General features: G+C 36.8%; 2 protein-coding genes across 6 annotated transcripts in view; both read left to right on the top strand.

Moving 5' to 3' along the window:
- SALL3 (spalt like transcription factor 3) overlaps window positions 1-30876 on the top strand; it is a 32438-nt gene extending 1562 nt beyond the window's left edge. Inside the window, exons 1-5 of one of the 2 annotated variants that reach the window (XM_018081702.3) lie at window positions 1-1016; window positions 1233-1573; window positions 2571-2825; window positions 7165-7245; window positions 30792-30876. The exon at window positions 1-1016 is cut by the window's left edge and continues 1562 nt beyond it. In XM_018081702.3, the coding sequence (XP_017937191.2) occupies window positions 1-1016; window positions 1233-1573; window positions 2571-2825; window positions 7165-7203 (1651 nt within the window). In that variant the 3' untranslated portion in view covers window positions 7204-7245; window positions 30792-30876. Of the gene's footprint in view, window positions 1017-1232; window positions 1574-2570; window positions 2826-7164; window positions 7681-30791 lie in introns of those variants that run through there. The other variant, XM_018081701.3, reaches the window with a different exon arrangement.
- Window positions 30877-44419: 13543 nt separating this feature from the next.
- Window positions 44420-201498, top strand: ATP9B (ATPase phospholipid transporting 9B (putative)). 4 transcript variants are annotated; one of them, XM_018081661.3, is made up of 31 exons: window positions 44420-44521; window positions 59980-60153; window positions 69080-69230; window positions 73774-73887; window positions 77606-77714; window positions 84923-84981; window positions 92859-92910; window positions 109295-109389; window positions 116916-116996; window positions 122765-122840; window positions 129118-129194; window positions 148401-148561; window positions 159756-159898; window positions 168168-168280; window positions 171775-172023; window positions 180074-180235; window positions 181627-181719; window positions 182878-182961; window positions 183516-183686; window positions 186141-186239; window positions 188775-188864; window positions 189329-189473; window positions 189796-189860; window positions 190304-190459; window positions 190613-190677; window positions 191833-191941; window positions 194705-194762; window positions 195458-195661; window positions 196778-196880; window positions 198030-198062; window positions 198863-201498. In XM_018081661.3, the coding sequence occupies exons 2-31, from the start codon at window positions 60017-60019 to the stop codon at window positions 199089-199091; spliced, it is 3483 nt and encodes a 1160-aa protein (XP_017937150.3). In that variant the 5' UTR covers window positions 44420-44521; window positions 59980-60016; the 3' UTR covers window positions 199092-201498. The 4 variants fall into 4 exon arrangements, with proteins under 4 accessions (XP_017937150.3, XP_017937151.3, XP_017937152.3 ...); XM_018081662.3 differs by lacking the exon at window positions 190304-190459; XM_018081663.3 differs by lacking the exon at window positions 196778-196880.
- Window positions 201499-217500: the final 16002 nt, after the last annotated feature.

Below are 217500 nucleotides of genomic sequence, written 5' to 3'. Positions count from 1 at the left end.
CCAGTTTAAGGCAAAGTTTCCATTTGGTGGTCTGCTAGACTCTATGCAAACGTCAGAAACCTCAAAACTACAACAGCTAGTGGAGAACATTGATAAGAAGATGACAGATCCAAATCAATGCGTCATTTGTCACCGTGTGCTTAGTTGTCAGAGTGCTCTCAAGATGCATTACAGAACACATACAGGAGAAAGACCATTTAAATGCAAAATTTGTGGACGTGCCTTTACTACAAAAGGCAATCTAAAAACACATTTTGGAGTTCATCGAGCGAAGCCACCACTTAGAGTACAGCACTCGTGTCCCATTTGTCAGAAGAAATTTACAAATGCGGTTGTTCTTCAGCAGCACATTCGTATGCATATGGGTGGGCAAATTCCAAACACGCCACTACCAGAGGGCTTCCAGGACGCCATGGACTCAGAGCTTTCCTATGATGAAAAGAATGTTGACACACTGAGCAACTTCGATGATGACATTGATGAAAATTCTATGGAAGAGGACCCAGAACTAAAGGACACAGCTAGTGACTCATCCAAGCCCCTTATCTCTTACTCTGGGTCATGCCCTTCTTCACCACCTTCTGTGATCTCTAGTATTGCTGCTTTGGAGAATCAAATGAAAATGATTGATTCTGTCATGAACTGTCAGCAGCTGACCAGTTTAAAATCCATAGAAAATGGATCAGGGGAAAGTGACCATTTGAGCAATGACTCCTCATCTGCCGTTGGTGATCTCGAAAGCCAGAGTGCAGGCAGTCCTGCAATGTCAGAATCTTCTTCCTCCATGCAGGCTTTGTCTCCTGTAAATAGCAATAGTGAAAGTTTCAGATCAAAGTCCCCTGGTCTCAGTAACCAGGAAGAGCCACAAGAAATACAACTAAAGACAGAAAAACCAGACAGTCCACTGCCCACAACTGAAAATGGAGGCGCATTAGATCTGACATCCACCAACCCAGGAAGACCGGTCATCAAAGAGGAGGCTCCTTTTAGTCTGCTGTTCCTGAACAGAGAACGTGGTAAGTTTAAACGTACTGTTTGTAATATCTGTGGCAAGCCTTTTGCTTCTAAGAGTGCATTGGAAATTCACTACCGCAGCCATACTAAAGAACGTCCATTTGTTTGTACAGTCTGCAGTCGTGGGTGTTCCACTATGGGTAATTTAAAACAGCACTTACTGACGCACAAATTAAAAGAGCTGCCTTCTCAGTTATTTGAACCCAACTTTACTCTAGGTCCCAGCCAAAGTACTCCTAGCCTGGTCACCAGTACAGCACCTACCATGATCAAAATGGAAGTGAATGGTCACAGCAAGCCGATCTCTTTGGGTGAGGTTCCCTCGCTTCCAGCTGGAATCCAGGTTCCTGCTGCACCACAGACAGTGATGAGTCCGGGGATCACCCCTATGCTGGCACCCCCCCCTCGCCGGACTCCCAAGCAGCACAACTGTCAGTCGTGCGGGAAGACCTTCTCCTCAGCAAGTGCACTGCAGATACACGAGCGCACCCATACCGGTGAAAAACCGTTTGGTTGCACAATCTGTGGTAGAGCTTTTACCACAAAGGGGAATCTTAAGGTAAGAGGCCACATGAAACTGTAAAAGCTTGGGGAGGGGGGTTTAAGGCACTGCGCTTGAACTCAGCAGATCTTAATGCCTAGTGTTTGTCCCAAAGACAAGTGAGAAGGGAACTTCAAGGAAATGCTTGCTGTACAGTGGTGGTCATTATGCTTCCACTGTGTTGACGATAGGGACTGGAAAGCAGCTGTGCAGTGATGCGAACTTTAAAACTGGTTCCAGGTGTACATGCAGGCATGTTGTAGTTCTCCTGACAGATGTAATGGCACACCCATTCAGCTGATGGACACATTCTGGCAGTTCTTACGGACCATCAATGCAAAACAACCTCACTATAAACCAGAAACGGAGAGCTTGCTCAGCTCCTTGGGTGCCTCCCCAGTTTCTGTTTCCTATTCTGCTTTGCAGCCATTGCAGACTGGAAAGCGGTTTCTCACAGATTGACAGCAACTTACTATGGGACTGATGGCTCTTATTCCTGCAGGCTGGTTAACCATCAGGACACAGCCTGGGGAATATGTTTTTAAATGTCCTTTTTAAAAATATTAAATTTAGCAAAGTAATTTGTGCCTCTGACATGAGATAAAATACTATTAAAGTAGAACAAGATGAAAAAAAGGGGAAGGGCAGGAAAAAACACCCATCTCCTAGTACAAATAACGCCCTTGGTAATCTTCAGCATGTGAGGACTTCCAACTTGCATGTGAAATTGTCTAACCTAAGAGACTATGTACTCTTTAGTCTTGCAGCACGGTGTTTGTTTTCACTGAGAAGAAGCAAATGCACATTGAAAATCTACTACGGAACTGGGTTTTCTTTGTGTGGGCTGACTGGACTTTAGAATTGTGTCTTAACTGGAATTGATTTGTTTTCAATGCGAATTAAAAGGCATTTCTTTTAAAAAGCAAGTGCAACTGTAAGTAACATCATTTCAGGCCAGACACCTCTTCAGAATGTGCTAACTTGAGGGTGCTTCTTGTCCCTGTTTACTCTGCAGGTGCACATGGGGACTCACATGTGGAATAACGCCCCTGCACGCCGCGGCCGCCGCCTCTCTGTGGAAAACCCCATGGCTTTGCTTGGTGGCGATGCACTCAAGTTCTCCGAGATGTTCCAGAAGGATTTGGCAGCTCGGGCCATGAATGTTGACCCCAATTTTTGGAACCAATATGCTGCAGCTATCACTAACGGACTTGCTATGAAGAACAATGAGATTTCTGTCATACAGAACGGAGGCATTCCTCAGCTCCCAGTAAGTCTAGGCGGAGGCGCCATCCCACCTCTAAGTAACCTTACCGGTGGCATGGACAAATCTCGCACGGGCAGCAGCCCTCCCATTGTCAGTCTGGACAAAGCAAGTTCTGAAACGGGAGCCAGTCGTCCATTCACCAGATTTATTGAGGATAATAAAGAGATTGGCATAAATTAAAAGCATTCATTCTGAGTAACTGTTGGACCACTACTCTACACAACACTTGTCCTGTTCCATGTACAGCTTTTGAAGTTAAGCATTAGTTTCCTGACCTAAATGCATAGGTTCCCTTTAAAGTTTTACCCATAGCAGAAATACATAACTCTATGGCTGCTGAAAAGTTGTCTTGCAAGATCTGCATGGTACTTCTTTCAACAGTGAGTTTGACTGTTACTGAGAACTTTGAAACCTTTTAATTTAACAGAAAACAAACAAACCAGTCACAGGATAACTTCATTAGAAACAGAAAGAGGCTAGTCTATATCCACTTCGCTTCTTACAAAACTTACTATTACCTGAGAAAGGGGGGCTTCATTACAGCATTCTGTCACACTTATTTGCTGGTTTTGTTCAAATTAGTTAGAAACTTGGACTATGTTTTTAGGAATCTTAATCTTAAATAAGTGATTTAGTACCCCAATGCTGTGTATTATTACAGTATCCTTGTCTGTAGTATTTATAATGTTAAGATTATGCGGGTAACAGACAATATACTAGCCCCAAACTTAAATGAAGCTTTTGTACTGCAAAATACATCTGGCTATGTGATTTTTTTTTTTTAAGCAAGTTCTGTTTTACTATGAATAAGTGGTTTATTTCAATGCAGGCAAAATTGTGAAGTTTTATTGGGAAAGATAGCATGCTTTTCATGTGCAAGTACCTGTCAGTAACAAACCTTTTTTTATTTAAATATTTGTAGCTGCTATGTGGACAGTTGTTCTATTAAATGAAAAAATTGTAGTGTGGATTTTAGCTCAATGATTGGAAAACAAGTTACAGACAAACCTTAGCACCATAAATTATTCACAACATTATAAACAGTTGTGAGTAAATACTTTGTGTCATAAAAGCTGTACAATAAAAAGGTAATGTTTGTATAATGTGGTTGCAAACTCTTAATTTATACTATTGCACTTTTAGTATTTTGTACTAGGGAGGTTTGTCTATAATTTGAAACTGAACAAAAATGTAATCTATTTTATAAATAATACTTTGACGTAAGGAATAAGGAGGAGGACCCTGTTGCAGTTTCTTGTTTTCTAAGGTCAAACAATGAGAGATCTCTATTAATTAAGCAGAAAAGTTGCAGAGAACTGTCAGATCCTTAGGAAATATGGGGCCTGCCATTTCTTAAAAGGAAATGATTCTTTTAACTTTTCTACGAAGCCCACTTAAAAGCGTGACCGCCTCCGACAGAATTCTGATACAGTTATCTTAGGAGTGTGATATTAATACAAGTCTAGGATAGAGGAAGGAGAACATTGTGTAGGTTTAATTTTACTGTAATCTTTTCTGTCTTTTTCACACATAACCATGAGAAAGATACCAACTGCCTAATAATATTAGAACAAAATAAGAACTTTGAGGCAGCATGAGCAGTAGTAACATACAAATGTTCTGTATTTATTTCCAACTCTGTCTGATTATCTTTTCAGGTTTCTCCAAAGCACAATGTACTCTGATTAATCAAATATAATTTTATGTTGATTGCATTGTTGAAATGACACCAAGTAAACAAAGGGAATGGTTCCACTCATAAGTTAGGCTGGGGATGCTGAGGAGACTGGGGCTTAATCAAAACTTGAACAGTAAATGTTTTGTGTACTACCTCATTTTTGTGCATTACAAGCATGGTGGAGCTGACACTATGAACTTCCGTCCAGCAGAATTGCTTGAGGGACATTATGAGTAGCTGGGTAACAGCGCAAGGAGTTTTATGCCCCTGAAGAACGAATCAGACAGTGAGGTCTTCTCAGTTGATACTGAAAAATAGGACAATCTTTCTTATACAACAGAAACCGTTACTGTAAGAGGATGGACTATTTCTGCCATCACATAATGGAGTGAAAAGAGGTTCAAAGACTTAGCTGTTTGTTTCTATTGGAAATGAACAATGAACTCTACAGCTCCATTTTCTACAATGATGAGGTAGAGATATATAGATATATGTATCTCTCTACATAAGAAAAATTTTGTGTCTGTAACACCTCTACAATATAACATCATTTTTTGCCACAGTGTGTGGGTGGTTAGAGGTGTTTCCAAGCATAAAAAAAAAAACAAACAAAAAACAAACAAACTGAGGTGGCTTAATGTTGCTGGATTCAGCAATTGAATGTTTTTATTTATCTGTGTAATTTTTGGTGTGACTTTTTTTTTTTGTTAGTATTTGGTACCATCTAGTGTTATCTCTGTTCCCTAAAGGATGTGTATAACTTAAAAAAAAAAAAAAAGGAAAGAAAAAAAAAAGAGAAGAAAAAACAAAAAAGGAAAAAAAGAAAAAATCTGTAAAGTGTTGTAAATAAGATGGTTGATGATGGTACAGTAAGACTGACCCCATTTTGTATTCAGGGTTAGGCCATTCCTCTCTGCATGGTGAAGAGAGACACTATTTTTATACTGTGATACCATGTAGGGCTAGGAGCCTCCCTGAAACAGCTGGGAATTGTTACCTAGATCCAATATTTTTTATTATTAAATCTTGTTGGCTTGACACATCTACTGATTGAAATGGATGTCTTAGTCTAGGTTACTATTTTTGTCATATGGAATTGAATAAAATGCAGGATGTAATATTATTTCTGAATTGCGTTCCTTGATTATTCTAATAACAGAGCAAGATATGAGACTAAGGTCACTTGTGGTAGATTGGTGTCAATGACTTCTAATCATCGCATCTGAAACTCAGAATAAGGTCGACACCTTATATTCAAATGTTTTTCTAATTTATATTAACAGTGCAAAGGGATAGAATTATTAAAACCTCTTTTCCCATGAAAATAAATCGTTAGAGCATTTATCGCAAGACAGTAGAACAAAAAAAACCAAAACGACCAAAACAAAAAAAAAATATTTTGGAGTGGGGAAAACAGACTTTGGAAGGACTACTCTTTCAAATTAACTGCTTTCTGAACACTTATCGTGTATTCTCTACTGAAAAAGCCTCCTTTTCATCTGCCTAATATCCACAATATACTGCACAATAAAATCTGGGAGCAAATTTATCAGGAGCAGTTCAAATTCTAAAATAAAACAAAAAGGAAAAAAATTGACAACTCGCATCCGTTCATTCCAAATGACATAACCTGTACATTTAAACCTATGATTTTGTTTCATCTTTTTTTTCAAGACCCTAATTTCTCAAAGCATGTCTAACTTTAACCAAATTATTTTTTCACGTTGATTTAAATGAAAGTATTTACATTCTTAAGGTTAGGCATGTGATTAAGTATCTCCTGCAAAAAAAAGTTGTATGTTCAAGTAACCTTCAAGCTGTTATATTCCGATGTTGGATGCCTGTTGCATTTAAAACGGACAAAAGATAAATAAAAGAGAAAAATCTGTATTAATCATCTTTCAGTGGCCTTGTTATGAAGATACTGTGTTTTATAAGATGAACCCAAAGAAGGTATGAGTTCCCTCAGGTGACTCAACAGCAGTGATAGGTTTGTGCTTTTCTTCCTGCATCTACGTCCCTGAGCCTTGCTGAGAGAAAACATGATATGCAAAAGAGGAGGAAAGCAAAGGAGCACTGATAGTTACGGTTCTGTTCGAAACACGAGAGGAAAATTACCTGCTTTCCCCTCCTCCCCCCCCCAAAAACAGGATGAAAGCAGAATGGTATTATTTTTAAATATGTATGGGTTATTTATTTTTATTATAGGAACACATGAAGTAATAAAATGTGCTACACAGATAAAAATGGTCAAAGTCTGTTGAATTACAGATGTTTAAAAATAGAACCATGTAGGAATTCTGTATGTTTAGAAAAATTGCTGGTTATGATTTTTTGAGGGGTTATTTTACTACATGAAAATTCCAGCAAGGCTTTCAAACTCTTCAATTAAATTTTTCCCATGAGTTATTAAAAAGAGAGCATTTATGACAAATGATTGACATAACTAAATTTGTATCCATTTTTTTCCATTTTGTATATATTAGTCCTCAATATATTTTCTGTCCCTTTACCCGTTTTGTCCTTTCTCTCTTGGCAAATACTTTGTTTTTCAAAAGCTGCATTTGTACTGTATTTGTGTTGTCTTTAATTTACTTCTCTGCATGTACTCTGTCGTTTGGAAGATACTGTGTTTTATTTTTTCCTTTTTCTCTAATTCTGCAGAGGTCAAAAGAGCTGCCTGTTTTTTACGTCTTTGTGTAACACTAGCATAATGAATGATGAAGTCTTCAGTGATGTGATCAGGTATGTGCATAGCTCACAGGATTTGCTAATAAACATGCCATTCACACTCCATCCTCCAGATGAAGGCATGAAGTTTGTTAGTGTTGCTGGTCTAGGGCAGCTGCAGATGGACAGGAGGATGGAAATACTGATCCTAACTTCACTGTGCCTGCTTTTATACCACTGAAGCTCCATGGGCTTCAGCGGAGATACTCTAGGTTTATTCTGGTGCAAAAGGGACTGCTTCCAGGACCAGATGTCTTGCTTTACTTCACTTATTATCAAAACAATGGCTAGCTATACAGTCTATTTTAAAGTATGTCTAAGCAAAAACATTCTGGACTTTATTTTTAAAAAGAGGCAACTATACATAAAATATATATTTTAGTACATTCCACAGGATTATCCCAGTTTTAAAGGAGATCCTGAAAGCTGAATCTAAAGAAAAATATAGCTGTGTCCCTTAATATACAATTTGATGTCATCATACGAGTTATCAGTGTATTCACATAAATGAGTAAAAGAAGCTGTAATTTTTACTTAGAAGAATGGGAGACTCTTGCTATGACTCTGCTACACAAGGTTGGCACTTACAGGGAAATCCCTTCCCTTTGCAGATATTAAAGGTATCAGCAGATTTATGAAAAGGAAAATACATGTTTGTGCATGTTGCAACACCAGTGTATAGTATTTTATTTTTTCAAAGGGAGAATAATGTCTCAATTGACAAAGGGACAAATACAAAAGCCAACTGGCATAGTTTGAAGATGTGGGCAAGTCAGTAAATAGACTCAGATTTTGCTTGAGAATGAGATACTTCTGGGGCCTCTGGGAATCAGGGACCAAACTCTCCTTGCAGCTTCAGCTAGCACCTTGTAGTATCGGGATGAGTTGCCCTATCAGTAAGATGGGGTAACACTTTTGTACCTACCTCACGAGGGTGTTGTGAGGAATGGTTTTATGTTTGTACAATTTTTCAAAGAAGGAAAATGCTTGGTATTATCACTGATTTTAGAGAGTTTACAGTATATGTGCTATTATTTATTATTTGTACTCCAGTAGTATATATGAGATCAGTCAGAACTGAAAGGCCTTACCCTAAATGTTGTACACTCATCTAGCTGGGATTCATACAAAATTTTACTCAGTAACATTTTGCAAGGGAGATATTTCATTATCAGCTATCTATTTGATTACTATAGGGTTTAATTCAGTTATTTAAGTATTCAAACTGATTATCAGTTTTAGGTCATGGCAGAGAATTATTTGGTATCACATTTTGTTTTGAGCTTGTATTGATTTTCAGAAAAAGCGCACCAATTTTCTGTGGATAATCTAGATTCAAATCTTGCTATCAGTGGAATTCTACTGTACTTTTTGCTATTAAAGCTAAACATTAAAATACATGTGTGTGTATATATTATTATAGACCAATATATAATATATCTATATACCTATAAAAAGTGTATGTTTTAAATTTCTTTAGCTGCTTAGAATTTCTTTCAAACCATGTGTGGCATATTTTGCTCCAAGTGTTGCGCATTTCAGATTTAACTTAAACATTGTTTAATTTCAAAGGTAATGCTTACTATCATTGGGATGCTGAACAGAAAGTAATTTGTTTCCCAGATTGGTAAACTATAGTTAATATTTTGTACAGGTATCTGATTTACAGTACTGTGTTGAACAGCCTCTTTATCAACTGTTCATGTGCTAAATATATTAGCTCAGTTAATTCTATTGATACTCTTGACTGTTTTATTTGATTATACAGAAAGTTTTTGGTTTAGCTTTGTAAAAGTTGTCTTTAGTGATGTTAGTCTGGCTGATTTCACTCAGGCGCATCACGGAGTAAAGGTGTGAGTAATGGTGGGTGAATCTAGCCTAGAGAATGTCTCTTTTCTCTCTGCACATTACTGACATCTCTCCACCACCTCGTTCTGGTTACCAGCCTCTCTCGGGTGTTAATTTCACTCGTGGCTCAGCCAATTTTGTCCAACACTTGGCACTTTTTCTGCTACAGTGCACAGTTAATATGGGACCTATAGATATAGTAACATAAGTATTGTATTTAAGATAGGCTGGTGGTGGAGGGTGTAAGTGAACACCTATGCTGAAAGCCATATGCAGTTACCTGTTGTGTGCGGCAAATGTGCACATAAAAGGATGTGGTCATCAGGAGGTTTTTATCACTTTATACTCTCAATAATAGGCATGATATAGGAGGTTTCTGCTTTTTAAACAACCCTTGTAAGAACAGTTATGAACAGATACCTTAAACAGGGGAATATACCTTTTCAGGTAAGAGTTTTGCGGTCTTTTGATTGGGACTTGCCTTTTCTTCTGCCCATTTTCTATTAAATGACTTTTCCCAACATAGCCTTCTAGATCACTTCACAGTTAACATTTAGTCCTTCACCTGGGTTTTAATCTGCCATTATCCCATTCCAAACAGGCTTACTGAAACCAATGGGTTTTATACTAAGACATTAGCTAATGCATCTAATGGGTAGCAGAATTGATTTTCCTGTGCATTTTGGAAATGTTCTTAAAGAATATTCAGTTAAATCTTGAAACAGTTTCTCACGTTTCTTGTGTCATTGAATGTGACACCTATGCCAATATTTGGCAGCAATCTGGTCCAGTCTGTGGTACTTTCCCTTACACTGGGCAGCCCAGTGCTCCACAATTTACCCTAGATAAACTAATGACACATGCCAACCAGTATTACTCATTGAAAGAAATTTTTTTTTAGTATGTTATCAAGCATCTGATTGCAATAGCTGCAATTCCAGCCTCACAGAAGGTAGATTAAATGAGCCTGGTAGTCTCTGCAGCCTACATCTTACCTCTTCCCCAAACCCTACTATCTTCAGGAAGCAGTTTGCCATTGTTTCCCCTGTGATAATATATCTTCTCTTTCTTTTCTGCAAAGTAGTTCTGCTATGCTCATTTCTTTGGTTTCATTGTCTTCCTGTACATGACCATGTTCTTCACATGTTTTCTTTTAAGGTAGTGTTAGATTTGCCCAATTCACACATCGACCTTTGTATTATGTTGAGATTAATTTCTTTTATACTTTTGGGGCCAGGTCGTATTGTCACTACTTATATCTCCACCTAATTCCAATTAATTTCTCTCATTTCTGTGAGTAGAAGATACTGCACAATGAAGCGAAATTCAGCACCCTGAAACTTGGAAGAATTTTAAAATGTTTGTCCATCAGGGATTACTGCACACTCACATATTGAGCGTTCAGGTTTATTAACCTCAGCTTTTGGACTTTTTATACATATAACCAGTTCCACTCTTAGTTCCTTTATATCTGGAGATGTTTTTAGGCTGATCATGGTTTTCCATACTTTTTAAAAATAGCAGCATATTACTTTTCCCAAAAACCTGCATCATAGTAACATTTACTTAGTGGCTAATGTTTTCTATGCAACAAGTAAATTGTAATGAGTTATTAAATTTTGCTGTTATTTCAGTGGAACAATTCACATATAATGCCAAGATGGAAGTAAAGCTCAAATGAGTACAATAAGTAGCTTTTTCTTTCTGCCTTTATATCTCTAGTGCTAAATGGGAGAAAAATAACAAGATCTTTTACCACATGAAAAGCAACCAATATAGATATCATGACAATAGTGATGTTAAGGACAAACAGTACCAGAATTAAATACAACAGAAAATACAAGAATTTAAGATACTAGATTTTAAAAATATACGTAGTAAGGAAACAAAAACATACTTCTAGACAATGAACATTACCTAATTGTTAGTAGCTCCCTAATGAGCCTTATTTTTTTTCAAAGATTCATTTATCTGAAGTCAAGAGAAGCTGGGGAAGCCGAGCAGCGTGTCCCTGGGTTCAGCTTCTTGTTAGACTTTCTCATCAGCTCAGGAAATACTTATTCAAGCTCAGTTGTTAAGGTGGAGGAGGTCCTGAAACCAGAAATATCATCTAGTCAATTTTAGTGTGTGTGAATATCCCAAGCACATTTCCAGTTTATCCCTATTCCATGGTCTTAAAAAAAACTGGAATATTTTATTATTTCTAAAGCTTACCATAGGTCTCCAAAACAGGAAAGAAAATGACCCTTAGCACATCCTGATAATTGTGTCTGTGAAAGGATTAATCTCTTTTACTGAGCAGAGATATTCTAATTTCTGCAGATCACTCCTAATTTACACTGGTATGAGCAAAATCAAATAGCTATAGTGTCTGTATCATCCCTTTTTCATCAGAGCAAGGTACTTGTCTTTTTTGTTAACCATAATTTTTTCTGTTACAAGTCACAGTACATACTGGAACAAACGTAAGATAATCAAGATATATCTATATTTCTGTATGTAACAGACCCATTCCCAATCTGGAGGCCACCTGGCCCAGCAGAAGCTGCTTCCATACAATTTCAAATGCTTTCATTCTCTTGGAAAAGGATGGTTAAATCCAAAGGGAATATTAGGATTGGCCTTTGGTCCCACAATCCTGCTTGGATATTGAATGGGAGTGTGTCCCTCAGCCCATGTCAAAACTGCCCATGAAGATGTTGCTGGCTGATGGGGCAGTTCCTGGCCTCCTGCCCTGGCCATGGTCAGTTCAAGGAGACTGTCAAAGCCTACGAGGGCAAACATTTCTTTGGAGAGGAGTAAAATATACTTTTAGGTGGAGGCATCTTCTATCCTGCCTTTACGTAGCTAAAGTAACCAGAATTGACTCTATGACACCACTCCTTTCAGCATCTTTCTCTCTTTCCATTAGGAATTTGACCCATCTTACATGGTTTTGTAGTTCATGTCTCATGCTTCTGGAAATCTGGGCTTCTTCTACCAACTTTCATGTGTGAAAAGAGAATTGTTCCTTGTAGGTTTTCTGAGAGGGTTTTCCAGATCCTGTGAAGCTGCCAGAACATCTTTTAGCACATGTTTATTCATTATTTTCTCTGGGTTTATTAGCTAGCCCACTCTTGTTCCAGCATAAGAATATACACATGGTTATTCAGGAATAATATTTCCTGAATACTTGTGTAGACAGAGTAGTCCCTTAAGTAATGAGTTCAATTAGGCTAAGATACACTATGTAGCAATTCAATAACAAAAGTCCTGGGAGGTAGGGGGAGAAGAGGCTTGCCAATTGCTTACACACAGTATGCTGGATAACAACTAAAGACTCCGTGCTGTGGCATATTTGGCACATGCTGGCCTTCAGTTATGCCTAGCAACTCCCAAGGTTTGAGCAGTTCCTTACTAAGGTTTCAATCAAGGAAAAAAAAATAGCATGGTGTGCAAATTAGTAAGACAACAGGCTCCATTTGAAATCTCTGGGGATGTTCAGTCTTACAGAATACCAGCATCCAAGAAAATCAATTTATCTTCCATTTTTGCCTAAAAAATTGTCAATAGACAGTTTAATTTACCAATTCACTACCTTGAATACAGGGTGTTGGATTCAGAACTGTAACTTAGAGAAAATACTCTCAAAACCTGAAATGCATACAATTTGGCAGATTTGACTTGGGAATTACAACCAATTCAACATTTGGTTTATATTTCTCATTACCATTGTTAAAACGTTTAAATATTTATTCTAAGAAGGTCAGTTAGCTGCATTTTAAACGGGCTAAGCATTCTACCATGTTCTTCTACCGTGTTCTCCACCATATATATTCTTTTGAGAGAATAATGCACTGCAAAAAATGCCTAGAAATCATTTTGGCTCTGCCTGTAGTCCAGTGAGACAACGCTTCTCTGTTTCCCCTTCAAGTGCCATCTCCTTTTGAGGAAACTGTCGTGTAAAATACAGAGACGTTGCTCATTTTTTAGAGAAAAATCCTTCAAGATTTAAAGTCTACTTCAAGTTGTTACAATGACTATTCAAATAAAAACAAATCCCAGAACCTAGCAACACTACACTAAAATAATATGGAATTGAAAGATTGTTATGCCAATACCTCTCAGTCATCTGCCTTTCAAGCTTCTGGTTTTGTGATAGCAATGGGATTTTGCCTGCCAGAGCATTAAGCATTGTTCTACAGTTTCTGAGGAGGTGCCTGCCAGTCAAGCCTCTTGACAGCTCCTGGGGTTAAGTCTTCAGAGGCTTGAGATATTGATACAGATTTCTTAGCATTGATTTTTTTGGAGACTTAAAATGTAAAGTTTCACTCAAATGCGTCAAATGAATTACCTTATTTTAGTTGTCGTAAGTCACAGAGTCAAAGGAAAACTTTGGGTAAAAGTTTTCAGAAAGCAGATTTCAGCTGCTGAAATCATGCCACAGCTTTGGAATCTGTGTTGAGATGCCATTCATGGTCTACAAAGGTTAGAACTTGCCCACTGGGTTGGGATCATTGAGCCATACCATACCTGATTGCTGAAAAAACACCCAGCAAAAGCAAGATCTTAACAGCATATCGGAAAACAGAAAAAAGCCCTTGTTTCTCCATTGCAAGACAGAGATTTGGCTGTTCTCCTGAGCACTTAAAATTGATGTGCTATAGTTTTCATGATTAGAGCATTACAGTAGAGCTGAAGCTCTGCCAGGGATTTTGATATGGATTTTTTGTGGTTTGTTTTTAACTCATCTATATGCCAGTTCATTAACATGAGGTAAGCTTTTCTCAGCTTGTATTTGACTTCTGCTATCATTATTCTTATAACTGGCTTCTTTCCATGCTATTTTGTACTCTGGCAAATTGTACTGTTCTGTTCACAGGATGTATTACTGCATAACTAGTTGTAGCATAAGTGAAAACATTCAGAGAAATCACCAACACCCATCACATTGCTGGTTTTATTTGTTTATACATCAGTTAATGTACTCCTTTATATTCTTACCTTTGGCTGAACAGGGTAAGTTTGTCTACATTTTTTTTCTGTGCACATGTATAAGTAGGGCACAGCCTTGATAGCTGATCCTCTGTTCTGAGACCAAACTCCCACTAGCTTGTGCCCAACTCTGAAGTTTGTATTTCTGTTGGAGTGATGTATCCACCTTATGTAGTCATTCATGAGTTATTTTGTGGTTAATATGTAGGAACTGGGAGGGTATCTTTTTCTTTCAGAAGGATCCAGAGATTTTTAAAGCACTGCTACCAAAATGATCAGAAAAGATTGTTTTAAGTTGCAGCAAAAGCTGGAGGTGATAAGTGACATAAAGCAAAGTAGGCAGCCTTACCATAGCACAGAAATAAGTAAGCAGAAGACAAGAAGGATTCATAGGAGAAGGAAGGAAGGGAGGAAGGAAGGAAGGAAGGGAGGGAGGAAGGAAGGGAGGGAGATATAAAGTGATAGAGAGCTATCTGGGCTAGTCCACATTTAGTAAGAAATCTCTTTTATACAATGCCTTCAAAGAATACAAGACAGAAGTAATACGTAGTGCATATACATTGTGTGCAGACTGCAGGCTTTTAATTAACTGCTTGATTTTTCTTATGTGCCTTAAGACAAACCTTACTTACAACTTATTACTTTTCTTCAGTATTTCACACTCTGAAAATCACTCATTTTTAATTATCAGCCCTGCTTTTGCCTCAGTGTCAAACTTTAAAGCTATAATTGCTCCACTGACTGCTATAAATGTTGGCCTATTGCAAGTTACAGTAGTACCATAACAAATTACATGGGCTCATTCTGGATATATAAAATGCATCTCACCTCAACAAAACTCTTATCTAGGACTTCAGGATGCATTGCCTGTGTTTTGATCTCATAAAATTGGCCTTTCAGCCCTTCTAGAGGCTCAATTGTTGCTGTAACAGTGGAAGAGTGTGTATTTGATGGATTTGTTGTAATTTGGCTTTATTGTCTTTGAAGAAGCTGGGTGGACTTGCTGAGGAAAATTCTTGAAATGCTACTGAACAGATTCAGGGAGAGACTGTGGATAGACAGACCAGTGGAGTCCAACAGTCACTGCACATCTGTTCAGCTGGTATCTTTGAGAGACCAAAAGGCTGAAGGGAAGATTGTGAAGCAGACAGCCACGCCTCCAGGATGATGGAAAAAATGTCATAGGGTTGTGGGGAAATTTGGCAGACCTTTCTGCTTCTCAGTTAGCGACTGGTTTGAATGAAGAATACACCTACAAGGCTGCTGTAGGCAGAGAATTGAGTGTAACATAGTTGATTTTGTTCTCTCTAGCTTCCTTAAGGATATTTTTCTATTTAAAAACTTGTTTAAATAAAAGAGCTTTTATTCAAATAAAACTTAGCTTTCCTGAGTTGGGGTGGGGAAGATGCTGAGGAGGAGGCAGATTTGCCACAAAGCTGTAGTTGAAACAGAGTCTTGTTACCTTCTGCATGAGCACAACACAGCAGTTTTCTTAGGCCATCAGCAGCTCTAGGAAATGCTCTCTCCTCATTCATTCAGCCAGAGTACAAATGCAGTCAGAACCTGTTTCTCGCTGTTCTGAGCTTCTGCAGCTCCCAGTGTCTGCACAGGTAGGGTAAGAAGGAAATGAGGAAGGCTTACATCTGTCCTGGGGGAAATGGTAGTAAAGAATATCTGAGGTAGCAAAGCAAATGGTAAAGAATATCATTCCTCAATAGTTGACATGCTTGGGCAGGAGGTGGAGGCATTTTTTCCAATACACAGCTCATTGCAGTTAACTGCCTCCAAGCTGATTTCTGACTTTCTGATAGTATTTTAAACTACTCAGGAAATGCTGTTGGTGGAGAGCAAGGCTTTCCTCTCATGTAGACCTTCTTCCCATGCAGAATGAACTGTAACTGAGCCTGTAGATACAGTTGCTTTTATATGGTGCCAAATACAATTTAAAATAGTGGTCACTTACACACCTGAGAAGTGGGGAGCAGGATGTGGCGAGGGGCTCACACTTGCCACCTCTGAGTCTCCCTGGGTCTGGATTAGTTTGCATGATTCACATTGCTGCTCTTCCCTTCTGGATGGAGTAGTTGGGAAATAAAAAAGGGCTGAAACTGGATGAAATGAAAATATTCTAGTCTGGACATATGGAATGAATTTACCTATGGGCATTGGTCAACCCTGTTCTTGCATATGTGCAAGCATATTTTGTACTCAAATCAGAATGATCCATTTTAAAACTGTATTTAAAGAAAGAGCAAATAATTGTTTAACTGCCCCATTTCTGAAATACCTGGTTTTTTTACAATGATGACTTGTGTTTTCCTATGCCACCAACATCTGAATTCAGCTGTCAGACTTGTGCTTTCTTCTGTATCACTTGGCTATGCCAATTTTAGGATCAATCTGCCTATCTAATGCTATTGAGCTCCTGAATACATGCACGTTTTCTACCCTCCTCCCCCACCTTTTTCTCCCCTTTAGTTACTACCAGTGTTTGTGAACCATTATAACTCCACTTCTGCTGGTTTAATTAAATTTACCTATGGAAAACAAAGACATGAGATCTGGCAGTTAGGGAGCTCAGGGACACAAGGTGATCTGTTACTGAATAAAGTGATGCTTGAGAGGTGCTATTCTTTATGCATCATCATGATCATCAGATAAGGAAGAATCGTATGACACATTGCAAGAATGCTTTGAGGAAAGTGAAATTCTAATCCTTTCCCAACATAATCATAATGATGTAAATGTATCCCTTTATATGGTGTAAAATTGATTTTTCCTTCCTGTTAACAGCTGTACAGTTTCTGTTCTGCACACATTTTTCTTCAAAACTGCCTAGTTCCCTCTGAGTACATTGTTGTTTTTCCCTTCTCCCTTCTTTAAACTCATTCGTTTTTTATTTATTTTGTTTGCCATCCTGACCCTTGGTAAGGTTAAAATGATTATTCAGCAGTTGTGCACTGTTGAATTACCAGTCTTTTGTTCCATGGTCTATTTTGTTGTTAGTGTACTCCATAGACGCCTTTGACTCAATTATCGCTGATATTGTTAATCTCTGGGCTACTCAAGATGAATTCCCAAACTGTATAAAGATGACATTGGTCTTTTCTATTCTTAAAAGACTAATTCTTTTGACAGAAATCCAGGAAACTTCAATCTGTGAATGAATAAGGTAAAAAGGACAGAGCAATGATGTGATACTTTTTATCACACTGACATTGTAACTCAATTCTATTATAACTTCTCTTAGGAATCTGATATCCTAGTCCAATAAAAAGTATGGCAGTCTTTATTTTATGTAACAAAAATCTAGCTGGTTCATGTACACTGCTGGACCTTAGTTGTCATAATGTGGTCAAAGGAGTGCAAAGGGCTGTGCTCTGTTCTCAGAAATAACTTCTGTGCTTGGAAGCGTAAGGGGTCCCACAGATGTCCAATGATATGAGGAAATTTTACTGATTTACTCTCTTGATTGGGCAGGGGGCAAACTATTGTACTGCAAAGTTCTCACGGGAAGGCAGGTCTGCTGGAATAGAGGTGTCTCACAAACTCACTGGACTTTTCCAGCACTTGAACTGAAGTAAAGCATATGGTTTCATATTTTGTTTTAGAGGCTAGGGAAAGGCCTCTAAACATACATTCAGGTGTGTCTGTTTTGATCAAAAATGCTAAGAGCAGCACCCATCAGGACCTCAAGGAAGGTGACCACCCATAAATACTGCCTGCTTTCAGCACTGAATGCACTCTAATACTCTAACACTATAAAGCTAAACCACACAAAAGGTAGGCAAAAGGTGGATTTTTCCATCTAGTCACTGATCTTATTGCGGATTTTATACCACAGCTCTAATGCTAATGTAAATGTTAATTGTCTAAGCCCATCTCTTGCCTTTCTCCTGCTTTTCTGGCTTCTACTCCTCAACTTCCCCATAGATGTCTCTGATTCCTGCCTATTCCATGTTCTCCCTAATTCTTGTCTGCCACTCACATCCCCCCCAAAGCTCTGACACAATATTGAAACCTGCCTTTATATAAGAACATCTCACTTTCTTGGCTCTATTCACACTAAACAAGGAGAAGCTGGTTACTCTTTAGACCAAGATTCATTCCCAGTTGCAGAGCTTCCAACTTGATCTTCTCAGTGAACTAGTTATGGCTTTAGCCTGATTAGGTGGCTCAGATAGGACTTAGATACATGGCATGAAGGAGATTATTCAAAAAGGAGGATTAGACAGATAATAGCTAAATTGGCAGAGAGGCTAATCCCATGCATGTGCAAGAGGGACAATTTAGCTGTCAAGGGACCTTTCCTTCTCTCATGTGTGTGGCTGCTGGGATAAGATAGGTGGGGAGGCCTGCAAAGCGAGATGGATGTGTGGAGGTTAGAGGCACAGCTCTAATGACTAACGACTGAGTCCCACTGTTAGCCTTCACAGCAGTCCTAAAATGGGAGTGGGCCTAACCTGTTAGAGATAATGATGCAGATACTGTACTAAGAGTCATCAGTCAACTTTTAGTATTTAGAAAAATACACATGGATAGATTTGCATGTAATATAGATACCTATTCATAGGACCTTATAAGATGCCTTATGCCTGTATGGCTGTTTTCTCTGTCTTAAACAAGTTTGCTATGCTACCATAAAATAGCCATTTCCAGTGCAAGTGCAAAACCAGCCAGGGATGGGGTTTTTTTAATTTGTTTGAGGGGGAGAGGAGGGGGAAGGGTTGAGGTGGGATAGAGGTGGTGGTGGCATCAATAATATGGAAAGATTTAATATTTGGTCATAGGTGCCTCTGTCACTCGGGACTTTCAGTAGCTCTGGAACATTGAGATTTGTATTCACCAAAAGGATCACAGTCTTACATTTTCTAAAAAAAGACTTTTCATCTCTCTATCTTCAACCACAGCCTCTTTTTATTTAGTGTGACTTCTTTACCAATTGTTCTGACAGTGTACTGATCAATACAGATTTTATTTGTCTAATACTCTTCATCTATAGTTTTAGGAATTATCATGATTTGGTTCTCATTGATCCATGTTGATCCTAGTCCTCTTTTTCCCATCTTATTTTCATTCCCTTCAAAGGATTCAGTGTCTTTTGTTTTGCAATATTCTCTGTGCTATTCAACCCTAGTTGCCTCCAATTGTTCTTAAACTTACCACAAAAAATCATATTTGTTTCATTTTATTTTTTGGATTTGGCTATTATTTGACTTGACAGTGCAGAGGTCTCAGGTATCAGCTGTGGTATTTTCCTTCAGTGGCAATTCTTTTTGCCTTTCAGATAGCTGACCATTTTGCATAAGCAAAGAAGAGCTAAAAAGAACTGAAATGTCACTCCAAATATTTAGTTTATTCTAACTGAAACAATATATGCAGCTTTTATTTACACACTTTCATATGATAAGCTTTCAGAGATCCTGAAAAATGAATGTTTTAATAATTTTTTTTGTTATTATTTTTCATTTCAGGGCAATGGATCTAATCTTTTAGCGTATTTTAAAATTTCAGCTGACTTGAAATCAAGTCGCTCTTTCCAAATTCAGGCCCCATAGATCAAAACATTGCCTTCAACTTGCAAGGCTTTGCATAGTTAACTCCATTCTGCCTTTGTGAGCATCTTATAATTGTGATGTAGAGGAAGGAGCTTCCATTTTTGAAGTTATCCTGACTCTCAATAAAACAGCAGTGCTGCTCAGAGAAAACAGCCAAAAGCATTGTGCTTATTCTGGTATTGCATTTTCTATGTGCTTGGTTTTGAACTGTAATTATTTACTTCATTTTTAGACCAGATCTACTTGTCTATATTTACCCATGGCCAGACTTTTCTGCTTCTGTTTGAGTCACATTACATCTGTACATTACTGAAAATATAAATACAAATTTACTTCAACTACTATTTTCCTTCTTTCTTAATCAGGCTCTTTTAATTTTCAGGACTGTTATTTGCTCCCCTTTACCTACTCTAGACTGTTTCAATATCTTCTCTGACCCATGCAGCCCTGTCTCACTCTTTTTTTTTTTTGCTGTGTCCACTTCCATGTTACTGATGGCAGCCAAACTGTCTTCCTTCACTTCCTCCCACTTTTCCCGTCGAACCAGCCAGCCGGTTACCTCAGCTGGCAAAGACCACAGGAGCCCACCCATTAACTGCAGGGAGAAGCAGGTCAGCCCACTCCATCCCTTCATCCTGTATGACAGAGAAGAAGGACAAAAAGCTCCAATGAGTTGCTTCTCTGTGTGTCCTGTGTGTCCTGTGTGTCCTGTGTTCTCTGTCTGACTCAGCTTTGCGGCCTGCTGGAAGCATAAGCTTTCTTTGCATCATTGAGATTGGAAAAATACTATTTATTGTATTCACAGATTTCAGTGAGACCATTAATCTTGGGGAGAGCTACCTTTGGGGGGTTATTGGCGGACTACTTTTTCTCCTGCTCCTTTCAGCATCCTGAAAAAATGTGTCAAGCAGAAGAAAAACGAGATGTTAGAAGATCATGGTTGCAAATTCTTAAGAACAGAAGTGAATTTATTCCACTTAAATTTAAAATTAAACATATAAAATAGTAGAATCATAATATTCAATGTTTTTACCTGTGGTGAGGAAACAAGCTATACTAACTGACATGTCTGGTGTTCTAGGAGAGCAGCCACACCTGATCTGGTATGACTGAAAGCACAGCTGGCCAGTTTCAGTACAAAATAAGAGGCTAGTTTATGGATGAATAGAGATTCAAAGGAACTTTGATTCAGTACAAATTTTTTTAAAAGGTTCAGTAAACAATTTGATGTTTTAAGTAGGAAAATTATCTTGTAGAAAATTATGTACAGTTCAAAACTTTTCTCAGCTGCAACTCCACAGCTGCACTAAAGACTAATAGGCTATTTGCAATTGTAACTGAATAAGCTTTGGCCTTCTATGTAATAAATTATTACTTTCCTGACTTCCAAATATTTATAATTATTAAATTTAGGCAAATTAAAAAAGACAATTTATGCAAACCCAAGTCAAACAGCTGTATTTTATGTATTTTTTAATATTAATTTAATGAGTAATGATGTTAAATCAAAAGGCTGCTCACAAAGACTACACCAGTGCTGAAACAGAGAGTGTACCTTACTATGGGAATAAATGGATATCTTAAATTTCTTATTTTGAATTGCTCGTGCAAATTTGACTTCTTTTAAAGGTGATGTCTATAGGATGAATGCTTTTTACACATTACAGTTTTGTAAAAATGCAGCCTGACCTATATTTACATTATTCCTTAATTAAATATTATGGCTTAAATTTACTTAGAAATAGGATCAGTGGAGTTTAAAAAATAAGAGTTCAGAGCAAAGCATTGTTCCAGGCTATGAAGCTTACCAGACAATGACCTCAAAATAAACCACCCAAAGGTAATGCACCAATTTTAATTAAACTTGACTGAAAATCAAGGTAGGGATTTCGTCACTCTTGGGTATGGAGAAAGGGACGAAAGGAAGTAGGAGGGAAGTTAGAGACTTTACTGCAAGTCAGGAAACTCAAGGAAATCCTGTCCACATGCAAAACCATTAAACTTTGAGTTCTTGTATTAAAACCTGGAGATACATATATGCTCGTGCCGAACAACTCAGCCCAAGGAAAGCAAAGATGTCATTGCTCAAAATACAAAAATACATTACTCAAAAGTGACTGAACTTCACAGAATACAGGATTGGAATTAAAAATATTTTCTGATCTCAGTACTCGCTACACAGGAGATAAAGCAATGATGAAGAGCATTTATGAAAGATAAAAAAGCTTTGGGGAAAAAGTGGATGAACTAGTATGCTTAAGCCACACATGAAATGTTGGGGTGGTCGTATGCCTGAATACGCTTAGGGCATAGCTGAGGGCTCAGACCCAGAAGGCTTTTTTACAAGCTGGATGAAAGAGTTATTGATAAAAGCCAATTTAGCTGCCCCAGTTGTGCTGGCATCTGTCAGGAGCCTTCTTGCTAAATAAACTTCTACTTTTCCCTTTCTGTGTACTGTGCTGGTGGGTTGTGTAATTGTTTTTGTAATAAAAAGGCTCCTTAAAACATCAAGAATTGCTTCTAATCTGAATTACCAAAGTCCCACTCTGGGAATATATATCCAGATTACACTATGTTACTTTTGAAGAGGAGACAGATGTTCATGGCTGTGAAACAGATATTTCAATATATTGGTTTTTTTCTTGTGCATTTCGCTACTCAGCCAGACTTTGGGTACAAGGCAAGAGGCATATGGACAGATTTTAACTCCTGATGAAGCAAGTCTGTTTGCACAGGATTGGTAAAAGTGAGATTACTGTATTTTCAGCAATGCAGAAATTAATAAATAAAAAAATCCTCTTAGAACACTTTATGATGGAGCAGCAAAATTTGGAAATAAAACATCCTATAACATAGTGGGTATATTTCTCTATGTGATACCTTTATTTAATTCCTAAAGTAAGATTCAGAAGAAAAATGCATACTAAAAACATCAGTCAAGGGGGAAAAGAGGAAAAAATGTCCTGGGAGTCACTTCTCATATCATCATGTCATGGCTGAATTTTAGTTACCTGAGACAAACATCAGAAGGCAAATTAAGCAAGATGTGCTAAAGCATATACACCAACCATAATTCCTGTTTGCAGCCTTTATTCATGGGACATGCTTCTGTGCACATGGAAATATATATGTAGTCCAGTTGACTATAGGCTTTTTTCACATGAATATGACCTGTACATTAGCAATATGGAAATATCCTGAGGTACCCACCAAATAAATTAGCACAAGGACAAGGCCACTTGATAGCGGTCATCACCTTCTTCAGCTGGCTTAACTGAAGCTAAAATGGTTTCTGTGGTACAGCTGCTCTGATGGATAGAAGTTGAGTGATGGGAAGTGCAAACATTGCTTTAGAAATTACTCCCATCAGATAGAATGCATCTTACTTTGATAATGCGGGTAGAATTTTTTCTGACTGCAGGAAAGCTTATTCCAAGTTGTTTAGAGTTAAGTTTAGGGATGTCTGATCAAGTTCATAGAATGATAGGATGATAGAATGGTTTGGGTTGGAAGGGACACAGAAAATCACCTACCTTCAACCCCTTTGCGATGGGCAAGGACCTTTCCACTAGATGCTCAGCAATTTTCAAAGTATGCTTAGATCTGGCAGAATGCCCAACCTCACTGATGTATATTCACTGCAGAGTAAAGAGGAACTTACTCAGTTTAAAAGCTGCCAGACAATTGTCCTCAGAGCCCACATGCACTGGTTATTATTATAATCATATTGCACCAATTGCTCTTTTAGGCCAGATTTCTTTTTAAAATGAGGAATTAAAATATCAAGGAATTAAGTTCTTTGGATATGGCACCCCACTGGTGAGCAGGCACAAGGGATTTGGGTCCTCAGAAAGTGAGGGTTCGTTGGTCCCTTACCAACTTTCATTGTAACAGATTAGTAGGAAGCGTTAATGTATATGTATTTCTACATCCCCTTTGATTTTACAAAGCATTTTCTGCAACAGTACTTTTTGACCTGGAGATCCAAAGAATATCTATACAACATAGAAACATTGCCAGTAATCTTAACTGTCTTATTTTTATTTCATAGAGTGTCTCCTCAATTTTGTAGTGTAAATTAACGATAAGGAGTAACTGACTGCTAGAATTTACACTAGGATGCTAGGATTATAATAATATTAAGATAATTATATCATGTCACCTCTTATTCATCTGCCTCATAAACAGACCTAATCTCTCCCCATGTGGAATTATTTCCTGGCCTCTGATCACTTGCCTGTAAGTCCTTTCAGTTTATTGTATTTCTGCCCTGTTTTGTGAGAAGTGCTGACAGACAGTAAGCAGGATCAAAACTGAAGGGTAACTATTGATTTATAGGACCATATGATAAATGTCTTCTATAAAGTGTCTTCTATCCCATCTCTTAATACTTCCTAAAACACTCTGGTTTTGTTGATGGTGGTTTTATTTTCATTTTTAACGTACAGCTGCACATTGAGCAGATGGCTTCATTTGAGCCACACACAGTCTAGCTATTTTAGCTGAATGTTTACAGTTAATTTAGAAAAGTCCAAAACTCCCACTAAAGTCAATGGGGAAAATAAGAACTGCTGAGGAAGGTTCAGAGGCTGGCAAGATGCTACAGTCTAACAATCTTCAGTGTAACTTGGAAAAAAAAAAAGAAAACAGATTTTTTAATGAGATACAAACATTAAAATGATGGTTCTGATATCTTTCTTTAGGTAAAACTGGTAGTATGAGATGTGGCTGTCTATTTCTTGGAAGAAAGATGATGTAATTAGAGCATTAAATGTTATAAGCAGGTCACAAAACTATTTCTTCCTCATTCCACAGACCAGAAGGATGTCGTACGTTTCCACAGCTGAATATTTCAGCATTCTTCTGGAGGCACACAGACCCATTGGTGTTTAGCATAACTAAGAATTACAGCTTTATTTAGGTAACTCTGCATGGAATCAAGATCCATTTCAGTTATTCAGCTTTCAAGGTCTTTTCCCCTGGGTCTGCTGGTAATGTTGCTGAGGGCAATGACTCCTTCACACAAACCAAAGAAAAGTAATGGAGGAGAGCCCAGCAGTGAGGAGCAGGACATTGAAGAGGGTTGTTGCCATTACTTGCCTCCTTCACCAGAAAGTAACACATGGAAGATGCACAACAGCATAGGACTCATTTTGCTTAAATCTAGTAGTACAGAGCATAAACAGCTGTATCTCAGCTCAGTCTCTTGACTCCTTTGGTCATGAAAAGTACCAATTGGGTGCAATGTCTGACATTTAGCACCTGTGTGGTCTTGACTCTATGCTCAACTAGATGAGCAGAAGACACCTACAATATGGGCCTTTACAATCCTGCCCTGAATTAGTAAAAGACCAACATGTGTGAAGAGCTCTAGGCACATGCATGTCCTTGCTGATCACATATGCGGCTGAACCTCCTGTAAAATGTGGATAATATTTCAGTAGCTCATGCAGTCCTTATGGGAACTCTCTTTAGAATTTGAACAGAACACCTATCATCCTCTATTAAATTCTATTTTTTTTTTATTGTATTCTGGTGTCTGGTCTCTACATTTCTCAAGAACTATTAATTTCTCTAATGCTTTCCCATGGCAATACAAACCTATTCAAAGCAATAAGTGGAATGGGCATGAACTTGACATTTTGTTAAAGTAATCTAACCTATGCAGTTAAAATACTACTTTTGTGTATTATTGCAGTTTTTTTCTGGTACAAACTGAGGTTGTTTGTTGGAAATAATGTGGCATTGCAAAAAAGTCCTATTCTTTCTCTAGCTACCTTACAAGTAATTTATGCAGATTGCTTTAAGAACAACTACTTATAGGCTGGAACAGATTTTGTCTTAAAAATCCATTAGGAATTAAAGAAAACCATATTCAGTGACTGACTGTTGTGTGAGTTGATTAATAATTTGACAGTTTTATTTTTGCAAGCTTATATGTTCACAGATAATAATTTTTATCTAGTGTGGGGATTTTTGCTGTCTAAATGTTTCTTCTGCAATAGGAATTTACTTAGGGAAAAACAGAGAATTCCATGTCCAGCTGTCACAGGTCACTAAACATTTAAAAAAAAAGAAAATTTCTGTGATGCTCCTAAAGGCTTGCAAAAATGCCTTTATCTCAGGGAAATGAAGATAAAGACTACTTCATTACTAAAGAAAAATATTAGTTCCTTTTGGTTTCTTACATTGAGAATGCTGGATTGGGGGAAATCTTGCAAAAGCTTACTAAAGGTGAGGTTTGTATATTTTTTCTGAATTATGTTAGGGACAGTCTGTTTCATATTTTTCAAAATAGGCTTATTTACAGTGCCTTTTTCCTCAACAGCTACCCATCTTGAAATACCTCTGTGAAGAAAACCAACATGTCAGCTTTGCAAACCAAAGAGTTAAAAGAAATTCCATCAATAATTAGGATGTAAGTGAATGACAAGACCTGTAGTTTATAAGGGGCAAAGCTGAATGATAAAGCTAAGATATGCATAATTAGGAGGCTACTTTGTCTAGTTTCTCTGGTCCTCTCTTGAATAAGAGCCTTATACAGTAGTGTGTCCATTCCCTTACACACAGAAGTATGTCTAAACTAAGAAGAAACTAGCTTCAAGAAATGTTAAGTAACATGCTGAAGTACTTTTTTTTTTTTTAATGATCACACCTAAAAAAAGCAAATGAAAAGTCCGAGCTGGCTGTTGCCAACCCAAGATGTAGTGAACATGTTTGCATTAATTCATCCTTGTGGCCAAGATGACCAGAAGTGGCATTTACTAGGACACGAGAGGTTTGATTCTGTTTCCCATATATATGAATGTAGTGTCATCTGAGATGCCCTCACATATCTCTCTGAGGTCACCACTTCAGAAATGTGTAGACCTCTTCTAGCCCTGTATGTTTGGTGGGCCCTTGTAGAGGTCTTGGACATCTTTAAAAAAAGACGTCTGTTTTTAGGAAAGTGAACTGTGCGCAAGGTGACGGTTGGATCAGCTTTTTTCTTATCTGGTATTATATATATAAAAACAGTATGCACATTTTTTGGGGTATTTTGCAGTGTGTTTTATGGGAACATTTATAATGTCTGTAAAGGACTCACGGCGAGAGGTAGCTGAGGAAAGTGTAGGGGTGACAACAACCCAAACTGCCACAATTGCTTTTGCAGTGAACAATTCAGAGCCCCTTCTTCTTTTGCTTAGGGAGGAGAAAGTGGTGAAATTCATGGGGTTTTTTAATTTATTTTAATGAACTATTGGATGGCAACAGCTTAGATCATTACATAATAACAATGCTGCAACACTTGAACCTTGATTTTAGCAAGGGGTCAAAGATTAATTTTTAATTAGGGAAGACAAAGACAGGTTAACAGTTTATGATACTCCTATGTATTCTTCATAGGAGTTAGTTAATTATAACCTTAGGGACAAAACAATATTCCCTCACCCAAAGACTGTACCATTATCCCTAATTATTTGCATATTTTATAATGTCTACATTCAGGAGGAGATAGAGAACTAAACTGAAACATGGATTCAGTACAAAAAAATATTAGCTTTGTTTAAAGAGGCAATATTCTCCAGTGGCTAGACTCAATCCTGTTGACTACTCCCTGTTCTTTAGCCAAATCTTCCATGTCTTCCACAAACCTCAATATTTAGTTTCTAGCCAAGGTGTTAGTTAAGGCTGATTGAGTTCAAATGTCTGTTGAATCCAAATTTCCACCTGCTCATTGGAACAGCTTGGAAAGGACTGGTCTTGTGATCCTCTATCTTCATCAATTTGTTGAACCTATTCTGAAAAGTATACAAGTCTTAGAAGGCACAGGTGGATGCCTGTTTAATGGTGTTGATTAGTGTCTCAATTCCCAGGACTCTGCTTTCTGTCAGCTTCTCCAGCACAGGTGCTTCCTGGTCTATGCTGCTGATGGTCAGGCTGGGCAGGTGTTTGCTGCTGGGTATCTTCAAACTCCTGATTCTGGATATTCTTTTTTATTTTTTTGCCTGTAACAATCTTATTCTATATCTAAATGTTTGCTATCCAATCGTCTGATTTTTGGCCAGGACTTCAATGGTTCCTTGCTGACAATTTCCAAGGCTGCAGAAAGCTGACAAGGGGGTCATTAGCACAAATCCATAAACATCTGCTGTGAAAGGGTTTTTCTTGCCAAAGATAATAAAATCATGAAGGAAGTAGAGCTTCCCCAAATAAGTCAGGGAGAGCAGCACTTCTATAAATGAAATCAGGCTCTGCTAGGAACAAGGACTTTTCCCTCTGTGTTCAGGTTGGTGGTTCAGCAGTCTGGTGCCTGAGCAGTCTCCTGGAAACTGAAGCTGAAGAAGGAGGGATTTGCTTCCAGAATAAGAAAAATGGGAACTAAATATCCTTTCTGTACAATGCTGAAGGAAGTGCAAGAGCTGGAAAGAACAAGGCACATACATACATACATACTTTACATACTGATCAGGGTGCAGTCATATATATATGTTGAGGTTTATACAGCTCATCTGCCCATTGCATGCTGCAGAACGTTAGGTGATGAGAGTGCATAAGTGATCTGGTACAGTGGATTTTATATCCTCCCTTTTCCTCTTTTTCTCCTACATGATAAATTGGTGCATGGTAGATGCACACAGGTGCTTGTATAGAATCCATGCTTTGTGCTAGGCCAGAAAATTAAGGATTAGGGTAGTTTCTAAGTAACTGGGATGTCACTCAGCTGAGTATCAGATCAGTGCTCCAGTCAGCTTCCCAAGGTGAAAGACAAAGCTTTTAATCCACCCATGTAGCACCCAGTGGCTTCCAGGGAAAGGAAGTGAATTGGAAAAAAAATTATCTCCGGGTGAAGTATGTTCCGTTACAGATTAAACACAAAATTAATGGTTGTGGTTGTCCAAACACGTCCAGTGCCCCTCAGATCAGACTTCTAACTGCAAAAGAAAACCTACTCATCTTCCGAAATACAAAGATCACAGAGGAGGTAAGAGAGGATGGGATAAAAATACATATGATGGACTGCTTTGCAGGCACATTGAGCAATTGCCTGATTCAGTACAAGTGAGTGTAACTTCAAGCATAAAGTGATTAACAATTAAGTGACATGACCTAGGGGAAAGTTAGTTGGCAAATAATTTTTTAAAAAATCTGTTTCAGAAGACAGCATACTAAAATATTTAATTTTACGTATTATCATTGCTGCTGTTTTCTTTCTGTGTGAATAAGTGTGATAGGAAACCTAGATAGCAGCACCACCTATTTAAAAATACCATACCTGCAGCTGGAATTCTCCATGCAAGATCATAATACTGAAATGGAGGACAGCCCAAATCAGATTTTCCACTCATCTCCAAGTACGTACATATCAAATAAGTCTCTTGGACTTTAGTGTTAATTTTTTCTAAATACCATCTAAAATAATCCATATAATGATATAGAATAGAATTATATAAGTAAAAATATATTTATTCTATAATTGTATAAAATACAGAATAGTAATATAAGAAGAAGAATTAGGCTCTAAAAAAAATGAGAATATTATAGGATTTTTAAGTTAGCCTCTAGTGAAGGATGGCCTGCCCCTGTGTTATAAAGATTCTACTATCAGTTGTCTACAATTTCACTAAACTTTTAATCAAAGACATGCACCATGGAGAATTTGGAGAAGGTGGGATTTATTTGCTTGCTCACTGCAAAAACATTTCTGTTGCTTCTAAAAATGAGATTAGGGAAAGCACATCACTTTGCCTATATTAACTGTGCATAGAATTCTTTCACTGTGATATCTTTATGGACATGGCTAGGAAAAGTGATTTGAAGCCTGATGTGGTACTGCAGCATTTTCTTTCAGGGTTGTGTCTTCTGTCATCATTGCACATTAACTGCCCAGATTTGGCCCCATCATAAGTCTTTAGTAAATGTTTGTCTTCATATGCTCTTTGCGCAGTTGTTAGGCTGGCTGCTGCCTTAATGGAAAGGCATCTTTACAATGAGTGTGCTCTAGCTTTTTACAAATGTTCTTCCTGGCTCCTGTGGTACCAAAAATGTGATCAGGCACATCCCTTCTTGCCCTTTCAAGGCTTCCCACATACAAAGGAGAAAAATGCCTGGGTGGAATAGGAGGGAGAAAGAACAACGGTCTAGACTAGGATGATAAGGAGAAAATGAAGTGGGGTAAGGATCTGAAAGATTAAACTGGAAGGCCTTGGGATAGACTTTGACTCAGAGAGTAGGGGATTCAGACTGAGGACAGAAAGGATACCTGAGATTTAGTAATTAATTTAGGGGCAGGATGGAGAAGAGAATTCCATCCACATAACCTGGGAGAGTAGAACTAGTGTGTCAGAGGTGAACGTTAGCACGGAAAGAAGAGGTGTGGAGAGTCTAATGATTTGCCTGACATAGTGAAGCCAGGAGTCTTAAGAAAAAAATAGTCTGTGTTTAGTGTAACTAAATGTCATCATAAAGTGTATAGAGCTGCACTTAAAAGCCTGTGTGGCTTTGGAGGTCAAACAATGATGCTATTTTTTGTCTTGCCAAACCAGACTAATAGGGAAATGCTGAGATTTGGGGACTTTTTTTGGTTGTTTTCTTTGGTTTTTTCTTTGTGCAACTTTGAAAGGGAATTAATCATTTGGTTTGGAGGTTTTTTTGCCAAGCAGAAAAAGAATCCTACTCCTCAAAGTGCAAGCATTTATGAGGACTCAGTGAAAGCAAGAGCCTGAAAAGCATAGAAACACTTATAGTGCTTGCCTTGGAGCATGTGTTACACCCTGCATGATATGAACCATCTAGAGGACTGGTGTACCTCAGCACATGCAGTGATACCCTGCAGTGTGGTTGCTTCTGATATTTATACAGCCTAGAAAACACTGAGACTCAAGGGAGAAATGATCACAGAATATAAATACTTTCTGGTAGAATAAGGAGCAATGGCCTGAAACTAAGAGAGGAAACATTTAGACTTGCTATTAGAAAAATGTCCTTAATGGGGAGAGCAATTGGGCAGAAGAGCAGATTAGAAAGAGAAAAGATCGAGGAACTGCTGCTATTTTAGATTACATTAGGTTGAGAATAATAGCAAAAGCCAACATTACCTGTGGAAGTTCACTTTAAGTGTTTCATCCTTGTAAAGGGTAGAATTTTTTAATTACAATATACAGTTATTAAAGAATTTTTTTAATCCTAATTATTTTTCAGAGCAATGGATATAATAAATAACAATTGCAACCGAAGGAAAATTCATTGGGAGAAAAACCATAGGAAATTGGAAAAGTGCCTGAAGAGGTTCTGAAAATTCTTCACCAGAATGAAGATAAAGCACATGCATTCATGGTATTTCTTGGTTACCACTTCTGGAAAACTTATAACAATATGGGGTACCATGATCTGAACAACCTGGGAGAGCTGAGCTAGTTGTGGCAGGAGGGATGTGCTCAGCAGTATCCAAATCACGTGCAATCTCACTTTTCCACTGGGGTGAAGCTCGACAGGTCTGAAACCTGTCTGATCTGGCATGGTGGTTGCCTGGAGGAGTGGTCATATGGCAAAAAGAAAGACTAGATGTGTTGTAGCACCAAAAAATGTGTTCAACAACTGTGTCATTTAAAGAAGGCAGACCTCAAAAACCTTTGCAGTGTTAATAGGTTTTCTCCTGTTTGCATGCAGCTTATTGCCTCTTGCATATGCCTTTGTGTTGAGTCAGATTCTCGGTCATGCACTAACATTAAATTATGACAGTAGCAATAATAAAAATACTTTATAGTTATACAGTTTTGGCTTACATCATGATTTGACATAAGAGAACTAATTACATTATTTGAAACAAAGAGAGGCAAGAATAATACCCAGTGCAAGATGCTACAGAAATAAAATAATAATCTCATAATGTTGCTTTGTTTCTGATTTTTAATAGCAGGCAACATCTGGAATAAGTAAATGTTATCTAGTTTCATGAAGAATTGGAAAAGCTACATACCAAACCCTTTTACAATTGAAAATAATGGATGCCTGTGGAAATATTTTTGAGTTATGACAGAAAGGAAATTTTTATTGTTCTCAGCTACTCATTTACACTGTTGATATTAAAATTTAATCCATTTTAGCACAAAGTCTCTGAACAAAAAATAAACAATCACTGACTGAGATAAATAATGGGGGGGCTGATTGAACACAACAGATGATAATGGTATTGGGATGCTTCAAAGCCCCAGCAGATGTTATGGTTCAAAGAGGTTGTTCATAAAAATATGTATCTATATATCCTTCACAAAGTATTTGTGTCTTTAAGGAGCAACCTACATCAATTAATATCCTTTTTAGGAATGATGAGGGGAAAGTACCTATAGAAGTTAATAAGCTGCAAAGGTAGTTCTTGAGCTCAAAAAATATTTTTCAAGATTAATGTTTCACTGCAGATGTGATGATCCAAAGTGCCTCATCTTTTTCTTACATGAAATATATGATGGCACAGGTACTTCAGCTGTCTGTCACACCAGGCTCAGGAGACTTTCATTTAACCTCCACATTCATTGATCACCTGCCATGCATTCTGTGGCCTAAGTTATTTGTTTTAATAATTTAAAAATACATGTAGGGCAAACATTTTAAACAAGATTTTGTTATTGCTAAGACTGTATGCTTAACTATTCAATCACAAGTAATACAGCAAACAAACACAATGAGGATTTCAGCATCATCAGACAAAAATAAACTTATTCCTATGTCATGTATTCTTGGAAACTTAATTGATAAAGAGAGAAAATTAGCTCGTTCTTATCTAGGCTGTTGATATTTTTATTTTGAGGAGAAGGGGATTTTTAATGCCATTTAGAAGATCTGCTACATTACACTGTGGCTTTGCAATAAAAACTCAGTGTGGGACAGAGAAACAGCTGTGCTATCTCAGAAGCATCTTAGTGAACCTAAAATTGCCTCACTCATTTTTTTTAGTCTTTGTCAGAAACTTTGATAATGTGGTTGAACACAGTTTGATTTTTCTTTTAGTTTTCTCAAAGCTCTTAGAAAAATACTTCATGTCTTTCCTTTTAACTATTGGATAGACTTTTGAAAATATGTATTTGAGAATCCAGTTTTTCATAAAAACAATTTTATCTGTATATTTTTGATAAGCCTAGCTTATGTCATATTTTCCTTGATCGAGAAGGGGACTAAGGTAGTATTTCCATTTGCAGAGGCAGAACTCTGCTGACAAGAGGAGCCAAACCTTTCTTCCAGCTTCTTCCTTCTTGCCTTTTCTTTATGTACTGGCCATAGAGAGAACTGGGAATCTGTATGCAGTAGTGGTCTGTGTATACTGCATGAAGGAAGTAAGATACTTTTGTTTCCCCCCTTGCACAAAAGTATAAGTAAAATATGGTCAATTAACATCTTGTCTTTTGATTCCTTCTTCATAAATAAGCACCTTTACCCCTCAGAGGTAATGTTTAATCAGCTTCACATATGTATATAGAAGATTGGTGAGAGTTCTCTCTGGCCCAGTTCCTGAAGGACACATTAATGCAGCAGAGCTCTTATGAGAGAGTTGCTAAGGAGCAGATTTGCAAACAAAGCAAATAAGTCCACAAAATATGCCAAACCACAGGTCTGTAGGGCAGGTTTTGGGGATAGATAAGAGAGCACAGACCAGCTAATAGCTGCCTTAACTCTTGAATGTGAATGATGGAAGTAGTTGAAATACTGAGAATGGTCCTTTAGCTACATGGACTGAATCCTATTGGCTCTGCTTAACCAATGGAGAACGAGGAGGGGTATCTTGGCTATCCATCTGAAGAGGATGGAAGGGTGTAACATCGTGCCCTACAGAATTTTGTACAGCATAAAAATGACTTATGGTAACATAAACCATACGAACAAAAATTTCTAGCAAAATACCCAGTGGTTTCAATATTTCTGGACTGCAACTGGAACAAGACAGAGTCCACAGTGGCTTGTGAATGTTTACACGGACCTTTTCTAGAACAAGATATTTTAAAAATCTTTCCTCAGAAAATGGATATTTAGTTTTAAAAGAGAATGGATATTTAGTTTTAAAAGAGTTCATTCACAGGGAAAATATAAGAAGAATATAAGCAAATGTCTGCAGTACACTGAAACTCTAAAAATAATAGTACAAAATTCAGCATTGCAAAGCTGTTTCCTGCCTCCTGGGACTCAGACACTGGATATCCACTGATGGCCAGATCTGTGCAGCAACAGGATGAGACTGGCACTTTGAGGCTACATCTCTTTGCTGAACTGCATTGAAAAGAGCAAGGGGGATTTTGGGTCACGTAGAGCAATTATTTTTTTGTCATATGGCTTTATAAGAATATATGTATTTATTATTACTCTCAGAACAAAAAATTGTTCAGAAATATGCAATTTTAAAAAAACCCTTGTTTTTTGTTATTTGTAGTATTTTTGCATTACTTTGAAAAAATCTAGTCTTAGAAAAAAAAAATCTTAGCTTATGAAAGTGTGAGAAGTTTGCACTTCATGGAAGAAATCTGCCTTTAATGTCAATATTTTCCTTAGTGACAGGGAGAAAGCATAATCTTTGAGCGAATGAAATGCAGGAGGCTTTTTCAGTAATGGATGCTCAGAGCAGCCAAACTGTGCAAGAACAGCATTCTTCATCTTAATTTTCTCAAATCAGCAAACATGCTAAGAACCTTCAAGGAAGACCTCAGCACTGTGCAGAAACAGATAAGAAGGCAGAGCAATTTCCCCAATATGTTTGGGTTCTTTCTGCCTTTTGCCATTTATTTACTACTTAAACTTGTTACCTCTTCTTTCCTTTGGGTTCTCGCATGAAAAAAAGATGTGATACCACCACCATAAATGTGCTGTGAGATTTATTCAATGTCAAATCACCAGTTGATTGGAACCTGTTGTTAAGAGATGGGATTGCATGAAAGAAAGCTAGAACTCTCCTGTCCTCTCTCCCCTCTTTGAGAAGGTGCAGCCCTGCAGTATTCTAATCTACTAACGGGTCCCATTTACCCTGAAGGCACAGCACACTTACTCCAGAGCAAAACTCCATATCTTTTGGTAAATCAGTAGTGTAGCATTCCTACTCTTACGGCTGACTGAGCAAGGTAAATCATATGAATCTTAGCTCAGTCTTAACTATTTGTTAAGAGAAGGAAGTATAGCTAATTTTTCCTGTTTGTTATTTCTCCAATGCAGTATAGGGTGGAGGTTACCTATGCCAAAGTGCTCCATGAATCTGAGGCATGAAAGAAATTATCTTTCTTATTATCTTACAATCAGCCATTTGGAAATGTAGGAAGACTTAGACAGAATAATTACTGAAGCTGGAATTTAGCCAAAATGCCAAGGCTGAACACACTTTCTGTTACAAATACTACTGTAGATCCTTTCCTGACTGCATGTGGCCAGGACCTGATTTTTTGCATATGTTATAGCAAGCTGTCATCTCCTTTCAGCCTTGTCCTAAATTAAGAATGACATATTACATCCAAATCATAGACCTGCATTACCAACAGCTCATAGAACAGTCTTCAACATAATCAGTGTAAGTAATTTACCAGATAAAAGAATGTTAATAGCAAGTACAGTATAATTTATGTGGACACAAATTGTACCTATCTTTCAGAAGAAGAAAGGCACTGCTGCGCACAAAGAGTGGATCAAGAGCAAGGTCAAGTGTAAGCACTTCTGTTTAACATGCACAGCCTGAAAACAGCAGGCAGAGCTTTCAAAGACAGATGGAAATTATACTCAATAAAGTTATTATAAATAATTGCTGTTTTTACTCTCCTAGTGGGTTTGATATGAGAGAGGCAGTTATAAATGGAAGACCTATTCTTTAGAAGGCATTTGATGAAGACCTTCTCATTTCACCAAGTTGGGGTTGAAAGTTTACAACTTGTAATACTAGAAGGAAGTGGTCACTTTAGTTAGCTAAGTTTCTTAGCTAGCGTGTGTAGATATATATATACACACACACACTCTCATATATACTGAACAAAGGTAACTGAATGAAAGTCCACAAACTCCCTTACAGTTAGGCCATGCTACAGGCCCTGTTTTTCAAAATCTTCAGTTGTGTTCTTGCCTGAGCTGTCTGCCAAAAATCTTTCATGCTGTACCCACTACAAGGGAGTGGAGATATTGGCATAAAGGCTCCTTGCTGTTAAGTATACAAGAAGCTGACCAGGATGACTGAGGAGAAACTGAATTTCAAATCACTCACACTCCATTCACCTCACAGTTAATGATACAATGATTCTATGACTCTATGAAGCTTAAGGTTGCAGACCCATTCTGAACTCCATCTTTTATGTACCACCACACCCACATTGTTCATGTTTCAGAGAAAGCCCGAGGATACATTTCTTCTCTCTACCAGTGATGCTTCCATCTCAGCCAAGTCTTCAAATGGGAATCCTCTAATAACATTAATTTTGTCTTTTGTTAAGAGACCATGTTGCACATTACAAGTACAAAGGGAAACGTGGTGTAAAACATTAATTCTTATTTTCCAGAAGAAATGTCTTTGGCCTTAAAATAAAGTTATCTTTATTTTCTTGAAAATGTCATATAAAATTTGCAGGGCACCCCCTCCACAGCCTTTTTTCTTTAATACTGATCAACTTGCCTCTTTCAAGAAAGCAAAGTCTATGCAACACATGCTTCCTAGAAGATAAATATTTAATAGTGATGTGTATAACCATCCATACATTTCATAGAAAAAAGGATTAGTCCTATGATCTGGGCGGGACAGCATGAGTCAGTCCTAATCCCAACTCAGTCTGCTTCTAGGCAGATCATTTTAATCTGTATTTCAACACTGCACCAGAGGTCTGTGAAATTATTTTCAAGCACCTGTCTTGAAAACTTCAGGGAAAACTGGTCACTCATGTCTTTCCTTATTTTACATGGATTTTGTAGAAAGCCAAAAAAAATTCAAGAAGCTAGGAAAAAAGCATATAATCCCCAAACAAAAGTCTATCTTCAGAAAATAACCTATCTTGTGCTATCAGTAGAATTCATGGAAAGGATTGTGGCCTTTTTCTTTTTTTTTAATAGGAAATCTATGAGAGCAGAAAAATTCCCTAAAAGTGCCACTTTTCCATACGGTTTCTTCCTTGACTTTTCACCTGCTTTCTTCTTGCCACCAACCTTCTAACTGAAAGGTGCAATGCACATCTCTCTCTCTCTTTGCTTCTCTTCAGCCTTTAAAACTTAATTTAATAAATTTCCCCGAAGTCAGTACAAGACACGGACTCCTTTCGATTCCTTTCATAGAAAGATAATTTGGGGTTAGAAAAATCTTTCTTTTTACCAAAAGACTGATAAATGGCAAGCTACAGCTGACTGTTCTATCATCCTTACAGTTGTACATACAGTCTACAAAAGAAATTTATGCAACATGTTTTATTTCTCTTCCCTTAGCTGGTTGTTTCAATCTTGTTTTGTCTGTTGGGTTGTTGTATCTTGTACCTGTAATTTTGGTTATATAATTATTTTCACTAACATCATGGACTATGACTCCATGCCTCTGTAATCCAAGAAATTAAATCCTGGTGACTTCAATCCCTATTTATTTCAGACCTTATGTATCATGTCTAAGCAATGCACTAAAAATGTATACTGTTACAGCCAGTTTTTGTGGATAACTTATTTACTCTGCTATATGAGGTACATTCCTTTTTAGTCTTAAGGCTCTTCACAACAACATTACCTACATTCAAAAACTGTGTTTGGCTACCAGTTCCTCCAGATTTACATAAATTAGAACCAGATAAGGATATTGGAAGCTGCAGGGAGCTCATGTTTGTAGGTTGATCAGTCTTCATCCTGGTATTTTGGAGACCAAACTGATGTTCTTTATCCAGTATTATTGAGGACAACCCTGGTTTCAGTTTGCTTTGTAGAAAGAAGCTGACCCTTCTTAGTTGTAAAAAAGAGCAATGAACCTTTTTTTTGTTTTTTTTTTCCATTCATGGGGAATTTCCAAAGGAATGAGAGAAAACGTTTGCAAATTATAGAAGTAGACAAAACCCACTGGAATTATCTGTTGATTAGTGATAGGAAACAATCTCTTACTGAGAAATAATCAGTTCAGCGGGAACAGATTGCTGCTCAGTGCACTACTGGGGAAGAAGGTAGAGGAAATGGAAAGAAACAAGACATGGAAAGCAATGAGGTAGGAAAGTGGTCTCTTCAGCTCATGCTGAGTTGATCTGAGAGCAGCAGCTGATATTCCTAATACCAGAAAAAGGGTGTGGTAGCAGTTCTGAGGCTAAGATTGTGCTAAGGATAACTGCTACAACAAACTTCAACAAGGCAAAGTGTTAGCTCCCGCACTTGAGTCCCAACAACCCCATGTAGTGCTACAGGCTTGGGGAAGAGTGGCTCAGCAGAAAGGATTTGGGGATGCTGGTCAATAGCTGGCTGGATATGAGCCAGCAGTGTGTCCAGGTGGCCAAGAAGGCCAGTGGTATCCTGGCCTGTATCCGAAATAGTTTGGCCAGCAGGACCAGGGAAGTGATCCTCCCTCTATACTAAGAAGCACTGGTGAGTCCTTTGGCAAGTTCTGGGCCCCCCACTACAAAGAAGGACATTGAAGTGCTGGAGCATGTCCAGAAAAGGGCCAGAGAGCTGGTGAAGGCTCTACAAAACATGTCCTATGTGGAATGGCTGAGGAAACTGGTGTTGTTTAGTCCGGAGAAGAGGAGGGTCAGGGGGACCTTATAACTTTCTCCAACTACCTGAAAGGAGGTTGTAGTGAGGTGGGGGTCAATCTATTTTGCCATGTTTCAAGTGAAAGGATGAGAGGAAATGACCTTAATGATTCTGTGGAAAATTATGTTTCCTATATGGGTAAGAGAGACAAGAAAAATCTGTAAGTTTTGAACTTCTGCTTGGAGTGAAATCAGTACACAAAGAGATGACGCTTTGGTTTTAACAGGAGCCAGATGTGGCTGGCTAAAATGTCTGAGAAAAAATGGGTTTCAGAAGCAGGTCTGAGGCAAATAAGAAACCTTTGCTATGAGCCTGAGCTGATGGCTGGCGCAGACATAAAGAGATACCAGAGAAAGAGGAGATTTTAAGTATTTTCTGACTTTTGAAGGATATGCAATACAAGACACTAAGTATTTTGTCACTTATCATCTGGGAACCTTTTTCTTCATTGAGTTCTGTATAGCTCTCAGAACAAAGACCCCCTAATCCCACTTGAAGCTTTTTTTTTTTTTGTCACTATTGTAACAGAAACTGCAAAAGGAAATCAGATCCAAGTGAGTCTGATAGCAGCAATCACAACTTGAATACTCGAGTTTACACTTGGACCTTGTTTGTCCTTCCATGACCTTTTCAGAAGCTCTGAAACAACATGAAATTTGTAATTAATCCATGGGTGCGTTTTCTTTCAGTTTGAAGAAGTAGTTAAAGCAGCTGTATTTATTTATTTGAAATATCAGCAGTGTGGAATTTGATAAAATAAACACAATGAGAACATTAAAAAAAAAGTGTCATTTGAAAGTGCTGATATGCTTTGCTGTTGATTTTGCACCACAGATCATAGGGACATTTCATTGGATAGTCTCTTGTTTTAAGAGAAGATCAGAAGTTGGTAATCCAGCTCAAAATTTTTGAGTCCATGGGATTTTTTTGTCCAACTAGAAATAAAAATCTAGAATTGAATTTACATACATTAAGAGGATGAGAAAGCGTATCTCAGAAGCTAACTAGAAGGCATGGGATTTTGAAACATATTTTGAAGCAATTTTTAACTTAGAGGTAAACATAACTGAATAGATACTGTGAACAATTACTAGACGGTTCTCACTGAAGGGTCACTGTAACAGTGCAGTAAAACAATGAGTATTGTATTTATAATTTTCTCCTTTTGTTTATCCACAATCAACAATTAATACCTTAAGCGAACGTATGACTGATATTTGTATCAGAAGTCACCAAAGTGTACCTTTGTTTCCAAACCAATTTTATTTAAGTACTCTAGGATTTGCTTTGTTTGCCTCATCTATTGCCAAGTGAACTGTAGAAAATGCCTTTTCAGCCAGATCTGTTATTGTCTAGTACTCTAGCAAAATCCAAAATACAACATGTACATTATTTTGCTGATTTAATTGGAGAAGATATTGCTTGCATTTTATGCTGAAAGACTGAGTTAGTGGAATACAGGTGAGGGTGGCACAGTGCTGGAGTGATGCCAGTGGGACACACTGCTTGGTAAGGATGGACTACAATAGGTGGAACAGAGATTTAGCAATCTATAAATCCTGCAGAGATGCAGAGAGTTGACATTTACCAAAGAGAAGACCTTGAAGGAAGGTCTGAAAGAAATGTAACAGCTGGGAGCACAATTAATTGACAAACACTGAATGCTGTGAATATTAAAAATAAAATGTGTAGGAATAGGATATTCTTTCTAGTAGATATGTAGACAATAGTATTTTATTTATATATGATCAGTATTTTGTTTCCAGTACTTATTGCATCCCAGTGTTTTTAATAGTATAGTAATATTTAATATAATTATTTTTACTTCTTGTTGCTGTTTTTAAACTGATTGATTTTGGTGTATAACTGAATTGCATGCAGCTTCAGTCTGAAGTAATTTTTGAAAACAAGGATCCTCTCAGAGTAAACAGTATCTCCAATTTTGTTCTTTCCCAGAGCAAGGCAACATTTTGTTACATCCTACTGATATGAAGATATGAAGACTCTCCTATTAGAATTATTAAAACTGATAACTGCAGCTGTTTTAGCTTCCTCTGTTTTGTACTTGTTTTGCTCCCTCACTCTAACAGTGTAAAAATTTATTTGGTGTAGTTTTCCTTGCTGCACTTAGCTCTTCCTATAAGGACAACCAGATTCTTTCTGTGTTGCTGTGCTTAGGTTCTGCCAGTGATTTGTTTTAAGCCTCTAGGTATCTTGGACCAATTTTCAATTTGCTGAAAATTTGAAGACAGATACCAAACTGGTTCATCACTGATGAATAAAGTTCCAGAATTAAAACAGAGATGCAAGGAGATTTGAAGGATCAGGTGAGAAAATACCTAGTATAAAAGTAATGTTAATTTTGTATCATGGAACATTATGTGAGGCTTACTGAAACTCGTTTCTTTTGTTTTATATTAAACTGATTTTAGTATCACTTCCACAGATTTACTTTAGTATAAATGATTTTATAATTTGGCTCCAAGAAGATAATGAAGAATGAATTCTCTTCAAACTGTCTTTTATTTCCCGCCCTTACCCTAGCCCAGCTTGGATACATAAACAGGATTAGGAGGGAAGGAGCATTTAACCTTGAACATTTACAGCAGAAGTAGAATGGTAACGAAAGTATAAATTATTATAAAATGCCCTCTGGGGATATCAGGCAGAAGTAGCAACAGATAGGTTCTGCACCTGTAGCAGACACATGCAACAAATGCAAAACAGTTTCCATGCCAGCTCATTCCTACTCAAACCAAGAGTTCACAAGATCCATAAATCATAGGTTCTGGATCTCTGCCACCTGTTATAAATGCAAAAAGATGCAAAAAAGAAGCATGGAAAGGATGATATAGAAATTTTATTTCAGAGTGGGGTTATAATTATAAATGTATGTTATCATGATATTTAAGTGACAAATGTTACCTAACCAGGACTTAACATTGAAATTAATTCCTGAAATGAAAAGCTTTTTTCACAAAGCAAAATAACATCTGCCTGAAATGCCTGAATAGCAAAATCTGAATCAAGAACAAGTTTATTCTGTAACCTTTTGGTATTTTTAAATAGAAAAGGAAACATTATTTTCAAAATGCAGGCACATTTTCTAGCGGCATCTTGAAAAGTCCCTACATATCATATGCCAAGGTCTCAATTTTGCATTAAGAAACTTCTATATAAATGTAAGGATTTTCTTTACAAAACATGAAACAGGACTACAATCTAGAAATGAATGACAAAAGATGTTACACAACCAAAATTCCTACTCTTAAGAGCTTTTACCATTTTATGAAAATCCTGATGCAAAAAGGCAATTAGAGTGATCAAAATGAAATCATGACAGATTTTCAGCAACTGTCTTAACTGCAATTTTTAAACATATATTTGAAGTAATCAAAACTGCATACATTTAAAATGACAAATATTCCATTTTGTCCCTCTCTTGGCCATTGATTTTCAAAAAACCTCATTTTCCTCTTCTTAGAGGGCTTTCTAATTAAAGCCTCTCTGTACATAGGTAACAGTGAAGTATTTTTCTCTTAAAACCTTAAAGTAGTCATAAATAAAATAATGCTTACAGAATACATGAGACAGTAAGAAATCAAGACTCTAGAGGCATTTATGGTTCCTAATGATTGTCTCATGCTGGGGCCCTTACAAGTCTGACAATAATAAACCTTTCATTATATATGCTAGATCATGTATTTATCTATACATACAGAATCTACAAACACATACACATAACTGACTAACATTAAAGATAGTTACAGGCCAAATAATCTGTTAAGTAATCAGAAATATAACCAAATAACCAGAACCAAAGTTCTGCACAGACAAGAAGATTGATCTTGGGCTGCTAACTTGTGAATTAAGTGCTTTCTGTTCAGTTCAAAAACTGCTCTGCCATGGAGCTTGAATCAAATAGTAAACTGGAAACAAATTCTCTTGGCCCCAGTGACCTGCAGCAACCTCATTAGCAACATGAGAATTTTGAATATATAGTTGTTAATATGAAAGTTTAGAATTTTAAAGTTGTGAGATGTGCAGTATTTATAAATGTGTAGCCAGCAGGTACAAGAGGGAAGTGACTCTTCCCCCCTGTATATACCTGTCCAGATTTGGTCTTCTCATCACTGTTATTCTGAAGTGAGTCTACACAAGAGTGACTAAGACGGTCAAGAGGCTGGAGAACATGATATATAAGGACTGGTTGAGAGCTCAGCCTGCACAGCTTGGAGTAGAAAAGGTTAAGAGGAAACTTTGTGGCTGAATATAAGTCAGTAATGGGACAATACAGAGCAGACGGAGCGTGGACTTTTCTCAGAGATGCATAATTATGGCTGATCTCATGTTTCCCAGGTTGGAACATGGGAAATTGTGATTAATTATTAGCAATTTGTTTATCACAAGATAAACACTGCAACAGGTAGCCCAGAGAAGTTGTGGAAACACTGTGCTGTTCTTGGAGGTGTTCAATACTCCACTGCACATGGCCCTGAACAACCTGGTATCAAACTCCATCTCTTGGAGCAAGGGCTTGGTCTAGGTGACATCTGGATATCCCTTCCACTCTAAATTACAATTCTATGAGTCTACTGTTGTACCGCCATCAATATTGTAAGGATTATCACAGCTACAAAGTTAAATAAATATCTGTCCCCTTTTTGGCATTTCCAAGCGCAACACTTCGAATACCCAGCAAAGTCTTGCCCCATGTCCAGCTGAGAGATTTTTGCCTTTTATATAAGCTTTGTGCCTCCTGTGTAACTGTTGTTCCCACTCTCCTGGTTCAGTTTCAAGTGTTTTGTGTCTGTCGGTTAGTTCAGTAACACATAATATACTTAAAGTCAAAAACACTGCTTAGAAATTTGCACTTGGCAAGCACTGCCAGTGCTCCATAACCTTCACTCCAGCACATGGGAGCATTCTTCACTGTACTCTGCAAACTGGGGTGCCTTATTCTAAGGTAGAAAGTACATCCTAAGGTAAAGCAACACTTCTATATTAAGTGTCTAGGTCATAAGAGCAACTTCATTTAGCTATGGGCATTGACAAAGAAATATATTTTCCTTTTTTTTCCTTTTGTGGGAAGTCTTTCATATCTGTGATGGTATTAGGCCTTTTGCTCTGCATACCATCTGATTTCAGAGAAATACCGAAGATAACATCCTACAGTAGGTCTATGAAAACTTCTATCTTCCAAAGCAGTTTTTTCTGGTGGTGATTTGTGTATTGATCTTTCCCCTGTGAGATCCTATAGACTTGGTTCATTTCCCTGGTACACAGAATGTCCATTTACAAGTGGCAATACCCGTCTCTGTTCAATGGCAGGAAACCATCATCATCAATTCACAGTGCTTTTTTTTGTTCTTGGGGCTCCCATCAGTGTTCACTGACATCCAGCACACATGACAGCTGGCCCTTGCCCTCCAAGAGGTGGAAGGGGAGCTGATCCTACATCAACTTACACAAGAGTAGGCGAGCTGAGGAGAACCAGGGCAGGATTTGTCTCCTGCAATTCCTGTTTAAGCTCTGAACTCAGGGCACCCACATGAACTGCCTGTGCCCCCCACGCTGCCAGGCCCATAGGTGGCACCCACACAGCCCCTGGCTCATCCTCTTTGCAGCTCACCCGTCTGGGACTTCAGAAGCTGAAAAATCACAGAATCACAGAACGGGTCAGGTTGGAAGGGACAACAGTGGGTCATCTGGTCCAATCTCCCTGCTCCAGCAGGGTCATCCCGGAGCATATGGCACAGGATTGCAACCAGACGGTTCTAGAGTATCTCCAGAGAGGGAGATTCCACAACCTCTCTGGGCAATCTGTTCCAGTGCTCGGTCACTCACACAGTAAAGAAATTCTTCCTCATGCTCAGGTGGAACTTCCTGTGCATCACTTTCTGCCCATTGCCTCTTGTCATATTGCTTGGCGCCACCGAGAAGAGCCAGACCCTGCCCTCTTGGCTGCCCCGCTGCAGATACTAGCGGACATTGCCGCAAACCTCCTCCAGCCCCGGCCCCACCGCCCCTTGTTTACCCCGGGCCCCCGCCCCCTGACGTCACCGGCGCCGCCGTGACGTCACGGGGCGCGGCGCCCCCCGGCGGCGGGGGGCGCCCCCAAGATGGCGGACCAGAATCCCGCTGCGCCCGGTGCGCGCAGCGCCCAGCGCAGGCGCCTATTACAGCAGCGCCGCCGCCGCGCAGCGCCACAGCAGGTTACGGCAGCGCCGCCGCGGCCACTCCTTCCCCCCCCCTTTTCCCTTTCCCCTTCCCCCCCGTCCCCCGGCGGCGGGCGGCGGTGCGCGCCCCTCGCCCAGCCCCGCTGCCTGCAGGGCTCCGGCACCGCCCGCCGCCCGCGGGGAGGGCGCGCAGGGGCGGCGGCGCCGCTGCAGACCGGGGAGGGGGGTGCCGGCAGCCCCTGGCTCCCGCAGGCTTCCCCCCGGCGCTGGCCGCCCCTCCCGGCCCGCGGTTCCCGCGCCCGGGCGGCGGCGCGGGGCCGGGACAGGCAGCGGTGCGGCGGGAGGATGCGCAGGGCCGCTCCCCGTGCGGCCTTGGCTCCCCCGGCCCCGCCGCCTGAACTCCCCGCGACTCGGGTCCCTTGCCAGGAGTTCACTTAGGAGCGGGATGCTCGCGGCGGGGGATGGGCAGGGGGAAGGGGCGTGAATTTGGGCGTCCTTAGTAAATACGGTGCGGGCTGGTTGTTGGGTTGCGGGAACCATTCTTGGATGTGGGAGTTCAAATAACTTCGGATTGCTTGAAATACACTCTGTTGGTGCTTAAGCAATTTGAAGGAGCTGGTTTAAAGGTCTAACATCAAATTAACTTTTCAGGCAGATATTGAACGTTTCTTTGCTTCCCATTATTCTGAACAATTTCTAGGTACACTGTTGTTGTGAGGAAGGAGAAACTTTGGTCCATAATCTTGGTATCTCCATTAGATAGCACTCTTATGGTAGAGGATATAATTATAGTTACTGTTTTGAGTTTTTTTTCCTCTTCTCTTGGTTTTCCTAGGGCACTGGCTGTGGACACAAGGACTGGAGGGAGCAGTTGTAGGATCTGAAGTAAATGGACTTGCTAAAACAGAGTAGTTGGTGCTGTTGTTCTAGTCCAAATAAATCTGTTTCATAATGAATAAAATGTATTTACTTCTTTGTCAGAATAGAATAACTAAAAAAAATGTAGCTTAAAACTGTGCAAAATAGGTTAGACTTAAATTACCTTGTCTTGTTTCTTAAACTAGATAAAAAAGGATTTTTTAATGAACATTCACGAGCTTGTAGGACAGTCCACCCTAGTAGGAGCCTTCCCCATCTCACTAATACTCGAATGTCCAACAATTTGTAGTAGGTTTGTCCTCTGTTTTGAGGTAGGGCAGCTTATCATCACTATCCCCATACCTTAGAGAATTGAAGCAGGGAAAGTGCTTGCTGAAATTTGTTTCTCAGTAGGTGTTGTGCTCGGGAATAAAGGGTGGGACTGGCAAAGCCTCCGTCCAGAGCATCAAAGGTGTTGTAGATTAACCAGGACTGTTTTGGTGACTTGAAAAATTCTGTGGATGGGATGGGTTGAGTCTATAAGTCATAAAGATACAGAGGTTCATTGAAGGTATGTTTGCAAGCAGTGGTTGCATTTCTTTATATAACCTGTTCAATCACGGCTTTATAAGCAGATTTGGCAAACTGTAAGATCTAGCAAGGAACTACCAATTCTGTATTTTCCCCTCTATCTTGTTTGATCAACATCACCCTCCAAAGACTACAGATTACATTTTGTCCAGTTTAGATTACATCTTCAGAGTTATGGTCTTTCATCATCTGTGTTTCTCAAGTGCAGGTGATTTGTATTTAACTTACTGATCCTCCATACCAATGATTATGTATGATTTTCATTACTTTTGTTCAACTTCTTGCAGGTTTAAAAAACTTTTAAAAATTGACAGGGTCATTTATTGTGTTTCTTTATTTTTGATCACTTGATTAGTGAATTCCTCTTCTGAGCTCTGAGAGTTAGAATGCATTTACCAACCTCTTCACTTTAATTGTTCATGTTTTTCTTAATGTGAGTTGAGTAGGTTGGTCATTCTCCTTCAGGAATATCTTGCCCTAGATTTGTGAGACTACCTGTTGTGTACTTTGGAAGGTGTTCCCTGTAACAAAAACATGGAAATGCTTGTGTAGATTCTAGCACAGCTATCTTGTGTAAGGTCAGAAGGGAAATACGGCAGTGCAGACAGTCAAATTACAACTTCTAAGTCTTATGACTCTAAGCTTGTAATTGAACTACAGCTTCTATGTCTTTATGAATCATTCATCCTGCTTTTCTAATCTTTATCTTCAGCACAGACTCTGAAGGAGCCTTGCATTCATGTGGAAACTGCAGCAAAGGTCCTGATGTTGCAGTTACTTATAAGAGTGTTGAAGTCACTGAGGTCTCTGATATGCAAAAAGTTATCGTGTGCATGTATGCTTGACGATTTTACCTAAAAAGGTATAATGCATATCTCTGAAGATGTCTAGAAACAAACACCAGTTAAAATATAGTATAGTTGGTATCTCAGGTTTAATCCAGGATCACCTTAAATGTGCAGTGAGACTTAAAATGCTTGTTCTCATATGTTAGACTTGTATTTGTCATCATCAGCCCCAGAGTAATCAACTGCTAAATACAGGAAGGAAGTTAACTGTCCTGTGCCTGTGTTGTCACGTGACCTGGACGGAAGGAAAACAAGAAGCCTGCTGGAATTTTGAAGCTGATAAGGAGTTAAGCAGTAGACAGCCCTCATTTATCTACAAGCAAAATACCTGGTTTGTTCAGGTGTTCTGCATTTGCTGCTGACAGTGTATACATGCATTTGGCCTGGTGTTGGGACTCTTGAGCTGGTACCAGAAAATCATGTTTTGCCAGCTGTCTCCTGTGTGACATAAATGTAGTTGCACTTCAGGTATTCACAAAGGTGATGTCATGAAGAACACCCAGTCCCTGGAAGGAAACCTCTTGCAAAATTATTCATGGTGTGGGCTACAGTAGTGTATTTATGAATGACACAACTACATATATTAGTGGTTGTGGTAGGGCAAGTTATGGAACAGATCAACTGCTGTTTCTTGTCTCTGCAGTTTGCTCACTGATAGAGCAACTCTGGTTTAAGGCAACTGACTATACTGTTATTTTTGAATTCTTACTCTGTTATGTCATTAGTGAGTAAGAAAATTACACAAGAGGGAAAAAAGAACAAAATAATAGGATAATGTGTCTTTTTTCCAGGTAAATACAGGATACTTATTGCTTAACAACTGGTGAATTGTAGCTTATTTCATGTGAAGTATGTATAATAGAAAAAATGAAATCTATCCCAGACAAAATGGAATGGAAGTCTGCAGAACTTGAAGTTTGATGAGAATTCACATGCTTCCCTGATACTTAAAAATGTTAAACCAGTTTTTGTAGTACATAGAAAATACGATGATTTAATGTCATAATACTGTTCTATTGCTTTTAAAATGTTTTAAATGAAAGCTGTTCCCAGCAATCATGTAGTCCTTGTGGTTATGATTTTCAGGGTATTTGGCTCAGTTTCACAGTGAACCACCAAAAAAGAGACATACAAATGTCAACAGGTAACACTCAGTGCATGTACAGTAATTCTGTGGGTTTAATTTCTGACATAGCCTGACATGAGCTTTAAAATACTTTGATTCCTGCAACCTACTTTCAGTTTTGTTAGGAGTATGTGTTCTAGTTCTAAACTACAATGTGATTTTCATGGTGTAAATGTTATTCTTCATATGCCAGTGGCAAGTGATATGCCAGGTTTTTGATATTTCATGTGTAATAATTAAGACCAAGTAACTGAAAATATTATTTGGTGAGACCATGTAGCAATCAGAGTTGATAGAACCTAACATCTCTTGTGGAATGGTGTTCACAGAAAGCTCATAACTTACTTTACTGTAACTGTGGGTCTGAAAAGCCTGGCAAAATGTCCATAATTGTTAAAAATCCCAGACATTGATATGTATCAGAGGAGTTTACCCATTGAGTGCGTTATATGCAGTGATACTTGGTATTTCTTTGGTTTTCTGAAATGTTGCTAGTCTCTTTCCCTGAGTACTTCTCAATATTTAGAGCAAAAGTTGTTACAATATCTGTGCAGAGTTTTACAGGTTTCAATTTCCTCTTCTCCCCCCCACACCTGGTAATGGAATGATCCTACATATTTCATCCTGAAAATGAGCTTGAAAATGATGGATGAAGCTGAATGACTGACAATATTGACATTAATTTGAATTTTAATATAGCTTCTGTGATAAAGCATTCTGAAGAAAGAACCAAATTTACTTTTGAACATCTGTGTTTTAAAACTGCTGTTGCAAAGTGACAGTAATTTCTTCAAACATCTGTTGTTTGACCAGAAGCAATAACTTGTTTAGTCCAGGAACATAAACTGTAAATGTCTGTTAGGTTTTTTTGATAGAAATAGCATTGTTAGCGCTATCCATCCTGCTGCTCTGGATGTGGTCACAGAAGCTCCTGACAATTGAGCAGCTGTGGGAATGTGGGGGAGTGGGTACTGCTTGTTAATTGTCTGTATGTGTACTGGCACACCTGCACTTGCTTGTGGACAAAGCTCATAACATCATCCTCGTTCCTGTGGTGCTTTGTTTAAATCAGAGCCCTTGTCTTGTGTTGGTTTTCCTCCATGACATACATACAGGAGTGGCACCTAAGTGGGCACACCATTACAGATCAGTCTAACCCACTCTCTGTAGGACAAAAATCTTCTTTATTGGAGGCAGTGACTCAGAGTGAGATGTATTGGTTTATACTGTCATACAAAAATTGCAAATGTTGCAGGTTCAGTTGATATCTGGTAGAAACGCCATGAACTCTGAACAACACGGTATTCCTGGTGTTTTAGGCTACAGCTGCTAATATATAGGTGTTGAAGTGTATTGGAAACGACAACACATTAAAACACACAGCTGTACATTATGCTGCTATATTCAAATGTTCACTTGAATGCACCTCCATCTTTTATTGTAGCTTGAGGAGGAAAGGATCAAATGCGGTGTAAAGAGATCTCATTAGAATAATAGTTAGGAGAGTTGTCTGTACTGCTAAGCCATTGTTACAGATCAATCATTAATGTCCTGTTCTTTTTCCAGGAGAACTCTTGCTCCTCTATTTTTTACAGACTTCACCTGAAATTCAAAGTGTTTCTCTCTTTTGCAAAGTGAAACTTGATTTCATTTAAAAAAATAGTCAAAATTGCTGTAATTGTCTTGCAGGATATACTACCCTTTTTCATTAGCCTTTCCTGGGTTGTGATCTTGGACAGAGATTCACCACTGTTGGGAACTATGTCACCGAGTGACTTTTAGGCTTAGTCTGACATGCCATCTCTTAATTCTGATTCTTCCAGCAGGGTTGTTTGTGTGGCAACTTCATACTTGGGATGCTGTATTTGTATAACAGTGACTGAGTCTATGTTTTCAAGACTCAAGTTATAAAGTACTACTAGTTTTTAGAGCAAGAAGTTAACAGTGATTTTTTTTAAATTTTTTCTAACTTTCTTCTCAATGCACATTTTATGCCCATTGTCAGCAATTTGACATTCCTGAACTGTGTGTTGCTTTCTTTGCCAAAGACTTTATCCACAGGTTAATACTACTTGTTGGGACTGACACCTGATTTAGGATAGGTTCTGAGATTTTTACCTGGAACAAAGATCAAAGTAGTTTGATGTATAAGTTTTGAAAAATAGTCTTGCCATATGTTAATGTTTTCAGAGCTTTTTCTGCAGTGTGCATAGTTATTGTTAGTTGCTGCGGTTTTTGCTTTTCAGAGCAAAATTGAATAATATAATGATATAATGATGCAGGAAGCCATTTATTACATGCATATAGAGCTGCTCATTTCAGCAACTGTTAGGTATTTTTACAAACGATGACACTTTCATTGGTGTCATACCTGAGAAGTAGTTTGTAATACTTAGTCTGCAGACACAAATTTTGATGACATAGGAACTTTAAGTGATTTTAGTAAAAAAGTAATTTTTGATTGCAGTTCTTTGACTTAACATTACTTAGAAATGTATATTTGGAAAAAGTTGTCCTTATAGTTTTCACTAGTAATACTCTTTCACACCAAAACAGGTTTACAGTCATAATTTTTAGCATGGTTATTCTTACAGTCATTATCCTGATCTGAAATGTTTTAATCATTAGGAAAAAAAAAGTTTGAGAACTTCAAGTTACTATTGCAGATGATGCTGTTGTTTGCAATGAGTACATGTGACTGCATGTGCCATAAAATAAACTTTATAATGTATTTCTAAGGTTGGTCATGTTTAAGCTATTATTTTTGCATGCCTTCGTGTTTTGTATATATAGTATCTAAATACAGTGATTTGTGTTGCTTGGGCAGGCATTTGGATTGCTAAGAACAGGGAGAGAAAACAATTGATTGGGCTACAATGTCAATAACAATACCCAGTGACAGTGATAAAATGGCCCCGTTGTTCTAATCAATGACATACCCTACTAATTAAAAATAGGGTTCTAGTGAATGTAGATGATGTTTCCTCAGGTCCTGCTGTGTATTTAGGTATTTCTGGTTCCTATTTGTTAAATACAGAGACTCACTCATCTTGTCATGGGTTGAAAAAGATCTTGTGTTAGGATATGCATAGTGATTTGTAAGGTAAGCAAAGAGGAGTAAAGAAAGGTGCCTTTTTCATGAAGGCTTTGTTACACAGATCTTCTGTTTGCTTCTTCTGTATATTGTTCTGGTAAAGAAAGTGTGACGTAGGGGAGAGAGAAGAAAATAGCATTCAGAGTATTTGGGGTTTGTAGGTGTCTGGTGGAACCTGTAGTATCTGTTTTAAGCAATTTTTGAGAAGCTCCTGATGAAAGGGAGCTGCCTTGGTAATAACTTTGTATTCTGCTTTTAGACCTTCATCTCAACAGATATTAGGGTTTTGCCTTTAGTTCTTCATATTAGAAGATGCCAGCTTTTCTTTTTATTTTTTTTTAGTGGTGGTAGTAGTTCACAAATGCTGCCTTATGATTTTCCAGACTATCTCTCTGTATCACTTAGGATATGGAGGGGTGACAATTTATTTGGTCTTATTGCAGAATTTGGTCATATTCATCTCAGTGACACAGTCAGTAATAAACTTGCCTGTGTACAGTAGAAGTACTTTTTCCTTCTATTTTGGATGGATAAACATGCACTATGATGAAAGTGTTGTACTAGATTTTTAAAAATTCTGTTATGCAAGGACACAAAAGCAAAATTATCTATTGAAACTGGGTATAAATGTTCAGCTCCACAAATATTCAGCTTTCTTAAAAGCTGTCCAAACGTATTTTCCTTTTTTTTTTTTTTTTTTTTGTAATAACTGCTGGAATACTGTGTTTACTGTTGTCTTCTGTGTAGACATCTCTGACACACCTGTCCCTGATAGTGCATATAAATTTTCAATAGGATTATTTTGTGTATGACTGTGTATTTTTTTTAGGCCAGGACTTGCATTCAGAGACTACCCAAGTAATGCTGATTAGGGGTGCACTTACATTAGAGGCTCAGCTAAAGCTGAATTGGGACAAATAGTGTCAAACTCTAATCAATTCTAAAAACTTCTGAATAGCTTTTCTGTGTTTTGTAGGAAGCGTTTAAAGGAAATTCTTTAAATTTCATGCACTTAGCCACAGAAGATTTTTCCACTTTCAAATTCTGTTGTAATCTAGGAACAGCATGATTGCTTTGTAGTTTACTAGAATTTACTGCTGTGTGAGGTGTTTCAAATTAGAGGAAAATTGTAATTCCCAATTTTTAGAAATGCAGAAGAATATTTGAGGAAAATAAGTATTTGTAATTTGATTTTTTTCTTGGGTAGGTTCTAGCAAAGCAATCTGTTTTATGGAGACACTGGTTATTTGAATAAGAAGAGCAAGAATATAAAAATACATTGTATACTTATAAACATGGTTATGGATGAATGTGCCTTTCTTAATAAAATTTTTACTGCTGCAGTTTCCTGGGAATTTTTATTTTGTTATAGGATGTGATCTGAGCAGTTTTGTCAGTGATACAGGCAACCTACAGGAGTTGCTGATTTGGTGGTTTGTCTTCTAAGTTTTTGTATATATATACCTGTCATTACTGGAGATGGAGCAGGATATGGATGAGACAGATTGTGCAGCTTACTCTGTGTCTTTCTTCTGCTCATGACCAGAAGCAAAGGGAGCCCTGTGGCTGTCAGTCACTCAGCCAGATCACCAGCACTTGACATGATGGGACACAGTCACAGCAGTGGATGGGGGTAGCTCACCTGCCAGGAAGTGGTCTTTTTCAGATTTTCTACTCAGATAGAACTTCTTCCACTGCTGCCTCTGTTCCACGCTACTCTGCATCCCAGGGCCATCTCCTTTGTCCAATTCCTGTATAGACTCATGGCCACACCTGCGTTTTTCCTCCCTCACTAGCTTTGAGAAATACTGCTTTAAGACATAAGCTTTGTTTTTCCTTCTTGTGAATTGTGGTGGATAGCACAAGTGATAGGAGGCAAAGAAGCAGTATTTATGCAGTATCTGACACAGTGCTTATATTCCTATCTCAGTCTTTTAAGCAGGCAGATAAAAAACATCATCATAGATGCTGCTTCTGCATTTGTCAAGTGAGTAAAACCAGAAAAGTGTGCAGTCACATTTGCCCTGTGCCTTGCACCTTCATGCTGCACCCTTGAACATTGCTCTTTTAGAGTAATGGAAAGCTGGCAGAAAATACAGAAATTATTATGGATATAAATAAGTAGCCAAATTAGAATTAAATGAATTAAAATGGTTTCCATTAGCAGTTATGGTACCTATGGAACTCTGCAGTCACTTCTACTCTGGCAAACAGCCATCAAAGTGGAATGATGCAAACACACGTGACTTGAGGCATCATTTTCACAGCAGATATTTATGTCAAAATTTCACTTAAAAGTATTTATTGTACATGGTTTCCTTTCAGTTAAATCTGTTAAATGATATTCCTAATAACAGTCAGATTTTGTTGAAAGTTGTTTAATATTAATGTTCATTTTTCCTTAGGAAACCATTCTTTTTTCAAGATATTTTCATCATACCTGATTTAGTAGCAGTCATGCTGAGAGTTTTGATGTCTTCACTCTAGCTTCTTTATTCATGTTGCTTTCAGTGCTTCCCTATTTTAATACAGGTTTCTAGGATTATACTTAATTGATTTGTCACTCAGAGAAAATCAGCACTTCAAGCAATTAAGTGCAGAAAAATACTAGGTAACAAAGACACAAAGATTTTTGTCCTCATCCTAGTTATGAAAAATCCATTATTCATTATCTTACTGTTTTTAAATACTGAAGTACAATTTTCTAACACAATAGCAAAATTGCTTTTGAAACAGAATAAATTGCTTGCCACTTGAGAAGCTGTATTTTGAAGTCAGGATTACCAAACATGATGGTGCTTATGCTCATTATCTTCACTACTTGGTGAAGCTCCGTATTTAAGAGTGCAAACCTAGATACCGATTGTGGAAAAAAACTTGTTTTTAATATAATGGCAAACAAACCTTAAGGAAATTATGATTAGGACATCAGTGTACTCTGCAAATATTATCACGTTTACAAAGTAGATTTAAATATTATATGCATCTGTGAATGTGTTTCCCAGTCAAGTCCCTTGCATTAACATGTTCCTTCAAGAGCCATTTAACCATGTTTGCTTTGTTACCTTTGTATATAAAGAATATTATTTTCCAAACACACACTGGTTAACTTTGTATGGAGGAAAAAGGCATCTGTTACTTTGTGGTATCTTGCTGTACATTCCAGTACAGCTAGCAGACTGTGATTTCACTGGATGGTGTTACAAATACACCATTAATTGGATGTCCAGGAGCAAAACACAATGCAACAGAAAGCTCTCTCAAAACTGTGATAATGTAATTTGCAAATATAACTAGGAGAGATTATAAAAGCATTGAACAGGAGTCTGTTTAAATGCAGGCCTGTCCTACTGGAAGTCTTAGCATAAAGTAAAGTCTTAAGTTTTCTTCTAAGCAGTGGTTTTATTACCTAGTGTTAATCTAGTCTGAGAGTAATCCGTATAATGTAGTATAATATGCATGTTAACCTATAATAACATCTGTGTTTTGTGAAGAGAATTTTTTCTATTATGTTTTTTCCTAATGACTGTTGATAATAATAGTAAGGGAAAATATACTGCTAGATTGTCATAGTAAACCAACATCAGATGCAGCTTTTTGCAAACAACATTGTGAAGATCAAGTTTTTAATTTTTTTTTAATTTTTTTTTTAAGTGGGTACTGGTAGTAATAATTCTGAAAGCATTTCTCATGCCCTATTTTGACATAATGAACTTTCTGGGAACTTGTAACTATTAGCATTTACACAACTTGATTAGTTTGAAACTTTGGTCATGTTTTCTGCAGTCTGGTTGTGCTTTTGCATCTTCTGCAACAGATGAAGATTTCTTGTCACAAAGTCTAATGTGTTTAAGGTTCCAATACTCAACTGACTTGCAGCTGGGGTGGGAGGTGTTTATTTATTATTATTATTCCTAGTTATGCACTGTTTTCTAATCTGGTCTGAACACATTGTTAACATCCCTTAATGATGTACCATACCGTGTTATTCCAAGGAGGTGCAAAAATCTGCCAAAGAAAAGAGGGAGCTAATGATTTGTTAATCAGTAGTGGGTTGGGGTTTTTTTCCCCCTTCCTTATTAGAGCTTCCTTCTTAACTATGTTAATACCAATTTATTATATGGCCAGTGTAAAGTATGTGGTGTACTTTTTCAATAGAAATCTAATAATTACAATTCAATCTCTCCCTCCCTTTCCTGGCATCCAAAAAGGTTAGTATCTGCTTTAGTATATATTTCTCTATACAATAGGGCTCAACACAGAAAATCTAGGGGAAAAGGAAATGGTTTTAGATTTTTGTATTAAATATATAGTGAGTTGAAAAAATGCAAACCCAGTGATGATGCCTTTTCGTGATTAGTCCCGGTGTTTGTAATATTACTTTCTTTTTAAAATGCTTGGTATGTCTATCAAGACTTTGAACAGAATACTGCTCAGGGTGCTGTTCTCTGTCAGCAGAACTCCCCCCTGCTCAAGCAAGGCCACCTAGACGTTGTTGCCCAGGATCACGTCCAGAGAGTTTTAAACATCTCAAAGGATGGAGATGCCACGATGTCCCTGGATAGCGCTTGCGGGTGCTCACTTATCCTCATGTTAGAAAAGTGTTTAATGATGTTCCGATGGCACTTCCTGTGTTTCAGTTTGTGCCCATTGCCTCTGGTCACCACTGAAGACAGCCTTGCTCAGTCACCTTTGCAACCTCCCTTCAGGTGTTTGTTCATAGAAATCAATAAGATCCTGCCTATGCCTTGTCTTCTCCAGGCTGAGCAGTCCCACTCTTTTATCCTTTCCTTCTAGGAGAGATGCTGCAGTCCTTTCATCATCATCATGGCCCTTCATTGGACTCTATTCAGTATGTCCGCGTCTCTCTTGCACTGAGGAGCCCAAGTGTGGCCTTACCAGTGCTGAGCAGAAGAGAAGGATCTTCTTCCTTGACGTGCTGGCAACACTGTGCCTAACACAGTCCAGCATACCAGTAGTAGCTTTCTTTGCAGCAAGGGTACATTGCTGGCTTATGTTCAACTTGGTGTTCACCAGGATCCCCAGGTCCTTTTCTGCCAAGTTCCTTTCCTTTAGTAGCCCCCAGCCTATAGTGGTGTGTGGGGTTGTTCAGGTGAAGGAATTTGCAATTCTTGCTGAGCTTCCTGAGGTTCCTATCAAGCTGTTTCTCCAACCTGTCAAGTTTGTGCTGGATGGCAGCACGCTCATCTGGCCTATCGTCACTCCCTTTGGTTTTTGTGTCATCTGCAAACTTGCTGAGGGTACGCTTTGCCCCATCACCCACCTCATTAATCAAGATGTTAAACAGGACTGGACCCTCTATGGACCTCTGGGGTACACTGACCTAGTTTACTGACCTCCAACTAGACTTTGTGCCACTGATCACCACCCTCTGGACCTGGCCATTCAGACAAAATTCAGTCCACCTCAATGTCTGCCCATCCAACTACTACAGCAGCAGTTTGTCTATGAGAATTTTATAGGAGACAGTGTCAAAGACCTTACTGAAGTCCAAGCAGACACTATCCACTGCTCTCCCCTCACCTACCAGGCCAGTTATTTCATCTTAGAAGTTTATCAAGCTGGTCAAGTATGACTTCCCGTTGGTGAAGCCATGCTGACTACTCCTGATTTTGTTGTCCTTTGTGCAAAAGGTTTCCAGAATGATCTGCTCTATCACCTTTTCAGGGGTTGTGGTGAGCTGAATGGGTCTGAACAGGTTCCCTGGGTCCTCCTTCTTGCACTTAAAGATAAGAGTGTCATTTGCTTTCTTTCAATCTTCAGTCACTTCTCCCAGTTGCCATGATTCATCAAAGATTATTGAAAGTGGCCTTGCCATGACAACTGACAGGTTCCTCAGTACTTGTGAGTGCATTCCATCAGGACCCATAGGCTTTTTTATATTTTTATATATATACATAAATATATATTCCGTTTGCTTAAATGTTCCCTGACCCTCATCTTCCTTGCTTTAGGCCTTCCTCCTGTTCTCTGAGACCTGGGTCTCCTGAAAGCCAGTCTTGCTAGTCAAGGCTGAGGCAAAGAAGAACCCAGTGCCTCAGCCTCTTCCATGTCCTGTGTAACTACATCCCCATCTCATTCAGCAATGAGCCCATATTCTCCCTAGTCTCCTTTTGTCACCTGCGTACTTTCAAACTTGTCTTTGACATCTCTGGCCAGATTCAATTGCATTTGGCTGTAGCTTTCCTAGCTTTTTCTCTGGAAGCTTGGATAATGTTTTTGTATTTGTAATGGTTTGAGAGCCCCAAAAATCCAATTCCCGAGTTCAAGCCCCCTCCCACATCTCAGCCCAGTGTGAGATGGATTTTCTATGGATCAAATCTCTTTTCCCTCCAAATAAAAGTCCAGGAGGGAAGAAGGAAGAGATCCTTTCCACTTTCAGAGCAGCAGTCTCTCTTCCTCCATGCAGCAGCTGTAGCTGGATCTTTTATCATTACACACGAGGGGGGTCTCCAAGCCCCTCTTGGCCCTTCGACTCCAAGCGAGGGTCTTTCTCTTCTGTGGGCTGTGTTCACCAGGACAAAGGTCGCTTCACCACGTCATATCACGAAGTGCAGAAGCCTTCGTGACGGTCTCTATCCCCAGGGATTCAAACTCCCTTGCAGAGCTCCTGTGCTCTGATCTCAGGCTGCTAGCTTAGCAGCAACAGCGGGAGGGCGAGGCCCTCCTCCACATTCCATTCTGGCCATTCTGGTCCAGCTCCAGGATGCCTGAGCTTCTTAGCTCCTCTCTCTGCAGCACATGCTGCATTTTAGGACTTCCATCCAGTAGGAGTCCATCTCCTCCACTTAGGAGGGATTTCAAAAGGAGTTTGGGGGTTTTGGTTTTCAGTTCTTACCCAAACTCTGTCTCTGTAGGGCTTAGTTCTGCTCTCTCTCTCTCCATTAGAGATCTCTGTGTCTTCCCTCCTTGGCTGCAATGCCTGTTTGCTGTTTCTTATCTTCTCTGGCTCTTTGCCACTGTTCTCCAGTCAGTACTGTTCTGCCGCTGCTCCGTCTGCTACTCACAGTAGAGAAAAAACCTCCCAGCTTCTCAACTACAGATACTTAGCCCAGTCTTACACTGTTCCAAGTCCCTGTAGCCCTCCAGCCCGGGGCTGGGGGAAGGCCCAGCCCTCAGTGGGGCTCCTGCCCCTTCTCCTTGTGGCTTTCACAACATGGCCACCTCTCCAACTACAACTACAACTAACTTTCTTTTCTGGTCTGAGTGTGATATGTTTATATTTTGCAAAAGCACTCATTGGCTCAACCCCAAGGGTAACCACCCCCTGGGGGGTTACCATTTTATAACTTTAGGGGGAAAACTGTTTTTTTCTCCCACCACAGTGTTCCTCCCAGGTTACCTGTCCTTATTTCTACCCTCTGTGCATTTTTGTGTCCGCGTTTTGACAGTTTGTCCAGTTTTGTCCTTGTTTGTCCAGTCAGGGCCTCCTGACATTTTTGCCTAACTTCCTATTCAGTGGGGTGGGAATCTCTTGAGCTTGGAGGAGCTGATCCTTGAATACTAACCACCTTTTTTGGGCCCCTCTTCCTTCTCCTTATTCCATGGGACTCTTTCAAGCAGTTTTTGAAAAGGCCAGATCTGTTCTGATTTCCAGAGTTATGAGCTTGTTTGCCACCCTCATCCCTGCTCTGAAGGTCTTGGACTCCACCATCTCATGGTCAGTGGAGTATGAGGTTCAGCGGGGCAGCTCTTCTCGTCGCCCCTCCTGAGTAATTAGGGAGGAAGTTGTCAAAGCACTGCAGGACCCTCCAGGATTACCTGTGTGTTGTTCCTCCAGCAGATACCAGAGTGGTGAAAGTTTCCCATGAAGACCAGTGCCTGAGAATGTGAAGCTGCTCCTTTCTGCCTGCAAAGGGCCTCATGTGCTTGTTCTTCCTATGCAGGTGGTCTCTAGCAGACACCTACTAAAATGTTGCCTTTACCTGTCTTCTGTTTAATCCACACACAGAAGCCCTCTGTTGCCTCCTCATCCGTCCCTAGGCAAGACTTCATGCACTCCAGCTGCTCACTGCATAAAGGGAATGAATTTTTGGTTTTGTTAATTACTGATTTTATATAGATTGTTTTTACATTGCCGTGGGGAAAATGGGACAGTCCCAGGATTTACCTTGTAAGAAATGACTTTACGGTACAGCTTCATAAAAATCAAACGTACTAATTCTGAGTAATAGTGCTGCTTCTTTCAATCATCCTCACAAAGGTATAGAAGTATGAAATGAGTAAGTTAGTCAATTTACATTCACTGAGGGGAATTTTCTTGTTGAGTATTCCAGTGTTTTGTCTTAGCATAAAAAGCGTTCCAGAAATGTAAAATTAGAGTAGATAATAGTTTTTGGAGAGGAAAGGACCGTTGTTAGCTTAATGTTGTTTCCATGGGTCCCACAGGCAAATCTGTTTTGACTCACCGAATGTTTGTGTGTAGAATTATAAAAGTAACTATAATGTTTTAGTAATTAAAACTAAGATACTGATGTGTTGTGTAGAAAGTGAGACTTGAGGGCCTGTGCACACAGGAACAGACATCAGAAAAGCAGGTTAAAGAATCCTGGTGGAAATATAAAGTCTGTACTTCCATGAAAACTCAGTCACTTCTGTCTGCTATAAGCTTTGCAAAGTACACTCTGTATAACAAAATCTTGTGAAGAATCCTTTGGAAAATAGGAAGCTGCAACTTTGTATGCACAGATTATATAAGAAACAAGAATTTTCCTGGAATGATTTATACTATGATTGACAATGATTAGTTGCAGGCCTTTTTGCTGTATTACACAATTTTAATTGAAATCAGAATTTCTTGCTAATATGTTAGCACAAATTCATGAGATGTTTAGATGAAAATATCTCCCTAATAAAATTCCATATGGCAAAAATTAACCTGTTACTTTAGGAGATTCCCAGTAATAAAAAGTGATGTATTGGCTATTTATTTAGTGCTTTTATTTAATTTTGCCAGGTACCAAGTGGAAGATGAGTCCTCTCATTTGGATGAAATGCCACTAATGATGTCAGAAGAAGGCTTTGAAAATGATGAGAGTGATTACCATACTCTACCAAGAGCCAGAATTTCTCAGAGAAGAAGAGGCTTAGAATGGTTTATCTGTGGCGGCTGGAAGTTCCTTTGCACTAGGTTTGTTGCATACTAGCACTTTATATTGAGATATTAAACAAATTAAATAAGTAGTAACTTTGTATTTTGCGATGTGTGCAGAGTACAGAACACATTTGCTTGACAGAGTACATGACATTTGCTTGTCATGAACCTTTTGATTTATTTGCCTGCATTTTCCCTACTAGGACATTGCCAGCTGTTCATAGAAAAATCTCTGAAGAGCTGCTTCTCCTTTCTGCTTTGCTGACTTGCAAGGAAAAGGCTTCTAAGAGAAATCATGAGCTAAACTTGTATTAATATGAGGTCCATAATCTGGCATTTAAACCTGGTTCTCACTTCTACTCAAAACCACATCAGGGGAGAGGGGTTAAATCTTTTACTTTTGAGGACGTTAGTGTGTTAAGTTGACAATATATAAATTTTATTGATGTTGCTGAAAGGAAGAAGTACTTTCATTAACTAATGATTAGCTAACTCTTCAGCTTAAAAGGTTAAAGTATAACTGGTGGTCTTGGAGTGAATTACAACTGGGATTAGCTCTTGTGATTTGGTTCTTATGTAGAAACTTTCTGTGGTATACTCTGCTGTATGCAGTTGCCTTGGAGTAGTAATTTTCTAATGAATTGTTAGCAAAATTTCTGAATATAGAAATTGCTATTAGGATGATTAAGAATCTTCTTTTTTCTTTAATCGTGAATGATAAAATCTGAGAATCAGTCAAGTAAAGTAAGTGAAGTATTTTCAGTGAATTTAAATGATGAATGCTTTTTTTGGCAGATGACTTTAGAATTAATTTAGATAGAAGTCTTCACAGGTGGTTTTCATGGCACTTCAAGAGGCCTGATACTGTTGTTTTACCTAAACAAAGCTCTGTTTATACACCTTCAGTTTTTTGAAATAATTACGTTCTACAGCTTAAAAAAACTATAATCTGAGTTGATTTCTTTTTTATATAATAATTTAACAAAACCTCATGAATTATTAATTTTATCATAGGGAATAAGTGTTTTGAAAGTAGAAGGAAGGAGACAAGATAGCAATGTTTACAAAAGCAATGCTCATATATGCAAATGGATTTTGGAAGCAATGTTTCTGTTACAGAACTAGATTGTAGTTTTTAGAAAAAAATTGTAAGTATTTAAAGAGGCTTTTAATCTTTTACATGTGTCTTAAAGTTGAAATACCTTCCAAATAACATATTTTATGTGAGTTCAGTTCTGTAAATATTAGTGATTATTAGTTACTGTGATTACATTCCGTAAGTTTCATGAAGACAGGTGGACCAGTGAAAACTGCACCCTGACAGTTACCCTGACAGAGGATTTACTCTGTTTGGATAGAGATAAACAATTGCAGGATGAGTTTATGTTGGAACTAATTAACAATTGTAAGAGACTGTCACAAGAAAGTGTTATTAATCCTGAGGATTGCAAAATTTTGTGATCCTTCTTGCTTTTTAAAATTGATAAGTACATCTCAACTTTCAGTGGAGCTCAAGCCTAGAAACTTCCGAACTTATTTGTTAAAATACTTGAGCCATGTTTGTGATGGATTTTTGAGAATGAAAAGAGAAAGGAAATTGGATTAATTTTTTTGCTACATCTTACACATATTTTAATGCTAATGTAGGTGTGTAAAAGAAAAACCTTCACTAAGGAAAAGGCCTTAGAGAGGAGTGTGACTTCTTCTTTGTTGAGTTCCTCAACTGAATTTGGACATAGAATCCATTTGGTCTTGTACTTATACCTAGAGGCGTTTTAATCACATTAGTTTTCTACAATGGAATATTATAGTAGATAATTTTAATTTTTCGTGGGAAAAAAATAATGAAAAAATGACCACCAGATCCTAGCAGAAGCTTGACATTTCAGTAGGGTATTAACAGGCAGAGGATATGCTCACAGGAAAGGTGCAGATAACCTGTTTAGATGAGATGGGGAAAATTACCTGGAAGGAAGGTCATCCCATGGTATCTTAACTACTGGTCCAGTCAGGCTGGATAAAAACCTCGTCTTGGGTGAGTGCCTCTGAGTGATTATGTTATAGGGAGGTTTCATCTGAGCTGAGAGCACTGTTGAAGCATTGTTATTGACAAAAGTCAGGGAGGTACAGTCAGTGTAAGTTATTCTTTTTGACGGTTTCTCATTATAATAAAATGTTACGAATTTTTGCTGGGGCCCACAGAATACTTGAGTTTTTGAAATGCCTAAAGTTTACCTAGGATCATGGAAAAGATCATGCAGGAAGTCTGGAGGGTACTGTATTATATAACTGTGCAGTTATATACACTTACATAAAATGTAGAATGAGTTGCAGTGTTTTTATGGGGTGTAAAGTATTGAGTTGGGATAGAATTGTGTGTTGATGCTTTCACACTTGAAATGGAGAAAAACATCTGAGAAAACAATTTGCATGTTTGTTAGTGTATACATTTTATATAAACAACTGAAATTTATTTCCAGAAGACAAATTGCACTCTTCTAAGTGTAATGTAAGATTCTGAGACCCATTCAGTTAAACAGAATTTAAAATTTTACTCTGTTTTTATGGAAATCAGTATCTCATACCTGAGTCTGAGTGAGGTTGAAATCTCAACCTCCCCATACAGAATTTCTTTTTGTGCTTTAAACTAAATTGTAAATTTTTCAAAGCTGTGACAGAAAGATGACAGAAAGACTAGGCATTTGTCTGGAGCAGAGTTCAGGGGGCCCCTGATTTCTTTTGGGTTCTCAGTGAAAAGTCTTGTGTTTGTGTTCAAAATCACTTTACTTGTTACAAACAAACAAAAAACCCCATACCCACTAGGGGGTTTTGTCTGTCTTGCATTGTTAGGTTTAATCTCATTTTTGTGAGAGGAAGTTTTCCATCTCTTTGCAGCTTTAGAGTTTTATATTGTATAAATTTTGTTGCTACATCGCAAACTGTTACTGCTTAATTGAAAAAGTTTTACCAGTTTTGCAGTAGCAAATATGGAAGGTTTGACAAAGTTCACTGTACTGGAGAAATGATTTTGGAAAAATCCTTTATCCAGCTTTTAACTTCTGTTTAGACAATAGACTTGTTGATCAGAACTGAATGGTGTGAATTTTATTTGCAAATCTGCAGCTCTTTAAACAGTTTTTACATTTGGAAGAAAAAAATCATAATCAAATGTTGTCTTTGATTTTGAACAAACTGGAGACTTAATTCAACCAATATAACTTTTAACTTCAGAAACCGCTTATTTCTTGCTTTCATAGCACAGTTAAAAGAAAACTTTGTGATATAGCAGCTGTTTTGTGGTTGTAATCATTTCCCCTTTAACTTACAAATTCTCTTCAAGCTTGTGAAATTATAATGCACATAGATCAATACTCTGGAGTTCTTTGGGCTGGATTGATTTCTTTCTCATGAGATTTACATTCCACTTGTTATCAAAAAACACTTTGTCCCTATGAAAATGGTGCCATTGAATGGCATTTCCATATGAAGTGAAGGGGATATCAAATGCTGGGATTAATTTGGGCTCTAAGATGGCCTGTACGCTTTCAATTAATCTGCAACGCATTTGTTATGCAGAAGCATGGGAAAATGCTGATCTTTTAAGAATGACATGACCACTGTGTTGCTTTTGGCCTGATTACTGAAGCTACCTGTTGAGTACAATAATTACAGTATGTTTTCTTTGCAGAACTAGTTTCTACTACTTAAAACCTAATAAGGAAAAGCTGACCCTTGCAGGCAATATAGAGCTTTTATATTATCTTCCCATTCTGATGAAAGTGCTGTTTTGTGAAAGATACTGGCAGTTAAGCTTGTAGGATAAAAGTAATGAAAAGAGAAAATAAAAAAACCCTTTATTATTAGAGCTGCAGAGTCAGTTGAGACTTTTACTTTAGCTTTTGACTTTGAGAGATATGCTCTATTTATGAAAAAGTTAAGGGTTCTTATTTAACAATTACTCCAGCTTTTGGTTTGTTGGTGGGGTTTTTGGTTTTGGGGCTTGTTTGGGGTTTTTTGGCTGGTTTTTTGCTTGTTTGTTTTTTAATTTAAATGTGGCGTTGGTTACTAATATGAAGACTGCTTATTGTTCCCTCAAATTAAAAAAAGTACATTAGGAAGCAGGGTAGTAAAAAACCATTTAATAGATGTACCTTGAATTTCTTTTATAAATTACTATATTTTTCATATATGCAATCTGTTGTATTGATATAGACAACACAGCTTACACCTGACTTAAGGTAAAAGCTTTCTTTGCATATGTTGAATTTTCTGGTCAAGGGCATTTGAAATACAAACTTAAATCAGTAAATAAGGATGTGATTTATATATTTTTCTTTTTAATTGCTGGATCCTTAGTGTAAGATGTGGTTTTACAAAAGAGTTCGGTAAAATCTGAAGTGTGTCTTGACTGTGTGACATCTTACATTATGGTTTTAGGCCCTTTGAAGCTCAGAGAATGCTACTCTGATTTATCATATAAATTTACTGGGTACAAAAGCCCAATAAAGGGTCTGTACCCTTGCACAAAAATATTTTCTGTATTGGGGAATGTTAATTAGAAGAACAGATTAGGTATTTGTTGTTGGAAGTTGATAATCTTGAGTTTCAAAAATATTGGGTCGACTTCATTGTTGTTAAAAATCTGAACTAAAGTAAACAGATTAGGATTTCTGAGGTGAGCATGTCCACCTCTGATTCTTCCTGTAAAATAGCATTAATTACTGCTAAGACTGTAAGTGGCAGAATCTAACTGATTTTTACTTTTAAGGTAGTAAAGCTCATCTGAACCATGAAAATACTGATTTGGGCATAACCTGTAATATTATCATCATCTGCAGTTGTCTCGCATCTGAGGACTTGTGTTGTTAGCTCTGTGTCAGTCAAATCCCTTTTATCAAAGGTATCTCAGTTGTTTCCCAGTCAGGCATCACTCTTGTGTCTGTACTTTTTGACATTTGCTAAACTAGTGGTCATTATGGCATCTCTTGATCTGTAGTAAAAAAGGTAGTTTCAAGAAGGGGAGATTCCATGTCAAGGACGACAGTATAATTATGTCACTTTAGTTGAATGTTTAATTTTAGCAATATCTGAGGAAATGATTCCACAAAAGGCACTGTGCCTAATCAAATGTAAAGTCTGTTTACAGTTTAAAGTCAAAAACTGATTTAAACAATTCATCATTTCAAAGGCTGTCAGGGAATTTCTGTCTATGGGATTGTAGATAGAAGCTGTCTTGCTTATTCACTTTCCTCAGGAAAAAACTATTTTCCTTGTTACATTTTTTTAATATACATCTAATCTATCTCTTTCGTGTCTCCACACCCTTGCCCTGGAAACTAAAAAGTTTAAAGCTTTAATGCCATGAGCAGTTTTATCAAGTGTAACCAAGTTGGCACTGAGTGGAATCGTTCCACCTTCTGCTGCGAGTACATAAGCTGCATTGTTTCAACTACTATTACAGTTTTTTAAAGATCAGCGATGGATCTAAGTGAAAATAGTCCCCTTTTATTCTGCATTAGTTTACAGCTGGATCAATTTGCTGGCCTGGTTTTCCCATGCATTTGTGTGAGTATTTGTGCCAGCATAAGGGAAGGAGCAAGAATCCACACCTTTGTTATGGGGGAAGGCCATTTTGGCAGCAGAAGTGTAGGTTCACAGCCAGTAAACTGTTTGTGGAACCATGACATAGAAAGACTGCAGTTCATTTTGCTTTAAAGACAAATTTAAGTAATGGTCAAGATAACTTGATTTTTCTGATTTGTGTGTTACTAAATAACTGGGCTGAATTTTGAATGTTGAGCGAACACTGTTAGAATTTTTGTGATTAAGTAATTCTTTGTCGCTGTGTAAAGTGATTTGGGAAAAGTTGATGAATGGGCTCCTATTTGTAACAAAATGAAATGCATGTTTATGTAGGATGAAACCAAATTGATGTCTATCCCATAGTGAAAGTTTCAGGGAGGAAATCTTACGAATCCAGCATTTAAAATTTAAGTGTTTTAAATGTCAGCTTGTGAGTATTGATGTAGTGGCATTTCCGTAACAAAATGATTGTTGCTTTGAATGCTTTTATTATTGCATAACTTCTGATTCTCTTTAGAAAGAACCTACAACTTTTGAATTCCATTCTTTGGCAAAATTACTTTGTAATAAGCATGGGATAACGTAGACTACAGATAAGAACATTTGAATTGGGATTGTGGCAATGTCAGCTAACTATCAGCCTGCCTTTCCCTGCGATAGTTGTGTGTAGCATGATTCTATAATTGTGAATAAACAGACTAGGAAAGGACCTTAAGAGGTTATCCAGTTGATTCCTTGCCTGCACAGGATGAATTATACCTATCACTTAACGTCTGATCTTACCAGATCTGTTCTCAGTAGTAGCAATTCCAGCCTCTCTGAGTGTTTCCTCCACCCTTGTCATTAAGAGTTTACTCAGTATGTGTCCATGTTATGACTACCCTGCTTATTGATTTGCCACAGTTGAAGTCTGTCATTACTTAATAATGGCAGACCTAGAGAATAATTGTCCCTCTTCTCTTTGCAGCTGGTTCTTACGTACTTGAAACTATATTAGGTCCACACTCAGCCTTCTGTGAACAGCTCTGTTTCTTTTGGTGTATCTAGTAGTCAGCCTGGCCTGCTTTCTAGACCTGTAATTGTTTTCTTGCTCTTCTGTGTGGTCTCTGTTTTACCAATAGGCCTGTTTGTTGAAATCTGGTATTCAGGATGGTATTGTAAGCCAGCTGAGATCATGCTAGCAGTGGATTGAGAGAAAGGAATATGTTCATGACTTGCTAAAAGTATGTCTGTCCATGCTGAACAGATACATGCCCTTTTTTGCACATGTATTTCATTCTCATGCAATAACTGAGTCCTTCTCTTTTGAGCTGCTACCTACTATTTCCCAGTTCTGTATATCTGTAGTTGATTATTTCCTTGTAAATGAACTATGTTGTGCTTGTCCCTGTTTAACTGTGTTCTATCACTTCCAGATAGTTTTTGTCATCTGTCAAGACAGCATTGAATTCTGATCTCCTCTTTGCATGTACCCCTGTCTGTTCTAGTTTTCTTGTTGTCTGAAAAATGAAATATTCGGTAGTAAATTACCCAGTAAGTTCTGAATAAAGCTTTGTGTACCTTCACTGCAATTACTTTGGTTTTACACAAGCTACTCTGCAGTTATGATTTTTCCAGCTCTATCAGTTCCAAGAATATGTTACTTAACTTTCTTTATGATAAATGTCTTGAGAGTTAAATTTTATTAGGAACATAGATTCATAGAATGATTTTCGTTGAAAAGGACCTTTAAAGATCATCTAGTCCAATCTCCCCAGCCTTTAGCAGGGACAATTTTAACTAGGTCAGGGTGCTCAAAGCCACCAGGAGTCAAGAGATGACATGAACCAGATGCACTACTGCTTCTCAGAGTGAAAGTAGTTCCATTTGAGATGTCAGTGTTGGCTATGGCTTCTGTTTTCTTTCAGGTGTATAGAAATACATGTAAATAGGTTGATTATACAGAATTAATCTAGGAAACAGTGCTGAGGTGATTGGATTGCAATTTTTCCCACTTGTTCTCAACAAAATTCTTTCTGTTGGCTTGAATACAATTTATAGAAGTTTCCTAATGGTTGACTTCTTTTTCCTGCATCAAAAATATTGCCAGTATATTCAAAAACCTCACTAGAAATTGTCACTTCAGCTTCATTGACTGACGTAGCTGAAATCTGCTGTGAACAGTTCAATCTGTTCTACAGCTGCAGTAGGTGCTCACGGAAGGCCTGTCTGCTCAGTCTTCCTGATTCCCTTGCCTAAAACAGACTCCCAGCATGACTGAGGCACCTCCCCACTGTGTTAACAAATGCAGATAAATTCTCCTTTAACATATGGCATGGTAAACCAAGTACATACAGTGTACAGCAAACCCACTTTTCTTTGCAAATGGTCTGTGAGTAGTCTTTCTGCCCCTATGGATAGTCCTAGCAAGTCTTAAGCTGATAATATTACATGAGTTGAGTCACATCCATATTTGTTCCTTGTTTCATGGCTGTTAGTAAATAGTCTGCTGAGCCTCAGAGGCATCATTCCATTTGCCGGCCTTTTGTTCTTCCTGGCTGTGATCTCATCCCATCATTCCCGTGTCCTTGTCCAAATTGCAGTTGTTTAAAGGTTGCTCTGAGCTCTTCTCTAATTCATTGTTCATAGTTTAAATCCTCTTCAGTAGATTTGTAAACTGGTTAGGCAAGGATGCTCTTCCTTTTTTCCATGAACTGAAGTTCACCATTTGCACGTCATTGTGCAATATGTATTTACATAGTGGGTTTGGGTTTTGGGGTTTTTTTGTTTGTTTGTTTTTGGGTTGGAGTTTTTTTGGTTGGATATTTGACTGTGGCATTAGCAGTGGTATGGAGAAAACAAAAATTTAGAAATTATTATTACAAGATTTTACAAATTATTTACGAATTACAAATTATGTGGTAATTGTATACAAAACTGTTGCAATTTTTTGAACTTTATCTAATGGAAGCCTTGTTTCCTCTTCAGTCATAAGCATAGTATAATCTGAGTATCAGATAAAGAGTTTAGCCAAAGGACTGTAAGGTATGATGGCCGAGTCATTTAATGGTTGGGGAATTTAGTGACTGCTAATGCAGTCTTATTAACCAGAATTTTTTGATACTGTGTCTGGGCAGGGTGTAGTGAAATTTGTGAATATTGTATTAGGATTTTCTATAAGGAATGTACAAATGTTTATATATGTATGTGTCTTAATGAGTACTGTGTAATTACCCTAAGTATTAGAACATCATGCTTGCTTATTTAGATGTGGCAAATATTTTTAAGCCTGTTTTTAATAGGTATTTGCCTTTAGGGGTTCCAGGTTTCAAAATGGTACTTGTATTATATATTATAGTAAATTTTTAGTTTTAAAATAAACAGTTGTCTTTCTTTTCAGTTGTTCTGACTGGCTCATAAGCTTTTGCCGAAGAAAGAAAGAGCTGAAGGCTCGCACAGTGTGGCTTGGGTGTCCTGAAAAGTGTGAAGAAAAATACCCCAAAAATGCCATAAAAAATCAAAAGTACAACATCTTTACCTTTATACCTGGGGTAAGGCTATTAAACATTTTTTGGCGATGGGATGACTGTATGTTCTATAGTGTTTTTTGACTATTCTGCAAAAACATAATTTTATTTGCCCAAGTTGTTCTTTTTCTTTTTTTATTTATACTATATTTATATTATATATTTATATTTATCTCAATGTCTTCAATTAAAGTTGACAGTTGAGAGCAAGGTTGCTTTTTCATTAAATTGTTCTGTTTTCAAAAGGATATTTACTAAATTGCAAGTGTGTATGATTGAGTGGTTGGAATTCAGTGAAGCTTTAGAAATTTGAGGCGGGTTTCCTTGCACTTTTCTATTCATCATTAGATTTGTAATCCTTTTTTAAAGAAGAAGCATTTCTACATGCAAAGCACTGACTTAAATTGAGAGGAGTCGAAAATTGCAGTTTAGTCCCATGGATATTTTCTCATACTCCTTGCCATTGAAAGCATAATAAATAATGTATTCTGAAATGGGCAATTCCTTAAAGGACAAAAACAACTAGCCTCTTCAATTTATAAGACAAGTAGGCCTAGTTTGGTGCTTTTCAGAGTTGAATTTGTTATTGCAGTTTTAAAAACAGCGAGGTCCTTTCATTTTGAGTGCAATTTTCCAGGAAATACTTTTGTTGAGGAGTGGAAAGTTGACATTTTTTTCACTTTTTCCTAAGAAGCCATATTACTCCTTAATTTCAACTTTTTGCCTGTAATATTCACAGTGTATATGAAGACAAGAGACATTACAGTTTGTCCAGTTCATACTTTTAAAAAAACTTATAATGAAATTATAATGAAATATAGTAACATTATATTGAAATATAGTAACAGCAAAGGCATCTTTTGGAACTTCAGTAGTTAAAACCTAAAAATGTATGCTGCTGTGATATTATAATTTACTATTACTCTTTTACTCATACTTTTATTAATAAAACCCAAGAGTCCTGTGTCTTGTTCTAGAAACTGAATGTTTTGTACATTTAAATACAGACATACTTTGTCTTAAATTTTTTATTTAAGTGATCATACTGGTTTATAAGAGTATTGATTCTATTCTTCTGGCCTCTTTGGTCCAAAGACTGACAGGTGTTTTCTAACACATTTCTTTATTAGAAAAAAAAAATTAATGCCCTTGTAATTAAGACTGATCTCCTGTCAGAGAAATAAAATGTGACTTATCACATGTGGATAAAATATTCTCATCATTATTGGACAAAGCAAATGTTTTCTTCCGAAGTTTAAATTATTAAATACACTGAAATTGGTTAAACCACGTATGCTTTCCTAAAGGTCACAACATTCATTAAGCATATAGTAAGCCATTGATTATTGTGACTAGAAATCTGCAGTGTAGATTACAAATCCTAAACTAGATTCATGTTTCCTATAGGGATCAGCCATGGTTTGAAATTCCCTGTTGAGAGAGCATGTTTGTCCTTTTTTTATCTTTTAAAAATCTTACTTTTACAGTATAGGCAGAATCAGCCTTTTAATTTGGTGGTAGTATTTAAAAACTCAGTACTAACTTCAGAATTAAGTGACATCCTAAATATAAAGCCCAATAGTTGGTGAAAATTAAATGTTTTCTAATTTTAATTTTAGATATAAGTTAAGACTTTTCATTGATTAGAATACTGTGTATTCTAGCTATCTCTTTTCATGTTTTCTACTAAAAGTAATTTGTAGGAAACATCATTTTATTGGTTCCAAACCAATAAATATAACTAAGTCATAAATATTGACTCCAGTGATCTACTCTGGTTTACCTTTTCATAATGTGAAGTTTTCTCATATCTTTTTTTAACATTGCATCTGGCAATGGGTAATATTCAATGATTTCATGTCCAAATACAAACTTAAAATAATGTTTAGATTAACAGAATTTCACTTACTGGCTAAAAGAGCTGTAATATTTCCAAATTGTCATTTAATTTCTAGATATTTATACAAAATACTTTCTGCTGCTGCCTTTACACCAGTCAGTTAAGATTCTGTTTATGATTTCATATGTATCTCGATACACCTGCCTATGAATTTTTTGAGAATTTCCATTAAAATTATCTTCTGTGAAGGGAAGGTTTTGAAGATACCTCTCCTGAACTTCAAAGCAGTAGTTTTATTAGTTTTATGTAGGTGGAGACTTCTCAATTTGCTTAACTAGACTGAAGTGCTTAGCTTTGTATTGAATGGACTGTCAGTGGTCTGCCAGGAAGATGTGTAGGAAGGTGTTTTTTTAACTCCCACCTTCTGCGAGATGGGTGCTCTTCCTGATCTGCACCTCCCAAAGTACTCTGTGGACTTTTTTTTGACCTGGTGTATCAAGTGTTTGTAAACAGTTAAACATACTGCTAGAAATGAGTGCATGAACTTCATGAGTATTAGCATAAGGTACAGGTTCAGTCTGAATTAGTTTCATTTTGGAAGAATGCTTTGACCCTTCCTGCAACTTCAGATGTGACTTTTTTAGCTTTACAGTTTTGTTGGTAAATTGTGAAAAGGGTTCCACACTCTTGAAAAAATCTTAGAGGCTGTTTAGGTAGTCTTTAGGTGAACAGTAATATAGCACTCTTGCAAGAAACTGGTGATTTTGAGGTACTACTACTTTGTTATGCCTGCCAGAAAGACACTTCAAAATGGAGTTTCTTGAATATTGTTTCCTAGTGCATAGGTTTTTCCATAATTGAGTAATAATGTTGGACTTGTAAGAACAATAAATACCAGTAAAATAACTTCCATTTTTGTGCAGAAGTCATTGTAATATTAACTGAATTGTGAGATTAAAAGCTGGAGAAAGTCTTTAAATGTGGCTTTTTGATCTATTTTGAATATCTTTGAAATAATTGATTATCTGTTTTCTCTAGTCTCAACGTTCCAAGTTCAGTAGCCACTTCTCTTAATCCTGCTGGAGGTGCCATGTTACCCTGGCTTACTAAAGAAATATGTGAAGTCTTTGAAGATACAAAATTCTATAAAATGAATAATGTCCTTAGCACTGTAATTACAAGTAAAGCAGTCTTGAGAACGTGTACTTGCTGAAGTGGCGCTTTTAATTACCAAAGGATTCCCTGCATCTGTCGTTCCTTTGGAATATGGGACAATGTATTCTGTGGTGACTTTATTGTGACTTCACTTAAAACTTGGACAATTACCTTTGAGTTTAGACCAAACCTTCAGTTTATTTAGAAATATCCTTATGTACCTATATTTTTTGCAAAATAATCTTTTGAGAAATTTAATGCTGAGCATTTGAGCATTTCTAAATTACTTCAAAAGCCCATGTGATTCTGTTACAAACTTTTTGTAGTTTACACTTTCTGAAAACTTAAACTGTTGTTTTTGTAAAAAGCTTGTCTTCCTATAGAAACTGAGATTTCCACAGAATAACCATGTGGAAAGAGAGCAGTGCTGCTTACCTTTACTCACTGGGTGTTTTCTGTAGGGTTCATTTTATTTTCCTAAACAACATTTATTCTTGAACATTAAATAGTTTCACTATTTTTAAGAATAACTGGGAAATGGTAATATAGGAGTGCCTCTGACTTGATGGCAGCTTTTGTCCCTTTGAGAACCAAAGGACTTCAGAAAGAAGCACATGAGTTTTAGAGCTTCCACTCCTGCAAGAGGAGAAACTTCAGTGGCTGTGTTGAGGAGAGAGCGTGCTGAGGGAATGCTGCCGATAAAAGTGATGAGGAGTTCATGTACATTATTTTCTGTATGTGCTGCAGACAGGGATGAAGCTTTAGGGTATTCTCACAGTGATGCAAAGCAGCATGGTACAGCCTACTCAGTTTTGTTACTCTATAGAAGGTTCAAATGCCAAAGACTAGGATAATATTTTTGTAAATGGTTTCTGATTTTTTTATGCCGGTAATTTTTTTTTTTTAGATATTACTTTTATTTAAGGCCAGGATATGAAAATTTCAAGACAAAAAGATGTTGTAAAACAGATAAAAGAGAATTTAAGTATTGCTACCTTAGGAAAAATTAAGATTTAATGCTGTATTTTTAGGAAAAGAAGTTTTAGCTCCTTTTGTAAGCAGTGGAAGTTCAGATACAAACTTATTTTGCTTTTTTTTTATTGATACTATATAAAATAGAAAATTTTCAAAACCTTTTGACTAATAAACATAAAGGTAACTATTGTGGATGTAAAATTATTGCAAGATGCTTCTGCAAATACAAATTAATGCAAATATGAAATTATGTTTACTGTTAAAATTTTAAGTAAATATTTGCAAAGTGATCTTGATACATAGTCCAGTTTTCAAAATACCCAAAAAGTAGCAAATTGTTTTTTCAGAGTGAAAAGAGGCAATAATATCACAGTATTTTCTCTCAACGAAAATAACAATACTATACTAAAATAGCATAGTGCATATAGTAGTGTGTGATGATATATAACATATTATGCTATATAGGCACTATAATATTGGCATCTATAATAACATGACATATAATGGTTTTATGTCTACTATCATGAAAAAATGTATTTTATGTATATTGTGGGTACAAATTTTAGAGCATTTATCTATTTTTCTTTTTCATTTTAGGTTTTATATGAACAGTTCAAGTTTTTCTTGAATCTCTACTTCCTCGTCGTGTCCTGCTCACAGTTTGTACCAGCACTGAAAATAGGCTACCTGTACACGTACTGGGCTCCTCTGGTAAACAGAAAAATACTGTTAACTAGAAGTTTTGGGTTTTTTTTAATTTCAGATGAAAGGTTCATGTCTATGTACATTTCATAAATTTGCAACTGGAAAACTGCATTGATCAACGAACATAACAGAAGTAAAGTGCTTATTTGAAATGATGGTATTTTACATCAGATACTCCAGAAGCTGTTGTTTGATAACCTTCCCTTCCCCTTGCCTACCACTCTCCTGCCCCACTGACTGGAGGTCGTTTTTTAACCATCTAGTGTGAGCAAGTAGTGCTCCGTTCTGGCTGCTGGTCACTTGGGAGTTTTAAAAAAAAAACCACAAAACAAAAAACCAACCAACCAAACAAAACCCCAACAAAACCAAACAAATAAACCCAACCCCTGCAAACAAACAAACAAACAAAAACAACACAAAGCCCCCCAAAAAAACCCAAAACAAAACAACTACAACAAAAAAAACCCCCAAACAAACAAAAAAACAAGCAAAAAAAAAAAGAGAAAAAAACTCCAGCTACTAGAGAAACTTAATGGATAACATAGGTAATTTTTGTGTTAATTGCTTTCAGTTTATCATTATTTGTTCACTATTTCATGCTTTCAGACTAGGTCAGAATTGTGAGCATGAATTTTTTGCATTCCTTCTGTACCAATTTTTATCACAACCTTTTCTTGCAAAAATTGAGATGAAATATTTTAAACCATGAATAAAACAGGAGGAAATAATGTCTTTGAGTTACTAATTAAACACGCTTTTACTAAATGATCACCACCCTGCCAGTTACACTGGCTTTCTTTTGATATGTCTTTTTGTTATTGAGCCCTCTGCAGTATTTTCTTGGGAAAATGTTCAAACCGCTGGTTTCGGACTCAGGTTTCCTAAGGTTTGAAAAAATGTATTCAGAGGAGACCTTTTTTGTAGTCTGCCAGCTGTATTTCCATGATTTGGAATTCTTTTCTCATTGGTAACCAGATCATTACCTTCTATTTCATCTTCTTCCTGGTCCCTCCATACCAGGTTTAAAGGCAGGAGGAACAAATGCCTTATGTTCTAAACTTATAAAAAAAAGGTATTTTTCAGTAGCATTTATTCTCAGTGGTATTCAAGGGAACGTTGACATGCTGACTGCTTGAGTAAAGGTCGTTCTTAACAAGTCAATAGAGTAAATATTCTGGATTGATTTCATTGTTTTAATTGTTGTAACATGTGTCCTTTTAAGTATGGATAAATGGAGAGACTGTCCTGGGTGTTCTTCATACCTCTTTCCAGACAACTTTTTGCTTCTGCTCCAACAAAAAAACACTTTCAAGACAGAAAGCTTGTTCAGCAGTGGGATTTCAAATGGATATTTACAAAGGTCTTTGTCACTGACACAGTAAGAAAAAGCAGAAGTCAGCTTTGTCTGGAAGTTACTCTCTTCACAGTGAAGTACTGTGTAAAGCTCTGTACATCAGTGGGGTAGTAAGGAAAAAAAATGCTTGTCTTATTCAAGGATATTTTGAATTATGTTCCCCAGTTTTCACATACAGTTTGAAAATACCAATATCTCAATGCTAGTGGTGCCACTTTTTGCTAAACTCACTTGTTTCTACTTCAATAGCATTTCTACTAATGATCAACCTTCAGATTGAATATAGCTCAGTATCTGTGAAAATATAAAACATTTAAGGCCCATTGGGCTGCTTTTGTTGCTTAACAGATTACTTTGGTTTTCTTTGAAGAGCATGTAACTGCTGATAAATCTTCAGTAATAATCAGAGGAGCAGCTGTGACTTGTATTTTTTCTCAAGATTTTAAAGGAAAATTGTTTGCCCTGATACTTAAAACCAGATGAGTAGAAGCTGACTATTGCTAGTAGAGTTTTGGTTTTTTTGATGGTGTACGTGGGTTTTGTGGGTTGTTTCGGTTTTGTTAGGGTTTTCTTGTCTTTGGTTTATTTGTTTTGGGGTTTTTTTATTTCAACAGCTTTTACAGCAGACATGATACACTTAGATCAAACTCTGAAGTTCTTAAAACAAGACTATTTTGCTAATTCGTTGTCATTTGCATAGTAGGGAATGCACTTCTCATTTCGACTCAAGCATACAAGGGTTGTAAAGCATACAAGTATGATTGTAAGCAGTATGCTAAAGATATTTACCTGCGTACAGTTAAAGAAGTATGACAGGTTTCTTTTGTAAGATTGGCTTCACAACTTCAGCTCTCCTTTGGAAGAGTATCAAGTTCCTTTGAGCAAATGAGCAAAAAGGGAGGTTTCTTTCTAAAATTGTTCCTCGTAGTCATGGTCAGCTGTACTCAGCTGCTCAGCAAGGTACAGAGACTACCAGGGGAAATTTTTCCAGTTAGCACCTTGCATTCTGTGTTTTGGTTAATGTCTAGTTAACAAGATATGTGCAAATGGCTAATAATACATTTGAGGTGCTTCAGGAGTGCCCTTTTTTTATGCTGCTAGAATATCTATACTGACAAAGCATGTGAAAATGCTGCTGCTGGAAGAGGGGAAAATCCGACTGCTCGTTCATTTATGCCCTAGGAGTGAAAAGGAACGCATTTTACATGGGCTCTTTTGCTTTCTGTATAGTTGTAATGCAATTTGTACCTAACAGAAACCTCAACAAACAAGAAGTGTTTGACTATAAGGTCACAACAGAGTAAGCCTTGGAACTTTGGTCTGGAACTGTATAACAGCCCTAAAATCCCCAGGAGGATTTTAGTCAACATTCCTTTAGGAAAGCTCTACGCCTTCACTCCTTTCATATTGCTGGGAGGTTAGGGTAAGGTTGGCATACTGTTGGACTTCTGCAAGAAAAGTCTAATGGCATAAATTTTCTTCTGTAAAGTATCGGTTTGTGTCTAAAGCTATATAGATAATCTAGAACCTTATCTGTTGGTGGATTTATCAATATTTGAATTTTTTTAGCCATCTTACTTAAAATAATGCTAAGATCACTGTACTATTGAAAATTTTAGTTCTCTTTCTCGGATAAAGAAAAACTGAAGTGCTCAGTCTAAGGCAGGAGACACGAACTGAGAAGGTTTAGAGAGGGCGAGAGGAAAGTTATGTGCTTATCCCTGAACTCTTCTGTATTCTTTTTAACTTACCATCCTTTGTGACCAGAGTTCATCATAGTTGAGTGAAGCACTTTGTACGCTTCAGCAGAAGCTGTAGTGGCGCTGTCCTGTGAAAGGAGCAGCCAAAACATTTAGATACTTAGTTTTTCAGAACAAACCCCCTTTTTCTTTGTCAATGTTTGTGATGTATTGCCAAGTAACTTGATTTAAGGTGGCAAAATAAACTAGCCACCCATTTATCTTTTTCTGTCTGTTTAGGAAAAAGGCAATTTTTCAACATTAGAACTGGAGGCTTTTTAAATGTTTTTGGTAAGGCCCTAAAATTTGTGGGAGATAGGGAAATATGCTTATTGAACTTATAAAGGCTGTCTTTAACTCATCCAAACCTTTTTCGTTTTTTACATTTCAAAATACTATCTTAATTATGTGTATTTGGGAGATGTAGTTACTCTAATTATATTCGTACAATGTGCAAGTATGATATTTTTTTTCCTGGAGTAAACAAAGATATTATTTTTAACAAATGGAAGAAAACACATCCAAATTAAAAATAAGTAAATATTCTAAACACACGTTTTTACTCTGCATAGTGTTCATACTTGTCTGTTTCTGTTCTAACACTGAAAATTCATATTTGTATCTTTAACAGGGATTCGTTTTGACAGTCACGGTGGTGCGGGAAGCTGTTGATGAATTTCGACGTTACAAAAGAGACAAAGAAATGAACTCACAGTTATACAGCAAGCTGACAGTACGAGGTTAGCAAACCATTTGTGTAAATCCTTAAAATATCTCACCTTTTTCTTATATGTACATTTGCAGACTTTCAGTTCAAAGAAATGTCTCAAGCATCAGTATTCAGAATGAAACTGATACTCACCTAAATAAAGTGTGTGATTTCCCTTAGATGAATATGGTTGTTAAGCTTGATATTTTTAAGAAGTTTTATAAATATTTTGTTGTTTGTGAAAGAAAGGTGTATGTATATAATTGTATATATTTTTGAAGAATTCTACTGTTTAGCACCTTTACTTCAAAGTGCAGTTCTCTTCTGAAATTTGTGTTGAACAGTAACTCAACAACATTGTCAACTATGTATCAGGTGTATTTAGTAAATAAGGGATCAGTAAATAATTAAGCTAATTAAAATTCACTAGAACCTTTCAAATTTGGTGGATAAATTCATGTTTGAGAAGAGGAAGATGTATTGTGAATCATTTTCAGTATCAAAAATATTGATTCAATTTTTGCATATAATTTGAAATCTACTTGATCATGCAGAATCAAGAAATTAATTTTATTAATTTCTTTGTAGAAATTATTAAAAGGAGAAATCAGTTATGACTCTTTTTTTTAATGAACTTTGAAACCCATGTTGACAATGATTTGTGATCCTTGAACTAGCAGTGTTTTGAGTTGTATCCAGTTTTGAGTGAAAACGTTATTGCTGTCACCACTTAAAATTCAGTTGTACTACACATTGCCACAAACCTATATATAAAATCATGAATAGGTGACTGCACCTTTTTCTTAAAATAGGATTCTTTCATAATAAGGCATTCTGAAACTGAAAGATACCATTTTGAGACAAAACCTGGGATTTCTTACTGTGATAAAATTAGACTACAATTTTGTAGAGGATTTAGGTATTTATGTGCAAATTAAGGAAGTCAAATACTATGCTTCCATTAACTATATTTATAAATGACTTTCAGTATAATTACCTAACTTTTAATATTAGTAATATTCTTCATGTGGAAAAATTTGGTTAGGCTTACTATACTAACCTACAGGTTAGTGGTTTGGAGAAAGAAGACTTTGTTACTTGTGAATGAACAAACTTGATACTGATTTAATTAAAAGCCTGAAAATTGATGCCACTCTGAAGAGTCACTTTTCAGAGTGGAACTGCACTTTATACTAACATCTTTTTTTTTTCCTAGTGATTTTATGGCTTGTGTAGGTTTTACAGTCTTTGATTTGAACCTGTTCTTTTTTTCCATTTCAAAGAGAAACTGACATAGAGAGGTTAAGCAGGTTGCCCTTGTTCAAATTGGACAGTAGGAAAACTTTAAATTAACAAGATTAAGTGTTACCCTTAGTTTAATCACCTCCAGTTAGTTGTTTTGCAAGATTGTGTTTACTAAAGGGAAATAAACGTATTTGTCGCAATAGAAGTTAGCGGGATCTGAATTGTGATTAGGTACTTGAGTAAATATAGTGTGGGTAGGCTGATTTGTAGGCTAAAATCTTCTTATACAGAGTTGCAGTAGATGAAAATTGGGAAGTCTGTCACTACCTAACAGAGTTAACTTTCTCTTGGAGTCTTTCTTGGCTGTGGGAAACGCTGAACAGGTAAAACATGTAAATGCTGACTTACGACTTGCATGTTGCTAGTGTAAGAAGTACCAGCTTTTGAAGATAAAGGGGTTCACATTAGTGACTCTTGAAGACATAGCATTTCTTTTTAGTAATTGGAGAACTTGAATATATGTTTGTTCTAATCAGTAAGTCTTAACTTTTTTTTTTTTATAATAATGAACTGTTCTGATTAGGAAATCAAGGGAGAATGGGACATCTCAATTAAATGTTACTTATTTATACTCGAACAGCAACTGGCCAGATTAATATCCATAGACTAATTCTGATCCATGAGATATCCAGTATTGTGCAGTTCTCTATTTTTCATGTAACATGGAAAAGCTCAGTCACCCCTTGGTGAATTTGCTATGTATAACTTTACATTTGTCAAGTAGGTGGACTGCTACATGTGAAGTTTGAATAGTTTCTGATTTTTCAAGCCTTTATGGCAAGTGATGAAACATGCAAATCAGTAAATGCATTGAATTTTTTTAGTGAGCAAATAAATGAAGTGCACCCCTGTCCATCTCTGTCATGTGATTCTTTTCCCTCGTATACTTGGTTGTGGTACCAAATATCTTAAGGTGTATATGATGCATTCTGCTGTTTTAATCTTACTGAGATGCTTGCTGCAAAATCTACTTTCCTTTTCTACATATCAAAGTCTACAGATTGTTAATAGGTAGTTTCCAGTCAGCATGCAAGTTTAACTTGGAGGGAAGAAGAATATTTGCCTATAGAATTGAAATTACCTGACTGTTGAAGATTCCGTGAATTTAATTGCCTTTTTCTGCTTCAGAGTGGTTCACCTCTCTATCCTTTTGTAGAGCAGAAACTGCAATGGAAAAAATTTTAGACCTATGAATGCAGGTTTGGGAGGACTTCTGTTTTGCTTTCTTAAGGAACCATTATACATTTGGGACAGTTTCTTGTCTCCTGTACTTAGGTATGACCAGCTAAGTGCCTCTGAAAAGACTCTGCTACTCTGCAGAGGAATCACCTCAAGTTTATGAATAGGCTATTATAAGCTATTATTTATGAATAGGCTATCTCTTTCATTAACCTGTGAAGAGCCAATTGGCTAATAAAATTGTAAAACAATTTTTTTCCCTTCCCATTCTTGAAGTTGGCAGTCCTGCCCTGAGCCTTTCATAGTTAGGTTTCTCTGTGCAGTGTTACGGAAGTTTCTAAGAAATAAAAAAGATCAAGAAGAAAACAACTAACTATAATAGTCTTAACAACAAGTGGCGGAAGAGGCAGAAGTGGCCTGCATCTGTCACTTTATCTCAAGATTTTTAACATGCTGCAGAACTCTCACTTTGCAGTTTGCAAAGCAAAAGAAAAATTGAATGACAGGAGAGATGAGTTTAATGAAATAATTCCATCCAGGCTTCAAATGTGAAAGACTTATGTCTTTGCAGTATTCGTAAAGGATGTTAAGGCATGAAGGTGAAAGCATATATTTAAAACTGTGAAATTGAGAAAATATCAATAACTGCTATGCAAGAGAAAGATGTATGAAAGCTACTGTGTTTCCTTTCAAATTCGAGAATTGAGAAGACTCTTTTGAAGAGCTACAGTGATTTGAATATTTTTTTAAATTATTATTATTATTTTCAATTTTTTTTAGAACTTCAGCTCTCCAAGAACAGGTTGTCCTGCTTTTTAAAAAGCCAGTTCATTAAAAAAAAACCCATTATATCTGAATCTAAAAGTACAACATTACATCTTTATTGCTTGCCATATTTCAGACTCCTGATGACTTAATTCCTGGTATTCAGACCATTTGGAACAGATATGTTTTTAAAGAATTGTATCAACTTGATCTAACTGATTAGAGGAGCAGTAGCAACAACAGAAACAGTACTTGAAATTTTAACGTAAGAAAGAATTTGAAATGGAGGCCAAAAGAGAGGAAAAGTCAAGGGGGCTGTTCTTCCACATTTTTGCACCATTGAGGAGATTGGATAAGAAGGAATGAAGGTTGTTCATTTCACCTTCACAAGAGAAGACAGATCACAGGATCTCTCTAGAGTTTTTACACTGGTAATTAAAGACTAATCTGAGTTCTATATACGATAGAGTTTGAAAGAAGGACCTAAGGACAGCACTTGCTCTGAAAGCTCAGCATCCTCACCCTGGACTTGCTGTAGCTTTAAGCTACCCCTCACTGCCTGCCTGCTCGCTCCTCCTCCAGCTCCCCGTTATATCATGTGTACTGTAATTATGCTGACAATTTAGGCTAATAGATACCAGGCGAAACTTTCATATGTTTCTCTACTTTACTAGTGTCTTTCAAGAGTTTTGTATTTTAGGGTTAGACACAAGCTGTATTACCAACTCCACCGGCAGTACTTCAGACAGTATTTAAAGTATCATGGGTAAGATGTAATAGCAACTTAAAAATAATTTGAAAATCCTGTTTTCAGAAGTGGCTGTTCTTTCATGAGTGACACTCGTGTAGTGGAGAGACTTTATTAATAACAAGAAGTATATTTTATAGCCACATTTTGTTTACTTCATTTCTTAATTTTTTGTGTGAAGTACTTGTTAGCACATATGAGGTATTTATTAGTTTCTCAGATCATTGCAGTTCATTGAAACAGCTTTATCTTGAGAACATAATGAATTACTACAGACACATTTCAGTGTTCCAGTTCTGCATAATTCTATATGTTGCTGTAGGCGAAAGCCTTGCGCCTCAGTGGACTATAAAGTCTGGATGCGCAGCCACTTCTGACAGCTTTGGACTTTTTATTGGTAATTGCACAGATGGTGAAGTGTGTTTTGCTACAGAGATGTTTTTAGAGAAAAAATAGTTTGCAAAAATAATTTATGCAGTGAATAACATTCAATGTCTTATTTCTCCAAATGCAGCTTCACTAAGATGTAGTATTGCATTATTTTAATGTTCTCTGAAATGGTATCTTATGAGCCTTATTTTTGCTAGTCTAAAAGAAAGTGTTATGTGTTGAGTTTTCAGAATTTTAAGCCACTTTTTTAATTACTACCACATTTTGCCATTTAGTTTTTAATGGAATATGTCCTGCCATTCAAACTCATTGTAGAATTGTCTTGTATGTCACAGGCCACTTCCTTGTGCGTGAGGATGCACAGGATGCTCTTAACAAAACATGTTAGTGTCTAATAAAGACAGCATTCTGTGCTGTTTTACTAAGCCACCTGGAAAACAGTCTAATAAGGAAACTTTTCAATTCATAATGTGAAATTCCTGGAATTGCTAGACTAAGTACAAACAAAGGTGCAGTGTGGGTTCCTGTTGGTATACTTGACACCCTGAGTCTTTGCTTCATGTCTGCACTACATCATGTTGCAAACGAATGTTCTACCTACTCTTGTCCTCTGAGGTTTAGTGTCTTTTGATCTTTACTGTAGATGCTGTTAGAACGTGACCATGGAAAATTGGATTATTTTAGTTGATAAAATTGCTAATAGTTGCATTTGATGAGTAGCTCTGAATGGTTTTGCTCCTACACGACTGTATAGGTGGTGTATTATCTGAGACTTGGCACAGCTCATACTAGGATTTTTGTTGTTGTTATTATTATAATCAGTGGATTGATTAAACTAATGAAAATTATTAGGGGAAGAATGGAAAACAATATAAGAAATGCTATCCTTTTAGTAAAGCCAACAGACTTAGAAAGCAAAGTAAACATTACAGTATTTCTTTATATGCTATTCACTGCTAGTCAAAACTTGAGAATAAGGAGAATTCACAACCTTGTGCAGTTAAGCAGGGGAAATATGTTGATTTTATATCAGACTATTCTTTTAGTGGTTGAATTTTAGTATTAAGTTACTTTAAATTTAAAAAAAATTAAAATTTGATACCTATGGAAATTAACTTAGTGTCAGTGTATCTTGAAACTCTTGTAGATTACTGCTGATGTTCTTGCTACAGTTTTATATACCTTCTGTAGTCTTCTGCTACCCCCTTTACTCTCACAAATGTTGAATGAAGACATAATTTGTTTTATATTTGAGAGCAGAGGAGGGAAAGTGTTTTTGGCAACTAGTGTAAAAGGTCACTATCAATAGCAAAGTCTGGCTTTCAGAAGTAACTTTGCATACAGGGTAAACAAAAATTGTGATTTTCGTGACATTGCACATTTTACAAGTGCAAATGTCATGGAAAGTGTATTAAATATTAGCTGTATATCATAGGAATACATTTATTATTGACTGAATTAAACGTAAAATACCTTACTTTGGCATGAAATGCAATTTTAAAGAGCAAGTACTGAAAAAAATTCCTCATATTATGAATCTTACTACCTTTTAATTAACATACATGTAAGTTTATGGAATTCTTTGAGGTTAACTACCTGATCTGTCTTTATTGAGAGCTGTGATGAAGAGGGCTCATGGATTTGTAGCCTAACTTAGGTGTTTTTTTGATACTTAGTATAACTTTGAGAGATGATGGTGCATTGACAAATCTACTACTTGTGGTATTTTTGATTAAACTTCAAGCTGATTGCTGCTCCTTCTGTGCTTTTGTGGGTTTTCTGTTTTAATTCATTCAGTTTGATTTTCATTTAGACCTCTACCACTTTACCATATTTTGACATACCTGCTGATCACACACCTGCTGATGGAAATCATGATAGTTTCTGTTGAGAAAGGATCATACTTGTGGGGATGTGTTTCAGGTCATCAGGCTATGTAAATATGCATGTGTTTATATACTGAGGGTTTTTTGGGTCTTGGTTGTTTTTAACTCAGAGAAGCAACTTTATTCTGGAACTGTGGCAAGGACTTGGGATTAGAACTCCTGAATTCTGATGAGATCAACAATAACATACTTTGGGCAGTTGCTTAACCTCTCTGTCTCGGTTTTTCAGTCTGTCAAATAAAAATGTTAAAACTTTACAGTCTTACAAATATTAATACCCTACAGAACATATAGAAATTAAATTGGAAAATGTGCTGTGTAGATTTTTGAATGAGTTGTTCACAGCAGTTACTGAATGGGCTGCTTTAGAGAATAAAAAAATCAGCTTTTGAAATTTTAGTTTTTTGAAATTAAATCTTCAGGCATTTCTTTTGACTTCAGAGAAATTTACCTCTTTTCTATTATAATTACCAATAAGTGTCAGGTGGTGCCAATTACATCAGGAACTTTAGTGGTCAAGAACTGATGATAACCTGTTGATAACTGGGCTGTGAATAACAATTCATGCATGTGAGACTGCTCCATGACTGTAAGCTTAACAACTCTTGACTTGTCAGACACAGAAGTGCTGTTTAGTAGGTGATGTGAAAGATTGCTGTTTCCAATTTATAACTGTATTACTGATACTATAGGTCAAACTTGAGCATCTCCCATACATTTGTTTTTCCTCTAATACTTCTACAATACCTAATTGCTTACAAAAGTAGAATTTTTTAACCAGTGAGTTATTTATTCAAGCAGATGAAATCTATTTATTAACGTGTTCAGCAAAAATCTGTTTTGTAAAAATTGTAACATTTTCACCAAACAATACCATATTCAAATAATTAGTGCATTCTGGGATTTATATTCTTATTTGTTATTAATGTCTGCCTAAGTTAATTACATTTCTTCTTTTTTTTTAAGGTAAAGTGCAAGTTAAGAGTTCAGACATACAAGTTGGAGACCTCATCATAGTGGAAAAGGTTGATACTTTTAAAATATATTTTAAAGCCTAAAGATTATTAACATGCTAATTATCTTCTGAAGAAAAGTGTATCAAGGTACTTATCTGTGGAGTACTAACTAGATAGTGTTTTAGTTCAAGTCTTATTTGAGAATCCTCAAGGAAGTCTATTTTAGAATTAATTATAAGCTTAATTAAATGTACCCATTTATATTTTATGAATTGGTATATGCTTAAATCTATCTTGTGAAGGGAATACAATTACAGAATTAAATTCCCTGATTTGCTGTGCTGAATGTTTTGTCTGATTACTGGTACCTTCCTTCTGATGCTCAAATCAGTGTTTTTCTGTCTGAAACCTTCAAGGATAAACTTTATTTATGTGTGTATATATATATATATATGTATATAAAATGTTTGTATTATCTAATCATAGTATGTATCTAGCTATATATATATATATAATTACGTAATAAGAAAGTTTATATATTTTAAAAAGGGAGAAAAAGCTTTTCAGTTTGATTGCAAATGGTGAGTGAGAGCTGTGAATTCTTTTTCACTCTATGTTAACATGACAATAAAGACTATTGCTTATTTCAGTTGCCTTTCTGGGCTACTAAGAGGTTATTGTGACCTTAGAATTCATAGGTAACTATTTTTACTTACATTAATTCTGGAAAGGTGACTTACTTTCTGTGTGCCATCAAGTAATTCCCATCACACTTTCTGTTAGAGAGTTAGTCCATGGAGAAGCTGGAAGGAGGCACCTTGAAGCTTGTATCTGCTTTTGCTTGTTTTGGAAAGCTTCTGTTTCCTTTGTTTCTTCTGTAGTCTAAAGAAAGAAGAATACACCCAACTCTAATTTGGTTTGCTGCTCTCGGCTTAAAATATATATTTTTCCATGTTAGTTTGCATTATTTCTTGCTCTTTTTAGCTTTCTTTTTGTCTGCTCTGTGTACCTTATATCTTTTGGGACCTGTCTGGGCAGCATATACTAGCATCCACAAGTTAGGCACTAATATGTCTGACCTTCACATCTATTTTGCCTTACCCCTTGCTCTCTTAGAGTGCAATGGAATCAGCTTGCAGGGGCTTGCTTGCACCTATTCCAGATTTTCTAGGAGACTGAGAATTAGATATTTGTTTTGATTTTTATTAGGGAGCTTTTATTTGCCTCTTTAATCTCTATACCTGAAATTAATTATTATAGAATGTAGAGGTAATCTACCTTCCCCAAAATTTACTGAGATCCATCTGTCTGTTAAATTATACTAGAATTTGAAAAACTCGAGTTACTTTGGAGATCAATCTGTCTTGAATGAGGTGGGTCATTATCTATTTCAGAATTATTTGCAGTAGCTTAGAGCTCATATGTTGTGAGTACCTGAAGTTTCTAATGAAAAAAAAAAAAGTAATGTTTAAGGATGTAGGGAAATAATGAGTAGTGTTCTTTTTGATGGAAGATTTTCCTCGGGTATCTCCATAAGATGCATGTAATTGTTTGAATGTTGTATTTCAGCTTCAAACTCCCTACTGTCCCAGCAGAGCAGCTTTTTTTTTTATTTTGAGGTATCTGGGGGTGCTTTCAGACTAATGAATTTGAATGTTTTCTGGTTCTTTTGAGAAGTGTATTTTGTTGCAGCAAGCAATTTTCAATTTCAGAGTATGACTCTTAAGCCAAAGAACCACTCAGGAGTGAAATGTTCAATTGCTCACTCTAATGGCAGAGGAACAAGTTAACATTGTATTTGACTGGTAGATGCATCAACAGCATTTCCGCAGTGAAATTAATGACTCATTTGAGCTGCAGATCCATATGTTAACTAGTGACTGCATCACAAATACTAACAACTTAAGTGAAAGGCTTTTCTCGATTTAAACCTTGAATATCCTCTTCTTTTTTAAAATAGTCCTAATTAATTTCAAAGTATCTCTTAAGTGACTGTAATGTGCTTAAAACAGTTTAGTTTCAAGTAATATATCTATTGTTCCAACTGAAAATTTTGTAGTGCACTATTACTAGGGCAGAAAGAAACCTGAATAGATGAAAATATTGCCTGTTTTTTAAAAGCTAAAAGGCATTTGTATATAGAAGCTGAAAAATGGTCCCCTGCCTTGAACAGGCAAGCTACTTCTAGATGTTCTCCTTGTTTTGTGTTAAGACAGATTTTTAGTTTCCAGTGGGAGCACCGATATGCGGAGTGATCCTAAATAACACAATTGAAGGGAGGAGTTGATGGGTTCAGATGTTGTTATTTAGACACTGTAGCATATTGACGGTTTGGAATATGTTTTGGAGGTGTGAAGAGTATATAAAACAACACTTTTAGTTAATAATAATAACTACACATTTATGTAACAACCTTTAATAGTAACAACACATAGTAGTGTTTAAAACCGTGCAGAACCATAATGCTTTATCTTAAAACCTTGAGAGTTTTTCTTGGAGCTGTAAGGGGCCACAATCGGGTTTTTCTTAATCTCTGGTGTAAAATGAAGTTAATCCAGTATTTGCAAGGATTGCAGCTAATGCTAGCATGCAGTATTGCACAGCATGCAGATCCAGGAAGACAATTGGGAAGTGCCTCTTCCATTTATAACTCAGAAGCAAGCAGGAATATTTTAGTCAATGAGAAAAGTAGACTGTTCATTGCATGACATGAGAAGAAAGGACAGTAAATGCAAAATTCTGAGGGTCTGTAGACATTGGCAATTAAGGGCAACTGGAAGACTGACTAGGGAACTAGAAAAGCTTATGTAAATAACAATTTCATGATAATAATGTGCGAAAAATGCAAAAGAAATTTGAAAGCTATTAAAAGCCATATTTTTCAAGTGAATATTGTAGCCTGTGCTGCAGGGAAGTATAGGTGTGTTTATGGGTCTTGTTTGCCAATCTGGCTAGTATTCCTGGATGACAGAGTTGCTCATGGGAACCCAGCAGCGGGGGAAGCACTTACCTTATGTTGACCGTTGTCTTGCTGTAGTTAGATCTCTAGGACTGAATCTGTAAGTCTGCAAACAGTGAGATAAATGGAAGCCCTCCTTTTCTGGAGCTCTATTTCTGCCTGGATTTAAGCAAAACAGCGTATTCAAGTCATTTTCGTGACTTATATATTCAAATTTCAGTATATATCAATAAACATTTCTAGCTTCATCTCCATGGTAATTGAGATTACATAGTTTCTTCATGGGTTTCTGAATGCTTGAAGTTATATGTGTTGTCACTGTAACTTGTTCTACTTTGATAAATATGACATGAGAGGGCTAACATGATTGACATATTGCTGCTGTTTGTCTGTGACAATGTACAACAGAATTTCATTTGCTCCATAATGAGATGTTAAAGATTTTTGTGGCATACTTGCCATCTGTTTCTGTGTAGTCACTCTTTTATAGAGACTAGGTATGTCTTTGCAGGAGTATCTTTGCTCTTCAGTGTCAGCAGTAATAATGACAATGTTTTTTGGTATCTTTCTGCCCACTTCCAAAATATGAAAAACCCGATGATAAACAAGATGTTGGTTTTAAATACTTTAAAGACAAACCGGTCTCTAGCCTTCACTACATAGTAGGATACATTCAGATACGTTTTTGCAGAAAAGCTTACATTATTTTACAGGAAAGAAAAAGGAACAGAGAGAACATAAAAGGAGGCAAAAATCAATATGCATTTTTTCTGCTAAAATAAGAAAATATTCACATGACTAGTTGGATAGCAGTCTATCATGGAGGCAGTGGGGGAAGGAGTTGCTGATCTCTCTCTGGTGATCAGCGATAGGACACGAGGAAGTGGAATCACAAGGACATGTAGTGACAGTACAAGGGGTAATGGCTTTAAACTGAAAAAGGGTCTATTTAGCTTAGATAGTAGCCAGAAATTCTTCGCTATGAAGGTAGTGAGGCACTGGAACAGGTTACCCAGAGCAGCTGTGGATGCCCTGTCCCTGGAAGTGTTCAAGGCCATGTTGGATAGGGCTCTGAGAAACCTGGTCTAGTGAAAGCTGTCCCTGTCCATGGCAGAGGATTTGGAACTAGGTGATTTTTAAGATCCCTTCCAACCCAAACCATTCTGATTCTATGAATGAAGCTGTGTCAGGGAAAATTCTGGGAAAAGACTCTTCACTGAGAGACTGGTTGATCACTGGAACAGGCTCCCTGGGGAAGTGGTCATAACCCCAAGCCTGTCCAAGTTCAAGAAGTGCCTGGATTATGCTCTTAGTCAAATGGTTTAGTCTTAGGTAGTCTCCAAACAAGCAGGGAGTTGGACTCTGTGATCCATATGGGTCAGGTCCCTTCCAACTTGAGCTATTCTATGATTCTGCCCAATTTTGTCAGGCATAAAGTACCTGAATCTTGAATAGCGTGTACCAGGTGACTGTTTCATTTACTGCATGGGAAACATGTCCTCTGGAAGCTGGTAATCACTATAGAAACTTGATGCCTCATTCGTATTATTAGAATTTCTGTTTAATTTGGTATTAGATCAGTTGACTGTTACTTTTGCAAAATTTTGGAATGTTGGTCAAGTGTTTTAGCTTGTTTACAAGTAACTGGAAGTTTGTAGGCATGAAGTCAGTAACCTGAAACTTGTGTAATGGATTTATGTCAGAGCTGGCAGGGAAGCTGCAAAAATGTATAGCTAATCTATATGAAGACTGGATATCTGTTTAATTGTTATTGTCATTTAAGGACAGAGTTATTTAATTTTCAAGTTGCCTTTTCCTTTTCCTCTTTTTTGATCTAATAGGTGCATAATAATACAGTTTAAGGTTAACGTTTTTACTGCAGTTTTTTCTGTGTATAATTATTATGTGTTATGAGGCAAGATGCAAAAAATTGCTGTACTAGTTGCAGATGAGCAGCCTCTTCAAGGTGAATACTGGTTGCATACAGACAAGCACATGAATTTTATTTTTATTGTAAAAGCTTTGTGTTTGGAGTTTTTGAGTTAAAATGGAAATTGCTGCAAATCAGGAAGTATTCGTGCATGGAAATGCATAGTTTTAAGGTATGCAGAGGGTTTTTTGCTACCTACATAAGATTTTTAGGTAAAATAGAATGTGGGTCTATTTTCTAGTGTTTCCTGAATTGCTTGTTTTCCAAGCATCATTTTTAGTTATGATGGTACCATCTCTGTGGCCCTTTGTGGCCCCTCTCTACTGAAGTGCCCGTAGCGGATACAGTTATAGTTGCTTCCAGTCCCATTTCTCAATTGGTGTCCTTGAGAGTATGTTGCAGGGAGTGGTAAGAAGTACGTGCCTCCCAGAAATTTAGAGTTTACATCATCTTATTTTCAAAGCTAAGCCCATATAACACATAGTTTGCCAGTTGACTCTGGCAGATCCATTCAGATCACACTATTTCAAGTGGCACTGTTGTGGCTGCATGCTGATCTTGGGAAGGTTTCTTTAGAGTGATGGAAAACTTTGCCTATAGTATCCAGGATGTTTTCGATCAGAAATAATATTGCTATATGACTGAGGCAAATGTTAGAGTTCAGCATTACATACAGGGAAGAAGCATCAGCTTCAGTGCTGTTGTCTGGTATAAATACATATTTATTCTCCATTGTGAGTGAGACTGAATTTTTTCGTGCTCTGAACTGATTTTTATGGATAGTCAGGCATTATATTTTGGAGGTCCCACACAGAGTGTCATACCAAGCAGTGTTTATTTATCATGACGGATGTATTTTGAGCTGTTTTATTGGAGGGAACTGGGAGTGTATGTATTTCAAATATTTTTCTTTGGCTTGGAGTGATGAAAGCAAAGTGCAACTTTCAATTAAAGTAAAAGGTGGAGGGTTAAAAATAAAAAAAAAATACATATCTGGTTTCAAATGAAAGCAGTTTGAGAATGCTGGGTTTCTTTCTGTTTATAGCAGTGTTGTGTCCTTAACTGTTGAGATGGAGGACTGGTTGACTCGAATAAGCAAAAAAAAACCCCTCTGTCTTTGTGCTGATTCTTCTACAAGCTTTTTTGGATGTTTACTAATGCCATGGTTTGGGCTTTTCCTGGGATAAGAGCTTTCAGGGCTGCTCCATGCTGAATGCACTTGCATTTCATGTAAATATAATTTTGAACCCATTATGTTTTTCTTTGATAGTTGTGTCTTTGTAGCAATTCATGCCTTCCACTCTGATTCAGTGAATCAAGGTATCGTGATTAGGATTATCCTTATAAAATTTACAGACCAGGACTGTGTGCTGCATTCAGTATGTGAGATACTCCAGTGCTTAATGCCTTCAGCCCTTCAGGTTAGCTTGACCTCATCTGCATTGCTGTTTCTTCTGTACAAAATAATTAACCAGTTTTCTGTAGCTGGTAGTTAATGCTCAAAATACAGCCACAATTGAATTATTATTGCTGTATCAATTTTGCAGTTTGATTATAATTGAAGTGTGACATAGGGAATTATTGAATAGTTTTGAAATGCTCAGATACCAATTTGAACCCTTTAATTTTTTATGTTTAGTAAGTTTGGTCAGTTTTTTAAGACTAAATTCTGAGGTTCATGTATGCCGTGGTCGGCTTTCTCACTATATATATTTTATTTTCCACTCAGTTAGACAGTAGAGCTCTTAAAAATTAAAAGATGATGACCCCAAGATATGCAGTGGCTTTCAAGGCAATATCAACCAAGTATAAAGGGGAAACCTGAAATTTATTCTCAAATGGGGGTACTGTCTATATGAAAACTATTTATGCGCCATATCCTCTTAACAATAATCAGAAACAAGTATTAGGAAATATTTTTGTGCATGAAACTTGTAATGTCATTGCTAATAATCAACTGAGATTTTTTAAATTGGTTAAAGATAGTCTGTAAATGAAATCCAAATCATTCTCTGTGTGTAACTTCAATATCAAATTGTACAGCATGTGGCATACTGGACATAAGTTGTGATGAAAGAAATTACAATTCATTACAGCATCTTCTCTAATTACTCTGTCCACTCTTCACTCTGGTCCCTGTCGACTTCGTATGTTGCTTTTTATCTTTCCAGTCCTGTATCTCTTTCAGGTTTTGACATGTTGGTTATTTTTACTTCTTCCAGTTTTTCATTCCTAAACCCTGTGTTGGCAATGTGTATCTAGTGCTGGTAAATGCCTTGAGAACAAGTGGAGGGAGAGCTAAGGATTTGGATAGCCATGTAGCAGATAGCATGTGTGTGGGGGAGGGTGGTATTGTTCATTTTGTTGAACCTGTGAAGGCTTAGATTGGCTTTTCCGTGGTCAACAAATAATTGAAAACGTGATTTGATACATATAGTTCTGTGCTAGAAAGGGAAATGGCAGAACAGGTGTGCAGAGGCACTAACTATGCATGTGGCTCTATGCCTTAGATAGTGAGGAAGAAATTCTGGTCATTTTAGATACATGAAATAGGAAAATGCTGTTCCCTAGTTTGCTGTTTCCCTCCTGTACATTTGTGTGTGTTGGGAGAGGGGAGAATGCATGATATGCGTTATGTTTGCCACTTGGGTGCCAAGACAGATATTTTAAATTTCACCTTTTTTTTTTCTATTATATATGCTAACTACATGTCAGAGTTTTACTCAGTGAAATTATTTTAAAAGATATTTCAGTTGGATGTTTATATTCTTGGAGTAGTGTTTTCAGTTAAGGAAATGTTAATATGTTCTTCAGGTATTTATGATTCACTTATAAAGAGCATCTGAAAGGATTAACTGTTGTTTGCTTATTGTATAATTTTTCGAAAATATTGATTTCTGAATTGCAAATGCTGAATGTAAAGTACTGGGAGAAATCCTATTTTAATTGAGTTTCAATCCAAGTGTGACCTTTTGGTGATAGATCTTACTGGACATTTGATTGGAATTTATTTTTTTTCCTACTTAGAAAAAATATACTTTTTTTTTCTCCTCTCAGAATCAACGAATCCCATCTGACATGGTGTTTCTTAGAACATCGGAAAAAACGGGTATGTTTTGACAATTCACATTGCTTACACGATAATTTGGTGATTTGTGGTAAAATTTTAGATTGTGCATTGTGGCCAATTTGAATTGGTCGAATTCATTCAATTAATGGGAAAGAGTCCATACGTGAGAAATACAGTATGCTTGGACTGTAAACCAGGAGTAATCTTATTGTGAACCTGAGACTTCTACAGGTATGTTTCTCTAAATAGGTGATTTTTATGAGTTGTTTTAACAAAAGGTTTAAATATTAAAAATATTTAGCAAATACTTGATTATTATGATTTTACAGCATTTTAAATTATCTACAACTAATCATTGTCTCACAACATACATTTAAATGTTATCTGATTGTATTACAGCTATTAAATGGAAAAGAACTGAAATATGAACCCACCAATATGTGATTAAAATTGTTATTTTTGGAAAAAATGTTTTACCATTATCTAAACCCCTGAAATAACGGATTTTTTTCATTTTGTTTTACTTAAAAATAATAATGCCTTTTTGGTCAGCCAAAAATATTCCCCAGGAATTTTTTTGAGTGAGAGAAAGAAAAGCACTTCATGTTAGGTCTATTTCCCTTCACATGGTGGTGGGGGAGTACTCCTAATCTTTGAGAAACAAATATCTCCTTTATAGGAACCCTATAAATTATAGCTGTTTTGTAAAGTATAGAAATTACTATTGGATGCCCCCCCATATAACTCAATGAGTTTTCCTCATTTATATTACCAGTTCTCTTCAGATCTTTAAGAACTGTCTGGTTTTTGTCAGACAGCACTAAATTTCAGAAAGCTAATAGCTGTGATACTGGTAAACCCTGTGTTAGTGGCACTTGGTGTGTCACTGTGGCACTAGAGGTCTATCATATATTTCAGGTAAAAGGCTAAATTTGCAGAGATCATTTGACTAGAACTATATATTTGCTGAAAGAAGGAGTTACTGTGTAGTTACTGGGTCTTGCTAATGACTTTCAAATGCTGATTAGAGGCATTTGGTCATCTATAACTGGCCTGGACTGATGAAGTTTCCTAGTAGTCTTTATATGACCTCCATCTTCATTAACTACCTTCTGGTTCAGGATACAAGGGCTTTTCCTTTTATTCCCTCTCACAGTACCACATTTTATTAAAAAGCATAATGCTTTGACTGTTCAAATCTTTTGTATCCAACATGATAATAAAAAGATTGATATTGTCCTTACTGCCCCAAAATGTGTTTTGGCTCAAGTCGCAACTCCTAAAAAAGTAGAAAGTAGGACTTCTGCACCTGAACAAGAATTACTTTAAATTAGGCCACTTGCATGCATAATCGGAGTGGTAGAAGGTGAATATGTTTGATGTATTGATCCAAAATTTTCCTAGCCTTTACTAGCCTGTGTTGGATTATATCAAGGTGTTTGGAAACAATCATCATGTACTCCAGCACGAGTATGTAGCAGTTGTAATTTAAGTCATGTACACACAATAGAAATGTGTAGGAAATGTATAGGAAACTCAATATGTAACACTGTGCAGTGTTTGCTGTTGGAGGAGCACCAAGAACTGTTTGGTGAGAGCCAGCTCACTCTCCTTAGGATCCTCGCAGCAGTTTGTATGAGGTGTGTTGTCAGTGCAGGAATAAACGAACAAGAACATTATGAGACAGTTGCCTAACTTGCAACAAAGCAAGTCCTAAAATCGTATGGATTCTGCTTGTGAGGTTATAAGACACTGTGTAGTCTCCCTTCCCTATAGTAGTTAGTTGAAGGGTGGGGCACAGGTATGGTTGTCAATGAACTACAGGCCAGAAATGCATCTGTACAGGATACCTCTGTGTCTCGGCTGGAATATATATGAATAGTAAATCTGAAAGGGCCACAGTTAATAGAACTTAGGCTATTTCTTTGTCAAGATATAGATGGGGGAAGGGAACAGGGTGAATCCCTGTGTCAGAAATGTGTGAAGAAAATATTTTTGAAAGTAAGATCTATTGAGTCTGGTTCCGTGTTTAAGTGTACTTCAGTCAGCTTTCTTTGAATGTTAGTTTTTTTCCTCTAAGACACTCCATTAATTTGCTATCTAGAAAATAAAGCTACTTGATTTAAAAGTTTATCATGTTGTAACAATAGACTTTCCATAACTGATATTACAAAATGCTTGTGAGCAATTTGCAAGAGTTCTGTACCTACTAGGTAAATGTTCATGATAATGTAAAGTAAGTAAAGAGCAAATTTAGTGAAATCTTCCTAGAATTCCAATATAAGTTATTTATATAAACTTCTGCTACACCTGGAACATGAAATTTAATGTTAAAAATACACTTTCTATAAATAAGCAACAGGTTAACTAGTTTTATTTGTGTTGCACTTGTTTAAAAATAAAACAAGAAAACAAAACACACAAAAATAATCCCCTGAATTTCAAGCATATGGCAGTAATTGTTTTTTTACTAAAGAGTGAACACTTATATCTGTAATTGTTGCTTCCTGATGTTGCAGTTTTGACTGATTTATGGTTTAATTTATAGTTGACACTTTTAAGTACTTTGTGAAACAGTTTCTGATGGTTTTATGTTTTGTATGTAATTTTATCTTCTGTGCAATAAAGCAGTTTAACTATAGCTTCTTACTATAAATCTATGAAGAGTAGAGTTTGAACTAATCTTAAAATCCAATCCACCCTGTAAGCCTCTTTTGAGGCAAAGTACTATTTTCCAACTTCAGTATTTACATTGCATATTAGTGTAGTCTGCAGCACTGCAACATCCTATATCTTCAGTCAGAAAAAGAAGCCATTTGAGTTATAAATAAGTAGGTTAAACAGTTCAGCCTAAAACCCACCCCCCTAATGCACTTTTAGGATTGTTGAGTTTTCTAGGGTGCTTTTAATTCTACATAGCAGAAGCTGCATTTTGGGGTATCAGTCTTATTTTGATAAAACTAATTTCTTATTAGATCTATTTTTTTCCTTTCTTTATCAGATGCATTGTCTTTTAGCTGGAATGATATCTTCAAAGAATCTGATGTAATGACTTGATGATAATTGTGTGCCTGTGTCCAATTTCTAAGTTTCTTATGTTTTTTTAATCAGACATTTACAAAAGTTATAGTCTAGAGACTAATATAGGTGGGACTTTGTTTTGTATTCATGTGGCAGTCCGTAACATTGGTATTCCTCTCTTTCATGAGTGAAGGCAGCTAGATGGCTGTTCATATTTAGAGTTAGGATTACTTCCCAGGGGAATGGAGCAGGTGGAAATCACTCCTCAGATGAGAATTCTTTGCTGCTGTCAGGCTCGCCATATAACAGAGGTTTCCAAAAGATGTTCATTGATTGAAAATAAATAAAATTTAAAAAAAAAAGAAATTAAAAAAAAACAAAGAGCAACAAGTTTATGGAATTATATGTTGGGGTTTTGTATATTTAAAATTGTAGGAGGGGATTAGTTATGGCTGAATCTTGGTTTTGCTCATTATAAATGATAGAAGTGACAAGCAATTTGAAAGATTTGTCCCATTTATCATACTTCCACCAAATGAAAGGAAATGTTCATACTGAGCCAACTGCAAAAGACAGTTTAAAGGTTATTTTCATTTTTTGTATAAGCAGGCATCATGCCAAAACCATCTGACTACCTTAGTGTAAAGTTATTATGCAAATGTAGGCAAGATCTCTGTTACACCAGTACAAAGCTCCCTTGCTGAAATTAGGCTAGATTCTAAGTGACTCTTAACAGTGTCCATTTCAGGTCCATTTTTAAATTGCTTGTCATGCTCTCTGCATTTTATTTGTCTATATGCTACCTCAGTCGTAAATCAAAAGCTTTATGATTGTCCATAGGAACTGCCAGCTAGAGTATGTGTTAATAACTTCAGCATTATGGGAATATTATCAAAGACACTCTGTGTGTAAAACACAAGAAAAATTCAAATATGAGCTCTTTCCTTCTTTAAGGTAAAATCCTTGTACTCCACATTGGCTGTGCCTCGGTTTGATGCCTTGGTTGTGCCTTGATCCAGTAACTGGCTTCTGATCCAGGTCAGGTGTTCCAATGCTAACATGTGTCATGTTCTGACATGAACGGGATCTGGTCTTTCATGAAAATCTGATGCATGTGTTCATAAGACTTTGGAATATTTGTGCCCTGGTAGCTTTCAAATGTGAAATTCTGAGAGGAACACACATTTTATAGGGTGGCTACAAAGTGTCAGTAAAGAATGAAGGAAGTTTTTTTTTTTCTCTCCAAGCTTTTTTCTCTCCAAGCTTTTCTTTTACCACCCGCTTTTCTTTCTCCACACCCACTGCTGCACTCGACTAGTCTTTTTTTTATATACTTTGCAGAAGCGCTCATTGGGTAAAACCTCAAAACTTCAAGGGTCACCACCCCCTGGGGTTTTACCATTTTATAACTGCAGGAGGAAAACTGTTTCCCCCCACCACAACTCACAGTAACCTCAGATCCTTATTATTCATGGAGAAAAGCTGCATATGCAGTGGCTGGTTCTGAGCTAAGCAAATGTTGATTTTTAGCTATTAGTTTTTGCTAGGTCCTAGAACAGATTACTGTTGGAGCTGACGGCTTGGCTTTCCTCTTATTCGTGTGGCTCTTTGATCGTTTCTTTTTTCACAAAAATTCAAGGCACTTTATAACCTTGAGATCGCTGATCTGCCATACTTGGTTGAAATTGGCCACAAGTCGAAAGTTACTGGGAGAAAGATGCGATGGCATTGTACATGGAATTAGGGTAAACAGACTGTTTGCTCAAGTCTGCAGCTGGAAGAGCCAATGAGCTTTAGGGCTTGGGATGTGCTGCATAGACACTAGGACTGCAAAGAATTGTTTCTGTTCTGTACTGCTGCTAACTACTGAGGCCTATAAAGACTAACTACAGTGCTGTTATGATACTGGCTTTTGTTAGTAGCTTTTTAGGGGGTAAGAATTGATTAATCTTAGTTAAACCCTTATTGTTCGTAAGGTCCCCTACCAAACTGGACAAAAGTCTGGGTTTTTTTATTTTTTATTGTTAGAGGTGATACTCTGGAGAAAGCAACTGCCACTTACTGATCAGTTCCACTGCTGTCAAGCATGCTGTCATGCAAAAATCTTTATCATAAACCGAGTTTATTATTGTATGTCTTTAAATCCAGCATATAGTAATTTTCTGGCATGAACATTCCAAAATACTGTTTATCTACCACTACAGCTGTGCAATGCAAGCAATAGGGAAATGGAAAATAATTTTGAAATTCTCACAATCCTTTGTGAAGAACCTTTAATTCTTTGTAAGGTAATGCCAGTTGCACAGTTGCTACATCTGTTGTTTTTCAGACCAGAGTTACATTGTTTTGGTCTTACTTCTGTGGGTACTTGAGATGATACTGCAGAGTGGTTGAGGCTGGAAGGAATCTCTGGGTATCATCTGGTCCAACACCTCTGCTCAAGCAAGGCCACCTAGAATTGGTTGCCCAGACACCATGTCCAGACAGCTTTTGAGCATTGCCAAGGAGGGAAATTTCACGGGCTCTCTGGGCAAGCTGTGCCAGTGCTTAGTAATCCTCACAGTTAAAAAATAATAATTCTTGTCACTTTATGTTCAGAGGTGTTTCTGTCATTGTTTCTGTCACTGAAAAGAGCCTGGCTCAGTCTTTACACCCTCCCTCCAGGTATTCATAGACATTATTAGGGTCATCCCGAAGCCTTGTTTTTTTGACGCTGAGCAATCCCAGCTCTCTCAGACTTTCCTTATATGGGAGATGCTCCAGTCCATAATTTTCATGGCACTGTTTGGACCTTTTCCAGCATGCTCATACCACCTTGTAGGGGAGAGACCCACACAGGACACAATATTGCAGGCGTAACCTTACCAGTGCTGAGCAGAGAGGAAGGAACGCCTCCCTCGACCTCTGGCAATACTTTACCTAACGTAGCCCAGGATACCATTACCCTTTGCTGCTGCAAGGGCATGCTACTGGCTCATGGTCAACCTGGTGCCCCCGGGATCCTCAGGTGCTTTTCTACCAAGCTCCTTTCTAGTTGGATGGCCCCCAGCATGTACTGGTTGTTCCTCACCAGGTTCAAGATTTTTCACCATTTCTTGTTGAACTTTAAGGCTCTTGTCAGCCCATTTCTCCAGCTTGTCGACATCCCTCTGGACATCCCCCATTGCATAGATCAGTGTCTTGAATTCCACTTACTAAACTATTTAAAAATTATATATTTACTCAAGTATAAAATACTAGTTGCAAGCATATTTATACTTTTTGGAATTGTAGCAAGAAGAGTAATTTCACTTGTATTAAAATTTGTAGTTAAGAGTTTTCAGGATTATTTACTTGTAATTACGTTAACAACAATGGTATGAGTAAAGTGTGGGAATAAAACAGGAAAATAATTTTTATTTTGAGGCTTTGTAGCCATTCATTTCTGTAGCAATATAACTGTCTCAGATGTGATTTTTATTTTAAATGCTAACCATTTTACTGGCATAAACTCTGCAATGCAAGTACAGACTTAAGTAATCATTCATATAGCTTGATTTGCTGTTGGAAGGAGCTGTGAATTAATCAGTAAAGGCTTCCTCCAGAGTCTACCATCTCAAACAAAGTCTGCTTATCAAAGAAGGGAGTTATTTTGAAAACTTCGAGTTCTTAAGCATTGCTCTACAAAAAGAGGGTGTGGTGCCAGGAAGTATGGTTTACTTGTTAAAAAGATCCAGTTTTGTAATCTTAAAAAGTAAGTATTAGCAGAACATTTATGTCAAAGAATTAAACTTCAAACTCACTGCAAGGAAAAATATAATAAAGATGATGCAAGTATTATCTATTTATTCTGAACAGTTGGGAGTAAGTGTTCTACAAATAATTTAATTGTCTGAACCCCAGCCTGTTTTGGAACTTCAGGTATTTAAAAACCAAACTGGTATTTTTTTCTCTGATTTGAAATTCAGTTGTGCAACTGATGTCTCTTTTTATCTCTTCATAAAACCAGCCACTGCAAAATAATAAGGCTGAAGGAGTTGCATTAGTCACACATTCTGGAATTTTCTATTATGTTTAGAAAACAAGCGTTCTAAAACCTACCTGTCTGGAAACTGAAATGCTTTGAAAATCTATTGCTATAGAGAATGATAAATGACTAGAGTTAAGTTTTGCACATACGGCCAGATAAAAGTTTATCTTCGGGGCATGAGTAGCTGCCAACAATCTGTCCAAACTACTTTAATCTGTTTCTATACTTCAGTTCCTATTCTGTTTTTAGCATTTGATTTAACTCGGGCTTGAAATGTTTTGGTATCTACTTTAAGCCACTGAGTAATAGTAATTCGATGTGATCAGCTACTTGTTTAAGATATAGTCAGATAGTATAAATGTGATGTGGTGGAAGGAGGTGGTCTCAGCAGGCATTAAGCCTCCAATAATATTACTCTGTATTAAAGATGAAAATGTTATTAGAAGACATGTATTTCATTCCCTAATTATTTTATTTTCTGTGCATACTTGGGCAACTGGCACAATCCATGTGTTTCATTAGATTTGTAGCAAAATAAGCAGTGACAAAGTAATATTTTATTCTTTATTTAACTTTTGTATTTAAAAAAAAGACTAGTAAGAGTTGAAAAAATTTATCTGTGAGGAGACCGTGTACTGTGTTAGGCATAAACTCACCTGTTCCCACTTGCCAGTGATAATGCATTTCCCCAGAAATTTAAGGGCATTTGGTGGCTTGGCTGGAGTAGCAATTCAAATATCCTGAAATCCCAAACAATTCCCCCAATTTGGGGTAACAACTTAAAGAAGCTGAAGGTGAGAACCATCAAAGCACATCTCAGAGGCATGGCAAATCAAGCAGACAAACTATATGTATATTAAGAAGTGGTGGACTGTGGGTATTTTGTCAAAGGCTTTGAATATAAAAGACAAAGAAATTACTCTTGCAGGGTAAGGTTCAAGAATTCCTTGTGTAGAAGCAGTTTATAATATGGTGCCTACAAGAAGTATCTGTTCATAAGATCGATACCATGCATTATGGGGTTTTTTTAAGCTGCTCTCACCTCTTTCTTGGTTTAGATTATTGAATTTGGGGTGGTTTTTTTCTTCTCTTACTTCAAGGCTCTTCTGGGCAAGCTGCTAATATTACCTTGATTCTTTGAAATGATTGGAAAATGTCCCTTGGTGAGCCTCATCTTTATTGTGAAAAAGGAATTTCTGCAAAACCTACAAATTTCTGATCAGTAGGTCTAATGAAGAGCAATCTTGCAATAGAGTTGTCTTTCTAAAAATTTAGAAATGATCCTCAAATCAATCTTAATGTATTCATAAGGAAAGGATGGCTTGCACATATTGATCTGATTCTGACTTTCATATGGGGCTTGAGGTGTATGGCTGGCTGGAGTTGGAATGTAAGCTTATTTAGTCTTGAACTACCTTAGTCTGGCAGCTCTCTGTCTAGCAGTAGAAAACCTAACTTGGAGAACCTGCCTTGTAAGGAATACCCAGTTGAGGAGAGCACTGGGTTTTTCCATGCAAATGTTACGGCCTGTGTTGCTGTGCTGTCAGTGCTCTTGGTACACGTGAAGGCTAAATACAATTTAGCTCAAATATTTAACTTCTTCAGTTACAGTTCTGATTTCAGGTGTCCATGTAGCTTTGCACAGCCTTCCTCTGTCTTTCAAGTAAAAAGAAATTGGAAAAAGTAGAAATTCTCAGGTTTTTGCATAATGAAGTCCAGTGTTCAATCTTCGCAGCTGGGTCTCTTGCTTTTTCCCAGTTATCAAACATTAAAGTGGAATGTACTTTTCCCTGCTAAATTTTAATGAAAAATATATCCTCTTGTTTTTCACTTGCCTATTGTAACCTGATGATTTTGTCAACTCCTTTGACTTGCACTTTTCTGTGTTTAAGCTTTATACCTACTCCTTGTAATTTAGTTAATGAAATGTCCTTCTAGTTGATTACTATTGCTGCTGCTAAAATCTTCAAGGCAAAACATGCTCTCAGTGAATTCTGGTTTTGGCCGTATGCTTTTCTCAACCTCTTGTTTGTGAGTTCTCCTTTCTTCAAGAAAGAAAATGCTTTTTAAGTCTGCTATGAGCAGTTTTCTTTGAGGCGTGTATGTATTTTTTGTATTACTGGTCTTTAGAAATATTTAAGCACATTAGGGAGGTTGATGAGGACAGTGCTCTGCTGTGCTGTCAGTGCTCTCAAATCAAGGAGCTGTTGAGTCAGTATTCTTATTTTGATCTGAAAAGCAAGAAGTTTTTCAGTGTTCTAAGCATTCTGTATGGCAGAGTTTTTGATTCAGTCGTTACTCTGAAGACATAAATAACACATACTATCTTTCGTCTGTAACACTGGGTTTCTGCAAAAAGAGATAACTAGTGTACATCAGAAGAATAATGAAGTAAAGTAGTGCATCAAATCCTATTAAATGGAAAAGATTAGTGCTTTTGAGCATCCTTCTGTATATATCAAAATAATATAAGTCAGGAAGTGAAAATTTGAGAATGTGAATATGAATGTGAATAAATTTTTTCTTTTAACTTGCAACATTGTTTACTATATGTAAGAGAATTCCATAATGTTTTAACAGAGATAAAAATTCCTAAAGCGTACTGAATCAATACAGCAATTCAAAAAAGATGCAATGTGATCAAGCTTGGATTAAAAAACATCTGAGTTCTTGTCAATAAGGAACTGTGATGAGTTTAGGGGTATCATATTGACTGTGTATTAATACGTGGTATCCTATAAGACCATCAGCTGATTGTTTAGAATGTAAATGAAACTGTTGATGGATCCAGTGACTGATGGCTTAAATTCCAATTAATCAATTGCTTCATCGGTTTCTTAATTCAGATCAAATATCTCAAGTACACACAGTTCTTCCCTGGTCTTAAGAGAAATTAATGCTTTTAAACTAATTTAATCAGTCTTCTGTAAATGCCATTACATTTTTTGATTGCATCCTATGGGATGGCATTGTAGCTTAAATGTTTGGGATGTTTCGGGCATCTTGGGGTTTTTTCGTCCCTAGAAGCTATCGTAATTGAAAGCTTCTTATTGTAGTAGTAAATGAAACTCTGTACTGCAGTATGTTATCTTGGTGCTGCTATTTATCTTGTCATCGGTTTAAAATTTTCATGCACATAGTCACTTAAGTAATATAAATGATTTAAAAATTAAGTTGTTTGTAAATGATCTGGTGTTAGGTGTGCAAAGTCAAAGTGTGTTTTTCTTCTTTTGGATATATTCTAGTAACCCATTTCTTTCAATGCTTTTCACTTAAAGCAGAAAGGCTGGTAATATTACCAGACAATATATAGCTGTTTATGACACTGCAGTTCCACGTGCCCTGTTTCCCAGTGACCCATCAATTAATTCATCAACACTTGACACAAGCTCTTCACTGTGACACTTATACCAGTTGATCTTAATTTGATTGCCGTTAAAACCTTCGTTTCCTGACAACTGTTGTCAATTATACAAAATAAAATCAAGTATTCATAAGTAGGCTGTAATAGGATATAGGCAGACAGATTTAATAATTCAGTTTTGCTGAGGCTTGAAAGGCATTAGTTGTAGCTGTTGTTCTCATTTGTAAAAAATTCATTGGATGCCACTCTAGAGAGAGAAGGCAGACATGATTTTATTTATTTAGATTTGACAGAGAAGAGCCCAGACGTGTAGTGATGGTTTAGCATTTTCTCTGTTTAAGAAAAACTGACATGAATTCTTATCAGTTTACATATTATATAAAGTAAATGTAATTTACTTTTATGATTTTTTTTTTTAAGTCTAATTAAAGCGCACACATTCTACAATTGCTTTCTGACAATATATTTGTAATGGAGTGTGGAATTCAACCCTGCATTTATGCAGAAATAAAACAATACCTTTTCAAGACTGGGATGCTTGGTCTTTAATATGCTTGTAAAGTCTTCATCCTCCTGTACATCTGCTATATACGACTAAGTTATAGTTGTTTCCCTCCGATGCATCTTCATCGCACATTAAAACGTATGCTATGTGGCATATTTGAATTATACTTATAAGTTCTCTTCAGTGCTTATCAGCAAGCTTAAAAAAGAGCCTTGCCAATATATGGCAAAAAAATTGCTAGCAGAAATCTGTTAACTTTAATGTTCTCCATGAGAAAGTTAAATATAGTTTTCAGCACTTCTTCTGAGTTGATTGACTTCTTATATACTATTCTTTACTGTTTATACGGACGTTTGTAACAAATACCGCCTGTGGGTTATTTGTGAAGGTTCTTTGGAAGGTATTTGTTTGAATGTGCTTGTGAAATCTAAAAATGGAAACATTTTTAAAAATAATTTCGCTTGTAAAATGCTGATTAAATAGGTGCAGTTGAAGACAAGATCTTCTGTAAGTGACTGTTCAAAGCAAGGCCAGAAAAAGTGAGGGACAGAAGCATGGAACTCTTCTGATAACATGTCATTCACTTTGTCATTTTTTAATGCTAATCCAAATAAGTTATTCCTTGGTGGTTTTTTTTCTCCTGAATTGAGAATCCTTTCTCTTCCATCTGATCTCATGACTTAGGACTTCTTTCTCAGACCCTTCTTCCAGGCGAGGAGCTGGGAAATGAAAATTAAGTTCTGAATACAAGACAAGTGGGAGAGTTTAGTTTGTTATGGCAAGAAAACCATTATAAGTTCTCATGTTCTCATGCAAATATTCAATCCTAGTGTAATTCAGATAATTTTAATGATTTTGTTGGGTTTTTTTATTATAACTTTCCATTAAAATCAGGTGATGCAATTTTATATAGACTAGATTATTTCTCTTTTGCAAAGTATTTGCTCTTTGTCTGTCAATACTGCTATTTTGGGTATCTTGTGTATTTTGGGTGTCTTCTGTTAACTACACTTTCTTTAGAAACTACTTGTTAAACAGACTGAATATTAAGCTAATTGTTTTAAGGAGAAATTAACCATATTTCTGCTTATGGAAACAACATTTCCATATTTCTTATTGGAAACAACATTTCCAAATAAAATAGGAATAAATAATTTAATTAGTACACAGCAGTTTTTCTTTTCTGAGTGACTTGCTTAAAAAATCCTGGAAGCTAGAATGCATTTAAGAAAATAAGTAACATCCCAAGTAATAGCTTGTTTTCAGAAGCCTATATTAAAAACTCTAATTAATACTTAGACATATGTGTATAAAAATAAAATTTGAGGGCTTCATGTAAGCGCAAGTTTATTTACATTACTATAATTTCAGGAATTAAAGATATCCACATATAAAGAAATTAACACATAAAATATGATAAGCAAGTTTGGTAATATAAAAAAATACTAGATTTGGCTATCTGGTGATTATGCACAGTATTAATTAGGAGAAAGTTTATGATATAATTGAATTTTACTTGATTAAGAAGCTTCCATTTCTTGTTTGGGGGGGAATTTTTTCCTATTTTTTGTTGCCCCCCTCCCCATTTTTTTAAGTTTGAGATGAAAATGTGACGAGCATTTTCCAAGAATAACCTGTGTTCAGTTTGAGAATTTTTGTTCAGGGCCCTTTTCTTTGGGATTTCTAGGGATAAGTAGGTCACTGATGCATGTGTACATGTACACCATTCCCAGAAGCATTTGTTGTGTACATGTCCTTCAGGTATGTTCTGATTGAAGCCTTAAGTCCAGCACACACTGAGTAAGTAGAATTCCTCCTGTATTGAGCACCGTACCTTTGTTTGATAAATCTAGGCCAGGCATGTCATGGCCCTAAATTAGTGCTTTTATAGATGAGCTTTTGTACCTCTGTGTCAAAACACCATAAAAGCTACTGAAATGAACATTATTTTTCTTAAGTATTCTATTAACACAAAAAATAACTTTAAAAAAAGATTTTTAATCCATAGTATCTCAAATAAACATAAGTAAAAAGTCTGTAAATAATTAGCAATATATCCTTATAATTTGAAGTTACATAGTTACTTCAGGTTCTTCAAATTATTTTCATCCTTTGTATTCAAGTGCTGTTTTGCCACAGAAGAGCAGTCTTAGGGTAAATTGTGGACAGGACTCAAATAATTGAGCTTTTGCTAAATCACCAAAACAGAATTTAGTCTCAGGACTTTGCTAAGCATTCAGGTTTCACAATTTCATCTGAAATGGTTTTAAAAATCAGTTTAGTTGCACTTGGGCAGCACTGTGCATGGACTTGCTCTACATTGATTTATACCTGTCTTCAACTGATTAGGCTAAATGAATATTACATACATAGTTTGCTCGTGAAGTTTACACCACTTTTGATAAATGATTAAGCTATTTAAGCCCAATATAATTTCCTTAAATCAACCCTTAAATTCTACTTTGCATAGTTCCAAAATTTTCACTAGAATGACAGAAGTCAGTCAGACATTCACAATGTTCAACTTTGTGCACTAATTTTGAATGACTGTGTATTGTTATGGGAAAGGAGCATCTGAGTGTCCTCACTATATAAAATAAAAGGATACTTATATGTATGCATTCTCCTTTGTATGTGGCCTTTTTAAAATTTCTTATATTCAGTCTAGAATTTCTTTTCTCCTTTTCCTTTTTGTTTCTTTTTAATTTTTTTTTTTGTAAACAACTATGCTTAGGTTGGTAACTAGTTAACTTAATGACATTTCCTTAAAGCAGCACAGAACATAAAAAGAATTTCATTATTTGTGCACTGTAAAATAATTGTCAGGTTCAAGAGTTATCACTGAATTCAGTGGGAACAGCAATTCCTGACATGTATATAGATGGGGTTTTTTACCTGGCAAGTCATATTCAAGTTAGAAATACAAGAAATTTTTAACACTGATCTAAACCATTCTGCTGGAGTATGTAACACAATTTTTTACTACTTTTTTGTGTGGTTTTTTGTTTTTAATTTTGTCACTGGGGGAGGAGGGTACAATGCTTCCAAGAATTTTAAAAGTGAAGCAATTAAAATAGTTATTTTTTCAAAATACTTTGATTTTTTTTAGAAGTTTTATGTACTGTTAACTGAAATACCTCTCAAAGGTTAAGTACTTGTGACTTCCACACGATACACAGTGGGGAATATTTAGTTTTACACAAGTCTAAGGGTTTGGTAGGGGTGAAGAGTTAATTTTTTTTTCTAATTACATGTTTAATCTTCCATGTTTATAGCTAACTTAATCCAGGTTTAAAATCAGTACCTTATAGAATAATTAAAGTTAGTCAAATCTGCTGCAGTATTTGAGGTAGAGAAGACGACTGTATTGTTTCAGTTTTGCTTTTGTGATCACTATTGAAAGCTGACTTCGCAGAAAGCAGTCCCTTTTTCTGGATAAAAGGGAAACAGGCTATGAGATAAGTTATTGATGAAATTAACTGCTGAAGTGGAGAGGAAATGCAGCTGGCCAATAGATGTCATACTGTGAAGCTCTATTAAATGAATATATGGGCAGTCAACCATTCACAGGAGCCACACTGGTCTTGAACTGCATTGATCTATAGTATAATTCTAAATTAAATTGATGGAAGAGAGCAACCATTGACAGGAAGGGTAAAGAGAACCATGAAATGCCTTGTACAGGAAAAGTATGATGGAGAGTAGGCTTATCTATGCCATTGCCAGAAAGTGTGGTGAATCCATGGTATTTCTAGTGGTTCCTAGGTACTTCATGCTTCATTATAATGCAGAGTATGTCACTGGACTCTCCAAAAAATGCTTTATAGTATTTCATTTTTAGAAGAAAATCCGTAAAGAATCCTGTCACGAATTTAAAACCAGTCTTTCAAGAACTTCAGACACATCTTTGCAGCTTGCACCTCTGAGCTTTTGGTGAAATTTAGCTGTGATAATGTGTTCTGAGATCTGTCTACATTAACATTAAAGATTTGTTTACTTATTACACACTTAAATATAACTGTTACATGAAAGCTTGTAGGCTTCTTTGTAGTCTGTTGTGCAAAAATGCTACCTTCCAGTCAGATAAAATTTCTGGTGGCTGCTCTCTCAACCATGTCCTTTCAGACCACTAGCTCATCGAACTGCCTAATTTGGAGACCTTGATGAATAAAACATTGGGTTCTGTTAGATTTTACTTACACCAGGGCCCACATGTCCTGTAAAAGAATCTCTCTTAATTTGTGTTCGCTGGTAGGTACCGTTTCTTAAAGTATTGCCTTGGCACGTTCTAGCAGACTCTCTTCTTGTCTGTAATAAGACTCAAACCTGGATGAACTCCTTTGCAGTGTTTTCGTCCATTTAGTTGCTGCCACATCACTTCTAAGGGTGAAACTACTTCATTAGATTTTATTGAATCGGTTGAAATATAGAAGGAATTATAGGTATATATGCATGTGTGTCTATACGCATTTGTTAAAATCTACAAATAACTGGAAAAATCTATTCTTTTCACACCCATAGCACCCAGTAACAATAGTGTATACAGTTGTTAAGCTATAGTGTAATGGGAATTGTAATTACTACTTCAGAAATATTTAAGGCTTCTCTAATGTAGCAATTGTGAAGAGTACTGCTAAAGTTTTACCACCTTTTTTAAAAGGCTTCAAGCTTGATGGAATTGTAATTAATTGTGAATATTTTAATAGATTTGCCATGTTCCTGTGCAGTCTTTTTTGAATCTTACAGTAGTGACCTATGTAATACTCTAGATTTGATGATATCCATCACACTAATTATTGGTGTGGGGGGGAGGCTTTGCACTGGTCTCAGTTTTCTGTTTCTTGAATACTGGTCTTCTGTCTGTACAGAACACTGATTCTCTGCAGCGTGTATCAGTCTGTACCTTGATCTTCCCTCATATCTTTCATACTTTGCATGTGTTGACAGATTTCCTTAGTCTTGAATCCCTGATAGATAATTTAAAATTACTTCTTTTAAGTATAATACAATGGGACACAAGTTGTTTTGAATGATATCCATGTTAAGGATTTATTTAAAAAAATAGTTTTTTCAGAGAAGCTGGGAGACTATTAGCAGTGGAAGTTTGTGATGTCATACCAGCAAGGAGAAAAAAATCACAGGCTTCAGTTCATTATTCTGTTGTGACAGAATTCCATAAAGAAATTAAACTAACCCTTTTTCAACTTCAACTGAAGTTGTATCTCTTGCTGATAACATTTGGAAACCTGTTTAGAAACTATAAAGAAACCTGTAAAGTAGGATTTCCCTCAGTTCATAAACAGGCATATTGTTACTTTCATCAGAAAAATGGTGCAGTTTTTTGTCATCTGGAGCATTCCTGGAAGAAAACACACAGACACTCCAAAATATTAATCCTCTTATATGTAGCACATTTATTTAAAAATGTTTGTAAATTGTGTTACTTTCACTGTTCTTAATGGTTTAACCCAAACTGAATTTTTGAAATCAAAATAATAATTTGATGTCTTTTTATAACTTCAAGGTTCATGTTTCATTCGAACTGACCAGCTGGATGGAGAAACAGACTGGAAACTGAAGGTTGCTGTCAGTTGCACACAAAGATTGCCAGCTTTGGGGGTAAGGATTTTATTTGTTTACTTTTAAGATACCTTCTATGTGTGTGTCTGTATCCGTTATCTAAGAGATTATTACAGTTACTGTAAGTATTGGAAAATACCTGTTACTACAGCCTTAATTTGTGCAATAAATAAGACACAGATATTCCACTGGATGCTGAACGAGAAGTTGATTATGCAAATATACTTGGGTTTGCATTGAAAAGAAACTGAGTCAGAATTGGATTTTTATCTTTCAACTTAGTGGGTCTCGTTTTGGTCTCCACTGAGATCCTCACTCCACAGAAGCATATCACAGTTACAGTGTTTTCAAGCAAGTTAGACTGCCAGTGCAAGTCATTCTTGCCTCAGGAACCATTGCTTTAATCAGTAAGTTGTGAGCTTGGGAAACAGCAGTCTGCTCCTGGAAGGTAAAGTGCTTTTTGTTGACGAGATGCTTTGTGCAAGTTCTTGCAGAGACGGCTTTCTAAGAGTTGCTTGAATGTGTGTATTTTTTGAATGCATGTATATGTTGTGTCATGGATAAATCTAAAATTAGGAAAAAGGACATGAGTGCGTATGTGTGTATATATACACATTCAAAATAGACACGTACCTACAAAAGCACAAGTAAAATTGTATAAATGTCTCTTAACAAGAAGCTGCATTGTGTCCCTTATACTGGGGAAGCTTGCTGTTTTACAGGAGATTTGGCTTGGTGTTGAGACTTCCTCTGAAAACATACTCAAGTCACAAGCTTGTGGAAATTTATCTTTACAGGATTTCTGGTGTTTTGACACTAAATATTTTAGGTGTTTTATTAAAGGCAAATGTACCTTGAAAGGGCTGTTTGTATGTCATCTCAATAGAAGTGTTAGATTATGTGCCAGATCTTAGCAGGACTTCTGCATTTACACTTCCAGAATTAGAGTTGCTGCCACACTCAAATTTAGCACAAGGGAGAGGGTTTTTTTCTGTGTTCATATTCTCTGGCTATTGACTTCACATGTAGTATTTTAGAGTGGAAAATAAATCAGAAGTTGTTGAAGTTGAGGAGTCTGCATTTGAATGGTAGGACATGCAGCATCATCTTCTGCAGAAGTGAAAGTTTGCTATAGGTAGTGGTTGTTTTGGGCACGTTAGGGGAGAGAAATGCAAGATATCACCATCTTGGAAACAGTATACAGGGTTTAACTGTACAATATAGTAATCATTTCTTCCTTAGTTGTTTCCACTTAAGGCTACTAACCTACCTCTAACTGATCTGTGCTTCTTGCAAGATCTTTGTACTCTCCCTCTTGAGCTGTAGGTGCAGTCTGAGTCGAGTCATCAGATGTGGTTAATCAGGAGCTGCTTATACTTAACATACCTTCTCTGGCTACCAGCAGCGAATGGAATCCACCAAGCAGTTGATGTGCCTCTGCCCTTTCTCACACCACTCAGTTGCTGGTGTTTAACCACACTAGAATAGGCTTTGTCTGCATTAAGCTGGCATTTCATCTTGAAGTAACTGACACCAGATGTAATATGTCCTGCCAACTAAACTAAACTACCTCTAAATTTTGATGCTGCATGGTTTGGTCAAACCACTGACAGTGGTTCTTTATTGAGATCATTTTAAGTGGCTGCTTCTCAGCAAGTCTTAGACTCAGAAATTAGTATGAAGGTCTAAGCAAGCTGTGAATATTAAACTAAGGAAAAATAACATTATGGAATTATTTTCTCAGAAGCCTAGTTTTTGTGCTTTATAATAGAGTCATAAGCTATATTTTTATGTGGGCCCTTCATGTAGTTATATATTCTTTTAAAAATTGAAATGCAGTGTCCAGAATTATTTCTTTAAAGTTACAGTAAAAATAATGGTTTCGGAAAAAAGAGCAAAAATAGGCTGCATGATTTAAACATGCAGGGATAGTGCTTGAAACTTTACAACCAACTTATCTAGAAAAGGGATACTTAAAATACATAGTTGAAGTTTTCTCAGCAAACAATATTCAAACTGCCACACACAGTGGAAAAAAAAAGGCAAGCAACTTGGTTAGAAGTAAGGATCAGTTGAGAAATCCATTTCTTCTTTGTTGCTGAAAACTGCAGTTAATAAAAGTGGAAAATCAGACAAGTTACCTCGAAGATATTAAGTGGAAAATGTCAGTTGCTTTGTAAAACATCTCTGTGCTTTGTTTCTGACTTGGGAAAAAAGCAAATTTACAGCGATTACCTCGCTTATCTGTACAGTGTGTAATAGGGGCATAGGCTTTTTGATAGGCTTAAGGTTATTTCTGCAGAAACTCAGGGTTGGAAGCAGTCTGGGCTGAGAGCTTTGTGTTGCTGTCTGGGATCAGCGTTGGGTTCCTTTCCTGTACAAAATGTCCGGCAGGTCAGGCAGTGACCTTTCCTGCTGCTAAAGGAAGCTGCCGGGACGGGATGACCCTGTCCCACCGTGTGCACCATGTGCAGCACGAATGCCTGGTGTGTGCCTGGTGTTTGCCACCAGCACAGCCGGTGTGGTGTGGGTGAGGCACTCGGGGGCAGACCAGCTGTGTCCCACTCTGGGTGTGTTACATCCAGCCCTGCAGGCCGCAGCACGCAAGTCAACTCTCAGTTCAGGATGGCAACAGCGGCCCAGTCCCCAGGGTTAACTTGCAATGGGTTACGGTGAGCCAGCAGCTGGCTGCTTCTCCTAGGGAGAACCCGTGCTGACCAGTGGAGCGGGGCGCAGTCCCTGGGGCTCTGCCCTTGCTGCACCTGGACTGCCATCCTGGCATGTTGCTGGATGGATCACACCATTCCAGCCAGCCTTCTGCCTGCAGTAACAACTGGGGCCCAACAAGTTGGGCTTTTCCCAACTTCCACGGACTTATTGCACATAAGACCTGTTACGGTATCTTCTCCGTGACGTGACGTGTTTTCAAAGCTGAGACTTGCAGTTCGTATTTACATATGGAAATATATTTTTAGTAATTCAAAAATATAACATAGGCAAGTTGACCATAAAATAGACTATAAACAATTTGATTGCATGTTTGACAGAATATACTCTCTGTAATTGTCCCTCGTTTGGATTTCTTTAGTTATCAGATGTAAAAACATGGACTCATTAAGATTGGAGAAGACCTCTAAGATCATCAAGTCTAACCCTTAACCCAACATTGCCATGTTCACCACTAAACCACAAGTGCCACATCCACATGCCTTCTGAACACTTCCAGGGATGGTGATTCCACCACTTCCCTAGGCAGCCTTTTTCGATGCCTGATCACCCTTGTGGAGAAATTTTTCTTAATATTCAATGTAAATCTCCCCTTGTGCAACTTGGGGCCGTTTTTTCTGCTCCTGTCACTTGTTGCCTGGGAGAAGAGACTGAACCCCACCTTGCTACAACCTCTTTTCAGGCAAGAGGGTGAATATCTTTTGCTGGCACAAGCTGTCAGCCGTGTCAACAGAGCACTGTGTAACCCTACCCACTGTGACACCCAGAATAAACAAAACTGCAGACCTTCAGAGCTTTTCTTAAAGAACAGATGACACCACCAAGACAATCGGTACAGATTTTGTTGTCTTTCTAAAGCACTTAATGTGATCAGAGAATTAAAATTTCAGCAAGTCATTTAATGATGGCTGTGCAACAAATATTGTAACACTTAGATTAGGTTTCTTGCAATTTCATAGTTATAGGTGGGACAGTTCTGGTGATGGACGAGTTCTGAGGCATTCTTCTGTAGCTTGTGTGATCAGCTATATTTATTAACAGCAATGAGGTCACTGTAATTTTCAATAAATGGTGACTTGCTGATTTATATCAGAAGATCCATACAGCAGTAAACAATACCATTTACATTTAATTAGTTTTATTGAACCAAAGGCAATTTTATTTGTAATGAACTACATGTTATGATTAAGAATGTATTTTAATGATCTTTAAGTAAGGTGAACAAATGTTGCCCTTGACCTAATAGGGGAGATTTTTCTATGTTATTGATAAGTTTATGGTGATTTCTTAAATGGTGAAATGCAAAAGAAAACATTTTCATTATTGTACCATGATCAAGTAATTTTCTGACTTTCAGTACAGAAGGATGAAATGTATTCTTCTGCATTACTGTTTCAAGTGAGATAATTAAATGCATAGAAATTTTTAAGAAAAATCTCAGTACTGTTGTATAAGAATAATTGTTATTACTTAAGATTCAAATCTTTCATATAGTTTCTTTAATCTAGAACTGTTACAATTCCCACCCAAATGTGGTTTGTATCCCTGAGTAAGAAAATAACTGAGGTCATTTGCCCTTACTGTATTCTAAAAACAACGTAATTTTAGATGTAGAATACTGTTTCAATTTAAGGTATCAGAAGAACTATTTACCTTCTGAGAACCAGCAATTCAATGCTTAAAGTATGAAAATAATTCTTTACTGAATCTGAGTTTCACAAAGATCAAGTCCCTTATTAGTTAAATTGTTAATAAACAGAAATTTTAAAAGTAATAAAAGTGATTTTAATAAAAATAATTTTAAAACAATATAATCAAATCCTTTATTTAAGATTATTTTCCTTCTCTCTGCTTTTATATAAGGGAAAGCAATGATATAACGTAACCAGATAAATTCTTCTCACCTAGTGAGCAGAAATTATATTTACATGTACTGTTGTGTACAAATCTCGGTGTCTCCTTGTTAAATTCACCCTTATGACTTCTCTCAAGAAATTGAGATAATGCACAGCTTCTACTACTGGAAAAGCAGCATTTGGCGAAGGAACATCTTTGTATTATTATTATAGCAAGCTTTACTGTTTGTTGGCTGTAGTTCAAATTGGTAATTTGTCTTCTGTAACTGTATCATTCTTTGGACTTTTCTTCCTTTGTATTATAAAACTTCAACTCCTATGTTTTATTCATCTAAGAACAATGTCCATCCAGAGGACAGACACAGCACTGGCCTACAGAAAAAAAAAGCCTTTAACTCTTTTCTTTACCCTAATAATGAAAAGAATTATATCAGAAATCTAATAAGCACGTCATATGCTTTTATGTCTTTCTGCTACTTGTGAATGAAACACCAATGAACTACCACCCTACATTTCTCTCAGAGCATAGGTTTTTCTTATGTTTTTAGTTTTACGAAAAAAGCATGCACCTTTGGAATACTCTGCGAGTTCTAGTTTGTGGCATTCCAGAGTAATGCCAATAATGTGTAAGGAATGTGCAGATTTCAGTTTTTCAGCAAGATAAGTAAGTTTATTTCAGAGTTGAAATTCAAAAAAGAAAGAAAGGAAAACATGAAAGGTTAGGTGTTAAATCAGAAATACAAAATGGGAACTAAAACATAAAAAGACACCAAAGAAATATGGTAGATAGAAATTTTTACATTTGAAATATAACAAAGGAGAACATTGCAGTAGAAGAAAATTGAAATATTAGAATCCAGGAAAATATATTACTGTACAAATGCCAATAAACTTTAAAAGGTGGATATTTCTGCTTTCTTTTATTCTGATGTTGTTTTCCACTAAGATTTTCTTTGAAAAGAGAGAAGTTGACGCATTTCACTAGCAGTTTTTATTCTATATATGAGTATGTGTGTGGTATTAGTTTTCTTCTGTGCTATCCACTACTGAGAGACTTTATTTTTCTTTGTGTAATAAAGCACATAATAGCCTGGATTAGCTAGATTGTAGGTGATAACAGATTGGAAAGAAGTGAATGATGAAGATATAGGACACCACATGTGTATTAGTTTCATATGAATTATTTCTCGTGAACCCGTTGAAAGTGGGTTGGAAGAACAAGGATTCAATGAATGAACTTCATGTGAAAGACTACAATAAATAGCCAGTGGCTTAAGATAAAGAGAATTTATGCGATTTAATGTTCAGATTTGATTCATATTTTAAAAAGCATATGAAATACAAAGTATGTGTGTGTTTTGCAGGCTATGAAATGAGAGATGTCTTGCCTGCAAAATATAAAAATAAATACAAATTCAGTATTTATAGAGCTACACATTTTTAAACTACAGTGAAACGCATTTGATAAACGTACATTAGATTTCAAGAAAACATTCATTTTGATAAGGAAAAGCAGAAAAATAATGATACTCATCAGTCTACCCATTTCATTGGAGAAACTAAAGGATATAAACATGTCAGGCTTTAAGACATTAATATAGGTGGACAATTGCACCCTTAGTTAATCTTTGTAATGTTCAACTTGTGAAATATTGAAACAAAGTTATTTTTTCTTACATTTGAAATTATGGACAAAAAGTAATGGCATACTTTTAAAAGCAGTACATTTGAGCCAATGTGTGGTTATATGTCCATGAAAGGGGCCATAAAATTAATTCTGCTTTTGAAGACAGCACTTTCTACCTGGCATGAACAGGGTATTGTAGCCATGTAATTTTCTGCCCAGAGGTGGTGTCTGATTAGCCTTTAGCAAGATTCATCTGGTAATGAAGTATGGAGATAACCCAAATAGATGCTACATACAGTGAAAAGGTAGACACACTTGCATTTTATCAGATGTTAGTATTCTTAGGTTGTCTGGGACTTGGTATCAAGCACGTGCTCCACTCCAGAGTAGGATTTGGATTGTTGTGGATCCAGGCATGACTGGTCAACTCCTGTTGACATCTGTTAGCTGCTGTTGGTCCTGACCATCTAAAAAGCACCAAAAATTTTGCTTTTATGATGAAAAGAAAGTCCTTTGTATCAGGGTTTTAGTCTGTGGTATTCTTTCTGTAGGAAGTGGATGTTTTAGAACAATTACCCAACAAAATAATTGTTTCCAAATTTTAAGATGAACCTCCCTGGGCCTCTAGGGACAGCTCTTAAGATATAACAATGATCAGATTTTTTTTTTCCTTCTTTTGTTTATACCAAACTGCCATCTATTTATAGAACCTGCTACTGTAGTATCTGAAGAATTTCCTATTTTTCTTAGTGCCACCACCTATACTAGACCAAATTTTACCAGAGTAGTTTTGGTATCTCTGACTTTAAACACTTGAGTAATCCTGTTGATGTAGCCAGTCTTTCCAGAAGCTGATGGGGTTTTCTCTTGGGTTTTTCACAGAGGTGCTTGAACATTTAAGAGAATTTTAATCAATGTCATTTTTTCTTCTTGTATTCAGATGGCTTTGTCCTTTCTGGAAAAATATTTTGTTTCCAGTTTCATTTAAAAAAAATGAAAAAAAACCCCACTTTATTTTTAAAAGAACAAATGTATGGAATATATTTTGAGATTACACTATTATTAATTAAAACAAGGTTGTTAAGAGAAAATGAATTGTATAAAATGGCTAGCTCATGTTATAAATGTAAAAAAGTTTAGTGTTTGAACTATGAACACATTTAGGGTATCATCTTGGATCTGGTTCCTCTATAACAAGATGTCCTGAAAAAACCAGCATGTTTCTTAGTTGGGTAAAAATTGCATGAACTTTGTTTGGGATGGGGTAATGGGGGTCTGGAATTTTTGCCAGTTCTTCAAAATGTGTGATTAAATTTAAGTTTAAATAATAGTAAGTACATTAATCTGTTTTACAGGATCTCTTTTCGATCAATGCTTATGTTTATGCTCAGAAGCCACAGCTGGATATCCACAGTTTTGAGGGTACCTTCACACGGGTAGGTAGTGTATGTAAATACAGTTCTACTTCTCTCTTTCATTTCTCAATGTAAGTGAAACCTACCCTTAGTGTCAACATTTTATCAGATCTTTCCTTGACTTTACTGCAGTCTTTTTGTCCATGTTCCTGCCATGTCTATACTTCATATAAAAGATATTCTTTTAAACGTGTATTGCAGAAAGCTAATACAAAAAGAGTATCTGAAAAAAGCAGAATCTGAGAGTTGAATATTTGTTAGTTGACATCACCATAATCTTTTTACGTGAAAGCTTTTGAAGGCAGTATAGTTTATTTCCAGGCATCTGATGTATTGTTCACATATGTCAAAAACTGACAAGTTGAGCAGTATCAGTAGCCTGATACAATGCAATTGCTAGTTTGTGTGCAATGACAGTGTGTCTTGCTTAGCAGCATTTCTGTTCAAGGGAAAGGTAGTACTTCCAAAGTTTGGTTTTCTCAAAAAGTAAAATAAAACTAAAAGCTACTTATGGGGGCTTTTTTGAATCTCTTCTCCAGAAATAACTGTATTCAAAACTGAATATGAAAATAACAATGCAATAATATCTGTGACTTTCTTTTATTTTCAAAAGGTGGCCTGCTAAAGCTGACCCTTTAAAGCAGGGTGTCCTAATAGGTAGTAATTCTTTTTTTTTAAATCGATTTACAGTTTTGTAGCATTATGTTAGTAGCTATAGTGATAGTGCTGTTTATCTTAGCCCAACTCAGTGGTGTTAGACTCCTTTCTCTTGGTAGTTTGTTTCTAAAATAATTCGAGAGAATTAACTGCTATGGAGGTAAAGAGAAGGGTTTTTTACCCATGACTCAGATTGGTAATAGATTTTGTTCCGTAATTGGACTTCCAGTTCACAATTCTAAATACACTGATGAATGAGATATTGCAGTTGCTGGCTCTCAAAGACCAATTTGTACCAGTTACATAGTTCATGCTGCCTACAAAGTAAATGTCATTTGTCCACACCTTCTAAAGCAGTAAGCAACAGTGTTTAGTTAAGCCTTGTATTGACCAATTGTCCAAATGAAACTTCTATTAACAGCTGTAAATTCATGTTATTCCTGTCCCAGTGACTAAGTGTGTACTTTCCTAAATATAAATTGAACTGTTCAGAGCCTTTTAACAACTCTGGTACATGTAATCGAGACATTGGGAAATCATCACTAAACAGTTGCTCCCTGTTGTGAGTTCTGTTTGTACATGTAATAAGAGCTGTATGATTCAAACATTCTGATATATGTGAATAACGGGGATGAATTTTATGCTTTCAGGTTTGCATATATATATTTTTGGAAGCTTCCATAGGAAGGACAGTTTAAACTGAACTTGTGTGTGCAATGATCTGAGGGCATTTGGTTCACAGTGAATCATAATAGATATTTTTAGAAGGGGGTTTTTTTTGTAGTGGTGTACATTCTGCAAAATGTTGTTTTAGGACACTGGTTTACTGATTTATCTTTCTACTTTTGCTGTGAGTCCTTGCTTCTTACAATAAATCAGTTCTTGCATCTAATTTCTATTTTATGTTAAAGTAAAAAAATTAGTGTGCTTAGTGATGCTAATGCATACATTTTTTCTACTTAAGCATTGATGTTCAAAGAATTCTTGCAAGGCTAGGTTGACAGGGTAATAGCACATTGATTTTTCTTTTTCTTTTTTTTCTCCCATTATGAAGACAGAGTACTAACAATGTAAAAGACAAACTTAGATAATTTCAAAAAGTGCGTGACCATAAAACAAACCAGAAAAGTAGATGCACAGCGCTGGAGTTTTTATGAGGGAGCAAATTCTCTTAAGTACTTCTCCATGAGAAATACAGCCACAAAAAACCTGATAGCTGACAGTAGATATGTTTTGCAGTACACCTGTGTAACTGTGTCAGGAGTTGTAAAAGCTCTGCTGTACTCTATTGATGTCTGCCAGCTTCATATGAAGTTTTTTGTTGTTCTCCATGGATTTTAATGTGTTACATGCAGTCAGTGCATGAAAGTGAGTATGTGTCCTTGCATGAACATGCAGGAAGGATCATGTCTGGCCTTTAAATAATGGCATAAATTAATTTCTCTCTTCCTCTCACCTGTTCTGGACAACCTATCAGGAAACAATAATGAGCTAAAGTAGTGTTTTTTGAAAATTTGTCAGATTGTTTTGTTTGCTCTGAGGGCATCATCCATGTCTTGACTGAGCTTATCTTTAAATAGTGATGCACAGGACAGGGATGTACACAGATGTAAGTACTAGAGTTTCTCTTCTGTCTGATGTAGGCTTGATACATTAGGAAGGTATTTTATCAATGCTGAAAAAGCATGAGAAAAGCACGTCTGTTGAAAGGCAGTAAAAGGTAGCCCTACTTCTTAACCCAGCTTTTACCAGTTGGAGCCTGAAGAGTAGAGTACTTACATCAGTGTGTACTGGCATGGCGAGTATTATTTAGCCTTTGCTTACTGCTTCTGTGTAGAAACATGGAAATTCTGTCTTCTGCTTTTAACCTTGGCTGATTTTAGTTTAAATTTGGGTTCTTCTTTCACCATTCCCTTAAGAATATTTTCCTTTTATTTCTCCTATACTGCAACTCTGAGATGTCACCTCAGTCTCTTCATTTACTTTGGGAATGTCTTATTTCTTTATAGTCTAATAGGAATCTCGGAGAATGAATTTCATTGAGTTTAGTTCAACTACTTTAATAATCTTTTTTTTTCCTATGATACAGAACTATACAATATATAATATATATAATTTTTTCCAACATAGAGGAAAAACCTGATGCAGGTAGCTGTATTCATTTATGAGTAGAATCTCTGACCTGAGGCTAATTATGTGCATTTTCCTGGATAAGTCTCGTATTTTAGCAGCAAGAATGTTGAGTCATTTTTTTGCTTCATATTTGCTGTTAAAGAATTGCCTGTTTTGAAGCAATCAGTAGTTGTGCTCACTTCAATCTGGCTTAATTTTATGTTGCCACTGAAGGGAATGATATTGTCTTTTACAAATCCTTTTTATTTGCCTTCCTCGCTGGCTGTAACAGCTATACAGGCAACCTGACTAGGGAGCTAACATGGTTAGAACCAAATCTGACCCTGTTTAAAACACATATGCCAGTAAAAGGAACATAACCAGAAGAATTAACTGTGGGATTGGTGTGGGGAAGGAATCTCTTTCAATGGTGCAAGTAAACTAATGTGTATTCCACTTTCCTACAAAAGTTGGTGGGTGTTGTTGTGCTCGATCCTGTTAGGCAGGAACAGAGCTAGAAGAGGTCAAATAGAAGTTCAGTGGTTCACTCAAGGATTAGGTATTTAGACTTAAAGGCCTCTGTCATTATTTGCAAAAATTTGTAATAAGTTGTAGCTTTGTCACCTTTTAAATGACTTCTTGAAATTTGTCATGGTCTTTGGTCAGTTATATTAAGAATTCAGGACTAGGAGTAGCATATATTCAATTTTTACTTTACTGTTCATCTTTCCTTTTTCTTTACACATGCAAGAGCTACAGACTAATTTCCAAATAAGAACTGTAGACAGTTTAAACCTCTATGATCAATATTGCACATGGATTAAAAAAACAAGACTATATAGAAGCTTAAATACAATACTGAACTGCACTATTCTGGTAATGAATTTAATTCAGAATTCAAAGATCAATAAACGTAGAGCTGCCAAATGAAATTCAACCCAGCAGACCTTAAGTGGAAACTTTGTCAGCTGATGATAGGTAGAATTGTAAAAGTCAAGCAAGTTGAAAAAATTTGAACTATGCAGAACAGTTTGTGGATGATATGAAGTAATCAAGGTTAGCATGTGTGTTGCTGACTGAGAAAAATCTGTGGATCTCATGGCAAGTCATGTGAAATTAAGACTCCTGTTTGGTGCCAGGCTCACCATTTGGGTTGAAAGTGGCAACCTTTCACTCTTGTCACTAGTGGCTAATCCGCATTGGCTGATATGAAAGAATTTTGGGAAAGTTGTCCTGTTAGATTCAGCAATTCTTGAAAAGCCCATGACAGGAATGAAAAAATTTAATAACTGTTTTCAACTCACATATGACCAGTTTGTTTCCAATTTCTAACCTTGTAGAAACAGATGCTGAAACCTCATGTGAAAACTTACCACTGGATGTAGTTGTGTTTCAACATTATAGGTATAGAACAGTGGTATAGATGGCACTCTCTGCACTGACTGCCATGCCCCAAGCTGCCACAGTTGGTATTTTGACTATATAAGTGATGTCTTCCTCTGGAAAAACTTGGGGTTTTGGATGATTTCTTTTTAGACTTATGTCTGTACACTGCTTAATGAGACTTTCAGAAGGTCAAAATAATCCCAGAATTCAAATAATTCAGGAACAACTGAAAATCAAACCAGGAACCTAAGCATTATGAGTTAGGGGTAAAGCAAATAATTCTTGCAGTATTAATTCCTTAGGTAAGAATTAAAAAATAATTCTCTTTTTTTTTAATTTAAGGTTAATCTTATAGAACAATGATGATTCTTCACAGAATCACAAAATATTCTGAGTTGGAAGGGACCCACAAGGATCATCAAGTCCAACTCTTTAAGTGAATGGCTTACAGGCATACAACCTGCAACCTTGGCATTATTAGCTCCATGCTCTCACCAACTGAGCTGATCTCAGGGTCATCAGAATTTAAGTCTTGATTCAAAATTTGTGGTGTTCTTCTTAGGGCTAACTCCATGTTCTCCCTCTCTTTCCCTCTGTTTTTGATAGAATGGTTCTCTATGCCTTTTAAACAATGATTTTTCCTCACTTAAGACAATAAGAGCTGTAGTTTCCTTGCTATGTAGGGGTCTTTTGAAGTACGCACAAAAACATATCTGTTTAGTTTGAGATTTTTCTTTTTTAGAAATAGAAATTTCTGTGCAACTCATACTGTGTTTGGTGGTCGTTTCAAAATAGAGATGAAAAATAGATGTAGATTTTGGCTATTGACAATTTGTAGAATTTATTGTGTACTTTCGTAAATCAGTCATCCCCTTTTCCTGCAATATGTTTAGCACAATCTGTAATTTGATCAAATACACCTGATTATTCTACCTCCTAAAGTTTCCTGTAGTGGTACACAGCACATTCCACAGCTGCTAATGAGTAACAAATCTGTACATGCTCCAAATTGATTATGAGAGATTGTTTACAATCTGTGGATCATTATTGCTTGGGAGGAGAGAGGGGAGGGGAAAAAAAAAAGAAAGTTTAAAGTAATCATGGAATCAATTTTCTATTGGAAGTATTTTCCCATGGAATATATATTTTTAAGTGTGTGGTAAGACAACAAAAGCCTGCATTTCTTTTTAGAAGTCTAAATATTCTTCCCTGAAGTTGATATCATGTTGATCGGGTACAAAATGATGATGACTATAACTTACTGTATGAATTATAGATTATTTAGATAGAGAACAGAGTATTAATTTTTGGTGGTTAACTTTCATAATTCCCTTTAACTGCTTGCTACAGTCAACTGTTCTGCAGTTTGATACATCTGAGAAAAGAATATATTCCTTTTAAAACATTTTTACTTTAGATCTTTGAATATAGTTGGATTTCAGTAGTATGAACTTCAATCACTATTTCACTTTTTGGAAAATTATTTGTGTGTATACAGTATGTGCAATGAATGCTGTTATACAGTGATTGATATAAGGATGCAAGCATCCTGTGCAAGTTACTCAGATGGTTTGGCATGGTTCTTAACACTTTGTGATGGTGATTTACTTATTAGGTGTTCATATTTTTAACAGGAAGACAGTGATCCTGCAGTTCATGAAAGCCTAAGCATAGAAAATACATTATGGGCAAGCACTGTTGTTGCTTCAGGTAAGTGTTGCAATAGAAAGGCTGATAATGAATCTAAAAACTTCTGTGGAAGCATATCTTTATTTTTTAAAAGCCATTAATATTTCACGTTGTAAAATGTCTTTGTCTTCCAGGCTATTAAACTCTTGCTTTTCTACCTTCTCATTGATTTCATCATGTTACTCAAAATATATTCATGCGTTTTTAATCCTCCTTAATAGCTTTGGGAGTTTTTTACTTAGATTTTGCTCTTTCAGTAGTGCTATCCTTTGTACCCCACTGAAGTCACTGACCTTTTTGATTTAGTTAAAACTTCAGGTTGTAATGTCCTCTCAGAAGCACTGTGGATGCTTCTTCTTGCTAAAAAGCAAGAGTGGTTTTGGATTTGTTAGGAGTTTTTCTCTTATATACTCCATGCTTAAAATCTTCTTTCAGGCAAAATCTTAATCAGAAAGAATAGATCAGTTATACAATTATTTAATTTTAAAATAATAGGATCTAAATGTTAGAAATGTTTCATATATGTCCTAGATATTATAAAGAGTTCACATTTCCTAGATGCTGTAATTGGCCTTCAAGCCATTGCAATGTTGCTTTTTTGAGAGCAGAAATTTATTTTCTTTCACTTTTGCTCTATGTAAAAAAAGTCAAAAGGGCTGTGGTTATTCTTCTGCACAAAATGACTGATAATAAGGAATTGGTAAATGATTTTTAAAAAGAACTAAGATTTAACATGGGGAATTGGAACAACTGGAAACATAAACTGAGAGAGGGGGGAAGAAAGTAAAAAAGGGTCTCCACCTAAATTATAATGTTAGTCCCTACTGGAAGGCTGGGGGAAAGAGATTAATTTTGAGAAGGTTGCAAAGGAGTCTGTGAGCAAGCACTCCTTTCCAGAGTCTGAAAAGGTAGTCATGTTCTTTGATCCTTAGTATTGGTGGGCTTGATTGCACTGGAAAACTATTCTCTCTAAAACTGTCAAATGTTGTCCTCAGTTAGATTTTTAACTTATGTAGCCAAGATCTGTAACTTTGTCTGAAAAGGTGTTTCTCATGTATTATAAATTTCAATACTGTGCATATTTGAGTTTGCTTTCCTCAAATCTATGTACAGGGGAAAACTACGCTCAAAAAATATGCATTTGCAAACTCACTAATTCTGAATTAGTAATTTTGAATTTTAATTGAAAGCTGTTCATGTTTTCATTTCCAAGATAGGTGATTTTTGTTTAGAATTGTAGCTATTGACTGAGGCCTCTTGATCTGCCATCTAAAGTTGTCACCCATGTTAATGAAAACAGTGTTCCTTAAAATTTGTACCTTAGGGTATCTTAGGATTTTTCACTTCTGAGGGATCTTGTGAAAGTCTAATTACTTATGAAGGACTTAAGTTCATTAATAGTGGCAGTAGAAAAACACAAGAAAAGATAATTCTCTTGTTGGAGCGTAGTTTTGAATAGTGGAATAAGACTCTAAGGGAGACTCAGGGCAAACTCACTGAGTGATACAAAGGAAAAAATACTGAATGACTCTTCAAGACTGCAACCCCTTCTGAAGGGAAAAACAGCATGATCAAGAAATTAAAAATTGTGTCCTGATATGCATACAGAAGTTGGCTTGAATTAAGGTAGCAGAGAAAAATAATTCCTTCACTAATTGATTTTGTGACATTAATTATACCTGAACTTTGGCATATGATGCATTTCACTTAACCTTATTTCATGTATTACCTACAATTTAATACCGTGGTAACGTGCTTCTCTCATGTAAGTATTGTGGCTATTAAGCATGTAAGAATTCTGTTTGGGTATTTCCTCATTCTGTATGGCATCATAAATCCGGATCTTAAGAATTACTCAGCACCTCTGTGGAGGTAATCTTAGCATTTGGTAGGATTAGGCCTTTAACAAAAGGTAGAAAATTATTGTCTTCAGTCTGTTGCTTATCTGTTAAGACAATTGTAAGGTGCACTGTGCATGTAGTCATGAGAAAGACTGTAAGGCAAACCATCTATCAGATTGTCAAAATGTCCTAGATTTGGTTGATACAAAGTCTTATTTAATTTTCAAAAAGGTTTTGCATAGGACATATTGTAGGGTGAGAGGATTCTCCTTTCAGTGACTAAATAAATGCTGAATTTCCTGATACTCTCTTCGAAGTATTACGTAACACCATTGCATGAGATTGGAGAGCCCACTGTCTCCAAGATATATGTAATTGCTGTTTGTCAAGGTGAGATGGAGGGTCAAGGTCAGGCTGGGAAAACTGTTTGGGCAATTGCATGGGGTATACCTCAGAAAACTTGAGCTGTGGTTGCTGATGCCCTGACAGGTCTAGAAGAGAGAGACCACAAATCAATATTTTTGCAGAGCAGTAACAGTAAATTTAAGTATATAAAGGCTTCAAGGAATCTTATCAACAGTATCTTGAATGCAGGTTACCAAAGCTCATGAAAATATTAGGATACTACAATAATGGATTCTGCAGGAAAAAAAACCCAACACCAACACCTATTGAGTAGAGCAGTACAAATGACAAGAAAACTATTTGCTATAGTTTCATATTTTTATTTTCTTTTTGAATTTTGGGAACCATAAAAATTGGTTTAACAAAATCATGTAATGTCAAACAACTCAAGAATAAAATATTGAACATCCTTTTTTAGATCAAACAAATTAATACAGTGAGCTAAATGGGCGGGGGGGAGGGAATCCATTTTGCCACACCTAATATATCCCCAGTTGTTCTAGTTTCAAAACTGATACTTTAGATATCTAAAGTGAGACTCCTAGTACTATCACATATGCACTGCTTCCTTTCTGCCTTTTGCTGCAAAGCCCTGACAGAGATATGGTGACCATGTGTATGATGCTTATCCTGACCGTATAAAACACAAAGACTGACGTGCCAGGATCACACTGGAAGCCTCTGGCACGGGTAGAAATCAAAAGCCTTTCTCAAGTACACAGCATGCAGTCGTCCTTTTGTTAGTCTTTAATAAGTGAGATAGGAAAAAACATTCGAACTTTTTCCACTTATGGGCAATACCTCAGTGGGTTTCAAAAAGGTAACAGCAAGGTATGGAGTCTGTCATTCATAGTATCACTGTGGAATTAATAATAGTGCCTGAAGGAAAGGAAATTTTGATTAGTGAAAACTTGAAAAACTGCTGTCACCGGAGAAAGAATTTTAAATATAAGCAAATAATTTAAACCATCAAGTATTCTGAAAACCTCTTAGTTTATTTTTAATTAAATTACTTATCTTTCAGTTCATTTGTGCCTGTGGCATCAATGACTGTGGTGTTTGTGTTTATTGAAAGCTTTGGTGGGTTTCCTTTCAGAAAGGGATAGAGGAAAGTCAGCAGTAAATTTTAAAAAGCCTCAAAAGGTCCACTACAGTATGGACTTCAGCTTTTTGTTCTCCATTTGCAGTAATGATCAGTGTGGTTCAAATGCTAAAGAAGATAAGAAGATAATGCAGTTTTCTGAGAAACCTGCTGAGATACCTATTAAGAGGACATTTGTATTAATGAAATTTTGTCATCATTTCAGCAGGTGTCAGTCTTGCGAAGTTACTTTAGATAAAATCAGAACAATTTGTATAACTGCACAGCTGTAAAAAGCACTGTTTTCTACCAAGTCCTACACATGATTTTAATTAATTTGCATGCACTCTAGTTTTTATATGGTTCACATAGTGCTTGGGAGATGCCAAAAATTGGTATGATCACACAGTGGATTCAGAGTATGCCTATTTGTGTGTGTTAATTCTTCACTAGTCCACTTTTGCTTTTTTTTTCCCCCCCCCGGCCCACATATTTATTCTAGTGGTATCTCATAACTTCTCCATCCTTCATTAACCACTCTGTCTTTACCTATTTGCTCAACTGACATGAGACCCAGTTTGCAGAGGCCCTATACATAAAAACACACGAGTCATTGCTTTTAGTAAGCCCAGGCTTGAAGCTATGCTTCCAGGAACCCCAAAGTGGATTCAGTTTTTTTGTATAGGACACAACAGTCCCTGGTGCAACCACTGTGGGATGAAACTGAAATTAGGCTTGGAATTCCTTACACCAATATACTTCAGGTCTAAGGAACCCCTGATTTACCATTGATATGGTGCTAATACCACAAAAGTTTAAAATCTAAGATGAATATCTTAGTACAAGCAGCAGTTTAGTAAGATCTAACCAAAATTCTGTTCTAAATTCAGTACTCAGAATGGAATTTATCTGACTTTGGCCTTTGAAACCAACTTTCCAAGGAGCAAAATATGAGACAAGTAAGACAGCTGCATGCACAGCCTAGCCAGGTGAAACTTAGCAGAGAGGTGCCATCTGGGATGTAGAAGTCTTCCCCAACTTCTATTGAACTAAAGAACTACCAAGGCAGAGATTGTTGGAGAGTGCAGAAAGGGATTTCCTACAAGATATTGTCCAGTGCGTTGTGACAGTTGGGCAGAGGTCAGTTCTGAGGATCACTTCAAAATAAAATGCCCAAAAGGGATGTATGGGCATTCGTTGGAGAACAGTCAAGTTCAGAAATTATGGACCAATGGACTATTGGAGAAATTTTGAGTGTGTCAGGGGCATGTTACATATATGTTAATGTGTAGATTTGCATGTGAAACTGTCAGCAGAGGCAGACTAGCTTTGGGGAAATTATCCTGTCAAGGGAAATTGTAAGAAAAAGCTTTAGTATGGAGAGGAAAATAATAGAAAAAACATTTTTTAAGTGTCCAGAAGGTGTAATGTATAATACTGAGAGAATTAATTTTCTTCTTAGTAAGTGGTACAGTGCTGTGTTCTGGATTCAGCATGAGACTAATGTTGAAAACACACTCATGGTGTAGTTGTTGCTCAGCAGTGCTTACCAGGGGCTTTTCAGTTTTCTATGCTCTGACAGGGAGGAGCTGCACAAGAAGAAGCTGGGAGGGAGTGTGGCCAGGACAGCTGACACAAACTGACCAAAGGGATATCCCGTACCATACAGCTTCATGCCCAGTGTAAAAACTGGGGGAGTTGATTGGGAGGGGCTGATCGCTGCTAGGGGATGGGCTGGGCATCAGTCAGCAGGTGGTGAGCAATGGTACTATGCATCACTTGTTTCTCTTGGGGTTTTTCTTTTTTTTTTTTATTACAGTATTTATTATCATTAATATTATAAGTAGTATTACTAGTATTGTTGTTATATTTTACTTTGTTTCTGTTATTAAACTGTTCTTATCTCAACCCACAAAGTGGAGAGTTTTTTCTTTTTTTTTTTCTGAGTCTCCTCCCCATCCTACCAGTAGCACACTGTGAGAGAAGAAGTGAGTGAGCAGCTGCATAGACCTTAGTTGCCATCTGGGGACAGGACACGGTCTTATTTTTGAGTAAATGAAACTTCTTTAATGCCAACATCTTTTAACTATCATCTTTTTTTCTTTGAGTATTACCTGCAAGACCAGTAGCAGATCTTGCATGTGGTCCTGATTGCCCCAGACAAGTTAATGTCAGACAAACATATAATACTTTTTTTTTAAAAACTTTTCTGAGCAGAGAGTTTCTGACAAGTTGCATTAATTATTTCTTTGTAGCATAATGACCTCCAAAAAAAATTCATTGTTGGTTGTACTACCATAAAGCCATTTCAGATCACTCGATAAAGTAATAGAAATAAGGAGGTTGTTTTATGCAAGAAAGTGTTATAGTGGAATATTGATAAAACCCCTAAAATTTTCTTTACTATAAAAATTTATTTAGTGATGCTGAAGCCAAATTTTCCTGTATCATCCTGTAAAAATTGACTAAAAGGTAATTGAAACTTGGGAATCATTTTTATAAGTTAATGAACATTATCGGATTCTATCAAAGTGATTAATAGGATGAACTAGATTTTCACTGGAGATGACAGAGATAGTAGGCTATTTGTGTGTGATGTATTCAGCACCATTTTACTAATTTTTGTATTCCTTGTGCAGTTGTTTATACTGTGTGTTAACTTCCGAAAACAGTTGGAGACAATTTTAAGTTGAAATACAAATTTTTAACCAGTTCCATTGGAAGTATTGTTTCCATAAAAAAGAAGGAAAGCGTGTAATGATTTTTATGGATGTTAATTACAGAAGTTATGATGATCCTTTCATTGTCAATTATGAAAAACAGCATTCACAGTACTACTCATAAGTGTTTGGGTTTTTTCGTACAATTGATTTAAGGAACTGTAAAGTATTGCAAGTTTTAATTCAAGCAAATTTTCTCTTATTTACTAGACACCTCTGTTTTACTGTTTGTTTGTTTGTTTGTTTTTCAGGAACTGTAATTGGTGTTGTTATTTACACAGGCAAGGAAACACGAAGTGTAATGAACACATCCAATCCAAAAAATAAGGTAAGGTAGTCATACTGTGGGATTTCCAACTTCTGTTTTCATAAAACTTAAACATAGATGTACCTAAGCCCAAAAATCTACATATTCTTGCTCTGATGTATTTCATGTTGCTGGACTGATTTGAATTTTGGTACAAGAAGTGAATTCCACTGCAGTCTCCTTTTGGAAGTAAAATTATTCTTCCTTTAGCTTGGAGCATTACAGGTACTAATGAAGTATCTGAAGTATCAATGTGCATCTTCATAATTTTGTACTTCTGTCTCATAACTAAATATTCTCACTTCATTGCTCTCAGATTATTTTACTGTAAAGTATTTGGCTAAAGCTACACAGTAGTTTTAGGAGTGTACTCTATACTCTACTCAAATACTACTAGGAGTGTACTCTACCCAAATACTACTAAAGTGTATTTGGGTTCCAGAGAAGGTAGAACACAGTAAGTGAAATTCCGTTCAGTACCCAGAACAGAACACTATTTCAGGGATTTTTGCAAGCAATGAAAACATTGTCAAGAGATTTTTCTGTCAAAAAGATACCAGAAGTTTGAGTGCTTCCCTCTGTACAAGGTTCTTTCAGTTCTAAACAAGGCAAATAGCTCTTCACTTAATCGGTAATATTTCTAATGTAAGTTGGGGAGAGCCCTCAATTATAAAGAAATAAAACTTCAGCTATGGGCTGTATCTTACAACCTAGACCTGTGTTTAGTAGGGAGATAATTATATTAAGAAAGAAAAAAATTATTGCAAGAGGTTTAGAAAAAAAATCAATTGTGACAGGTTGCCATTTTCACGCCATTCATAATAAGTTGCTCTGAGTAGAAACATCAAGAATGAAATGATAATACAAATTGCTTGAAGCAGTTACTGCAGTCCCCTGAGTGTATTGATTTGTGTTTCTAATAAAGAGATGCTTTTAAATGTCTCATTGACAGAGACAGGTGATATGTACCATTACGTAGATTAAAATGGCCATTTATTATTTTAATCTTTGTAACATGCATTTTAAAATAATGGAGTAAAACGGAACCGGAATGTTTATGGTACACAGTTATTTTCTGTTCCATCTGATACGAAGATGAGCCCTTTAGTAATAGAATCTTTCTCTTAAGAATTCTGAACAACTTCTGACTAATAAATAATTCTCACAAGTGTTTAAAATTAAATTAATGTGGTAAATTGATAGGGGAGTATGCATAAACGTAACATGCATTACCCCAATTCAACAGATTGTATGAGATGAGAGTTGTATGAGATTTTTAGTAAAAGTTTGTTAAAAATTTTTTCTTGAATATTTCACACAGAAGCTATGATAAAGCATAAAAGGATTTGTGTTTAAAATTTCCCCAGTGTTTTCAAAATTATTATTAATATTAAAAGAGTTGCTCCAAATTTTCTTCAGCAAGATTAGGAAGCAGATAAACCTAGAACAAAGAGATCCAGCTGCATGTTGACAAGCTGCAGCATGGTTCTTACTACTGCATATATCACCTTTAATGTTACAGCTGCTAACAAGAGGGTGGTTCAAGCCCTAGAACAGGCTTTATGGAGAGGTGGTTGATATCCCAGACCTGTCAGTGTTTGAGACATTTGGACAGCGCCCTTAATGCCATGCTTTAACTTTTGGTCAGCCCCAAAGTGGTCAGGCAGTTGGACTTGATGATCACTGTAGATCCCTTCCAACAGAAATAGTCTATTCTATTCTGTTTAGAAATCATGCTTTTAAGGAGCATTTTATCTGCCATTGATAAATGAGGTGATGCATGTCTAACAAAACTGTACTCAGTAGTTGTCCAAAGGCCTTTCCAGGAGTCACTGACCTATGAAGATGTTCAGCATTCTAAATATGTGTATTCATTTGTTCCTTGGAAGCATTTAGTTCTTTGTATCATAGTTAGCTTATTGGAATCTAGTAAATGTGAAGAATGAGGTTTAATATAGTATGTGTAAAATTACTTGCTTTAAATGCCTGTGCCTTGGTAATTGCTCTGTAGAATATCTTAAAAATGTAAAAGATTTTAATGCTGCAAACTGACATTGAATGCAAACTGAGGAGGTGAAGACTTTCTCTAGGGTCTGTTTTCTGCATCAGCTGCATCAGCTCCACATCAACTGTCTTTTTAAATTAATTTGTAAATGTGTAAATGATTCTTGTGTGTATCAATTCTTCAGCAGTAATACTGGCATGAGGTTTTCTTCTCTATGGACTGAACAACCTTGTTTAAAGCAGTAGCCAACATGTAACATGACCAGTAAGGATGCGTTTGGGAACTGAAAACAGAAAAACACTTAAGGCTATCACAGATGAGCAAGTGATAAAATGCAGTACTGCAGTGTAAAAAATGGTTTTCATCATTTTTTAACACTTAATTTTAACTGTGTTTTTCTGTGAAGTTAGCATTGTACTGTCTCTGTACTTTTTTCTACCATGGGAGGAGATTGGTTTGCATACTTCTGCAAGATGAGACGCTGCCTGTAGGTGATATTTCTTGCTAGTTAGCCTTACAGAAGGTAGACAAACAGTAGTCAGTACATTCCTCCTCTGTGTATTTGGGAATCTTCTTGTGTTTTCTCAAGCTTGATAGTAGCAATTACATGTTAGGTAGGGTATGTAGCATTAGGAGCCAAAAAGAGGGCAAAGGAAGTCTAAAATAGTCTTTGAGATTAGAAGATATATTACTGTTGAGAGATTGAAGATTTGAACATTAAAAAAAAAAATTTTTGTACCTAACTTGCTGAAACAAAATTGAAATTACATTGATAGATTGTGCTATTGCTGCAAACTTGAGAGGAAATAAGTATGCCTCCTCTTCTGCTTTAGGAAAGAATTGTTTCAAATACTGTTTGAGACTGGTTTTAAATGGCACATTGTTTCTCTCTGCTGCTCTTTGAAAACAAATAAAATTAAGATTTTCTTGTACCATGTGCTCGTTTAGAATTTAGTTCAATGATGCTGTTGTCTTCTGGCCTTGGGAGAAAGCAAACACTGAGATCTATGATTCTCAATTTACATTGTCAGACTGAAACTCCTATGTCCAGAAATAAGCAAGAAACACATGGGCTTGACTTTTATCAGTCCTCTCTTCATTGAAATACAGATAAGTGCTTCAGTAGTATTTCTTGCTGGAGAATAACTTTGCTGCTCTACTTTGTACTATAAACTTGATTTTTCTAATGGCAAATTTTTAGTTTCCATGCTTTAGGGTAGATGCTTTTTGACTGAATGAATATTAAAATTTGGAGATGCAGACCTGCTCTATAAACACTCAGCAGAAGACTAAAACTGAAATAAGTTTAAGCAAACTTACATATGAAAAATTGTGAAATGTATGTACCTGTTCAAGCATGGAGTTGATCTGTATATTAAACTTAGAAGGATTTATTGTGTTTGCTGAAGTATTTAGTCATTCAAGCAACAATTTTCTTAACTTAAAGTCAACACTTAGTTGTTTTATTACAATTGTAAAAATTGTTTCATTGCCTAAGGATGCAGACACAGTCTGAAAAACACAAAGATAGAGAACATAGAATTTTCTTAATGGATCAATTCAATATGTTTTTAATTCCAAACAATATAAAGAAAAATTATTTCTGGCAAGGTTTAATTTCAGCCTGAAATGATATATGTTCTGTGCTTTAGATAAATGTAGAAATGGTAACATCAACATTATAGTGTAATGGCTCTCTGCATTTTGCCTCATTGGCAGTCACATCAGCTTACTCAGGAATGCAGTTCCAGCCTTTAAAGGAAAAAAAAAAAAATCAGATTGAATTGTGCTCCTCACAATGCTGTAATCAGTAATCAATCCTATTTGGATAGATATTCTTAAACCTTGGCTTTCTGGATGAAGTTGGACTTGTCAATGGTAAAGGTCATTTATAGGTGTTAATTAACCAAGAGGGAAATTAACAAACTAAGGTTATTTATTTATTTTGTCTGGCATTTTAGTATGTTCTCATTCTTACCTATTTAAAGTGCAGAACAGTTTTTTGTTATCTAAATTCAGCTTTTGCAGCTTTGCTCTTCATACAATGCAAGATTGTTAGTGCAGCCCTTCTGCAAATGTGACCTGTTCCCATCAGTGAAAAGAGATTTTGGGGGTAAAATTAAAAAAACACAGTATAGTTGGAGGGAGATGGAAATAAATTCAAGGGAATATATTTTGTGTACTAAGATTGAAACATTAAAATTACTTGGACTTTGCAATATATATGCACTCAGAATGTACACAGTACATCAAAATGAGAAGAAATTATCTTAAATGGAACTCCTGAGAAATCAGTAGCCTCTCTAAAGGAGCTATAGCATGTAATCTGCCTAGTGCACTTCAGATTAGTATAAAAATAGTTTTAGTGTTGCTAATCCTTACAAGCAGCATTCAAAAGACTTTTTTTTTTGCCTTATTTTATGGAATTCTACATCTGCTGTTAAGTTTTAACATCAGAAGTAAAACTTCATAGTAACTATCCAGTGTTCATCAAAATAATATTTTTTTACCCTAATTCTTAACTAGCCTGAAAGCTAACTACTGCATGTCTTGTGGTTTGTGCTTTTGTTATTGGTTTGTTGTTTTGGTTTGTTCTTTTTTAACAAATGAAAATCTAAGAACAGTTATTATTTTTCTTTCTGTGTGTATGTATTTTGGTTATTTGAAAATGGACTTACTGGTGAGCCTTGAAGTAGAGAATAATATTTCTATTCTGGTAAACTGAGGCAAAATCACTTTCCCTCTTTTTCTTTCTTATTCTCTCCTCACACAAAATTTCTTCCTGGTGTTTTGTGACCAAATTTACTTCTCTGCTTATCTATGCTTGTTCTTCTCTTTCCTCCCTTTTTATGGGGATAATTTTTGAAAAAATATTTACTAAAAAAGGACACCACTCCCTCCAGTTCCTTATTTGGAGTGAAATAGAGTGGCTGGAGCAGATTCATGGGTTCCCAGAAAGTGATACCACTTCACCAATTTTCCTATTCATAGCTTTTTCAATACTCAAAGTATATGTTTCTCCTGCCTTGACACATTTTTTGAACATCAATAAATTTGGTTGTCCAACATCTTGTAGTAGCATTAGTAAGCCATTCGTATCTGTTGCCCCTCAAAGGCTGACATTTCTAAGTTCAACTTCATTTGTGTTCAGAGCTTCTTCATAAGGGCATTGACTTTATCCTGCTGCTACACTGTTATGCAAGAACCCAGTACCTTCGCTTGTATGTTTTTCTTATTAAATGGATAATTTGATGTTCATAGTCTATTTGAGAAGAATGGTTTTCTGTGGCTTTATGCCTGAAGGATCTGGGATAAAAGCAGAACCTTGAAAACTGTTATGTGGCTCTTAATGACAAATGTCAGTGAATTATAAGAAAAAGGTTTATGTAGCACTTTTTACTGGAGTATAGTCTACTGTGGTTAATCCTCCTAAAAACTACTCTTTGTATGGGATAAAATGGAGAAAGCTGTCACCTGCAGGTAGTAAGTACTCCTCATGCTTAGTTTGTCCCCTGACGCGGAGCTTCTGTCCAAGAAAGTGCTTATCTACCAGCTTCCCATGAAGTATGAGAATCTCTCTTGGTGTACAGGAGAACTCTTGGGAGCAGGCCACAGGGGAAAACATGTAATATAGTGTTGATGTTTTTCTCTCTATGTACTGTCATCTCTGAACATAGGAAGAAGAGTAGCAAAAGGTAGAAAATAGAGTAACACCTTGAAAACCCTAGAGTGTCTCAGCAAGAAGAATGAAACAGGGTTACATAAGGAGGAAGACAAAAGACTTTTTTCTTGAAAAGTTTGGGAAGAAAGGGCTGAATGCCAGAGGAACCACCTTTGTTCCAAACCTCCAAAACCAGGATTAGAACATAGGAATTCTGATGCTTGGGAATGGTCAGCAGTGTTTGGGCAAACCAAAAGCAAAATTTCTGTGTCCTTCACTCTGAAACAGAAAGAACATCTACCTATTTTAATTACCTTTAACTCCATTGACTGGAATAGTGATAGTCTCAAAGTGGAGATTTCAATCCTCAGGTGATTAGTATGGAAAAAGTATAAAGGAGCTGAGGTTTTCAGTTTTCTTTCATATATAGAAAATGGCAAGAATACTAGATTTATACCATGATATTAAGGCAATAAGAAAACAGTAGGACTGAAAGTCTTGATTGACTTCCTTGAGTGCATATGTGGACAGGAATCACTTAATACAAACAGTGTGTCATACCTGGTTTTTTTGTACACGTCTGTATTTTACATAGAGCACGCTGCTTCATTTCAGAGACTTGGTGGAGCATTTTTATGCACATTAGCAGTTCTTCTCAAATAGCAGTGTATATATTTTTATTCTCTTCTTTACATTCTTCTTCTCAACAGTAATAAAATGGTAATACTAAAAATGGGAAATTGGGGCACAAGAGATCAAAGGGACAGAGGGGGAGAAAGCCACAAACAAAAGAAATGGGAACTGAGAGTGGTCAGTTTAAGGTATTAGACTTCACTTGTCATCCAACTTAGTGTCTTATAGTACTCTTATATTTCAAGTACTCCTACTTTTGGTTTTGCATGTAAATGATGCCTGTAGCCTTAAAGTAAACTTGATCCTAATGTATTTGCTTTGGCATCTGAAAAATAATATTAGATCATCACTTGCTTATCTACTTTGCTGTTATATCCCTGAGTAAGTTGTTCTGTGTTGTGGCCTGCTATCAATTCACGTTAGAGTTACAGAACAACCTATGCCCTAACCTCTGATTTGTTCTGAAAGCAACAATTAAACATATTATGCAATTGATAGCCGAAGTCATGTGATAGGTCTTTTCTGCCTGCATGTAATTTAGTGTGGTGCACTACATTGCTGTGTGGTGTCTGAGTCACTCAGCCTAAGTGCTGCACAAGGACCGAACTGAGGAGATTGACTGTGCTGTGTTATGGTACTGTGCTTCTTGGGACATGGATGTTGAATCACTATTCCTACTGCAGTTGGTACCACTGTCTGTTTACATTCCTGCTGTAAGGTAAAGTATGTGGAAATGTACAGTTCAGTACTAAACAAAATAATTGTTATATAGTAATATACAGAACAGCAAGGGAATGGCACTTTGGTAGTAAGAGAATACTCACTGTATTCTGGGTATACTTCTGGGTTTACTGTATTTTTTAGAGTTGATGGCAAACACTTCCACTGATTTTGCAAAGCCCAATAATTTATTCACAGCTGTAAAATTCCTACAATGTTAAATTCATCCCTTATTATAAGAATATAGAAGGATGAAATTTGATATGTTCCAATCAAAAACTGGCCATAAGCCAGTTCTGAGATCTATCTCTTGCCATTTGGAGACTCCCATTAAAAGTTGCTTGGATTTTTTTTCTCTTTTAGTATGTTTAGAACATGAATATGTTAGAATTTGTGTCCGCAGCTCGATGTCATTTCGCACTGGTGTTTGAGGAAGGATCAGTGGTGGAGTATACCATTTCTGCATCAGTCTATTAATCTATGAAAATAGATTACTCTCACAAAACAGTCTGAACAACTCTTAAAATGGATCAAATTATGGAATAACAACAACCTGTTGCTCATTCGTGAGAAATGCTGTGTATTTTACCAGTAACAAACTAGGCTAAAATGAATGATTTGTGGTAACATTTCAAATGATTTCTTTATTTTATCATTCTACAAAAGACAGTGCAAAAGGGAGATTGCTTGCATAGTTGGCTTGTGTGGAGTAACCAAGTGAGCTCTAAAAGAGGCAGACCCTGATGGCTGTTTCCTGTCAGCTGCTGCATCCACTGCTGCTAATCAGTTGTGGTAGTTTGCTTTTACATTTACATTGCTCCTTATGGCTTTGTTGCCATTCAGAATTTAATCATGCCATTGGCAAAATGCAGCTGCTGGGAGCTGGAGAGAGTAGGGGCAAAGGGCACAGCCTCTCAGAGGATATTTGTTACCTTATCCAGTGGCTTAGAACTGCACCACCTTCATAACGCTCTATCTACAAGGCCTTGCTTGCAGTGTGCAAGTAGGTGACCAAAATACTGACATAGTGGAAGGGGGCTGTTGTGTGTTTTCCTATATTAGGGTTCTGTTCTGTGCATGGGGTGTTTGTTAATAAGAGCAATGTAACACAGTTGGCACCTGTTTTTATGTTACATTTTTTACTTACTGCGTATTTTATTGGATCTGAGACCTTTAACTGATATGTTCAAAGTATATTAATTATTATTTTTTAAAATAATTATGAAAGAAGGATGTCTTAAATGTCAGATACTAGGATCTTTGAGACCTGAAGAGCATTCTTGAAATAGATGCTCATCTGATGTTCACATCTTTTATTTGGATGCTTTACAGGCGTTAATTACTGTTCAGCTGGATAGCCTTCTCTTCACGTACAGCAAGTACAGAAAAACAGGTCTTTTGTGGTTTTCATTTATGCAACTTAATAATTTATACAGCTGAAGTCTGATGTATTTCTCTAAGTACTGGAGGCTCAATAACCATCACGAGTCACATGACTTGAAATCTCAGTCTATAGTGATGAATATCTAGAGGGAAAGTTCTCTCCATATCAGGCTATAGTATTTGTTTTGATGTAGGCTGAACATAGTGGTCATGACTAAAATAGTTTACTTAGTTCTGTTTGCGCCCTTGAACTAACAAGCTTGTCATATTCTTAACAAATATGATCTTTACCTTTCTTTTTTACCTCAGTTCAGAGAGCAAGCCTGTGGATACATTTAGCATTAAAATCACCATTCCAGCTTGTACCGGATGAAAATAATGTGGTTTTCATTGTGGATTAGTTTGCAAAAAGTGGATTGCTCTTCATATTCTTAAAGCTCATTCCCTTCCCATCATATCTCTTGGAATGTATCCCAAAACACTATTTATACAAAACAGCATTCAGTTTAATTTCTTTTATGAATTGGAGATGTTGTGGAATTTTTTCTTAATCTCATAGTCTCCAAGAAATCCACTCAAATATTTTCTTTCATAAAAGTAAAGATAGATTACTTGTGACTCAGCTGAAAATAAGATTCCTGCTGATGCCTACTGAGTTTGAGGCTTAGGCTTTTTTTGTTGTTCTGCCTATCACAGCTGTTTTTCTAGTTTGTTTGAAAGTGGTTCGACAGTTGTTTACTTCCTTTTTTTGAGGGAAATGTTGAAAAATTTTTTTGTTCACTTTGTCCTAATTCCCTCCTATATGTATGGTTTCTCTTTCACCGTGTGAGTCAGCCAGCACCAGTCCTCTGCTTTGTATTCAATATCCCTTTCTTCTGACTGCTTTCCCCCTTGGGTTGTTCTGCTTTTCCACCCTGTTATTCTGGTCTCTCTAATGTAGTTTCACCTACCCCTTTCTTTCTTTCATCTCTTCAGACATCTTACACATTCTTGTTTTTTCTCTGACCATGCATCTTGTTTGTGAAGAAAAAAATTTAATTGTTTGATAAAATTAAATCATCAAATAATATTCTTAATCTGTCACAGTTTTAAAAATACTGTCTTAGTGAGTCTGCACTCACTGTGGAACAGTGAAGTTCATGATCCTAGTTTACGTATTCAGCTCTGTCTGCATCCGTCCATGTGGTTCTTCCTCCTTAGCCTATCCAGCATTTCCTTTTAAAGCTTCTTTCAGTGTAACTTGTGACTTTTCATCTGCTCTGCTATGGAGTTATTGGCTTCAACTTGTGAATGCATGATTGATTTCTTGATGGTTTTATGCATGGGAAGAGATTTACCATGAGCAGCTGAGTAGTCATTTCACTGACCTTATCTAAACACACTTTTGAAATTCCCAAAGGTTCTCTTACTGTTACATCCACCTCTCATTCCCACTTTTGGGGTTTTTTTTCAGCTGTTACTGTATCATTACTTTATACTTTTAGTCAAATCAACTTGGCTTGTTCCTTGGCTTGCTGAGGTAGTTTATGCAGTACCTAGTGCAGGGCCATGCTCCATGTAAGGGGATCTCTCTCTGGATTTGTAGTTTTAAAAAATTGAAGCAAATCTATGTGGTTTTATAGATTGTGGGGGTGTGGATGTAGGGAGTTAATTTTTGCAAATGAGATGCACCTAATTGTGCTTGAGCTATGAAACAGTACTCTTGAGAGCACTGGCAGAAGTGTGGAGGGGTACCCATTAAAGTGTTGTATTCCACGTACGCAGCTTCCACTGGCCTTTTTTTCCTCTTCCATTGAAGCGTGTATTCAGTCAGTATCTTACTCTTGCAATGAAGAAAAAGTGTGTTTATCTAGCCTGTCCTTTGGGACACAGGTTTGAATCGTTTAGCAAATATATTAGTTGACATTCTTACTAGTTTTGTGATGACTCTCCCCATTATGAAGTTAGATACACTCTGTATGCACTACTTTATTTTAAATATATTTAATTCTGTAAACAAAAGCTTTTAATGCCTTACATAATATTTTATATTCTATTCTGACCTTTCGGTTTTCTTTGAGAACCTGAATAATTTATTTCTAAGAGTTTTATAGTTGTACTACACAAGAGTTTCCTTGTGGAAGGTCTGCTAGCTTCCAATGACCCTTAGCTGCCATCTGGTACAAATTCAAAGTGCTTCTGTCATCTGCTGCTAATTGCTGTCACCTGCATATTGCAGTCACTCTGAGCAACTTGGATTGCAGTGAAGCAGGAGGCATACTGTTTTATATAGCTGCAATCTATCCATAACACCCATGATTTCTTTATTAATATTAATTTAATAATAAAAGTAGTACATGCATCATGAAATGATGTGAATTAATATAAATGACATTTCATGTTTATTTTAATAACTTTCAGGGTTTAATGTGACATTCAAAAATGTGTGTAGATTTGTATTATAAATATATTTATTATTTCGGTATTTTTCAGCCTATTTATTCTGGTAAGATTGTTCCAACTGAATCGTACAGAATAGTTCTTTAATCTTTTTTGTAAGCTGATAAGCTTTAGTCGGGGCACTAGCCTACAGCACCATATTATATTAATGTATTTTACTTGTAATTTAGAGAACAAGAGGAATATCCTGATCTGAAGGCTAAACTGTCCCCTGTGGCACTTGCACAGCTGATAATCGTGAACTAGAAAGATGTGTATATCAAATAGTTTACAAAATGAAGCCAGCTGTGTTTCCCTACATACTGTGGCTTCCTGACATGCATCATTAAACCTTATTAGCTACTTCCTTTTACAAAGATTCTTGTAGTCTTGAACATTGCATATTAACATTTTCTGCCCCTCCAACTGGAAATTATTTGCTTTATTGTAGAGTGTCAACTTGCTCTAGTTTCTGATATGCGTTCTAATTGGTACTTTAGAGTATAATCATAGTGAAATACCACTCCGTGCATTTCTTTATTTGGAAATTAATACAGACCTTTTCACTTCATCTGTCGATCTGTGCAACTTCTCACACAATTTCCAACTGCTGGGATTGTTTGCAAACCATTAAGTATGAAATGGTTCATAAAATGTCTTTAAGAATATAAACACAAAAAGAAGGAATTGATTTCTGTGGTAAGATTTTTTTGTTGTTGTTGTTTCCTTAATACAAATAAGGCTATTTCAGCTGATAAGTTTAATGATGTAAAAACCCTCAAAAATGTCGCGATATTATAGAGTTAATTCTTTTTTTTCAGATGATGTTTTGTTTAATAAAATCACGATTCTGCACACATGCACATATACCACTTGATCGCTGAATCCTGATACTGAAATTCAGCTCTTAAACCTTAAGAAAGCAGAATTTTTGAAATATTAAGCTCTCTGTCTATAAAAATTAAGTACAAAAATCTAAATATGTATTGTATTGTACACATTTACAGCACTCATATATTTGACAGAAGGACAATTAAATATTTCTGATCTCTATGAGGAAAACTATGGACAGTATTATTCCAGAACCTTAATTGTTTGTATGATCCCAAACATAACTTCAAAGCAACGTGTTCTGCTGAATTGTCTTGAAACATATTTTGTTTTTATTTCAGGACAAGAGGCACTAATAACGTAGACATTATGAAAATTCTGAATAGCATGTAACTGTATAGAGGAAAGAAATTTAGAAACATTTTGATAGTCTTTTTGTTGATATTTCTCTTAAAATTTGTTATTTGTTTCAGAAGGTCAGTTTTATTTGTAAATACATCAGTGTATTAAAATTGAGCTAGAAATTCTAGAATTCATGTCATAATTTCTACTACATGTTTGAGTGTGAAAATTGGTGTTTCTACATAATACGAGTAAGAAGTTGCACATCAAATCTTGTCTAATCTTTATTGAGAAGAGTCGTTTCTGTGCCTTAAATAGTTGTGGACATTTACTTTGGAGGTATTTTGGGTATTTCTACTCAGATTTGAAGAATGCTTCCCCCGTCCCCCCTTTAGCATTTTCCCTTATATTCTGACTTTAATCTTTAAGAGGACTAATGCTGATTTTCCACCTTATTGAGCAGCTTTCAAGCTCCTCTTGTTTAATTTTAAAGTTTTAACTTACTTCTTTTACATATATCTCAAATGCTTATTTATTTATATAATTGCAAATTCTACACAATATAAACTTTGGGACCCGTTGTCCACTTGCCGGTTTTGCAGTTATTTTGGCGAAACTAAGTATCATAGTCTGTGAGAGAGTAAGCCATGCTTTTCTAATCTACTCGGATTTGAAAAAATACCATTTCCATTGAGTGTGTTTTAATAATAGTGTGTAATGTGTAAACCTGCTTATTTTGTGTTCGACCCTTAAAAAACAACAGAGCGTAGTTAGTAAAGTCTTTAGTTGAAGCTGATGAAGTTGAAGCTTGAAGAAGATATAACACATATAAGTACATATGTGAAAGTTACATATAAAATATTAATCTGAAGATGGTGTTCCAGGATAAAATTGAACATCTTTAAATCTTGCTCTTCTACCCTCCCCAGAATTCTGTCTTAGCAATATTGATCAGATGTAAGGAGGATTGTTAGTGCTTAGAAACTCTGTCTTCTCTATTGTGTGCCTAGATTGTTTTAAATTGAAGAAAAAAAAAAAAAGATGAATTAGAGTTTCACTGTGTGAATGCTTTTGGCTGTTGAAGTCTCCAGTATGACTAGTTAGCTTAGGTTATTGAAGCAGTTATTCTAAATGGATGGGTGGTCTTCAGAAAATGTTTTCAGTTGGTAGCTTCTAATAGGAGAATATGTTTGTAATACAGCACAGTACCTGTATGGATACCAGAATTTAAGGGGCTGTTAACCTTTTCAGTTTCTTAACATGCACTGTGCACGTTTTAATCATTCATGTTTGTGACAAATACGTGGCGAAGTCAGAGAACATATGGTCGCACAGCATCTCGCTACTGCTGCCTTAAGGTGCCAGTCTGTGACTGTACAAAGGTGTGTGAACTGTTACTTTTTGCCAAGGAGGGAACAGAATAGTTTCAGCACACAATCCGAAGTGTCAGAGTCGAGTAATTAACTCCGAGCGTTTGAAAGTAAGCGGGGTGAGTGGCGGGGGAGATGAAGGAGGGCTCGGTGCGGGCCGGCGGCGGTTCAGTGCGGCGCGGGCAGGGCTCGGGGAGCGGCAGCGCCGGCCGCGCCCGCCCTCTGCCGACCAAACCGCGCGTGGCAGCTCTGCGGGAAACGGGAGCGACCGTCTGGAGTAAAGCACGGGCTAATATCCGTGGCTTGGCTCCCTTCTTCTGTGTAAAGACAGGCTCTAAGAGGAAGGATCGCATTGAACAATATTTAGAGACATTGGAGTAGCTTACCAGAGTGAAAAACTGCTAATGAAAACTGTATTTATAGTCAACAGGATGTTAAGAATGGGTCACGTTCAGTTTCTCTCATTGTGATCATTTGAAACGTTATGTTTTGCTGCAAATAGAGTAAATTGTTGGCATGCAAATAAACCGGGATACAAATGAAAAAGAAGATACACTTAGGAAGGTTATGAAATCTGTGACCAGTATTTGACAAAATTAATGCCTTACTTGAAACAACTGAGTCTACTACTTAAGTGCAGTGTTGGATATAGCTCACTTACAGTTTTTATTACGGTAGACTGAACTAGAGAGGGCTAAGCATCTCTAAAATTATGCAGAGGACTCTCAAGTTTCGCTTTGAGTATCCAAACTCAAATGATGTTGAGTCTGGGAAAGGCGATGATATAAAATGGATGAATAAAGGAGGCAGAGAGAAAAAGAACCATTTGAGCCCTCTTTTTCCTTTTAGCGTTATAGATATTACTACCTACAAGAAGTAATTTTGTTTCCAAAGTGATTAGTTTATTTCAAACATGTATATTATGTATTTACAAAGTGTGTTAAAGTAAAACCAGGCAAGTGGGAAGGGAAACTTCAAAATGTAATAGAAGTCTTCTGATTTTAAGAGCATTTAAACATCTGGTTTTGAATATGCATTAAAAGACTAAAAAAAATGCAGCTTGAACTTCCATTGGATGATCACCATGTATTTCTTCTTGAGTTTTAAAATCTCTACTGTTTTCAGTTCCTATCTGTTGGAGATAGACTGTTTATGTAAGAATACAGATAAGTATCATTTATTTCTTCAGGCATACAATTAACTCTAAATACCTAAAAATATTTCCTGAAATCAGTGTAGAATAGAGGTCATTCAGTTCCTTAAACATGCTGTCTTAACGTAATACTAAATATTTCAGTTTGCTCAAAAATTGTGTTGCGTGAAGGTTGAATATTTTTTTGCCAATGGAAAGACAGAAAATGTGCTGGAATAAATTGGTCTATTTTCTGGTTATCATTTCTGTATAAGTCCTCTGGAGTTGACTAAATAAATAAAGTTGATTTCAGTTTTATGAAGTCAAGTACACCCCCCCCGCATTATTACTCAATTCTAAAATTATTAAAACCTATAATAGGTTTTTAGTGCTTCAAAAAATGTTCTCAAGGTTTCACTGTTGCTCCTGCAGCTAAACCAGTGACTAGGATGTTTGAAACCAGATCTGAGAAAAAGGAGGGACAGATAGTTTTTATCACTAAATGGTCATTTTATATATTTCCATGGTTTTTTTGCTTTTCCTACCTTTGAATCTACTGATTAAAAGAGTAAGTATGATATTGATTAAACAGTGTAACATACTGAATTTAAGATTGGTGGGGTTTATGTTAATCAAGAGGTTTATAGAGAGACATGTTTCTGCAGACTGTTGCTTGAGTACAGTGAATTAAGGCAAGATGCTTGGTAAAAATGAATTCACTTGCTTTACCTGTTTTGATTCATATTTGTATTAGCTTAATGTGGTCACCTGCTTTGTTGAGCAGTCTTTGAATCGTGGGAATTAGGAGACTTAATAAAGAGGAAACACTTAGAGGTTCCAAAGTTGCTGTATGTATTTTTAGTGTCAAAGATTAAGTTAAACAAATGTGTAAATTATGTGTTTCTCTATTTAGCCTTTAAACAAAGATTAATAATCAGTTATTGCTAGGGACTATAGGAGAGTTTTGACAGATTATTGAAGAAAGCCATGGGGGATTGGATATATGCAGCTAACTGTATAAGTCATCTATATAAAAATTCACTATTTTTTAATAGATGATGAAATGCTACGAATCATTTTCCTTAGGCAAAGGTAGTTTTTGTCAGTCCACAGCTGAAAGATATATTATTTCAATTTTAGTAATTTTAAATATTTATCTTACTGTTACATACCTTTAACATCTAAGTTTAGGCTACAATTAATGGAAACATATTTAATATACTAGTATTCAAGGCTCAGTAAAGCTAACTTCAGAGCACGTATTAAGAATAGCAAAGAAAATTTTTATGTTTATGGTGCAAATTAAAGCCCAAGTCTATCTCAAACATACATACCATGAAATTTCATTGTAGTCAATATGGTGTTTGGCAGTGCAGAACCAGACTGATTACTGAAATATAATTACCTTTGTGGAGGAATTTAGTTGCAGGGGGAAGTCTATCCTAAGACTGTGCCTTAATACTTCAGTAGTATTAAAGTAGGGCACTTGAAGGCTATTCATGAGCAATTATTTCTAATGCTGCAGTCGGACATGTCTATCTCGTATTGGCCTTATAAACCACCAGCGTGCCTGTAACAAATGTGGATAGAGCCTTCCCAAATCTTCGTTCGCGAAGCCCAGCCATGATGATGATGATGATTTCTAATGCACTTTAAACTGTAATTGAATAACAAATGGCTGCACTAGACTGTTTTGAGAAATCTTTACCATTGTGTAACATTTAATTATCAAATTTTGCATTTCATTATTCTAGCATTTAAAAAATTCTCGTTTGCCAAGTAATATACTTTTTATAATGTTAAAAGAATTGTTCTTTTACTACAATAACAGTTTCAGAAGATAATCTTTCCTAAAAGTTAAGCATCTAGGGCAGCAACAGCAATATTGTTTTTCAGCTGGTACTTCAGTAGCCAGAAAGGTTTTTGTTGTTTTCAACTTTTTAATTAAGATTTTTCTCATAAGATAATTCATTATACTATGTGGTTTAAAATGTGAAGTGTAGACCTTTAATCATTCCCTCATTCAAAAATGAAATATTTCAAAAACTTGACACCTTTTTTAGTGCAAGTAGACAATTGACGGTATAAGCCATTATTTTATTGAGAACCATTAGCTATTTAAAACTTTGTGCATAAATTAAAGAGGAGCTAAATGGATTTGCAGTTGTTGCCATTAATAGCATTTTAGATTATACAGGCAATTATTGTGTTCATTAACGTAGAGCAACCCCTTTGCAAAACTGTTGTGGTTTTCTTAGACATTATGTACAAATTTTCCCTTGGAGATTAAAATTTCCAGTGATGTGTTTAACTTTGTTAGCACAGTTGTTTCAAATACAACAAATATTATGACAAGCAGAAGCAAATTTGTTTTACTAATATGGGAAATAGCAATGAACATGGAAAATTACTCCAATTCTTAATTCATCTATTTCTTACGTTGTCATAATTATTCTGGTTCTCATAATCTTCCAAAGAAAAGAAATCACTTTCGTAAGATGGTATATTTTACAAATGCTTTGATAAAATCAGAGTATAGATGAAATGTACTTTATTCACTTTTGCAGTGCTGAGATGAATTTTAGAGTATGTTAGCGAATTTCTAAATGAAATATATCTGGAAAATTCAACAGTGTTTCATTAGTCAAGTGCAGAAATTGTTTAAGTGGAAAGGCACAGAATTAAATTAATTAACTATCTTTCAGTACATTGAAGTAACTGATTTTTGAGAAATGGAGAATGCATTTCTATTAAAATTTTCTTAGTGTGCCTTCTTAAGTGGGGTTTTGTAATTGCCTTCACTTGCTATAGTAAATGAAAATATTAAAATTTGCTATGACCAATAGTGTGGTCTATATTAAAAAGAATGACATTATTAGGAACAAACCAAATGTTCTTGAGCAAGAGATTTATTGTGTGGAAAATTTTTCATCAACTTTTTTATTGCCTTAATACCTCTCCAAACACATTTTTGCTGGATCCCAAACTTAAATTTGCATCTGTCTTCATCAATTAGAAAGGTATTAATGCTTTGAGTTAGCTACATATCAGTGTGCAGTGGACTAAATTTAATGTTTCTGTCCAAAAAGTGGCATTCTTTCCAAAGAAGCTCTTTATTCATTTCTGTTCTGGGGTGGGGTTTTTATGGGGGGTTGGAGAGGGGAGAGATAGGCTTTCACTACCATGATGCAGGGGGGAGAAAAGTGTGAGGTAGTAGTTATGCATATTGCAAGACAGTGATTCTTTATTTTATTACAAAAAAAGACCAACTCTAGAAGGCCAGATTAAATCATTCCTTTCACTTTTTAATGGGATTTGGATGAATAGAGTAAAATATGCACTTTGCATTCATTGATAGCATCTTTAGGTTGAGGTAATTGAGTCTTTTTTCCCTGACTGAATGAATAATGACTTCATCTGATCCTCAGCGAGGCCTGAAACTTAGGCTGCCTTTGTCAACGCAAAAAGATCTGGGCTTTGAAACATGCTCTACTTCCCTGGCTTCATTTTTCTTCATTTTAATCCAAAAACCTATTTTTCTCAATAATTCAAGCATAAACTATGTAGTAGTTGAAGCAGCGGAAATTGCAAGATATTTGTCCTCGTTGTGCTGCTTTTTAAATGCAGCTGATAAATCAGCCGCTGTGGTCTTCAGCTGCCTGGTTCTCTAGGGAAGGGACAGCCCATGTGTAAGCAAGATTGCTGGAATTTTTAAGAACTATATTTAAAGTGCTTCTTTTGCAGACTGTTTGTTATCTAAGGAAGTGTTATGTTTTACTGGTCTTACTGGCAGGACTTGGAGATAAAAGGGGCGTCTGTGATGGGGCCTAGGAAACTCTTCCTGACATAATTTTCCCACATACTTTACTGACTACTAGAGCATCCCAAAAAGTGGAGTAAAAATACCCTAGCTTACCTCATACGTTATTGAAATGGTGAGAGTCTTAGTTACATAGCTTAAATACATTTTTTTCATGAGAAACAGTGGATGACAGATAGCCTCTCTTAATGTTTTTCTTGAAATGTTTCTAAAATCAAATAGCTTTTTACTCATGAAAAGTTGAAGCTCTGTTTTACTATAATGGTTTGAAAATGCATATTCCACCTGATTGTTTTTTATTATTATATTGAAGAACTGAAAACTTCATGCAATTAAAAATTATTTCTGTGGAATTAATTCAGATGTACAGAGTGGGATGAGAGCATAGTGATAGGTGGCAGTGCATCAGTTATATGAATGAGAAGGCAGCTCTGTCGCATGTGTCTGTTGATTCTCAAATCTAACAGGTGTTTGATCTTCTAGCAGTCAATGAGCTTCCTACAAATATAGTGTGCAGTGTTGGTGTTTTTGTTGCACACATGACAAAAGAAAATTGTTCCTGCTCATTTGTTCATCTGTAATGGTCTTTGCTCCTTGTCCTCCTGTGTTCCTATCCTGGATCAGGAGATGGGGGAGGGATTTATCAGATGTAAAGGCATTCAGAAGGCTTGGCTGGAATAGTGCAAACTGGTTCTGGGCATTGTTTTTGTCCCATAATGAAGGAAAATTTTTTTGCATGCAAGTCTTAGAATAATAATCAATGCAGTTATCAAAATGCAGTTAATTGTTACACGTGCATGGATTTTTAATAGGTAGGAATAACCAAAACAAGTAATCACTAATTGTTTGCTCAGCAGAAGCATCAGTTTAAGAAAAACTCATGGCTAACATGATTTCTTTTTCTTCCTTCAGGTTGGCTTGCTGGACCTGGAATTGAATCAACTGACTAAAGCCCTGTTTTTGGCTTTAGTTGCACTATCAGTTGTTATGGTAACCTTGCAAGGATTTGTAGGCCCATGGTATCGTAACCTTTTCCGGTTCCTCCTGCTGTTTTCCTATATCATCCCGATCAGGTATGTATAAGAATGAAAGCAAATACAGTTGTCTAATTTCACTGAATGTGGCTTTCTTGAAATTTATACTTGCTTCTCATTGCAAAGGAAATTGATCTTATCAGGATGGTGAAGGAGAAGGTGCCAACAAATCTGCTGATTCTTGAAGGATCACTGTACAGAAAACAATACTGTTGTATTTTTTTTGTATAATGTTCATCTTGCTGGAGTAATCAGGATATCTAATCCTTTACTAGCATAAATGTATTAATAAGGATACAATCTTGGTATACTTGAGAACGTGGTTTTAGGAAGCGTGTAGTTGAATGAACCATTAAGTATATTTTGGAATTTTATTTTTAATGCCTTAAATACTGAAATGGTTCAGTTTCTCTGGTTAAAATACAGATTTTTTTACCTCAATAATGATTAATTTAAATTGAATGGCTGAGTAATGTAGGTACGCTTTTACAATGTAAGGACTTCTAACGTGTAACCAAGTAGAGACTTGCCCTGAATTAATTAATTCATTAAGCATGAGTACTGTATATTCAAATTGCAGATAAACTGGAACAAGAAATAATATCCGCGTGTGTAATCAAGTCTTCTGTGGACACAGAAGTGAGAACACTGACTCTGAAATGAATTCTTTTCTTTGCAAAATAGAAGTACTGTCTCTTAAAATACCCAGTGTTTAGATTAATGTAGTTGTTAATTTTACATGCTCTCTAGGACTCTTCAGTTAGATGTGTCATTCAGTAAGCTTAGTGACTAGCCACAGAGTTAGCAGCATCTAAACTGTAGATAGGTTTAAGCCCTGCCTCCTCAGGCTTGCACACAATACTTAAGTTGATGTAGTAAAGGAAAAAAAACAAACCAGGAGAATTTCATTATGCATTTTAATCTGAGTTTGCATTACTTATGTGTTACTGTGTTCACATTTTTTAAGTACGTCTGTATGAAGGAAATGGTATCATATTTGACCAATGGGATACTCAGGAAGCCTTTGTCTTAATGTTTTATAACTTAAAGGACTTATATTTTTATAGTACTTTTGTGTTGCAAGAGAAACTGATTATGTTGGTAAGTTGAAGGAGAAGCTGAAGAATCAAAATTTTGTGTTATCTTTCTACACACTGTCATTGTCATAACTCCCTTAATGCTTATATGATGCTGTCCAGGTTGTCTTGTTATTCTCCCCATACACATGCAGTTACTGAGTTTTAAGCAATTTATCCATGTGAAGAGGCAAAAAGGGCTCCATTCCAGTGATTTAGTCTACATATTGCTGGAAGATGCACTTTATGACTTCCAGGGGAAGGGAAAAATGAGCTAAGGATATAAAGGATCACTGTGTTCTTCCATAATAAACATAATAAGGCCAAACTTATGTCTGTCTTTTAACTGTTTTAATATCTTTGTTATCGGATGCAAGAGGATTAAGAGCATATAGATGGTGTAAGTAAATTTGACTCTGTATTGCAAGTTCAACATATGCCATTGAAAAAACATGTTCATTGAGCAGCTCATTTTCAATGTACGAGTTGCTTTGTGGACTTGTGAAATAGCTCTTCTCCAAAAATAATTTCTAGGATACATCTAATCCAATTTTCCAGTTGCTTGTGGGAGAGAATATACAAAGTCGAAGTATTACAGGATGTGATTGGTTTAGTTCTGAGATGGGCCATGTAGTTACTCTCTGGAAGATTAGACAGGAATCTGTCAGAGAATGCTTTTCTCTATAGAGGTTTATCTGTTTCTATACCAAATTTTCTTCAACCCAGGTCATTCATAAATACAGGGTTGCTTCCCACACTGTCAGCAAAATAAACAGCTTGGTCATGCTGGTGTTTAAATATGACTACACTTGTCTGCCTTTCTTCTGGATGTTAAGCAGGGAAATGATTTAATTTTTAGGCTGTATTTGGAATGTAAACTCTTGAAGATGAAAATTACAAGGCTAATGACATGGAAGCACCAGGTGTTGTCCTCTCATTATTTTTAGATAGCTATATGGGGAAAATAATGAACTTTTCAGAGGTAAAAGAAATGAACATGGGAGATTAGGATTCACTGGTAGAGGCAAAGCATATCTGAATTCATGCACACATGAAATGTGTTGATTGATAGTTTTAGAGAATTCAGAAAGCTTCTAATCAGGGAGCTTTTTTGCAGTTGTGTTTGGCTTTTGGTTTGCATAGTAAGGGAAAAATTCCAGGTATGCAATAAAAATAATTTTCCATGGCTGACATATTTGGTGAAGATTATCAGAAAGATGATCTTAGAGTTACTAGAGTTTAACTGATCTCTGTGCAGTCTCTCCCATAATTAGTAGGAAGAGGAACTTTTTTTTAGGTGCTCTGGAAAGAAACTGGTTCCTTGTGATTCAGCTGCATCCTAAATACTCCTCTAGATCAATGTTGCTTCACTGTGTGCAGAGAATTACTGTGGAGGTTTTAAGATTTTGGAAGTATAAACATAAGGCAACTGTAAAAAAAACCAACAACACAACAAAACAAAAACCACCCCAACAACCAACACCTACCCACCCCTCTTTTCCGAAAAAAACAGCCCCCAACATTGCACATGTTCTGTAGCATACAGGGAATTAAGCAAAATGGAGAAAAAGTAGTAGTAAACAAACATCAAAAGTTTAGCCCATTCTCTGAATTGCTTGTAAGTTAGAACCATAATGCACAAAATGTTTTGAACATCCCCACACCCCCAGAAATGTTTGACCCCTAAAAATAATTCTGTTACTGACATTTTCTTTTCCTCTATGGAGGAAGCATAGCCCAGGGAGACTCCATAAGCAATCTGCTGCCCTAAAAAGTTAAGCTGTTTTATTCTTAAGATTTATCAGGAAAGGAGGATGTAAAGCAAGTCCTTGACAGACTGTCCAAAACAAAATAAATCTCTCTAGGATTATGCTCACCCATTCTCTGAATTTTTCCATGTTCCTTGGTATTTTCATGCCTTTTTTTTTTTTTAGTAGGCTGTAGCCAGTTTGAGATGCATTAATACATATCCACAGATTCCTCCAGTGACTCTGAGACCATTTCATTACTTGTTTTAAATAAAATCACTGATTGAAATACATCGTCCATCACTTTTCAAGATCTTGTCTGACTGTATCACCTAGTACAGCTGTCATGTAGCAAGCTAGCAGGGAGCACGTGTCCTCAGGTATTGTCCATGCTGCTGCTCTTTGTGATACCAGTGTGGAAGTTCCTGGGCCTGTATTGTGGCGTTATTTTTTTCATGCTAATGAAAAACCAGTACCTCAGGTGGGGGAACGTGGGTAAATTTGGCATATATAAATATGTTATCTCTTACCTGGTTATCCAGTTTAACTCTATTATGATGGGTATAGAGAAATTCTTTTTAATTTGATGTAGAACTGATAATTACGATATACATTTAAAATTCTGATACAAATCATGTAAATCTTGAGGGGTTTTTCCTTCTGTTTTTGCAGCTACTATATTGGTCAATTGTTTTAGTTTTAGTTTTGCTTTTTAAAAGCTGTCAGAAACGCAGCTGTGCATATCTGTATTTTTAAGTGCAAGAGAATAGAAAAGTCTTTGATCAATGTGGGATGCAAGTTACCTGCTGTCATCTACTACTGAAATGAAAATTCCAGTGCATATGTGTATATGGGTGCAGGAAAGATGGTTAGAGAGCCTTACCACAAAACAATTCTGTTCTTTCCCTTGGCCTTTAGTTGCAGCATGTCTTCATCAGCTCACTTGGGCTGTCATAGCAATGATTCAGAAAGCCAAGGCTGAAGAAAAGGCTAGCCTTGGTGATGGTACTGCCCCTCCAAACCGGATCCCCTCCACCACCAAGTAGTGTGACTTTGTTCATTCGTTGTCCAGTCTTCTTCAACAGCTTGAAAGACTAAGTGAGTTGCACTTTGACTTTCTTTTGTTTAAAAAGAAAAAAGGTACCCAGGAAAGTTTTTCAAGATAATGAAAATAATTTAGGCCAAGCAGTGTTTGATGACATTGCTGCTTCACATATACAGGCGTGCGAATGCTGTAGCTGTGTGTGCTTCTGCTTAACTGTTAAGGAATGTAGAGGATTTACCATAAAATGATAAGGTATTGACTGAGGATCTGTTAAAAATGTGTATGACCCAGGCTCTATATTTAGTAGCAGTTTAAAGCTGGATTGACAGGGCCTTAATCAATCATCTTTTTAGGAGGATCCCTTAGTTTTAGTGTGAACAGAAGCTGAAATGTCTCATGTCCTTTCCTTTGGACACCTCAAGGCTCCTGGTTACGGAGCCATTCTGCCAAAAAGAGGCTGTCCTAAATGTCTGGAAGGAACTGCCTTGCACTCAAATAGCAAAGTTTTGGTGTACTACCTGGCTCCTGGCTCCTTTTGTTTCTGGGTCTTAAGGAGAAGCATTTAAAATAAATCCTTCAAGTTATATCAGTCTGTTTTCAGGGGCAGTGAGGAAAACACTGCTAGGAAGTTTTATGTCTGAAATTCATTAATAGCCAATCAAATCCCAGATCATACAGATATGGGATGTATTCCGAGATTCGGGGAACTCACACCTATGCAGACAGTCTAAGAGCAGCAAGCAGCTATGCTGCTATCAGTCATATTGTAGTTTCTGCTGTCCATGTTGGAGCTCTGATTTTTTTAACGTATAGATGTGAGAGTATCAGTATATGTAATCTCAGATATAGGGACAGATATATATTAGATATATGATGCAAAGTTTTCAGTGCAGAAGAGCTGAAGAGCTACTTGCAGAGTAAAATAAAAAGGCTTAAGCAAGTGGTTTAATACACATTTAGTGTGTTGTGCTTTTATACCATATCATGATATATAATGCAGTCTGTATAGAGACTGAAAAATATTATGTGAAGCTTCATGATATTTTACAAATCAGTTTTGCAACAGGAGCTATGCAGAGTCTCTCTTATGCTAAGACTCAGTCTTAAGGGGTCAAGTATGGTGCTGTACTACAGCCTGAGCTAGCTTTATGATTTACTTAAAATGTCTGATATTCATGCTGCATAAGGAAAGCATAGAATCATGAAATTATTTTGATTGGAAAAGACCTTTCAGATCATCAAGTCCAACTGTTAACCTAACACTGCAAAGTCCGCCTCTAAAATATGTCCCCAAGTGCCACGTCTGTGAGTCTTTTAAATACCTTCAGGGGCGGGGAGTCTGCCACTTCCCTAGGCAGCTAGTTCCACTGCTTGGCAACAGTTTTAGTGAGGAAATGTTCGCCAATACTCCATGTTGAGCTCCCCTGGTGCAATTCGAAACAGTTTCCTCTTGTCCTGTCACTTGTTACTTGGGAGAAGAGACCTAACCCTCACCTGACTACAACCTCCTTTTGGGTAGTTGTGGAGAGTGGTAAGGGCTCCTCTGAGCTTCCTTTTCTCCAGACTAAACACCCTCAGCTCTTTGAGATGCTCGTCATATGACTTGTGCTTCAAATCCTTCACCAGCAGCCCTTCTGGATGTGCTCCAACTCCTCAGTGCCTTTCTTGGGAGGCAAAATTGAATACAGGATTCGAGGTGCAGCCTCACCAATGCTGAGTACAGAGACACTATCACTGCCCTGGTCCTGATGGCCACACTATTGCTGATATAGGCCAGGATGCCACTGGTCACCTTGGCCACCTGGACGCACTGATGGCTCATGTTCAGTAGCTGTCGACCAGCACCTCCAGGTCCTTTTCTGCTGGGCAACTGTCCAGCTACTCTGTCCCAAGCCTGTAGCACTGCCTGGGGTTGTCGAGACCCACATGCAGGCCCTGGCACTTGGACTTGTTGAACTTTATTCAGTTCTGTCCAGACCCATCTGTAGATCCTTCCTGCCCCCCAGGAAATCAGCACTCCTGAATAATTTGATGTCCTCCACAAACTTACTCAGGGTGCACTTGATCCCCTCATCTAGATCATTGATACAGATATTATTTAACAGGACTGATCCCAATGCTGAGCACAAACAGTTTAAAAAAGAAGTCATTTTTTTAGCTGATCTATTGTAGTATATCTTTCTCCTTTCTAATCTTGCAACATTGCCTATTTGCTCCTAATTGTTTTTCTGTTTTTAATCTAATGGTATTACAGCAAGTAATGCCAGATTTGTGTAGAATATACAAAATTAATTTATGTTTTAAAAATTATTTGTATTAGACCTCTAATGTTAACGTTGTTACCTTTGTATGAGGCCTAATGAAAGGAGGCATCTGACCTGATAAATGTGATAATCACAAAGAACCATTTTTATTAGGAAGCAGTTCTTGTTACTCTGAGAAGAATATGCTACATTTCTTGTCCAAAGCCGCTTGTTTGACGTGTTCTATTTGTATTTTGCACTATTCTGTGTTTTCAACCTGTAGGAAATTCATAGATTAATTTTTTCATTAATTATTCGCCAGATTTCCTCCTGAGTTTTAAATTCTACCTGTGTTACAACATGTAATTATCTGTACCTAGGTTGCATGTGGCCCTTGAAAAACTGCATGTGCCACAGTCACTATAGCAATACAGGGTTGATATGCATTTTTTTTTACCATACATATTTAAGCATAAATGTGTGGGATTGACTTCTCTTTTAAAGTTACATTCATTGCCTTGGTTTTATGCAAAGTGCAGTGTGTACCTTCTTTCATTTTCTTTTATATGCTTACCTAATAGACAAAATTTAGAAAAACTAGTACAAGAGAGCTATTGGTAGCAATTATTAAGCAAACAAACATAGTCCTAAGGCTCTCCTTGGAAGTATCAGATAGATAGCAGAGAAAAGTAAATAATAATGTATGTAGTGGACAAAGCACAAAGGTATATTATATTCCGTTTTCCTCACCAAATAAAATATGAGAGGTGGGGAACTAGGAAAAATTAAAGGGATCACCTGTGGATTGATTTTTATTTATTTAGATCTTAATATATATTTTGCTTAAATGAAGTAACTTCTGTTTTGTTTTATTTTTATTTCTCTAGTGACAGTTAATAGAAGTTACCAGGCTCCAAAAGTCACTTTCTGTGAAGATTTAACTTTCCACGCACGTTGAAGTTAAAATATTTTAGTTGTTTCTTGACCAACAATTTTAAAATTATTCCATGTTTTTTTTCTAGACTGTGAATAATACATATATCTGTGTATAGTTTATGGCTGTTTCAAGAAAATAGGGGTATGTCAACGTTAGGGGGTGTAGCCATAGGAGATTTGGTACAGTTTTGGATACTAATAGGACCCAAATATCATCCTCAGTATTATCTTTAATAGAAAGAAGTCCTGAAAATAAAAAGACCGTATCTCAATTACTTTGTTTATTTTAAAATTAATACTACTGTGGATACTCTTACTGTATCTGGAGTTTTGGCAGGGTTTTGGTTTTTTGCTACCAAACTTCTGCGTATATAGAACTACTCAGGAAATTCAAATAAAACTACTGTATAATTTTGATTCAAAATCATACCTGAATTTTATTGGGCACAATATGACTTTGTTCACAAAATTGTCTTTGCTAGCTTCATTAGGTCTTAATTGGTTTTCACTGAGTCGTGAATGGTAGAATGTTCCTGGAATATCTAAATGTATTTGTCAACCTTTCTCAGTGAAGGCCCTTGCTTATTGGCAAGTTTGTCCATTTTGACAAAAAAAAAAAAAAAACAAAATCAAAACCTTTACAAAGGGACCTAATGTCATTACAATTTGGGAAAAAAATGGGATTTAGAAGTCATGTGAATATGAATGTTTAACCTAAAACACTGCAGTTGTTTTTTAAGGAATAAAAGCAGAACTACACATTTTACTGTTTACACATTTTTAATGTGTAGTAAAAAGCAGTGTGGATTCTGCAGTGTTGTGTTATTTAGTTGTTCTGAAGCTGAATTGCAGAGAAGTGCCACCCTGGCTCTTAATGTAATACATCCCCAAGTTGGATAGAAATTGCCTTAGGTTTGCCTGCTCTAGGGTAACTAGAGGTGTGCTGAGGTTCAGAGACAAGAAACTTGGTGTTATTGTGTTCATTAAATACCTCTTCTCTGCAACAGCCTTCGAATACCTATATTAATATACTGTGCCTAAATATTTCACGTTAATTGGTTTGCTAAAAATTAGTGTTACTGATGCAACAGTATGCTAATGCTACGTTGGATGCTGTTCTGTGCATTTTCATTAATAACTCGTGCTTTTGAATTGGATTAAATTGAGAAGGGTTTAAAAACTGGTGAATTTAAAATGGTTTTGGTTGTATAATGAGTTTCTTGAAGTCCTCAAAGAATTTCTGAGAAATTATAATATTATCAGGCACTGAAAATAGCTTTTGGTTGAGTAAGCTTAGTGTCTCCTGGTTTTATTGTGCAAAAATTCTTGGAATTTTCAGTGAAGTCCTGTTGGAGAGTTTTTTAGTTTCAAAAGCAAACTCACTGTTAATAGGCTGTCATCATTTTTAGTGTTACCTCAGTGTCCATAATGTGCTAAGTGATAACTGCTAAGAAAATATGTCCTTTAAGACAAAAGACATCAAGTGAAGGAAGTCAGAACAGAATACAATCTACAAATTTTAGAACTAATACTAAAAGAAGTATGTATCGCACTCATTTTTATTCCTATTTAATTCTTTATTCGTCTTAACAATTTAAGCATGTACACAATATCTCACTGTGTGCCAGAAAGCTGTCTTGGACCATAGGAGTCATTGGGCAGATGTTATTTCTCTAGAGGCTAGTGGTGCCAGCATTCTATTAGGTCCATCAGCATAAAGGGGTTATGCTGTGTTCCACTTAGCAGTGCGTGCTGGAAAGCTAGGGTAATTCCTAAAATGCGTTGATGCTTTGAAATACATTTCTCCTCACTGCTCAGCAAGAGAATCTGGGGTCTTTTTTCCTTTTTTTTTCCTTATCTTTAAATTATATTTGAGATTATAGTTAAATGCATATAGAGAGTTTTTAGAACATCAAAGCCAAGTGACACACATGCTTATAAAAGATGCAAGTGAAGATAGGATGTGCACTTCAGCTTTGTGAGACTTTTCTGATTTAATCTTACTGAAGTTCAGTTTTTCCTATCTGAGTGACTTTTGGTAGAGCAACCATGTAGGTGTCTCTCTGTATCTGCCATGTACCTGAGACTGCAATGCTTAAATAGAGCATTCATCTCAGAATTCATGTTTTGGTAGCCCAGGCCCCAAAAAAATGTAGCCCAAATACCTTTCGGAAGTGGTATGGTGAGCAGCTTTCATCCTTCAGTTAATCCGCTTGCTCCTGGCTGGAGCAAATGTCTAGCTGTTCTGAAATACAGTAAGTGTGCTTGTGTTTCTCTTGTCAAGCTAGACAAGAGAAACTTGTACTTGACTGCCTAACTAGCAGGTTCTTCTCCATAAGAGGAGTAAATCTTTTGCTGTTCTTTGTGTTTCAGTCTCAGGTGTGTTGCTTGTTTTTTTATATTAACTCTGAAAGTTAATAGACATGCATATTACAAATACAGGTTGCTCAGTATTTGCTCTGGAGTGAGTAAGATACGGTAAAACTGTAGTTAACCAGTGTGAGGCAAGTTACTTCCAGTATTTTTCTTGTTATATTGTAGTATTTTCAGTAAAAAGAATCTGGTAGTCCTCCTTCAGTTGTCCACCCTTTTTTATATATATTGGCATGTCTGAAGAGAGATGAAGTTAGGCATGATATTGCAGAACTAGTGAGGGTCTATCACGAGGTAGAAGGATAGTTTTCTGCTGATGATTTCAGTATGAAAATAAGAGGTAGTTAAAGTACAAAATACCATCTTGAATGGACAAGAATCTTGTATCTTTTTGTGCTGCAACACGCGTTGTCTTCTGCCTACAAATTCAGGAAGGCGGGGGTGTGGAATAAATTTCTTTTCAGTATGTGTCAAAATTTCAGGTATCCTAACAGTTCTAGTTAAATGCACCTCTTCTTTATGGGACAGTGCAATTCGTGGCTCACTGTTCCCTCCACTGTTACCTCAGGTAATTCACAGTCTGTTGCTGTGATTGCAAGATGAAGATGAAAACTCTTCGTAGCTGCTCTTTTGTTTATGGTGTAAAGCAGTATGTCAAGACTGTTGAAAAAAGTCTGAAGTGCATTAGCAGTATTTTGACCTTGAACAGTTTTGAGAGTCATGTTACTGTAAACCAGTTGCTTAACTTGCTACTGTCCTACCTGTTCGTTTAGTATTTCTGTTAGAGCAGAGTCAAGAGATGTGAACATGTACTTATTTCTTAGTCACTGCTCCTCTGACATGGTGGTGGGAACATGGTGAATAGCTAAAAAAATTTAGCATTTAAATCTTTTAGAACAAGGTGGCATAGTTTTGAGTTAGAGCGTTTAATTTTGGGAAGAGCAACGTGGTTAAATTTATCTCTTACCAACATAAGTGAAGGCTTTTTTATTATATCACAGGAATACAAGGTGCAAGGGTAGTTAATTCTTTTATGATGTAGACATGATAATATTAACAAATGAATGTGCAGAGTGAACTGGAAAAAATAATTCTGATTTTTGCACTTCTATGTATAGTCAGTAAAACTTGCTGCAAATTGCAAATTTTCTAGAAGAGAGTTACCCAAAGGTTACTTATTGCTGCTGGCAGGCTCCAGCCCCATTGCTATCACATGAGGGTGCATTTTGCTGCTTCAGCAGTTCTCTTCTTGCAATAGACCCTCTGTAGCTACATTTTGGGAAGGACAACAACCTCATTGATTGGTTGGGAAAAAGTTGACAAATATAGTTGTACTAACCTAGAAAAAAGGTTGTTGGGGTTTTTTTTTAAAAATGGTGATCTGAAGAGGTACAAAAATATTTATAAGTTCACATCATGAAGAAAACATAGGTGATGTTTGGTTGTTCTAGCAGACAAAAACTGTGACTTGAACTGTTCTTGTTATACATTACTCTTATCTGTACAAAGTAGTAATGTAATTATGTCAAGAATCTCCACAAAGTGTTGCAATCTGTCTCATGCAAAATGCATGATATTGCATTTATTCGTATTGCAATATCTTCTAGAAGTCTGGGATGGAGCCTGAATTTCTGGTGTGATATGTACTCTACAAACACATAAAAAAAGCCTTGTTCCAAAATTTTGGTGCACGTAGATTTAAGATTTATTTTTTTCAGGTATCCTAAAAAGAGCTTCTAGTTTTATTTTTCTGGTTATAACTTTCACTTTGCCTAATATTCACACTGATTATGGTATAAATTTCCTTTGCAGTTTACGTGTGAACTTGGACATGGGTAAGGCAGCCTATGGGTGGATGATTATGAAAGATGACAATATTCCTGGAACAGTTGTTCGAACTAGCACCATACCAGAAGAGTTGGGACGATTAGTTTATTTACTAACGGATAAAACAGGTATATCAGGTTACAATTCTGAAATATGATACTTTTATAAAATTTCTAAACTTTATACTGTATTTGAATATGCTAACGTAAGAGTAGATTTGGACTACTGATTTTTTGTTTTTCAGTAAAGTTTTAAGCATGTGCTTGAGGACTTTGTACCAATGGCTTAGGTAGGCCAGTACTTATGTGCTAAAGTCAATATTTGGTAGTAATCTGATTTATTGCGGTGGGAGCGCTCCTTCTGTAGTAAGAGGACACTGGATTGCATGAGAAAGAGCACCACATATCTTACTCTGAAAAGACTCTGGAATAAGGAGTCACTCAGGACACTGTTTTATTCTGCACTTCATTTCTACTGCAATATTGTATGATAATAACAGTTAAGAATAGCCTTTGAGAGAGCAAGTCATTTCCAAAACAAGTCATAACACCAGCTTCCAAAATTAGATCTGCTGTCACTATGAAGTTAGTTGCTGTTTAAGTTACAAAGGCCAGTTCTAGAGCTGCTGAATGATTTAATCTTCAAAACTGTAATCTGTTACTCTACCTCACCTGGTATACCGGAACCTGCAACCTTTACCAGGATCAGAAGGTAGGTACCAAGTATGTGAAGTAGTAATAGCTTGTGTTATGCTTTCTTGGTTCTTTCTGAGATTGAATAAATCATTTCTGGTAGATGTACTGGGTTTTTTAAGAAGCTGAACTTTTGAACTGAGAAAGTTGTTTCTCAAAAAGCTGAAGAATTCTTTTAGTGGTTTGAAATAGAATGTAGTTTAAAATCATGAGAAACTGTTGGGAAGAGCAGAGGTTGACCTCTGTTATACTGTTCAGAAAGCATAATACACAGTTTATATCTCTTTCTGTTTAAAATAGTTCCACATTTTCTCCCATACTGAACGCTTCCATTACTGCATATTTTGAAGTGAAATGTAAATGTAATATGTTGTCCCATTTTTAAAACACATTTTCATTTTTTTTCTATAGATACGTATGTTATCCTATACATGTCTGAATACTGTTCCTCTATTTTGTAAAAGATCAAGTCAACTACCACCTTTCTTAGTATGTAGAAAAGTGTATTGCTAATTATAGTGTGGTAATCCTTCAAAGCAAGTGAACAATTCTTTTAACAAGTTTTATTTCAGTTAGCTAATGAATTCTATGTATTTGAAACTACTTAAGGATTTTAATTGTACCCTTCATCATGATAATTTATGTAACTTTGAGTGCTGTCACATTGAAGACTTGAAATATGTAATTTACAACATATGTTTGGAAAAAGAGAAGTATGTTCTAAAATAATGAATTATCAAAACAATGTAGTAGCCCAGAACACTACTTGCCCAGAGCACTACTTTGTAAGCAAAGCCAACATCTACTTTTTCAACTTTGCTGAAAGAGATTCCAGTTACCGTACTAACCTGAAAATACAGTTCAATCTACTTACAGACTACACTGAAAATTTTAGGTCTTGCTAAATAAAATACGGTTTGCTCACACAACTCTATGATGCAGGAATTATATTCTGACTTCAGTGACCAGCTTGTATTCTGAGGCATAAGAATCAGTATATTATCTTCTTTTCCACAAGCTTTAGGTACCTACTACCCTGTTTGAGAATTAGAAGATTGTTTGAAAAAAAGGAAAAAAAAAAGCTACCACTGTTCTACTTCTAGGAAAACAACCAGTACACAGTGTAAAAACAAAGTTTTTCTCCTTTAAAAAAACCAAACACCCAAACCACAAAATCCCCCATAAAAATTAGTGATGCTGGATTTTTCAAAGCAAAAATATCGTGTTATATCCATAAACCTTCGAAAGGGTACATTTTATTGACTTGCATATACAAAGAGGGAAAACCCTCTTATACTTCTGATGGGTTTGTTTGTTTGTTTTCAACCTACATCATGCCACTTGCAATCACAGTAGATTTGTTTAAATTTAAGAAGCAGCACTTGTATTCTGTCCTTTCAGAGTGCATACTTAAAAGGGGCTAAATAGGGGGCTAAAAGGGGCAACTGTTAAAAGGCTTTTACCAGACAATATGTTTTATATAGTTTGGAAGATAACTGGCATTCAACCTCAAAGGCTTTTCAGAAGACTAAAGTCTACTGAGCTCTGGTGAAAAGTCTGAATTTGTACAGTAGTAATGTAAAAATGAAGATAAAGGCTCTATTCTAGGGCAACAGTTCCAAAGTGTTTTGGAAAGAAACAGAATCAGCAGTCTCACCCTATGCCATTTTATCCAAGTGCTAGCTGAAAGCTGATGTAAGTGAAAATAAACCAGTAGTCCAGTAGACATCACCAGCTTCAGACCACTGACTGTGGCCTTCCAGAGATGGCCAGAAACACTGGTCTATTTTATTAATCTTAAATGCCCTGCAAATTTTAAACTGTTCTTCATTCTGGACAAACACACTGACTGTGTACTTTTTACCCAAGTATACTGGTAGCTATTTCCAGTTTCCTTTCCTGAATACATTTTTCTCATTCTGCATTTATGATAAATGTGAAAAATACCATTTGGTAGTGAGCAAAGTCTGTAGAGTTAATCCATGTTTGACATTGCATGACTATACACTGTTCATGAGAGCTGGCCTCAAGACTTTCTTGTTTGAATTTTCCTAGTCATATAAACCAGTTGATTCTATTCTTTTGCCCACTTAAGGCCTGGCTGTCATATGAGAAAGAAGAGAATCAGTTTTGTAGCTATCTGTCCAAGTGGGTGCTACCTAAAAGCAGCACTAAAAGGCTGGTTTAGTTAAATGTAAACAGGTGACATTTTTCTCAGAACTGAAAATGAAAGGGAATCCAGAGAACCGTCTGCAGAAATCTTATATTGTGGTCCAAGCTTTGCTGGAAATGATTGAGAATTAGTTGTTGAGTCTAAGGAGCATTGCATTACTAACATAATTGCAAGGTAGTCCTTTGTATGATTGTAAATTGGGTTTGTGCTTCATCAATAAGCTTTTTGACAAGAAGCGTCCATCACAGTGGCTCTCTCATTTGCCACAGTATAATAGAAAATGAAGTATCCCAATAATTGCATTATAGTTTCCTTATTGTGGGACAAGAAAGCAATGTGGTATAATTAGGTTTGATTGGAGTGCATGTTTCCGGTAAGATCTGAAATTAATGATGTTGCTATAGTGACACATCTGCGGCCACCAGTGCGTGAAACATAAAGTAATTCATTCGACAAGAGAAGACATCTGTTAACTGCAAGGATGCAGAGCATATTGACACTGACCAGAAATACTAGACGTTATGTGATAAATGAACAAATGATGCTGAAACAGGAGGACAGATAATTTGTACTTAATCTGCTGGGAGAACTTTAATCTTCTCACTGGTTGCATTTGACAATGCCATTGTTTAAAGAACAATGCTGCAGAGAACTCATAAATTTTAAAACTTAACTCAGGGTGCAGCCTATTAAAGCAGTACATTAATTCCTTTGTTAGGGAGTTTTTATCTTCATGTAGAACAAAGCCATTACTAAAAACACCCACTAAAACAACAGGTTTTTTAGGACTTACATTTTAATTATAGTATCCATTACCCATAATGCCATGTTGTTTGGACTTGAATCACATATAAGTTTGATAGAAAGGCATCATCCGTTGTGGCGAGGGCCAGGGGGAGGGCATTTTTCACGAGCATGATAGCTCATCTTCTCTAGGCATTCAAATCGTGAAAGAAAAATAAAGATATTTGGTAATATTTAATGAACGTTTTTGTTGATTAGTATGTGGCAAACCTTCTGCTGTTCATGACAACTACCAGTGTGTTCAGCTAAAACAAATGCATACAGTCTTCCAAACGTAGTTATTTACTAATGCATGCACTTGTATTTGAGTTCTGTAATTAACATTTTAGCGGGTATTTGGACCAAATGAGATACTTAGAGATATAATGGTTGAGCAGATGCATAGAGCAATGGGATTCTTGATTTTTCTGATAAAGCCCTGCATTAAAGGTTGGTGTATATGGGCTTTTGTGTCAAATGTGCCTGATATAATGTACTATTAGAAAGTGAATTTCAGTAATTTTTCTGAAAATTAATCTTTTTATTTTATGCTCTGAGTCTTTAGCTCTTCAACATAAGCAACTATAGAGAAAGATTAATTAAAAAAATGCTGATGGAATAACATCTCTACTTAGATATATATATATGCTACTGCTTTTATACTTCCTCTCCCTCTGTGATTTTTAGTACCACTGGGTTTGCAGGGTGAGTAGAGTAGACTATGAATGGAACATGTTGATGGACAGATCCTACAGGAAGCTTCCAGACATAGACTCACAGAAAATCAGCCAAAAGAATCCTTACTTTGTGTCTTCTGTTGGACTCTCATAGACTGAAAATACATAGTGTATCCAGTGAGCATGGATGCCACTCTTATATACTAGTATTGTGCTTGTGAGAGGCAGGAGGCACAGAGAAAATATATACTAATATTCATAACTGTGTTACCTGTTACCTCTACTGTTACTGTCTGGCCAGGAAAGAATAAACATAGCTTAGCTATCTTTTCCCTCATTCTTAATGGGCTGTACTGGGATTTATTTGGATTGAGGTTTTGTGGTGGTTATGTTTATGGCCTCTTTATAAGTGGAGCAACTGAGTGAGCAGACCTATTCTATATATATTTACCATGAGTTTTTTCATCTTCTTTTTAGATTCTATACCAGGTTATATTTTTTCTAGGGTTCACAGAAAGAATTTGTATCTCCAGATTTTTACCAACAGTCTAATTACTAGGATTGCTGGGCCTGATCTCCCTGAAAGTTTCCATAGAAATGCTCACATTTACCCTGACTTTTTATCTGTTTAAGCAAATACTTCAAACAAAATACTTATATTTTATGAAAAGTTACCCTCTTAATTTCCTATAAAGTTATTAATTCCTCTGCTGTATATATTTTCTTGCTTTTTCTTGTTTTGAACTTTTTAGATAGTTGGTATTGCTCCAAATTGCCATCTAGTAATGGCAATAATAGGATCAGAAAGATCTGCATCTGCTTCTCAAAAAACAACAACAACAAAAAAATCTCTACTGCTCTGTTGTGAATCACATCTGTTGCCACCCAGGGAATGATGCCTTCAGGACTTTTTCCTTAGAAATTAATTTCCTCTTTGCCTGCTTTACTCTGTGTTTAATGATACAATTGTAGGAAAAAAAAAAAAAAGCTCTTGGCCTCATTAAAGAACACACTAAATTTTTCTCTAGCAGTTCTATACTAACTTTTTTTGTCAGGCTATTTTCCTTGTGTGGTACCTCCATTTCAGAGCAAAGTTCAAGAATGTATAATAGTAGTAGATTATATGTTGACTAGCATAATTTCTGGGAGCTTTTCTAAAATAAGCGTTTTTAAATTTTAATAACTCTTTATATTAGCAATGTCCTGAAAGAAATTAAAAAAATATTATTAAAAAAAGAAGGCTCTTTCATTGTTCTGTAGTACTTACCACCTTGACCAGACTACAGAGCTTAGTTTTCAGTTGTTTTTCTTGTTCAAAAAGTGGGCTACATTAGAAAATCTGCCTTTAGATATTTGAAGGGTTTGCATTTTGGGACATAAAGTAGAAATTGTATTGTTTTGTCAAGGGATATTAGTTTTCAACTAAAACACTTAAATTTTTAAGACAGAACGGCTGCTGGAGTTATAACGTGATTGATTGACACTATATAATATCTGAACAAGTTGTTGGGAATGTTTCTGTCCTATTTTGACCTTTCATTCATTAGAAGAATTTAGAAGTAAATTCTTAATTTGCACACATGATGAAACTTAATTTCCATGCGGATGGCTGAAAAAGTTGTATTTTGTTAGGGGTTTTTTTGCAGAAATTTTTGGAAGTACTTTCATAACTACAACTGCCCCTGTTTGTCTAATAACACATCAGATTATTATAGCTGTTCTTGAAAGTCTTACCTAGTTTTGAGAAGCATGAGCAAACAGTAGTTGTTGTTTATTTGTTTTTAATTATTTGTGGTTTGGATTACAGTTTTGTGTAGTAGGTAGATGTGGATTTTGCAGCCTCTTTTCCGATGTCATACATGTTTCCTATTACCATAGCTGATAAAAAGGATTGTATAAGTGATGTATAGGATGCAAGTATTGAATCAGGATTTCTGGAATGTTTATTTCCATGTCTTCACAAGTTGATTCTTTTTCCTTGCCTGTTTTTCCTAAATCTCCTTCTCTGATTGTTGCAAGATAGAAAAAGTCATACCTTTCTGTGCAGAAGCTTTTCTTCTCTGCTTGCTGAGAAGGAGTGGGTGGAACACAGAAATTTTCCACCTATCTACCTTTCCATCACCAAACATGATATAGAGTTGGAGTGATTTAATGGTGTCAGAAGAAATAATCTTTCCATATAATAATCATAGGGCTAATTTTGTTTCCTGTTCAGTTTTCCCAAGCAGCAATTACAGAAATAGTGGGAAGCGGATTTGACAGTTGCCTGCTGTCTCACCTTTTGAGTAGCATTTAGTTTCACAACTCCTAGGGAGTGTTTATTTTATTCAAAGACTTGGCAAAGCTAAGGGCAGTGAGAAGATGCTAACATGCCTGGAAAGTAAGGGAGGTGATGCAGATTTGCTTGGAATGAATATTTTTGCAAAGTGGGTGGGTTTTGGTTTCGCTTTCTTTTAGGAATGGAGATTTTAGTTATATCATGTTTATTGGTAGAAACTTTTATGTTTTTCATATGCAAACTGGAGATTGAATTTTTCTAGTCTCAAAGTAAAAAAAATTAATCAAATTTAACAAAAGGTCTCAATAGAAGTACAGCTCCTAAAGGCAGAACAAGTAATTTCTCATGGTTTTGTATGATTACTGTAAAACAAAATAATCTTTTTCTCCTGTATATAAAAGTAACCAAAAATTTCTGATTTTCAAATTTTAGAGATCTGGTAAAGAGGGAATTTGGAATGATCATCTAGTACTGGTAAAACAGGAAGACATAGTTTGATAGTCCAATGTGGTGGTATACAAAGATGAAGTGTCACTGTACAAATATTACCAGGGAGTAGGAGTAGGAAACACCTCAAGTGTAACTGGGAAAGACATGAGACTTTAACAGCCCCAGTGAGTCTTTGAAGATCACTGATAGTTCTGGCCCTAATAAGTGCATAAACTAGATGCTACTGGCCAGATGGTTTTGTTTTGCAAATAATAATAATAATAACATATGTCATGTTTTTAGTCTTCTTTCCTCCTGTAGCTTAGCATGTATTTTGGTGTACTGGGACAAAGATACAAAATAAAAATTGTCTAGATAAATAAAATTAGTATGAAATATTTTATTCTGCAGTATTTATTTACAGATTATGATATCCTCCATTTAAAAAATATTATAGAAGCTTCAAGGATGTCAGTTCTGGTACTATGTTATGTTTATTTTTTTTATCATCAGATTTACGTATTTTAATGACCTGAAACTGTGTGGTTAAATATAAGAATAGCTTTATACTATATTAATTTGGCTTTGCCTGAATAGTCATGGGAAAAAAAGTTTTAGGAAGGGCCATTGTTAAAGTAATCTTTTGTGAGCTGACCATGGGAAGCTAGGCAGTAGTGACCTCTTTTTTTTACCTCATATGTCCCATCATGGAAGGCAGAAGTCCCCACCCCTCAATTAGAGATTTTTCAAACCAGAGGATGTGACTAGTTGGCAGAGGTGGATGCAAAGTGTCAGTCTGACTTGACACCCTGTAGTTTCTTACAAATGTGAAATGAGAACGGAAAACGCTGATTTTGTTCCTTCTGCCTTATTCCGGTTGGAGGCTGAATCTGTTAGATGTCAAAGTAATGTTAGGTCTTAAGGACTGCCTCTAGATAACAGTGAATGTGCCTGAATGTCTGCCTTCATACCTGAAGTGTGGGGGATATCTGTATGAATTTTGGTGTTTCATGGTTTTGTTTTCTTTTTGTTTAGATGTTCCGATACATGGTGCAAACTCTTGCGTTAGCTTTTGAGAGTCAGTTTCATCCACATATTGCAAATTCTATCTGTTGTATAAAAAGAAAAGTTTTTGTCTGCTTTCAAGTTTACCAGTTTAGTTATTGGAAAAATAAGCTTGCAGGTGGAACCAGTGATTTCTTCCAGTATGACTAACACTGATCTTTCTCCACATACATGCCTTTCATTCAATTGATGCTAACTCATGATTCATTCATTCTTTCCAGAGGAAAGATTTGGGGATAGGGGGGTGGCCTTCTCACAGTATTTTTCATTGCTTTGTGATATACTCCTCCTTTATTACAGGAACACTTACCCAGAATGAGATGATATTTAAGCGCCTCCACCTAGGTACTGTGTCCTATGGAACAGACACAATGGATGAAATACAGAGTCATATTATAAGCTCTTATTCACAGGTATCTCATTTCATAAATTATTTACCTTTAATATGAAGGGGTTTTTTTTAACATCATTGAAGCGTTACCTAGCAATTTGGGATACTATGAAAGTTGTCATGTGTAGGTGTATCAACAAATATGGTGGCAGGGAAAAATGTGAGACAGTACGTAGTTCTTTCCTGATTCTGAAGTTCCTCATAATACCCACTTAAAGGAATTTACTTTTCTGTTCTCCACTAGCAGAAATCTGTGTTAGCCTGTCTGTGCAGTCCTTCTCCTCCCAAATCATCTAGGAGTAAGCTAGTTATTAGAGAGACTACAAATTACAAGGAAGTGTGCAGAACAACATGAACAGTAATTATATCTTTGAAGATATTCATCAAGAATAGACATCGAAAAGCCACATTAATTGGTATAACCAAATAGTAAAACAGTAGTTGTCAAAATAAAATTTATACAGGCATATTTAAAAATTATTTTAGAAAAGAATCATTTCAAACAGCATAAAACTGGAACAGGATGGGGGGAAAGTGTGAGAAAATGGAAAACTCCATATTGCTCGAGAGCAAAGTGTTCCTGTAATATGTAAGTGCTTGGTCTGGAAAGTGTACAAGAGAATTGTGGCTCCTCTTCTGTCTGTGGGTCAGCTGTGGGACAAAGGAGGAAGGTGGAATTCTGCAAGCATTTCCCATGTATGCGAAATTTGGGTGCTTTCTGCAAACCTTCCTAAACACCTGATTCTACTCTGAGGTTAAGATGGACTTTGTACTTTAGTTTTTATTTTTATTCTTCGAAACAAAAAAGAAGAAAATTGACAGAAGGAAACAAATGAAAGGTTAACTAATATTTCTGTGTTGTTTACAGTGTGATGCTAGAAATTTATATAAAAGTTTTTTTCTATACTTGGATACACAGACATGGCTGGCTGACCCAGTTAAGTTTGTGGACTGACTTCGTTTTCTGTGTCCTCATTTTCTCTTATAAAAGGATTGTAGGATCAACAATTGATTTGAATACTTAGTCGTGCTGTGTTTTGAGCTATGGCTCCCTTCTCATTTGCTTAAAATAAAAATAATAAAGGAATTTGACTCTGCACTGGACCCAGTCAATATTATGTAGCTTTTGGGAAGAGAGGCAGGAGGGAAAGCAGTGAAACGCAATACATGCTATAAGTTTTTAGTTTGCAACTTAAATTTCTTAATTATTTCCTATCTGAACAATTCAGCAAATCCCTTCTTGAATTCTTTTCCTTCTTTCAGCTTAATTCTTAGTAGGTATAGCCATGAATAGTGAGTGAGATACAATAATATGCCTTGGAAATGAGATATAGAGCTCTTTGACCTAATGATCAGCAGCCCAAATTTGGTTCGGAATAGGTTACTGAAAGTAAATGCTACTGACTGTTTATAAAAATCACCCAAACATACTTTCATTATAATGTGTCCTTTGAGTATTTACAATAACAACTGTAACAATAAATAATAATAGTTGACAGTCTTGAGCTGGCTCACCTAGGTCTGATTGAGTTTGACAACTAAGCACCAGTGTTCTAGAGGAGGCATATTCACTAATACTGCTTTCATATTTTGCAGCTAAATATTCTCTTTCAAAAGAATTGCACAATTCCTGGAATTCTTACTACTTAAAGCTTTTACTAGTTTACTGTAAAATTTAACAAGTGGTACCCATGGTTACAAGTTTTTAGTAAATGTAACATACTTAAAATAAGTAAGAAATGTGAGGGAAGTCCTTTTTTCTCAATTATGGGGAAAAGCTTTCCCAAATATAGGTTTGCTTTTAGTAGATGATGAAAAGAGCTTTCTTCAACCTTCCTTTTTTTTCAGCTTTATAAACACTACTTGAGGTTTAAATAATGCTTTAATTATGCATGTGTTAGTAGCAACTCTTTAAAACAGAAGAATGATGGAGTCTTGGTAACAAACTAAGCAACTACTAAACAATTGTTTCAATCTGAAGAGTATGGTGAGGTTTATGATAATAGAAGCTGCCAGTTAGCTAGGCAGTGGTTCTTGTGTGACATTGATTTTATCCCTTGTTTGTGTTCTGTTTTATTATTACAGTGGACCTACTAGACTATTGTCATCTTAATGTAACACACAAATCTATTATAACCTGATTATATTTCCCCACTGGAAGCATTTTGTGATAGAGGGCATAATCTTTAATGGAATTTGTGTGAAATTAAATTATACAAGCATCAATAAACATAACATAATTCAGAAGGAGTAAATCAGCTTAATTTATTTGTGACTGTAATGGCATCAGCGTTAGCAGAATGCAAATGCAGAGGTTTAAAGCAGTAGCTGAAAAGCAGTGCCAGATGAGCAGAAAGTTAAACCCTTTATTAGACACCACTGTAATTTGATGGGCAGAATGTTCACGGTTCAGCAGATAGCAGTCAGGAGGAAAAAAGCATGGATTCTGAAAACATTTTCTGAGTTACCCTGGAGCTTTTGGTAGTACAGAAGAGCTTTTGGTAGTACTGCTGATATATTTAATCTACTGCCTTTTAAAAGAGAAAAAAGACCCAACCAGCAAAAAAACAATGAAACCAACACCCCTCCCAACTTATTTTCAACTATTATAAGCATTTCAGAGGAAGATCAGTTCTGTTGTGTGCTCAAGCATTTCTGAAGGATAACATAAAATAGTGCTAGTTTAGTGGTTATGCAATAGTAATGTGATCTTCAAAGATGTGTCAAACTTGTATTTTGCATGATTATTTTATTAGATTATTGCAGTCATATAAGTCACATTTCAGCCTGCAGCAAAAGCATAAAGCTGCATTAGTTCACAAATAATACAGAAATTGTGTAAGTTGCAAATTAAGTCAGAAATATTTGTATTTTAATTACTCCTAATATTTATACTTTAAAACGATCCTGCTTTTGTTCTTCTGTTCTCATCTCTTCTTCTCATCTTTGTGGCGATCTTTTAAAATACAGAGATTTAGGTGAAGATTTAAAAGAAAAGTTTTTCTCTTCAGTTTGATGGCACAGGTGAAGAAGAAAAACAAAACACCACCCTTGCAATTTTGTCTTGGTGCTTCTGAACTTATCCAGTTAGTTGCTGGTTTAAATACTATTTTTTTTTAAGAAAAACCCAATTCATAGAATGTGAAGGACATTAAAGGACTATTGTGACAGATCACTGAAAAATGTAAAATCTGAAGTAAGGTAGGTGCAGTTTCTGCAGAATCCAGTCAGCCTCTTCAGCCCTTTTACTGTATACTTGTTTTTGTTGCACATTTTTCAGTTGTCTTCAGGCTCTGTTACTGAAATGCAAGGTGAAGAGCCCACAGTTATGTATCATTTCTTAAGAAAAGTAAGTGAGGGTTTTTATGAACTGCAAACTGAGTTAACAGTAGGTTATCATTTACCAACTTTTGTAAAGGGAACAGTCATATATATATATATATGTGTGTGTTAGTATTCATGTTTTGCTTCCGTTATTGAACTTTGGTTTACTGTTCATTGTGTTGGGTCTTAAAGGTCCACTCTCAAAACAGCGGAAACAGTACGAGCTCAACACCATCTAGGAAACCTCAGTCATCTGCACCCAAAGTCCGAAAGAGCGTCAGCAGTCGGATACACGAAGCAGTGAAGGCCATTGCACTCTGCCACAATGTGACCCCCGTGTACGAGTCACGGGCTGGTGTGTCTGCAGAAACAGAATACGCAGAGGTGGATCAGGACTTCAGCGATGAAAATCGAACTTACCAGGCTTCCAGCCCTGATGAGGTTAGTGTGCAAGGGTGAAAATATTAGTAGCTCATAAAGAACAAAGTAGGCTAAGTTAAAAAGAGAAGAACTGTGAAGGAAGAGTGTTTTAGGCAAGGGTTTCTTTAAAATTAGTAGTAATCTGGTTTTATTTTTTCTAGTGCTGTAGGAAAGATCTGGTGTTTCTTTGCTGCATAAAAGAGTTTTCAGTTATTTGACTAAAAGATCTGTGAAGTCAGTGCTTTGGGATCAATACTGCGTTGAGGATTGCAATTTAAGTGATTAGGTGTATTCTCAAAACATTAATCTATGTATGAATCATAGCATACTGTTAAAGGGAATATGAAACTGCTCTGAGTGATGGACAACCGGATACATTAGCTAGAGATGCTACCAGTTACTGAAATGTATAGATTCTTAACAGGAAAAAAAACCCCTACCTCAAACATGCCTGTAGAAAAGCTTTTGAGCTTCAGACCCTAGGTAACTTCATAATCTTCAGGGTTCAGTCAAAATTGCATCAAGTGTAGCACAAATTTAAAAGCCCATTTCAATAAAAACATGCGTTTGACTTCCATTGAAATGCAAATTTTAAACAAATCCCACTGCATTCATTGGATTTGAGTTATTTTTCTGAATAATCCTGTCTTGTGCCCTAAATTGATTGCCTAAAATTCAATCTAAAAAGATACTAGAAGAGAGAGGCAAAGCTTGTGTTTCAAGATACTGCAAAGTAAGTTCACTTTATAAAAACACGTGGATGGTTGATACAGAGAAATAGTATTTCAAGGTTGGTTTGCATCTGAAAGTGAGCAGGTTGAGGGGCATCTTTGTTTTAAAGAATCTCTGGCATCGTCTGAAGCTTGGATGTGCTGTTAGTGTTGTAACCACAGTAGCTTAGTCATAAGTAGAAGAACGTTTTTGTACTATGTGAAGAAGGGAGTTTGTATCTAAAAGCCTATATATTTTTCTAGCTGCATAAGTTTATCTAATACAAGACAGTGTTTCTTCCACAAACTTCATCTTGCCACAGCATAGTGTATTATTCATGGTACACATTTGGCTTTCATGTCTAATATGTCACCATATGTAATGCTAAACAAAACTTCAGCAGATCAAACTACCAGCTGTAATTGCTAAAAGTGTAATGAGTCTATAACAAGTATTTTTTAGGAATGCAAGAAATAAAATTAAATTTGGCTTCATGTAGTACAGAACTAGCAGGCATTACATGCATTTCAAATGCTGTAAACACAGTTCATAGTGTCAAAGGATTGTAGAATGTGAAGAAATGGGTGGTTCTCGGTGATTAAAAAATGGCAGTCAGTGTTTTTAAAAATAAACTCTGAGCGGGACTTGAGATACTTCTCTTTGGCTAAAATCAATAATCCATAATACTATATGTGGTGTTATACAGTGTGGGCTGATCTGCATTATGAACTGAGAATGCTGAAAGGGCATTTGTTTATGCCAGAAGTATACTGTAAATATAGTTTGTTAGTGTAGTTGTATAATGTTTGACTTGTATTATGCACACATGTACACATTTTCATCTGCACGTAGATTTATATTCGCTGAATACATCAGTTTAATGAGCCTGTGAGGTACTTCTGAATGTAATGAATGACTGCATGAGCAAGTATCTGCCTATGAAGATACGATGGCAACTTTTAAATTAGGCAAACATTCTGCTTTAATAGCCAGAGGTATTACTAAGTCAGATGAAGAGACATGCGGTTGAGAGAGACTATTTTGAGTTTTTTCTCCTACTTGCTCTTCTCTCCCTGTGGACTTCTATATATTTGTTCAATTGTTTGAAACCTGAAAATGCTACCGTGAAGAGCAATTCTCCTCCCAGATTTGCTAAAGGAAGCAGGTGTAAGACTCAAGAATTATGCAAGTGGTGCCCTGGGAAGACAGTAGGGAATTTGACCTTGGTAAGGGGAAAGGAAAGTTGATAAAGTGCTTATACAGCAGATCTGGGACCCAGGGTGGAAAGGGAAGTGGAAAAAGAAATTGACAACAAAGAAACTATTAGCGCTTCGAGGGAGAGAGTGCACAGATATTGTTTTAATAGTGATTTTTTTATCATTTCAACTCATACATTAAAACTATATGACAGTGAAATGAAAAACTTACGTTCTGAAACACAGCATTAAATTTCCTTTTTGTTTCTCACAGATAATGCTTGAAAAACTAGTAAAATTATCATATTGAACAAATATGCTTTAATATAATGAGAAATGGATGTTAAATGGAGTCTTATAAAATGATGAAGCAACAAAAACATGTAAACAGCATAAAAATTGCAGCATGACAGCAAAAAGCCTAAGAGTTGAAAGACTAGCAGGTCTTTATCATAATTTTTTAAAGACTTCTATTGATGCAATGTTTGCAAATCACTGGAGCCTAAGGAAAATAATGTAAATGGTTCATTATTTAGCTTATTGAACTTTTCTGCAGTTAGGTTGACGGATGATGCCAATGTTTCCCAATCACCAGAGTACCATTTTAAAAGCATTTTTTATTGAATAAAGTGCTTTGAATATTGCACCCTGGAGCTTTATTTAGGGAAATGGTTCAATTGATGTTTTCTGTTTAACCTCAGCACTGACCTATCACAACATATTTGGTTAATAAGCAACATTATCATTTAATAGACTTAACCAGTTTTATGCATTGTACTTTCTCAATGTTACAACTCTGTTCTCTTAGATATTGTTTATGGATCTGGTTCGTTTGCAGTCTTTTGAAACAAGATGTTATTTGCGCAGTTATCTGTTGCATTATATAATAGTGCATGATCACACCATAGGATATAAAGAGCTAAGAACAGTATGTAAGTATAAACTATTCTCCCGTGTAGAAAGGTATACGAAGCAGTTTAGTAACATGCTGACATACTATATGCTTAATGAATTGACTTGAGGAACTCGTTTGAAATTCCTCACATCTGTGTGTATATGTGTGCATCTATATACAGATAAAATATAACCATAACAAAGTATGCACATTTGGAAGTAGGTACATTCATCATAAAAGATGTATTTATCTATTGTTAGAGTAACCTGAGATAAGTAACTGATTTTGTATTCATAATGCAAACCCTACTTATGCCAGGCTCTTTGTTTCTTATGATAAGTGATCAATATTTCATTTTCTCTGAAAGAGTGGAAAGTTTCATTTGTCTGTCACTTGTCCTCCCTCTACAGCTGAAGCATAGCAAACAATAAACATTCACTGAGAACTCACTGAAAAAAAAAAAAAAAGAAGAAAGCTCCTACTTGGCCATCATAGGTGTGGGGTCACCTCATCTATAGAAAGCCAGCTACCTTAATGTAATGAACAATCATAAAAGGATATAAGCTAAGTAGGCTTAGCTTATAGTAGAGTTCAAAGGTCAGAGACCCAAGCAATTCAGAGCATGCTATGAACAGGAGCCTTTAAAGACCTTTGCTCCCCTTGGTCAGAAAAGGTTGATCAGTCATGATTTTTAATGACTGCTTACTCTCATAAACCAGCCATTTATTGGTTATGCTTTGTCCTGCACTGTTATATTCTCAAGCATTTTTAATTCCAGGATCTTGAATATTTAAATACTACCTTAAAGTGTGGTCAGTTATTTAATTCCAACGTTTCTGTCCAGAGACAACAGAGTTGCTAAAATTAATTACAATGATACAAAGCCAATCATTTAAAAACAGACAGGGAAATTATATGCCCTTAGTGAAGCAGCTTTTGTGTTTACAAAAGTGAAGCTGTAATGTATGAGACATGTTGTATTGTTTAATTCATTTTATTGTGTGTGCTTATTGAAGCAAGACTAATTGTGTTGTTTTGTCAATGTATTGTGAAAAGCAAATCACTCAGTAGCATAAAACCATCACTTGCATGACCTTCGAGACCCACAAAGAATAACTACTCCATAGCTTGTCTTGAATATTGATTGGCAGTTTTTTCACATGATCAAGCTGTATTTTTAAGTTAATAATTTTATTTTAATTATGAAGTTTCTTGATGAAAAGTGATGGGCTGGAAATTTTAGTTATCAAATCATTGTTTATAAATATAAACAAACCAGCTGATTGGAGACATATATGAGTTGTTGCTGAACAATCCAGACAGAAACTGTTGGGAACACTCAGGCAATGGGAAAAGGAAATCTTACTGCTTCTTTCCTGTTTCCAAAGCAATAGCTTTAACTTCAAAATGCCACATTTATAATCTCTGTATACCTTATACAACTGTCCGATTTTGAAAGCAGATCCTATTTGCTGAAGTGAAGATGCTTTTAAATACTCTGAAAGAAGTACATGTTGGTTATGTGAGAATTTTTCTAAGCAGCAACACTAGCTTACAAAATTTCCATCCCTAATCCTTCTTTCTTACCCTACAAATTACTCCCTCATATATGTCAAAACCTTTGAAGATTTTATTTATATGGGAGTTTTTTTTCAGTTTAAGGGGTCAGGTTCATAGCATGGCTTCAGTAAAGCTGTGAGCACAACTGTGGTGGAACTCCTGAACTGCTATATGAGGTGGAGAAGAGCTGCCAACACCAGCCATGAGGCAGTGGATCATTTTCTTAAACTCAAGCTCAAAAGAGAATATTGTATGTTGAAAGTGACAATTAGTTGGTCATAAGCTGTTTTGAGCAATACTTTGTAGATATTGAGCAGTTCAGTATTTCTGCTAGGGAGCAGCAATGGCAGTCTGGCCCATAAGGAGAGGAAAGCAGGAGCTGGGCATAATAGCCAGGCTGCTAGAGGCAGTGGCCTTAGTGATGAGATGTACAGCCCCACAATATCCAAGTATGGTGAAAGGCACACATCCCATGATGGAAATTGCACCGTCAAAAGTATGTATTATTGTACAAGTTAACCCTAACGCAGTACATAAGCTGTTTGATTTGATTTGGCTCCATAAATAAATATTTCTAAACAATTGTGATGATTGTCCCCAAAACATGGACATGCTGCCATGTTCTGTAACAACTTCTTTTGAAGTTTCAGCTCTTCATGCCCCTCTTCAGAGGCACTCGTTCCTCAAGAAGCTGAGCTAGAAACACCCTCCTGCTTAAAGAAGCTACTTCCACCTCCTGAACTGGTACTGCTCTGGGTGATGTTTTGGGTTGCACAGTTACTGCTTGATTTGGGAGTTTCCTTATGAAATCTCTGAATTTGACTTTGAATGGAAATCTGTGCCCTGGTAGTTGAAGTGCTTGATACTGTGCACTGTGAACTATAGAAGCTCAGAGGGTCAAGGTGGCCTCTAGTGGGGAGACACTGCTGACAGAGGCAACCAGAGTTTGAGTGGGCATGTGGTAAATAGAAGCATCTGAAAGATTTGGGGTAAGAAACACTAAATGACATGTTTCTCAGTAACTCAGTTCAGATCTGTTGCATTTCTGTTTCACAATGCAAGTGTTTGCTCCCTTCATTCCGAATTTGGAGGTTACTTCTTTGACTTTGTCATGTGGGAGGTTGATATCTGTCTTTACCCTTTGAATTGCTACTGAGAAGGAAATCAACTAGCAAGTTAACAACCACAGACATTCACCTTGACCCCACTTACATTACCAGCCCTGGGAACACTACAGAGAGGCTTCAGGTGCACACCTGTGTCTCAATATGGGAGGACCCTTTTTCTACCAGTGTACATAAGTCTCTCAGGCAGCCATTTTCTGTAGGAGAGAAGCTTTGTGATAAACCAGACAAGATCCATAAAATATTAAAATCAGCCTCCAACCTGGATTCAGGAAACTTGACACGTTTCATCTGTGTGTTTGTTTGCAAATTAATGGTTATCAGCAAATAAATATTATCATTAGAATGGATTTTCTTTTAAAACAAAATGTTAGCATCACCAGTGAAGACTTTTGTGCTTGTCCAACCGTTAATTGCTTTATTTGACTTCATCCAATATGCCAAACTCTGTAGAAGCCACAGCTGCTGCATTTTCCTGGCATTCCAGGAGTTCCTGATTTAGGCACTCTAGAAATTGCAAGGCCATTTTAATGTAAGGTTTCAGAAACATGTTGAAGAGTAGAGAGTATACTCGTAGACAGGAAACCTCAAGAAGAGAGACTTGCCTAGGAATTCTTTTTCTGAACTCTATGTAGTCAGTCTTTCAGTATATATTTATTTGTTAAGATTTATAATGTAGATTTTCATGCCATTTGTGAATATTTTTTTTTTAATTTCTACATTCTAAAAGCTTCAGATATTTAATGGTAAGGTCTGGCTGTGTTGTTCTGGATGCTGCTCTGGTTCATTCTGAATGACGGGAGTCAAACTTGTTGTCTTGCTCTGAAGTTTGTTCAGTGTCCTTTTAGGCATCTATTTGACTCTTGAGCCTTAATGAGTCTTTTTGCTATGGTATTTGCACAGATAAATTTAAAAGAAAAAATAAATATGCGGTTGTGTGTAGGCCAGGTATGAGAATCCAAAATGACTGTGCTGAAAAATACTAATTCAAATAGTAGGTGAAGCCAAGAATAAATGAAATAATAAACAGATGTGAGTCACCAAATATTGAACACTTAAGTCCTCACTGCAAAGGGACACAAATAAGATGATAGGGTATTAGTAGAAAGATACAATTTACAGGTCAGAATGTAATAGTAACCTTTCACTGTGAAAATTGAAAATTAACCTTGGAAGTATTGGATCATTTACAGTTTATATGGTACTTTTATTGAAGAAGAAAAATCTGTAAAAAGGCTCCTGTGATTTTTGAGATTTTAAAAATGGTGTTTTTCAAAGTGTATTCTATTCTCTTCTGTAACCACGTCTCACCGTAGTTTCATTTGGTGACGCCTACACAGATGGCACTACTAGGGTTTCTTAGGGGTTCACACAGGGTTTTTTTCCCAATTTTAAATTTTCATAGAAGCTACAGTGATTTACTTGCTTTGTGTGAAATTCTTAGTGAGCATTAGTCATCACGTCTGTTGAACTGACTTTACTACTTGCACATCTTTTATCAGACTGCTCGATTTTTTTTTTTTGCCTTACTTGAGATTAATAGCAGAGGCAGGTTCCAGAAAAATTACATGAATTTCATTATACTTACCTTTCTAGTAATTTAAAAATCTGGTCTCCAATAATGATTAGCATTTGGAAAAATAAAATTAGATTGAGAAGAATTTTTCTTATCAGAAGCTTCCCATTTAAATATGGAATATGACTTGTATATAAACTATCAGTGCCTAAAGTATTAACTTTTTGAAGGAATAAATCACACAGTGGTGGTGATAGATATTTAAAGCATAATGTAAAAAAATGCAGAAGCTGTATGTGATGCGCTTCAAAGCAGCAAAATTGTAGGGAAAAAAAAGGTAAATCTCTACTGCATGCATTTAAGATGCCATGTAGTGGTAGCTAATAGTGATTACTGTATAATGCAACGTTTCTGGGTTTATGGAAGGGACTTTCACATGTGTGTTTGTGGGATGCAGTATTGTAAGCCTGGTTTCCATCTGATTTGGTGTGGTAAGAACTCATACTGTTGTTGAAACAAAGTAATGAAATGATGCAAGTGAGCAAAGTAAGCTAAAAATAAGGTCCTTTGCTTATTTGTTTCTTACATATTACATTGTCTCAACTTGCATGTAATTATAGATGTAATAAAATATTTTATAATGGAAATACTCCCAAAATGTTTTACTTACATAGGGGTGGTGTTTGCACAGAAATTGTATTCTGGTTTTGCATAATTTCTACTGGATGTCATTGGTGTATTGTTGAATGTATGTGGGGTTTTTATTAGAACTGTTCTTTCTAAATAATATATTCTAAATACCTAATTTTCAGTAATAAGTTCAAATAAGCTTTTATATTCTTTGTAAGAAATTCTGTAAGCTTTCTCAAGGAAAATAACTCATTTGATGTATTAAGATTTTGTACTCAGTCTACTGCTATTCACTTTTTTTCCCTAGATTCTTGGAAGAGTTTAGACTTTTACCCTAGCAACACTTGTTTGGCTTTAGACTAATTTATATAACAGTATAATAGACCTTTCACACTGAAACATGTCTCTTTTTCCCTTTTTTTTTTTTTTCTTTCTTTAGGTAGCTCTGGTGCAGTGGACAGAGAGTGTGGGTCTTACTCTGGTTAACAGGGATCTGACCTCAATGCAGCTGAAGACCCCTGGTGGACACATCCTGACATACTATATCCTGCAGATCTTCCCCTTCACTTCTGAGAGCAAGCGCATGGGCATCATAGTTAGGGTGATTTTGGGGGTTTGGGGTTTGATGTTTTCAAAAAATAATGTTACTGGATGTTTATTCTTATAGAATTTAATAGCAACTCCATCCTTCAGGGAATGCATTCATAGGATTTTCATATGGGAAGTTTACATTTGACACGAGGTACACATGAAATACTAGGCAAGCAATTGTAAAAGAGTCTCTTACATGGGAGAATGTTAATTTCATTACTTCATACTTGGCCTCTGAGGCTGGAAGTTGCCTTTAAGCCTTTCGTTTTAATTTTCATTTGTTCCTTTCACACAAAATACATTGCTTCTTCAATGGATGAATTAACAACTGGACTATCTTACAACAGGAGTTACCATCTTCTGTACTACTAGTGCTGCTGCTTTTCAAGACCCAGTACTGGTGTCTGAACTGGCATGAATACGCACCACAGGCCTAAGATTTATAAGATTTGGGCTTAGTTGCCTTACGAGCTTCTTAGTTGGTAGCACAGTAACAGTCATTAAAACCTCAGATGAAAGGAAGCCACAACACTGTTCTCAAAAAGGAATTTTAAACCTCGGAGAATGTTATGCCATCCACACTACTGCATACCTTCAGTCAAACACAGCTTCAGACAACATTGTTAGATGGTTAGGTCAGTACCAAGTCGCAGTTAAACAGGTGTCACACTCATCTAATTTTTTTTATCTTCCTATGATGCCAAGCCAGGCATGCCATCAGCCTTAGGCAAAGATACTTCAGGCATAATGTGTGCATGGTCAGGTCTGGAGAGACCTTGGCAAGTCTGTATTACATTACATGAGGTGGGCATTAGGAGCCTACTTAACAGTAACATGTTCAGAGATGTTCTAAGAAGCTTGCAGATCAGACTCAGAAGCTCCTAATTTGGATTATATTTACCTGTATGTGGATTCACTGAATCTGCAATGAATGTTGCATCATTAAAACATCTGTAACAAGCATTTACACTAGGATATTTGTAAATTTTTAATTACCTAGGTATCTCAAAGATACAGAGCTTTCTGGTTTGGGTTAGATGGTATTTGCCAGCAAAGAAACAAAATAATAGCTAGAGGGGACATAACAGTGATATTTTAAAATTTAGTTTAGGGACACAGAGAATCCGTTATGCATGTTGACTTCAGTTAGAACTGATCCTCTTACATGGAAAGTAGGAGATATGCATCTTGATGGAATCAGTGATGTCATTGGAAATAGTAACATCAAGTAATAAAACTTACCCACCTCTTGGCAAGGTACTTCATCTTTTATAAATGGTAATCTATTGAGTACTTCAGAAGACAATTAAATTCTTGATATGTAATTGTTTTGACTGTATAAACAGATATTCTTCCCTTCCCCCACCCCTCCCACCCTCCATTTCTTTTATAAAATTTTAGGATGAATCTTCGGGAGAAATTACATTTTACATGAAGGGTGCAGACGTTGCCATGTCCACTATTGTACAGTACAATGATTGGCTGGAAGAAGAGGTAAGAAAAAAAAAATCAAAATTTAAAAACATTAATGGTATGTAAAAACTAAAAATCTAAAATAGAAAACTCACATGTTATTGGAATATGTTTAAAGGAAAATCTGAGTCAATGAAGTAATGGATTTTGAAGTTCAGTTACACATATCCCGAATGGGTTTTAAGGGATTAGAATTATTTCCAGTTCTTGAATAACCCACAGGAAAAGCAGAGCTGGTAGTCATAGCAGAACATGTTCCTACTTAAAACAAGGAAAGTTGTTTTTCATTGACTGACCTTTCCCATAAAACCTAATTACTTCTGAGAAGTATTCTGCTATAAATCTATTTATCCTGAAATGCCCTTGTTTGATCAAAATCTGCAGTGAGGTATGATTATGAATTAGAGTTTAATAAGGGTTACATTCAAACTGAAATTTTTTTTTTCCACATTTATCAAATTTGAAATAAAATAGTGACTGAATTTCAAAGCTAATTAATATTTTTCGCTGTGTGACTCTAGTAGGTACCAGCAGTCATCTTATTTTTGACCCTACGTACAGACAGTATGTTAATACAATGATTACACCATGTATGTTCATGATGGTATTGGCAATATGAATCAATATCTGCTGCAGGGCAGTTTGATTTATTCGGGGACATGAATAAATTAAACTCCCTCAAGACCTAGCAAAATGTCATAAAAATTACTTCTGGCGATAATGATGCACAATTAATTGTAAAATACTTGTTTAATTTATTTAGCTTTATGAGGTCAAATCAATAAATGTTTGCACTGAAGAGCCTTGTTTTTCATTAAGACATGGCTGGTTTTAATGTGTAGATGTTTTTCTGATAAGAGGTACGTTCAGTGGAAAAAGAAATGTAGCTCTGTTATGTGCCTTAAAAGTAGTTTTAATTTACTTTAAAGCTTCAACCTAAAAGACATTTTCTTTAAGCTAGGAGAGGAAATCTAATTGGCTTACCAATAGCATACCACTCCATTTGGAGTACCTGAAGTATAATTGCTCTTTATTCTGTTTGTGGCTTCTCCAAAGTATTTTAGTAGTCTAACAAAACCCATAAAGTTATAGTACAGATATACCCTGTTAGCATATAGAATAAAACACATACATGTGACTGAATATTTACATAACACCTCTGTGGTTTTGTCCCTTTAGTGTGGTAATATGGCACGAGAAGGACTGCGTACACTGGTCGTTGCCAAAAAATCACTTACTGAAGAACAGTATCAAGATTTTGAGGTATGAAAGGACAGTGATCTTTTGTTGTACCATATTTAAGTACTTTGAGAGGAACATTCCTCTTTTTTATTTTTTTAGGGTTGCAAAAAAGATTATTCATATTTAAAATACAGATAATTGAGGTATGGCCCAAAATCTGTTAAAGACTTTGTCATCATTAGTGATGGTTCTTCAGTCATACGTAGGATATTGTTTTGCTTTATTATGAGACTGTGTGGTGTTTCCCCAGAAGGCAGTGTAATGTTACTTCTGTAGCTACAGCATGACTTAAAAAATCTACTTGTTCTCGAAGATAAGGCCTTTCCTTTTTAGATGCTGTGATGCCTAATCCTTAATAATTCTTCAGAAGGCATTCTCTTGAGGTGATTTGTCAGAAAAACCATGTATAACGTTGGATGTGGTGTAAAATAGTTCTTTTAGTTTTGTTCTTCATTAAAGATATTTAAAGTCAACCGTTTAGCCTAATGAACCCATGCTGTCTATGAGTGGTAGACTGAATGTGTACTTTATGAGTCATAGCAAACTCTTAAGTGGTTTTGTGTTTGTGCAAACAGAGTCGATATAACCAAGCAAAGTTAAGCATACATGACAGAAACCTGAAGGTTGCTGCTGTTGTAGAGAGTTTGGAGCGAGAAATGGAATTGCTGTGTCTCACTGGAGTAGAAGATCAGCTGCAAGCAGATGTTAGACCAACTCTAGAGATGCTAAGGAATGCTGGAATAAAGGTACTAAATGCATACCACTGACATAACAGGTTCATTTATCAACTTTTTTATTAAGACATAAATTATATTTGTCTATATTCAAATTCTTTCAAAGTAAGAAATATGTCAAGTCCTAAGCACATTCTAGGCATGAACTAGGACAAACAAACAAGATACTGTGTGCAAAGTTCCCTTGTCCACCATAGGTTTCATTAATCTTAAACTTAGTTCCGCAGGAAAACTACCAAGAGATAGATGTATGTGTGTCTCAGTCATTTATCCCCTGTCTGTCTACAGTAAAACGTCCTAGCTGACACTACATGAGTTTGGCACAAGATTTGTGTGACAGCAATGTTTTCAGGTTTGGCACTCGAGAAGTTTCGGCAAAGATCAAAAGGTGAATTGTTTGAACTAGAATTCAGAACTGCCCTTGGAATTTGTTCAAATCATGTTGAAGGGATGGTGTTAAAAGCCTTGTGCAAGAGTTTGTGCTGTGCTTTGTTCATAGGCTGGCTTTGCAAGTCACCTATTAGGTGAGTATTAGGAGTAATACATTTATTTGAGAGAGGGTTTGAAATAAAGATGCAAACAATATCTTAGGGGAGCGGGCAAGATTACATACATTTTGCTTGAAGTGTCAAACTCTGCTCCAAAAAGGTGAGTTGATTTGGTTAAACTGAGTCAGAGAAAATGGGGTACTTCAGCTTGAAAAGGAGAGTAAGGTACTTTGCTTTGCAATAAGCATGGGAAATCTCCCTTCATGAGATTGAGGAGCAGCAATGCATGGAGCTCTGCCTTGGGACAAATGATGAGCCAGTTGAGAATTTATGTTAGAATTAGTGGGCAGACCAATGTGGACAACATTATGGTGAGTGTGCACTACTGCCTGAAGTGCTAGAAGGCTGCCTTCAGACAAGTGGAAGAAGCCTCTCGTTTTCATATTCTGGTCCTTGTGCTGGACTTCAGCCCCTCCAATATCTGCTGGAAGGGCAGCACAGGAGGGCACAAGCAAACCAGGAGAATTTTGGAGTGCAGTAACAATAATTTCCTGACATAGGGGATTGAGGACTCAGCAAGAGGAGATGTTCTACTTGTCCTCTTTCTAACAAAAAAAGAGGAATTAATCAGGGACATGGAAGTTGGTTGAGAGGACAGCCTTGGCCCATCCACAGTGGTTATGAGAGAGTGAAGTTCAGCAGGCTCAGGAGGATCTAATTCATGTCTATAAATATCTTAAGGTAGAGTGCAAAGAGGACAGAGCCAGGCTTTTTCCAGTGGTGCACAGTGAAAGCACAGGAAGCAATAGATGCAAACTGAAATAAAGTCCCACTTGAATATAGGAAGAAAATTGTTTCCTGGGAGTGTGTTCAAACACTGGAGCAATTCTCCTGGAGACCTTGTGGAGTTGTCATCCTTAGAGATGGTCAAAATGGTCTTGACATAGTGCTGAGCAGCCTTCTGTAGTTGATCCTGACTTGAGCAGAGGAGTTGGACTAGATAATCTTCAGAGACCCTTCCCATGTATGCTGTTTTGTTATTCTGTTTTTAATTAATCCCTGTTACCCAAAGGCTTTCATTAACTCGTAATGCAGTGATGTGCACAATTAGAAAAATGTATGTATGGATTAAAGCCTTATGATTGCATCAAAATTCTTTTTAGTACAATATACTTATATACACAGTATTTACTAAGTACTTTGATATTAGTACTTCACTTATAGTATTTTCACATTTGCTTTTGATATTACCTCTATGTGTGGTCACTTCTGACTATTAGGTATATCCTACTTGGAATAGGCACAGAACAGGAATTATAATCAGCCTTATAGTAGGCTGGAAACACATCAGATGTCCTTCAGCATCCTTGGTGTTAAGGGCCTGAGGGAGCTGTCACACTTTAAGAACCTATGAACCCTCAACCTTTTTTCCTTAAACTTTACTGCCTTCCTCCCAGTTCTTCATGGTCAGTGGGAAGGATTTCTTTGGAGTGTTGGGACTGTAGCTCTTCTTTCAGATATGCTGTTTGTTTCATTGTTTGGCTGCCGCTTTCTGATACATGACCACCACGGTCACAGACTGTTGTGTCACATCATTTTGCTGACAAAAGTCATCTGCATCCTCACTTTTCTAATCAAGGTAGTATCAAGGCCATAAGGAAAGATTTTTATGCTTTCCCAACTGTTCAGCTATGCCGGAGGGTTTCCCCAGAGTTTCACCTTGTCTTATACCTGGAAACATTGGCCTTTGTGAGAAGGGAAGGGTAATAGAGCTGCTTGAAGTAAAGACAGTTCCTTTCCATTTTCCATGTTATTGTGGTAAAAACCATGTGTTAATGTCACTTAAAAATGCCTGTATCAGTATATTTTCTCAGATCATCTAATCCAAAAAGGTGTCAGGAAAAGGTTGGAGAGAGATGTCATTTAGATTTGGAAAACAGACACATCCAAAGAAGTAAACTTTTACGTTATTTTGCAGATATGGATGTTAACAGGAGATAAACTGGAGACAGCAACTTGCATTGCGAAAAGTTCTCACTTAGTGTCTAGAACTCAAGATATTCACATTTTCAGACCTGTAAGTATATAGTTCCAACTTTTTTGTTGGTTTGTCAAAGGACAGGTAATAACAATATTGCTTTATTTGATCAGTGGTTGTCTGGTTGTTGAAAGTTGTTGGGTTATTGCACTGAATGTCATAATAACAGTCAAGAGGGTAGTACTTAGTTTGTTATTCAAGGCTGCAGAATTACTAAGCATTGCTTCTGTTTAAGGGTGCTTGTTTCTAGATTTGTTGATATCCTGCAGCCATGTTGATACGTTTGTAGCCATCTATATTTGTGTTCAACGTGTGTTTTACAGTCTTCACTTATACAATGGACATAGTAAGATACCTCTAAATAATGATGATGTGAGGTCTCTATGAGATGCTGAGCCACTAAGAAAGAGTGTCCAGGCATTTAGGCTATCCAAATTACATCCTTGCTTGTTCTAGAATTTTCATTATTAGAACTCTTTAGACTCAAGCAGAATTAATCCTGAATTAAACTGTCATGCCAACATCTTCTGTAAAGACTTAGTTCAAATTGGTATGAGAAAATTTGATTTTCTTAATATCATTATATATATGTGCATTTTATTAACAGACTGTTTAAGTAATTGTTAGAAAAGTAAACTAAATCTTTTTCTGTACATTTTATTTGCGTAGCATCAACTCTACTGAAGCCAAACAAAAATAGATTTTTCAGGTGCTGATTGATGCTGTGTGATCAGACATAATATGTCTGTGTTTGTTCTAAATGAACCACTTGCACCTACAGAAATAATTCTATGAATATAATTTACATGTAAATGTAGTTTCTTCTGAAGCATCAGAATGGCAAATTAGGCCCTGCAGACTACTATTTGCAATTAAATTATTAATGCTTCTGATAAAAGTTTACATCAATTTTTGTTGACCTTTCCATGTTGTAACACCACAAATTAAGTCTTCCTGAACAAAATCTATTTAGTTGAGTCATATTTTTATTTTCATTACCTCGACTGGTAATAAGAGATCAGCATAAAACTGTGTGAGAGTATGCAAAGTTTTAAATTAGTTACAAAATTAATTTATACAGGATTATTTCTGTGGCTGTATTTGTTGCAAAGAAATAACTACTAGATTAATGTAAGAAAATACCAAGCATTTTTAACACTTCTATTTTAGTTATAAATTAGAAATTAAAAAAATATTTACCACTGGCTTCCCAAAAAGTTGCATTTTGTTTTAACATTCTTCCTTTCTATTCTTAGAAATCACAGCTTCTTCATTTTGTAATGAAATTACCTGATATATTGTTCTAGAGGTATTTACAAATGAAAAAAAGCATTCTGTTAGGTGAAATGTAGAACAGAGAGGGTAATTACTGCTCAGCAGTGTGTGCAAGTGCTGACATCTCTTAATCTCTGCAATGCAGAAAGATTATACTGGGCCAACACAATCCTAACAGCTGGCAGACAAATAGCTTTCTCTTTACATGTTTAATTGTGGCAAAGAAGGAAAAAATTCGGAATTGGGGTATGTGTATAGGTTTTTCTGTTTGCAGGGGCTTTTTAATGTAACTCAGATTTTATGGGTAGTAGAGCCCATACGAAGAGAGAAGGGTCTTTGGAGTGCATCTGACTCTGGGTAGTGGTGGACCAAAGACAAAACTTCACATTCAGTGTAATTAAGATTCATATATCTAAAAAGTTATTTAATCAAAGCGCTAACAGAGACAAAATTGGAAGTACAAACAGAGCTTGTGTTTTGTTCTCTGCTTGAAACATTGTCTTGCATGGTAGCTCCAAAATACATTGATATTTACTGGAGAAGAAAAAAAAAAAAGAAAACCAAACAGAAAAAAAACGAATAAGAAAGCAAGCAAACAAACAAAACAGAACACCCCAAATCTGCCAGCCTTGTCAAAATCCAGTTATAATTTAAATTTTTCATGTTCTGTGTTCTAGCTCAAAACCTTCCAAAACCCATTTGGTAACCTGTGACCATTTTTGTATTTCACAGCTGGGCCTTTCTGAAACAATAATTATGTAAACAAAAAAATCTGTGATCTGATTATTTTGTATCATACCACTTGATCTTGCCTGCATAGTCATGCAAAGGGATTAGTACTAATGAACATCTTTATTGAAATCTATCCCTCCTTACCCAAACTGAAGGAACAATTAATAGACATAACATGTTGTGTTATTCTAAGAACATATTTTACTGGTTAAAAATTGGGATTTGCTTGGAATTTTTGTCCATTTTTCTCTAGCCCTGCCAGCATTGAAAGACTCAGACCAACTCAAAATTAAGATATTTTAATGTCGTTAATTTATTAATATTTTTAGCCCTTGTGAACTTCTTGTGGGGAAACAGTTAACCTGACTACATAGATTTTTCCATGTTTGAGGATTGCTTTTTCACTCCATAAGATCTGAGGCTTGTAGTAGCATCCCATGGATGTTGGACTTGCACTGGGATAAAACACTTGAACCAAGGCTATGAGTTCTCAAAGCCTGATTTGTTTAGTAAGGGTTTTTTAAAGAATATAACAAAGTCTTTTAAAGTGAGTGTTTTTTATTGAAGGTTGCCACTCGAGGAGAGGCTCACTTAGAACTAAATGCCTTTAGGAGGAAGCATGACTGTGCCTTGGTGATATCTGGGGACTCACTTGAGGTAAGAACTTGGTTTCTGTCAAATTATGTTAATTTGTATGCTTATGTTCAGAAAGTAAGGTATTGGTGTCTTCATGCTTTTTTCCCAGTATTTGTACATACTTTTAAATTGTCTTTAGAGATACTTTTGTTTATCGCTGATTGCTGTTTAGAGGATATATGTTCTAGATGGGCAAGTGTTACTGGCTTTCTGGTCTCCTGTACAGTAACAGAATGGAATTTGTATGCAGTGTGCCTTACTATCTGTTCTCTTCACCTCAGAGTGTGTTGGCTCTCAAACTGACATTCTCTTTGATTTTAAAACTAATAAAGCCACTGTCAGAAGAATCTGCCTTTTTTTTTTTCCCCAGCTGAATGTTGTGCAGGGAAAACTTCATTAAAAAAACCCTTTATACTATGTTTTTGTGTTGGACTACATATAGTAATATTTAACTGTAAATAAATGTAAGTGTCTTTTTTTCTTAGGTTTGTCTGAAGTATTATGAGCACGAGTTTGTAGAGCTGTCTTGCCAGTGTCCTGCTGTGGTGTGCTGCCGTTGTTCTCCCACCCAAAAAGCTCATATTGTGAAACTGTTGCAGCACCACACTGGAAAACGCACGTGTGCAATAGGTAACTATCGGCACAATCCTCGTAGCTAAAATCTGTAATAAATTTAAGCAGTAGATGGCACCATTGAGAAATAGTTGATATAAAACAAGACTTCTTTACCAACAGCCAGGTATTATGTAGTTGTGGCACAAAAAACCAGTCCATGAGAAAGGTGTGGTTATCTTCTCTATTCTGCAGGAAAAGGTCTTGATTGCTGAAGTAATTAATCGTAAGCCATAGATTAATTGTAAGAATTTAAAGGTATGTAAGAGGTTTCTAAAATAATGTAAGACCAGGAGAGTAAAACCTCTGAAGAACTGAATATTGCAGTGACATTTTTCAGGTGACGGAGGAAATGATGTCAGCATGATCCAAGCAGCAGACTGTGGAATTGGAATTGAAGGCAAGGTAATATTAACAGTTTCATTGTCAAATGTGTGCCACATAGCAGTATAGTAACATGATTAGAAGCTTTATTCTTAAACAGTATTGAATTGATCATTTCTAATTACAGTATGCTGTAAGATAAGAATGCTTAGTCTTTAATATTTGCTTTGCTTCTATGATCTCTGCTTTATCTTTTTAAATACAAAAAACAAGAAAAGCAGAAAACACAATAGTTCTGTGTAGCATTTACCTGAAAGAAGCAGGAGAGGCAATTAAACTTACTTGTTACTGACCCTGCATCTTAGAATATGCACAAAATTTGTCCTTTGTGTCTTATTGCAGGGTTAATTTTCAAAGCAGGAGCAAACTTATCTTTTCAAATTAATTATTGCTTAGAATTTTGAAACTTGAAGTGCTTCTTTTACACTGGGTTTCATGTTTGGAATATTTTTGGTTTGTTCTAGGAGGGAAAACAAGCTTCCCTAGCAGCTGACTTTTCTATCACACAGTTTAAACACATAGGTAGGCTGCTGATGGTACACGGTCGAAACAGTTACAAAAGATCAGCAGCACTTGGTCAATTTGTCATGCACAGAGGCCTTATTATTTCAACTATGCAGGTATTTAAAACTTTGTTTTCTGAATAGTTAAAAACAGCGTCTGTCTTTGAAATGTCACAAAATCTTAATCAACCAGTATTGGGTTTTTTTCTGTATTATATTGTTTTGTATATAGAATTATATTAAATACATATAATTGTCTGCTTTTTGTAGGCTGTATTTTCATCAGTCTTCTATTTTGCATCTGTTCCCTTGTACCAAGGATTCTTAATGGTAGGGTAAGTCAAAAGCAACAGTTGTGATATCTGGTAATAAATAGAGCAGACTAACTTGTTAAATAACATCATCCATTTATCATTGATATACTACCAAAACCTGGAATGAGTCTACAAAAAAAAGTCAAAGTAGGTTGAATATGTACTATATGAGGGAGGAGTCATTATCAAATCTTTGGAGAGAGAGATCAGCATAGTCTTAGACAAATATAGAACCTTTTTCACATATTGGGTGAAAACAATAGGAAATCTCCCAGAGCAGTTTCAGCTGTGACATGGATTGCTGTACAAACCTCAGTGAGAATCACAGATTTTCTGTTTAAAATGGAACTGCAGCTACTATGAAATTTCCTCTGAGAGTGCAGTACCCAGGTCTGCCACATAGATTTCCTTTCAGGTGAATGTATGTAGGATTAGGAGCATCTTGGTCTTGTTGCAGAAGCTGGTTTGGCAATATGGTTTCCCAAGTCATACAGCTGAGAGGTATGCATATATTCATATTTGTCCCTGTTCTCTCTCCCTTCTGACTTAAGGGCTTTCTTTTATACTCCTTGTAAACAATAACAACTTAAGTCAACAGTAACTTAAATCATAGTCAAATCATGGTCTGATTATACCAGACTTTGCAGAGGCAAGCAGTAGACCTCACTAAAATATTTGTATATAGTTGTGCTAAGTTCCAGGAAAGTACATACAAAAGTATACATCTGGCATGTGCATAATAAAATCCAAATACAGAAGTGTTAAAACTTTTATTCATCCACCTACCTTTACCATGATGTCCAGAACACAGTGGTTGTTTTTTCTTCAGTTTCCATGCACCCATCTGTAGGTGAATTTAAATGTCCAGTCTTTGAACTACTTGTCCGAAGTGCAAGTGCACAGGGAATATGGTAACAGGTGATAAGCTTGGGTGTTAGAAGAAAGAAATGTATTTGCTGGTTTTGAGTGTATAAAACCTCTGTAAAGTCTCACAACTGACAGCTCCCAGAAGCACAGAGCAGGCTGTGTATGAAAGCTGTATTGGTAAGCTGCCTAAGTACTGGAAAAAAGAACCAGTTTAATTCCACTTACGTAAAAAGAATAATTGAACTCAGCAAATCAATTTAAAATTATATCATACAAAAGTGTTAATTTATGATGTTTCCTTTCACCTAGATATGCAACCATATATACTATGTTTCCAGTCTTCTCTCTAGTATTGGATCAGGATGTGAAACCAGAAATGGCATTGCTATATCCAGAACTTTATAAGGATCTCACAAAGGTATGAACATCCTCAGTGCTCAGATATGAACAACTGATGAAATCTCTGGTGTGCAAAACTGAGAATTCTTGCAATCATTTTCTTAAGGTATTCCAAGCAAGACAGATTCCACAACTAATGCAGTGTTGTGCGTACTGTGAAAATAATCCATGGTACTAAATGTTCTAGTCAGTTTTATCATTACATTCGTTAAGTCACCAATGGTTGGACTGAAATAATTCAAATGTGAAGGTCTGTTGTTATATAACCTGCTTTCAGTCTGGCCCCAAAATGCCTGATGTGGAGTTATTTATGCTTACATTTTCACAACTCTTCTTTCCTTTTTAACTCATAGATTAATTAACAGATTTATTTTTTTCTCTAACACCCAGAAATTACTACTGACCTCTGCAAAAACTGTCTTCCTTTAAATAATAGATATTGATATCATGTTTCACAACACTGATATGTCTGAACTGCATCATCTGTAATCTGTTGCTTTCTGTGTGTTTGCACATATCTGCAAACAGTCAAGATGTATAAATTTTTTACCCTCCAAAAGTGAAACAAATGTCGACATTCTGTTTTAGCAAGTTTTTCGAAAAGTGCTTCTCCTCCATCCATAATTGTCAGCTAAAAAAGTTGTGATACAAGGCAGAAGCAGACAGTCTTTTTAGGGATAGTATATTCTTCAAAGATGTTTCTAAAAATTCAGAAGCAGATTATAGCTGAAGTGAGTCCAAACTTTTCAGTCTTTGTCTTTTAACTGTACTAAATTAAGTATTAGCTATGTTAGTCTGGGATATTTTCTCATCTGTTGGAGATCTTGATTCTTTCTTTCTCCTCTTGAGAATCTTTAAAGTTTTTGAGATTTCAGCCCCTGATTAATCTCTAAAAAGCATGGCTTTCACCTGCTAAAGATAGTTGTAAGCTTGCCTGTGGAAACCGGCTAATGGAATGTGGAAGCATCTTATTTCCGAAAACAGAAGTTAACTTGTACTTGGAAAATGCCCAGGATGGGCAGATGAATAAACAGCTGAGGTTTTTTTGTTTAAGCTTAAGTGACAATTCTCAGAGATGCTGAATCACTGACTTTCCCAGCTGATGTTGTACATCTAGGAATAATTAATAAGTAGAGCACAAATAATTATCTTCAGGAGAAAAAAAAGATAATCTGGAGGACGTGAAGGTTCAGTCCATTATATGGGGCAGATGATGATCAGTGAATGATTATGGATGTGTAGTACAAAAAGTTACACGCTACGTTTGACTTCACTATTACAAGTTAATCTTACTGTGTTTATTAGAACAGTTTATGATCATGCTGCCTTAGTCATGACGCTGTGAAGCCTACTTATTTCTGCACATCATCTTTCAAATTAAGGACTCTTAAATGCTCTACCAATGCTAGTGTTATTCAAACATATGTTGACATGGACTATGATTTTATTCCTAGGAATTGGTTTATTTTCTTAGATATACTAGTGACGAAAATTTTTAGATTTTTAGAAGAATAAAAGGTAATAGCATTAACACACTTGCTTCAGTGCAAGAAGAGAAAATTAGTGAGGTTCAGAGAGACAGGTGTAATCACATACCCCAGAGGACACGATGACTCAGTATTACTGTTTCTGTGGCTTCTGTGGAGGTTAGGAAAGCTGATGAAATTTTGAAAGGAAGTACAAGTAAGTGCTCCCTGCTTTCATCTGAAAGTGATTCACAGCCTGTTGAGCAGCATTCCATAGAAGCTCAGGAATGACCTACCCCTTCTAGATCCATAAGGGTGAATCAAAACTCAAGCTCATTCATATTTCACGAATCTTGCTAATTAGGAGCTCTGGTTGAAGGTGATGGTGGTGTCCAGTACTCAAAGGAAAAAGAGTAGGCACTCACAGGAGAAGAAAAATCTGATGTTTCTTTGTACTGTGCTTTTTCCCATACATTCAGCCTGTCACTAACATTCAAGACTATATAGAGACCTATGAAAATATCCTTAGAACCTTGCCATGAACTCCTATCTATCCAAGAATCTGTTTTAGCCTCCACTGAAGTAATAGTCAGCTCATCACTTGCTGCAGCAGTCAAGCACATTTCTTTGTAAAGTGCTGATTCTTGTCTGTTCTAGATTGATCACTTCTTTTGTGGCAAAATGGCTACTTTGTTTGTCATTTTATTCTTTAAAATGTGTATCCTTTCAACTCTGCAGTTCTAACATATTTCAGCAGTACCATCGCAGAATGCAAGAGTTATGTCACATGTACAGCATTTATTCTTTGATTGTGCATATGTTTTAATCTAAAATATTCACAATCATGAGAATATTTCAGATTTATTTGGTAATAGTTACTTGCTGAAAACTTGAAGGACTCATTCTGTGAATGCAAATGGGCAGTTTATCCCACATTTAAAAGTTACTAGTAACAGTTGATCTTGAGGATTAGGTCAGTAGGTACACAATGCTGTTGTTTTTCTGAAGACTGTATTTTACAAAACAGACACAAAAATATTTTAAATAAAAAAGAGACTAATTTAACTGTATTTATCCTTCTGAAAACCAGCCAGTGCATTGCAAGCTAAATCCCAAATTTAGACTTTGTACAATTTCTATACAAGTTTGTAATGAAGAATCATAAAAACAGCTAGAAGCTTTGTAGCCTATATCACTTCAAATACTGCTTACTTTACTTATAAAATGTCTCTCTACTGACTTAAGTATTAAAAATATATGATCTGAGTTATTTTTTTAAAGTCATGTTTAACTGTCCTCTCATGTGTTTCCCTTAGGGAAGATCTTTGTCATTTAAGACCTTCCTCATCTGGGTTTTAATCAGTATTTACCAAGGTAGGAGAGAGTCCTGACTTTACTGAACTGAGAATTTTTTGTCTGCTATTAGCAATATTGTTTTTCAGCTGCAGGTTGAATTCCCAAAGCTTAACATTTCATCAGCAGTTATATATATTGCTTTCTGTTTATCTCGTAAATCGATATTCCTCTGGTGTGCCAGACCTATTCAAAACACAGCATGGATTGGTATTTTTATTGATGCATGTCACCTAAAAAAGGACATGTTTTTAATTAAATGCTAATCCAGAAAAATTTTAATGAGTGCTTATCACATTGCATGTATTTACACAGTAGTTTTCTTTCATGGAATGACAGAAGTACTGTTGAAGAAATCTGAATTATGTAATCAGTTAAAAGTAATTACACTTTCAACAATATCTCATTTATTTGCAACACTTGACAAAATGAGGTTAATTAACAGTTCATCAGATATATTGCACTAAAAAGTGTTTAATTTTCTAATAGTTTTATTTCTTTACGGCTTTACTTTGGTTGGTTTATTTCACATGCACGAAATACAGTAAATACCACTCGTTTCTTTTAGAAATATCTATGTTGTTATCTTATTAAAAAATTACTGGGCATATTTTCATAAGTAATCAAATGTTCAGTGTGCACTTGTGAAAACTGGTACAGTGGAATTTTGTTGCAGAGCGTATTGTTAACTTTGTGTGCCTTTCCACCCTACCTAGGTGGTATTCTGATGTATGGAGCCCTGCTGCTTTTTGAATCTGAGTTTGTACATGTTGTTGCCATTTCCTTCACTGCCCTAATCCTGACTGAGCTCTTGATGGTTGCACTGACCATACGAACATGGCACTGGTTAATGGTGGTGGCTGAATTCCTCAGTCTTGGCTGCTATGTGGCCTCTCTTGCATTTCTAAATGAATATTTTGGTGAGTAATAGTAGAAGTATTTGAGCAAAGAACCAGTTTATATTTTTAATATATTTTTCTCGGTTTTTTTTCAGTTAAGAATAGATGATGATTTGAAATCCAGCTTTCATTATAAGAAATATGACTGAGTTTAAATTAGGTCTAATTAATGTTGGGTTAAATTCTCTCTTACACTTTTTTCCTAGATTTTGACAACCTCTATTCCTGTTAGTATTATTTATCTGGATGATAAACTTTACTCAAACCACTCATGCCTTTTCCATCCTTGATCCAATATTGGCAGTCCAAACTGCATACCTTAAATTGGCTTTGAAATCTGCACTACTGAAAATATATATGATTATTATAAAAAATCAGGATCTTTCACTGAATTGGTGCATTATTTTATATGCCAGACCAAGTGGACCTCATTAGACCTAACCGACCAGGTTAAAATAGCTGAAATATTGCTAGAGAGTGAGGCAGCAGGCTATTAGGATAGATACCTTATATAAGAATCACTGTTTCATAATTATACTAAGCTTATATTAAGCTTGCTTTAAGGTGTGGTATGCCATACTGTGTCTTAAGGTTCTGATTGTTTATAGGACACAAGATAAAAGAACACATTTTACCTGCAAATCTTAACAGTCAGGAACTGAGCAGCAAAATAATACATATTTCTTCTTGTATCAGCTTATCTTTTAGTAAAAACAACTGCCTCAGTGTGATTTTACAAATGTAATTTACAGAAATATATGTAACAACTTTAATTATACCTTTAAGAATACAGCTCCTTCTTCTCTATCACAGCAGAATTAAATGTTACATGGTAGTTTCCAGGAGTCTCATAGTTCTGCTTTCACTCTCTCATGTCGCAGGTGTTCAACACTAGGGTAGTGTATGTACATTATATAATTATTTTTTAATCAGTAAATGCTTCACTGCCTGTCCTAGGTGTTCTGTTACTTCCCAGATTTCTCAGGAGTCAAATTTTAGTGAAGAAACAACCCCGCTGGGATTGGTACTTGTGTTGTACATTATTTCAGGTTTGCCAGAGTACCTTTTTATTTTCTCTGAGACTGATACACAGACTCCTTAATAGAGATTATTGGGTTGATTTTTGAATCTCCACAGCCAGATTACAAATGAGAGGAACAAGCAAGAGCAGATACAGGTATTCTCACTTGAGTCCAGACTTCCAGGAACTTCATAAGGCAGAACTTGCTGCTTCACCTTTGTAAGTCTGTAGTATTGGTGACAGCCGGTCCTTTCATCCTTTCTGGTGTTGTTCCGTGAAAAACACCTTTAGGTGGTGTTCACAGATGTGTAAAAGCTGCAGGAACTTTGTTTCTTGCAAACTTTTCCATAAAGTGAGTGTTTTTCTGTCCTCATGTATTTGCTGGACAAGCCCAAACAACTGAGTCTGTAAATATTTGCATGGCTTCTTGCAGCCTGGGGATTTAACTTGTGTATTTTTTGTCATTAAGGGTACTGAAAAGGGCTGCAATTTCGTTGGATTCTGTAAAGACATATTTCACTGTGTGTTATTCACCAGTTAATCTGAGGAAATGCCTTTTTGTTAGTCTCACTTCTGCTTAATGCTTTAATTAATCTGTCGCATTATAACTTGGGGGGAGGGAGTCTTTTTTAGTGTATGTGATGTAGCATAAACCTAAGTGATGGTTTGCAGTTCAAGATGTAGAAAACTTCCATGTATCCATGATCCAGACCAGTTTGACTTCACTGTTTCTTTCAGTGATGTTACTTATAAGTATCATCTCCTCCCAAAGAAATTATATCATGACATGGCATTTAAATTAGAAAGGCAAAAATATTTGAGACTTTTCTACAGCTCTGACCCATGAAAGTAATCAGTTTTTATGTTTCTGAGTTAATTGCACACGGTGGCTTTATTAGGCCTGTCTATGATATGTTACATAAGCTTTCAGTAGGTCTAAGCAGGCTTAAGCTAAAACTGTATAACAAGTTTATACATTGAAATTTAATAGGCAAAGTATTTTAATGAGTAAAGTTGGAGCAGTAAAGTATTTCTTTATTGCATTTTCTGAAGTGACTTTTAGTTCACATTAAAACAGTTTTGATGGAGTTGTTTATACATTATACCTTGAAGTCAAACGTAAGAGAAGTGCCAGTGTACTTATGACCTTAAAACATGACCAAATGTAAAATCTGTGTTTTCAAAATGTTTTGATTTAATTACTGCTTAAAATATTCTGATTGACATGTGACAGGCAATGCTATTCCAGTTAATTCTGCTAACATCTTTTTATTTCCTTATTTGTGTACCAAAACTGTTAGGGTTTTGTTTTTTTGCATAACCTTTGTATTTTCTGTAAATCTTTCATTTTCCCTCTTTGTGAAACAGGTATAGGCAGAGTGTCTTTTGGAGCTTTCTTAGGTAGGTGAAGTTTAACTTTCCGTGAATTTTTTTTAAATTTTTAAAAATTCATTAAAGACTAGCAAATTATTTAATATACACATTTGTAAATAATGGAAAAAATAATAAAAAAAATTTTGGGGTTACCTGGGTTCAGGGATCTTCCCATGATAATTAAGTATGACCTGATTATAACAAATATGGTCAAAAGAATTCAGTAGCAAGTGCAGAGTTGTCACCATTCTTGTTGATGTCTGTCATAAAAAATTAACTTTTCAGTGTGGCTTGTAACAACATCACTACAAATTTCCCTTGAAATTTTTGGGCTCTAATTTAATTTCTACAGTTTTAAGAATCATTCAGGCTAGTTGCTGTGACTCTTTCAGAGAAAAATAATCAATATGGAATAAAGGATCCAAACTGGTAGCAGAATTTGTGACTGGGAACTTGCATTATAGGAGATAAAAATCGTTCTTACTAGTAGAAAAATGAACTGACTTAACTTTTTCTTATGAGAGAGTATTGCTTTTAAGCTGAGATTCTGTTTCCCCTAAAATTACTTGTGCTGCAAAGCACAGTTTTTTAAGCACCATAAAGGAACTCTGAAGTTCCTGTCTAGAGAAAATAGTTGGCAAAACCAAAATGTTGAGGTTAGCTTTCTCTTTCTGCTGCTTTGTTGCCCTTTATTTTTTTAATTTTGCATGGTCTTGGACAATAGCATAAGCAAACAATGAGGAGAGTTTTATTGACTTTGCACTATAGAAGTTCCACTTCCCATGTTACCAGCTTCCATTACTTATTTTCCCTTTTTATTTCTGCAGATGTTGCCTTTATCACAACTGTGACCTTCCTGTGGAAAGTGTCAGCAATCACTGTTGTAAGCTGTCTTCCACTTTACATTCTCAAGTACTTGAAGCGCAAGTTCTCTCCTCCAAGTTACTCCAAGCTTACCTCATAAAAGTGATTATATTCCTATGGTTTTTCACTCACACCAGTCTGCAAATCGCATATTCACTGTGCTTTAGAGTCTATGGATTTATGTTGGACTAAAGAAACTTCAAAAAAAGAAATTCAAAAATCAAAAGTGGTAGTGTGAATAGAGCACAAAAGGGAGGAAACATCTGACAGATACAATAACACGGAAGTACACTAACAAGACTATCAGAGATAAAATAATTTTTTTTTTTACTTTCATTTGCTATAATTATAAAGTAAAACTGAATTACCTTTGATTTGACAATGCTTCAGAACTTTTCATTGCTACTGTAAAGGATCTTTTGCTACTGTAAAGGATTTTTTTCCTATTGTATTTATCTTCTGCAAGTTAAATCAAAAGTTTTGTTATTTATTACATAAATTCCCTTCTTTAATTATTATATAACTTCCTACTTCAAGCCCTTTCCTTTAATGTTTCTATATGGAAAAGGTCAATCGTCCATGCTTACTATAACAAACGTAATACCTGTAAATGCCCGTGTCTGTATTAGCAGCTATTATTCCTCATCAGACATTGATTAATATGCACTATTTGAATTATGTACAGATGTCTGCATAGCACAGTCTTATTTTAGGAGCTGTTGTCTTATCCTGTACTCTCCATTTCTGGCACCAGTAAATTACAGATGTGTGATGTTGACAGCAGTTCTTTAAATGCACATTACAGCCAGGTTGCACAAAAGCTGTTTAAAATGATAAATTCTGTACATAATTCCACAGCACCTATTGATCTGTACAGATATCAAAGACATGGCTGCTTGGTAAATATGTTTTAAAATTCTTATTCATTTTTTATTTGTAAAACTGCAAATAGTGTCAAAGTACATTTCTATATATGAGAAGTCCAGTAAACCTTGTATTAGCTAATATGTTTAAATTGCCTTGTAATCTGTTTACTTAGGTTACTCAGGTAAAAGAAAATAAGAGAAACACGTGAACATTCTGGTAGAAAAATCTGTCATCTTCCAGATTGTAAATGTTTTGTTTCTGTAACTTAGTTTGGGTGCAAAGTTGTCAAAAAAAAAAAAATCAAAACATTTTTGCTTTTTGTAAGCTGTCAGAGTTGAGTATCTTGGCTGAGTTATGACACTTCAAAGCAGTTGATGATTTGTTCCAGAAACTCATATGCTCTGATGCAATCTGAAGGGTCCAAATATTGCATACTGTACTGGCAAGTAGGATATGTTAATTTTCCATTGTGATAAAACTTTGCTTTCTCAAGAAGTACATATAATGAATTTGGCATAGTCTGTTAATCAGTGGAAAGGAACAACAAAACTATTCATGCTTTATTTATTAAATATTTATGTGTGTGTTTTTAAAAACCGCTTAATATGGATGTCATTTTTATGTTCGAATGTATGCCTTTACAACATAATTCCTATTTTAGTCTCTTATAACTTTGCCCTTATGCCATTATTACATTGGATGAGTAATATATAAGTGATAAATATAACTACTTCCTGGGAGAGCAGAAGAAACTGCTGCAGAGCTATTTGGACTCCACCCCACTCCATTAATTTTTATTTTGGAAATTTTTCTTACTAGCTGTTTATCTGCTTTCTTTTTTAATTTTCATTCTTCATTATAAAAGCAATAAAACCTAATTTCTACCAAATATTAAGGGTATATGTATTAAATAAACTATTGAAGTAGTGTTTCCTTTAATTACCCAGCATCACAGACTAGTTTACTCTATCCCTCTGTCACTTCTGTAAAACCCCCACAAGATGTCACTGTTCTTGCATACTAACAGAAGCCTTTCTGCATCATGTGTGGTTTTGGCAAGATACTCCTGATTTTTATTTTTAGTTTAGTCCTGTGATATTTTTCGTGCTGATTTGCTTTAATATTATCTTTTCATCAATAAGTGATAATTGTTTTTAAACAATTAAGGAAAGTCATTAGTGTGCAGTTATTCTGAAACATTGGTGGCATTTCTTCAGACCTTTTTTTCTTACACATTTTGAGCTTACAATCATATGCATAAGATTCAGGAGATAAGCAAAAGCACTTACAGTTGGTCATCTTTCATCTATACCTCACATCTTTGACATTAGCAGACAATGAGAAAAATTGAAGTAGCATTGAAAGTGATGGTGTTACTGCAGTACAGCAGTATGAGGTACATTTGTATCCATGTGTACAGAACTTATAGCATATGTGTATTAAATCTCAACATTAAAACTGTAATGTTAGTGTGATAGCAAATGTATAGATTCTGCACACAGGTATAAGCCTTTCAAAAGTGGAGTCAGTTCTCTACAGTGCCTGCTTTCTTCGTATTTTTAATATACAGAAAAGGTCCAGTTTCAGCTAGCCCTTTGTTTTGAAGACTGTGGAAGCCTGATTCAAGTGACTTACCTTGCTTTTGGATTCAGCTTCAGACCTTGCATCTGCAAGTTAGACCCAGAATGACCTTTAGTTTTATTTGGTATTAAATAAATGTTTACTTTTGTGAGCTGCTATGTCAGATATGTTTTTCTGAAATGATAATCATGACTCTGAAAACATATTTGGAAAACAGTTTCAGAACTGGGATAGGATGGAGGAGCAGGGTGTTAACAGGAAATGTATCTTCACCAAAGTAACATTCTTAACAACACTTGGACCATGTTTAAGAAGCACATGAGCTAAACATCTACTAGATTTCCAGTGTAGTTTAGTGGAAGAACACAGGGAAACGGAGAGATCCTGCAGAAGACTACTGGTAATTGTATTGGGTTTTTTCTGAGTCTATTCTAAATCTATGTGTTCATGTAACTGCTAGAAAACATTTTACTACACAAGGTATTAGTTTGCAAATGGAAGATAAATCCTTGCATACTTAACATTAAGTATGTAGCACTCTATAGCAAGTGTTTTACAACAATGTTTTTATGTTCCAACTGAGCTTGCTGACAGATGCCATCAGAATTCATCTATGTGGTATCTCCTGTTTTCTTCCTAAACTTTCAGAGTGATTGACAGAAAATGTGCCATTGCTTTTGTATGTACACAGCAAGTATGTGTTATCTTGATGAGCAGCTTCAACTTGTCTTCCTACCCTCTGTCTGCAAGAGATTGTGAGTTTAAACTTCCTTCAGTCTCCTTTGAAAACATGTCTGCAAGAGAGAGCTCTGCAGTTGGGTACCTTTTCAGACTGGACAACAGTTCTGCAGGTATTTTAGCAAGAATGTTGATAGCCACATATGTAGTTAAAACAGCTTTAGTCATGAGGGTCAGCTTCTGTAGACAATCAGGAGATGATTTCCGTATATATTGCTTGCTCTTATGCCCATTTGTACATGTTAGAGAGTAGGCCTACGCGGTATAGTCTCCATACTCATCTGCAACCTTATTTCTGGCTCAAGGCATTGAGACTACTTGGAGAAAGAACCAACCTTAAATCTTCTGCTGGTGAACTAGGCAGTGCATTCCTGGGATCATCCCCCATCCCTAAACTGATGTGCACCTCCACCCTGCTCATACAGGGTACAGTGGACGGTTCCTTCACCACTGGAGGTTGGAGCTGTTCAAACCTGAGCCACTCTGGTTTGCATATTTACCACGTGAGTGATCGTGAGTCAGGCCTTGGGAAGGGCTCACTGTATAAGTGGCAGGATAGACTTCCTTAGAGGCTTTGGAGATGTACTTTGGAGGTACACATCTTTGGAGATGTGTACCAAAGATACTCTGATGCGATCTCTTTTTCTGCTTTTGAACAGCTTTGTATTCCTGGGTTTTATATTGGCAGGATGACATGAAAGAGGCTTGCATCTGTTTCACACTTGCCATCCCTCCATGTGTCCAGAGCTATTAATGTGGTTCCAACAACTCCTGCGGGGCAAAGGGATTTAGTGCAGAATATGTGGTCTCTGGATCACTTAAAAAGTGATAGCCAGAGGAGGAGAAGTGGCTGTTCGGGTCTTGCCACCAATGCAGAAACTGTTTTTGTAAGTCCTGCTTAACCCTGATACCCATTTGAATTTTAGCTTCCATGGAGTTTCTCCTTATTTTTGCTGGCTAGAAAGGAAAGAATTGGGCCAGCAGTCTCTTATAACACTTAATTGAATAACCTTTCTGTATCTAGGCTGTTATTATTATAACTCAATTGAAACTTGAAGGCAATCAAAAAGCCCTTCGATATGTTAGCCCCCTGTAGGGAGGAAAATCAGTACGAGTGAACAAAGACAACACGGATTGAACATTATATGTAAATAAACAGGAGGCACAATGTCTTTAACACTGTGTTAAAAAGCATTGGAATTTCTTTTGTAAACAAAACACACTTAAAGCGAGATACTTCCCAACAAGTATTAACTACCCAACAGATGCCCTCAGCAGGGTTCACAGCTATTACTGTGAGCGGGAATTTGCTCAGCCAATTGCTGACAAAATCCGCCTCAAATAGGCAATTGCACTGAAAGACCTATTCACTACTTCATCGACCAAAACCATAGTTTTGATCAAAATATTTTACAGCAGAGGTGGTGAAAACTGAATGCCATGAACAGAATAATGAGAGAGCACTCTGCAGTGGAGCTGACAAATTCTGCTTTATTGTTTCGTTCCTGACCGGTTTTTAGCAAAACAGCAACCGAAATTTGTCCTTACTGTAGTCTCCTCCTGTCCTCCAGCATGCGTTCCACTTGAAATTGTAATCGGCCATGGTAAACCTCTGAATTGCTCCAAAAAAATCAGGCTTGAGGAATACTTAGGCTTCTGCATTACTGAACTAAGAGATTATCTGCTCTGAGAAGAGGAGATACTGTGTTCTATAACTGTGATGTGTAAGTATTTATGTCCCTGCCTTTATTCTTCTAGCAGTAAACTATCTATATTTCCTCTTCTCTTGACAAAACTGCCAAGAATAAAAAGAGCTTTGGTTATAATGTTCACGTAGCTTTAAGCAAGCAGTACACAAAATAGACCACTGTAATTCTTATTTGTAGAGTTGCTTTCCATTGTTTCTCTATAACATAAACATCTAGTTTTTTCCATGGGGCCTCTGTGTTTTGCTGTGTTTTGCTCCGAGTTCTAAGCATGAATTCGATTTTGCAAAGTAAACACACGTTATGTGGAAGCAAATTATAGATAACTACTTCAAAAGTCTGTTGAAAATTAATTCCTGGCTGGAATGCTGGGGGTTGTTAATGGATGAATAGACCTGTAAGGGGTAAGTGTGTATGTACATATGTTTTGTATTTATTGCAATCATCTATTGCCTATTTGAAGGAGAGATCTGGTAATTCTCAGTCAAGATATTCCCTTGGGGAAAAGCTCTTTGCTGCATGTGCTCAGTGGAGGAAGACGAGCTGTTGTTCCCCCTGCATGTAGTCTCTGGTTGCCGCCTTCTCTTGCCATTGAATTCCAAATTCATCTGCAGGAACGCAGCTAGTTATGCACTTCCTCCCACAGCTTCTGCTTCTCAGAGTACCTTTTCCCTTCATCAGAATACCGACTCTTCCATGACAGTCACTTGAATATATGTCTGTTGGTTATCTTGATCTCAGCTGAGCGGAGTTTATCCCAGCTGTAGGAGGTAATTTTTTATGTGTCATGAGCAAGGTAGATGGTGCAGTCATGGTCTAGTACATACCTACACCTATCCAAATGCAACTAAACCAATTGCAGTCTGTCTTGTGATTTAAAAACAAAACCAGAACAACAACAGCAAACCCACCACAACAAACCCAAGCATGTACAATTCTATCAAATTCTAGGAAGGAGGTGAAGGGAAACAAGATTTAATGGCTTTGAAACTTTTACCCTGTGGCTGTAGTGGTTTTGGCTTACTGATAGTTACCTTTTTTGGCATTATCTTCATGTGAGAAGATAGTAAAATATTTCAAGTTACTAAATTATTAATCTGATTTTTTAAAATATCCTAACTGGAAGCCTTCACATTACTTTCCTACCTGTGCATGGCTAGTTGCAGTTCCTTTTATATTATTTTTGGTATTATAATAGGAGAGTGAGAGTTGAAAGCAACATATGAAAATATCTGTACATTTGTTAAGAATTGGTTGTTATAGGAAAGGATGCCAAGATTTGAGAAGTAAGTATCTTGAAGTGTTTTAATCTTACAATTATTGTATGATTCTATGAAATCAAAGGTGAAAGGAAGAGCTGCTCACGTTAACTTAGGTTTTAGATGCCCTTAACTTGTGCAGAGTTCAGAGCAAAAACAATCAAAATACACCTACATGGCAAATCTTAAAAAAAAAAAAATTCAATAACATTTTAAGAAAATAAACCTTTTAAGATGACTGTGAGGCTCACACCTGAATGTCTGGAACTGGAGGGAAATCACATTTTGAACAACCCATCGAGCCTCAAAGAAGCAATTTCAGACAGTCAAAAGGCTGTGCATTTCTTCCCAGCTCTTCTATTCAGGTCTGGCCCTGCTTGCCAGAAGAGATTTTTCTGAACAGGAATGACCAGGATGGACTGTTGCATTGCACTTGCGTTGTTGCATTATCCTGAGAATGGCAGCCATGAAAAGGTGCCTTTGTGCTTTGGTCCAGCTGTGCCCACTGGAATGTTGGGAGACACGGGTGTAAGTAGTCCCCAGCCTGAGCAGTTGTCTGGTCATTGAAGCCATCAGCTTCTGTGTAAACTTGTTTGTAGTGCTGGAAGGGCAGCAGGGCAGAGAAAAATAAGCTCTCTTTGTATAACCTGAAGCAAATTTGGGAGAAGTGGGGAAAAAAAACAAGCTGCTAGTCACATAACCACGCTACCAGCTTACTATCTGTCCAAATGCAATTACTTGGAGATGGCAGGTGAGGCGGGAGAACAAGGTTATAGCTCAACTGTAATGCAGAGCCAGCCAGAGTCACTGATCTGGTGCTCAGCAGTGCAGGAGTCTGTCTTCTTGACATGCAGGTAACTCACTCTGCCAGTTCAGACATATCATCACTGTGAGTGATGGAGTTCACTGCTGAAGAATCAGGGAAAGGCTTCTTACAGCAAAACTGGCCCTGGAGGCAGCTGCCTTGGGACATGGCAGCAGAGATGTCCAAAACTGCAGAACTTCACATGTTCTGGTCAGACACAGGAAATGCCTTCAGAGGCAGAAGGCTGGGGGAGAAAATGAAAGCACATGGGGAAACTTTATTTGACCCGAGGCCCAACAAAAACATACTCTCAGCCCCTCACCCTGTACTACATTGCCTAGTGTGATGAAACATCTAGGCTGTGCCATGCTGTGGGATCAGGGCAGCCTCTGCAGCTTCCACCTGCAGTTCACTAGCCTGGCGGGAAAGGGTGTAGAAGGTGTTAAATTCTTGATCTTTTTGTTTTACCCTGTACCCAGCTCCATTGCAGCCTGGTGCCCTGGTGTGCAGAGGGAGTTAATGACTCCCAGTCCATAAGGTGAAAATCAGAACACAGCTATCTTGAAGGAGCCCTAAGCCAAGACTGTGGGGTTGTCTGTGCCACCCAATGCTTGGCATGGAGGTACAACCCCTAAGCACAAAGTGCTGCTGTGACCCTGTGCTCATAGCAAGCCAGTTTGCATCACCCCAGGAACATCAGGAGGTCTCCCTCATGAGCTGGTCTTCGTGCAAACCATCTTGTTTGTGTTTTGAGCATCTGATTGACCATGTCATTGCCCTAGCTATTCATCAGCACCTGCCATTCCTGCTTGTGGTGTTCTTCTCTGAGTAACCTGGGCGTCTGGGGCCTCTTTGAAATTGCAGCCTGCCGATCTTGTAGCTGTTGACTCAAGCATAGTCACATCTGCGTGTGGGTCAGGGCTGGTGACTACAGTCAAGACTTCATTTATTTGTGTTGTATTTATTTTTAAAGATGGGACACAAATTCCATGAGAGAGACTCATCTGGTGATCATGTGAAGAGAGTGACCAAGCAGCTTCTCATGGCTGAACTGCTTTCAGGCAAGGTGAATTCAGTATATGCCCTGCCAGTTCAGCTAAGGGAGAAATTTTGGAAGGAAGACACCCTCCGACGACTAAAGGAAAACATGAAAAACAAAGACCTCTCTGGAGTCTTTCTTATTACCTGCCAGTCCTGTTTGAGTCGCAGACATCTCCAAGCTCCTCTGATTTGCATCCCTCCTTTTCTGGTTTGATACTCTTCTAAGACATAAAAAATATAGGAACTTTATCTTGTTTTAGGAAAGAAAAAACAGGAGCTGCTTGCAAGTCTACAATACAGCAGTTAGTCAGCTTCATATTGCACAAATTTCAATGAGAATATCAAAATTTGAGGCAGGAACTAAGAACTTGAGACATGAGGCGAGTGAAGGGGGAAGACTAATCATTTCCATCGTTCTGCCCATACAAAAGCTTCTGTTCCCAGTTGGAGGCAGCCTTCCCCAGGAGTGACTGGTTATTTTAAATGCTACTATTTTTAAGTAGGAGCCTGGTTTCCAAAACATGCTAAATATTCACTGTACAAACCTTCAGTCTCTTGATAAATCTCAAGCTGGACAATCAAAATGATCAGTTGGAAGGGAATAAAAGCATAGTACAGGAGCACCAAATAGATAATTGTTATTGGTATCACATTATGGACCTGGAGCAGGATGCTGGAGATGATGATGCAGGTTATTCAGAGAAAGAGCCTCTTTACCCATTAATTAAGAGACTGACAAGGGAAAAGGTTTTGCCATCACTGAGAATGCATGGAACTGAGGAAATATGACAATAATAGTGAGGTAGGGCTAGAACCAGTCTGTGAGGAGGAAGGTCCTAGGATCTTCCAGACATGACTTGGGAGGAAAGAAATGGTACCTTTTTCCTTAGAAGGAGGCAGGATTTTCATCAAGGTGGTAAATTTGCTAACTTAAAATCTTGGGCATATGGGGGCTTGAGTGTAATTTACACAAGGTATGAAGGAAGGACTTCTTTACTTTTAACCTGAGACTTGATCATCCTCCTTGTTGGAGTGGCACCTCACCTTAGGGACTGCTTCACTTGTGTTTGTATTTTTTTCATGAAAATACAGTGTGAATTTTTGCTATATTTAGGAGTGATCACTCTAGAAATTAGTCCCTTAACTGTGGTGTAATTCCAGTTTTCTTCTCATCCTCCAGATTACTGCGATCTTACACAAATATGTGCACTTTCAAGTGTGGGAAAGACATCCACAGGGTCTTCTGTACTGCCCAAAGCTCTGACTTGGTACTGTGACTGGTTACAGATTTGAGCAGGTCCCAACCGTTGCCCTGTGAGTTCCCCTGCCGGAGCCTGATGATCAGCTCTTCTTTGCGACTGTCTCCCAGCACAGGAACTGTTCTAACGCTTCTTGTTAATCCCATCGATGGAAAGCACAGTCACGTTGTCGGAAGTGACTGGAGTGGAGCTTTAGCGATAGAACTGAGGCTTCTTAGCACAGCACTATGACTGAAATAGCTGTAAACTGGTGCTAGGGAGTCGAAGGTGGAGAGAGATAACATCTGTATAACTCTCCATGCCATCTCCAACACTGTTTCACAGCCACCAGCCCCTTTAACCCAGTCAGAAGCAGCACCTGCATTCTTCTAGTCAGTATCTGTGCTTTCCAAAAAATGGTCTCGGGTTTCATTTGAATGACTGAGGCATTTAAGTAGGTGAGAGTCAATATCAATAAATGCGGGGAGTTTGCTTTATTATTTTATTTCCAAGGGAAAGTTTCTGGTGAAAGCTGGTGTTTTTACAAAAGCCAGAAGGGGGCGTTAAAAGCCAATAAATAAGTAAAATCCCACATCTACGGGCATAATAACCAAAAAGACATACCCGTCTTTTAAGATACACTGTACCCGTTTTCTAAAACTGTGTTTCCATAGTACAGGAAAGAAAAGCCTCTTGAATGGTTTAGTCTTAAATCTTACAGAAAGGATTTTTTTCCAGTTCAGTCATTGTCAAACACCATCACTCCAAGTCCTGCTGCTGGGAATGCAGTCTCCCCTTGGCAGGCTAATTTATTTATCAGTGCAGTAGTTGAAAGGTGGAGGGGTTTCTGACAGCAGTCCATCTAGGCTGGCTTCAAACCAAAGTCTTGGGAATTGGAGCCTTCACTCTCTGAGGCAAGTTTGTGGTTTTTATTGAACTTTTAATTGTGTGAAGGGAGGAGAAAACGCCCTTAAGAGAAAACTACCCCAAGTAGTGTTTACTGTGATATCCTCACGATGATGGAGGCAGCTGGGTCAGGACAGATTTCATATCAAGGCCCTCGTTAACCACTTTCTACCACATTTGCTGACCACTAGTGCCAACTATCAGAAGCAACATGTTCCCATGCTCCAAGTAGAACAGTATGTTTCATCTCAGCAGTTTCTGAATCAACAAAGTCCATAGGACTGCTCAGCCAGACCCAGTGTTATATAGGTTGGGTCTCTGCACCAACATCCTGGCAGCCCTTCCTTTGCCACCTTCTGCCCCACTCCAGACCTTCACACCAATGTTTCGGAAAGGCCCTTATCGCTCAGCTGGGAGCTCATGCTTTGGCCCCTCCATAGTTATCCCAAATTGATCTCTTACTACCCTGCCTTTACCCTCCTCTGATCTGCCACTGATACCAGCCTTAAACCCTCTTAATCCAAGCCAGTCACAGGATCTAAGAGGTCTTTTACTGGGCTTTGTACCCAGGCAGCAGTCACCCTTCAAATCCCTGCTCCAGACAAAGTTTTACTCTGAGGTCACCAAGTCCAGCTAACCATGAATAAAGGGGATACTTGTGTGTGTATATGCCCATGGATGCAGAATTTCTGAGATCTCTTTCTGCCTAATCCTATGGGTCATTCCATACCTCTTTGCATTCAGAGAACAGTGACAGCACCCAGACAAGATGCTCCAGAGCTCCATGCAGTGCTGGACCTCTGTGGCCCAGTGACAAGTGAAGGAGCTTTCCAGGAGGAGAAAGAGAGGCTCGTGTGGGTGGAAATGGCCTTTCTTTGTCCTGCTAAAGGTTGCTGGCTGCTTCTGTGAAATTGGTCTGCATCCACTTATTGGAGTGCAGCCAACAAAACTTGGAGCCAAATCCCAGACTTCCAGACTTGACAGCTTTGACTCATGTAACTTGAGAAACACCAAGAGAAGTATTGCATTGTGGCACAGCCCTTGTGGACTGCTCAGTGCATCAGTGCTGGGCAGCAAGCAGGCAGCAGCCCTTCAGCAGTAAATGGAAGTAGTTTTCACCTCAAAGACTCACCTCTAGTGAAGAGTTCTTCAGCTGAAGTTCCAAAGTGTTCCGTGAACCAGTTTTCAGCCCTATTCTTCAGTTTGTCTTTTCACACCTGCCTTCCCCAGAATAAGCTTGGTGGATAGATCCAGTCTGCATTGATCAGTCGAGGAGGTTGTTCTGCCATGGCTCTACCTCTTAGCTTAACAAAGGCATTACTGTCTGCACAGATCTGCCCATGCAGTTTTCCCTTGCACCACATGCAAGGGAAGAGCACCACCACAGAGCACCACCAGAGGCTGCTCTGTGGGCAGCCTCCTTCTCATACACCACAGTTAAGAGGCTTCTTTAATTTCATAATTTACTTATTGTGCTTAAAAGCAACCTGAAAATAAATTTAATTGGACTCTTGAGAGGAAGAGAGTAGGGAGAAGAAAGTCCTGGAAGCAAAGGAGAGGAAGAAATTAATTTGTATCATCTTCATGGGTTTCTATAAATGTTCCAGGTTTGCATTTGATCTATCTGCATTAACTTGAGGTGGAAGAGTCTGTTGATGCAGACCCAGTGCCTGGTGTTTGAAGGTTTCATAATGCTTGTGGTTTCACTGTTGTGCTGCAACACAGTTTAGAGCAGAGGAATCATGAAGTGCTTTTCAGCATTTTTGTTAGCAATGAGGAAAAGGATTCTCTGGTTTTGCAGAGCTGAGGGTCTTGTGTTTGAACTATGGGTGCTGAGGTGTTCATCCTGAAAAACTTTTTACGGCCTTTGAAAGGTCCTACTCTGCAATGCATGCAAAGAAACTGCAATGACTCAGCACATCTGGTTTTCAGGGACTCAACTGAGGGATCCCAGATAGAAGATTGACCCTACTAATACTTGCAAATGTGTCTTGTTCTAGTTGCTAGTGAATTTGTACTCTCATATACAGCAACAGATGCAAAAGAAGAGATGGGGTTCTTCCTGAGACTTTCTAGTCCTGCATACTCATTTGGAAATCAATTTAATGCATTTTAATTGCCTATTTTTCTCCTTGGTTTTCCCTTTACAGCTATGCACCAGCAAAAAAAAATAATAAGGTAGAGTCTAGCCAGGCAGGCTGCTAATGAGGAAGCTTGACTCAAGAAGATTTTAATTTTCAGCATTTGTTCTTCAAGATAGCTACTTCAGCATGCAGGGATGTCACAAAACAGGAATGCTGCCATTAGTTAATGGAACAAAGGCATTGGGCTTGTACATCATTTTATTACACAAAGAACCAAACATACCCTTGACCAAACTAGAGGAGTACAGCAATTTCTTTCAGGTTGCTGCCCACCCCACCTCCCCACGTCAAATCACTCCTATAAAGAAAACTCTCATTGTGCATGAAATATGGTGTGGAAAGAATGAGGGAGATACAATTCCAGATGTGAAAAATGTATATGTTAAAAGTCCAATCTCTTGCCAGCCTTTCATCTGGCAAAGAGAAGCTTCTGTCTTTGCCAAGCTGATCAAAGTGCTTCTCAGAAATCCCCCATCCATGCGGCATTTCTGTGAGAAACAAGCATTAGCTGGGGTCCCTGGACATCCGGAGCAGGCAAAATAGCACAAAGTTGGGCTCAGAGTTAGGATCAAATTCAACCCACTACCAAGGTGCTCCCAACTCCGCAGCTGGTGCAGCTCAGCCGTGACCTTGGTACCACTGAACACTGGCCGTTGCTGCTGAAGCAGTGCCCTGCAGGCACCTAGAGACATCTGCATCACCATCTCCATCATAACCCTTCATCTCCAATAGCAAGCAGTTTCCTATAATTTCATTTTTTAGGTTGAAAGGCTCAAAGTTTCATCCCTGTTCAAGGCCACTGTCTTTGGAAAGGCTGAGCAGCTCAATGTTTGGTGAAAGTAATAGCAAAAGAGAGCATATTGCTTTAAGCCATTGGGCTGTAGTTCATAATTACCTACTTTACATCAAATGTATAGGATGCTCCTCAATCAGGCATAGCCACAAGTGAGGGAATAAAACCTCGGCACCTCATTTCATCACCTGGAAAATATTTCCTTTCTCCCTCAATACCTCTCATCCCCTGGGTCATCCTGTCATGCTGCAAGAACATGCTGCAGGGACTGGTGTTTGTAAGCATCTGGCACAAGGGGCCATAGTCAAAATTGCTGCTAGAGTAGTCCAAATCCTATTCATAAAGTTTGTGAAGGTGAGCCCAGAAAAGTTAAAGCAATGATTTTGTATTTGCTGGAGTTTAACAAGGTCACTGACTCTGCATCAGAAAATGAGATCAGTAAAATGTATACAAGTATTGGAGTATCAATATTGGAAGGATAAACTTGGGTTAGAGAAGAGAGAAGTGCAATAAATAGCACCATGCACAAGAAGAGAGCTTACAGGCCAGATGTCCTGGGGCTCAGCACCGGGACTTGTTCTGTTTAAGAGTTTTGTACAAATGAGCCTGAGGTTGGTGCGATATCCCAGGTGTCCAGATGCAGATGACATCATGATAGGAGGGGAAGCTGATAAATTTCAGGAACGCACCAGACTACCGGAGGATTTGGAGACGCTGGGGGAACAGGGTAATACAAAGGAATTCAGTATTACACAATGGAAGGTTATTCATTTTGGGAGAACCAATAGCATATTTAAATGCAAGTTTAATAGACTAGAGCAGGAGGAAACTAATGAAGGCAAAGACTCAGCTGGTGCTGGGGAGCAATAGGGATAGCAGCAGTCTGACATGTAAATAATAGCACAGCTGAGATATTGGAAAAGAGGGCTCATGCTGCAGCCAGAGAGCCCAGGACTTCATATTGGGTCGCTCATTTCATGTAGCAATGAAGGTGCTCTTGGCACTGAACTTGAAGTTGAAACAGGCCAGTCCCCAGCTACAGAGAAGAGGAAGGCTACAAAGGGTACTTACTTCACTGCTTGCCCTGTTCTGTGCATTGGGGCGCGGAGCTTTGGATCTAAAAGGAGCTGCTTCCATATGCACGGAAGTGAAGGCAGCTAAGGACATGTTTGGGTTCCTCAGGGCACTGGGCCGTGACCACAGCTCAACAACACATGCTGCCTTTGCTGTAAATCAGCTCAGTCTAGGTCTCCTCTGGCTAGGGGTGGGGAAATGTTCTTGGGGACCAACTACCGGCAGAGGGTAGAGAATGAGATGGAGTTACAGGGGCCTGTTGCTAAAAGCAGACTTTCCAGGGGATGAAGAGCTTATTGGCAAGAGAAAAAGGGGCCCCTTTTGCAGTGGAAGAGCATGCACAACCTTTCCTGACTCCTGACCACCCCAGGCTCAGCCACTGGCCCCTGGACTACTGGGTGAAGCAGCACTGCTGCACATGCAGCCAGCCCAGGCCTTGCATACATCCTTCTGGGTCACCACTTCCACAAAGCCTATTGTAGCAACCCCACTCCTTCAGATGAAACACAGACATCTGGAAAAAACTGCTTTGCACTGCCTGAAAATGAAGGTGTGATCCTGCACCTTGGAGGATGTATGAGGTGGAAGCTGCCATCCCCACAGTGTGCAGGAACCGATACCTACCACAAGTCTCTGCCACAGACATCATAAATCTGATGTTTCCCTTCCCCAGAAGAAGGGTCTGCTCTGCTGCCAACTTGAGTCCCTGTGTACCCAACCAGCCTTTCTTTTATTAAGTGCTTTTGAATGAGTAAAAAAACTTGTTACCACCCTCTGTACCAGCACCTGGAGAATTCTGAAACTTCAGATATTTCCAGAGCTAAAACACATTGTCTGGCACAAAACCTTGTCACTGTTTCTTTGCAAGTCTGTCAATACTGTACAAGTACAAATAGAGCGGTAGGCATGCTCTTACTTTTTAACCCCCCACTGTATTGCACATTCCATTGGCAGTGTCCAGGGAAAAATGCAGAGTATCAGTATTTTCATTATTGATGGTTGTTTTGCCATGTGAAGGGAGTTCCTGAATTGCCGTGGTGGGACCCTAGGATCACGCAACAGAGACGGAATTCATCCCACTGCTGGTACCCACCTCAGCCTGACCAGCTGCGGAGGGGAGATGCTGCAGAGCGACCCCTGACAGCAGCGAGGGTTCCACCCTGTACCTGCCCACAGTTTGGGTTTGCACAAGAGACAAACGCAAAAGAAAACAAAATGGCACTGACGCAGCGTGTATCGTTATGAAATTATTTCTCCGAACTAATGTCTCAGTTCAATTCAGTTGCAGCTTTCTGTATATGGGTCTGGTGTGGCTGTCTGACGTCTGTCTTGATTTTAAAAAGTCAGTGTCTAAACAAATGACTGTAGCTCCAAAAAGGTTTAAGGTCCTTTGCCTGCAGTCGCTGGCTGCATTCCTAAACTGTCGTTTAAAAGGAGTCCACTAAATCAAAAGCCAGGTAAATCAACAGAGCACTCAACGTCGTAATGATACCAGTTACAAAGTAAATTACAACATTATTCAAGCACACAAAACTACTCTGGCATTTGTCCTGCTAAGTGCAATGCACCTTAAAAGTGATGAAATGATTTCTGGCAGCCTGTGAAAGAGGCTGTCTGGGGGATGAGCCCAGCCTCTGTTTTTGCACCAGCTTCTAACTCTGGGGGGGGCTTCAGGCAGCAGCTGGCCACCACTCAGGTGTGCTCCCTGCCTTGCTTGAAAGGTTCATGGATGTGTTTTCAAAATGGTGCCTTACCAGCCATAAACACTGACCATGTGTTGTCTCAGTTTCCAGCAAATATTGTCACAATTTTCAAAGCAGGGGATTAGAAAGACTTTAATTAAGGACTTGGTTAGGGAGGCTTGAGACTTATAAATCTTTTGTTACAATGAATGAAATTCTGAACAGATGCTGGTGCTTTTGAAACTGCCAAGACCCAAAAGATGGGTGTGCAAACCCTAAGAAGATGGCCACTATTACGAATGTTAGATATAAAAGGCTGTAAGGATATAAGGCCAAGAAGCCCAAAACAGAACAAAATTTCCATGCAGAGCAATGGGTGGCTTTTTCTGATCCACATCTTGGATTGTGGGATTCTGTGCATTTACTGTAAGAAAATGTTTGACACTGGTAAACATTGCAGAGAGAGGTTCCCACCGCCCTGTTTTCAAAACACTTTTGTGTAGACAAAGCTGCAAGTTTTCATTTTACAGAACACGGTGCAAAGAAACAATTTGCCCCAAGTCTTACAAGCAGCTCAGGGTGCAGGTCAGGCACAGCCTGTTGTGCTGTGCTACTAACCTATATCCTCTGTTGAGGCGAGAACAAAGGCATCTGGGTTGAATTAAAGCTTCCCTGAGAAATACTGTAGCTACTGTGTACGAAGATCCATGCAAATTGTCCATCCCAGACTGCTGAGCCCCAACAAAAAGGAGAGAAAAGGGAAATGCAGAAGGGAATACACACACACACACACAACTTCACATAATATGAAACTAATCTTGTGAACATGAATCAGATTCTTCAGTTATTAAAACATCCTGTATAAATACTCTGCAGTATTTTTTTTAACGTATAGCATTAAATGCAAGAGCTGAGGATGGGAGGGAAATTTATTGCTTGCAAAGATGAGCAGAAGGGGTAAATAGTACCTATCCAAGCCTGCATCATTTGGCTCCTTGCTGCAGCAAAGGAGCAGTGTGTGAGGTTCAGAGGAAGCATGTGTCATACGGCCAAGCTGCACAGGGAATGCCAGCATGGGCTCTGGGGTCCACAGACAGCTCCAGCTCTGGAGGGGTACAGCCCAACAATCACTGGCAGTGGGAAGTACTGCCATGGTGAGGCAGTATTACTCACACACCCTATATCTGGGTGGGAAGAAGGAGGGGAGGCTCCTTTCCTACTCCTACCCTCCTTCCTTCTACAGTATACAGATTTTTTAATTCTTGTGATTTCTCCAGTACAAACTGATTGCTGTCAGGGCAGGGGAAGATAGGTGGGAACCCAAAAACACTATATGCCCTAAAGCAGAAGCTCTGTGGCCTGCTATGTTCCCCTTCTTACCAAACTCTCTCCCCAGTCCAGCTGCTTCCCCACCACTCTGCACTGCCTCCCACAAATATCACCTCGACATGCAGCCGCACAGACAAGTTTCTCAGCCTGACCTGGGCCACACAAGCCACTGCACACTCAGTCTCAGCAAAGGAGGAAACGTAGAGTTGGGCAGCAGAGCAGGGCAGCCGAACTCTTCGTGGCAATTAACCTAATTACTGGCTAAGTGCGGAAAACGCTTTGTTTTGAAGCACAGCATCTTCTGTGGAGGGGAAGGGAAGCACCACCTCATGCCCTCCTTCTTGCTATGGGACACATGGATGGAGAAGGGCTGCCCAGGGAGCCCACACAACTCTCTCCTGGCAGAGATGGGCTGTGAGAAAATACAGGCCAGCAGAAGCATTCCCATGATAAACTGGAGAAGGCTGGCTGCCTTCATGGCAGTGACATGGCCTGGCACAGCACTGATGACAAGGGAGGGTTTCTTGCTGAGGTGCACATCTGCACAGTCCTGTGTATCCAGTGGAGCAAAGCCTGCTGAGGTCTCACCAGCTCTGCTGTGATTTACTCACGAGGGATTAGGACTGGTCAGCGAGGAACTGGCCTGGGACAGGGGGAGCCCCGTGTCTGTTCTTGGTGCCTGAACTGACATGCAGTGATTCCCACACGGGGAGAAGGATGAAGGGGAGTGAGGCAGCAGCAGCAGCAACCACATCTCCCTGTTGTCCACTGACAACCTCCCCCACATGCGGGCTGTAGTGGGCAGTGCCGTCATGCTGCGGCCCAGGGGGCTGCTTGGGATGAGGCTGAACGTGGAGATCTCTGTCATCTTCCCGGGGAGGCGAAGAAGACTAGCCCTGCCTCGAAAGGCAAGGGGAATGCCGATACTGGTCCCTGCTAACCCAGCGCTTGAGGTCACTGTAAAGTGGCTCCTAATACTCCCAAGACTTTTATCTATCTATCTATCTATCTATCTATCTATCTATCTATCTATCTATCTATCTATCTATTCCTCTCGGTTTTTCTTCTGCTTAAAGAACATGTCGTAAAGTCCAAATTAATGAAGGGCAGCAATGGCCGTAGCAGTTACGGGTAGGGTTTGGGCAGGAGACGTAAGTAAGGGAAGCAAACAGGGCAGGGGCCAGCCGGTGTGCAAGTCTCGGCGGCAGCACAGGAGAAGGGACCTGGCATCGAGGACGTGGCTTTTAGAAACGGCGGGGGCGCGTTTGCTACAATGAAACAACAGCCGTCTAAAAATAAGGTTGTTTTCTGTACTAAGCTCCTTTTAACTTCGTTAGTCATCACCCGCTCCCAAAATAAGCTCCGTGTAACAGTCTCTCCTAGTAGCGGCTGTAAACAAACTCGGAAAGGCGGGCGGGAGGCGTAGGGCAGAGGGAAG

Source organism: Manacus vitellinus, unplaced genomic scaffold (genome assembly GCF_001715985.3).
Source record: "Manacus vitellinus isolate BGI_N305 unplaced genomic scaffold, ASM171598v3 scaffold_55_pilon, whole genome shotgun sequence".
NCBI lineage: Eukaryota > Metazoa > Chordata > Aves > Passeriformes > Pipridae > Manacus > Manacus vitellinus.
Note: the sequence above shows the minus strand (reverse complement) of the source record. Positions and strands in the feature narration are given on the sequence as shown.

Excerpts from the sequence above, each read along its gene's own strand:
- ATP9B (XM_018081661.3), top strand. The coding sequence starts at position 60,017 with ATGCCACTAATGATGTCAGAAGAAGGCTTTGAAAATGATGAGAGTGAT. Across the intron at positions 183,687-186,140 it reads TAAGGAATGCTGGAATAAAG|ATATGGATGTTAACAGGAGA; the intron begins GTACTAAATGCA and ends GTTATTTTGCAG. Across the intron at positions 188,865-189,328 it reads TATCTGGGGACTCACTTGAG|GTTTGTCTGAAGTATTATGA; the intron begins GTAAGAACTTGG and ends TTTTTTTCTTAG.